A 288,358-nucleotide genomic window follows, 5' to 3' on the forward strand; every position below is an offset into this window, starting at 1 on the left:
CTTCTTCTACTGCATTTCTTTCCCCCATTCCTGTCAATTTTTCCGTTATGCTCTCCCTGAAACTCTGTATAACCTCTGGTTTAGTCAGTTTATCCAGGTCCCACCTCCTTAAATTCCCACCTTTTTGCAGTTTCTTCAGTTTTAATCTACAGTTCATAACCAATAGATTGTGGTCAGAGTCCACATCTGCCCCTGGAAATGTCTTACAATTTAAAACCTGGTTCCTAAATCTCTGTCTTACCATTATATAATCTATCTGAAACCTGTCAGCATCTCCAGGGTTCTTCCATGTATACAATCTTCTTTCATGATTCTTGAACCAAGTGTTAGCTATGACTAAGTTGTGCTCTGTGCAAAATTCTACCAGGCGGCTTCCTCTTTCATTTCTTAGCCCCAATCCATTTTCAACCTACTACGTTTCCTTCTCTCCCTTTTCCTACTACCGAATTCCAGTCACCCATCACTATTAAATTTTCGTCTCCCTTCACTATCTGAATAATTTCTTTGATTTCATCATACATTTCTTCAATTTCTTCGTCATCTGCAGAGCTAGTTGACATATAAACTTGTACTACTGTAGTAGGCGTGGGCTTCATGTCTATCTTGGCCACAATAATGCGTTCACTATGCTGTTTGTAGTAGCTTACCCGCACTCCTATTTTCCTATTCATTATTAAAGCTACCCCTGCATTACCCCAATTTGATTTTGTATTTATGATCCTGTATTCGCCTGACCAAAACTCTTGTTCCTCCTGCCACCAAACTTCACTAATTCCACTATATCTAACTTTAACCTATTCATTTCCCTTTTTAAATTTTCTAACCTACCTGCCCGATTAAGGGATCTGACATTCCACGCTCCGATCCGTAGAACGCCAGTTTTCTTTTTCCTTATAACGACGTCCTCTTGAGTAGTCCCCGCCCGGAGATCCGAATGGGGGACTATTTTACCTCCGGAATATTTTACCCAAGAGGACGCCATCATCATTTAACCATACAGTAAAGCTGCATGCCCTCGGGAAAAATTACGGCTGTAGTTTCCCCTTGCTTTCAGTCGTTCACAGTACCAGCACAGCAAGGCCGTTTTGGCTGATGTTACAAAGCCAGATCAGTCAATCATCCAGACTGTTGCCCCTGCAACTACTGAAAAGGCTGCTGCCCCTCTTCAGGAACCACACGTTTGTCTGGCCTCTCAACAGATACCCCTCCGTTGTGGTTGCACCTACGGTACAGCCATCTGTATCGCTGAGGCACGCAAGCCTCCCCACCAACGGCAAGGTCCATGGTTCACAGGGGGGTTTAATTTCTTATAAAACCATAATAAAACATTTCACAAGTGTTTTTGGGGGATCGTTAGAAAAGTAATGCTGCCTGCCAAATCGATATTTTGTCTTCTACTCCTGTGGAAGTGGTGAACTAAAGGATGCAGAATGCAACAAAAGCAGGTATTCAGTGAAGAGTTGTAAATCTGTTACTTGTAAAGAGAATTGTCAATTTGTTTCATCTGGCCACATGTAAAAAGCACTGAGATAGTACTTTTACTCATTTTGGAGAAATCAGCTAAACTGTACTACTACATGGGTAATGGTAACACTCAAATTCGTCCATTTGTTAAAATCAGAGCTCGATTTCAACTATAAATGAGAAAAAGTGTAAATGTAAGCTTCACTTTGTATAGTACATAATGACAGAAAGTCAGCTACTTGCCCTGCATCATATCATTTAGATATTGTTTCCAAAACTTAAAACATTAGAATGTAGGTGTGTACAGTCTGTGATATCTGTGGCCATTAGCAGGAGATTTAAATGGTGGATGGCAGGAAGTTTAAATGTCGAAGATGATGAATGGTCAGAAATTTAAAAATATACAAGATGATGGTAGGTAGGGCATTTAAAAATCAAAGATAGCGATGTCAGTAAACTTTAAAAATACAAGTTGACACTGATGGAAAATATTTTTCAATCAGTCAGAGTGTGAGAGGATGCTGATGGGAAAGTTATTACAGCCAATTAATACGTTTTTGCGAAACCCTACAATGTTCAGAAGTGTCCAATTCAATTATATTACAGTATTTCCCACAGTACTACGTATTTATAATAAAGAAACGTGAGCATGCACACACACACACACACACACACACACACACACACACACACACACACATACACACACACACACACAACTGAATTTTGTGCTATGTGCAAAAGTAGTCTCTCTAATAGTATTTCCAATGTCACAACGTACGTAAGCAGCTTAAACAAACTTTATTAACATTCGACATCTTTATTCTTCATGTCTACATATATGCAGTCCTCACCCACTAGAGAGATCTGAATTGTACCACAATACATGGCAGTGTGTAACATAGCTATGTCAGTGTGTGAGAAACAGCATGCTGTAATCGAATTTCGAATTCGAAATGTTTGTCCGCACATGGTGCTCTCTCTCCTTCCCTGTGGTAATCCCAGATCACCCACAAACACTGTGACATCTTCAACAATCTGACATTTTGGGTTCATTGTCACTGATCATCCTCCATACAGCCATGACTTGGCCCCATCCAATATTCATCTGTTTCCAACATTAAATGAACGCCTTTGAGGACTACTAGTTGATAGTGATGAAGTTCTGCATGCAGAGGTGAGGTTGTGACTCCATCGAAAAAGTCAAATATTCTACAGTGACAGTATCACCAAACTGATCTCTTGTTGGGAGAAATTTGTTTATCGTCAGGGTGACTATGTAGAGAAAGAAATACGGTAACATGAGGAATAAAGATGTGGAATGCTAATAATGTTTGTTTTATTCAAAAAGCTGTAAGTATTTTCGGATAAAAAAATTTGGAGTCATTATTTTTCAACAAGCACTGATAAAATTCTGGCTCATCAATAACAGAAAAAAAATTACATTATGGTATAACTTTATAAGTTGCAATAAATCATTTTCAACTTCAAAAACATATTTTCAAAATCAGAACTATGTAAACTTCTAAAATCTGGCTCATCAGTAAACTGCTCTGTTTTATTTAACTAAAATGAGTAACTTACATTTTCAGGAAAAATTCCCAACACAAAAAAATTAATGTAGAGTAATGATATTTCAGAAACGCATTTGACGAGGTAACATATTCAAGTGATTAACTTTGCAGAATCGCCTGTTAATGTAAGCACAAGATAAGCCACTGCAAATGTGAAATGCTGGTACGTTAATAGCTGGTGTAACAGCCAGAATGTTGAATGCAAGCATGCTAACGTGCATGCACTGTATTGTAGAGGTTCAGATATCAGTTCATGGGATGGAGTTGCATACCTGTTGCACTGGGTCAGTTATTAGAGGGAATTGTCATCCAATAATGTCCCATATAAAAGATTGAATCACCAGATCGATGTACTTCTTTGCAATCAGGATGAGTGGGATAACCACGAGAATTGTCCTGCTGTAATATGAATATGCGCCATAACCAAAAATCCAGGTGTGGGTCTGGGGTGTCTAGCATGCAGACAGGTTGGTTGCAGGACCTCACCTGGGCTACTTCAAATCAACTCACGGCCATCATTGGCTCCAAGGCAGAACCAGCTTTCATCAGAAAACACGGTAGACTTCCACCCCGTCTTACAATGAGCTCTTGCTTGATACCACTTAATTCGCAAATAGCGGTGGTTTGGGGTCAGTGGAATGCTCACTACAGGGCATCTGGCTTGGAGTGGTCCTTGACGTAACCGATTTCTAACAATTTGTTGTGTTACTGTGGTGCTTACTGCTGCTCAAATTGCTACTGTAAATGCATTATGATGCACGAAAGCCATACACCAAACGTGATGGTCTTCCCTTCTGGTAGTGCCACATGGATGTCTGGATCCCAATCTTCTTGTGACCATACATTCTTGTGACCACTGCTGCCAGCAACCATGTACAGTGGTTACATTCCTGCCAGTTACTTCTGCAATATCGCAGAAGGAATATCCAGTATCTCGCTGCCCTCTTAAATGACCTTGTTCAAACTCAGTGACGTGTTGATAATTGCGTTTTTGTCACCTAAAAGGCATTCTTGACTAACATTAAATCACCATGTCCAATCTCAGAGGCAACTTACGCTCATCGCCGTTACAGCGTGTATTTAAAGTAGACCTGATTTGCATCCTCGTAGGGATGCTACTGCCGCTCCTCTTATGCGACTGATGTGAAATTTTAATAATCATATTTCAGATGTACAAACATGTATACCAACTTTCATAGGTGTCACACAACTCCTTCTTGGTATTGTGATTCTTTTTCTGTCAGTGCATATCAAATACTTTGCGTGTTCATCAATAAATGATCGAGGTATAAACATTATAACATATTACAGAGAGGACTGGGAGGAAAAAATCAAAGAAAATGTACTCTAGATATAAAATTTATTTAGATTTTCACACAATAAACCACATTTAATATTTTTTTACAATTTTAGACAGACATTAAAATCACAGTTGACTTTGACTTGCAGCACAAATCATTTGTCATTCTTATGTTCTCACACAATGGAAACATATGAATTTAATAAACAATCTTATGCATTTTCAACACTTTTCAAAATATCAGCTATTGCAAACAGTAGGTTGTTACAATGAAAGTATATGTGTGAAACATCTCTATGGGAAACCAAGTTTTAACAGCTGCCTCTGCCTTAGCAAAATTGAACAACACTGAATTGCATTTAATGGACAGTCACATCTTCAGATACACTGTAGCTTCAAGTGTATTAACATGATCACCTACAGCTTCTTCATGTGCAGGAGGAAAGTCACATTTCCTTCCTGAGTTCAGGTCTGATTCATTTCCAGTCTATAATCCTACAGGACACTAAAATACACTCCTGGAAATGGAAAAAAGAACACATTGACACCGGTGTGTCAGACCCACCATACTTGCTCCGGACACTGCGAGAGGGCTGTACAAGCAATGATCACACGCACGGCACAGCGGACACACCAGGAACCGCGGTGTTGGCCGTCGAATGGCGCTAGGTGCGCAGCATTTGTGCACCGCCGCCGTCAGTGTCAGCCAGTTTGCCGTGGCATACGGAGCTCCATCGCAGTCTTTAACACTGGTAGCATGCCGCGACAGCATGGACGTGAACCGTATGTGCAGTTGACGGACTTTGAGCGCGGGCGTATAGTGGGCATGCGGGAGGCCGGGTGGACGTACCGCCGAATTGCTCAACACGTGGGGCGTGAGGTCTCCACAGTACATCGATGTTGTCGCCAGTGGTCGGCGGAAGGTGCACGTGCCCGTCGACATGGGACCGGACCGCAGCGACGCACGGATGCACGCCAAGACCGTAGGATCCTACGCAGTGCCGTAGGGGACCGCACCGCCACTTCCCAGCAAATTAGGGACACTGTTCCTCCTGGGGTATCGGCGAGGACCATTCGCAACCGTCTCCATGAAGCTGGGCTACGGTCCCGCACACCGTTCGGCCGTCTTCCGCTCACGCCCCAACATCGTGCAGCCCGCCTCCAGTGGTGTCGCGACAGGCGTGAATGGAGGGACGAATGGAGACGTGTCGTCTTCAGCGATGAGAGTCGCTTCTGCCTTGGTGCCAATGATGGTCGTATGCGTGTTTGGCGCCGTGCAGGTGAGCGCCACAATCAGGACTGCATACGACCGAGGCACACAGGGCCAACACCCGGCATCATGGTGTGGGGAGCGATCTCCTACACTGGCCGTACACCACTGGTGATCGTCGAGGGGACACTGAATAGTGCACGGTACATCCAAACCGTCATCGAACCCATCGTTCTACCATTCCTAGACCGGCAAGGGAACTTGCTGTTCCAACAGGACAATGCACGTCCGCATGTATCCCGTGCCACCCAACGTGCTCTAGAAGGTGTAAGTCAACTACCCTGGCCAGCAAGATCTCCGGATCTGTCCCCCATTGAGCATGTTTGGGACTGGATGAAGCGTCGTCTCACGCGGTCTGCACGTCCGGCACGAACGCTGGTCCAACTGAGGCGCCAGGTGGAAATGGCATGGCAAGCCGTTCCACAGGACTACATCCAGCATCTCTACGATCGTCTCCATGGGAGAATAGCAGCCTGCATTGCTGCGAAAGGTGGATATACACTGTACTAGTGCCGACATTGTGCATGCTCTGTTGCCTGTGTCTATGTGCCTGTGGTTCTGTCAGTGTGATCATGTGATGTATCTGACCCCAGGAATGTGTCAATAAAGTTTCCCCTTCCTGGGACAATGAATTCACGGTGTTCTTATTTCAATTTCCAGGAGTGTATATTTTAAATTTTTCAGCAGCATTTCTAATTGATTAAGCTTCAGTAATAGTGTGTTATGCATTTTTTCAGATCTTCTAAAGTCCGTTTAGCTTTGTCAGTCTTCTTTATAGATTCTTGAACCATCTGAAACATTAAAAAAAAAAAAATAGAAAATTGAATAGCATTGCGGTAGTACTTGTCAGTTTACAGGGTGACTGACATTACCCCTCTATCATGGTGACTACCATCATCCTGATTGTGTAGTTTTATTCAATATTTAAAATAATAATGTCCTTAAAATTCTTAATAAATAACTATGTGATACAAAGTAAACCTTACTTTGATTCTGTGTAATTATTAGTATGTCGGTAGGAGTAGTGAGACAGGTAATTAATTGCGACCTGTACTATCGTCTTGCTTACAACAAACACACTATCTCGATCAACATACAAATAAAAACTGCCAAGATAGCGCACACTATGCCTCTTAAATGCTGCTGGACTATACACACAACCATCTGGATATCATGGTCAGAGTTGACAGTTCGTGTATTACAGTTTCATACGATGGTAATCATGCTTTTTAAACAGGAACACATAAACACAGGCAGTATCAAACGCAATAGTGAAAAAACTCACTCGAAAGAAAGTTTGCCAATATACAAAGATCAAAATAACACTATCAGAAAGGAAAAATAACACTGAAGGATATCATCCCTGAAAAAATTATTTCGAAGGTTTATAAATCACAAATTGGCTGTGTGTCACAGTCTCAAATTCATTTTCAAATGCACTTTGACATACTAGGACGTCATTTCACAATATTCCCACAAAAAGCCTCGTTCCCCCCGTCAGAGGTTCGAGTCTTCCCACAAAAAGTCCCGCTCCCCCCGTCGGAGGTTCGAGTCCTCCCTCTGGCATGAGTGTGTGTTTCGTCCTTAGCGTAAGTTAGGTTAAGTAAGATTAAGTAGTGTGTAAGCTTAGGGACCGATGACCTCAGCAGTTTGGTCTCATAAGACCCCACCACAAATTTCCAATTTTCCGCAAAAAAATATATTGACATGGGGACTCAGAAATATGAAAAGGTGCAGTAAAACACCCAAACAATTCGCAGTGACTCTCTTCTATATCGCATAAGATTAAAAAACTGTGACATCTGAGCTGTAACGCTAATCGCAAACAAGCAAAATGCCTTTGTTTTCCCTTAATGAAAAATAAAATGCTGCAACTTTCAATAAAGGTTTGTATTTCAGCAGTGATATTTTTGCATCGAGAATGCTCGAGTTGTATGTGGAAGACTGCACAAGACACACGCTCAGTGGTTGCTTCTAAACAGGAAAGGTGAGAAACAGCTCAAGTTGCACATGGTGACACACTTGTGAGATGCACATGCTGCTGACTGCTGCCGTGATGCCATAGACAGGCTGACAAGCTGTAATACAGCCTGTCAAGTTGAAAGTCTCTAAACTTTGCATCATACTCAAAAGTATCCGAATATATCTGTTGGATATTTTAATAATACATAACTATTTATCATAATTAATAATCATAAACTTAAATTGTTGATGTAGGTTAATTATACAGGGTGATTTTTTCCACCATGTACAAACTCTAGGTATTGATCGATGAGAGGATACAGAACAAAAATGGTCTAATGAACTAATGTCTGGAAATGTATAGTTTCCATTCTAGAGATCATTTATTTAATCATACATTGTTACAGAAACTGCAGTCTGATACGCACTGTAACATGCAGCCACAGTTACAGTACAGGGTCTCATGCAATCCATCAACCAGGGAAGACATGACTGAGTTGCGTCCGGACATTAATGGTGAAGTGGTGTGGAGCACCTTCATGTAGTAGCCACATAACCCTTCGAATCATCAGTGGCACTTCTTCCAGCAGGGGAGGCCAAGTCACGCACAAAAATGCTGATAGTTCTGGCCTGTTAGACAACATGACAGGAAGTCTGGTTCCAAAATACAGTCTCTGATTATCCCAGCCCACACATTCTGGCTGCACTCATGCTGATGATTCGCTGTCACCATAGAATGGGGATTCTGCATACTATCCCACAGGTGACTGTTATGAAAGTTGAAGATACCACTCCTCGAAAAGGTGGCCTCATATGCGAACAGGATAGATGCCACAGATCCTAAAATCGTGATTGCCTGCTGAAGAAACCAATGACAAAACTGCTCCCGACGTGGAAAGTTTGTCACCAGTAAGTGATAAGGGTAGTAACGGTTGTCATGAACAATATTCACCCGGTCGTCTAGCTTACCCTGTACTGGTGGGTCAACTGCCTGGTACTGACACAGTAGTCACCTTCCACAGTGTTACCACTTTTGCTTCAGGTCTGGTGTTCGAACATTTCGGGTACGTCGTTCATGATTTCCTGCTTCCTGAAACTACCCTATCTCAGACAAACGGCGAAACACTGTTGCAAACGTTGAATGCTATGGTTGTTGTCGGCAGGGGTAGGTCTCCTGATATAATCTGCTGCCCGCCACTCATTGCCATTTGTTTTTCCATAAGTAAGCACCATGTCTGCAAGCTCTTGATTCGAATATGGAACAATTGTGTGCACTGCTGTATCACATCCACTACAAGGTGACTCAAAAAAAGAAGTGAATTGGGCACAACATTACCAATTAATATGGTAGGAGAGGGTGCTAGGGCATGACGTAGGAGGAACAGTATCACCCTCTAGCAGGAAACCATGCTTCTGTTACTGTGTCTGCATGGTACAGCGTGTATTAGACAAGAGTCTCTGTAACAGAGTATGATTGAATATATGGTCTCTAGCATGGAAGCCAGGCATTTCTGGACATAAGTTTATTAGACCTATTTTGTTCTGTAGTCTCTCATTGTTCAAACCCTAGAGTTTGTACATGGTGGAAAAAAATCACCCTGTATAACATATGCTTGATGAAATAATGCTTGGTGTTTCTATAAACTATTTTGGAAAGTACTGGGTGGCTCATGATTCTCACCATTGCATTTCACTTGGTTTGGCATAATATGACACACGTGGCAGGCAGGCAGCAATACTAAACTTACTGACTGAGCGTTTTGAATGTTCTGATAAGTCTTGTCTTGCTGACATCCAGTCCATTTTACTCTTGGTTCTGCATAACATGACACACATCCTGATTAGTCAACAGTAATCCCAAAATCGCTGGCAGTGCGTTTTCACATGGTGGAACAACCCTCAAATTGTCCTGACTTGTCGAATAGGTAAAGTAAGATATTCTTGCAGATTGCTTCAATCTGCTTGTGCAGTCAGCGAGTGTTGACTCAGCTGGAAGGGTGTTTAAAATCTGGAGCAACCGCCCATTGCAAGTTATTGACGCTGAACCGTCATAGCTATTGATTAACGCTTTCTTGTTTCACATGTGTGCAACTCTCCAAAAAAACATAAGACTAACATACATATTACTATCAAGAATCTTACATATTTTACCTGCTGATTGCTTTCTGTCACACAGATGTGGTTTTTCATTCAGTGTTTCAGGATGTGCATCTGCTGACGTATAAAGTACCCCTTCACAACAGCGATTGAAGAACTGCAGTGGCTATCATATAACACCTGATCGTGCAGAAAATTTGATGTGTGTGCCAACGCCCCAAAAAAAAATGTAAGTCTAATTTACATATTACTATTAATAATATTTCATCTTCCACTTAATGATTCTTCTTTCTGTAACAGTTGTACTTATGCAGGTTATTTATAAAGCCTCTTTCAGTCTTCTTAGTTTTTTTTTTCTGCAGCCATTTCTTATACATGTGTCTGTTTCCTTCTGACAGTTTTCAGTCTATTCACATAGGTAAGGAACAGGGCATGCTGTGCTTTTGGCTACCTAGTTTCAGCTACTTTTCAGGATCACCCAACTCACCACTTAAGACTGCTTTATAACATCACCATGTGAAAGACACATAAAAATAAAATTCTTTCCAGATGTTTGGCATAGTAGCTAATAAGAAAACAAATGTTCTTGTACAAAATCTTTATTAATATGTGCATATACATTTACTGACAGAAAATAATTCTTTCTTCATGTTTGTTTGGTACAGTTGTAAAAAGGTAACAGCTTAGTTTTTGTGGCTTTTACAGTTACCTGCATTCGTCCTTGCAATTCTTATAGCCAAGGTCATTCATGGATTTTAATTTTGCCTTTTATTCCCTACATTACGGTATTGTTAAAGCGTTCTTCTTCCTCTTCAGCATATGTTTCTTACGCTTCACCTCCACATTCTTCAAAAAATTTCTGTGTAGACAAGTAAAATTACAATTGTAGCAAACAAATGCTTCTTAAATGTAGTTATTCTGTTTGTTTTAAATCCTGGAAACGACATCTGTGTTCCTAAACGCACAATATCCAGTCCATCACATTTACATATAATGTAACCATCCTTTTTAAATCCAAATGGGAATGGAGGTTTATAAATAGTTTTTGTATATTTTCTTATACAGTAAACGTCCTTGAATCCATTGTTTTCCATGAGTGCTCCTACGCACAACCACTTTCAATTGGTATTTACAGTAAATACTGTTAACTTGCAGTCCCCAATCACATTCAGATATTTTCATACACTGTGTTTAAAGTACTATGTAAGCCTTGTTTTCACATCAGCAATGGCTTCTTCTTTTTCCAGTTGCAGTATATAGTTTTCTGTCATTGCAATTGTTTTCAATATATACTCCAGTTTTCGTTTTTTAGCTCCAGTCTCTTCCACTCCCAGTTTTCTTTTCTGTTCACGTAACACATTAACTTACTTAAGTGAGTAATTTATTTAATAGGAAATGGTTTAAGTGTGTTGGGCACAGTCGTTCTTTTCGTAAGAACTGTGGAACAACATCATCTGTGGGACACAATCCTAATTCTGCAATATCTATATTTGATGATATTATGGACACCCATGCCCTGGACTGAGAAAAATGTGTTTCTCCAGCTTTAATATAACACATACTGTATATATACACTCCTGGAAATTGAAATAAGAACACCGTGAATTCATTGTCCCAGGAAGGGGAAACTTTATTGACACATTCCTGGGGTCAGATACATCACATGATCACACTGACAGAACCACAGGCACATAGACACAGGCAACAGAGCATGCACAATGTCGGCACTAGTACAGTGTATATCCACCTTTCGCAGCAATGCAGGCTGCTATTCTCCCATGGAGACGATCGTAGAGATGCTGGATGTAGTCCTGTGGAACGGCTTGCCATGCCATTTCCACCTGGCGCCTCTGTTGGACCAGCGTTCGTGCTGGACGTGCAGACCGCGTGAGACGACGCTTCATCCAGTCCCAAACATGCTCAATGGGGGACAGATCCGGAGATCTTGCTGGCCAGGGTAGTTGACTTACACCTTCTAGAGCACGTTGGGTGGCACGGGATACATGCGGACGTGCATTGTCCTGTTGGAACAGCAAGTTCCCTTGCCGGTCTAGGAATGGTAGAACGATGGGTTCGATGACGGTTTGGATGTACAGTGCACTATTCAGTGTCCCCTCGACGATCACCAGTGGTGTACGGCCAGTGTAGGAGATCGCTCCCCACACCATGATGCCGGGTGTTGGCCCTGTGTACCTCGGTCGTATGCAGTCCTGATTGTGGCGCTCACCTGCACGGCGCCAAACACGCATACGACCATCATTGGCACCAAGGCAGAAGCGACTCTCATCGCTGAAGACGACACGTCTCCATTCGTCCCTCCATTCACGCCTGTCGCGACACCACTGGAGGCGGGCTGCACGATGTTGGGGCGTGAGCGGAAGACGGCCGAACGGTGTGCGGGACCGTAGCCCAGCTTCATGGAGACGGTTGCGAATGGTCCTCGCCGATACCCCAGGAGCAACAGTGTCCCTAATTTGCTGGGAAGTGGCGGTGCGGTCCCCTACGGCACTGCGTAGGATCCTACGGTCTTGGCGTGCATCCGTGCGTCGCTGCGGTCCGGTCCCAGGTCGACGTGCACGTGCACCTTCCGCCGACCACTGGCGACAACATCGATGTACTGTGGAGACCTCACGCCCCACGTGTTGAGCAATTCGGCGGTACGTCCACCCGGCCTCCCGCATGCCCACTATACGCCCTCGCTCAAAGTCCGTCAACTGCACATACGGTTCACGTCCATGCTGTCGCGGCATGCTACCAGTGTTAAAGACTGCGATGGAGCTCCGTATGCCACGGCAAACTGGCTGACACTGACGGCGGCGGTGCACAAATGCTGCGCACCTAGCGCCATTCGACGGCCAACACCGCGGTTCCTGGTGTGTCCGCTGTGCCGTGCGTGTGATCATTGCTTGTACAGCCCTCTCGCAGTGTCCGGAGCAAGTATGGTGGGTCTGACACACCGGTGTCAATGTGTTCTTTTTTCCATTTCCAGGAGTGTAGTATCTACAGATGTGTTAACAATTTTGACATAGTTTATAGCTACACAATTAAAGCTTTTGGCAGACAGAATGTAGTTTATAACCTTTTAGCAGTCTTGACTGTCTTGAGGTATTACTTTTACACCAGTCAACTTTTGTATATTTTTATTATCTCAGTAGAGAAGTGGTAGAATACTGTTAAACACAACACAGCGACTGTTCAGTAAGACTGACACAGAAGTGATTGACACAGAGTACCACAGAGCACATTGCAAATACTGTTTGTTGGTGTTTAATATTCTTAGAAACTCTTCCACAGAGTCAAGGAAATCATCCAATCTGACGTTATGAATCGTTGTGTATATTCTGGTAATACTATGTTCTTTAGCCAACAAAGGTTTATACGTTTCTCAAACATGCATATAAGGACACTTTATAAAAACGATAAGATGGTTACTGACACCTTTGTTCACTTGTGGACTTGTGATTTGACATACAAAATTATTGTTGTTGTTGTGGTCTTCAGTTCTGAGACTGGTTTGATGGAGCTCTCCATGCTACTCTATCCTGTGCACGCTTCTTCATCTCCCAGTACCTACTGCAACCTACATCCTTCTGAATCTGCTTAGTGTATTGATCTCTTGGTCTCCCTCTACGATTTTTACCCTCCACGCTCCCCTCCAATGCTAAATTTGTGATCCCTTGATGCCTTAAAACATGTCCTACCAACCGATCCCTTCTTCTAGTCAAGTTGTGCCACAAATTTCTCTTCTCCCCAATCCTATTCAATACCTCCTCATTAGTTACGTGATCTACCCACCTTATCTTCAGCATTCTTCTGTTGCACCACATTTCGAAAGCTTCTATTCTCTTCTTGTCCAAACTGGTTATCGTCCATGTTTCACTTCCATACATGGCTACACTCCATACAAATACTTTCAAAAACGACTTCCTGACACTTAAATCTATACTCGATGTTAACAAATTTCTCTTCTTCAGAAACGATTTCCTTGCCAATGCCAGTCTACATTTTATATCCTCTCTACTTCGACCATCATCAGTTATTTTGCTCCCCAAATAGCAAAACTCCTTTACTACTTTAAGTGTCTCATTTCCTAGTCTAATCCCCTCAGCATCACCCGATTTAATTTGACTACATTCCATTATCCTCGTTTTGCTTTTGTTGATGTTCATCTTATATCCTCCTTTCAAGACACTGTCCATTCCGTTCAACTGCTCTTCCAAGTCACAAAATTATTATATATCTTTAATCTATGTTTGGAGCTTATCCACATTAAACAGTCTGTTTCAGCAGTGTTATCATTGTTCATAATCACATTACTGTGTCGTTGGTAGTCTTCTTACATATAGAAATCGTGGTTTGGTGTTAGATTATTACACATCTCCATTTTGTTAATAATTCCAGCGAAATCTTACGTTACTGTAAGGTAATAATCGTCTACACAGGGCTGTTGCATTATCCATCCATTAGTACAGCTATTTTAGTGTCAGCCAATTCCACATTATGTTATGTAGCCACACGATGTTTATACCTCCTCGATTTGGCTTCCAGTGTTGCTAGTTGTTGCTAATAAACATGTAAATCTATTACTGTCACAGGTTACCAATACGGACAATGCCATTTCTATTACATAAAAATCTATCAAGGTTAACATATTATAGCATTATTACTTTCTTTGAGTCCATCGTGGTATCTGAGCGTTGCCTCATTTATTTTCATTTCACAGAAACGTTAGATGCTCATTTAGCTCACTGCACATAGTTTAAACCAGTCAACAATGTCATGCCTACTGCCAAGAACGAGCTTGTAAGATTTACCATTTGTAATTTATGCTGTTATAGAATGTGAGTTAGAACCAGTTGCTACTTGAAATTCTAGTAGAGACTCTGGTTCGTATTCTGATCACCTACATGTGCATAAACTATTCATTATATACTACAGCTATGACCAGGGATACACAGAGTTTAAATTGTTCAGAAGCCCAGTTGCATGGAATGGTTGACTGAACAGCTATATGCAATTCCTGAGGCTGTAAATGATTTTTTATTGCAAAATAAAAAGATGGAATTAAGTTCTGAAGAAGAATTAATATTTCACTTCCAGAGGTCTGTCATATTTGCCAGGAACTGTTTTAAGAAAGTGATACCGAACAAAGAGACGTTTGCCATTTCTCCAGTATGTATGAAGGTCCGGCACATCCCAGTTCCAGTGCCCACTTCAGACTACAGTAACAGTCCCAGTTGTATGAAGATAGTAACTGCTCTCCAAAGAACATATACCACTGATGACCGTGCAGCTTCTCTAGAATAAATGAGAATAATTGGAACCCTCAGCTACCGACAGGTGTTGTTGATATACCTCGATAGGGACAGCTGAAAATGTGTGCCCCGACCGGGACTCGAAGCCGGGATCTCCTGCTTACATGCAGATACTCTGTCTATCTGAGCCACCGAGGACACAGACGAATAGCGCGACTAGACAGGTCGGCAGCTGAGGGTTTCAATTAATTATCATTTATTCTAGAGAAGCTGCACGGTGATTAATGGCTCTGAGCACTATGGGACTCAACTGCTGTGGTCATAAGTCCCCTAGAACTTAGAACTAGTTAAACCTAACGACAGCACACAACACCCAGCCATCACGAGGCAGAGAAAATCCCTGACCCCGCCGGGAATCGAACCCGGGAACCCGGGCGTGGGAAGCGAGAACGCTACCGCACGACCACGAGATGCGGGCGGTGATTAATGATATCTGTTCTTTCGAGAGCAGTTACTATCTTCATATATAGTTAAAGGCTACCCGGCCACTGACCTTCGTCTGTGCGAATGCGCACAGGTTGCCCGAACTCTTACGGGAATCGTCACCTCAGAGCGTGCTTGTAATGAGTGGATGGGCAAATATCTATTAGGTACATTACGTATGTAGATTGTGGACAGTTGGGAATGTGGGTCTCACGGGAAGCGTGCAAGGGATAAGTCCCTGCAGTCGCGCTATTCATCTGTGTCCTCGGTGGCTCAGATGGATAGAGCGTCTGCCATGTAAGCAGGAGATCCTGGGTTCGAGTTCCGGTCAGGGCACACATTTTCAGCGTCACCATCGAGGTATATCAACAACACCTATCGGCAGCTGAGTGTTCCAATTAATTATCATTTAGTTCTAGTTGTATTTCAGAATATGAGAATATACGACAGGTTGTTTCTAATCACAAAAATTTGTGAACAAAAGGTGACACATGATTATGAAGAAATTAAAAAAATAAATCCAGGTCGCGTTTATCTTCTGTCATCGAATATGGAGAAACATAAATTTTTGACAAAACTTATTGCAGTTGTGCAATATAAATTTCCTATTCATCGATGCACTAAAATTTCTTGAAGTGCTCACTCGAAAAAGTTTGTGTTACACCTGAAATCAGATAAACTCAAGATAATGAGAACATATTTTTTTTCTGTGATTGAGAGTTTAATCTAGTTAATCGAAAGTGAATTTTTCTGTATGAATATGTGGGCTACGAACTGAGTTAACTGGAAGTGAACTATATAGGTGACTCTCAGCTGAAAAGTTTAAAAGTTTACTAACTGACAAAATGATGGAAGAAAATACCAAAGAGCCTGCAGTGTGTGGACTGGAATCAAGTGTAAAATATTAAAAGACTGTCTCGATTTATATTTACAAATTGATGTGCTAATCCTTGCTGATGTGTTCGGAACTTCCGCGATCTTTGCCTGAAGACATATATTACTTCGCTTGATACTGTTTGGGATTCTCTGCTAAAAGTTACTAAAGGTGAATTACAGCTTATGACCGGTATCAAACAACTCCAGTTCCTTGAAAGAGGTATTAGAGGAGGTATAATCCATTGCCCTTGCAGACACGCAGTTGGCAACAAAAGACTCATAGCCAGTTATTATGACAAAAGTGACCAGTCTTACATCATATAGTTTGATGTGAATAGGCTATACAGATGGGCGATGTTGCAGTAACTTCGAGTGTCCAATTTTGTATAGCTTTCTACAGAGAGTGTTAATAATTATGATGTGGAAAATGTACCAAACGATTCGAATATGGGGTACATTATAGAAGTGGATCTCAAATATCGTGAGAGTATTTGTTGGAATTTTCCTAGCATAAAGAGTATTCCATGAAGATGTAGGATTGCAGTCAGATGATATGGACATCTTGCCACGATTTCGGCTGACAATCATTCAGCCATCTTCGAGTGAGTTTTTTTAGACTGGAGATCGATAGTACACTCCATGTATGGAAGTCGCTATATAATCACCCCCTGTCTAGTTTGACGTCCTCTTCGATTATTGCTCATATATGATGCGCAGGTGCATGAGTAATGGTGGTGCTACACTATGTGATCAAAAGTATCCAGACACCCCCAGAAATATATGTTTCTGATATTAGGTGCATTGTGCTGCCACATACTGCCAGGTACTCCATATCAGCGACCTCAGCAGTCATTAGACATCGTGAGAGAGCAGAATGCGGCGCCCCGCAGAACTCACAGACTTCGAACTTCGACATGTAATTGGGTGTCGCTTGTGTCATACGTCTGTACGCGAGATTTCCACATTCCTAAACATCCCTAGGTCCACAGTTTCCGATGTGATAGTGAAGTGAAAACGTGAAGTGACACGTACAGCACAAAAGCGTATAGGCCGACCTCGTCTGTTGACTGACAGAGACCGCCGACAGTTGAAGAGGGTCGTCATGTGTAACAGGCAGACATCTATCCAGACCATCACACAGGAATTCCAGACTGCATCAGGATCCACTGCAAGTACTATGACAGTTAAGCAGGAGGTGAGAAAACTTGGATTTCATGGTCGAGCAGCTGCTCATAAGCCACACATCACGCCGATAAATACCAAACGGCGTCTCGCTTGGTGTAAGCAGCGTAAACTTTGGAAGATTGAACAGTGGAAAAAAGTTGTCAGGAGTGACAAATCACGGTACACAATGTGGCGATCCGCTGGCAGGGTATTGATATGGCGAATGCCCGGTGAACGTCATTCGCCAGCGTGTGTAGTGCCAACAGAAAAGTTCGAAGGCGGTGGTGTTATGGTGTGGTCGTGTTTTTTCATAGAGGGGGGCTTGCGCACCTTGTTGGTTTGCCTGGTACTATCACAGCTCAGACCTACATTGATGTTTTAAGCACTTTCTTGCTTCCCACTTTTGAAGAGCAATTCGGGGACGGCGATTGTGTCTTTCAGCACGATCGCTCACCTGTTCATACTGCACGGCCTGTGGCGGAGTTATCAGGTAGAGGGCCCGCACAACAGACAAGCAAGGTGGACTGCCGACCTCCCTTCAAGAGCTCAGATCGAAACATCGCCATTGGATGTAAACAACAGACTTTCCGCATAAACACGGAACTACTTCGTGAAAAGCCATGTGATAGAGATCCACCAATTGGAACTAATATGTCTACGTGTAGCACTCCACCGAATCTGCGTTATAAGCAAGTCAGCAGAGTCAGATCGGCAGTGTGTACCTACAGCTAGGACAGCTTTGCCCAATACCTATGCTGGCTCCAGCATAGTAGACACTCGGTCTAGCCTGCAGTAGAAAGTTGTATCTTCGTAATTGTGGAGAGTAGTATTTTGGTTATTATTTTCTTTGCATTGTCTTGTAATCTTATCTGGGTTTGCCACCACAAAAATTGTTGTGCTTCTTGTTCTTCCTGCGTTTGGAAATTAGTGCATGCCAAGAATGCGGTTTAGTTATAATAAAGTGTGTTCAAACTTGATCGTTAGTTTTTTCCTGCCGGCCGTGGGACATTACACTCTGACTTGTATTGTCACAGCTTCTGAGGCGTTGCATGAGATCACACCTATGGCTACGTCCTAAATTTATGCACCCTTGGCGATATGCGGCATGCATGACAAATTACGTGATGTACTGCTCTGTGGATTAAATCAGAAACGTTTATTTGCAGACCTAGATTAATTCTCTCGTCAGCTACAGAATAAAATCATTGTAAATATGGGTTGCAGCTTCACGTTGACTCGCCAGACAGGATTAAGCTTCGTAACTCCAAAGTTAATAACTGAAAGCCATGTAGTTACCTAACTATTCAGGAAAGATTCTGAGATGTGACCACTGGATGGGAATAGGTTCACCCCTAACAGCTTATACACCGCTTCCAACTGGCCTCTAACAAACCCATTGACATTTTCTACACAACAAATTAGCAATACAGTCGATAGCAAATAGGTAAAGAGCCACAAAAAACATCACTCTCAAATTTGGATGGAAACAAACGTAATTTATTTGGCTTCAGTGAACCCTAGTCAAGTTGTCACTTTTATCCAACACCACCACCAGCTAACTAATGGCTCCTCATTCTGTTCTGAGGACTCTTTTTCTCAAGTACGTCCACACTCACTAATCCACAACACTCCTCTCTGTTCTGTGGCCTCTTTTTACCAAACATGTCCACGCTCACTAATTCGCAACACTCGCTGTGAGAAACGGGAAAACTGCCTAAGCAAACCTCAATACCAACACACAGTAACGCACTTTCTAATGATTTGTGGGCTTTCTGTACCAGCAAAGTAGCTCTCGTTGATCATTAAGGATCACAAACTACTGACTTCCAAAATAATAACAACTTTACAACACAAACTCCTCTCCAGGAGCTTCAAACCACTCTATAAAATTATATTCCATTTTGGTCTTTCAGCCGATCGGAACCAGGAGCAGAATGTAGACATTTTCATTGATCATTCCTTCTCCCGCTTGTAGCGCTTCTGTAAGGTGATGCTCTCTGGCAGTAGTTATAGAAATTTCTCTGCCAGAAATGGTGGAGATATTGGCCATCATGGAGAAAATACTCGCTCTTAAGCTCAGCTGAATTGGCTATGATGAACACCCTCTCGAAGGACTAGGGCAAGCCCACTCCATCATCTTTGGCCAAAAAAACCATTACTGATTGCAAGTGGAAACGTAGTGGTGACTACTATAACGAAACAGATGTAGCCCAAATGAGCGGCCAGGAAAATATATATCACACAGCCCCCCATTTTTCAGCGACTTATAAAATGATTCCCCAGGGATAATAGAAATATTGCAGCTGAAAAATGACTAGCTGGTTGGTGTTTATAAGAGCCATGATATTTGAAGACGTAAACTTGGCATACTCTAGTCCATTACATAATTATATTCAAATAATACTACCTTATTAGATACATATGGAAAAGTCAAGAACGATTAGGTACTTGAAAAAGTTAAATACAGAATGATTGATAAATCCCTTGTTTTCTAAAAGCAAAATAAAACGAAACCCAAATTAATATAGTGTAGCTGACAACTACTGTACTATCCTTTTCATGATCGTAATCAATATTAATTAAGCAATAAAAATGATGAAATTATGAAAAATCTACCCTCTAAAATTGAAAGGAATCTAAAATGACAGTACTGTATAGGAGGCCAAATACTCAATAACAAACAAAATAAATTAGTACTTCATCTCTTAATCCTGACATTCTAATGATTTTAAAAACGAAACATGAATAAAGGAAAATATGCAAATATGTGAGGCAACCAACTTGAATGAAAATTATTTCAATCCTGATTCAGAGAAAGACAAAGTAGCGTGTTTAGCATAAAACAAAATGAACGATAAATCAATATACCACAGCACTTTGATTCACTATAATTAACTGCATAAGTTAAACCAGTAAACAGCATATACATTGTCATCAGCAAGCCATCAACGTCATGCTCGCCATATTTCAGATTCACATGTCATTTCACTATAAAGATATAAACCAAATACGGCCGTTTCTTTGGAGCAGGTTTTTTGATTCATGGAGCACAGATACTAGTCAGATATTTACCACTTTCCTATCACCACTGCGTATTTGGTGGACATATAAAAATTTAGTAAGATCACTACGTGGCATCAGGCAGGTATAGCTTCTAGCGTAGTGCAGGTCGAAAAGGCAATCAGAGAGGATTCGAATCTTCATTCAGTGATTTCTTCGATCCAAGATGCACTGATAGAAATTCTGTCTTCTTCAGGTTCATTTGGCTGCGATCTTCATTTTGTTTGTGGCTTACGTCGTATCTGCGCGAAAAATGGAGCAAGTCATGCAGATGCTCATGATTGCGGGAGTGGTGGTGGTGGTTAGTGTTTAACGTCCCGTCGACAACGAGGTCATTAGAGACGGAGCATAAGCTCGAGTTAGGGAAGGATTTGGAAGGAAATCGGCCGTGCCCTATCAAAGGAACCATCCCGGCATTTGCCTGAAACGATTTAGGAAAATCACGGAAAACCTAAATCAGGATGGCTGGAGACGGGATTGAACCGTCGTCCTCCCGAATGCGAGTCCAGTGTGCTAACCACTGCGCCACCTCGCTCGGTGATTGCGGGAGTATTTAGCCTCTCTTACAAGGGAACCTCCCCATCGCCCCCCCCCCCTCAGATTTAGTTATAAGTTGGCACAGTGGATAGACCTTGAAAAACTGAACACAGATCAATTGAGAAAACAGGAAGAAGTTGTGTAGAACTACGAAAAAATAGGCAAAACATACAAACTGAGTAGTTCAAGGGAAGATAAGCAATATTAAGGACGATGGGAACGCAGGAGTGCCGTGGTCTCGTGGTAACGTGAGCAGCTGCGGAACGGAAGATCCTTGGTTCAAATGTTCCATCCAGTGTAAAGTTTAATTTTTTATTTTCAGTTTATGTGACAAACTCTTATGTTTTCATCATTTTTTGGGGAGTGATTATCACATCCACAAGTAAACCTAAATTGGGCAAGGCAGAAGAATCTTTTTTACCCATTCGCCAAGTGTACAAGTTAGGTGGGTCGACAACATATTCCTGTCATGTGACGCACATGCCGTCACCAGTGTCGTATAGAATATATCAGATGTGTTTTCCTGTGGAGGAATCGGTTGACCTATGACCTTGCGATCAAATGTTTTCTGTTCCCATTGGAGAGGCACGTCCTTTCGTCTACCAATCGCACGGTTTTGCGATGCGGTCGCAAAACACAGACACTAAACTTATTATAGTGAACAGAGATGTCAATGAACGAACGGACAGATAACTATGCAAAAATAAAGAAAGTAAAATATTCAGTCGAGGGAAGCCTTGAACCAAGGACCTCTCATTCAGCAGCTGCTCACCCTACCACGGGACCACGGCGCTCCTGAGCTCACTTTGTCCATTATGTTGCTTATGTGGCCCATGGACTACTCAGTTTGTATATTTTGCTTATTTTTTCACAGTTCCACACAACTTCTTCCTGTTTTCTCAATTGATCTGTGTTCAGTTTATCAAGGCCTATCCACTGTGCCAACTTATAACTAAATCTGAGGGGGGTGCGATGGGAAGGTTCCCTTGTTAGTAGCTCCATACCACTCTAATTGTGCCAATTTCAAATATTTTCTTTAAGCCCATTTCCTCCATTCCTGAGATTTTTGGTGCTTATCTTAATGTCTCCCATCCATGACAACTGTGTAGCGGTTTTCTCATTGGTAATCTTCTAATTATCTGCAGATTTAAACAAATCTCGCTCTTTTTCAGACTTCGAGTGAATAACTTTAGATACGTGATTCAGGACTACATCCCGTTACAGAGTAGATAATACTACTTCACTTTTCTGATCATCTTGCAAATGATGATAATATAATAAAACATAGCTATTTTTCCTAGCAATGATTCTGAATTCAGCTTCATTTCTGACAGATCCTAATTGCCTACTTTTTTCTGAGGGCCTCACTAGCTGAGCTTTCGAGAAACTCATGGTTAGAGACTCGGTCTTCTTCACACGGGTTCTTACAGCTCCCTACTTGTGCAACACTGTCGTGTGTTCCTGTCTCACAGTCAAAAATTATGTTCTCTAAGTGTTTTCCAGTTACACTTTCCTTTAAATTCACGCTGGCCCCAACCGAAAATGCTTTAGATTCTTCTTTGCTCCTACTTTCTGTCATACATTTAATGTTGATGCTGTTCACCTTCTCATTCAGCACAATGTGCGGAGTATGCCTCAATATTCCTAACTTTCCATTTTACTCTAAGTCATTAATCGTGTCGTTCAGCACGTCGACTGGAATCTGCTTTAGTACATTAAGAATCGAAGACCAAAATGGCTTCTCAATTTGCTTCTTTCATTCTGGTTATTCCTCTTCATTTTCAACAAAGTTAAATTGGCATTTCGCCAATTTCTTTGCTACACTCTCCCCAAACACAGACAGAAATTGGAACATGTAAAATATGATAGCAACTTATTTAAAAATATCCCCTCTAAACAGTAAAAAATCTGCACAAATTACAGAAGTAATCAGCACTAACGAGAAAAACAGCAGAGACAAGTATAGTGTATCAGTGGAGCCTCCAGCCCACTTTGACTTTGAAGTATCTGCTGAAGATCATCACCTGTCGATCATGACATCATCAACGCCCTTGAGTAGGCACATATGACATGATCAATGACTTTGAATGCATGATGTAGGCAGAATGCTGGATGGTGGAAGATTTAAGAATTAAAGGTCATGGAAAGTGCGAAATTTAAAAATTGAAGATGGCTGATGTAAAAAAAAAAAAGCACTCCGTCTTCAGGCCACAAGTGGCCCATCGGGACCATCCGAACGCATGGTCATCCTCAGTGAGGATGCGGATAGGAGGGGCGTGTGGTCAGCACACCGCTCTCCCGGTCGTTATGATGGTTTTCTTTGACCGGAGCCGCTACTATTCGGTCGAGTAGCTCCTCAATTGGCATCACGAGGCTGAGTGCACCCCGAAAAATGGCAACAGCACATGGCAGCTGGATGGTCACCCACCCAAGTGCCAGCCACGCCCGACAGCGCTTAACTTCGGTGATCTCACGGGAACCGGTGTATCCACTGCGGCAAGGCCATTGCTGCTGATGTAAAAGAAAGTTACAAAATCCATCTCATAATAAATCTTCCAACGTACCAAGAAAAGAAAACAGAAAATAAGAAAAGAAAAAGCACTGGAATATATAAAAATATATCATACTGTAGTGTTATCTTCACAACAGCTTTGCAGCTCAAGCCACTGACACGCTTGCGAGCTGTGTACAATACAGCCACATAGTGATGGGCTAAACTGCGATTTTCCGATATCAGTGATTTCTGTGAATGCTACTTTTCAGTATCTGTTATTCTTAACTGTGATTTGTCGCAGTTAAGAGTCGCAGTTAAGGAACATAGGTCGTGTATCCCTCCGCCACTGCTATTTCTGCGATTTCTGCTACTTCCGCGATTTCTGCTACTTCTGCGATTTCTGTGACTTCTGCTACTTCTGCGATTTCTGTGATTCCTGCGATTTCTGCGACTTACCACCGTATGAAAAAGTTACATCTGTCAACACAGAAAATTGCATCTCAACAAACCTGTCATTGGCAAGTATGTTTTACGTTTTTTCTTCCGTTGGCTTTAATTTTGTATTAAAGAAACAACTGTGAAAATATTAATAGTGTAATTAATATGTAAGTAGCCATACAGTACCGTAATAGTTCGTATTTAGAAAATGAATTCTAACATATTGTTATGTTCACAGGTACCTGAACTACATTTCAGTCACTCAGTAAAGTGATAACTCAAAATATCATTGTCAACAGATCTGAAGAAATCGCCACTGCGTCTTTAGACCGTTTTCGTCAGACGAGAGGTTAGTTTCTAAGCGTTTCGATGAACTTAATTACTTCAGTGAGATGGTTCTTGCAAATGTGATATTCATTATAGCAAATATTAGCAATCTACTCTGTCAATTATATTGCTAGTAATTAATGACAGCAAAAATTGTTTAATAATCCTTGTGTTTTTGCAGACACAGTTCTGACTCTGATTACTGGTTGCTGTACATATCTATCCACATAAAGGCTGTTCAGAGAGACTCGTGAAGATTCAAGACAGCTCTTAGAGGATTTGCAGTTTAAAAGTGAAATAATTGTGAAATAAGTGTGTGAATGATTAAACTGTGTTTTATTGAAGTTGTGCGATTTTAAAGGAATAATAAATGTCAAATACAGTGAGTGAATAATAAAAATCTCATTTTCCACATGTTTAAGCCGTCCTATACCCATAATTTTCCGCCACTTACTTATTGGTAAACACTTGTTGGAGAGTGACATGCCGCCGCCGCCGCCCCCCCCCCCTTTCTCCACAATCTTGGTGTGACACTGACCTGTAACATATCCCGAAGTCTACAATACGCATTTTGAGGCTATTGATATGAAAGTGGGAAGTACAGATCTTCCAGTTAAATCAGGAATAGCTTAAGTGCATTACTTGAAAGTAACACAGGAAAAGCTTACTTTTGCAGGTCGTAGTAGTGTCGGCAAAAAGTTCGTGTGTGTGAAGTTGCCATGTAGAACATCAGGTGTAAAACTTTTCTCCCGAGTCTTGAACTGTGTCGGAACAAAAGTGAGGCATTCATATGACTGTTTTCATTTCTCTACACTTATACAGATGTCTGAGTTCTGCTGTGTTAACATTGCAAAGTCTTGTAGGCATGTGGAGTATTAACCAAAACTGTCATATTGGAAGCAGAATCAAACACATTTGTTACGTTACTTGATATTTTCAGGAGAAAAAGGCAATGTTGCTTCTTATTAATATAATACATTCAGAGTCACAGCAGTATTTGACCAACCATAACTGATGCTGAATGTGCTTGTCGTCATATAATATGAAGGGCTTATTTCAATAGTGGTACAAGTCCATTACCTCCACTTTTTTGTCTATAATGCTTCTGAAATTAGTGATCCAAACAAACATAAATAAAGGTTCATCTCTAGCAAGAAGCCATATGCTTGAATATTTCTGGTATCTCAACTGCAAATTTTTCAGCGCTCATTTAACTTTACGACTCTGTATCTCAAAATGAACAATAATGGACTTGTACCACTACTGAAATAAGCCCTTCACATGCACACACAGCACATCGATCTCGTGAGGCACAAGGCTCTCATAACGAAGTACGTACGTCGGTCAACAGATGACACTAGGAAAAGTACGTTAACTACGCTTTTTAGTTGCTACTTGCCACTCTTAGTTGCGATTTGTCACAGAAATCGCAGTTTGACTCGATAGCGAATAGCGTAGTATGAACTTTGATCCACAGATGGCACTGTTAACCGCGCTTTCTAGTTGCTACTTGCGACTCTTAGTTGCGACTTGTCACGGAAATCGCAGTTAGACTCGATACCGTATCGCAGAGATGGACGTAGTACGAACTTTGGCCAACAGATGGCACTGTTAACTGCGCTTTTTAGTTGCTACTTGCGACTCTTAGTTGCGACTTGTCACGGAAATCGCAGAAAGCAGTGCTAAATTCGACCAATAGATGGCTCACGTCTTTGAATGTGAAATACTACTTGCGACTGCTAACTGTGACTGAAATCGCAGTTATATTCTGTAAAGTTGCTACTATGATATCTGTGACTTCTCAGTCACTGTGATTTCTAACAGATACGCGATTTCCTGCCCACCACTACAGCCACAGTCTGATGTGCGTGATAGGTGTAATGTAGGTCAGGGGCGGCTCCTGAGGTAGTGCCGCTGTGCCATGGCACCACTTGTGACGAAAGGAAGAAAAATCTATGCGGTCTGCGCATAAAACATTGTTTTGGCGTATGTATTTTCTGGTTTGAAGAGGTGCGTCTCGCCGCGCGCGCTCTCGCGGTATTTTTCTGAAGCTTGGAGCCAATTGCAGACTGGCACCATCTGCACTCATAAGCGCTGTGTGAAAGGCTCGGCCGTTGGTTTCTACACGCTTCTTATGGCGGAGGTGGAGCCACAGCCAGTCTGACTCGGAGCTTTACGTTCCTTCCGGCCGAGAGCAGTAAAGTGCAGGACCCATAGAAGCACGATCTGCCACCTAGCTATCGTTTTAGAATTCATAGGGGTGCAGATTTCTTATAATCCAGTTTTACAATCTTTCTGAAAGTTAATGCTAATGCATTCCTAAACGCTAAGTAATGCTTAATTAAATCGAAGACAGAAGTAATACACTTAAATATCGTTGTAAATAGCTGTATGTAATTTGAATATAATTATGCTCTTAAATTTTGAAACTAAGAGGCATTATTTCAATATTGGTATATTTCACAACAGCAGGACTATTGCTACAGGACAAAAAAACTAACGTATTCGCCACCTGTTGAGCATCTGTGTCCCAAACGAAGGTGTAGTGTTTCTGTTTATACTCATTACATCCGTGTAATACAGTTCTGTACAAACACGTTGTAGTTATTGTGAGCTCAGGTAATTGACAGTATATAGCTGTCTACACAGTGTTATCTGTAAGGGAAAATTCAGTTGACTGTGATAACAGCAAACATGAACAAAGTAAATGAGTTATTAAAAACGCCATTTAGCGATAGGACTCTCAGATAAAAAACACCAGGCAGGCCACTCCCGAATCTGAATCTGTAGCAAAAAACAAAAAATCGATGTCATAAATTCAATCCAGAAATTTACCAAAAGAAGAAATGGATTTGTGGTTGTAAAATAAGCAACGCTGTTTTTTTTTGTTTTCCTTGTGTGTTATTTGGGGGAGATGTTCAATGGTGTAAGACTGGAATAATTGATATTGGGCATACATGGTCTAAAATGAAAGTACATGAAATGCCAAAGCGACACATGAATAATGTGCTTAGCCCTTCATTTCTAGGCAAAACCAACATTCAGCAGAAATTATATTCGCAATACAGACAAATAATTGAGAGCCACGACAGACGTGTAGAAAAGAATAGATATACAGGGTGGTCCATTGATAGTGACCAGGCCAAATACCTCACGAAATAAGCATAAAAAAAACTACAAAGAACGAAACTTGTCTAGCTTGAAGGGGGAAACCAGATGGCACTATAGTTGGCCAGATAGATGGCGCTGCCATAGGTCAAACGGATATCAACTGCGTTCTTTTTAAATAGGAACCCCCATTTTTATTACATATTCGTGTAGTACATAAATGAATATGAATGTTTTAGCTGGACAATTTTTTTGCTTTGTGATAGATGGCGCTGTAATATTCACAAACGTATAAGTACGTGGTATCACGTAACATTCCGCCAGTGCGGACGGTATTTGCTTCGTGATACATTACCCGTTTTAAAATGGACCGTTTACCGATTGCGGAAAAGGTCGATGTCGTGTGCTACGTATGCTGCTCGGTATCCTGGACGACATCATCCAAGTGTCCAGAACGTTCGCCGTTTAGTTACGTTGTTTAAGGAAACAGGAAGTGTTCAGCCACACACGAAACGTCAACCACGACCTGTATCAAATGATGATGCCCAAGCAGGTGTTATACCTGCTGCCGCGGCTAATTCGCACGTAGCAGACAAATTGCGCGAGAATCGGGAATCTCAAAAACGTCGGTGTTGAGACTGCTAATTCAACATCGATTGCATCCGTACCATATTTCTATGCGCCAGGAATTGCATGGCGACGACTTTGAACGTCGTGTACAGTTCTGCCACTGACACAAGAGAAATTACGTGATGATGACAGAATTTTTGCACGTGTTCTATTTAGCGACGAAGTGTCATTCACCAACAGCGGTAACGTAAACCGGCATAATATGCACTATTGGGCAACGGAAAATCGACGATGGCTGCGACAAGTGGAACATCAGCGAACTTGGCGGGTTAATGTATGGTGCCGCATTATGGGAGTGCCGATCTAAATGGTGCAATGTATGCTGATTTCCTACGTAATGTTCTACCGATGTTACTACAAGATGTTTCACTGCATGACAGAATGGCGATGTACTTCCAATATGATGGATGTCCGGCACATAGCTCGCGTGCGGTTGAAGCGGTATTGAATAGCATATTTCATGACAGGTGGATTGGTCGTCGAAGCACCATAGCATGGCCCGCACGTTCACCGGATCTGACGTCCCCGGACTTCTTTCTGTGGGGAAAGTTGAAGGATATTTGCTATCGTGATCCACCGACAACGCCTGACAACATGCGTCAGCGCATTGTCAATGCATGTGCGACCATTACGGAAGGCTAGCTGTTGAGAGGAATGTCGTTACACGTATTGCCAAATGCACTGAGGTTGACGGACATCATTTTGAGCATTTATTGCATTAATGTGGTATTTACAGGTAATCACGTTGTAACAGCATGCGTTTTCAGAATGATAAGTTCACAAAGCTACATGTATCACATTGGAACAACCGAAATAAAATGTTCAAACGTACCTACGTTCTGTATTTTAATTTAAAAAACCTACCTGTTAGCAACTGTTCGTCTAAAATTATGAGCCACATGTTTGTGACTATTACAGCGCTATCTATCACAAAGCGAAAAAAGTGGTCCAACTAAAACACTCATATTTCTTTACGTACTACACGAATATGTAATAAAAAATGGGGGTTCCTATTTTAAAAAAAACGCAGTTGATATCCGTTTGACCTATGGCAGCGCCATCTATCGGGCCAACCATAGCGACATCTGGTTTCCCCCTTCAAGCTAGACAAGTTTCGTAGTTTTGTAGCTTTTTCGTTTGACGATTAGTTCGTGAGATATTTGGTCCGGTCACGATCAATGGACCACCCTGTATAATGAATTTAATTGTAAACTATATTCGGTTCTGTGGTGCTTTGGAACTGGCTCTCAGGGGCCACGATGAGTCTAATGCCTCTCAAAATAAGGTTTTTTTTGTTTTTGTTTTTTGCGAGCTAATTCAATTCAGCACGGAACTGGATCTTCAAGTTCATCTCATTCAAGCATCAGTGCTCAAAGACATTTCTAAGACTGTTCAGAACGAACTACTGCAATGCACGCTGGAAGTGTACCATGATGAAGTTCGTAAAGAAATAAAACATGCCGACTACATTGCAATAATCGCAGATGAAGGCACAGATGTGTCTTGCGAATTTCAATTGGTTATTGTTTTGCGTTATGTTGCTGAGGGAAGACCTTTTGAAAGATTTTGGAACTTTGTTGATCCAGAAAGTCAGACTGCTCATACTATAGTTGAGAGTATTGTGAATGAAACTGAATCATTAATTGGCGATGATCGAGCAAAACTAATAGCTCAGAGTTACGACGGTGCAAACGTTATGAGTGGCAAGTCGAACGGGTTTCAGAAATTAATTAAAGACAAATATCGAAATGCAAACTGCATCCATTGTTATGTGCATCATTTCTACCTTATGTCTACGGCAGCCTCTATTAATTGCGATGCTCGCATCTTTTTTGCACAACTTTCACGTAATTCGTCTTTCTTTTCTAACTCGCCACAGAGATCAAAAGTGTTGCATACCATTATTCAAAAAAGCTTGCCCCGTGTGTGTGACGAGATACAATTACCATTCACGAGTAGTAAAATATGTTTTTGAAAACAGGAAAAATCTTGCTACTGTTATGGAAGTCACTGAAACAAGTGTGAGCATAAAACTATCTTCTAATATTGAAAAAGCTGGTTCGTACAAACAAAGACTGCAAGATAACGAATTCATTTCCTGGCTACCATTTTTCATTAAGATAATGCCTCATGTAGACGTACTTTTTAATCAGCTTCAAAAGAAGGTAACTGAACCGACAACAGCAACGCAAGACAACTAGAACTTTGAAGCGGTAATCCAAAACATCCGAGATGACATTGACTCTATCCTTAACGAGATTAGTTTCGAAAATGACGAAACGATGCCTGCTAAGAAGCCACGGATTCTTGATGGTCACAAAAAAAGAGATGCTTTGGAAGTGTGCGGTGCCGTCCTTTATGAAATAAAATAACGTTTTCAGTTCAATAAACACCTCATTGCAGCCAGCTTGTTTGATGTAAATCAGTTTGACAACTACATCACAGATTTTCCAGACAAATACCTTGAAATTAAAGACACATATACATTTCTGGAAAAAAGAAAGTTGAAGGGTGAGCTTCAAGTCTTCTGTGCTAGGCCTTAGTTGAGAGCAGGGCTGATGCAGTTCCGTTTCTTTCGCTGATTCTAGAGAATGAACTTTGTGACACATTCGATGAGACTGTCAAAGTTTTGAAACTGCTAATCACGACGCCTATCTCGACATCAGAAGCTGAGCGGAGCTTTTCAATGCTCAAGAGAATTGAAACGTACCTACGAAACACCATCAAAGAAGAATGACTGAGTGCCTTAGGCATGCTATCCTGTGAAAAGTCATTCGTGTGTAAAACTGAACATTTCAGTCTGAGATGACAGATTTATTTGCCAACAAGAAGAAGCGACGAATCGATTTACAATACCGTTCCTACTAATTATTTTGAAGCTGTCTTCCTAAAGTCAAGGAGCTGAGTCATGGAATTGCTGCTTTTGGTGATTACAATGCTTTTAGTTTTAAATGTTGGTAATTTGATTAAATTTACTTCGCAAAGTCCAGATTACAAGTTAGAATAATTTATACGTGCTCTATTATTTCTCGTACTGGCACTCATGTTGTATCGGTCACTTTTCTGGCAGTCGGCCGCAACGTAAACAAACGAGGAGTTTTGGCTGTCGAGGGGTGGAGAGCGGAGTGTGGGGACAAGTCACGCTTCCCTCTCACAGGGCTGGCAGCCTACGTCCATGTTCTGTGCTCCTGGGAAGATAGAACAGACGTACTAATGTACATATGGATCGCTGATTCCATCTGGTGTTGTGAGAGCCATATTCGAACCCTGTGACAGAGCAAGATTGTTCTCTGGACTCATTTCAAAATAAGAAAAGGAAACCACCAGCAAGCACAACTCAAAGCAAAGCAGAGCACGTAAATCATTTGGTAACGGCTAGAGCGCAATTGTCAACTGAGGTTGGTGGTGTCGTTACGTGATAGTTCAGACCCGCTCTTCGCCGGTATCTTAACCAACACCCCTTTCTTACGACTGCCACGTTAAAGTGACCGAACATACCCTGTGAGGAGTGAAGAATTGTGTTGTTGATATGTGTGCGCGCGTGTGCATCTGTGTGTACGAGAGAGATTTTCGCAATTAGTGTTACGTTTTATATCTCGTGCGCCCGCCCGGTTGGCCGTGCGGTCTAACGCACGGCTTTCCGGGCGGGAAGGTGCGTCTGGTCCCCGGCACGAATCCGCCCGGCGGATTTGTGTCGAGGTCCGGTGAACCGGCCAGTCTGTGGATGGTTTTAGGCGGTTTTCCATCTGCCTCGGCAAATGCGGGCTGGTTCCCCTTATTCCGCCTCAGCAACACTATGTCGGCGATTGCTGCGCAAACAAGTTCTCCACGGACTCTTACACCACCATTACTCTACCACGCAAACATAGGGGTTACACTCGTCTGGTGTGAGACGTTCCCTGGGGGGTCCACCGGGGGCCGAACCGCACAATAACCCTGGGTTCGGTGTGGGGCGGCGGAGGGGTGAAGTGGACTGCGGTAGTCGTCGTGGGGTTGTGGACCACTGCGGCTGCGGCGGGGACGGAGCCTCTCCGTCTTTTCTAGGTCCCCGGTTAACATACAATACAATACAATATATCTCGTGCAGACATGGGAAAAAGACAGCTAAAGCAACCTCTCTCTCTCTCTTATACAAACACTTGCTATCATATTCTCCAGGAATATATCAGTTTTTTACTGTGCATAATAAGGGCGCCGTTGTAATAAGTGTTTATTTCTGTTCCTCTATACGTTTTGTTTGATATAATATCTTATGAAATATATGAATTAGCGACAAAAGTTCGTAATAAGTTCAATGCTACCAAACTAAGTTTTTTTGGCACCACCAATGGAATTCCTCAGTGGCCGCCACTGATGTAGGTCAACCTAAGAGTAAAGGTTATGTCTGAACATCATGCCAAAATTGATCTTTGTCGATGCACAGTGGAATCTGAAAGAACAAAATTCCAGCTACGGAAAGCTGTTATCAATCGAGTATTGCCGCAAGCTTCGTCTGTCTTAGGGAACAAATGGATTAAACTGTGGACAAGACCACTAAGGCGTAGTTGGTGATGAGACAGTGCCAGTAGACACCAGGAACTACTTCATGGGAGTATGGATACCAGAAAAACGAGCATTTCGAGTGTAATTCAGTGTGTAATTAGCATTATAATACTAGGGATTAGTAGAACTACCTGTCAACTTATTGTGAGTGGTTGTACCGTATGAGGTTCAATTGTGTGGACAGGTTTGGGAATATGTTTCCTAGGAACGCATAAGGGGAACTGTTGTTGCAAGGACAAAGTTGCGAATGATGTTACAAACAAACAGGTTAAAAAATCACTGACTAGACAAAAGAGATGCTGAGCATCAGAGTTTAATGGAGTCAGACCATTTGCTATCAAAGAAGATTTATTCAGGATAATTTATTAAGAGAGAAAGCGTTTTTTTTAAATATATTTCTTAGTTTGAAGTGAAAAGTAAAAGATAATTTTTGCGTGTGTGAACATTAAAATGTGAATAGTAGTAATAATGTTCTGTAGTGTTTAAGCTGTCGTAGAACCCTACTGAGTAGGGCATGGGGCTCTTGCGTGATTCTTGTGAGGCGTTAAACCACACATAGACTTGTTTTCTTGACGTCTTGAGTAGCGAGAAGCGGTTCCAGCAGTTGTATCTTACATTATATGATTTTATAAGGAAATAACTGACTGTTAATAATCAACAGAACAGAAGATTTGACCTTTTAGTTGTAAATGACGATTTCGGAAGGGTATTGAACATAGATGAACGATGAGCCAGAGGGCTAGAGCTGTAGGGCAAACTCACATTGTGGTTCAAGCTGTCTAGTATTTAGGAAGAAAACCGTAAATATTGTACATTGTTGTCCATGAATGCCGAGTGTTTTTGCATACTGGTCCAGGGTAGAGATACAGGTGCCAGACCTCTCGAAGGAGAGAAGTATTTTTAGCGCTGTCACTATTTTTTGGGTGTTCCTGTGGAAAATAGCAGCTCAGCCAAAGTAAGTGAAGAAGCAATGAGCAGCCGCCAGGCGACAAGGCGTCGGTATGCTGGTTACAGCAAGTAGACTGTTTACTCATTGCAACATCAAGCACCGCAGTCCTGTCAACACAGCGGAAAATGGTGCCCTTGCATGACATACCTAGCAGTTTCTACACCATTGGGCCATGGATTTCTTAATGTGCACGTAACTGGAAGCAGTAAGCACAACAAATTAGCTTCTAACCCGTATAAATAACCGTTAATTTTAGTAGTGGTATTCGCAATCCGGCAGCGTCTACTACAACAACAGGAGTACTCCAAGCACAGGAGTGATATGGGTCGGAAAGCAGCCGCCTCGAGGGTCGGCCTCTGCCACTGCTAGGCCATTCACTTCCTTCGTTTTTAGAACTTCTAAACTCCAGCCATTTGACCACTTGTTTCACTATAGAAGTGAATAAAAATGGAGATATTCCGTTTTTGGATGTTATGGGTCATAAAAAACAAGATTGTATCTTGGGTCACAATGTTTTCGTAACCTAACACACTCTGATATGTATCTATGAGATATGAGCTGTCCTCACTCATCCCAGCTAAGTGGCGTGTTACCAACACTCGATCATAGGGCTCGAGCTATTTCAAATCCAAAGATCTTGGCGTCAGACCTTAGCTCTCCCTGCAGGTACTCCGATAAGCAAATTCGTAATGCCAACACTCGATCATAGGGCTCGAGCTATCTCAAATCCAGAGAGCTTGGCGGCAGACCTTAGCTCTCCCTGCAGGTACTCCGATAAGCAAATTCGTAATGAATTTTGACCAGCATGCTTAAACCTCAAGAGTAGTCAGAAGAAATGCAGAACTCTATTAGAATGGTCTACCTCCTTATGTTGGTGGTGTCGTTACGTGATAGTTCAGGCCCGATCTTCACCGGTATCTTAACCAACACCCCCTTGGGTTCTTGAAGAAATGTGTCTTCTGTTCTATGCACGAGTGTAAACGATGATGGCGTCTGTGAAAGAGACCTGGGCCAAAGAAGACCAGGAATAGACAAGATTCCCAGCCATTGTGGAAAATCATACATCGACCAGTCGTGTCACACTGTTAAAGAGAGATACGATTGACCGATGCCACAAAAGATTAGGGCAGCCAGAAAAATCTGCTGTTGCTGGCACATTGACGTGATACAGAACATGGCATGAACTATGGAGAGATCAAGATCCTTTCATCTGCTGCCATGTACTGGGACTCTATTCTTAATGAAACAGGAGAAACACGCATAGCTAACGATTTAATTAACAATACACAGATATTCAACTCAGCAAAGAATGAGATCAGCTCTGGCAGCACTAAGGAATCACCGGCCGTAGATAAACGGATTTAGCGAGATAACACTGATAGAGCACGGCAGACATGATAGCTAAAGTGATTGCACCGGTCATCATGCAACAGTGGTAACTGTTCACAGTGGTCAGTGTTTCTTCTGGCATGCAGTATTGTATTTGGGTAGCCAGAATAGCGAACTTCTCAGACGACGATCTCTTGCTGACTGCTGTAATTTTTGATGAAGAAGAGGAAAAATAAGTAAGGAAACAGGAACGGGTCCATCAGGTGTGGAAACAATGGAGGAACAGACGGGGAATTTGCCACTCTGCACAGCGATTTGCTGGATGGTAGAACAAAGTTTTATGAATGTCTCAGAATGTCAGAAAATTCATTCAACTTATTGTCGAACAAGAAGAAAGTCCATCTGAAAAAGAGAAACACGATTTCATTTAGTTATCGCATGGGGTTTAGTACATTTCACAAGATCGTATGAGAAACCTGCAAGATAATTACAGACAATCTGATGGGCGAATTGATACCTACTCCGACACAATAAATGTGGAAGCACATCGGTAAGGACTTTTATTAAATGTGGAATTTCCCAAACTGTATAGGAGCTTTTGGTGGGAATCACTTTACTATTCGGGCTCCTTCGAAAACGAGATCACTAATCTTTAAGTACAAAAGACATTCTCCATAATTTTGTTGGCTCTTTGTAAACGCTCAGTAGAACTTCATTGCTATTGATGTTGAGGCATATCAAAAGAATAGTGATTTGGGAGATTTTTCCAACTTACGTAATGCGCTTGAAAAAAGGCTCTTTGAACGTACCAGCAAATTCTACCATACCAAACACTGATACTCAAGTTCCATACGTTATTGTAACTGACGAAGTGTTTCCTCTAGAAACGTACTTAATGCGACCAAATCCAGTGGATAATCTGAACGTTCGGAAGCGCAACTTCAACCCTCGTTTGAGTCGTCCAGGAGAACTTCAGAAAACAGTTTTGGTACATTGTCTCAAAAATTTAAACTTTACAGTAGGTAGATTCAAGTCACTCCAAACTACGCGCCGTCCGGTGTGGCCGAGCGGTTCTAGGCGCTTCAATCTAGAACCGCACGACCGCTACGGTCGCAGGTTCGAATCCTGCCTCGGGCATCGATGTGCGTGATGTCCTTAGGTTAGTTAGGTTTAAGTACTTCTAAGTTCTAGGGGACTGATGACCTCAGATGTTAAGTCCCATAGTGCTCAGAGCCATTTGAACCATTTGAACCAAACTACGTAGATTACATAGTTATTTTCACTTGTTTACTCACCAATTGCATTTGAGCAGTGAGGGTCACACATTACAAACGTTATTTTGCAATGAGGAAACACGACAGATGCATTTAGACAAAATTATAAAAGACCGTCAAAGTTGGGCTGAAATTTGTCTTTATTAACTGATGACTAGTTTCGGACCTTTTCAGTCCATTTTCAAATCACACAGTAGAACAGCATATATGTTGTTACAGTTTGTACAATAAGTAAGGTCATACCAAAGAACAGGGAAGTTTGACAAAAAGCTACGTACTACATCAGTCGTACAACAACATCCATTACATGTGAACGCTGGCCACATAGCGTTTGAGTGTGACAGAGTGTAACATATTGTACAGTGAATAATTTTATTAAAATGTATGCTAGCAATATACAGAAATATGCCACTCTGCAAGTGGATTTAAGAACTGAGAGTCATACATTGCAAGGAGGGAACACAAAGCAGTTTTGCATGCTGTAGTTGCTGGCCGGTAAGAAATTTGTCAGGAGAGGATGGGCATTAGGTTAATGAGGGATGCTTGGTGAGGAAAACGACAAACACAAGAGTTTGCAATTGAAACTGATCATGCTGTCTGGTTTATTTCTCACTCCTAAGGGATACAAGTGTGCCATTGGAGGCCACTGATATAGTGTGTGGACATCATAGGCTAAGAGGAACGGAAGGAAGGTATGATCATGTCGGCAGCTGGCTGCGAAGAGGCCCAGGGCTAAGCTCCACCACACTCTTCAGCCCGCTACTGGGTCTCACGTTGCACTCAGCCACACACACGTGCTATGTGGCCAGCTTTCATATGTCATGAGTGTTGTCATATGACTAATGTGGTGTGTAACTTTTTGTCAAACTTCTCTCTACTTTGGTATAGCTTTCTTATTGTAACACCTTATATTCTCTTCTACAGGATGATTTGAAAATGGACTGAAGAAGTCCGAAACTATTCATCAATTAATAAAGACAAACTTCTGTACTACTCTGACGGTTTTTTACAATTTTATTGAATCATTTCAATGTGCTCCTTTGTTGCCATCTGGCATTCTGGAAGTAAATAGATGCCTTTCGTGTAAGACTTCTGTTCTGAGGCTGGGTATCTACTTTGATTATCAAACACATAGATATAAGAAATTACACTGATGGGAAAAACATGGAAAGATGATGTATATTCAAGTTTTGCCGTTATTAGGATGCAGATTAAGTTTGGTTTAAATACACGCTGTATAGTCCAGTGAAACTGTCAGAAAAAAAGCCTGTACCTTGCAAAAGGTGGGGTAGAAGATTTTATTTTTTAACTCGTTCATATTGTTGGAAAGGTTAGAAAACCAAGTTTTGCCAACAAAATTTCTCTTGGGAAAACTTTTTGCAGTCAAAAAACTTCGAAAATTTCGGACTTTTTTCAGTTTTTTCAAAATATCTCAGTTTCATTTGCTCCTATCGCTTTGACGTCTACTTTCTTTTTTAAAGAGCACAAAATTCTCTACCAATTTGTTTGTTACCATTTTTTTCTACTCCCAGTATCTAAGGCGCTGCCGGCCGCGGTGGTCTCGCGGTTCTAGGCGCGCAGTCCTGAGCCGTGCGACTGCTACGGTCGCAGGTTCGAATCCCCCCTCGGGCATGGATGTGTGTGATGTCCTTAGGTTAGTTAGGTTTAAGTAGTTCTAAGTTCTAGGGGACTAATGACCACAGCAGTTGAGTCCCATAGTGCTCAGAGCCATTTTATCTAAGGCGCTACAGCGCGTCAAAAAATACCAATTTTTTAAATTTCGAGCAAAGTGGCAAATTACCTAACTTTTGAACACTGTTATTTCAGTTTTTATTTGTGTAGTATAAACATATTACTCATCATGTTATTCATTGGAATTTACCATCTCACTCTGCTGCAGGGCCAGGACAAACAGCATCATATTCAGTAACTACGAACACATTCACGTCGGATTGCGTGAAGTTTATTTTTGTTACAATATGTAATACGATTGCATGCAGGTGCCGTACATTTTCTACAGTTGATTGACGTTAATGATCAGTTATAAGAAAAAGTATGTAGGAATTGTTCTTTAGCGGACAAAAGCGTATTTATTCTTTGGCGGGCGGAAGGCAATTATATCTAGCGCGCTGACAGCTATTAGCACACAACAATAAGGGTCCTACAGTTTGGAGTCGCTTCCATGCAGTATATGGTGTGGTGCTGAAAATGAGTATGTCTGACATGAATTTGTGTTTCATTTGCGAAAAAGCTGTGGTGAGTGGTGGATGCAATGTGAAAAAGAAAGGACTGAGCACACTTATCGTTGTAGTGCTAAACGCAGGGAGTCTGCTCACACCCGTTTTTTGAAAACGCTCAGTGAAGTGATGGTGCATGCTACAAGAAGTACATTAATGAGAGAATGATAGCAGCTAACCTTCGACATCCTCAGGAACCAACAGGCGTGCTACGTCGGTCGCAGGAAAAAGGTCAGTTCAATTTCAAAGAGAAATGCTTCTTATGTGCAAAAGGGAATTCTGATGACTTTTTAACCAAGCAGTTAAGATTGCCATATGCCAATCAAAATTTTGATTACAAAGTAATGAAATTGGAAGTGCAATCGACAGTATTAGAACATGCTAAACGACGTGGTGATGAATTTGGTCAACAAGTGATGGAGCGGATTCAAAATGTAAATGATTTGGTTGCCGCAAATGGGTGGTACCACAGATTTTGCTACAGAAAGTTCTTTCACCGTGTTTCAGCTACTGGACAGAAACGAGGTTACCGACCTGCAACACAAATAGATGAAGGCATTTAGGCTATATTTGCCTACCTGGAATCCAATACGGAAGAATGTCAGTTTTCTATGGACGATCTGTTAGAGCAAAAACCCACATCACCTCGTCCTGATATTCGAACTGTCAAGGCTCGCCTTTTCCAGAAATATGGTGACGATGTGGTGATAGCTGAAACAGCTTCAAAGCCAGCAGTCGTATGTTTCAAGAATGTTGGGCACCAACTACTCAGTGAAAATTGGTACACCAAAAGAAATTCAGATCCTCAGCAAGAAAGACTTGGCTTTCCAGCACCTTATACGGAAGCTGCCCTATTGGAAATGTCTTCAATCCTTCAGCTTGACAACGAAAGACAACGAAGTGACACATTTTGCCAATTTATGTTTGATAATGCAGATGAACGTGGGACATTGAATGACATGTCTACTCCTTGTGGTGAGTCAGAACTGTCAGTTGGCCAGGATACCAGTGTTCTCAGGGAACAAGTCATAAAAAAATTTGTAACTGCCCTGAAAACGATTGAAAGTAAGGGACCCACAGCAAAATTATGGGTTCAGTACTACAAGATGGTCACTCTCATAAAACAATTTATTGAAGCGGATCGATCAGGCAATTGGAAACTCCATCTTGAAAGCGTGCGAAAAATGCTTCCCTACTTCCATTCAGCTGGACATTTTATGTACGCTCTACTTACAGGATATGTTGAGACTCGAGGAAAAAATGGATTTATCAGAATATGAGAAGTTCACAACGAAAGGACATTTTACAATCCGGCGATCAGAAAAGTATTTGTCAGGGGTTCCTTCTGACATGACTATAGACGAAACATTGATGAGAACCATGAAGTGTTCTGGAGGACTTACTTCTGGCCGAGGAATTACGGATACTGTATTAACCAGATGGACATTGGGTATGATTCACATGCAGAACATTTGTGAAAAAATTGAGTCGTATTGCGAAATGAGCGCAGTAACATCAGAACAGCATGTAGATGCAAGAAGTGGTCGCATCGAACGAGATGGCATAGACCTGCGTAAGCTGCGTGATTGGTTTTCAGTGCACCCTCCCTTCCCTGAAAGTGATTTTATGTCTATCAGCAGTGGTGTTGTCGGAACGGAGGATGTTAATTGTCATATGTGTCACGAAGAGGGGGAAAAGGCATGAAAAGAATAGTTGGTGACAATTTCCACGATGTAAAGTTCCGTAGAAAAGATAAAGTTGTGACTCTCCTTTCTGAGTTCAATTCTGTAAAAGCTGGGAGCACTAAAATTACTCCTGTTGGCCCTTTAACTCTTTTCCAAAGGATTTGTTTGATGAAACAAAGTGAAGAAGAGTTAAAAGCCTTTCTGAAATATGAACTTGTTCCTTACCCAATGTCGCTATTCTCAGAAAAAGGCATGCGAAAAGGAACTAAATCTTCATTCTACAATGCTTTCGTTCCAGTGGAAGATGTGAAGTCAGGTGGACCGAGTAAATTTTTTGTCATTGATGGAGGGTACCTTATCCACAAAGTGACTTGGACTCGAAATGTTTGCTTCAAGTCAGTAGCCCAAAGCTATGTTTCTTACCTGCAACGTCATTTTGGATCTCAGTTTGCTATTGTATTTGATGGGTATCCATGTGAGGGAGACAAATGTAGCACAAAGAGTGCTGAGAGGATTCGTAGGTCCAAAAAACATTCTTCGGTTGACGTTGTGGTTGAATCAGAGATGGTGAACCAAGTCCCTCAGGACAAGTTCTTGTACAACGAACGAAACAAGATGCGTTTGATCACACTTCTTAAAAAGGAATTTCTGGAGTGTAGCATTGAAGTGCACCAGGCACAAGCAGATGCTGACGTTATGATTGTTTAATCTGCCATTTCAAGAACCAAAGATCTTGGAAGTGTTGTCATTATAGGAGAAGATGTTGACCTGCTTGTGCTCATGACTGGTTTGGGGCAAGGCATTGAAAACTTATTTTTCTTAAAGCCAAGAAGAGGAAATGCAGAAGACAAGTGGTTTTCCACTGCATCTTACAAGTTTGACAGTGAATATATTCTGTTCACTCACGCCTTTAGCGGATGTGATACAACATCCACTTTTTTTGGTCAAGGAAAAATTAGGTGCTTCCGGATTTTTTGCGAAAAATGAACACCTAACGTCAGAACTTTGCACGTTCAATAAACCACATGCTACCCATGAAGAAATAATAACAGCAGGAGAACAGGTTACTATCGCATTGTATAGTGGAGGTGTCCGCAGTTCCCACACACTAGACCATTTGCGGTACCAGCTATTCGCCAAGTCTGCCACAAAATGCAAGTTCAAAGTTGGATGGGAAACTGGAAACCTCCTGAGAAATGGGGCTGGAATCACACTAACCACGGTCCAATACCCGTTATAATGAGCCAAGATCCAGCACCTGAAGCACTTATTCACATTGTTTCATGCTTATGCAAGCTGAACTGTGGCGGAGCGTGCTCCTACACACAAGCGGGTTTGAAATGTTCTTCAATTTGCAAGAAATGTATTGGGGCGAACTGTGAAAACGTGCCAAAATTTTTATATGAAGACAGTGAAGAAGATGTTATGGAGGATGTTGAGGAAACCGCTGACGAAATCAACGAAATTGCTGAGGCTGATTCGCTGTTTAAAGAAGAGGTCAATCTGGGATCAACTCTATGTAAACACCCTGAATCCGTAACTCAAGGTATTTCTGGTGACACTGAGGAATCTGGCCCATCAAAACGTTGGAAGTGATGCTCATATCTGTCTCAAGTGCGCTAAAGTACGATATTACAAGTATTACACAGCCAGAACTGTCAACATTTTTTAGTAACTGACAATGCATTTTAATTGTAATAAAGCAACTTATTTTTAATGTCAACTGTGTGGCTTTTATACACAAGAATAATTACCTACCTAATTAGGTTGCCTATTGCAACTAATCAGTTTCCTGAGACAATTTATTTTGTGTGCATATATATATATATATATATATATATATATATATATATATATGTGTGTGTGTGTGTGTGTGTGTGTGTGTGTGTGTGTGTGTGTGTCTATGTCTCTTAATGATGTATTTTTATATTTATAGTTTTACAAATACCAGGGCTGAGGTGGTCCATAGCGAACTTCAGGTAGTGATGTAAGAATCACAATAGTTGGGTGCCAAGCAATCCTCATGTTGCATACAGAGAAATTGAATACCTGAAAGTGAGGTGGTAAATTCCAACATATAACATGATGTATAATGTATTTATACTACACAAACAGAAACTGAAAAAACAGTATTAAAAATAAGTTATCTTGCCAATATGCTCAAAATTTGAAAAATTTGTATTTTTTGAGGCGCTGTAGCGCCTTGGATATTGGGAGTAGAAAAAAATGGCAAGAATCAAATTTGTAGAGAATTTTGTGCTCTTTAAAAAGGAAAATAGATGTTAAAGCGATAGGAGCAAAAAAACTGAGATATTTTGAAAAAACTGAAAAAAGGCCGAAATTTTCCAAGTTTTTTGACTGCAGAAAGTTTTCCCAATCGAAATTTTGTTGGCAAAACTCGGTTTGCTAATCTTTCAAACCATATGAACGAGTTGAAAAAATAAACTCTTCTACCCCACCTTTCGCAAGGTATGTCTGCTATTTGATTGGACTATTAGTGGTCGCAAGAAGACTGGGCTATGGACGGCCACATGACACTACTGACAGGATAAAGCTCGCCCAGGTACTGCTGCTGTAACCCAGCATGCTCCACAGAGCGTTTTCCTGGCCTGCTTGATCACGAGATCTGTCTCCAATCGAATACATATGTCACATCACTGGAGGACAATTCTTGCGTCATCCACACACAGCCCTAACCATCCATGTATTGACCAACCAAGTGACACAGGCATGGAACTACATCACACAAACTGATATCTGGGAGCTGTAGAACACAATACATGCACGTTTGCATACTTGCATTCAACATTCTGGCGAATACAACAGTTATTAATGTATCAGTATTCCACATTTGCAAATGGCGTATTTCGCACTCACATTAGCCTATGATCTTGCAGTGTTAATCACTTAAATATGTTACCTAGACAAATGCATTCCCGAAATTTCATTACTATACATTAAATATTTTTGATGGGATTTTCTTCTGTCAGTGTGTTATAACTACAGCCAACATTCTGAAAAAAATCTTTTTCCTAGCTTGGCTGTATTCATTGGCGCAAAGTCGGAAATATACACGTTTTTACGTACTTGACAGCATTTTTGTTTTATTTCTGCTCCTATTTTATTCCAGAATGTAAACTTGAGCTAGACTATGTCCATCTGAATGTTAGTTTAGCATCATGTAACAACCTGTAGTAAAATGGCCAAGAACTTTTCGAGATTTTCGCTAACAGCATTTCACCTTTATATATTAAATATATATTTATACATTACATACATTTCAAACATAAACAGCCAATGTCTGTCCGAATGTTTGTTAAAGCATCGAGTAAAAATCTGAAATAAATTGGTCAAGAACTTTTCCAGATGTTTACTAACAATGTTCCCTTTTATGTACTACATACATATTTATGTACCACATACATATTAAAAAAGGTAACCTATATTCAGCCCTCACGTTTAATAGAGTATTACGAAAAAATCTTAAATAAACCAGTCAAGAATTTTTGAGATTTTTGCTAACAATCTGTTAGTACCAGATATATATTTATACACCACATATATTAAAAAATAAGTAGCCTATGTCTGTCTGAATGTTTATGACAGTATCTTGAAAAATTTGAAGTAAATTGACCAAGTACTTTTTGAGACTTTTTGGTAACGACATTAACGAATGACTAATCTAGTGTAGACAAAGTAATTGTAGATATATTTATATGTTATGTAGGTTTAAAATGTAGATAGCATGTCTCTCTCCAAATGTTTACTAGAACAGCATGTAAAACTGTGAAGAAAATTGGTCAAGAAACTTTAGAGATTGTTGACTAAAATTTTCCACTTTAAATAGTATTCATTCATTCACACACACTGTTTATAGAACACATTATTAAAATACTGTGTAGCCTATATCCATACAAACGTTCATTAGGGCATTGTGTAAAAATTGGAAGTAAATTGGTTGAGAACTATTTGAGATATTTCGTAACAACATTATCTAAAGGCTTATTTTTATGTAGTAGTATAGATACTGGTGTTTATATACCATTTATATTTAAAAATGTTTAACCTATGTCCATCTGAACATTTATTAGAGAATCAGACAGGATAATGCCGATCTTTTTGCTAAGTATATTTCTCCTTCATGTAGAATATGTTTATATAGCATACATATTAAAAATATGTAGCCTAGGTCTGTCTGCACTTTTATGAGACTACCATACAAAAATGTGAAGTAAATTGGTCAAGAACTTTTGGCGAATTTTACTAACAATTTTTTTCTTTAATATAGTATACATATTTTAAATACCATATATGTTTCTAAGAAAGTATCATATATCTATCTGTACATTTATAAGTGTATCATGTATAAATTTGAAGCAATATCGTTGACAAATTTCCTAGTTATTCAATGATGCATCAAAGGGACTGGCATAGGTATGTGTATTCAAATACAGAGATATGTACACAGGCAGAATACGGCGTCGTGGTCAGCAACGCCTATATAAGATGACAAGAGTCCATCGCAGTTGTAACATCGGTTACTGCTACTACAAAGGCAGGTTGTCAAGATTTAGGTGCGTTTGAATGTGATGTTACAGTCGGTGCATGAGAGATGGACACAGCAATAAATCAGGGATTTTCCCATATGATCGTTTCACAAGTGCACCGTGAATATCTGCAATCCTGTAAAACATCAATTCTCTGAGATCACTGCAGCTGGAAAAAGATCCTACAAGAACATGACCAACAACGACTGAAGAGAATCATTTAACATGACAGAAGTGCAGCCCTTCCGCAAATTGCTGCAGATTTCAATGTTGGGCCATCAGCAAGTGTCAGCGTGTGAACCATTCAAAGAAACATCATCGAGATGGGCTTTTGGAGCCAAAGGCCCACTCGTGTACCCTTGATGACTGCACGACACAATGTTTTATGCCTGGCCTGGCTCCATCAACATCGACATTGGACTGTTGATGACTGGAAACATGTTGCCTGGTCAGACGTGTCTCGTTTTAAATTGGATGTCTACAGGTATGGAGATAACCTCTTGAATCCATGGACCCTGCATGTCAGCGGGGGCTGTTCAAGCTGTTGGAGGCTTTGTAATGGTGTAGGGCGCATGCAGTTGGTATGATATACGGCCCCTGATATGTCTAGATACGACTCTGACAGACGACACCTATGTAAGCAACCTGTCTGATCACCTGCATCCATTCATGCCCATTGTGCATTCCTACGGACTTACGCAGTTCCAGCAGAACTATGCGACACCCCACACGTCCAGAATTGCTGCAGAGTGGCTCCAGAAACATTCTTCTGAGTTTAAACACTTCTGATGGCCACCGAACTCCCCAGACATGTACATTATTGAGCATATCTGGCATGCCTTGCAACGTGCTGCTCAGAAGAGATCTCCGCCCCCATCCTCTTACGGATTTATGGACTGCCCTGCAGCATTCATGGCGTCATTTCCCTCCAGCACTACTTGACATGTTAGTTGAGTTCATTCCACATCATGTTGCGGCACTCCTGCATGCTCTTGGGTGCCCTACGCGATATTAGGCAGGTGTACCAGTTTCTTTGGCTATTCAGTGTATAATGTATATACACTTTTATATATACATATTTATAAAATCTGTAGCCTATGTCTGTGTGAACGTTTTTAGAGTGTCATGTAAAAATTAGAAGTCAATCAGTCACGAACTTTTCGAGATTTCTGGTAACAACCTTAAACTATGACTTGTCTTTATATAGAAGTATGTGTCTCTCTAATGTGTAGCCTGTACCTGTTCAAAGGTTGTCATGTAAAAGTCTGAAGTAAATCGGTCAAGTACTTTCTGAGATTTGTGCTAAAAATCTTTGCATTTTGTATGGTAAATATTTATTCATGTACCATATACATTAAAAAACTGTGTAGTCTATCTCGCTACGAACGTTTATTGAAGTATCATGTAAAAATCTGAAGTAAATCAGTCAAGAACTTTGAGAGATTTTTGTTAAAAATGTTAAACTACAACTTGTCTTTATATACTTGGACAGATTACCAGCAGAAACAATTTTCCTTTTTCCACAGGATCACTGTAGTGCAGTAAAATTTATTACATGTCTATCAGTGGTCTTTCTGAAACCATTACTTGTTTTACCTCTTCAGTAAATGCTCCTTGTTGTGTTGTGCCTCTTTTGGCCTTCTTGTAATTCCCATGTTGCATTCACAAGGAAAATGCATAATAAGCACTTGCATGTGGCAGTAGTAAGTTGTTATGTCATAACAAATTGTAAAGAGTTTCTCATGCATCAAAATTATAAGTTCAGTTACAGATAACATCAAATAAAATTGTAACAAACTTTCCTATACATCGCCATTGTCTCTCTGTGTTACAGCAAAATTGTTACATTCAGCATTAATATGGGGTGTGTTTGCCCTTTGCCCTTATGACAGCTTGAGCTCCGTTGGGGCCACTTTCATTGAGCTGAGTGAATGGCTGTGGAGGGATGGTAACCCACTCTTCCTGAACAGTCAGAACAAGAGAAGGTGGTGATTTTACCACCCCCTGGCCAGTGGTGTCGCTCCTCACAGCACCAGAAGCATCAGTTAGCAATGATTACAGAGATGTGTGGCTTATGAGGAGTTCCTCAACCATTTTACCCTATTATTTTAACACCCTACATACAGTCACTGTGTTACTTCCTAGACTGACAGCACTGTGGAGCTCGTGAGTGATTCCTGCAGATGATTTCAAGCCATTCCTTACAACCGCTCTGCACAATGCCCAATGATCCCTGCCTGTCAGTATGTGAAGTTTGTATAGTCCTAGTTTAGCTGTGATGGTTCCGTCACATTTCTACTTCACAGCAACATTACCAATGGTCGACTTGGACAGCTTTAGAATGGTTGAAATGTCCTTGATGGATTTGTTTCTCCTGTAATATCCAATGTCTAGTCCATGTTTAAAGTCACTGAGCTGTAATGACTGGCTCATTTTGGTTCTCTACCAACAACAAAATACCCCCCAAATAGTTGTAAATGGCGAATTTCGTAAACATGTCTGAATACTTTTGATTAGATAGTATCCTCCTTCTTGTTACTGCAAAACTGTAAAAAATTGACCTCCATGTTGCAGAAAAACTGTAGCAGATTGACCCATGTTACAACAAACTGTGACAAATTGGTAATGTCAAAGCAAAACTATAACAAATTGCCATCCACGTTACAGCAAAACCGTAACAAAAAGAACTCCATGTTGCTGCAAGACGGTAACAAATTTCCCATACTACATTAAAACTGCGACTAACTGTCTTCTTTACAGCAAAACTGTAATACATTGCCCTCTGTATCACAGCAAATGATCAAATCGTCCATGTTACAGAAAAACTGTGACAAATTGCCCTCCATGTCACACAGAAATTATAATAAATTGCCCTCTATGTTAGAGTAAAACTGTGACAAATTGTCCTGGTTGCAGCAAACCTGTAACAAATTGCTGTATATGTTATAGTCAAGTTGAAACAAAGTACCCTCCATTTTACAACAAAATTGTAACAAATTGACCCACTCCACTGTTTAAAAATTCTGAAAAATATCCAAATCAAAGACAGATGGATACCTCTTGTTCACTGGGTGAAGAATTTGAAGCTAAGTTAGTTAAGCAAATTTCAGAGTGTCAGGGGATTATCTGCTACTAGAAGACAACTGATAGAATGGGTCCAAAAACTAGTTACAGAGCTGAAGCTGAATAGTCTATTAAAAGACGAAAAAGCTGGCAATCATTAGATAGAATCGTTTATGCAAAGACAGCTCGATATTGTACAAAGAATTTGAGAGACAATGATTTCACCAGGATGCATTGTTATTGAAAAAACACCAAAGAGGGGTGTATACCATATGTTGTAACATCAATAGCTTACAAAGAGTATCATGGAAGGAAAGATCCACTATTACAGCTAGTGTACTTGGTAAAAATGTGCAGAAAATACAAAAATGATGATAAATAAATAATGTTGTTATGTTGTGGGTTATTGGTGGTCATCCTGTCGACTGACCACGATTCACAATGGTGAACATAGCCTAGCAGTTGTCTTCAAAATTTAAGATGCATAGTGAAGTCCAAGTTCGCAATTTTAGTTTGGATGTTGAGCGAGATAGAATGTTGGTTGTAAGCAAAGTCATAGTACAGACCTGGTGTGCTGGTGTTTGAAAACCAATATGGGTGCTGTAACTCACAGTTTGCAAATGTCAAAAACTAACCCCCCAAAAAATCCAGTTTCAGGTATTTTTGAATGAGCACTACTTGATTAAGGTAAACAAATTATTCTTTTTTGTTTCTTCTTTAATATTGATTCATTAATACATACCAAAAGTAATCCACAGTCAACGTATATGCTTCATTTTTTCAAATCTTGGTGGGTTCCTAAGAACAGGGGTCTTTTGATGAAAGTGTTCAACAGTGTCAAGGTAGAAGTTTTTTACTTTTGTTTATGGACTTGCATAATAGCTCTGTTATTCTATTTCTCATGTGTTATGTTTTTTCACAGGTAAGTTTTTAATCTCCTAGGGGCAAAGAAACAACATTCTGATGTACATGTAGAAACTGGTATATTTAAAGTGATCTTTACCACTTTCATCATCTGTGGTATCGATTCACTGATGTGCATATTTGATGGAAAGAAGCACACCACTAGGTCTTCTTCTGTACTTCCAACGAAATAATTTTTAGATTCACACACAGCTAACATTATATTTCTGTATAAAGTTAATCTTTCTGGGTCATAGTCATCCTTATCTAATTCTATTACATAACAGTAATCTTTAGTTTTGAAAAGAAGAAATGGTTCTATTTGTTGGAAGTGAGTCACAGCAGCTGTAGAAAATCGATCCTCAGAACATTTAATTACACTATGTAAAACCACAAAATAAATTTACTGGTAATAATCACAGGTGCTAGCAGAAGAATGGGGTAGAGCACTGTCATCCTGTTTTCGAGAAATCTTTCAATCTTTTGGAAGTTTCAGATATTCGAAAACAAATTTTTTGGTCAATTCCAAGTAAAAACTCTATATTTCATCAAAACTTTCATCAGTCTGAGATAACTTCACAACATCTTGGACACTATTAATATTGTCCATGGCTGTTTGGATCTGTAGAGAGGAATTTCGCAGAAAGGCATTCAAAATATTAATTGGCTCAAAAATTTTAATAGGGAGTGCAGTGACAAAGATAAAATCAAAAGAACACAGAAAATTTAGAGATTTTTGGCTTGTTCATAATTCTGGAAAATACTTTTTAATGAACGTATTTTACAACACCTGACAGGGCAAAAAGACTGAAGATCTGCAGAATGAATGGGCAGTTCACAGAGATTCAGATATTGCTAGGGACTTGGGGGACCTCATACCAAATTGGTTACTTCTTTCACATTTTAAAGATGGTCTCTCACCATGGTCCATTTTACATTGCCTCTTGGGTCACAAGTTTCAAAGAATGGGCCAAACAGCGGACATCCAGCAATCATGACTTAATTTCTCTGATTTTTACTTGCAATCCAGAAAAATCTCCGGTCATATTTGTTGCTCCGTCAGTATCAATCTCCGCTAATTTCAATTTGCCGCCGCTCATACCTCACCTGTCTTTCAACAACATCTTTGCCTCTGTACTTCCGCCTCGACTGACATCTCTGCCCAAACTCTTTGCCTTTACAAATGTCTGCTTGTGTCTGTGTATGTGCGGATGGATATGTGTGTGTGTGCGAGTGTATACCTGTCCTTTTTTCCCCCTAAGGTAAGTCTTTCCGCTCCCGGGATTGGAATGACTCCTTACCCTCTCCCTTAAAACCCACATCCTTTCGTCTTTCCCTCTCCTTCCCTCTTTCCGATGAAGCAACCGTTTGTTGCAAAAGCTTGAATTTCGTGTGTATGTTTGTGTTTGTTTGTGTGTCTATCGACCTGCCAGCACTTTCGTTTGGTAAGTCACATCATCTTTGTTTTTAGATATATTTTTCCCATGTGGAATGTTTCCCTCTATTATATATATATATATATATATATATATATATATATATATATATATAAGATGCCAGATACCATACCACCTGGACTACAGTTACCAAATAAAAACATATGCCTCAACCCAGGATCCAACCATCGACCTGCTGCATGCTAACCCAAGACTCTGTCCACTGCACCACCTGTACAGCACTACTAATATATGCTGACAGAGGTAGCTACCATACATGTGGTTACTGTGTTGCCAGATTGCCACTCTTTAACATCCTTTTTCTGCCATATGTACTCGCTGGACCAAGTTTTGTGAGAGATATTTTTTTATCGCTGTCATGTGAGGGGTCGTGCTGTGAAGCCATGTGTTATATATATATATATATATATATATATATATATATATATATATATATATATATATATATATATATGGTGAAGCAAAATACGCGCACTCTGACTTTGCAGCATGACCTCTCACATGACAGTGATAGAAAAAATGTCTCTCACAAAATTTCGTCCAGCGAGTGCATCTGGAAGAAAAATGACGTTAAAGAGTGGCAATCTGGCAACACAGTAACCACATGTATGGTAGCTACCTATGTCAGCACATATAGTAGTGCTGTACAGGTGGTGCAGTGGACAGAGTCTTGGGTTAGCGTGCAGGAGGTCAAAGGTTGGATCCTGGGTTGAGGCATATATTTTTTATTTGGTAACTGTAGTCCAGGTGGTATGGTATCTGGCATCTTAATCGTCAACAGCGATTGCAGCGGGTCCTCTTACATATTACAGTTTTAGAAATGGAAGATTGGTTTTCTTTGAAAAAAGCCCTTTCCATATCGTGGGCATGAATTTATTCACACCACTTCATCTAATAGATGCGAAACCTGTTTTCTTTGTGCCCTCCTCCAATGATCCCATGGATTAGTATCAATTATTACTCTTGCCTCGTTCAGGTTCATTACATTTCGTTTGGATGCTATGTTACCTGTAGGACTAGCAACGTGCTTTGCGAATAATATCCAAACTTGGTTGCTATTTGTATGTGTTATCACAATGGTCCCACTAGCTACACCTTTCGTCATTGATTCTGGTAACTGCATGCTGTTCAGTATGTATCTCAATGCATTATTATTATTATTAGTCTATAAATGAGATTGTGGATATATCGCACCTATTACCGTTAGGGAAACAGTGTAATTTGGAACTGAACATTTCACAATTAGCAGTGTCAGGATGAATCATGCAGAACAATATCTGTCAGAGGGGTAATGTGCATTAGGTGGAACAGCTAGCAGGAAAAAATGTTCAAATGTGTGTGAATTTCTATGGGACCAAACTTCTGAGGTCATCGGTCCTTATACTTAAACAATACTTAAACTAACTTTAACTTATGCTAAGAACAACACACACACCCATGCCTGAGGGAGGACTTGTACCTCCGGCAGGAGGGGCCGTGCATTCCATGAGATAGTGCCTCAAATCACACAGCCACTCCATGCAGCAGCGCACAGTACTGACAGACTGTTTATACTGTATGTGCTGTCCACCAGGCAGGGACTAGTTGCAAGCAGAGTAACACGTCCATGACAGACTCCAATGTACATGCGTACATGTATCGAATTTTCTTATTGTAAACATCTAAAGCAGTGTGGCAGATATATAGCATACACAAACGATGAATGTGTGGACATGCATCTGGTCCTTGGTGCATCTGAAACTGGGCTGGTGTTGCTGCTCGTGAATATGCTGCTAGATATCCTCATTAATGCCATCCAGATAAAAATGTGTTTTGTCGTCTGGAGCTGCACCTTCAGGAGTCAGGTTCTCTCCTTCTACCATTGCATGACAGAGGTCGTCCATGGACTCGCCATACTCCAGGTCATACACCAAGAACCTCAGTGGAGTACACATAACATCGCAAGGCATCTATGTGTCTCACAATGCTTGGTTGTTAACGTGCTGCACTAACATGGGCTGCAACCCCATCATTATGCTTTCATACAACACCTGAATCCCGCAGATCACCATTAGTGGATGCAATTCTGTGAATGGTTCCGACAACAACAGGAAACCAACGATGACGTTGTGAACATCGTAATATGGTTGGATGAAGCAGCACTCACTTGTGAGTGTGTCTTCAATATGCACAATGCCCACCATTGGTGTGAAGTTATCCTGCACGTCACCCGCGACCGTGGATAACAAGTTTACTTTAGTATCAACGTCAGGGCCAAAATATTGGGCGACAGGTGTTTGGGCCCCTACATGTTACCTGACAGGCTGACTGCACGAAGGTATCATGCATTCCTCTCAAAGTATCTGCCTGATGCTCTGGAAGATGTTCCACTACATGTTCGGCAGAGGATATGGTTCCAACATGATGGTGCACCTCCACACTCTGGAATTGATGTGTAATCATTTCCAGTGAAATGGCTTGGACGTGGAGATCCAGTTGTAAGGTCACCACGTTCACCTGACTAAATCGCCTGGATTCCTTGCTGTGGTGACACATGAAGGAGCACGTGTACTCTACTCCGCTGACGAATGTGGAAGAATTGGTAGCATGTGTTCATGCTGCTCTTGTTACGTGTTGATGTGAAGGGCCCAGAGCTGTATGATCCAGGGGGTTGTTCAATGTTTGGACGTGCAGGGAGGTCGCTTTGAGCATCTATTGTTCTGAGGACAACGTATTCTGTTGTGAAGGTCATGCGGTCATTAATATGGACACAATTACTGTCACTGGTTGCTAATGTCCGACATCTGAGCTATCATATTACAAGTAGTATAAATGACAAGTAGGTGTTGTGTTATTGCACTGTGGTATCATCTCTAGCATCTCGAAACTGATGTTGTTTTTGTAGTTACTCTGTCCTATGATAGGTCATTTGTTTCAACTGTCTATTTCTTATTTGTCTAACCATGTATTTGTTATGTTCAGCGTTACCACATTTTGTAAATTTATGATGCATGTGACATAAGAAACGGCGTATATTACAGAATGAAATGTTAGAATGAAATTAGCAAATAAAAAAAGTGTGCCCCAACACTGGATCGAACCCTCGATCTCCTGCATGCGAACCCAAAACTTCATCCACTGTAAAGCACAAGTAATATGTGCTGACAGAGGTAGTTACCATACATGTGGTTACAGTGTTGCCAGACTGCCACTCTTTAAAGTCCTTTTACTGCCAGATGTGCTCGCTGGACAAAATTTTGTGATATATATACTACTGAGAATATGAGTAATATCTAAATGCCAATTAGAAATATTTCGTTTTTCGACAATATGATAACTCTGCTTCATTGTCAAACGAATTAATATTTCAATATAAACTATTGCCTATTTGTTAAGAAAACACTGCTCAGCTTTCTAATATAAGGTTCACTATTGCAAGGCAGAAGTACCTTAACATTCGGTTGAAAAACTTGTTACCTTATATGGGTTCAAACCTCTTTTCTACAGAAATCCTGTATTTAAATGTACAAGTTATCTGAAACCAAGTCAGAATTCCTTCAGCTCATCAAAACATCCCAGGTTCCTCAGTTCAACCTCCAATTATATCAAATTGTCCTTCATTTGATTAAAATCTTCAGTTTCCTAAGTGATCGAGAGCTTCTTATTAAATTATTATTCCAACAGTCAACTTGAAACTATAAAAATAAAATTTGCTTATGAACCGTAACTCAGTACACAGTGCTACGTGCTACAGTTTTGGAATCTTAACATTGATTCACACATTGATTTCAACTAGATTTCTAATGTATGCAGGCACATAAACGAGTTTGTATGTATCCATGATAACATTGTTTAATCACAGTCTAACGTAATAGTCCTGATACTCCATCTCAATTTCATTACCCACAGTGATAGCAAAGCCCCAAGCTGCTAGCAAGCAACAATTCTGAATACGATATTGGACGAGTTCCAATAGTAATGTTTATATCGATCTGCAACACAGTTTTTACGATAGGGTGTACATGCAGTGCCATAAAAATCGACAATTACTAGAAAATGACACCACAGTTGTCGTCCTAGGCACTGTGGTAGGTATGAAACGGTGATCACAGGGCAGTTTATTTACCATTCTCTTGTAATGAACAGATATTTACTGATTAATGCCGTTTTCGTTTAATAACAAGACAGTGCTAATAAACTCAAGAAGACCTGACCTTCTACAGAAATACATCGTATATCTACCCAACAAGCGTGGTTTTATTTGGTACACTTTTAGCCAAATCCATGAATGTGAAACGAGGGAAAGTTATATGGAATGTAATTTTTAGATTATTTAACGTACCAAATAACCTACAACACCTCTAGCTTAAGGTAAAATCACACAGATGTAATTAAAAACAGTCAAATGGAATAAAGCTGTATCCCAGAGAGTCCAGTTCAACAATTATTGCTAAATCTGAGCTACGAACGGCAAGACTCTTCAACACATTCGCTTTTGATACAAAAGTCATTATATTTAAAAAATATTCATGTATTAGAAAGTCGACTGAAGTGTAAGAAAGGGCGAATCATTAGACTCCATAATTTTTTTCAAGTGGCATGGAAAGTGACTATGATATAAACAGAGATATATGGTTCCATGCGTAAAATATGTGTTTCCATTCTCTTGGTTTCAGCAGAGTAAGCTGCAATTACGCATATTCAAAATAATTTCTTCATGAATTAGTCGTAGCTTATCTCACTGAACCAGTGTGGTTCGACTGTTTTGACATGTATTTAATAATACTACATGTTTCCTGTCAACTAACACATGGACTGCAAAAATATAATAACTATTTCGTTAATTAAATAGAAAACAACTAAAAACAAGCTTTATCCTTACGACACGGTACAGCTGGTTCATAAAATACTCTCCAGAGGCCGTGTTTCATAGTTTGTGGTAGATCTTCATAAAATGCTGAAATTTAGTTTACAGTTGTTTGCAATGATTGCTGTTGTACATGATGATGATAAGGAGCAGAGAGCAAAATGACTCTGGGTTGGAAAAATGTTAAAAATCTAGACTGTAAAGGAGAGTTCCACACTCTTTAGATGGAACTGAAACAGGAGGGGTCATCGTTCTATAAATATTTCAGAATGTCTAAACAACAGTTTTTTTTACCTGTCAAGCGAGATACAAATAAAAATTATGAAGAGAAATTCAAGATTTAGGCATCCAATATCACCTTGACAGAATCTGATGGTTTGCCTACAGTTAAGTCTAGATGAGCCATTTTAGTATACTTCAACTATATTTGCATATATTTCTGCTACCACCTGTACATCGTTAATTTACTACGAATAATATTTCAAATTTCTGCATGCTGCATCAGATTTACTTCCGGTTTTTCTTTTTGCTATTCCACTGGAGAAATTGTGACTAAGGCACATTGAACACGATATGTATCTTCTATTTTGCAATACACTCCTTCAGTGTATACAATAAAGTACTTTAACTTAGTATTGTCTTCCAGTATATGTTAAGACTTTTTCTCAGTAGCAGTCAGTGGGGAATAATTTCGTATTAGTCCACATTGTGTACTTAATGCAACATTTGCTCATCAAGTAGGCTACACTATGGTTTAAATGGCTCTCAGCTCTATGGGACTTAACTTCTGAGGCCATCAGTCTTCTAGAACTTACAGCTACATAAACCTAACTAACCTAAGGACATCACACACATCCATGCCCGAGGCAAGATTCGAACCTGCGACCGTAGCGGTCGCGCGGTTCCAGACAGTAGCGCCTAGAACCGCTCGGCCACAACGGCCGGCTACACTATGGCCTCTCGAAACATTCTTCCTGAGAAACCTTGACGTGGCGTGACGTGACGTGTCAATGAGGTTCCGTTGACTATATTGGTCTATCTTTTGCCATTTGGACTACAAATAATAGAATTTTGAGCAATTTTTATGGGACTGCAAGCATGTTGATCAACGCAACTTTTGGGCGACACAGGCAAATTCAAATGAATTTTTGTGCACTGACATTAATTTAATGTTATTTGAAACGATGTTTACCACTCCACTGCCTTGCAAAATACTGCAACCCGAAAGTGCTACCAGTCTCCAAATAGCGACTCCAATGTTAACATTAAAACGCTATAGATAGGTAATTAGGCTGTTACAGTAATGTGTACATTTTTTAACTTGCAATAACGCTAGTGGACGAATCAAGATCGAGTTTTGTCTTCTTTCTTGTTACAAACTTATCTATAATTAGAAACTATCATAACAGTACATACCACGAAAACAATAAACAGGAACACGTACATTAATTTCAGCTGCAAGTTAGAACTGAAATTATTAGCAAATCAATAACTAGACCCAATTAGGGCCAACAATGTACAGTATTACGTGGGAACTATAATTTGGCAAGCGGAAGCCCCAGTTCTGATTGCTAGTAGTCAACAACAGTTGAGAGACTTCATGCCATTGTGATTTGCAGTTTTCTTTATTGCCAACTGTGCAACGCACTATTAGCAGGCATAGACTACTTCTTGTTGCAATATTTTCAATGTGATTTTTTTCTAAAATGAGTGGTGATGCGGTTGCTGGCCTACCGGTATTGTGAGTGTTACCTTGCATTCCAGTCCTGAAAAGAAAGCTGGTTATCAGGAGCTTGCAAAAGTTCAAAAGACAGGGTCTTGTTACCTGCACTGCATACTTACAATACTTGGAGGTGGAGCTTGAAACCCTCGGCCTCCACTTCCGACGTCTCCGAGGCAGCAGTCCACAGCCTCTCTTCCCATGCCCCACAACCCCCACTAGCAAGATGCCAAGTTATAGTTCGTGAGTAGTGGCTGGAATTGGTTAAAGTTTGGATGGGCGATAGTTGATACATTAACTCTATTGATGGCCTCATTGACTATAAGTAGTGTAGGTCCTATGTCTTTTTCATCATATGACTGAAAATCAAAATATCTTTCACTAAACAGCAAGTAGATCATATGTAATTTCATTAAGGTGATTAGGAGTCTCGATGCCCTGGACCCCTCTCCCCCGGCCGCCCTTTGGCTATGTCCTTGGCTTACCAGCATCAAGGTAAGCTCTATTTTGTATCACATAGTTGTTTACTAACCATTTTAAGTACATTAAACAGAATCAGACCCGAGCTTAGGAAGGAAATGTGACTTTCCTCCTGCACACAAAGAAGCTCCAGCTGATCATGTTCAAACACTTGAACCTAGAATGTGTTTGAAGATGCAATAGATAATGAAATGAAATTCAGTTTCAGTTCGATCTGATTAATGTGGAGAGCGCTGTTAAAACTTGCTTAGCTGCTAGAGAAGTTTCACTTATTTACTCACATCATAACAACCTGCTGTTTGTAACAGATGATGATCTATACAGTGTTGAGGATTAACAAGAATGTATATTAGATTCATATGTTTTCACTCTGTGGCAAACGATTAGTGTTGCAAGACAAAGTTAATTGTTATTTTAGTGTATGGATGCAAAAGATATAAAAAATGTGTACCTAGAGTATTTTCATTCCTTCTATAGTATATTATATTGTTGGTGCTTCATTCAAGTAACCATTATAGAGAGAGCAGGAGAGATGGAATCTGACATAATACTAGTGGAGTTGACATACATCATCTCTCAGCAGGTGGCTAGGTGTGTTACCAAACACCACTGCAGTGATGTAGAAGGTCTCTCTCACACTAGCCCAAGCTCCTCCTTCTCTCTGTCATCCAACCGGTAGCTGCATATTTTGCATAGTATGTTTTTCTTGTGTGTGTGTGTGTGTGTGTGTGTGTGTGTGTGTGTGTGTGTGCAGCATGAGCAACAGCAGATCCAGCCTCAAAAGTACCACCAAGGACATCTCCACCTGGAACTGTCAATTTAAGACCAAGTCCTAATATATCTAAGAAGGAGGATTTTTTACCCACTCCTAAAAAAAGGAGAAAACTTTGTGTCTCCAAATGAGGTTGAGATCCTCTGTAATGATTCCAATGAACCTTGTCAGTCAGTTATAATTAACAATGTCATGTCTACTGAATCTCATCAATGTACAATGCACCTAACAAAATTTCCTTGAACTAAAAATTTATTTTGATAATGTACAGGAACTAAAAAATAAACTAAATAAATTACATTTTCACATATGCAATTCCTGTAATTTTGAAAAAGAAATAGAACTGTCAGGCATAGAGCTTACTCACTTGAACATTTATATAATAACAGCTTACAGATCACCCTATGGCAACATAAATTCCATCTACAAAAATCTAGCATCAGTAATAGAAAACTTAAGCAAAAGAAAATCTCATAGTACACTCCTGGAAATGGAAAAAAGAACACATTGACACCGGTGTGTCAGACCCACCATACTTGCTCCGGACACTGCGAGAGGGCTGTACAAGCAATGATCACACGCACGGCACAGCGGACACACCAGGAACCGCGGTGTTGGCCGTCGAATGGCGCTAGCTGCGCAGCATTTGTGCACCGCCGCCGTCAGTGTCAGCCAGTTTGCCGTGGCATACGGAGCTCCATCGCAGTCTTTAACACTGGTAGCATGCCGCGACAGCGTGGACGTGAACCGTATGTGCAGTTGACGGACTTTGAGCGAGGGCGTATAGTGGGCATGCGGGAGGCCGGGTGGACGTACCGCCGAATTGCTCAACACGTGGGGCGTGAGGTCTCCACAGTACATCGATGTTGTCGCCAGTGGTCGGCGGAAGGTGCACGTGCCCGTCGACCTGGGACCGGACCGCAGCGACGCACGGATGCACGCCAAGACCGTAGGATCCTACGCAGTGCCGTAGGGGACCGCACCGCCACTTCCCAGCAAATTAGGGACACTGTTGCTCCTGGGGTATCGGCGAGGACCATTCGCAACCGTCTCCATGAAGCTGGGCTACGGTCCCGCACACCGTTAGGCCGTCTTCCGCTCACGCCCCAACATCGTGCAGCCCGCCTCCAGTGGTGTCGCGACAGGCGTGAATGGAGGGACGAATGGAGACATGTCGTCTTCAGCGATGAGAGTCGCTTCTGCCTTGGTGCCAATGATGGTCGTATGTGTGTTTGGCGCCGTGCAGGTGAGCGCCACAATCAGGACTGCATACGACCGAGGCACACAGGGCCAACACCCGGCATCATGGTGTGGGGAGCGATCTCCTACACTGGCCGTACACCACTGGTGATCGTCGAGGGGACAAAGAATAGTGCACGGTACATCCAAACCGTCATCGAACCCATCGTTCTACCATTCCTAGACCGGCAAGGGAACTTGCTGTTCCAACAGGACAATGCACGTCCGCATGTATCCCGTGCCACCCAACGTGCTCTAGAAGGTGTAAGTCAACTACCCTGCCCAGCAAGATCTCCGGATCTGTCCCCCATTGAGCATGTTTGGGACTGGATGAAGCGTCGTCTCACGCGGTCTGCACGTCCGGCACGAACGCTGGTCCAACTGAGGCGCCAGGTGGAAATGGCATGGCAAGCCGTTCCACAGGACTACATCCAGCATCTCTACGATCGTCTCCATGGGAGAATAGCAGCCTGCATTGCTGCGAAAGGTGGATATACACTGTACTAGTGCCGACATTGTGCATGCTCTGTTGCCTGTGTCTATGTGCCTGTGGTTCTGTCAGTGTGATCATGTGATGTATCTGACCCCAGGAATGTGTCAATAAAGTTTCCCCTTCCTGGGACAATGAATTCACGGTGTTCTTATTTCAATTTCCAGGAGTGTATTTTGAGATGTGGTGATTTTAACACAAGTTTTCTCTTAGAAGACACTAGCCATTTAAGCTTCAAAAATTTTATGATGATCTACATCTTTGACCTGATGGTCAATTCTCTGACTAGGGAAACAAACCATTGTGTTAGATGACTGGACCAAGTAGATAGTAACATCAATTGTACAGTATCCTCTGTACATTTAGGATTCTCAGACCACAGTGCATTAATTATGCAAGTTAACTTGCCAATGAACATGCCTCAACCCAAAAAACTGTTGTACAGAGGAGAAAGTTCAATAAACACAATATCCACACTTTCCTCTTTCACTGCAGAAAGAAAGCTAGCAAAATGTATATGAGGTTTAAACTATAGACAGTAATTATGAAGTATTTGCAGATATTTTCTGTTATTATCTTCACTGTCACTTCCCCTTACAAACGAAAAGTATGAATAGGGACAGAAAGATTTCCAACTGGATCACTCCAGGAATCATTAGATCATCTCAAAGGAAAAGAGAACTTCTCTCCATTAGCAAAACTGAACTAGGCAGTAAACTTCATAAGAAAGCAGTCAGAAGAATTTTATTCAAACATCCAAGGGAGAATTGTGCAAACCAGTATTTAGGAATCTGAGTATATTGCCCATTCTGTGCCAATACATACTAAAAGTATTACATTTCATTAGGAAACTTAACGAACTTGACAGAAATATGGATTACCACCTTCATGACACAAGATCAAAAATTTATTTAAGACTAATTCCCCGCTCAACAAGTTTGTACAGTAAAGGTATTAAATCTATGGGAACAAAAATTATATAACCGCTTTCGGGCACCACTAAAAGAAATTTAGGAATTAAATAAATAAAACATTATTTTTACTGCACCCAGGTATTTTTTGAATCTGACCTGTCCTAATAAAGAAAAGTATATCAAAACAGTCATCACTTAAGCCATTTTCGTACAGATCTTTTACTTTCTGTAGCAATATGAGAAATTAATTAAAAATGCTACTGTTTGAGTTTAATGTCATATTTTCCAATCATGCAACAGATAAGAAAATAAACTATATGAAGTTATAGCTATTAGAACTTGTTCTATATAGGTAAAAATAACACTGTCAATATTATAATGTTCCTGCCAGCTGTTTGTAAAGAGCCTTCAGCAATTAAAAAAAATGGTATGTGATATTCATGTTGTATATGTTGTAATGTGTATTTTTGTATTGACTTATCCAACATCAGTTGTACAAAGTACTGTACTGATTTGATAGTATTTGACATAAAATTTTTTAAAGTGAAGTGTGTGTGTATGTGCATGTATGTGTATGTGTGCTGAAAGGTGACATTGTACACAACTCACATGAAGAATACAGAGGTTAGTGTGTGTGTGTGTTGAAAGGGGACAATGTACACAACTCACATGAAGACGCTTATGTAATTTTTTTAACATGGCATCAACTAAAGTTAAAGTTACATTTTTTTTAACATAACGCCATTTTTCACTTTTTCGTAATTCAAATGAAGGTTAAGTACGTTTTTTGAACATGATGCCATTTTATTCAAGTGAAGGTTAAGTATTTTTCGATATGTATATACTGTACATTTTCAAAGACAGTGCCAATTTACGCAGTTTAAGTGAAGCTTACGTAATTTGAGAGCTGCTTTGTGGTCGGCTGCTTCATTTTAATACTACGTTACGATTGGCAGGAGACTGGAGGGGGAGGCGGAAGGATGGACAAGGGGAGGGGGAGGGACTGGCGTGGTTTGTTATATGATGATGCTGATGTTACATATAAAGATGACGGTGTCATCGGTAAGTTTGATAATGTCATAAAGGAAAGGGCCATGCCTTGTCATGTGTGGGCACAAAATGACGACAACGAGATAGGCTTTAGTAGACAGTTGAATGTCTAATTGCATCAAAGGCCCCATAGCTACACTACTAAGGAGAAAGGTACAGCTGTAGAAGTGTGACTATGGGAAAGCTGGATGCTAAACATAGAATAAAGATTATGCTGTATGAAGACCAATAGCTGAGATGGGAAGCCAGTACTAAGCAAAGAATGGAAGACTGAAACATGGAATGAATATACAGAACAGTTATCTAAAGGAAAGAAACTTATAGACAGTATTATGGAGTGAGGAGAAGAAGTGGGTGGAATATGAGATTTGGGATGTGATACTATGAGAAGAATTTGACGGAACACTGAAAGACCTAAGACAAAACAAGGCACCTGAAGTAGACAATATTCCCTCAATACATGTATAACGTATGAGACAGACGAAATACCCTCATACTTAAAAAAGAATTAAATAATCACAATATCAAAAATGACAGGTGCTGATAGGTGTATTAGCGGATTATCAGTTTATTAGTCATTGTTGGAAAATACCAACACAAATTGTCTGTAGAATGATGGGACGACTGGTAGAAGTGGGCACAAGGGAAGATCAGATTATGTTCTGCCGAATGTAGGAACTTGCAAAGCAATCCTGATCCCAGGATTGCATTTATAGCAATTGTAGCTTAAAAAACAGACTTTGGCGGTACTGACTGGCGTACACTTATTGACATTCTGTAGCTATGAAGGATAAAATACAGGGAGCGAAATGCTACCTGCAACTTGTACACAAACGAAATGACAGTTAAAAGAGTTGAAGGAGCTGAAAAGGAGACAGTAACTGAGAAGTAAGTAAGACAGAATTGGAGCCTCCCCATACAGGTTAATCTGTACTTAGAGCAAAATGATAAGGACAGCAAGGAGAAATTAGATAAGGGAACTAAAGTGCAGGGCGGGGGGAAGAAACAGGAACTTTACAGAGACAATAGAAAGTTCAGAAATTAGGATAGCAACTTCATGAGTCTGTTGAATGAATTGTAAGTAAAGCAGTTGCTAAACTGAGAGTTTGAACACCACTGTGCTTTACTAGACAAGGTCTATTAGGTAGTCGATTATACTTGCTTTCCTTCGAGCTTTGAACTGAATGACCCAGAAAGTTGTTACAGGACTTATAGTTCAACGTGAACTCCGAACCACGAAATAACGTGGCCTTTTTTTACATATGCCGATCATTTCTGTGTGGGAAAAAATGATAAATAACTTAAGAAAATCCCATGACCAACTGAGAAGTGAATTCCGGATATTTCGATTTATAGTCTAATACTCACTCACCGAGTCACAATCAGAATACATTATCAGAGCATTACAGCGCTCGGATGATGACGATGATTATGTTTGTTATGTTGGGCGCTCAACTGTGCGGTCATGAACGCCTGTACAAAGTCCCAACTTTTACACAGTCCAATTTTTTTCACAATCCAATGTATCCACTGGCACGAATGGTGATACTGATGATTGTGAAATGATGAGGCAACACAAACACCCAGTCCCCGGGCAGAGAGGCTCCCAAACCCAGCCGGTAATCGAACCTGGGACCCCGCGATCCAGAGGCAGCAGTGCTAGCCACTAGACCACGAGCTGCAGACACAGCGCTCGGAATTTTGCTCATAATACAGAAATAGGATTGATATGTATTCGCCTTGATTTTCGTGATTCCGTAATAACACGATATTGTGGAGCAAATGTAAGTAAACACTATCTGCCACAATTAAGGAATTGACGAATATGTAAATAGCTGGCTAATGTTCATGAAGTAGTGGTAAACAGTTAGTATGACAGATGTATGCGGAATACTTTCAGCCTGGTTTGATCTTCCAGTAAATACCTATATTTCGAGTCAGTTATTTCCTTCGGTCAGAAAAAATGGTTGGTGTTTATTAACCACATACTAGGACTGGCATGCGGAAACTATGTTATTATCAGCTGTTTGCAAAGCTTTCTACTATTATTACCTGAAGCACCTATAATCCAATTTATGTAAACACTTATTATGTGCTTGTAATCAACTTTAATGACAAATGAATTACCGTAATCTGTTGGTTTAATTGGTGGCAAAAAAATAAATATTGCCTACTGCATTGTTGGAAATACCATGGCAGAATAACGCACTGAATTTCAAAGAATGTGGATGAATTTCATCTCTGAAAGAGATGGCAGCATCTCCAACATCCACTGAATCATCAGCTTCAGAAACACCTCCAGCATCCACTGAAACAGCAGCTACAACTACAGATACAACAAGTATGGTGGCACGTCCAAGGGTAAGAAATACAAGGAGCAGGAAACGTGTAATTCTTAAGGATTTTTGGTACCCAGCCTCAGCAAGGAACAGCCGGTAACATTGAGAAACATGAGTACAAACTCCTCTCAATCTAATTTCAATAATTTAAAAATAATGAGCCTTAACATACAATGCATTAAAAATAAAATATTAGAACTTGAGATTGCAGCCAATGAAGCTAGTATAGATTGTATTTGCATTCAAGAACATTGGTGCATGAGTTATGAACTAGAAAATATTTGCATTTCCCCATACAAATTAGTAAGCCATTTTTGCAGGAAGGAAACAAGACATGGTGGTGTTTGCATTTATGTAAAACCTGGAGTAAAGGTTAAAAATATGACTGTAACTGAATCCTTGGATGAAGAAAAACATTTTGAGGCTGCAGCAATACAGTTGAATATGCAAAAGAGTAAATTAATAATAATGGTCAGTGTACAGATCACCATGTGGTGATCCTGAAATTTTTAGAAATAAGTTAGAGGCATTGCTCAAAATATTACATCATAAAAAATCAACAATAATTATAAGTGCAGATTTTAATGTCAACTTATTGACTGAAGGTGCATCCAAAGATCAGTTCCTGAATGTTTTACATAGCTTCAATTTGTATCCACATATAACTAACCCTACAAGAATAACAAACTCTTCAAAAAGTCTCATAGATAATATCTTCACAAATATAGATGCCATAGATATAGATGTAATAAATGTTGAGCTAGGAATATTTGATCACAATGTCTTATCCTTAAATTTCCCATAGCCCCTGTGACCAAAAATAGTTCATACCAAATGTACAAAAGAACCTTCTCCACAAATAGTTGCAGTCACTTCATAAATACAATGACTAACCAATCATGGGCAGAAGTACTGTTACAAACTAGCACAAACACTGCATATAATGTTTTTTCTTCCCTGTTTATGTTGAATTTTGAAATGTGTTTTCCTAAGAAACTTGTCAAAACAAACACATATGGGCATACACATGCTAACTCCTGGATCACAACAGGTATTAGAAATTCCTCCAGGACCATGAAAATGCTTAACTATAGACTGAAAAGTTGGACTGATCCCAAGTTAAAGAATATGTAACAAATTACAAAAAAATATATAGAAAAGTAATAACAAAAGCAAAATTACTAAGTAATGATAAATTAATAAGAAAATCATGCAATAAATCAAAAACTATTTGGGAAATTGTGAAAAGGGAAACAGGTAAGGGCCTCAAGGATCAGGAAATAGTACTCAAAAATAGTGAAAATATTGAATTAAAAGATGAAACTCTGGAAAATTACATTAATAATTACTTTTTAAGTGTACCAGTGTCATTAAGTAAAAACTTTACTAAGCATGAGAAATTAACAGCCCCAAAAGTAGACAGTAGTATGTTGTTAACTCCCACAAATGATAATGAAATATTAAAGGTGATAAAGAGTCTAAAATCAAAAATGTCTGCAGGTGTGGATGAAGTGCCTGTGTCAATAATAAAAAAAGTTGCCCAACAAATTATAAAGCCCCTGGTACATATTGCCAATTTGTCTTTCAGCGAAGGTGTGTTTCATGAGAGGTTGAAAATCTCTAAGGTTAGATCTCTGTTATAAAAGGAGATCCATACAAGGTAGAAAATTATAGACCAATATCCCTTCTCCAATCATTTTCAAAAATTCTAGAGAAATTAATGAAAACCAGACTCATAAATTACTTAGATGCTCACAAACTTCTAAACTGCAATCAACATGGCTTTCGCTCGGGCCACAGCACAGAATCAGCTATCCGTGCCTGTACCAAAGAGATTGTCAGGAGTCTCGACACTAAAAAATGTGTAGTGGGAATTAACTTAGATTTATCTAAAGCTTTTGATACAGTAAATCACAAAATTCTGTTAAACAAGATGGAGGCAATAAGTGTAAGGGGAGTTGTGAAGCAGTGGTTTGAATCTTACCTTCAAGATAGAACACAGGTAGTAGAAATCATCGCAGAACATAAAAATCAGAAAATCAAGTGGGTCTCAGATGTAAAGAAATTGGAAATAGGTGTCCCACAGGGCAGTGTTCTTGGTCCCTTATTATTCTTGCTTTATATAAATGACATAAAAAAATCCTAATATTTCTAAAAAAATAATGTTGTTCGCAGATGACACTAGCATAATTATAAGTGATGATAAAAAATCATTAACCACCACAACTGATATAGTCCTGAAATATATTCAACATTGGTTTAATACTAATGAGTTAACACTTAATCTAAGTAAAACATATTATATACAGTATGGCAAAGCAACGCAAGATATGGACCTCCAGTTAAAACTAATGGATAAGAAGATAGAGAGTGTACAATCCACAAAGTTTTTGGTCATGCACATTGATCAAAACTTAAGCTGGAAAGACCATCTCAAGTACTTATCCCAAAGGCTCAATTCGGCATGTTTTGCATTGAGGATATTAGCTAGAGTATGCAGCACAGACTGTACGAGACTAGTGTATTTTGCTTACTTTCAGTCCATCGTGTCTTACGGCATAGTGTTCTGGGGTAGAACTAAATCAAGCTTAACAGATATCTTCAAATTTGAGAAAAGAGCTGTACGAATCATAACACATAACTCTCCAAGAACTCACTGTAGGCCCATTTTCAAAGAACTGCAAATACTCACAATACCATCACTGTATATTTTTAAAAGCATTCTGTGTACAAGAGCACATATGAAAAATCTACGTACAAATGAGGACTGCCATAATTATAATACTAGAACTCGTAAGAATTTGTATGTAGAAAGGGTAAGGACAACACAAACCCAAAAGCATGTAAGTTATTTTGGAATGAAACTCTACAATGCTCTGCCAGTGTACATGAAGGCAATAATAGATGAAGTAAAATTTAAGACTGAGCTTAAAAATTACCTTTTAAGCAAAACTTTCTATGACGTAGATGAGTACTTTGATTGTGTGTAAATTTATTGCCAAAAATTTTAATTTATATGTCTAAATTTGTACTTTTAAAAAATGCCTTGAAAGTGATATTCCATTATTGTGTCTGTAGTACTTGTACTAGTATGATAACTTTGTTGTGACAATTCCTACATCATGTAAATGATATACAGGAAGATAATAAAATTAAATGAAATAACAGTACAACACAACCTGAAGACAACCAACTTGCCAAGTAGGAGCACTTGAAGTTCGTTTGGATGGCACAAGTCGATGTCAGGGTATTAATTTCAGTTTCAACGGAAAAATATAACAAAAGTCGCTATCACATTATTTACTTCGTTATTTCAGTCATAGTCCACAGAGCGATAGCTCATTACGGTACCTAGTGATTCAGGATATTTTTTGCTTCGCTATCACACTTCTTTATTTAAGACTGCTAATAAAAACGAATACAGCATTTAATTTTCACCTTATGAAAATGAAAACGTTATCTGATTTGCTTAACACACGTAGTTAATAATAAGTTACCTGTCAGGAGTTTCTTTCATACCACCTACATTAAACTTTTCATTAAAACGGTATATATATATAGGGAAGGTCTATTTGATGCAATGAGAAAAAAAGTTCTGGACAGGAATTTTGTAGAATGATGCAAATAATTCTGCGCCGTGTGAAATGAACCATCATCACACGCGCGCGAATTTGAACGTAGTGCGTAGAGTGGGGAGACGGAACAGGATATGGCGTTACAGCGTCTCCAATTGGCGCTGAAAGGAACTACTCAGAAAAGTATACAAGATGTGACAGGGCAGAGGAATGGTTTTCAGAATGTCAGATTTTTTAGCAATTTTTCGTTAACTTTTTATGTAGTTTATGATTAAATGACACTAATGATTTTAAATATTGTGTGAACAACAGCAGATTACTGCACAATGAATTTCGCGATTTATTGTTGTTTAAGTGAATTAACTATATCACAAACCTGGCGTACCGGTGTGTTGCTGCCCTAACAATGTTCGCTATATTACCGATTGTATTCAAAGTGGATTTAACTTCCATGAAGCTTAAATGGAAAGGATGAACTGGTGAGTGTCAGTTTTAAGTCCGTTTTCTCTTGCTTTGTTTATGATACTTGTGTTTAGGAGCACTTGCTTCACAGCATCCCTCTACCCAGTTTTCGTAGTTCTTTAAGCAAAGTGTGTGAGCGCGCCTGCGTGCGCGTGTGTGTCATACACAGTCACTGTTGCAGGTTTGCTCGTATAATAGCTTACCATCCATATGTAATTCTAATTGGGGTTGCTGTATTTGCGGCGACATGTATTGTCATTCCAGTCACAACAAGAAAACCTCCAGATTTCTCTGATCCTACTTCGGTAAGCATTCCAGCAAAACATAAGTAGCTCTTTGGTGTTAGAAATACAATTGTCTATTGAGTAGTGGGTACTGTTTAGTAAGTCTATGTAGCAGATTTTCTTACATCTTTGTCTGTTAAAAGGTGCTTATGCTGTTGTGAACCATTATCAGATGTCGCTTTATTTTAATTGCCAAATGTCTGTAGTGCCAAATTTAGTTTGCAGCAGCTATGTTCTAGTTCGAGATATTATTTTCAGCAATTTGTAATGGTTGAGGATCGTGGGATACATTTTATTAAGTTCACTGCTAAGCATTTGTATCAGTAGTGCTTGAGAAGTGTTATTGTTTGTTGTTCTATAGGTAAAAGACAGGAGACAAGTGTTTAGCCATATGGTGATTATTTTAGTTGTGGTCTCATTGAAACACACTTGTTTCATTAGTTGCATTCAGTTTTAAGTTTAGTTTAAACAGGCTTTTCATTGATAGTAGAAGCATGTTTTGCTTAAGAACATTAAATCATGAAACTACACAATTTCCTGAATTTCTTGAAAAGTTTCACTTTAAAAATGGGAAGAAAATTTAAGGAGAATATTTATCCTAGATTGAAGATAGTAAAAAATAAACAATACTGCGTTTTTATAAAATTTTTCATGATTCCTCTTAATGGTAGTGGTTGTGTGTGTGTGTGTGTGTGTGTGTGTGTGTGTGTGTGTACATATTTGAGTGTCAGTGCCTTTAACTTTGCATAAACAGAACAAGACGGAACAACTGAAAACATTCAGTAGTGCAGTATTTTCAGGATCCCTGGGGAAGATAAATTTTGCATGAGAACTGAATTTAATTAGTCAGCATTTGGTTCTGCAATAGGTAGCCATGTTTGCAGACAAAATTACTGGATATGAGATCAGCTTGTTATGCAAAAAACTTCTTTACATGACAGGTTGGCATGATATCCAGTAACTAAATTTCATGTTACAGAAGTTGTCTTCAAACCAAAGTTGTGGCCACATTTTAACTTCAGTATACAAAACATTGCAACAACAATACTGGTGTCTATTTAATTATTACAGTATGTCGTTACATACACATCATTGATGCAATATAGTGTGATTTGAGAGAGTTTTGAAATTAAGAAAAAATAGCTGAATTCAATTATCGCATAGAGATCTGTTTTATTGCACTGAGTTATTGTTGACAACTTCGTTTACATTTTCTGAAGGGTCAGTATGTATAAAAAGTGAAACGCTTTTATTGATTGGTAGTGGGGAAATGTTTAGGATTTCTTGACTGATTGTCCACTTGGAAATCCTTTGAACATGGAGCAGGAGATGATATAGACTTATGCATATTTAAAGTCATGAGAAGCATTCAGTAGCTTGGCAGTAGGGTGTGTTATTTGAGGAATCTTACTTTAATTTATGTTTGTGTGGTAGTGCACATCGCATTATCAAATGAATATGCTATGTTCCAGCAAATATGTTTGAGTGTCATGTCAGATTACGTGTTTTATTAAGAAATGATGAAATTTTAGTTGCTGAAATCAAACAATCCAGTTAGCAGTCTGATGTGTTATTGCGTCAGGTCAGTACTTAATCCTTGTTGTCTAATGTGCAAACACATTCTTTCTAAATTTTGTGCAATGTAGTGGTAACCACTTTTTCCCCTCATCCATCTGTTTTGTATTGTATATTAAATATCTACAATAGGCATATATGGTCACTCAGCAATCAGCTCACATGTTCTACAGTAGTATTTTATTGTACTCTAGGCTCACATTGGAGCTGTGAGACTTGGAACACAGCAGAAACTCATGTGACACATCTTTGATTTATTGTCACAAAATGCAGGCACTCTTGTTGTAGAGAAAAGTAAGTTCACAAAGTATGATGTCGTTCCAGTAGTTTGTGGTATATGGCCGGTGCTTTGAACTTAAATGATATCTCTCTTATTGATGGGAAAGTCAGGATAGCATGTAAAATTTATTAAGGGACTAGGATTGTATTTTTTGTATTTTATTGGTCCAGTTGTCTACATAGCAGCTTATGCATAAGACATTGGACAAGTCAAGTTATAAATATACATGCTGAAAGTAATTTCAAGGCATACAAAATATAAGCTTACAATAATACACTTTACACACAAGTATTAATATAACACATTTCATAAATTCAAATATTCTTCAATGGAGTAATAGCAGTGATGCTGTAAATATGACTTTAGAGATTTTCCAAATGTATTGACCTCAGTGATAGCCTTTATGTTTTCAGGAAGTTTGTTATAAAGCTTAACGGATGCAGCTCACCATGTAGAGAAGATACACAGCTGTGGAAAGGCACATAAAAATGTAGAAAATTGATCAGCTTTGGTGTTAACACTGTTATGATAAATTTTTCACAAACCCCGAAGTGCTGTTTTTATGGGATGATCATAAAAATAAACTTTTTAAGTTTTGGGATGCTAGTGATCTAGGCACATGTCAGTTTGTCTTCTATGAACTGGTACCCACTGCAGTATTATAATTTCTGTCTTGCAAATACACCATAAACTTATTGCTTTGAATACAGTAGATTTGTAGTTTAACTGCTAAGTACTTTTTCAAAAAAAATGTTCTTTCTTCTCCTGTTCTTTCTCCAGTTTTCCCTGAATACATGAGAAAGTGGCTCTGGCATGCTACATTATGTCTTTCATAAAGATAATTTTTTGTGTTGGAAATTTTCTGTCAGATAGTTACTTTTATTTGTTTGCTCATTACTTTCCATAGATACCCAAGTTTTTCTGGGTTAACCTATGTAAGATGCCAAACAAGTAGTTCTGTACTGGTGCATTTTCCTTTTAGTGTGAAATCAGCTATCCAGACTTTGCCATTGTAAGATGACAAAGTTAGTGTTTGCCAAACAGTTCAGATTCACTGAAATGCTGTCCCATGTTGGAATGCTAATATGACATACCAGTTTTTCACAATTCATTTGGCGACTGAATATTTGAAAAAGCTAGTATAATTATTCTCATCATCACCAGCACAAAAGCAATCCTACACTATACAGAAAACCATTACAGTCACCTAGGTGAGACATTGATATTTAAAACAGTTAGCATGCATAACACCAAGTGATGTCAGTTAGTAAATGGCTTGCACTGGGCTGTGAACCACAGAAGCACATCATCATCCCCCCCCCCCCCCCCAACTCATTGGATTAGATTAGATTCAGTTTTCATCCCATAGACCACAAAATAACATGATTCTCATGGGTGTGTAACATTACATAGGTTATAGCATTTCTTGTCATACTTCGTTTATACCATTTGAAAATTATAGAGAGACACATTGTTACTAAAGAGAGTTGTAGTTTGAATTTGTATGTGCCTGCCCTGATTTATATTTCATTATTTTCACCATACCAATTCAAATAAATATCAGACCGAAGATATTCCTAGTTCTTATTTCCATTTATGTCAGTATGAATTGAATAATACTGTGCTCACGATAGTAAGAGGCGAGACAGACAATCATTCAGTGTTTTTTCAGGATTAGATGTTTGTTAAAAATAAACATAAATATTTGTTTTATTTTTAGAGAATCTTAGTAATGTACATGTTGTTTTATTATCATGTTAACAATATCTCACTATTATTAGGCCCATGTCAACATTATATCATCTTAAGAGCAATACACAGTTAAGCACTTTTAACGTTATGGCACACAATACGAGGACACACTTCCTCTGGAAATTGAAAAGTGTGTTGTTGTGTAATTCTATTTCACTGAAAAATATATATTGAACTGTTACTTAAAACCCAATGATTTGCTGCCTGAAAAGAGGGTCTTATGTTATTGACTTACATTCATATTATGCTCTTTTTGCATAATTCGAACTCTGCAATACCGAGCAAGATGTGCAACAGTAAGGTATTGGCCCCATGTTCGGAAGGATGCTGGTTCGAATACCTGTGTTGCCATCTCTATTTAAGTTTTGTGTTATTTCCCTGAATTACTTAAGGTAAATCCAGGATTATTCCTTTGACAGTGCACAACAGATCTCCCCCATTTCCTCGGTCCAAGCTTACGCTGCTTCTATAATGACCTCGTCATTTTCACCTCGTCATTTTCAGGGGGTTGAACCCTGTATTTCTTCGCTTCCTTCAACCCTTGAAAATCTTATGTTGCTAGAGTGGGAAATAGAACAGGTTTTATAAACTTTAAGGCGACTTCTTCAGTCGTAATAATGTCTTTAATACTATACTTGGGACCATAATATTCTCAAACAACTGCAAAAATGGGGTTTGCCGGACTTACTTCTCATGCTCATTTTATTCTCACGTTATTGTTTTTCCTCTGTGTTGGCAAATATTTGAGATACACACATATATAACTATAGAGTACAACGAATGAATTCATGGACTGTTTGATAGACTGTATTGTTTGCATGAAGTCTGAGTCACTGCTCAGGCAAGAGTTAAATAGTGCCCCTCCCCGCAATCCTCCACTCCCACACCACCTTACCTCCCCTTCTGACATGTTCTATATCCTAGAGGCTCTCCTCACTGTGGAGCTATGGAATGAAAAGTACATCTAATCTAATTCTGGATTTTGCATAGTTGACTTGCACTACATAATATGCCCCAAGATACGAGGGCCGTTCAGAAAGTAACCTCCGGTTGATTTAAAAAAATACACCAAGTTAAATAAAAATATTTTAATATATACATCTTACAACTACATCTTTGCACTATTTTTCTACATAGTCTCCATAGCGATTGAGGCACTTATCGTATCTCTTCACAAGCTTTGAAATTCCTTCTGCATAAAAATCACCCGCTTGTGCCTGGAGCCAGCCTGTGACCGCATCTTTGAGCTCTTCGTCGTCATCAAACCGCTGTGACCCGAGCCATTTCTTCAAATGCATGAAGAGGTGATAATCACTTGGCGCCAGGTCTGGGCTGTAAGGTGGATGGTTGATAACGTCCCACTTGAAGGACTCAAGAAGGGCCGTTGTTCTGCGAGCAGAGTGAGGACGGGCGTTATCGTGCAAAAAAACGATACCGGAAGTCAGCATACCACGGCGTTTGTTCTGTATAGCCCGTCGTAACTTTTTTATTGTTTCACAGTACACGTCTTGATTAATGGTCGTACCACGTTCCGTGAATTCAACCAACAACACCCCTTTGGCATCCCAAAACACCGTTGCCATCAGTTTTCTGGCAGAAAAATCTTGCGAGGCTTTTCTTGGTTTGGTAGGCGAATTTGAATGTGCCCACACCTTTGATTGTTCTTTTGTCTCAGGGTTCACGTACTTAATCCAGGTTTCGTCACCGGTCACGATTCTGTTTAACAATGGTTCTCCTTCGTCCTCATAACGTGACAGAAAGTCTAATGCAGAGGCCATTCTTTGAGTTTTGTGGTGGTCGGTAAGAATTTTGGGCACCCATCGTGCACAGAACTTACGGTAACCCAATCTTGCTGTCACTATCTCGTACAAGAGAGTCTTAGAAATCTGTGGAAAACCAATAGACAACTCCGACATTGAGAAACGTCGATTTTCACGAACTTTTGCATCAACTGTCTGAACGAGTTCGTCAGTCACCAATGATGGTCTACCACTCCTCTCTTCATCATGAACGTTTTCTCGTCCACTTTTAAATAAACATACCCATTCACGGACAACTCCTTCACTCATAACTCTTGGTCCGTACACGGCACAAAGCTCACGATGAATAGCTGCTGCAGAATATCCTTTGGCTGTAAAAAACCTTATGACAGCACGCACTTCACATTTGGCTGGGTTTTCTATTGCAGCACACATTTCAAACTGCCACAAAAACTAAACTAGCGCAGGTACGACGTTCACGCGACCACGGCTTGATGCCGACTGACCTGTTGAGTGCTTGAACGCACAGATGGCGTCGCTACTCCCCCCACAACCCGCACTGTGACCAATCGGAGGTGACTTTCTGAACCGCCCTCGTATGTTTTGGAGATTTGTCAATTATGCAATGTACTTTTCTGAATTTATCTTGCAGTTTCAGTTATTTATAATGAAAAATGCATTAAATATGGAGAAAAGATAGACATTGGGCTATGCTACATTATCACAACCATTATTTGGTATTGGCATTTGTTCACTTCGCCGACTCACAACTAAATTGTCATCTTCCAACCTAACCTATACCATGGGGTACACTACAGTTCAATCTATCACTCCAACCAAGCATTTACCACACTCAAACCACTGTTTGGAGTTGAAAAGGGAGTTAGACCATTGGTATCATGTAATACATCAAGAGTAATGTTTGTACTATTCCAAATAGTATCAATATAAAAAGTCCATGAAGATCGAGATTTGTTGTAGAGTTCCATCCAGCAGAGTAGTGGACCTTGGTGTTGCCAGTTTGCTCTACATCCTGTGTGAAGAGGAGATTGTTTTGGGTGTGGCCGACATGACACATCACTGCAGAACCCACTAGCCATGATGTTCATGACATGACAACTTCCTCCAGTGGTGTGCAGCTTCCATCGGCTTGTTATCTGTGTTTCTATTGATGTGCAGAGATAATAGTGCTTCCCGGATGTCTTTCCTGGTGTAGAGTCCACAGCTCGAGGATTAGTAATTAGCATCACTACTGTCTCTAGGTCCCGGATTCAGTTCCTGGCTTTGTTGAAGATTTCCTGTGCTCTGGGACTGAGTGACTGTACTGTCCTAATCATTTCATCTCATCATCATCATCTTCATCTCAATGACATGTAATTTGCCGACGTTGTGTCAAATTGAAAGATTTGTACTAGGTGGCTGAACAATCCCAAAGGTGTCTCCTGGACGGTAATTCATACAATCATTTCCATTTTTCCTGGTACGGAGTCAGTGACACTGTCAGACTGATATGAACAAGAGGGTGGTGTTTGTTTTATCTATAGCTATGTTTGGTTTACCTGTTAATACATCATCCACAGTACAGTCACCAGTAAACTGCTCATTATTCAGTGATGGTTTTGCCATCTCCTCCTCTAGCTTTGCAGTGACTTCTTGTCATTTGTATAGATGGTAATGCAAGGACAGGTAGTAAAGATTTTAAAATTTTCATCTGGGATGTATTAGTGTGAGACTTTCCAAATGCCATATTTACCTCGTTACACTCCTAATAATGGATAGTTTCCTCAATTTAATTGAGATTTTTTGGCTGCCTTTCAATGTGAAAGTTATGTAGTTGGCGTACCTAGAGGCAATGAAATTATTGAAATATGTGAGCTGCAGTTTGATTTGAGTATGTTGACTCCCAGCTTGATTGTGGATTTTCACTTCATGGTTCAGCTAGGTCAGCATATTTGAAATTCACGCGTGTTATTTATCATGGGAGGTGTTTGTTTGGTCGTGGGGGCATATACGGTCAGCTGCATATTTAGACTCCATGCTGGGGTTGGTAAGCTGTCATTTTGCCTTGTGGAGACTAGGTATATGCTGGGGTTGGTGAGCTGTCATTTTGCCTTGTGGAGACTAGGTATATAATTTTGTACTTTATAAAATTTTATCTGAGCAATACAGCTATGGTTTAGTTTACACTGTAACTCTAAATAGTGAAATGCTCACAGTTGTATTCCCTGTTGTACTTTCAAGATTTGCTTATCTATTGCATTATGTGGCACTTAATGATGCCAAAGCAGAATTTTTATTTTGCTGCAAAATTCCGCATCTGTCTCATAATTGATGGCATGTCCTAGGAAACCATGATCTCCTATGTAATAAATGAAAAACACTATTTTTTTGTTGTGTTGCATTGTGTTGACCAGTTTCCTTTCCCTATCCTTCCCCAATTTGGATGGTGTCCTGTGTCTGATGACCTTGTCTTCAATGGGACATTAAACATTAATCTGGTTTTATTCATATCTCCTTAGTCTTCTTTCACCAGAACAAAACCCTGCTGGGAGAGAGTGGTGCAGGCGAGATATGGATGACTGATGGAGAGTGCTGCTGTGTGTAGTCAAGGAATGCAAAATAATTTAAAGTTCTGAAAAAAAGCACATCTTAATTTCAGCCTGACAAAATTTATTTACACTCGTTAATTAAAATAACTTTCATGGTTTGAAGAAAGCCTCAAGACATTTTATAATGACTTCAATTTCCTTGAAATTGAGTCACAGGGAGGTTGGAAATAAGAGCAGTAAATTAGAAAAGAAGGAATTTTTGGGAGGGTGATATTCCTATTCTACTTTCAGTTAATTTATTAAGAGAGAAAAAAAAAAAACTTTTTAAATAAATATGTGCGTGAAAACAATGATTATCACTTGTCACCAGAGTGAGCCACCTTGAGTACAATGTTACGAGGGTGATATTGTATGTAATCTTATGCAACTGCGTTGATGTAACAACTCAAGATGCAGATTATTCAGAGACCAAAATCAGCTGCAGTAGAAAACGCGAACTCCATCCCACAAAACTATAGACCAACAGAATGCCACTGTAATAAAGGTACTTACAAATTACTTATTTGATACAAGTACATTACTAATAATAATAATAATAATAATAATAATAATTACTACTCTATTTCCATAACTTCTCAATCTTATGGAATATTTGTTATCCAGTGAACATGTCATGTTTACAAATTTGCGTTCCTTTGTAATGTAATTACATTTTGTATTCACTTCTATTTCTTTTAAGTTGAACGTGTGAGAAAACTGTGTGCTGCAGCTGCTGCATAGAAGTCAATGACAGGTTGACATATTGCAAAATGGAGAAACACTCAACAAAATTAATTTTTTACACTGCTTACCGGTTTTGTTGATATTGGATATCCTCAGAGCTGATAAATAAAAAGTCATGCTAAGTGCAAGCATACCTCCCAAGTCTAATACACAATATATGACGAAACAAAACAATTATCTGCAATACCATAGTGATTGCAGAAGAAACAGTCATTTGCAGTTTATGTCTACAATGTCCTTTATTCACTAAGGTACACTGAATAAAAGTTGTAGTATTTATCTAGGATTGGAGTATACATGGTGTCCAGTGAAGGGGTTCCTAATTTCAAAATTAAATATCTCAAAAACTAAAATCAATAGACAAGTGTAACAAATGGTATGTTTGTGATAGCTGTGAGAATTTTCACAGAAGTCTCTAAATGGTTCCATAAGCTGCTAACAGATGGTGCTGTACGTTGTGCACCTCATACAGTTTCAGCATGCATAATTAAACCTGTCCTCAGCAGGAAGTCTTCGAAATCACATCACAATCTTTTCAAAATGGACACTACTCACAGTACAGGGGTGGTGCAAATGAACAGTGTTATTTGCCATCACGTCCTATATTGTCTTAATGGAAATAGATTCAGATGCCACACAGATCGCTGGTTTGAGCTCAGCCAGCATGGTGGGATGGTTCCAGTAGACAGTGTCTTTCAATGTGCCCCACTGACGGCAGTCATAAAGAGTTGAGTTGAATGAATATGAAGGCTAATCCATTGCTGCACCAGCAAATTTGCAATTATCCAATGCAATGACTGTATTCCCAATGTATTCACTATGCAAGTGAAATACCTGTTTGATGCCCTTCACTGGGCACCCTGTACATTATGAATAAATGTGGGAAGTGTCACCCTTCATGTGTGGTAAATAAGGATGGTGCAGTTAGTTACCTTACCATTAGCCTATCCGAGCACGTTTCACAGCCATACCCAAACTTCCATATGTCATCAACAGTCTGTCTACAACCTGCATTTGTACCTCCATTATGATGTATATTCCTGTACGGGGGAGACATTTTGATTGATTGTCGTGTGCCTGATATCATCACATGCCTGGTGTCAATATTGCAGTGCATGTATTGTTCAGAAGTATGATGCAAAGTTCTTTTGGACATGCATGTATGTCCAAAGGAACAGGTGCTGCAGTAACTACAACCATGAAATGGATTTGCAGTTGTGAATATGAACAACGATAAGCTGTATAAGGAAATGACAAGAATGGTAATTTGTGCCAGACTCGGACTCGAACCAGGATTTCCTGCTTATTGTGAGTGGTTGCCTTACCAGGTATTGTAACACCAGCTTTCTTGAATTGTGCAGGACAACATTCTCCCTGAAACAGTCTTCACTCCAATTACTCCCACTCGTGGCCTCAACCTTCACTAATTCTTACCCTCCACCTGCTTCTATCCCCTTCCTTGCTCCAACTCCAGCCTCTCACATGTGCCTTCTGTCCTCCCAGCATACCTGCATAGTCCTTTCCCCTTCTCTGCAAATCCCCTCTCCTCACTTTCTCTTGACCCAAGTAGACAGTCCTTTCTGTCTGTCTGGTTGTGCAGGTTAAATGCATTGCACTATTCCTGCATTTCCTCAGTATGAGGTTTCTGTTGAGCAAACTTTTTGCATTTGTCCTATCACAAGATGGAACAGTTTGTTCTAGAAAAAGAAAATTTTATCCTATGTCTGCTACAAGAGTGTTCGCTGTCATAACAAGTCCAACCATCAAGTGGTTCCTCTCCTTTGAGTCTGTTGACCCAGATTTGCAATAAACCTATTGGCTGACTACTGTGATGTTTTGTAAAACTGTCATGAAGTCGTCTTTAACTGGTTGCGCAGCATTGGTATACCAGTGATGTCGTGCAGTTCCTGTGTCAGGAAATGGTGAGGAAGGTGCATGGTGAGGCATAGAGCTCTCCCTTGGAGCCGACAGATATGACTGTCAGCTGCATTCTGCCACACGACAGCTGCATATCCTAGCACTGTGTGGATCAGTGCTAGATATAGCAAGATACTGCAGTGTGAGAGCAGAATGGACTCTGGATTTAATAAGGAGTATACTGCCAATAGCTGTCAAAGTGCTTTGCCCTTAACCTCTCTGATATGCGGCCCACAGGTGAAATTCCTATCAAGGGTCACCCCAATATACTTGGCAGTGCTTGACCACGGAGTGGAGCCTCCCATGAACCACACCAGCTGAAGGTCCGAAGACACTCTACACCACGTTTTTTTAGTGTTAAACTTTAGATACCACTTAGTAGCCCAGACTCCTAGGGCATCATGTACCGTCTGCAAACAGTGGTACAAGATGTCTATCTTAAGACAGAGCTTGCAGTGTGTGGTGTCAATGCAAGTCTCTCAGTCTTCGGTATATCTGAGGCGTACAGGGAGTATAACAGGGGGCCAAGTACAAAACTCTGAGCACTCGCACCAGTATAGGCCTCGCCGTTGGTATGCCAACTTTGCCATAGACATTGATGGTATGATCTGTGAGGTATGACGTGGTGAGCCTGTTGTGCGGTGTTAGCACCCCCAATACAAATAGTTTGTAAAGGAGGCCCTCTTGCCACACATAGGCGAAGGCCCTGGAGATGTCTGGGAGTACCGTCCCTGAGTACTCCTGCCGTTCCAAGGTACCTGTTTTGTCCTTCACAAAATGCAGTTGCTGCATACTGTGCCAGCATGAGAAACCAAACTATTCTAGCGGTATGTTAATTACTCATTGTTGATGTGTATCATAAGTCTTTTAACATAGAGTTGTTCGAAGACTTTTGTGGTAACAGGAAGCAGACTGGTAGGCCTATAATTCTGCGGCAGCCTTGCATCTTTTACCTCTCTGCGTGTTTCCAAGCAGCCAAGCAGTAAGGTTATGCCAGTCCTTGGAATAAAGTAAATAGTCAGTGATGGGTCGGGAGGGGGGGGGGGGGGGGAGTGGCATGTGGTAGCTGTTTCAGCATTGTGTACTCCAACTCACCTCAATCTCTAACTGTCTGAGAGTTTAGTGTTTGGAGTTATTGTTCCACCTCTTCCTCAGTGATGGCTTTTATGGCCTCATCAGATTCCGCCTCTGCTGCAAGAAATACAAGTAAATGTTGCCGCACAAGGTGAGCATTTTGTTCATTTATCACATCTTCTACTGGTTTGTAGTTACCTGCGAATATGTCTGGCAGGACACTAACCTTAGCATCAAATTCGTAAGCAACTTCCTTGCTGACTTACGGGAGATGAATATGTTGCCCCTTCCTAAGAAATTGTTTCATTTGCCAAGCAGTACCATCATCAGATCAGAGTGTGGCGACACCACTTGCCCAATCGGTGTTTCTGTGATTTTCCATGGGACTCTCTCTTTTTTTTTTTTTTTTTTTTTTTTTTTCGAGAGAGAGATTGCTTTCGGTAACAGCTGGCACGGTTAGTATCTTGCCTGTTGTGGTCTCCTGTTCGCTGCGGCGCCAGATCAGTTAGTTGATGAATTGTTCATTCAGCTCCAGTGGCTTTTTGGTCTGGGACAGCATTGAGAGACTACCATTGTTGTTTTGGTGGCTCTGTGCCATTGATCTCCACATTGAAGATGACTGGGAGATGGTCCAATGGTAGAGCATATCTCGTCATAACAGTGGTGAGGTGCTTGACGCCCCTTAATATCACTATATCAAGAAAATCTGTGTGGCTGCGATTGTTAGGGTAGATTGTGGGTCACAAGCTGCCAGGACGACCACATTACGCTGCCTAACTAATTGCAGTAGGTGATGTCCACTTGTATTTGTAACCCTGGAATTCCATTCAGAATATTTGGCTTTGAAGTCACCAGCAGCAAAGAGTTTGCCACTGAGGGACAGCAATGCCTCAAAGTCTGTCAGGTCCAGGAGACCTTGCGGTGACTGATATGCTGCCACAAAAGTGATTTGGCAATATTATCACTGCGACAGCAGTGTCATCTATTTTAGTGAGCTGTGGCAGCTGCACTATCAGGTGCTTGGGAGAGGTCTTTTTATGAATACTCATACCACCTCCTCCAATCCACTTATCTGTATGGGCACACGTGTAACTTGTCACTCATACGAAAGTACCAGGCTTAAGGTAAGTTTCCAAGACTAGGCAGATGTCAGCTGCTTTGGCTTGGAAGAACTGCCAAAATTCACTGGCCTGTGTTCTTACACTGTTTGCATTCCATACACAAACTGTTAACCCATTAATATTTGTACTATTCATCATTGGTAGTAGGTCTCACAAGGCAATGGTCCAATCCAACTGTTCGAAACCTACCCTGAAATTTTTCACACAGGAAGAATACACTGTAAGAAACGCACTGTCAAAATTTTAGCTACCAAGGCGCACTGTAAGTATTTTAAAAAAGTTTAAAATTACTGAGTTTTGCCCCACAATGATCTGCTTATAATAGCTGTTTATACATCCCTCCCTTCTTACCTATGCACAATCCAGTGAATAAGCAGACACAGCCATGACGAGAGAATGTAGTGCGATGTAGCACAAAGTCTGCCGTGCACACACGCAAAATTTAAGCTCTTAAACCATACCAAAAATGTCTCAAATCGTTAATTTTTTGCATAGCTTTCTGGTTCATATTGATAGCTAAATTATTGCAGATGTAACTGTTACACAAGTGACTGGCAGAGGAAACAAAATCGAGGCATTATATTGTTTTACATTACAGATGACATACATCTGTCTGGTTTTTAATTTGTTGACATGAAATATTGTATAAAAATTCCTGTAGCACAGCCTCCTTATGATAATTTTTGAATGAGGTACATTTTATTAAAAATAAAACCGTTCCTTGTGTATTCCCTGTGGTCTTTACAAGAATAGGAAGTATGTATTGGATGACAGAAACAAACATTTTCTGTTCGGAAGGTATACCTGGAAAAAATTAATGCATTCAGGCACTTCACAGTAATTACTAATTCTATTTATATGGAATTGGGATGAAGTAAGAAATCCCTTGGACGCTTTCTTTTCCAATGACTGTACATTGATGCACACTGCTAGCTCTGTTCAGATATGACTTTGGAATGTACAGTGGGTCTTCAATGCTTCACTGGCCCAGCCAATCATATGTCATGAATATTATTTATGGCTAGTTTTAGACCAGAGAAGCCCATCCAGATACCTTTTCCCACCACTGACAGAACTAAATTACATGGCGCATGACCTATGGTTCACATTTACTGTAGAAGTAATTCTTCAGTTATATACAACCATTCTGTGGCATATAAGAATTGTGTGCCAAAAGAGATCCAGTCCAATGTTAATCATGAGCTTCAAGTGAGGCGACTGTTGTCCTATGACTGAAACTCACATGGCCATAGACTGGGGAAGAAAGCTAACAAGGAAATAAAACACCACTAGTAAGAATGAGCATCAACTGCTGAAGACTAAAACCAAAGATTACTCTAAGCAAAGTTTATCTTATGGTAACAACATATTGTTCAATGAGATTTAGATGGGTTGTATCCTCGAAACACAACTGTTATTTTAACAATGAGATAGGAGGCTACAGTACAGGATTTATGAAGTCTATGAAGGCATGCTCTAATTTAGTGTCAACCAGTAACCTTTTGTCCTAATAGTGAGCCAAGTCCTCCATGCAGAGAACATAACAGCCTAAAGGTTGTGACAGTATTATGAACCCTAATATAGCCTAGCATACACCTGATCATTGTAAAAGGTCCAGAACACATTTAAAATTAGTTGTCATAAAAGATGTCTGATTTAAATCAAAATATTCACTGTATAGAACAAAAAAGCAACTGTTGTGGGAGTCACTGCCTTTGTCTCATCACCTTCTGAAATGTCAGTGGGTTTATAGCGCCCATCTGATCTAATGATTCTGGTGGAGGATATTTTTAAGATTCTCTAACTCTGTGTACAGGGTTTCAGGGTCAGAAGTAGTATATGCCTGTGCACTGAAGTACAGAACATCACCTTGTGCTTGATGATGGCAGTTGTTGGATTGGGAATAATAAATACATGTAAATAGGCTTCCTCTAAAGGGCACATCCTAATGTATCATCACCCAGGTGAAGTGAATGCAAAATAAATAAATATTCTCCTGACCAAAAGCTCAAGGATCAAGGATGGGGAAGTGACCATCCTTCCAAACCTTCAAAATAAATAAAATATCAGACTGCAGACAACTTGAATGATGCCAAAAGATACATGTACCTTCAGTATTCTGATACCCTATGACATAGATGTCCTCTACATATCTGAAGAACCAGCAAGATTTCATTTACACACTCTGAAGGGTGAATTCCTCAAAATTGTCCATACATAGCTTGGTTGCTATGGGAGGTTGGAAGGAAGGGGGCGGTGGGAAGACTAGTTGTAGCCACACCATCAGTCTGTTGATAGAGTTGGTGTTTAACACATGTTGAAATAAATTGATCAGTTTTTCACCAGTTTTCATCTCAAGTAACTATAGTAAATTTGTCAACCGGACCTGAATGAAAAAGAGAACCAGCACCAAAATCTATTAAAAGACAGAATCATTAAGTAGCGGCCCTTGCAACCGGAAAGAGAAATCCACTGATATGGTGTGTGCCTTGGCCTACCAGAGAGGACTTAAAAGTATAGCTCAGTTATTAGTTAAGTAATATTCTTTAGAATTGATGGTGCTCCATATAGGCTGAAGATAGGGACCTTCATTATGAGTTGTGGGAAGACCATAAAATTATGGACCTTGTGAGGTTGCACAGTGATTAGCACACTGGACTCACATTCAGGATGACGATGGTTCAAACCTGCATCCGGTCATCCCTATTGAGGTTTTCCATGATTTCCTTAAACTGCTTAAGGCAAATGTTAGGATGGTTCCTTCAAAAGGGCATAGCCATTCTCCTCCTCCATCCTTCCCTAATCTGAACTTGTTGTACTCTCTCTAACGACCTCCTCCTCCTCCTCTATAAAGTTATGGCACTTTGCAGCATTACTGTACAGAAATTTCATCAGCACAAGAGTCTGGGAGGTGGTTTCCATGGTTGTAGCCTTTTTATGGTATGCAGGGAATATTTTAAATTAAAACAGTCTTGTTTCAAGGAACAAGATGTGAAAAGTCATTTTTGGACCACATTGAAATGAAGGTTTCTGTAGGTTTCTGATATGCAAGGTTGGGATGCATTATATTACACATAGTTGTGGCTTGGGACAAAGAGGTTACACCACCAGAACCATTTAAGATTACTACACTGAATGTAAAGCTTGTATTGCACAATGCACCTAATGCATACAGCTCTCCAGCAGCTCCCCAAGTGTACATGTTTGGCACTGCAGACTGGTTCATGTTGCCCAATTACATGACACACATGGAATATTCATGACAGAACTTTGAGAGAATGTACATGGCTTGTTTTTACAAGCTGCTGTCAATGACACAGGGAGAAATTTGCGTAAGTGACACAGTAATGTAAGAAGTAATTTCACCTAGTTCCCAGTAAGAATTAAACCCTTTGTTTATTCATTTTGGGATCGGACACTCTCACTGACTATTGCAAGTTTTTCCTTCCTGATGTGCTGATATAAATTAAAAGATGCAGTCAAATCAAATGTGAGTGTTCATCAATTAAGGGAGTATGTAAAACAGTCTCGGTTTTCTTGCCACGTCAATTCAGGATAAAATCTTGAGCTTTCGACGATAGCCTCCATCATCATCATCATCATCAGGAGCAAGTGATTGTCTTCGCTGCTGTGGTGGCCTTATGTAGTCCATGGACGGCTTCTGATTGGATGGCTTGTGATTGGTCAGCTGTACTGCTGTCACAAATGGTTCATCAAACCATTTTCATACTACTTCTCTACCATTCCACTCTTGAATGGCGTGTGGGGAAAAAGGAACACCTACATCGAGCTCTGATTTCTCTTATTTCATTATGATGATCATTTCTCCCTACATAGGTAGGTGTCAACAAAATATTTTCACATTCGGAAGAGAAAGTTGGTGATTGAAACTTTGTAAATAGATCTTGCCGCAAAGAAAACCACCTTTGTTTCTGTGACTGCCACCCCAACTCGCGTATCATATCAGGGACACTCTCACGCCTACTGTGCGATAACACGTAACGGGCTGCCCTTCTTTGCACTTTTTCAATGTCCTCCGTCAATTCTACCTGGTTAGGATCCCATATCGTGCAGCAATATTCCAGCAGTGGACAGACAAGTGTAATGTAGGCTGTCTCGTTAGTGTGTGTGTCACATCTTCTAAGTGTTCTGCCAACAAAGTGCAGTCTTTGTTTCACATTCCCCACAATATTATCTATGTGGTCTTTCCAATTTAAGTTGCTCGTAATTGTAATTCCTAGGTATTTAGTTGAATTGACAGCCCTTAGATTTGTGCGATTTATCATATACCCAAAATTTATTGGATTTCTTTTAGTACCGATGTGGATGACCTAGCACTTTTCTTTGTTTAGTGCCAATTGCCACTTTTTGCACCATACAGAAATTCTCTCTGCACCATTTTGTAATTGGAATTGGTCGTTTGATGATTTTACTAGATGGTAAATTACAGCGTCATCTGCAAATAATCTAAGGGGGCTACTCAGATTATCGCCTAGATCATTTATGTGAATCGGGAACAGCACAGGGCCTATGACACTACCTTGCGTAACGCCAGATATCACTTTTGTTCTACTAGAGGATTTACCACCTATCACTATGAACTGTGACCTCTCTGAAAGGAAATCACGAATCCAGTCACACAACTGAGACGATACTCCATATGCATTCAATTTGATTAATAGTCGCTTGTGAGGAACGGTATCAAAAGCCTTCTGGAAATGTAGGCATATGGAAACGATCTGAGATCCCTTGTCGACAGCATTCATTACTTCATGGGAATAAAGAGCTAGCTGAGTTGTACAACAAAGATATTTTCTGAATCCGTGTTGGTTATGTATTAATAAGTCATTTTCTTCAAGGTGATTCATAATGTCAGAGTACAGTATATGCTCCAAAATCCTACTGCAAATTGTGGTCAGTGATATGGGTCTGTAATTCAATGGGTTACTCCTATTTCCTTTCTTGAATTTTGGTGTGACTTGTGCTACTTTCCAGTCTGTAGGGTCAGACCTTTCATCAAGTGAGTGGTTGTATATGAGTGCTAAGAAAGACGCTATTGTGTGTGCATACTGTGAAAGGAACCTGATTGGTATACCATCTGGACCAGATTAAGTGATTTGAGTTGTTTCACAACATGTCACTCATCCTAACAGCTGTTATGGTTTTGAATTATGGAATATTTACTTTGTTTTCTTTCATGAAGGAAATACACAAAACTGTATTTAGTAACTCCACTTTAGTGGGACCATCATCGCTAACATTTTCATCGCTATCACGCAGTGACGATATTGACTGTTTTATGCCACTGATGTACTTTACATATGACCAGAATCTCTTTGTGTTTTCTACCATATTTTGAGACAATGTTTCATTGTGGAAACTATTAAAAGCATCTTGCACTGACGTCTGCACTAAATTTCGAGCTTCGGTGAAACTTTGCCAGTCTTGGGGATTTTGCGTTCTTCTAAATTTGGCATGCTTTCTTCGATGCTTCTGCAACAGTGTTCTGACGTGTTTTGTGTACCATGGTGGATCAGTCCCGTCTCTTATTAACTTATGTGGTATGAACCTATCTATTCCTGTCGATACTGTATGTTTCAATTTGAGCCATATCTGGTCTACACTTACATAATTAGCTTGGAGGGAATGGAGACTCTCTCTTAGGAAGGCATCAAGCGAATTTTTATCTGATGTTTTAAATAGATATATTTTGTGTTTATTTTTATTGGTTTTGGTTTATATGGCTTTGAGCCTCGCTACAGTGACCTTGTGTTCACTAATCCCTGCATCTGTCATGGAGATCTTCCAAAAACCTCGTTCCTTGTCACACTTACCAACTTCATCCTAACCCATAATTACTTCACTTTTGAAGGCCAGACCTACAAACAAATCAGGGGAACGGCCATGGGAGCCAGGATGGCTCCGTCCTATGCTAACCTCTTTATGGGCCGCATGGAGGAGGCTTTCCTGAAGACCCAACAGCTGCTTCCCCTGGCCTGGTATAGGTTTATAGATGACATCTTTTTGGTCTGGACTCATGGTGAAGAAACACTCCTTAATTTCCTCCATAACCTCAACTCCTTTTCGAATCTGAATTTCACCTGGTCCTTCTCCAAAACCCAAGCCACCTTCCTGGATGTTGACCTTCATCTTGTTGAAGTTCACATCCACACCTCTGTCCATATTAAACCCACAAACAAACAACAGTACCTTCACTTTGATAGCTGCCATCCATTCCACATCAAACGTTCCCTTCCCTACAGCCTAGGTATTCGTGGCAAATGTATCTGCTCCAGTGATGAATCCCTCAACAATTACACCAATAACCTGACCAGTGCTTTCCTCTCCCGCAACTATCCTGCAGACCTTGTCCACAAACAGATCTCCCGAGCAATACATTCCTCCCCATCCAACAACAATGTTCCTACCCCCAGACCACACAGAAGCATCCCCCTTGTCACCCAATATTATCCTGGCCTCGAATACATCAACAAATTACTCCGCCAGGGATATGACTTTCTAAAGTCAACCCCTGAAATGAGATCATCCCTTGACAAAATTCTCCCCACACCACCCAGAGTTTCCTTTCGTCGCCCCCCTAACCTCCGTAACATCCTTGTTAAACCCTACAATATTCCCAGACTACCTTCTCTACCCAGCGGTTCCTACCCCTGTAACCGACCTCGCTGCAAAACCTGTCCCATGCATCCCCCCACAACCACCTACTCCAGCACCGCTACTGGTAAAACATACACAATTCAAGGCAGGGCCACGTGTGAATCTACACATGTCATTTATCAGCTGACATGCCTGCACTGCACAGCCTTTTACATCGGTATGACAACAACTAAACTGCCTGAGCGCATGAATGGACACAGACTAACTGTCCGCCTAGGAGATGTCCAATACCCAGTAGCGGAGCATGCCCTCCAGCATAATTCTAGGGACCTAGGAACCTGCTACACCGTATGTGCCATTTGGCTTCTCCCACCCAACACCAGTCCCTCTGAACTGCGGACCGAGCGAGGTGGCGCAGTGGTTAGCACACTGGACTCGCATTCGGGAGGACGACGGTTCAATCCCGTCTCCAGCCATCCTGATTTAGGTTTTCCGTGATTTCCCTAAATCGTTTCAGGCAAATGCCGGGATGGTGCCTTTGAAAGGGCATGGCCGATTTCCTTCCCAATCCTTCCCTAACCCGAGCTTGCACTCCGTCTCTAATGACCTCGTAGTCTACGGGACGTTAAACACTAACCACCACCACTGAACTGCGGAGATGGGAACTTGCACTCCAACACATCCTTTCATCCCGCCATCCCCCTGGAGTGAACCTACGTTAAACAACCTCACTCCCATTTACTCTTCAGTCTTCTCCTCTTTCCCTTTCCTCTTTAGCCATTCACACATCTTTTCATCCTACATAGTTGTGTTTATCTTTATACTGTATACCTCTTTACTTCTGTATGCATCCTCTTTGGTTTGAAGCTGGAACAGTACTTACAGTAGAATATCTTTGGCTTCCCTCTGACAACCATGCCTCCATCCTTGCTACCCTCCCTGTTTTCCTTTCCCTGTTGCTTCATGACCTGGGTTATGAGTAACTGAATCCACTTTCCCTTCTTCCCTTTCTTTCCCCCCACTCCTTCCTGATGAAGGAACATTTGTTCTGAAAGCTAGTAACGTAAATTTTCGGTTCTGTTTTTTGTGTATCTATCGGCTGTACTGAGCTGAGGTAAGTACTGGCCAGCCCCTCTATCTCTTTGTTAGTGTTGAGTGGTACTTAAGTAAATAAATTAGTGAAATCAAAGTGAACTAGAAATTAGAATATAAATGAAAAACTTGGTTTAGTTTAGAGAGTTACATACTCGCAAACAGCGGGCAGAACAGCAGAACAGAAGAGACAATGACCGTGAAGTCAGCAAATTCCACATAAGCGGGCACTGTCGATTCAGCCATCAGGGCATCGCCCGACTGGCTCACGTGTTTTTCAGTTGTCGTATGTGAGCAAAGGCCCTCGCCTACATCCCAAGAGCCAATGACCGACGTTAAGAAGATTCTTCGAGAAGCTTTTCAACGTGACAGAAGAGGCAATGACCGGCTCACGTGTTTCTCAGTCGTCACATGGGATCAAAGGCCCTCGCCTACATTCCAAGAGCCAATGACTGACGTTAAGAAGATTCTTCGAGGAGCTTCTCAACGTGGCAGAAGAGGCAATGACCATGAAGTCATTCACCTCCAGTAAATTGAAGTGAATAAATACGCGAGACGCAGTGGGCCAGACAGGTGAAGACGGAGGGAGACAGAGACGGAGACGAAGAAGACGAAGAAGTAGCAGTAGTTTTCAGTCAGTTTCGGTGCTGAAGACCGTCATGCAAGAAGAGTCTACATCATGCACAGACACACCAAGTCCGCCGCTGTTATGGAATGGCAAGCAGCAGCCGCGGCGCCAGAAGACAGAAGTTAAAAGGTATTTGCAGTCTGATTTTTACGTACCCGGGTGACTCGTGAGGACGGGAAGGAGACGGCCTCACCTCAGCAGTCACCTGTGAGCTGGGATGAAGACCTGACAGCTGAAGACTGGCAAGTGGGAGTCCGTGGTTCGAGTCCGGGACACTGGCCTTGCCCCGCCGCGCCGCTCCGCTGGTCGACGCACAACACACGCTGCCGCTTAGAGAAGAGAAACACTGGGACGCCACACCCAAGGTATCATCTGATGCACGACTTCGCTCACAATAATTAAACGGGCCACCACGCGCTGCGCGTCTCCAGTCAACTGGGCGAGACGGCGACACGAGATACACACCGCTACGCGTAATCAGACGACGACGCCGCCGCTGCCGCTGCCGCAGCAGAATACTTCACAAACGACACAGCTGCCGCTCTCCGAACCAGAACATTCAGTAAGATACAGTTGTACAAATCTTCAATAAAGTTATCTTATGTAAAAATGATGTTTCATTCAACCTCATACCCGAGCCAAGGAAGAACCCACCCTGCCCACATGTTGTTAAGGGAGAAAAGTTAATTTATTTAATATTTTCACCCTGACAGAATGCTTTAGAATGCTCATCCTGACAATTGACAGCAGCAAAAGAGAAAACCCAGTTACATTTAGTAAGACAATTGTTACATTTGGCAGCAGAAGTGTTACATATAGTTGCACAACTGTTACATTAGTAACTGTGAGAAATGTCATATAACGTGTACCTGGCATTCTGTGCTTGAGTCAGGGTGTGAGCATCACTTGTATGATGGTGCACTATGCACCATTTAAATTGGGTCCACTGCCCAATTGCAGTGCCACTGCAGGATATGTGGGCATGCAAATTGGCATCAAACATGGATCATTTTGCATATCGGATCTCACTGTACTTATTTGCAAAGTTTTGCATTTGTACCTTTCCTCCCTCTGGGTACACTATTTTCAACATTCATGAGTGTATATCTTATTGCTATTAATTGCTTACAGTTTGGTCACAAGTAGGAGATGTGAACTACAAGCATTGTTCAATAAGTAATGGCCCACAATAAAAAAAAAAGCCATTAATATACATAGACAAATGTCCTTGTTGGTGCTTCACATTTGATGTTTGTTCTGTGTGCTGGTGAAGTTTCAAACTGTTCTGGCAGATGGCAGAGCCATTGTACAGTGTCAAAATGGAGTCGAAGTACGACTCACAAGCAGTGTGCTGTTATTGAATTCTTTTGTGCAGAAAAAGAAACTTTGGTGAACATCCATAAACATTTTTGTGCAGTGTATGGCGATGCTGCAGTTGATAGGAGTACAGTTGGGCAATGGGTAAAGTAAGTTACAGCTTCAGGAAAGGCAGAAACAGAGCTCCGTGATCAGCCACGCTCGGACATCCTGTCACAGCCACTGCTCCAGACATGCTGACTCATGCAGATGCCATTATTTGTGCCGACCAGCGCATCACAACTCAACAATTGGCTCTACAGTTGTCGGTCAGCATTGGAAGGGCGTCTGCAATGACTGAGACTCAGATATTCAAAGAGGTGCTACTGGTGGGTACCACAAATGCTCACAGTGGGCCACAAGAGTCAAAGAAAGGCCATTTCATCTGAATTGTTGGAGCTTAAAGATTCTTTATGGGTAACACACCTTGAAGATGGCGAGAATGTCACTTATGCAGTGAAAACATGGCTACGCCTACGGGACAAGAGCTTCTACCAGCAGAAAATCCATGCTCTTCCACAACTTTGGCGTATGGCCATAGAACGTGATGGAGACTACATAGAAAAATAGGACGTGGACAAGACATGTTGATGAATATTGTCACCAAATTCTGACTCTTAACAATAAATAAAAAATGTGAGGCATTACTTATTGAACAACCCTCATATACAAATATGTCTTTTATACATTTCACACAAATTCATCTTATTGCCATTAATGGGCAGAATTTATAGCACACACACATTTTACATTTTTTCTATTGTTGTACACTCTAAGGCTGGAATAGTTTTTCCAGGTTTTTGGAATTCTTGACCGTCCTCAGTGATTTGTTCAGTCTTGGAAGATTGGTTTTTGGTGCAAAATGTTACTTTATGGGTGATTTTCCAAGTTGTTCTGCAAATACTCTCCATCTGTTTGTGTTACAAATTGGATCTACAAAGTCCAAAAAACACAATGTTTGTGTGCAATAATGTCTAGAACGTTGTCAAAAACATTGGCCATCAATTAGTCTTTTGTTTCTCCTGGCACATTGATCAAATACGATTTGGTTTTTGTTTACATATATAAGTACGTGTTAGTTGACCTGGTGTGTTAACAATATGTCTGGTTCTGTTGCAATTCAAGATAACTCCTGGCTTTTTGTCATCTCTATTGCTGATGTGGCCATCATGATGCTTCACATTCATAAGCAAGACATTTGACCTTAACGGTATCATTTGAAAAGTAAAATAAACTGTGAACTTCCCTGTTAGTTATTTGCTGTGGTGGTTCTGGCATGTTTTTCCATATAATTCCTAATACTGACCCTTTCCTTTTTAGCAACTGCTGACCAAAATCGTAAGAAGTACAAAAGTTGCAAGTTATATTCTGATCTCGTAGTTCACTGGTGAGTTCACACCCAACTGTCATATCTAGATTTTTTTTCCAATACTGCTCTTGTTGCTTTGCCTGCAAAGTTTGTACTTTTAGGAATATGAATATTTGCTATTGCAAAGTGTCCATATTTTTATCCCATATTTTGCTGTTTTATATAGAATATTCTGTCTGAAGGAACACATCCTCAAAACCCTACCAATTGTTCGTCAGTGTTCGCATTTGCTCCAGGTTTGAATGATTTTATGATGACTTCTGCTCAGTTTTCCCAAATGCTATGAACTGCAGCAAGTTTTCCAGTATATTGCCTTTCTTCTTTAATTGTTTTCTTACCAAACTGTACAACATGTAAAACATCACAAAATGTATTCCAGACAGTTTCCTTATCCTATGGACTTAGTAGACTTTCCATGTGATTTATGTAGGTCCGCAGCTCGTGGTCGTGCGGTAGCGTTCTCGCTTCCCGCGCCCGGGTTCCCGGGTTTGATTCCCGGCGGGGTCAGGGATTTTCTCTGCCTCGTGATGACTGGGTGTTGTGTGATGTCCTTAGGTTAGTTAGATTTAAGTAGTTCTAAGTTCTAGGGGACTGATGACCATAGATGTTAAGTCCCATAGTGCTCAGAGCCATTTGAACCATTTTTTTGATTTATGTACACCAGCAAGAAACAATCCCCAAAGATATGCTTGAAACAGAATACTGTCAGTATTAATCCACTGTTGGCAAAATTCAATTTTTATCATCTCAGTAATTTTGTTTTCATTGTTGTATAATAGATAACTTCAAGTGGACTTTTTATGCTAGTTGCTCTGGTGGCTGCATACATTGTATTTTCAGGTGCACTTCAGATGATGACTGCAGAAAGATTTCTTTATTGCAGAAGCAGAATAGCTGCCATTCTATAGCATAATTTCTTGAAGGAATAGTTTGCATATTGCTGACAGAAGGTTGATGGTAGAAGTCATCATAACCCTCACTTTCAGAACCATTAACCACACAATCTTCACACTCAGAAACTAAGTCTTCATTTTCAGTAGCATTTATAACTGCTGCCCTCTCAGCATTGGTGACTTGTTTTATCATGGTGGGTATTCAGAAACTAAGGTACAATTCCGCAGCAGTTGTGCAACCCACAGAACACTCTGCCAGTGGGTTTTCATAAGAGGCATTATGCAGAACAAATGTATTGTTGACAGTACTTGCATTATTGCAGATAATTTTAGACTGAGGGCAACCACAGCTAAACTGCTTATACATAGTTTACAGAACTTTCAAACAGTACAATATAGATGTTAAAATGAATAACACTGATTAACATATAGCTGAATGAAAACTTGTTGATCCACTATAGCTGTATTTACAGTGAGGTGACAAAAGTTATTGGGTACATTCCAATATTGTGTTGGACCTCCTTTTGTGTGGCGTAGTGCAGCAACTCAACATGGCATGGACTCGACAGGTCATTGGAAGTCCCCTGAAATGTTGAGCCATGCTGCCTCTCTAGCCTTCCATAGTTATGAAAGTGCTGCCAGTGGAGGATTTTGTGGACAAACTGACCTGTTGATTATGTCCCATAAATGTTCAGCTGGATTTGTGTTGGACGACATGGGTGGCCAAATTATTCGCCCAAGTTGTCCAAAACGTTTTTCAAACCAATTGTGAACAATTGTGGTCCGGTGACATGGCACATTGTCATCCATAAAAATTCCATCGTTGTTTCGGAACATGAAGTCCATCAATGGCCTCCAAGTAGCTGAACATAAACATTTCCAGCCAATGATTGGTTCAGTTGGATCAGAAGCTACAATTTATTCCATGTAAACACAGCCCACACCATTATGGAGCCAAAACCAGCTTGCACAGTGCCTTGTTGACAACTTGGGTCCATGGCTTCATGGGGTCTGTGCAACATTCAAACACCACCATCAGCTCTTACCACCTGAAACTGGAACTCATCTGACCAGGTCGTCTAGGGCCCAACTGATATGGTCACAAGCGCAAGGGAGGCACTACAGGTGATGATGTACTGTTAGCAAAGGCATTCATGTCAGTCATCTGCTGCCATAGCCCATTAACATCAAATTTTGCCACACTGTCCTAATGAATACATTTTTCGTACATCCCACATTGATTTCTGTTGTTATTTCATGCATTGTAGGTTGTCTGTTAGCACTGGCAACCCTATGTAAACACTGCTGCTCTGAGTTGTTATGTGAAGGCCGTCAGCCACTGCATTGTCCATGGTGAGAGATAATGCCTTAAATTTGAGATAATGCCTGAAATTTGGTATTCAAGGCACATTTTTGACACTGTGGATTATGAAATATTGAATTTCCAACAATTCCTGAAGTGGAACGTCCCATGCGTCTAGTTCCAACTGGCATTCTGCCTTCAGAATCTGTTAATTCCTGTCATGCAGCCATAATCACATTGCAAACTTTTTAGATGAATCACCTGAGTACAAACAATAGCTCTGCCATTGCACAGCCCTTTTAAACCTTGCATGCCTTACTACCATAATCAGTATAAATGCAGGACTTCTGTCACCTCACTGTATTGTAGTTCTTGTAGACTTGCACAACATTTTTAGTTGCATCTTCTGGTGCATCGCTATATAAAAATTACCAATATTATTATCACAGTGAAAAAGTAATTACATTGTCAGAATAAATTATTTGTGGATTGAATAATTTAAAAACCACATGAAATTGAAATTGTATTAATCAGAGTACCAATCTGCTCAATGTTAAATGTAAAGTGCTTGCATTATGAGCTGACAAGGTACTAGTATTGCATAATGATTTTGAATATATACTGATGTGTTGTGGACTTACTGAAGTGCCAAAGAAACTGGTATAGGTATGCGTATTCAAATACAGAGATATGTAAACAGGCAGAATACGGCGCTGCAGTTGGCAACGCCTATATAAGACAACAAGTCTGGCACAGTTGTTGGATTGGTTAATGCTTCTACACTGGCAGGTCATCAAGATTTAAGTGAGTGTGAATGTGTTGTTATAGTTAGTGCACAACATCGCCGAGATAGCGATGAAGTGGGAATTTTCCCATATGATGACCATTCCGTGAGTGTACCGTGAATATCAGGAATCTGGTAAAACATCAAATCTCTGATGTTGCTGTGGCCGGAAAAAGATCCTGCAAGAGTGGAGCCAACGTGACATAAGTGCAACCCTTTCGCAAATTTCTGCAGATTTCAATGCTGGGTCATTAACAAGTGTCAGCGTGCGAATCATTCAACGAGAGATCATCAATATGGGCTTTCGGAGCCGAAGACCCACTCTTGTACCCTTGATGACTGGACGACACAAAGCTTTATGCCTCGCCTGGACCCGTCAACACCGACATAGGACTATTGATGACTGGAAACATATTGCCTAGTCAGACAAGTCTCGTCTCAAATTGTATCGAGCGGATGGACGTGTACTGGTATGGAGACAACCTGATGCATCTATGGACCCTGCATGTCAGCAGGGGACTGCTCAAGCTGGTGGAGGCTCTGTAATGGTGTGGAGCATGCGCAGTTGGAGTGATATGGGACCCCTGATACGTCTGGATACGACACTGACAGGTGACACGTACGTAAGCATCCTGTCTGATCACCTGCATCCATTCATGTCCCCTGTGCATTCCGATGGACTTGGGCAATTCTAGCAGCACAATGCAACACCCCACATGTCCAGAATTGCTGCAGATTGGCTCCAGGAACACTCTTCTGAGTTTGAACACTTTTGCTGGCAATCAAACTCCCCCTCCGCCCCATCTTACTCTTATGGATTTATGGACTGCTCAGCAGGATTCATGGTGTCAATTCCCTCCAGCACTACTTCAGACATTAGTTGAGTCCATTCCACATCACATTGTGGCACTTTTGCGTGCTCATGGGGGCCCTACACAATATTAGGCAGGTGTACCAGTTTCTTTGGCTCTTCAGTGTATATTGCTGTTACATTTAGCTATTGAAGTTTGTGCAAGCAGCAGTAAGGTGCACTACTTGGGCAATTCTGAGATCGCAAGAGAAGTTATACGCATCTGTTATGTAACTGATGTATCTGTGCATAGGTGTCGGACTTCAGAGTTCGTGTTGGTTGAGTGGTGAGCATATGAGCTTTGTAAGATGGAACGTGTATGAGGTGATGGTTCGTCTCCGACTTAAACCTTCATTTTAGTAGTACAAGTGATACTCCAAAAAATTTGCACCTACTTTATTTGTTCTTGCTACATTAGCAACGTCTCACCCATATGCAGGTTAACTGACAAATGCCTCTATATCTGCAGCTCGAAGTGTTGAGGTGCAAAGTAGTTCTGGGTACCTTCCCAGATTGCATGTATAATGGATTTCGCAAATCACTACAGCCATACATTTTCAGGAAAACTGTATGCATTTCGTTATTTACTTGTTGATAGTTATAAACATGTTCTAATAATTAATTTTAATTAAGAAACAAGTAGTCAAATAACATGAAATTCATTAAAACTTCATACAAATAGAAGTGGTTTTTTAAATTATATAACCTTTCAAATGTCATATAAATTAAATTATATGACCAGTGATGAAAAAAAATAGATTAAAAATTAAGTTTGAGCAGGAGTTGAACCATTGTCTCATATACGTTTGACTTACGGAGCTTGTACACTAATCAATTGATCACCACAGACTCTCAGAACTTGCACATACAAACAGATACATCCATTACATAAAGGATGCGTAAAACTTCTGTTGTGATTTTCTCGGAATTACCAGAGTGCTACACCTTACTACTTGCATATTATGTTGGTTTAAGGGCCTGCTAAAGGGGTACAAAGTTTGAAGTGAATCTGTGATCCCAACGTCATAGGCTCCCATTGTTAGTTAATTAATTGATGGTGTAATACAAGAAACTGAGTTTAACAGTTCGTGTTGTCACCGTAACTCTTCGGCATGATGCACATAGAGACCTCCCAGACTGCTGGTTGGTCTACTCAGTTCTCATGGGTGGTACATGACACTGTGCCAACATAACGGGCCCCTAGTTTGAAATCATCTACCTATTGATGTTACAGGAGAGCCATTACAACTGTTTCCACCAATTAAGGAGGTGTAACAGGTTCTCAACACAGCAACGACAACTCGTAAGTTCAGTTCTGTACGTTTAAGCTGGTTGTGATGTTAATCCTGATCCAAATCATGGATAGCACATTATCTATTATAGTTAGCACTTTCCAGTAGAAGTTATATTATAGGACCACTCCTATTATCTGGCTAAATCATTTACAATTTACAACTGCAATGCTCTTGTGTGCAGAGGACATCTGCTCATTTGATATTCAATGGTATTGGTTTTAAGATTAGTTTAACCAATTTACAAATGAATAAGCTGTGTGTTTGTCCTCAACATAGTTAATTTTATCACTTTTGTAGGAATTCCTGCCAGTACGACACACACCAAAGGTGAAATCAAACAATGGAAAATCCAGGATGGAATGTAACAATATTATGAAAAGGATGGTTGCTACTTGCCTTATAGCGGAGATGCTGAGTCACAGATAGGCTCAACAAAAAGACTGTTGGAAAGTGAGCTTTCTGCCAACAAGTAAATCATCAAAAACAGACCAAGTGTGCGCGTGCCCACACACACACACACACACACACACACACACACACACACACACACAAATCCAACTCACACACACACGACCACAGTCTTTAGCAGCTGAAGCCAGCATGTGGCTTCAGCTGCTATAGACTGTGCTAGTGTGTGTGTGTGTGTGTGTGTGTGTGTGTGTGTGTGTGTGTGGGCGCGTGCGCGCATTTTTCAACGAAGGCCTTGTTGGCTGAAAACTCTCTTTCTGACAGTGGTTTTGTTGTGCCTATTTGCAACTCAGCAGCTTCGCTATATGGTAAGTAACAAGCATCCTTTTCGCAATATTGTTACACACCAAAGGTGGTCACACAAGCTTTAATTTTTGCAATTGCTGAGGATATTGTGGGTTGGCATCAACCATTACACCTTGCCAGTGGTAAACTACAATAGCTACATTTAACAGCAATGTAAGTCTGGAATCCACCAGTATATATGCAAAATCTTTATGCAACACTAGCACCTTCTCAGAGGCTCATAATACAAGCACTTTATGTTTAACATTAATCAGATTGGTACTCTGGTTGATCCAATTCCAGTTTCATATGTTTTTAAAATTATTCAATCCACAAATAATTTATTCCAACTACATAATTATTGTTTCATCTTAATAATAGTACTGGTAATTTTTATACAGAAAGATGCCAGAAGATGCAATTAAAAATGTTGCAAAACTGGTACTGTGAGTCTACAAGGATTCCAATTCAGCTATATGTTCAATCAGTTTTATTTATTTTAACGTCTATATTTTACTGCTTGAAAGTTCTATAAACTATGTACTTGCATTATTTTATGAAATTAGATCCTTGACAAACACAAGTAAATGGTAGTAAATTCTTCAAAATGAAATAAAGCCAGACCAGAAAGTAAAAATTAAATTACAATGAAATCTAGACCTTTAGCTGCTTACAGGTGTTGATAAATATCAATGGGGACAGTTGAAAATGTGTGCCCCAACCGGGACTCGAACCCGGGATCTCCTGCTTACATGGCTGACGCTATATATGTCTGAGCCACTGAGGACACAGAGGATACTACGGCTGCAGGGACTTCTCTCTGGCACACTCCCCGTGAGACCCACATTCCCAATTTACTGTCCACACGCTACATTTGTAGTGCCCCTGCCCACTATGCTCATAACTCACGGCAGTCAATCTGCCGATTCCCATAAGAGTTCGGACAATGTGAGCGCATCTGCACTGAAGAAGATCATTGGCTGGTAAGCCTTATCTATATGAATATGGTATCTGTTCTTTCGGACATGTCCAAAAGAACAGATACTATCTTCATATATTCATACAAAGTAAAAAGTTTTCGTTTTGAATCATATTGATTTGAACACAACATATGTAACAATTACCATTTGGGGCAAAACTATCTTGACACTCAAAAATATTTTTGAGTTCCAAACAGCTGTCACAATAATAGACGGATGTTACGCAAAACTTAAGGTTGAAAGTAACTTTCACATGATGTGTCACTGCCAAGTAGCATAGCTCAAATGAAACTTGAACCACCCATAGAAAGAAGTGCTGCTCAATAGTACAGAAGGTAACTGAAAGAAATATGCAATGAGACAAACAGAAATAACACTTTCATTCGAAGACAATAATTATACCGAAGTCACCATTAATTCAGTTGGCCCCCTTGATATTAAAAAAGGCGGGACATGATTCTTAATGGGGTGTGTGATCACCACGGACAGCGATGTGATCTCTGCAATGTGCTTCATGGTGGCCAAGAGATTGGTAAGGTGTTCTTGTGGTAAGATTTTTCGTTTCTCCACCAGCATGATTGACACCACCTGGATGACTGTTAGTGTATGTGGACATGCTGCAGTATGTCTCCCCAGTGTATCCCACGTGTACTTGTTGAAGTTTAAGTTGGGGGGAAGGGGGGGGGGGTAGGAGACAGTCAAGCCAGTACACTCTTCCAAGAGTTTCTCCACCTGCAGTATTTGGTGTGTTTGGGCATTGTCATCTGTAAAAATGAAGGTGGGACAGAATGCACCCCTGAAGATATGTGCATGGAGAAGGAGTACAGTGTCACAGTAATGTTGACTAGTGAATACTCTGTTTTCAAGGATTTGGAGGTTTGTACTTTCACACAACATTATGCCTTCCCACACCATAACATCAGGAGCACCAAAACGATCATGTTTGACAGTGTTCCTGGGTGCATTATGTGTTACCACCTTTTGCCATATGAAAGTACGTAATGCACCCAGGAACATTGTCAGGCATAATCGTTTTGGTGGTTCAGGTGTTATAGTGTGGGGAAGCATATGTTGTTTTAGTGTACTGACCTCCAAATCTTTTGATTATGGTACACTCACTGGTTAACGTTATTGAGACACACTAATCCTTCCCCACGTGTGTCTTTCCAGTGGTGCATTCAGTCATGACTTAATTTTTGTGGATGAGAGTACATGATCACATCAAACTGCAAAGGTGAAGCAGCTCTTGGAATGAGAGGATATTTGGCAAATGGACAGGCCTCCCAATACCCCTGACTTAAACCCCATCAAGCACGTGCAGGATGCATTAGGAAGATGTATTTAACCATGTCCACACGCACCAACTGCTGGATGGTTCCAGCAAGTGTCAACCACGCTGGTGGATGAATGGAGTGCCATACTACAAGAGTTCCTTATCAACCTTGTTAGTCAGCATGGGTGCACATTCCAGAGCATGTATTGCTGTCCGTGGTGATCACACACACTATTAAGAACCCTGTCCAACCTTTTGTAACATTCAGGGACCATCATAAATTATGGTGGATTCATTGTACTTATTGTCTTTGAGTAGAAGTGTCATTTCTGCATATCTCATTGTGTATTTCTTTTATTTACCTTCTGTACCATACCGTAACAGTTCTTTATGCGTATGGTTGAAGTTACACTGAGCTGTGTTACCTGGCAGTGACACATCATGCGACAGTTACTTTCATTCTTAAGTTTTGTATACCAATGTAAATGAGTTTCACAAATATATCTAAAGATGATGATAAAAGAAAAAAAGGCTGGCTGTTTTCTTATTTTCTGGGGGGGGGGGGGGGGGCAGTAAATTCAGATTTTCTGTTTTTGTGCATTATCTGTTGTTTTCAGTTACTTGTACCATTTTCTTGAGCCTTCTTAAGTAGTAGTTTTCATTAATTTTAATGTTTGTATCACTGGTTTTTGCACACAAATTTGCATTCTTGGTTCATTTCACGAATAGTGTGTTCATGTAGCATGGCTTACTTTATGAATGCTTTGTGCTCTGTCATTTGGATATTTCTATGATAGCTGATAGATCTGTAGTCACGTGTATAAGATATCTTATGCTGGTTACAAGTGTATAAAATGCATTTTGCTTTAGAAGTCTAATATTGATGATAACAGTGTATGTGGCCAATTTTATAATAGGTTTTTTAGTTTTTATTTGTAATGTGCGCTGGATGAGATATGTTTGGCCAATAAGGAACTACTGTCACATACAATTCTCGAATGAAATTTTCACTCTGCAGTGGAGTGTGCGCTGATATGAAGCTTTCTGGCAGATTAAAACTGTGTGCTATACCGAGACTTGAACTCGGGACCTTTGCCTTTCCTGGGCAAGTGCCCTACCACCTGAGCTACCCAAGCTTGACTCACCACCCGTCCTCACAGCTTCAATTCCACCAGTCCTGAGTTCGAGTCTCGGTCTGGCACACAGTTTTAATCTGCCATTAAGTTTCATATACAATTCTGTTCTGAAATATGTAAAATGGTATTGAAATTTATATATGGCTTTTTAAACATGTTATGTCAAGGGATGTAGGTCTTTGTTTAACAAAAGAATCCAGAAATAATATGTAAGTTCTATGTGTATGAAAGAAGTCAAAAAGTTGTAGAGGTGACCTGGTTATTAAACAGGAATAAAGGAAAATAGCAGGGACACGAAACTGCCAGGGGGTTTTTTCTCATACATGGCAAAAATCTGTATCAAATCTGAGTGCTTACTGGAAAGAAAATTAATTGTTGTTATGTTGTAGGCAGCAGGACTGCTGGTGTGGTGGTGGATACAGAAATGTTGTTTGTTTTGTTGAATCCTGTTATCAAATATGTTCATGCACTTCTAAACAGTGTGAAATTGCACAGATGAGTAACAAACTGTTCATATTTGATAAATCCATGAAATAAAAATGATGTCTTTTTCATGAAATTAACTGGATTTTAACACCAAAATTATTGTGTGCCCTTTATGCTCGGATTGTTGCTTTTCACATTGCAAGCTATTTTTTAAAATTAGGTTCCTGTATGAGATACACTGTGGAAGAAAAAGTGAAACACTACAACACGTGAGAAATCTTAACAAAAGCTGTAATGCCTAGGTACTTTAATCACTCGGTATTCAGAGTAATAAACAATTAAAACCAGTTGGACACTTTCTTTTATTGTTATATTTGCACAGGACTGATATGTGCTTCAGAGTAAGACTTAATAACCTGAGTGTACATCCTGTGCTCATTGTGAAATGTTTATTCTGTAATTATAAATTTTGTTTTTCCCCCATTTGAACTGTACTGTACAGTTTTTGTGTGAGCCATGGAAACAATCACATTGATAAAATTCATTGCACGCAAAATTTGCAGATTATGTTTTGTGTTCTATTACAAAATTCTTGTTCTCATTATTGAAGCAATGTTTTGATTTGGGTGAAGATAAAGTATGAAAGTAGATGCTGATGACCAAATATAACTACACATAACAAAATTGAAGGATCTTTTTGAATGAAAGATTTATTGAGTATTATGCAGTTTTTGAGATTCATATTTCTGTACTGAAAATAATTTAAAAAATTTAGTGTTGAGGGATTGGACAATAATGGTTATTTTTATGTAAATATTTTGAAGTCATAGTTTTCAGATTGTTGCATAATTCTTTTAGGGATTTCAGTCAAGGGGGACAGTTTTATCCCAGAGAATAACAGCATGGATTAATCTGAAAGATGCAACAAGACCATCTGGACCACTCTCAGTAAATCCAAAAGGTGACACTGTTGACTTGAGAGAAATATCAAAGATAAGGAGACATCGGCAGCATCATAAGGTAAAAGACAGTAATTTAAAATTGCATTGTATTTGTATAACTCAGAAGAGTGATCTTTTATCTATGTATGTTGCAATTACAAATCTATAGATATTAAGCCACTTTACCTTGCTAAGATGTAAGACACAGTTTACTGTATGAATATATTAAATGAAACGACAGATTTGTTGTTGATTTGTATGTCAAAATAGATAACAAAGACTAGTGGGATCGTGACTCTTGACACAGCTGTTAATGTTTTGTAATATAATTATTTGTACAGCCATTCATAGTAGCCCATTTTATGTGGGATATTAGTTCACAGATCTCCATGATACAAAGAATTACAAAGTATGATGCTTGGAGCTACAAAGATGTTTTTAACTGTTGCACCAACATTGATTACAGGAGTAAAATAAAGTTTTAATTTTTAAACACAGCACTGAAAAAATTCATAAACATTCCTTTCACACGAAATTGTGATTATTATTTTTTTATTTTAATGAATTAATTTTTTTTTTTTTCGGAAATTGTATTTGTTTTGGATTGCAGTCTCATTGAATTTTTAAATGACTTAATATTCACTATTGACTGTGGTATTTATTACAATTTACACAACTGTAATTTTGACTTGTGGTCATTGTTATGTAGTTAAAGCTGCAATCGATATGAGGGGTGTCAAAAAAGAACAGACTTTGCTTATAACATCTTTATTGCTCATTAACTACATTTTAAGCAATGTCCCCTTCAAAGTAGACCCTTCCACCGGCAATATACCATTCCCAATATTTTTTCCATTTTTGGAAAGCCTTCTGGAATGCACTTTCTGGGATGCTGCACAGTTCTCTTGTTGTATTGTGCTGATCTCCTCAGTGGTTTTGATATGGCATTTTTTCAACACTGTTTTAAGTTTTGGATACAGGAAAAGGTCTGCGGGGGATGGGTCACTAATATAACTGGTGCATTTTCAGACACAGCAAAACAAGGCTAACAGCAGTTTATTGTCTAAACTTACCATAAGATATGTTCGGTAGCTGCATTGCGTTTCCTATGCTGGGTGAAGTGTTATTTCAAAATTTTTGTCTTTGTTTGACTAACTCTTGTAAACATCAAAATTAGACATTCCACTGTCAGAAAATGTTTTTCACAGTACATCCATGAAAAATCTAGGTTCGGAATTTAAAAACTTCTTCACATTCGGGACAACATCAATAAAATGTCAACATTAATAAAATTAATAAAAAGACTGTGAACCTCTATGGCTCAAATCAGCATTCATCACATACATCATCTGTGCGAAGCATAAAATACACCATTTTGTTATGAAAACATATGAAACAAGCAGATAAAGACAGCATCTTAATTAACTTTATTAGTAGGTAATGGGTGGAATTAAATGTCTTGAAGCTAGATCTGCCCATGTCAGTAACATGCAGCATTCTGGTTAAAAACAGAGTGGAAACCAGCTTCAACATATTTGCATCATTCCCAAGGACTATATTTAAGATAGAATGTAAGCATCTTGACAAAAAAACCTTTGATAGCATATACAAATATACTCTTAGATGCTAAGCATAAGGCAATGGGAAAAACGAAGACTGTCATACGTTGTTAACTGTGGTAAAAACACATATATCCATAAACCTGAGAATAAATCAAAATACTATGTACTTGTGAAGGTACATACAATATCGTGGCATAGCTACAAAAGCATTCTGGACTTTTTATATAAATTGTTTATTGGATTACTGAAGGAATTGGACACACAGTGTGGGGCTCATGAAAGAATCCATGCATTGCAAATACATTTTTGTTTCTCAAATCTAAAAATACAACAACTACATTAATTGTCGTAAAAACATAATCCATAAATTTGAATAATAACTAAAATACTACATGATCGTAGTTTGTGCAATGGTACAATATGTGATCAAAAGTATCCGGACACATGGCCGAAAATGACTTACATGTTCGTGGCACCCTCCATCGGTAATGCTGGAATTCAATATGGTGTTGGCCCACCCTTAGCTTTGATGACAGCTTCCACTCTTGCAGGCATATGTTCAGTCAGGTGCTGGAAGGTTTCTTCGGGAATGGCAGCCCATTCTTCATGGAGTGCTGCACTGAGGAGAGGTATTGATGTCGGTTGGTGAGGCATGGCACAAAATCGTTGTTCCAAAACATCCCAAAGGTGTCCTATCAGATTCAGGCCAGTCCTCTGTGCAGACCAGTCAATTACAGGGATGTTATTGTCGTGTAATCACTCCACCGCAGGCCGTGCATTATGAACAGGTGCTCGATTGTGTTGAAAGATGCAGTCGCCATCCCCAAATTGCTCTTCAACAGTGGGACCATGAAATCCAAGTTTTCTCACCTATCTTTCAAAGCACTTGAAGTGGATCCTGATGCAGTTTGGATTTCCTGTGTGATGGTCTGGAAAGATATCTGCTTGTTACACATTACGACCCTCTTCAACTGTTGGCAGTCCCTGTCAGTCAACAGACGAATTCGGCCTGTTGCTTTTGTGCTGTACGTGTCCCTTCATGTTTCCACTTTACTATCACATTGGAAACAGTGGACCTGGGGATGTTCAGGAGTGTGGAAATCTCACTTACAGATGTATGACACAAGTGACACCCAATCAACTGATAACATTCGAAGTCCGTGAGTTCCGCATAGCACCCACTCTGCTCTCTCACGATATCTAATTACTACTGAGTTCGCTGATATGGAGTACCTGGCATTAGGTGGCAGCACAATGCACCGAATATGAAAAACGTATGTCTTTGGGGGTGTCTGGATACTATTGATCACATAGTGTATATCAACATATGTTCTGATATTGTAAGAAATGAAGTGTCATATAAATAAATGAAGTATTCTACTCGAAAAGATGGGATACATGATGAAGGGAAAGTACTGCTGGCAGTTACATGGAGCATTCAGCTATCATTCACTGTTTTTTGAAAGACTGAATTGAAGTTGTCCAGAAATCTTCTCTTAAATAAGTCTGCTTGTTCATTTAACATATTTTCTGGGTGAGTTTTGAGATGATCCTGCATTTCTATTTCTTCCAAAATATTCATGGTTTTGCCCTTCTGTATGGTGTCCAGGATTTGGAGGGATGCCTCTATACTGGCTGCGTTATGTGTATTCTCTTTGAGATGAATACTGAATGTGGAAGTGCTGCTACCTGTTTACCTGATATGTTCTTTAAATTTAGTAGTAAAAGAACATCCTGTCTGTCCAATATAATATATACTTTGGGCATGTACCACAATGAATATTATAGATGCCCGATTTACTGAAATGTTCACTTTTATTACTGTTACATCAGATTAGTTTCTGTAGAATATTTTTGTTTGGAAACTAATCCCTAGCTTTGTGTTTTTAAATGTCTGTGCAAGTTTATCCAAAGCTGCCCTGAGGTGTGGGAATCCGACAAACTTTGGTTGGGTGGTTAGTTAGTTAGTTGTTCTGTAGACCAAAGTCACAATAAATGTTATGGTGTGGAATGCATCAACAGAAAAAACATAGAACACATTTCAACCACCAAAAAATAATATTTATGTGGCTACATGTGGACCATTTACGGCTTTATATATACTAAGATGGTTTCTGTTCTTTCGGACATGTCCGAAAGAACAGATACCATCTGTGACCATGTAGCTCGTTAGAATGAAATTACAATGAAATGAAAACCCTTAGCTGCTTACAGGCGTTGACATATGTCAACGGGGACAGTTGAAAATGTGTCTCCTGACTGGGACTCGAACCCGGGGTCTTCTGCTTACACGGCTGGCACTCTATCCATCTGAGCCACCAAGGGCACAGAGGATAGTGCGACTGAATTTCATTGTAATTTACAGCTTTCTTCATTAAAGTGACTAATTATCTTTACTCAGAAATTCCTCTGCTTTATTGGAGTTGTCAAAGAGGAACATCTTTAATCTACATTTGAAAACACTTGTTATATCTGTCAGACACTTTAGTTCCATGGGTAGATTATCAATGAGCAATGCTGTCTTTCAGTGCTGATGCACACCATGCCCAATCTCATACAGTAATCAGGAACTGTGGGTCAGTGGTTCATGGGTACGTGATGCTATGTCAGTAGTGTGTAACAGGCCATGAATTTGGGTCAGGTGGGAAGCATGGTCAGAAGGCCAATGCAGTTGCGGTGATTGCTCGTGACAAGTGGGAGATCTGGTTTTGAGTCCCAGTCTTTGAGTAATATCTGCAGATTTCACCCACTTCTGTGCCAAAATTAGATTTAGTAAAAATAATGCAGATCATTTTTCCTTCTAGTATTGAACTTGTGAATATCTCTGTTACTACCAAACTTAGATGGACTGTTGCTAACAAATTTCATAAGTGAGTAAATTTATTGTGAAGCTGTAGTTAATATTCCCAGCTGCTTAAAGAGATGCCAGCAAGATGTACATGTGTGAACTCCACACATAATACTCATTTTTGTGCAATGAATACTTTTCGCCTAAGTGAGGAATTACCCCAGAGTGTTATGACTTATAACACCAGTGAATGAAAATGCAAGTTCGTCATTATTCTTAAGGAAAAAAATAGCTGAACGTAAACGTTGTAGCAAATCTAATATATACAAGCTAGCCCATTTGTGCAAAACCTTTAAATACCTTACAGTAACTTCCACAAACCATAAAAACTTAACTTCTCTTATAAATTATTATAATTGACACTAATGCTTTAGTAAGCATGCTTTCGATAAGTCACAGAAGATCACAGTCATTGATCATTTATCATTTAAAGATTTTATGTGCTCAGAAAAATGTATGAATAGCTGGTTCAGTATAATGGCCTTTTGAAATCCAAACTGTCAATGGCTAAGTACCCCATTACCACACAGGTGGGTGACAATCCTGGAGTATATTACCTTCTCAAAAACTTTTAGAGAATGGTGTAAGGAGTGACACTGGTTGGTAGTTATTGACATCTGTGAAGTCACCATTTATATAGACAGGCCTGGCAATGACATATTTCAATCTTTCTGGGTAAACACCCTGAGTTATTGATGCATAACACAAGTGACTAATAACATTGCCTATTATAGAGCCACAGCTTTTTTGTGTTGTATTGAAGATATTATCCACCCCATATGAAATTTTACTTTTTAGAATCATGATGATCTTTCTTATGTTAGGTGGGGTTACGGGATTAATGTTTATTTCTTTTACAGTGCTCCCATTCTCTTTAAAAGAAATAATGTCATCTTCTATGGCTTCTTTCCATGTCTCTCTCTTTTAATAATATTTTGTATTGATTTTATTTTATTATCTGATTTGTCAGTTTTAGAGATGATGTGCATACTCGTGAATATTTTGCAATTTAATATGTTACAGTACTGTTTATAATAATATAGCATTTCTGGGACATTTCTTGTTCTGCGCGGATGACCTCGACATTGTGCGCCCATAACATCCGATCTTCTTCTGGCTATTTGGTACAAGTCCTTTTTTCATTCTGAAGATTTCTTTAATGACTTGTCACTATTACATTGCTTTTTTTTAAAGGAAAAGTGCTTTTAAAATGTATGCAGGCTCATTAAGGAAGTATGTTGAATTTAGAGTTAACATTAGGCTCATTCTAAACTTCACCCCAGTCAACATTTTGAAGCTTGCTTTAAAATATTCAGTAGTCGTGTCATTAATCAGCCTCACTGTTTACTTATGGTGTTTGAAATGTAATTGAAACTAAGTTATATAATGTGAATAATGTGCATCGTGGTATGACAATCCTTCTAGTACTGGTTAGGCATGTCTCTAACTTCTACTTATTGAATAAATACATTAACTACAATGGTATTTCTATTTTTAACACCTTGGGCAAGTAAGTTTATGACATATCAAATTCCAAGTGGCTAACAGACATTAATTGTTTGTCTTTTACCAGTGTGATTTCTTTGACTGTTTTTGCATTGATATTGCATATATTGGTACACATATTCCTAACCCTGTCACCAGGAAAGCCATTCCTTAAATAGACAGCTTTTTTAATATGGCTAACTCTTTCTGAATTCCGGCATCATCAGGCTTAGCTCATTAAGCGACATACTGTACATTGAAAAAAATGCTTTTTTATGTGCAACCTTTTGACAAGACTATTATCAATACGTGTGTGGCTGTACGTTAACAAAAAATACTGAATTTTTGTTGGTCTCCAAGATTCATAATTTTTGTATCTGGGTAGTTGATTAACTTACTTTTGATTTCTCTATCTTATGGTGTGTGAACTATTGAACTTTGCATGCATAATGTCTATTACATTGTGAGTGCCTTCAAACATCAGTATGTTATTGGCAATCTGTAATAATGCTTAACTTTCTCTGCTGTTTACTTATATTTTTTAAAGAACTTACACTCTAAATTATTCAGATAAATCTGTCAATATCCTTGCCAGAAGACTTCCCATTGTAAGGCAGTCTTTTGCATATCAACAGAAATGGTTGAAATTTGTGATTAACTGTTGCTAGTCAGTAACCACATGAATTTCAGGTCTCTTGAGTTTTTTGTTCTCAATTAGGTTATTTTTATCGGAATTGTTTCTTCGATCAGTGTGTTGGTGTACATATTCGAGACCTCAGAAGATACAAACTCCCCAGTTTCAAGGATCCCTAATTTTCTGCTTGACTTCATTATATATCATGTATTTGACCTCATAAGTTTGTTATTGATAAGACTCTTGAGCTTCTTCCTAATCTCATATGCTAGGCTATCTTATGTTATTTACAATTGGATGTACAGGAATACCATCTATGATATTCCTGGCCACACCATGGGAGGAACGTCAGGCTAAAGATGGCAGCGGATCTTATTTGCCCCAGTACCTTGTTTGTTCGAGAGCTGATGGGGAATCTTTCATGACGATGAAGCCTCAGTTTTTTGTTGAGCATTTAGAGGACAAGTTTGGGGAGGTGGAGGGCTTGTCCAAAATGAGATCTGGGTCAATCTTGATCAAAACAGCATCCTCTGCCCCGTCACGGGAGTTACTCACTTGTGACAAGCTACTCACTTGTGAAAAGCTGGGGGATGTTTCTGTAACCATCATGCCCCATAAGAGCTTAAATATGGTCCAGGGTATCATATTTCACCGAGACCTTCTTTTGCAGTTTGACAGTGAGCTGCACGCTGATTTAGAGCGGCGAGGTGTACATTTTCTCCGGCGTGTCCACCGGGGTCCGAAGGATAATCAGGTTGCCACCGGTGCCCTGATCTTGGCCTTTGAGGGTGATAAATTGCCCGAGAAGGTCAAGATGATGGTCTACCGGTGTGATGTAAAGCCCTGTATCCCTCCCCCGAAGCGGTGCTTTAAGTGCTGGAACTTCGGCCATATGTCTTCCCGCTGTACTTCCAGCGTCACATGCAGAGCCAGAACACTGGGGACTTGAGAAATTATCTTTGATCCGCCACAATGAAAAATAACATCATCTTGCTCTTCTTTCATTGAGTACTCAAAGCCATCTGTTGATACACAACCTTGCATCTCTGGCATGCATCCCAATGAATGAATGTTAACTTTTACTTTGAGTTTTAGTTTATAATCTCTTCATTCAATGCAATCACCATCACCTGATGTTTCTTAGTCTAGTTTCTCCACTGTCTTTTATGTGGAAGTTTCATGAATCTGAATGAGATACAGTGTGACACATTTACCTTACTTTTTTCTTTTTTGTACCTGATAACTTACTTGCTGTACTTACTTACTGGCTTTATCTTTCTGCACAAAGAAATGCCACAGTAAAATACTTGTTTTTAAAATACTGGACCTGGTATCATCCTAGTTTGCCTTTAAATTGGCCCAGTTGAGGCTGACTAAATTGTACCATTGGCAGGTCTGTTTCTTATCATTTGTCAAAATTTAGCCAGAATTATCCTGTAAAATGACCAAATTGTGTCTCTTCTGGTGAGTATATACAGTTAACTCCCTCACTCTTTCACCCAGCTGCTTGTAGTCTTCTCAGTTCATCTGCCACTAATAACAAAATAAATGCCTGTTTTTACAGGCAATCAAACACATTGCAAGAACTGCAAAGACAGTTCTAATGATGTCTAAGTCTTCTTGAATGATGTCTTAAATGTTCATAATTACAGGAATCGTGTTTTAAATTAATAAGGAAAGGTAATTTACCATTCTTATAAACATATGTGCTTTCGTTAAGTAACTGTTTATTTGTAAACTAAGCTGCTCTACAATGATAAAAAATGCATATTATTATTATTATTATTATTATTATTATTATTATTATTCCTTGCCACTCAGTACGTGTGTGTGATAACTTAAAACCATACTTTTTGTCATGAATTAATTTTGCACAAAGCAGCAAGTACACATCATATGTTTTAAATATCAGGATATGATCATAATTTGCTAATTACCTCAACTGGTGTTGTTTTGTACTTTATCAGGTATTACACACACGCACACACACACACACACACACACACACACACACACACACACACACACACACACACACACACACACACATAAATATTTGGTATTTACTGAATATCGGTTTAAATTGATCAAGATGTAATCAATATTATATTATAAAAGTAAGTGTACAGTTTGTGTGCCACTAAAACTTTGTCAGCATTACCAGGAAGGATTCAGGATCACTGCAGTGAAAGTTCGAAAACATAACAAAATAATTTTTTTTTACGTGTGAAATTTCATCATTTTTTCTCTTACTAATGGCTGCATTTGTTGCTATAGGTACACTTTTCTTCATAAGTTAGAGAGATTCTTCGATGAATTTTGCACAGTGTACATACCATACATACAGGTGTATGAAACTGTGGAATTTATTTATGAAAAAACAAATGATCTATTATATTTTAAACTTCGTGCTTAGAAAAAACACAAATTTTGTAGTTAATTACCTCAATTTTTACACAGTTTTTAATAGATTTGGAAAATTCTAGAGTTTCATACACCTTTAAGAATGGTTTGTATGCTGTGCAAAATTCATTGAACCATCTCTCTTACTTATGAAGAAAAGTGTACCTATAGCAACAAATGCTGCAATTAGTAAGTGAAAAAAATGATGAAATTTCACATGTAAAAAAAATACTTTGTTATGTTTTCGAACTTCCACTGCTATGAGTGTGAATTCTGAATCCTTCCTGGTCATGCTGACAAAGTTTTATGAATTAATTTGTAAAAGTATAGACACTGGAAATTAAAATGTCCTGTGGTGCCTCTCCTGCTCCAAGTCGGCCCGTTTGACGTCCTACCCCCCTTAAGGGTGTGCTTTTGAAGATATAAGGCCCACGAAGTTTCTCCCTCTAGAAATTTCTGGAACATTCCAGAACATTCAATAGTATTCGAGAACATCCAGAACATTCGAGAGTATGTGAGAGCATTCCACAACATTCTAGAATGTTCCGGAATGTTCCACAATGATATGGGATGTTCTGGAATATTTGGGAATAGTTTGAAACATTTGGGAAGATTCCAGAATGTTCAGAAACATCCCAGATCGTTGTGGATCATTACAGAACACACTCAAATGTTTCGCCACTGGTGGGGCTACTCATTGGTAGGGGTGTATAAAGCAAGACCCATTGTGGCTTGGACATCATTTTCTTATCAGTGACAGAGGGGGAGACCAAAAATGTAGTGCAGTGAGTGAATAAAAACAAAGCGGAACTGTGACTGAATATAAATCGAAAATAAAACATCAGGAGTGTGTGAAGCATACTTAGTGTGTTTGTCAGTAAAAAGTTGATTTGGTTTATATTTTAGACAATGCCCAAACGTAAAAGAGGAGGAGATCTTGCCAGTTCTGAAGTAAAACAGTGAAAACAAAAAGAACAGCAAAACAAGAAACAGGCGAAGACCGTGAAGCACGTTTAAGTTCCCAACGAACGACAATGAGAACTGTGAGAAGCAGAGAAACGGAAGAATAGCAAAATGAACGGATTGAAGACTCAAGAATTGTGACACAATCTTATAATAAAAGACTGGAAACTAAAGCCAGCCATGAAAATATCACCCTACGAGAAGTGCGGACGAGGATAACAATACAACCTAACAAATGAAGCATTCCACTGTGACCCAACGAAAGAATATAACAAACACAGACACGTCATAATTGGAAAAATGGATAATATCTGCTACTTTTGCAATGTGAAAAAATTCAGTAGAGAAACACCAGGATTCTGTTGCATGAATGGAAAAATTCGATTACCACCACTGGAAGCACCTCGGCTGGAAGTTTTACATTACATGACCATGTAAACTGTAGGATCAAAACACTTCAAAATATAAAAGCCTATATCACGTACTTCTAAATGACTACTTTCGGTGTCACTTCAATCAACACTAACAGAGATGAAATCGATTATGTTTTTTCCATCCAAGGACAAATCTGTCACAACATGCGATCATTATTACCACTACCCAACAAAGATCATAAATTTCTGTAAGTATATTTAATTGGAAATGAAGAAACAGAAACTGGTCAACTATGCACAAATATTAGAGGATTGACACGGGATGTAGTCAAAGATGTACAGAGGATGTTACACAAATACAGTCAACTGATTCGCATATTCAAAACAGCACTAGACTAAACGATTTCTAGTTACTATAAAGTTATAATTTCAGCCGACAAAAGACCACATGGAGCACACGAACGTCGATGTAATGCACCTCAAATAGGTGATGTCACCATCGTGATTGTGGACAATGAAAACATAATCTGTGACATAATCATACAGCTAAGAAGAGGAGGACTGCAAAGCATTGCAGAGACACACCATGATGCCCTTCAATATCCATTAATATTTCTGTGCAGAGAGGACAGGTATCATTTTACTGTAAAAGAAATCCAACGTTAAACAGGTGTAGAAACAAACAAAAAAAGTCACTTTCAAGGAGTTTGGTGCTTACTGCTAAATGATCAGTGATGCTGCCTTGTAGACATGTGTGCAAAAATAGAAGTGGAAAAGATGCTTTACATAAGAGTGAATCAGAAGAAACTACACATGGAAAAATCGTCCACCTTTGAGTTGCCGTCATAAATGACAGAAACATTGACAACGTTGGAACAATGTTAATCTTACTCTCATCATACGTAGCAAGTCCGAGACACGTGCACAAATACACTCAAGTTGCCATGACCTGCATAAGAAAACATAGTTTTGGAGATATGCCATTGTGAACATTAAGCACAAGAGCAGATTCTGTGCTGTACGGGCATGGACGCACAGCTATAAATAAATGCCTGGCCAATGCTGGTTTTCTCTGCTAGTAAATTTAAAAAAAGAAGTTACAGTTCAGTAAGTTTTGGTTCCATTAATTTAAATAATTGTTCAAATCAGTGTGTAATAAACTACAACTATTAACATTTCTTTTAAATTTCATTCCTCGTTTTATTAATATTACTGTAGGAGATAACAAATGTATTTGGCCAGTGGTATAAGGCCCGTGTTCAAATCACAGTCAACTTCCATGCACATGGGTTCCAATCTCACATTTCACTTCAAACAGGATGTTACTGACATGTGTCTGCTGCTGCTTTGTTGCTCCTAAGCTCTAGAAGACTCACAAATATACAGCAGATAAATAAATAAACAAACATATTTTTGTTTGCCACAATTGCTAATGGTAAGGAAGGATAGGAGTACAGCAATCAGTTGCAATCCCATTGGTTTGCTATTACTCTTGCATATCCTGATTTCAGCAAGAGTAATAAAAACCGATTGTGACTGATTGCTGTATTCCTATCCTTACTTACCATAATAAACAGTCGCTGTACACTACAGTACCCTATGGAGTCAAAGTTTGTAACAACTGCTATATATATATATATATATATATATATATATATATATATATATATATATATATATATATATATTTTTTTTTTTTTTTTTTTTTTTTTTTTTGCCCGCATCTCGTGGTCGTGCGGTAGCATTCTCGCTTCCCACGCCCGGGTTCCCGGGTTCGATTCCCGGCGGGGTCAGGGATTTTCTCTGCCTCGTGATGGCTGGGTGTTGTGTGATGTCCTTAGGTTAGTTAGGTTTAAGTAGTTCTAAGTTCTGGGGACTGATGACCATAGATGTTAAGTCCCATAGTGCTCAGAGCCATTTGAACCATTTTTTTGCTAAATTTTTTCTTCTACTAACATACATGATCGTATGTTCATCTTCAGGTGACAAGCATACATTGTAATGTTATATAATGAAATTGGTACAAGAAACATTCTTTCATGTGATTGTCTGTGGTGATGTTGATGAGTTCCTTTATACTGGAACACCAAGTGCATTGGAGCATATCAACAAGTAAAGGAATAAATGCATATACAATACTCATCTACAAAGCATTAAACCTAGTATGTTTTTGGTTAGCAGCTAATATAAACATAATACGCAAAGCAGTTTCCTTTTGTAGAGTTGTACTGCACTTGTTGTTTTGTTAAGAGAATATACTCCTCTACTTGTTGTTAGGCTTCAGTGTAGGTAGCTGCGCGGTCTAAGGCACCTTGCCGCAGTTCGTGCAGCTATCCCCGTCGGAGGTTCGAGTCCTCCCTTGGGTGTGGGTGTCTGTGTTGTCCTTAGCTTAAGTTAGTTTAAGTCAGATTAAGTAGTGTGTAAGCCTAGGGACTGATGACTTTAGCAGTTTGGTCCCATAGGACCTTACCACAAATTTCCAAATTTCAGTGTAGGTGCTGTCCTAGTACAATGAAGCTCTGTCATGAAACCATAGGAAATTATAATTACAAATTTGACCAGGTGCTTGTAACATACAGCTGCCACAAAAATAATTTTTGCAGTCTTTTGTGATGCCATCAACAAAATTATGAGGCATTGCTAGCAAACAGAAGGAGCGTGAAGAAATTGCTTATGAAAGGGCAACAAAGTGCCAAAAGTGAAATGTGTGAGAAATGTTGAGCTGAAAATGTTTTTAATCTGTGGATACTCCAGCTTAAAGAACTGCAAGCAAGATGAAAATGGAAAATTTTGCTACATCTACAGCTTGGCTCTGTGGGTTTAGCAGGCCTGCTGGACCAGGAAAATTGTAGCAGACTTGATGGTGTGATATGGAAAAGTGTAACGTATTTAATTCCAACAAATATGGACTGTTTTTCAAACTTACGACTGATGAGTCTTATATTGCATAAAGTGAATCTTGCCGTGGTGGGAAGATCTGTAAATATGGAGTGACGCTACTCGCTACTGCCAGTGCTGTTGGGATGTGGAAACTGAAGTTGCTCATCATTGGTAAAGCTGAAAGTCCCCCTTGCTTCAAAAATGTGTTTGTTGTGATGCAAGTGTAAAAATCAGTGATGAGCCTGGATGACAGGTGTATAATCTCCTCCCTCATAATACAACCAGCAAACTTTATCTCACAGATCAAGGAATTATAAAAGTGTCAAAACGAAATTATTGGAAGTGCATTGTTCAGCAGTATCTGCAACACATTAATGTGCCATAATCTAAGAAGTTGCTGAATCTCCTCGATATATTGAGCTTTATTCCAGCTGCGTGGGATTCTGTGAATTGTCAGGTCACTGAAAATTGGTTACAGAAGCTGAAGTTTTTAAGGTAGCATATCTTGGAATTTTTGGGGAAATGTTTTTATAGTTTACACAATGGACTGGACAAAATATTTGTCATAGACATGTGTAGGGGCAAACATCGAGGTTAATGATTCTGATGATGAAGGCTGGCAGTAAGTTCATGGAAAAACTCTGCAGTATCCACTTTGGAGACTTTGCTTTGTTTGGTGGTGATGTTACAACTCCTCCTCCAACTGGTGGCTGCTCTCATCAGACTGATGCTAAGCACAAACACTGGAATGTATGGCTTATGTGCTCTCGATGAACTCCGTTGCTGCCAATGAAGAGTTGGAGAACTGCTGAAAATGAATTCTTGGCTCCACTGGATGATGAAATCTGCTGCTGACTCACTGGGGCACAAGTTATGAAACTGTGCAGATTGATCACGTAACACGATGATTGGATGAGGCTGTTAGTGATAATGTGTGTCACGTTCGTTGGCTACCCAAGTGGGTCAATTTCATCATCTTGCCTGACTGGTGCCTGTGTTGAAGTGTGACGAAATAGTGTAATTGCTGCTGGCAACCTCCGTGGACAACTGCCAAAATGCTCACTGCTTGGGGCCACACACAGGTGTAGACTGTGTTGACATACCACCATCAGGAATGGTGGACAACCTGGCTGGGGCAGTAGCATGAGGCCCAACAATTTTATTATGTTAATTAATTAAACTCTGATTGTAATTTTTCATTTATTTCTTTTTATAATACACTCCTGGAAATTGAAATAAGAACACCGTGAATTCATTGTCCCAGGAAGGGGAAACTTTATTGACACATTCCTGGGGTCAGATACATCACATGATCACACTGACAGAACCACAGGCACATAGACACAGGCAACAGAGCATGCACAATGTCGGCACTAGTACAGTGTATATCCACCTTTCGCAGCAATGCAGGCTGCTATTCTCCCATGGAGACGATCGTAGAGATGCTGGATGTAGTCCTGTGGAACGGCTTGCCATGCCATTTCCACCTGGCGCCTCAGTTGGACCAGCGTTCGTGCCGGACGTGCAGACCGCGTGAGACGACGCTTCATCCAGTCCCAAACATGCTCAATGGGGGACAGATCCGGAGATCTTGCTGGGCAGGGTAGTTGACTTACACCTTCTAGAGCACGTTGGGTGGCACGGGATACATGCGGACGTGCATTGTCCTGTTGGAACAGCAAGTTCCCTTGCCGGTCTAGGAATGGTAGAACGATGGGTTCGATGACGGTTTGGATGTACCGTGCACTATTCATTGTCCCCTCGACGATCACCAGTGGTGTACGGCCAGTGTAGGAGATCGCTCCCCACACCATGATGCCGGGTGTTGGCCCTGTGTGCCTCGGTTGTGTGCAGTCCTGATTGTGGCGCTCACCTGCACGGCGCCAAACACACATACGACCATCATTGGCACCAAGGCAGAAGCGACTCTCATCGCTGAAGACGACATGTCTCCATTCGTCCCTCCATTCACGCCTGTCGCGACACCACTGGAGGCGGGCTGCACGATGTTGGGGCGTGAGCGGAAGACGGCCTAACGGTGTGCGGGACCGTAGCCCAGCTTCATGGAGACGGTTGCGAATGGTCCTCGCCGATACCCCAGGAGCAACAGTGTCCCTAATTTGCTGGGAAGTGGCGGTGCGGTCCTCTACGGCACTGCGTAGGATCCTACGGTCTTGGCGTGCATCCGTGCGTCGCTGCGGTCCGGTCCCAGGTCGACGGGCACGTGCACCTTCCGCCGACCACTGGCGACAACATCGATGTACTGTGGAGACCTCACGCCCCACGTGTTGAGCAATTCGGCGGTACGTCCACCCGGCCTCCCGCATGCCCACTATACGCCCTCGCTCAAGTCCGTCAACTGCACATACGGTTCACGTCCACGCTGTCGCGGCATGCTACCAGTGTTAAAGACTGCGATGGAGCTCCGTATGCCACGGCAAACTGGCTGACACTGACGGCGGCGGTGCACAAATGCTGCGCAGCTAGCGCCATTCGACGGCCAACACCGCGGGTCCTGGTGTGTCCGCTGTGCCGTGCGTGTGATCATTGCTTGTACAGCCCTCTCGCAGTGTCCGTAGCAAGTATGGTGGGTCTGACACACCGGTGTCAATGTGTTCTTTTTTCCATTTCCAGGAGTGTATATGAAATCCCTTTGTGTAGATCCATATTTACGTTACTTCTTACAGAAGCAGGGCAATATGTCGCTGAAAATCTCTTCTTGGTTAAGATGTTGCCCTGTTTAATGCACTTTTTTCTTTTGGAGCTGTGAAGAGCATGTAAACAAGATCTTGCTGTAATATTACTGCACATGCTTGCCACCTGAAGATAATGTGCTCGTAACTGCTAGTGGAACGAAACACTAAATTAGCGGCTGTGGTGAAGAAGAATGAGTTGATTTATGAATTATTCAGTGGCTGTGGAGCATGATGTGCATTGAATCCAGTTCTGTGATATGCTTTATGTCCTCATCATCACAATTCTGGATGTTAGTACTTTCCACTTAAAGAACTACAATTTTATTCTCACCATTGCATTCTTGTATGGTATAGAAAGGAACAGTCAGTTCAGAAGCCTGTTAAAATCACAAATAGGCAAAAACCTATTCAAATATCTTTGACTTCCAACTATCTTTGGTATCTTTTTCCTCATTTTTCCCTTATTTCCTCATTTCCTCATAATAGATGGAAGCACCTAAGTCTGTGGACAAAGTTCTCTGGCCCCTCACTGCTATTTCCAACCACCCCCAACTGATTACTATTTCTTCTCTGAAGAACGAGCTTACTGTTCTGAAAGCTTGGTATACTGTGTTCTGTTTTAAATGTTTCTGTTTGTTGTACTGACCATTGTATCCTGTATGAGGCAGGATAACTTTTTAACATGCTGATCTTTCTTCCCTGAATTACTGTGATAGTTATATAAGCTAGGACTTCAGCACTACTGTAGGTTTAGTTCGGCAGCTGCATGTGGGTGCAGTAATTCTTCTGTACTTTTTCCATAAAGGCATTAGTGAAAATGTTTGATACATTTAATCTGTACGAGTGGCTGAGGCTGCTGGCAATAATGCGTGTCCCTCGGCTGTCAAAGTGGGATAATGTCATTTTGTCACCTGATTTGTGCCCGTGATGAGGCACAGTGAAATAATGTGGTCACTGCTGGTGACCTCTATGGACAACTGCCATAGCAATTTCCAGTGACATATTGACTGCTTTTATAAGAAGTGACATAAATTTGGATCTGCACAAAGGGATTACAGTTATTATAAAAAGAAATAAATGCAGTATTACAATAAAAGTTGAAATAAATCTGGCAATAAAATTAGTAGATCTCACGCCAGTACCCTTGCAGGGTTGTCCACTCCTCCACTTGTCCAGCTGTGATATGTCTTACTTTACTGAGTTGAATCATATTGTCATTACATTATGTATTTGACAGGATAGTTTTGTTTAATGAAGCAAGTCATTCCTGAACATGGTGTGTTTGAGCTCCACTTTGTCTTACCAGATCTTACTGGAATTAGTACAATGTTGTTTCCTTCTGGCTTGAGTGGGCTCACCCAGCCAGCTGTAGTGGGCTCACAGTTTAACATCTAATATGGAATCTGGCAGCAGTTCAGCTTGATTTTTTAAATATACAAAGAACTGTCACAGATAAATGGCAAGAAAGGTGGTCTAGGACCACTTTGCGATCATACCTTGGACATTATGATTTGAAGCCTGGCACTTACCTTCATTCCATACTAGCATTGAAATGTGTGACATCACAACCAGAATTGAATGCTTCTCATTCTCTGTAATACTAAACACTGTCTGCTGAATTGTCATCATTTTCTCACATAGTGCTTCATAGAATGTTGCCATGTGACTTAAGTAAAACTGTTGTATTGCTCAGTATTGTGAAACCTTTTGGTCTGTAGATGTAGTTTTGTAATAATGTACACATTGTGCTGTGTGAAGTTCTGTGCCAGCACACAGAACAAAATTACACTACAAATAACACTGTTATTCACATAAGTAGGAGAGTTAACTCATGAATGTTTTTCTGATTCTATAGTAATTGTAATTGTTTTTCCACATAGGGTCAGAAGGTCAACAGAACTGAAATTAACAGAAACGTTATAGCTAAAGTGATTTATTCAGCTGATGAAAGTACATACAATGCAAATGAAATACCAGATCAACTTGAGGATACAGGAAAAATTTCTGCAGTGTATTCAGTGGTAAGCTGTTTCTCTTTTATGGCAATGATATAAAAGTAATGATGAAATGAATAATTAGCTGTGTATTTTCAAATGCTGCATTCTTGGTGGCCCTTATCCACTTAATTCCCCTGGAATGTGTTTTGAATTGTACAGTCAAGAGATACGTGGTTTGAATCTATAGCACAGAAAATTCCGATAGTGATGAAGCAACATGTGTTTTGAATTGAACAGTAAACAGATACATGATACTGTGTGATGTCACAGTTTAAAGTTTATGGCCACTTTTTCTTCGTGATTACAGGTCGTGTGTATCTGAACATACTGTAAAATTATTGCATGCCACAATATGTGATCAACAATTTGGATTTCACTTAACGATATGATTGGGGGTTCTTATACATGACACAGGGAACTGATGGATTAGTAGTAGTGGGAACAGTGATCAGAAATTTTGATCATCTGGTGTAACCTCACCCAATTTTATTGTGTGAGGTTGTGTGGGGCATTCAGTGTTTGTGGCATTTTACCAACAGACACAACAAAATAACAAGCCTAAATCAACAATGCTTTGAATAAATTGGTAAGAAAACATTAGCTCACATGCAGGATAAACTTGATTGTACATGCAGTATTGAAGACTTGCCAGGAAGACAGTGACCACATTTATCAAAACCTTTTGAGTATATCTGTATTACTAGAAAGTTCTGCACTATATTATCAGAACTATAACTATGGTATATTACTGAAACTGCTTCTCTCATTTGTTCTATCCCTTCACTGTTGTGTGGCTTTAACACATGGGTCCTTGTCATACACCACAGATTTTAATGTGGCCTCCAGCATAAGTGAATGACAAGTAGTAAAACAGTTCTCAGTCTGAAGATTGTTTTGAGTACCACAGTCCTGCTGAGAGATGGTGTGTTGTTGCTTTCCTCCAACCTTTGAACTGAATTTGACAGCCAGTTATAGGGGAACCTACAGTTTAACTTCAGTTTCAAACCACAGTGTCACTTGGCATTTTTCACATCAACAAACGTAGCCAGGAGTGAAAGAAGTGATGACTGACAGATAAAAATCCTAGTATTGACTGGGAACTGAACATGCGACCTTTGGACTTGTAGTCTGGCATTTTATGACTGAAGTACCGAGCCAGACAAGTGAATGATAAGACTTGCAAATGAATTAATCCTCTTTATTAAATCCACAGAAATGGTACCAAGTACATAATTTGGCTTGGAATATGAGCATGTGTTGAAAATAGCCAACAAGATAATGGATGAGAATTCAAAATTTTGAATTTTGTGTTAATGTCTTTGCTACTTTCACTGTTTTCATACTACAGCTTCTAAGTAAGTGTTTTAAACATGTTGTTATTGGTCAGATTGTGGTGGAAGCTTAGTTTTATGTCTTTGTTGTTTAACAGCTCATGATTAGATTACATAAACAATGTTCATGTTCCATTGGGACTTCTAACAAATACATTGTTGCTTGACTCTTTTGTGATGCTCATAATTGGAATGCTATTTTACTCTTTTTCTGTTTAACCGTATTTTGAATGCAGTTTGTGCAGAATGAACATCAAATTGAGACAGAACCACCAGTGGAAGATGAATGGGAAACATTAACTCACTTGGGAGAAGATCCTAAGAGACATGGAAGTGGCAGTGATCATAAAAATCATGTGCACTTGGCTAGTGATGGTTTTTTCTGTTCTGCTCCAAGTAAGTATACTGATATGTCAGTAAATACAGTGTTGTTTCAGTATATTAGTGGAATTTTACAAATTTTCTTTCTTTCGTGACAGTTTGCTTATGCTTCGCCTACTGTTTAAAGGTGCACGTAAGGAAAAGAAAACAAGCATCTACAGTAAAGTAATGCTACTGATTGCATTAGCAAGTGGCCTATTAGTGTAACTATTTTTTGATAGTAATCTATGTCATGCTGTGAAAAGTTTGTCAAAATTGATCAGCTTAGTGACAGTGGAGAAGAAACTTACTACAGATATGTTGTTGCAGTCAACTAGAAAAAATCGCTGTACAAAATCTTACCCAAAATACCCAAAGGGTGATGATGCAAATTTTTTAACCAATTTGTTCAGTTAGTGATGCACACCTTCTAAATAAGATCCATTGAGTCTGTACTCTGGCATTTGTTGTTTCCACTGCTTGAGACCTTTCTGCTTGTAGTTACCTTTGAATTGAGGAGCTCCACCATTCTTGCCTTTTGGTGGAGCGTAGTAGCATGCCTATAGTAAACTGCTTATCCACTGCCACAGAGTTGATTGATTTTGGTGAATCGTGTCACAGAGTAAATACACAGTCTCTTGCTAATGTGTAATAACTACTAGTTCTTTAGTAATGCGAGCAGCTCACTTATTTGGTGTCAGGATATGTTTTACAATGATTATCTGGAAAGTAACCTGATATGCTATACATAAAATAGTGGAATAGTTAAAGTGAATTTATTAGAGGGAAAAAACTTAGAACTTCACCTTTGTGTTACTTCTCTGTTTTATCACAATTCAGATTTAAGCATTTATCATATTTCAATGAGTCTACAAATACCCTCGGCATAAAATTCTGCCTCCCAAGATTCTAGCCCACTGTATCATCATCATGAAGCTCATCATCAGTGTCAAAGCAGTGGAAGCCGAGCAACTTTTTCATGAAAGTGAAGAGTTGGAGCCAAGTCTGGGCTGCTGAGTGGATGTTCAGAAACATCGATTTTCACAATGTTTTTCCTCAGTTTTCTGTATCAGTTCATTCCAGATTACAGCCAACCTGCCATTTCTGTAATGAACCTCAGAACCTTGAGCATTAGCTCCAAAACTAAACATGGCCCCATTGTTCTGAGTCAAGTGGAATCTTTAGACAAACCTGAGACTTTAAAGTTTTTTTTTGCGACAAGCTAGGCTGAGACTTCCTGGACTTGTGCCATAGAGCTGAGAGTTGTAACAGTCTTAAATGGGTCAGGGATGCACTTCACAACAGAGGCTACCAGGTAACTGACTGTGTGTGAGGTGCACACAAGTTCTTGTGTGTGTGGGTTTTTTTCCCCCTGTAATGTTAGCTGAAGGATCCAAAGAAATGCACCCCAAAGATGAGCTTATTTAAATCCTAGTTATCAGCTGCCAAAGTATTCATGACAGAGCGCCAGAGTTTGAAGCACTCCTGAAAAGAAGTGGAGCTCACTTAATACTAGGTAAAGAAATTTGACTGAGACCCCTAAATTCATAGCAGTGAGACTTTTGGGGTGAAAATGGAGATGATGTAGTAGACAAGAAACCCAAAAACACCGAGATAAATACTCAAGCTTCGTGCGAGGTTGTTTGGGCAAAACTCAGTATCAAGGGTGGGCTGGTATGACAAGACTCCCTATGAAATAACTCTAAATGCCTTCTCTGAAAACTAATTAATGCAGATAATTTGGGTGCTCTCTCATGATTGCAATAAATAGACCTGACTTCTCTGAGGATGTCCATATTAAAACTGGTAACAGTGAGCATGAGCCATTTTTAGCAACTATGATTATCAAGGTACAAAACGGCAACTAAAACATGGTGATTAAACTAGGTATAGAGGCAATACTGTCACATCTCAAGGTAGAACTTGAAATGCTTAGTTCTGCGCAGGAGCAAGTAGAATAACTATGGCGCAAGTTAAGAAGAATAGTTGATCTAGGACTGGATTCATGTGTATTTAATAAAAAAGATAGTGATGGAAGACACCCTTAATGGTATACAGTCTCTGTAAAGGAACACCTAAAGAAACAGTGAAAACTGTATAATGGGTTTAACCTTCGAGTGGGTGCGCCATTTTTTTTCATGAGTGGGCTCTGGGGTATTCAGTACCCCACCTTCTGTGATAAGTTAAAATTTATTTAGGAATCAATTAAATGTTTCTATTTTGCAGTAATATTGTTATATATTCATTTCAAAAGCTTTAGTCAGCACCTTAATGTAGGAATCCATGATACAAATAATGATAAAGGGAAGACATACTTTATATAATTTATATATGACAGACAATGCAACACATTACAAATAGAACTCTCTTATAGCTTATTGTGGCCCTCAGGATATCCATGCGTGTACTGTCTGTCTCCCTAAGTCTTTTACATTCACTTAAATTTATATGTTGTCCTTACTTTATACCTATCAAAAAAAGAAGAAACTCTTGAGTGGTGCCAAAATTTCACATCTGTCCACAACTCTACAATCTCTTGTATGTTTTGAGTTTGTTCTTAGGTTGTCAATATATTTGTTAGTATGGGATACTATCATATCTATTATATCAGTTTCAAAAAGTTTGAAAAAGGCATCAATTTCATGAGAAATATTGTTTGAATAGCTTGTGAAACCGGGTGAAACTTTTGTAATATTTCTTTGCAGAGTTTTTTATTTTAGAGGCCAGTTTTTACTCCATTTTGGTAATTCATCTCTTCCTAAGAAAAACCCAGTTTCTGAACGTCTTTCTTCCTGATTCTCACTTTCATCTTCATGTTCAGAGTTAGTTTTATGATCTTGGTCACTAAAATGGACTTTGTCGTCAATCACCTTCACTTTCAGCCTCCTCAGAAATATTTATTCAAAGTCTCTCTGTGTCATTGAGTTCTTGAAGACATTCTGGTATGTCCTCAAGCTCTATAATCTTTGTAGGTAAAAACAATTAGACCAAAAACACTAATTGTTGCCTAACGATTCATACATCGTGAAAAATGTACAAAAAAATTACTTACATATTTTTTGATCCTTGTAATAAATACTGTTATGAAAAGGTACTTTTACAATTCAATCCTTTGCTTAGATATAGTCAAAACGCAGCACACTTTAAAAATTGTCAGAAAGAAACTAATTTAACAATTTAACAAGAGCAAGTGCGTGGGTACGGTGTGCCCCACTGACACAACACTGAGGTCTCTTAGTCATGGAGGCATAGAGGGAAGGAGTGGGGCGGAGGGGAAGGGGGAGGGGGGAGGAGGGTCAGGTAAACAAGTGCCTAGAACTGCCATGTCACTGGGCCCTGCTTTACATCACTACGAAATTCCTCAATGGGGTACTCAATAACCCAGCGCGCCCGCTTGAAGGTTAAAATAAAGCATAGGAGTGTAGGTAGAGCAATGCTAAATGAAATTAGTTTGGCTCTCAAAACAGCAAAATCTTACTGAAAGATTTCTCACAAAACTTAAAGAAATTCTTGCCATGTGCAATAGCTGTTAGTGGCACCAAAGTTAGTTTCCACACCCTAATGAACAACAGAGGAACTGAAATTGATGGTAGTGAAGCAGAAGCAGAGATGCTTTCAAGTGTTCCTTTACAAAGGAAAATTAAGAGTATTGCACTAATTTAATTTTCGTACCACTGCAAAGATAAGTGATGTAGATATTAGTGTCGAACATCATACATTCCTGGTCTAACTTCAGAACTCAGTGCTCAATTTACAGAATATAAGGTACTGTTCGAAGAAGATACACTCGGTGAGTCAATGCTGGTGGCTGGGAATAAACTTATTACATCTCTTGAAGAATCCAAAAGGAATTCTTGGGTTAAAACTATGGAAGAAATTTATCTAATGAGAAACAGTCATAAAGTGTAGAGATTATTGAGACGTCTCAATAATGACCCAACCAGATCCACAGCACACTGCAGCATCACTGCAGATCATATAGCACATCAACTGCTCATGAATGGGAAAGGAAGCCATAGGATCAAAGTGCCAAAAGTTCACCAAGAGGCCCAAGGACAAACGAGTGATCTGACTCTCCCATTTGAGATATCTGAATTGTACAAGGCTTTTAAGGAGAGCAGGAGAGCAAAACTGGTATAGCATTCAGTTTAAATGACATCCGTGTGGAGCAAATCAAGAATTTTGGCCCAGCAACAAGAAAATGGATCCTGCAGCTTTTCAACAACTGCATGAACTGGTGCCAACTACCAAAGATCTGGCAAAAGAGCAGGGTGACAGCTCTTCTGAAACCTGGAAAGGAAGCAAATCATCCCAAGAATTTCAGACCAGTTAGCCTTTTGAGTCACCTTTATAAACTGTTCAAACATATGATTCTGAATAGAATCCTATCAGTAATAGACCCTCTTCTCAAACCCGCACAAGCAGGATTTCGACCAAACAAAAGCTGCACAAGGCAACTTTTTAATCTCACTCCAGGGCAACTTTTGAATCTCACTCAGTTTATACAGGATGGCTTTGAAACCCGACAAGTAACAGGCGTGGTCTTCGTGGATCTCTCGGCAGTGTATGATAGTGTCCATCATTGGCTACTCTATGCAAAATTATACAATATGATCAAGAATGCCCACCTCGTTAGACGAATCAGCACCCTCCTCCAAAACTGCAGGTTTTTTGTTGAATTTCAAGGACACAACGCAGTCGCTGGAGAGCGCGGAAAAGTGGTTTACCTCCGGGAAGCATCTTGGCTCCACTTCTCTTCAACATTTATAACAATGACCAGCCATTGACCCTGGGCATAAGGAGATTCTTATATGCAGATGACCTAGCCCTTGCTGTGCAGAGCTCATACTTTGAAACAGTGGAAAGAAACCTGACAACTGCACTTAGAGCACTGTCAAGCTACTACAATCAGAACCACCTCGGACCAGACCCTTCGAAGACACAAGTGTGTGCCTTCATTTAAGAAACAGGGAAGCTAATCGTGAGCTACATATTGGATGGTCAGGCATCCAACTCCAGCATCATCACTCCCCTAAATACTTTGGAGTCACTCTTGACCGAACTCTGACATTCAAAACTCACTGCAAGAACACCAAAATGAGAATCTTCACTTGAAACAACCTAATTCGCAAACTAGCAGGGACTCAGTGGGGCTCACATCCACAAACTATTCGCTCTTCTGCAATGGCACTGTGCTTTTCTTATGCCGAATATGCTTCCCCAGTCTGGTACAGGTCATCTTGTGCCAGACAAGTACACATTGCTCTCAACGAAACCTGCAGGTTGTCACAGGTTGCTTAAGACCTACCCCAACTGATAAGCCCTACTACCTGGCTGGACTAGCACCACCATGGGTACGCAGAGCAGTGGCTGCCAACAAGGAGAGACTGAAAGTGGAACAGAACAGTGCCCATCCATTCCATGGGCATAATCCATCACAGCAACAGCTGAGATCGCTAAAGTTCTTCCTGAGGACATCAGAGAAGCTCACCATTTCACCAGAGAAGGTAAGGCTGGAGTTATGGAAGAAGTCAACGTCTCACATGCACGGATGGATGCCAGAAGCTGAAGAACTACCACCTGGACACAATGAAAGCTGACTGGTGTGGAAATCTTTAAACAGATTATGATCAGGAGTTGGACAATGCAGAGAGAACCTGAAGAGATGAGGCTTCATAACAGAAGATATGTGTTGTGATCGTGGACAAGGACAAACCACAAGCCACACACTTCAGTGCCCTCTGTTCCCTACATCCTGTATGAAGATTGATCTGCAAGCCACTCCAAGTGCCTTGGAGGTTGCAAAGTACTGGTCACATGTAATATAAATGTATGGCTACTGTAAATTTGTATGTTTCTGAGACTCGAGAATAATAATAATTGAGAAACAGCTAAAGTGGCTGAAACTGAACAAAGCTCCAGGGCCTGATGGGATTCCTCTCAGAGTCTATACAGAATTTGCAGCAGAATTAGCCCCCCCCCCCCCCCCCTTTTAACCATTATATATGACAGATACGTTAAAAAAAAAAAAAAACTGTGCCGAGTAGTTGGAAGAAAGCACAAGTTGCACCTATCTACAAGAAGAGTAATGAAGTGATTCACAAAACTTATGTCCAGTGTCTTTGATGATGTCCATTGGTTGTATAATAATAAAACATATTCTGAGATCAAATGTAATGAGGTATACTGAACAGAATGCCTTCCTTTGTGCCAGATATTGTGGTTTCTGAAAACATCGGTAATTTGAAACCTGACTCCCACTTTCCTCTGTCATCCTGAAAAACATGGATTAAGGCAGTCAGTTAGAAGTAGCATTTATAGACTTCCAAATCGTATTTGACTCAGTACCATGCAGTGCTTATTAACAAAAGTACAGTCATATAGGGTATCAAATAAAATTGGTAACTGGACTGAGGTTTTCTTGGTAGTGAAGATGCAGTATGTTATCACTGACAGGTATAAAAGTTACTTCAGGTCAGGTGTACCCTACAGAAGTGTGTTGGGACCTTTGCTGTTCTTTTTGTATTTCAATGACCTGGCAAACAAAAGTAACCTCAGAATTTTTGCAAATGATGCAGTTAACTGTAATAAAGCATTGTCTGAAAAAAGTTACACAAACATGTAATCAGATCGTGATAAGATTTGAAATCAGTACTAAGAATTAGAATGTGTCTTGAATGTTCAGAAATGTAAAAAAATGTGGTATCCTGTGACTATTCTACCTGCCCAGAGAGTCGTGAATATTAAAGCACCACTTCTGGGATGGGGAGGTGTGCCATCCTCTGATCAGATCTGCCCAGTGGATTGACGACGACAGTCAGTGTGTCGGCCAGTCTGGATGTCGTTCTTAGGTGGTTTACTCCAGCCCACTCTGTGAATACTGGGCTAGCACTCAATTCATACCTAAGTTACATGAACTTTTAGGAAACTTTCACTAACTTTCACATGAATAACACTATACGCATTTCTTTGGGTTACACGTGTTCCGTTCTGGGGAGTAACGGAGTGGCGACAGGAAAATCATCTGGCTACCCCTTAAATTAACAATACCAAATTCGTAAATAAATGTGCCAACCCTGTGGTGATGCAGGACGATGGCACAAGAAAAAGGAGAAGGGCCTATTATTACAACTTCATTGAGTCACAATTACAATCAAAAGTCATTGAATCACAATTATAATTAGTCAACTTGTACAAGTAGCTGAGTGTAAAAATTTGCACTGATATGAAAGAGAATGATCACATAGTCTCAGTCATACATAAAACAGGTTCAGACACTAGTTAGTTGGTAGGATACTGAGAAAATCCAATCAGTCTACTGTAACGATGTCTGCAGCTTTATGCATTGTTGACGCCATTTGAGAGCAGGGGGAGCAGGTGCAGGGTTGTCAGGGTGGCTATTCTGACCTACTTATCCCAAACGGATGGGTTCACTGATTTGGAGCAGGAGTATATTCAGCAGTGCTCATGTTGCAGCCATCATATTGTTTTATTAATCTTGTACAGAATACAGCAATGCTGTAGGCCCATATTCCATCAGGCAGAGTGGGTGTCAAACCCACAGTCCTTTGTTTCAGTACGCTGTTAGGATCTTAGCCTTAGCTGTAGATGGCACAATGTGGGTAAGAGTAGAGCATTCTTGCTGGGCAGTCACCTCTGCATCAGCTGATGCTGAGTCAGTGCTGGTGATACAGCTGTACTTCACAGCCACATCATAAGTGGTTGGTGCTGACAAACTGCCCAGTAGCAGCTTGTGGCAAAGATGATGTCATCCAGGGAGCGAACTCCGGTCCCAGCATCTGCCTGGTGTTGTCGGACAACAGAAATCACCAGTTGGGTCAGAGGCCTGTAGAGTCCCAATTAGACCCTGGAGCCTCTCAGTGCAATATGCCGGACCATATAGCAAGTGGTCCTGTTGGACAGTGTGTGTGACATTGGTGGCTGCGTCTGTGGACAATGATGGGGAGACGATGCTTGCCTTGACCACATTTTGCTATATCACTCTGGGGTCGTTGTTGAGTTGATGCCCTTTGCCAGCTGGGTGGGAACTGCAGTACATGTTCTGGCCCAGAGTGTTGTCGTCTAGACACCTCAGGTGTTATGTAGTCACCCTGTCGTAATGCTGAACTGGCATCCCAGATATCAGTAACAGTGGTGGTTGACGAACGGTGATTATGCTTACGTACTTGGCCTGCAAGGAATGGTGTAATGCTGAAACAACTGCTAGCAGCAGTCTGCGGCAGCTTTGAGGTCATCAGGTGTTGACATGCAAGAACTGGTTAGCAGTTCTACATTACAATGGATGTTTTCTGTAGAACTCTAATGCAGTCAATCCTAGAATAATTCACAAGTATGGGGGCACACACTAAATACGACTAACAGAAGTATTAAACATACAAAAAAGGACAGCACGAATGATCAAAGGTTTGTCTGACCCATGGAATAGCATCACTGAGATGATGAAAATCCTTAACTGACAAGCACTTGGAGATAATCATCAATTATCCCATGAAAGCATACTTACAGAGTTTGTGAACCAGGATACTGTGAGGAATACAACTACTCTCTGTGTGTTGATTCGGTAGGGACTCTGAAGACAAGATTAAACCAATTGAAGCATCCACAGTGGCATTTATGCATTCATTCTTCTGTTGCTCCATATTTGACTGGAACTGGAAGAAGACCTAATAAGTGGTAAAGTAGAAATTAGCCCCTGTCCATGCACTTCAGAATGGTCTGTAGAGAATATATGCAGATGTAGATCATGAGTCCTTCCCCATGAACCATGGACCTTGCTGTTGGTGGGGAGACTTGCGTGCCTCAGTGATAGAGATAGCCATACTGTTGGTGCAACCACAGTGGAGGGGTATCTGTTGAGAGGCCAGACAAAAGTGTGGTTCCTGAAGAGGGGCTGCAGCCTTTTCAGTAGTTGCAGGGGCAACAGTCTGGATGATTGGCCTTGTAACATTAACTAAAACGGCCTTGCTGTGCTGGTATTGTGAACGGCTGAAAGCAAGGGCAAACTACAGCTATAATTTTTCCCAAGGGCATGCAGCTTTACTATATGGTTAAATGATGATGGCATCCTCTTGGGTAAAATATTCCAGAGGTAAAATAGTCACCCCATTTGGATCTCTGGGCAGGGACTACTCAGGAGGACATAGTTATCAGGAGAAACAAAACTGGCCTTCTACAGATCAGAGCATGGAATGTCAGATCTCTTAATCGGGCAGGTAGGTTAGAAAATTCAAAAAGGGAAATGGATAGCTTAAAGATAAATATAGTTAGGAATTAGTGCAGTTCGATGACAGGAGGATCAAGATTTCTGGTCAGGCGAATACAGCACTGATTGTGGTCCTCAGTCCATAGACTGGTTTGATGCAGCTCTCCATGCTACTCTATCCTGTGCAAGCTTCTTCATCTCCCCATACCTACTGCAACCTACATCCTTATGAATATGTTTAGTGTATTCATCTGTTGGTCTCTCTCTACAATTTTTACCCTCTGCACTGCCCTCCAATACTAAATTGGTGATCCCTTGATGCCTCAGAATATGTCCTACCAACTGATCTCCTCTTCTAGTCAAGTTGTGCCACTAATTTCTCTTCTCCACAATTCTATTCAATACCTCCTCATTACGTATGTGATCTACCCATCTAATCTTCAGCATTCTTCTGTAGCACCACATTTTGAAAGCTTCTATTCTCTTTTTGCCTAAACTATTTATCATCCACATTCCACTTCCATACATGGCTATACTCCATACAAATACTTCTAGAAAAGACTTCCTGACAAATCTATATTCAAAACAATGTTAATAAATTTCTCTTCTTCAGAAACGCTTTCCTTGCCATTGCCAGTCTACATTTTATATCCTCTTTACCTCGACCATCATCAGTTATTTTGTTCCCCTAATAGCAAAACTCATTTACTATTTTAAGCGTCTCATTTCCTAATCTAATACCCACACCATCACCCAGGGCTATAAATACAAAACCAAATAGGGGAAATGCAGGAGTAGGTTTAATAATGAAGGAAAAAATTGGATTGCGGGTAAGCTGCTATGAACAGCATAGTGAATGCATTATTGTAGCCAAGATAGACATGAAGCCCGCGCTTCCACAGTAGTACAAGTTTATATGCCAACTACCTCTGCAGATGACAAAGTGATTGAAGAAATGTAGGAAGACATAAAAGAAATTATTCAGATAGTGAAGGGAAATGGAAATTCAATAGTCATGGGAGACTGGAATTCGATAGTAGAAAAAGGAAGAGAAGGAAAAGTAGTAGGAGAATATGGAATGAGGGTAAGGAATGAAAGAGGAAGCTGCCTGGTAGAATTTTGCACATAACATAACTTAATCATAGCTGACATTTGGTTTAAGAATCATGGAAGTAGGTTGTATACGTGGAAGAGATCTGGAGACACTGGAAGGTTTCAGATAAGTTATATAATGCTAAGACAGAGATTTAGGAACCAGGTTTTAAATTGTAAGACATTTCCAGGGGCAAATGTGGACCCTGACCACAATCTATTGGTTATGAAGTGTAGATTAAAACTGAAGAAACTGCAAAAAGGTGGGAATTTAAGGAGATGGGACCTGGATAAACTGAAAGGACCAGAGGTTGTAGAGAGTTTGAGAGAGAGCATTAGGGAACGATTGACAAGAATGGGGGAAAGATATACAGTAGAGGAAGAATGGGTAGCTTTGAGAGATGAAATAATGAAGGCATCAGAGGATCAAGTAGGTAAAAAGATGAGGGCTAGTACAAATCCTTGGGTAACAGAAGACATACTGAATTTAATTGATGAAAGGAGAAAATACAAAAAATGCAGTAAATGAAGGAGAGACAAAGGAATACAAACATCTCAAAGATGAGATTGACAGGAAGTGCAAAATGGCTAAGCAGGGGTGGCTAGACGACAAATGTAAGGATGTAGAAGCATATATCACTAGGGGTAAGATAGATACTGCGTATAGGAAAATTAAAGAGACCTTTGGAGGAAATAGAACCACTTGTATGAATATCAAGAGCTCAAATGGAAACCCAGTTCTAAGCAAAGAAGGGAAAGCAGAAAGGCGGAAGGACTATATGGAAGGTCTATACAAGGGCGATGTACGTGCGGGCAATATTATGGAAACGTAAGAGGATGTAGATTAAGATGAAATAGGAGATATGAAACGGCGTGAAGAGTTTGACAGAGCACTGAAAGACCTAAGTCAAACCAAGGCCCCGGGAGTAGAAAGCATCCCATTAGAACTACTGATAGCCTTGGGAGCCAACCATGATAAAACTCTACCATCTGGTGCGCAAGGTGTATGAGACAGGCGAAATACCCCCAGACTTCAAGAAGAATATAAGAATTCCAATCCCAAAGAAAGCAGGTGCTGACAGGTGTGGAAGTTACTGAACTATAAATTTAATGAGTCGTGGTTGCAAAATAGAGACAAATTCTTTATAGACGAAAGGAAAAACTAGTAGGAGCTGACCTCGGGGAAGATCAGTTTCGATACTGTAGAAATTTTGGAACACACAAGGCTATACTGACCCTATAACTTATCTTAGAAGATAAGATTAAGGAAAGGCAAACCTACGTTTCTAGCATTTGTAGACTTAGAGAAAGCTTTTGGCAATGTTGACTGGAATACTCTCTTTCAAATTCTGATGGTGGCAGTGGTGAAATACAAGGAGTGAAGGGCTATTTACAATTTGTACAGAAACCAGACAGCATTTACAAGAGTTGAGGGGCATGAAAGGGAAGCAGTGGCCGGGGAGGGAGTGAGACAGGGTTGTAGCCTATCCCTGATGTTATTCAATCTGTATATTGAGCAAACAGTGAAGGAAACAAAAGAAAAATTTGGAGTAGGAAGTAAAATCCATGGGGAAGAAATAAAGAATTTTAGGTTTGCCGATGACATTGTAATTGTGTCAGAGACAGCGAGGCATCTGGAAGAACAGTTGAACAGAATGGGCAGTGTGTTGAAAGGAGGATGTAAGATGAACATGAAGAAAAACAAAATGAGGATAATGGAATGTAATCACATTAAATCAGGTGATGCTGAGGGAATTGAATTGGAAAATGGGACACTTAAGGTGGAGGATGAGTTTCACTATTTGGGGAGCAGGATAACTGCTGATGGTTGAAGTAGAGAGTATATAAAATGTAGACCGGCAATGGCAAGGAAGGCATTTCTGCAGAAGAGAAATTTGTTAACGTCAAGTATAGATTTAAGTGTAGGGAAGTGTTTTATGAACGTATTTGTATGGAGTGTTGCCACGTATGAAAGTGAAACATGGACAATAAATAGTTTAGACAAGAAGAGATTAGAAGCTCTGGAAATGTGGTGCTACAGACGAATGTTGAAGATTAGATGGGTAGATCATGTAACTGAAGAGGAGGTTGGCTTCTGTCTCGGGTTCTTCGGCCGACGTTCATCTAGTGATTTTTCTGACGTTTCGCCAGCACGAGTGGCTGGCATTGTCAAAGCCACTCGTGCTGGCGAAAAGTCAGAAAAATCACTAGATGAATGTCGGCCGAAGAACCCGAGACAGAAGCCAATAGGCAGTTTGTCAACAAGTGGCCACGAAAGCCTCAACAATTTTGAAGAGGAGGTACTGAATAGAATTGGGGTGAAGAGGAATTTGTGGCACAACTTGACTAGAAGAAGGGATCAGTTGGTAGGACATATTCTGAGGCATCAAGGTATCACCAATTTAGTATTGTAGGGAAGTGTGGAGGGTAAAAATCATAGAGGGAGACCAAGGGATGAATACACTAAGCAGATTCAGAAGGATGTAGGTTGCAGTTGTTACTCAGAGATGAAGAAGCTTACATAGAATAGAGTAGCGTGGAGAGATGCATCAAACCAGTCTCTGGACTGAAGACCATAGCAACAACAACAACAACAACAACAACAACAACAGCAGCAACAACAACAGATCATGAGTGAATCCATTGCTGCATTTCACTGACAAGACAGCCAACTTTGAATCTTGGAATGACTTGCAGAAGTTCCCATATGACACCTTGCCTCTAGGCAGTGTTATATGCAGCTGCCAAATGGATGGATAAGATTGATGACTTTTGTTAGATTAGATTCGATTAGATTCGATTCATTTTTGTTCCATAGACCCAAAAATTGAGTGGATTCTCATGTGTGTGGAACAAGTCAGAAAGTATAACATAAAAAATATAAAACTTTTGAATATAATACTCACTACCCTGATCATTTGTCAGGAGATTGTCAAAATATGTGAATACATTACAGTAAATTGGAACTGCTAATATTTACAGAATTAATACACTGTCAGAATGGAACATAGTTATCGACTTGTAATAAATTTATCATACACAAAATATCTACCGTTGATTGTTGTGACCAAGTGCTATCAAAACTAAAGTCTAACAGACATTTTTACTTGAGCTGGTTAACAGTCCCTGTTAAGATATTTATCTATAGAGTAAGAGTTGCCTATCAAAAATTCTTTCAAACTCTGTTTAAACAGTGCTTTATCTGAAACCAAATTTTTAATGGTTGCTGACAATTTGTTGAAGATGTATGTTCCTGAATATTGGACCCCTTTTTTGGACCAAGTTAAGTGATTTTAGGTCTTTATTTCGATTGTTCTTATTCCTAACATTGAAGCTACTTAGGGAGCTATTGGTTGGAAATAGAGACATATTACTTGCAACAAATTTCATTAAGGAATAAAGATACTGAGAAGCAGGGGTTAGTATACAAAGTTCCTTGAACAGGTTTCTACATGATGTTCTTCAATCTACATCACAAATGAATCTTATTACATGCTGTTGTATGCTAGAAACTTTCACACAGTTTGACGAGTTACCCCAGAATATGATCCCATATGACATAATAAAATGAGAGTAAGCAAAGTGTGCAAGTTTTTCTATATTTGTATCTCCTACATCTGACAACATTCTTATTGGAAATACAGACTTGTTTAGGCACTTCAGCAGTTCTGTGGTATGCCCTTCCCAACTGAATTTATTATTGATTTGTAATCCCAGAAATTTAACTCTGACCACATTTTCGACCTGTATGTCTTCGTACGTTATACAGTTGCCGTAAGGAAATCTCTTACAGGTTCTGAACTGTATATAGTGGGTCTTTCCAAAGTTTAATGACAGTGAATTAGCTTTAAACCGTTTATTAATCTCAGTGAAAATTTGATTAGTAGCCATTCGTAAATCTGTACATCATTTGCTTTTTATTGCAATTTTTGTATCACCTACAAACAACACAAACTAAGCATCTGGCAATGTAACAGATAAGAGGTCATTAATATATGCAGGAAAAAGCAGCGGACCCAAGATGTAACCTTGAGGAACACCACATGTAATAAATTTCCAGTCAGATGAAGACTGATTGCTTACTGCACACCCTTTGTTTCGTGTTAGGTAAGACTCGAACCATTTTGCAGCACTACCAGTGACACCATAATATTCTAATTTACTTAAGAGAATGCTGTGATTAACACAGTCAGAGGCTTTTGACAGGTGAAAGAAAATGACAGTAGCCTCTAATTTGTTATCTAATGAATTAAGTACATTCTCATTCTAAAAGTAAGTAGCCTTCTCTGTATTGGAACCCTAAAGGAACCGAAACTGTGACTTTGACAATATGTTATTGCAGTATGTCCTGGATTTTGCATTGTTTTATTATTTGCAGTCAGATGCTCAAGAGGATGCTTGAACACAACCTTTTCAAATATTTTTGAAAAAACCGGCAAGAGTGAAATTGGTTGGTAGTTTGATTCTGGAAGGCAAATTATATGAGGGTTGTTAGGTAGAGGACTTGATTTGTGCAGCTGCTGTTAGGTATAAATCCTGTTTGACCAACTGCTATATCTTCAAAGACTTTTTGCAGCCAGCCACTTTTTCACATTATTGCCATAGTGCAAAAGGAATGCTGCATGAACACCATCAAAGCTTGTGGTTTTCCCTGATTTCATGTCTTTTATGGCAGTCATTACTTCTGCAGTGCTGAATGCTAGAGAATATTCAGTTTCAGCTTTGCAAGCTGTTTTGAGTGCCTTTAATTTCTTCGTAGCTGCAATAGTAAGCGATCAGACCTGAGCGGTTTGCAAGTAATGTAACACTAACCAAAGGAGTTGCTGGGTGCAATCCAAGGTTCTGCTGCTACACTACTTCATGTTTTTACTAAACTCCATGGTTATTTCTCACAATGCAGATGCACAAAAATTTACACAAAAACTTGGGATAAGTTGGTATAAACTAATGAACAGAGCAAAATACACAGATAGAATTCAATTCACAGAAGCATGTGAGACAAAAACTATACTAAATCATATGCAACAAATGAAAACCGCTGCAGTTGCTGCTAGCACATTCACTGGGCTCTGCAGCTGCAACTACAGATGAACTTTTGGGTTGAAGACATCTTTACATAAGAATTTCACTGTACAGGGCTTAATAATGAATAAATCTAGGGAAGGTTTTTATCAAGCCCTACAAGTAAGAACCATATTGACTTTATCCTTGATTTGATTTAGTAAAATCTTGGCAGACCCAAATCAAGGTTGCTAGGTCAGGTAAGCAAGTCTGAATCTTTTTCACATACAACCAATGCCACTGTTCAGTGTATGATGCGTGGTATCAAAGTACCATTGTTACTTGCTCTTTTTCTGTGTTTGATTGAAATGTAGATTGAAGAATAAATGACTCTCTTTTTGTCACTCTAAGCATCCTATTTTTTAATGCCTTGTTCATATAATCTGTATTTGGTGGAGACCCAACAGTTGTTTCACAGTGTGTCTGAAATCTTTAAATAGAGCCAACAGTATTTCATGAGGAGAATATTAGTTTTCCTTCAGTGGTTCTATTTTAAGCTCTGTGAGTACCTTTATTAACACTTTTGTGTGAAAGATGCCAGCTGGTTAAAAATCTGACAGAAAGTTTCTGGATTTCTGTGACCTTTTTGTTTGTGTCAACAGAATGAGGATCTCAAACAGACAAGCAATGCTCCATAATAGTTCTTATGACAGTCTTATGCTACACTTTTACAGATTTTTTCCAGCAAATTAAAGAATGCCATGTTTAGACTCTGCATCAACAGATTTTGAATGGATATTTCACTTTATATTGTTTCACAGTGGTATCCCTTAATATTTAAGCAATGATTATGTGTTACCTTACCACACAGTAACGTCATACCAAGGAAGAGCAAAACATACATACATGTTCAGAATAAATTATTAGCTTTAGTTTGAATTTAAAATTAATTTTATATGTGTTACAAATTTCTGGAAATATTTTAGAAGGACTTCACTCATTACTATTGTAAAATTTTCATATCTTTATTACACAATTGCACAATGTTCTGTCTATTACAGATATTGAATTTTCACGGGTTGTACTCAGCTCATTGGGTGAGAGTGGCTTGTTTAACTGGGAATCGATTCTATCTATGTGCCGAATTGAGAAGCGACTTACTGAAGGCGAAGAGTTTGAAAAACTATGTGAAAAAGTTTCAGATGAAAAATGTTGCCCTGCATGGTCCCTAGGAAATTATATAGCTCTTCTCCACAATAAATCTTCATGCTTCAATATTACGGTAAGTATAAATGTTTTGAATTTTTTAACTTGTATGATTCAATTACTGGCTGTACAGTAAGATGGTAAGAAAAACCAGCCATCTTATTTTCTGTTATATGCCAGACCAAATAACACTAGCAGAAAATTTATTTGTCATTATACCTTAATGTGTTCATTACTTTAATATTAAAAGTGACCATTCTTCTAATCTCTTAATAGATTCCTGTATATTTGTCATATTAGGTATGCTGACTACAGACAAAGAGAGCCCAGTCAAGCTGAAGGGTTGTGTGTGTGTGTGTGTGTGTGTGTGTGTGTGTGTGTGTGTCACTGTTGTAGTTTCGAGGAATAACATTGTTCTGAAGCTTAACTAAAATTTTAATTTTTTTTTTTTTATGTACCTGTCATCCGCTCAACATCTCGAATGTGTCGAGTGCTTAACTCCTTTCATATTTGGGTTGTCCGAGTTACATGATTCACCCTGTTACCATGTGCACAATACAAAAAATTACTAGCACCTTTGCATGCTGTCATTTGCTGTAGATTTTGATTCAGTAGTTTGAGCCATTAGTAAACTATTGGGGATTGCAAGTTAAGTTGTTCATCTTATCATCCTATGCATAAACTGCTCAAAAATGTTCTACACCACCCCCGTGACTTGCATAGTGTGTGTTTTTCTAATTGGAAATGTATTTCTTAATACTCTTTTGACTACAGGCAGTTGCTACATGCAGCCATCTGTATAAAGGAGGTAAAAGCACACCTGCATTCACAGTGCAGTCAGTAGAGCACGCCATGCTCCTCATTACAACAGGACAGTGCAGTTGCGTGCACTATTCAGTTTGTCTACATGCCTCAAAGAGTCATTTCAAGGATTGACCTTGCACATGTTGTCACTTTATGGCAAGAAGGGTTGTCGGTGTGGGAAATTGCCCACCGAATTAGCTTGCACTAAAGCACTTTCTTTTGAACATTAAACTGCTATCGTGAAATACAAAACATTGAAGATACGTGTCATATTGGTGCCAGTGGTCCAAGACACCAGGTGATGACTGCTACCTGCAGTTCATCTACATCTACATTGTTACTCTGCAATTCACACTTAAGTGCCTGGCAGAGGGTTCATCAAACCATTTTCATACTACTTCTCTACCATTCCACTCTCGAATGGCGTGTGGGAAAAAGGAACACCTAAATCTTTCCGTTCAAGCTCTGGTGTCTCTTATTTTATTATGATGATCATTTCTCCCTACGTAGGTGGGTGTCAACAAAATATTTTTGCATTCAGAAGAGAAAGTTGGTGATCAAAATTTCGTAAATAGATCTCACCGCAAAGAAAACCACCTTTGTTTCAGTGACTGCCACCCCAACTCACGTACCATATGAGTGACACTCTCACTCTTATTGCGCGATAACATGTAACGGGCCGCCCTTCTTTGCACTTTTTCGATGCCCTCAGTAAATCCTGCCTGGAAGGATCCCACACTGCGCAGCAATATTCCAGCAGAGGACAGACAAGTGTAATGAAGGCTGACTCTTCAGTGTGTTTGTCACATCTTCTAAGTGTTCTGCCAATAAAGTGCAGTCTTTGTTTCACCTTCCCCACAATATTATCTATGTGGTCTTTCCAATTTAAGTTGCTTGTAATTGTAATTCCTAGGTATTTAGTCGAATTGACAGCCCTTAAATTTGTGTGATTTATCGTATACCCAAAATTTATTGGATTTCTTTTAGTACCCATGTGGATGACCTCACACTTTTCTTTGTTTAGTGCCAATCGCCACTTTTCGCACCATACAGAAATTCTCTCTAGATCTTTTTGTAATTGGAATTGATCATCTGATGATTTTACTAGACGGTAAATTACAGCGTCATCTGCAAACAGTCTAAGGGGGCTGCTCAGATTATCACCTAGATCATTTATGTAAATCAGGAACAGCAGAGGGCCTATGACACTACATTGTGGAACGCCAGATATCACTTGTGTTCTACTCGATGATTTACTGTCTATCACTACGAACTGTGACCTCTCTGAGAGGTAATCACGAATCCAGTCACACAACTGAGACGATACTCCGTATGCACACAATTTGATTAATAGTCGCTTGTGAGGAACGGTATCAAAAGCCTTCTGGAAATCTAGGCATATGGAATTGATCTGAGATACCTTGTCAACAGCACTCATTACTTCATGGGAATAAAGAGCTAGCTGCGTTGCACAAGAATGATATTTTCTGATACTGTGTTGGTTATGTATCAATAAGTCATTTTCATCAAGGTGATTCATAATGTCAGAGTACAGTATATGCTTCAAAATCCTACTGCAAATTGAGGTCAGTGATATGGGTCTGCAATTCAATGGGTTACTCCTATTTCCTTTCTTGTATATTGGTGTGACCTGTGCTACTTTCCAGTCTTTAGGAACAGACCTTTCGTGAAGTGAGTGGTTGTATATTCTCGCAGAAGAAGCTGAGCAGCACTGTGGTGTAGTGGTTATGATACTGAACTGTTGCATGGAGGGTCACGAGTTCAAAACTCACCTGGACTGTACAATTTTAATTTCTATATTCGGTTCCAGTATATTCCAGAAGTATCCACAAATGTCAAGAATCATTGTACTGGAATGTTCTGTAGCTGTATATATACTGTATGTGTTCTGGCCGGAGGCAGTTCACTCCGCACTCTTGTATGTGCAAGTTCTGAATAAATATTCGTTTAGTGAAGTTAGTGTTCGTCATACATCTAATTACACCGTCTGCTATGTGACAATATGATTCCTAAGAAAGGCACTATTGTGTCTGCGTACTCTGAAAGGAACCTGATTGGTATACCATCTGGACCGAAAGAGTTGCCATTCTTAAGTGATTTGAGTTGTTTCACAACACCTAAGATATCTGCTTTTATGTCACTCATCCTAACAGCTGTTATGGTTTCGAATTCTGGAATATTTACTTTGTTTTCTGTCATGAAGGAAATACCCAAAACTGTATTTAGTAAGTCCGCTTTAGTGGTACCATCATCGGTAACATTTCCATCGCTATCGCGCAGTGACGATATTGACTGTTTTATGTCACTGGTGTACTTTACGTATGACCAGAATCTCTTAGTGTTTTCTACCATATTTTGAGACAATGTTTCATTGTGGAAACTATTAAAAGCATTTCGCACTGACGTCCGCACTAAATTACGAGCTTCCATGAAACTTAGCCAGTCTTGGGAATTTTGTGTTCTTCTGAATTTGGCATGCTTTTTTCATTGCTTCTGCAACAGTGTTCTGACGTGTTTTGTGTACCATGGTGGATAAGTCCCGTCTCTTATTAACTTATGCGGTATGAATCTATCTATTGCTGCCGATACTGTGTCTTTGAATTTGAGCCATATCTGGTCTACATTTACATAATTGGCTTGGAAAGAATGGAGACTCTCTCTTAGGAAGGCATCAAGCGAATTTTTATCTGCTGCTATAATAGATATATTTTGCGCTAATTTTTAGTGGTTTTTGTTGATATGGTTTTGAGCCTCGCTTAAATGACCCTGTGTTCACTAACCTCTGTATCCGTTGTGACGCTCTCTATTAGATCAGGATTATTTGTGGCTAAGAGGTGAAGTGTGTTTTCACAACCATTTACAATTCGTGTGGGCTCATAAACTAATTGTTCAAAGTAATTCTCAGAGAAAGCATTTAGTACAATTTCGGAAGATGTCTTCTGTCTGCCACCGGCTTTGAACATGTGTTTCTGCCAACAAATCGAGGGTTGATAAAGGGCTGATGTGTTCCATGAAGACAATGCAACGGAGCTGTGTACTGGTGTTGACTCTGGACAGTAAGATACTGTCTCCCCATCATAAGTTAGGCTTCTAGGCATCCATTATGAACAAAAGGGAAAAAACCTGCAGTTCAATGGTGTGTGAAGAAAGTGGGAATGGAAATTGGATCAGTATGTTTGGCTGTCTTCACTGATGATCGATGTAGGAGAATGATTGCTGTAGGAGAATGTGGGGGCAGTGAGGAACCATTGCGTGTCTCAAGGCTACCATTGGGTTTAGCAGGGATGTCAGTCAATCATGTACTATGTACGGATTTGAGAAGCCTCTCCTTGCTGATGAAATTAATGTGAAGGCTATGCAGTATTGCGACAAAATCCTCAAACCAGTTGTCTAACTCCTTAGTCAACATTTTGGTGACAAGTTCGGCTTTAGAGAAGACAATAATGGATGACCACGTCACTCACACCTCAGCGACACCTTCCTTCAGAGGTGGAGCAGGGGTAGAGGGGAAGGAGAAGGGACAGTTTCATGGAGGGGGAGTGGGGACTTGGGGACAAGCAGTAGTCAACTGAGTGGCACGTCCTGTGGTATCTGCAAACAGGAATTCAATTAAGCACTCTTAGGACCAATTGAAACTTACAGTAAGTTCTTGCAGGAACCCTCCTTACATTGAGGCAAAGAGTGAGACAGGCTCGAGCATCAGCGTACTGTCCACCTCATGGACAGGATGCCACTGGCAATCCAAACATGTTACAATACTTAGGGTGGAGCAACATGGCAATGAATGTTAGCCAGTAGTATATTTTAATTTTACACATGTACACATTCAAACAGGGAGTCTATGTTTCAGTTATTGTTTGTTTTTATTTCACAGTAAAGTTATTTTTTAGGGTTCTGTACCTTACTCAGCAAAAACAGAAACCTTATAGGATCACTTTGTTGTCGGTATGTCTGTCCACCAGTTAAAAACCTTTTTCCTCACGAATGGGTGATGTATCAAGTTCAAATTTATGTCACTTATTAAGATCTATGGCAGTAAAAAACATTGAAGCATCTGAGTCAATGCACCCCCCATGAACCATGGACCTTGCTGTTGGTGAGGAGGCTTGGATGCCTCAGCGATACAGATAGCTGTATCGTAGTGCAACCATAGTGGAGGACTATCAGTTGAGAGGCCCCTCAGGGGGCTCACCGCTCTTTGGTGAGTACGTGCTTGGGGACCACGGGGCCCCAGCCCTTGCAGCACCGCTTCTCTTTCAGTGCTGCTTGTCTCTTCTTCTGTCCTTTTCCCCTCTCTTGGGGAGATGACTCGTGCCTCCATGGGCTCTTGAATCTCATTTGTGTTGGTTTACTTGTAGGTCTCTTCTCTCTTGCACTGCTCTTTCCCTATACTGTTCTTTCCCTGTATCGCTCTTTCCCTGTATCGCCCTTTCCCTGTATCGCTCTTTCCCTGCACTGCTCTTTCCCTGCACTGCTCTTTCCCTGCACTGCTCTTTCCCTGCACTGCTCTTTCCCAGTCCCTTCATTCCCTTGTTCTGCTCTCCTTTTCCTCCACTGCGGCATTTGAGGCCATCCTTCCTTTCTTTCTTATCTTTTCTTCTCCTCCCTGTTTGTGCCTGACGGCCACCCACGCGTTTGACACGTAGCAGGAGACTGGGTAATGGGTAATTCCCATCCCCGGGTTGGGATGTAGGGCCCGCATGTACCCCCTGGTAGCAGCCAGGCCAAGGGAGGGGTGATTGCCTGAGCTGTTACCTTCCTCCTCTGCCAATTGGTCCCTCCGTCTGTCGTTCGGGAGGTGTGACCTAAGGTGTGGACAATCACCTTTGGAGGGCCCCTGCTGGAAGGACCGCTCCATCAGAGACGCTGGCAATTGTGGTGTCACCGCCAGACACCACACTTGCTAGGTGGTAGCTTTTAAATCGGCCGCGGTCTGGTAGGATACGTCGGACCCGCGTGTCGCCACTGTCAGTGATAGCAGACCGAGCGCCACCACACGGCAGGTCTAGAGAGACATACCAGCACTCGCCCCAGTTGTACAGCCGACTTTGCCTGCGATGGATTACTGACAAATACGCTCTCATTTGCCGAGACGATAGTTAGCATAGCCTTCAGCTACATTTGCTACGACCTAGCAAGGCGCCGTATTCAATTGATAATTAATATTATGAAGTATGTACCGTAACGAGAGATGTTCTACAAATGTGGATTAAAGTTAAGTATTCCAGAAGCTACGTACTTTTCTTTATAGCATTCATTACGTATCCTGTTTCAGACCTCACGCCAGCCTGCGTGAGTTTAAGCGCGTGCCTTTCGGCTTCCTCTCATTGTGTCTAGGCTGTCTTGTCTAGACACAACAGCAATCATGGGGGACCTCTTCCCAACGACTGATTTTCATTCTCTTTCTCCGAGTGTTTCCCATAAACGAAAGTGGAATGAGGCTCCTGCCTCAATGTCTCTTCCTGTTGTGTCTCAATATCCAGTAGTCTCACGTTTAGACAAAAACCAGACTTTTGCTTCTGTAAACCCCTTTGTTATACAGAAAGACGTGGATGGCATCGCCAGCCCTGCGAAGTCATGCTCTCGTCTCCACAATGGAATGCAGCTTTTGGAAATTGATAGTGCTTCCAGGCCCAGGAATTACTCAAGGCCCAAACCCTCCACGAATATCCTATAAAAGTTGAGGCTCATAGGACACTTAACTCGTCCCGCAGTGTTATCTAAACCCGGCTGTTGGATGGCTTGACATAGGACGAAATAACTAATTATCTATCGGATCAGAGCGTTACTGCTGTTCTTAGAGTTATGAAGAAGGAAGATGCTGATTTGGTGCCCACTCGCACATTATTCCTGACTTCAGATTGGTTAACGCTTCCTACCAAGATCAAGGCAGGCTATGAAGTCATCTCTGTGCACCCATACATTCCCAATCCATTGAGGTGTTACAACTGCCACCAGTTCAATCATACCAGCACATCATGTAAAAACACGGCCAAATGTGTCACTTGTAACAGGGATGCACACGGGGCGCCTGTCCACCTCCTTCCCCCCGCTGCATTAATTGTCATGGAGTACATGCTGCTTCTTCTTGTTCTTGTCCCGTCTATCAAGACAAGCGGGTTGTTCAGGAGATAAGGGTAAAGGAGAAGGTACCTTTTCCTGTTGCCCGGAAACTGTTGGCAAGCCGTAAACCGAATGTCCCTTCGTCTGGAAGCTACAGCACCGTGTTAACCTCTTCCCGTCCCACAAAAAATGTGGCTACGCAAACTTGTGACTTACAGTTCAGTTCAATGGTGGCAAAGTCGCCTCGTGTTCAAGCTGATATTGCTTCTCCCGCTACCCGGTCAGTATATTCTGCTACCCGTTCTTCGCCCTCACTGGCGAAGATGGTTGCAACGCAGCCAGCGAACCATCAATTCAAAAAGGATTATTCCCGGGAAGATTTGTTTGTGTACCTCAAGTTCGCAGCCGTCTGGCTCTTCTGCCAATCGTCAAAAGCCAAAACAATCATCCAAAGGCAAACAGTCTTCCCCCTCTCCGACTCGCCGGCCCTCTTCGACTCGTTGGTCCTTTTCAACTGACCGACACCGGGGAAGCTCCGTTGATCCCACTGAGTTGATAGATGAAGATCCTCCACCTGTGGATTCCTGTGGCCGTCCTCCCTTGACAGCTCGTCCTAAATTTTATGGCCCTTTTACAATGGAATATCTGTGGCCTTCGGTCTAATAGGGTGGATCTCCAGCTGCTCCTGCAATTGTAATGTCCGCTCGTCGTCTGTCTCCAAGAAACCAAGCTTCGTCCTCAAGACCATTTTGCTCTCCCTCATTTTACTTTGCTCCAGATGGACCTTCTACTTAGGGTGGGGATTCCTGCTCATGGTGGGGTCATGCTGCTTCTACGAGATGATGTTTGTCATCGTCCTATCCCCTTGCACACACACCTGCAAGCAGTTGTTTTCCATCCCGAATTAACCTTTTCCCTCTGCACAATTTATATCCCTTTGTCTTCTGCTGTCACTAAGGCAGACCTGATGCACCTTGTTGCTCAGCTTCCTCCACCCTTTCTGCTCCTCGGTGACACCAATGCCCATCATCCTCTTTGGGGCTTGCCTGTTGCCTGCCCGAGAGGTTATCTTTTGGTGGATCTTCTTAACCATCTTAATCGTGTGTGTTTCAACACCAGCGAAGCCACATTTCTCTCTGATTCCATGCACGCTTATTCTCACTTAGACCTCTCGATCTGCTCTGCCCAGCTCGCTCGACATCTCGAGTGGTGTGCTCTTTCCGATACTTACTCAAGTGACCACTTCACTTGTGTGACTCGCCTGTACAGTCATACCCCACCACAGCGGCCCGCTCATTGGAAATTCTCTCTCGCTGACTGGAGGCTATATTCCTCCTTGGCAATCTTTGACGAACTTTCCCAGCTGTAATGATCAGATCGAGCACCTCGTGGATGTTATTCTCTCAGCTGCCGAATCCTCTATCCCTTGTACTACTACTTCTTCCCGTCAGGTCCCGGTCCCGGTCCCTTGGTGTACTGTGGAGTGAGGCAATGCTATTTGTGTCCGACGATGTGCGCTTCGTGTCTTTCACCATCATCCTACGTTAATGAACTGCATCTGCTACAAACAACTACGTGTGCAGTGCCGCTGCACTATTAAGGAAAGCAAGAAAGCATGCTGGGTTTCCTTCATCAGCTCGTTCAACAGTTTTACTCCATTCTCTCTCGTTTGAGGTGGCCTGCATCGGCTTTCTGGGACTACCGCCCACTCCCCGATCCCTTATCTGACTGTGGCTGGAAACGTCATAGTCGACCTTGTAGATGTTTCCGTTTTGGGCCAGTACTTTGAGTTGGTTTCAAGCTCCACCCACTACCATCCTGCCTTCCTTCCTCGGAAACAGGCGGAGGCGGCTCATGCAATTTCTTTTCTCACATTGAATCGCGAATGCTACAATACTCCTTTTACTATGAAGGAGTTCGAACGTGCTCTCTCCTCATCCAGGTCTTCTGTTCCTGGGCCCGATACTATCCACGTCCTTATGCTGCAGAATCTTCCTCCTGAGGGAAAACGCATTCTCCTCGATACCCACAACCGTATTTTGACTGACAGTGTATTTCCCACGCTTTGGCATGAAGCTATTATTGTTCCCCTACCTAAGCCTGGTAAAGATAAATCCCTTCTTCCCAGCTGTCGTCCAATTTCCCTTACCAGCAGCATTTGTAAGGTGATGGAACACATGATCACTGGTCGATTGGTGTGGTGGCTGGAGTCACACCATCTTCTCACTAATGCTCAGTGTGGGTTCCGAAAGCGCTGCTCGGCGGTTGATTATCTCGTCACCCTGTTGATGTTCACCATAAATAATTTTCTGCAGAAGCGACTAACAGTGGCCATTTTCTTTGATTTGGAGAAAGCCTATGATACCTGTTGGTGGACAGGCATTCTACATACTATGTGCACATTGGGCCTTTGCGGTCATCTTCCCACTTTCATCCGGGAATTTTTAACAGATCAAGTTTTCTGGGTACATGTGGGTTCCTCCTTATCCCACACTTTTTCACAAGAGAATGAGGTGCCTCAGGGCTCCGTACTGAGTGTTGTCCTCTTCGCCATAGCCATCAGCCCCATTATGGACTGCCTTCCAGCTGGCATTTCCGGTTCTCTTTTCGTTGACGACTTTGCTATTTATTGCATCTCACAGCAGATGTGTCTCCTGTAATGCTGTCTTCAGCGTTGTCTGGACCGTCTCTATGCTTGGAGTGTCCCAAATGGCTCCCGCTTTTCTGCTACGAAATCCGTTGGCGTCAACTTCTGGCGGTACAAGGCACTTCTTCCACTGTCCTTGCGACTGGGCCAAAATTGCTCTCCTGTTAGTGGATGCAACGAAGTTCTTAGGGCTTACATTCGATAGGAAACTCAGTTGGTCTCACCACATGTCCTACCTGGCAGCATGCTGCACCTGGTCCCTAAATGTCCTTTGTGTATTGAGTGGTACCTCTTGGGGAGCTGACCGGACTGTCCTCCTCCACCTCTATAGATCTCTTGTCCGCTCCAAGTTGGATTATGGGTGCATTGTCTACTCCTCTGCATGGCCATCTATCTTATGCCATCTAAATACAGTACACCATTTGGGAATCCGTCTCGCCACTGGTGCCTTCCGTACTAGCTCTGTCGAGAGTCTCTACGCAGAGGCTGGTGAACTACCACTGTCATACCGGCGTGACATCCTACTCAGTAGGTATGCATGTCGACTTTCTTCCAAGTGAGGCCATCCACCTTTGACCCTTTTTTTGATACCATTCTTGACCGCCAATACGAGATGTACGTTTCTTCTCTGCGGTCTCCCGGCGTCCGCTTTCATTACTTGCTTCAGCAGCTGCTGTTCACACTTCCTGCCACTTTCCGAATGGGGGATAGCCTTTCACTTCCTTGGCTTCAAACACAGGTTTGTGTTCGTTTTGACCTCAGCTCGTTCCCGATGGATTCGACTCCCAAGCTGACCTATTGCTGCAACTTTCTCAAACTTCGCTCACGAGCTTTTTGCCGTGTATCAGGCTGTTCATTATGTTCAGAGGCTCCAGCTCACTCGCTGTGTGATGTGCCCTGACTCCCTCAGTGCCCTTCGGAGTCTAGATGATCCCGATCCAGTCCATCCCATCGTTCAACGGATCCAGGACTGCCTCCATTTGTTCCCGAGTGGGGGGAGCCCAAGTGATGTTCATGTGGGTTCCTGGCCATGTTGGTGTGCCTGGGAATGACGCTACTGGTGCTGCAGCCAAGGCTGCAGTCAATCTCGGTTGGCCCGCCTCTTAGTCTGTTCCCTCACAAGATATTTGTACTTTTCTCTATCGGCGTATCACGTCACTTTGGCATGATCTTTGGTGCTCCCTTCATGGGAACAAACTCAGAGAAGTCAAACCTCTCCCAACAGCCTGGCCGACTTCCTTCTGGCCGACTTGCCATGAGGAAGTAATGTTAGCTTGGTTGCGAATAGGGCACTGCCGCTTTAGTCACTGCCACTTACTGAGTGGCGACCCTGCACTCAGCTGTCCTTTCTGTAGCCAGCCATTAACGGTCAGACATTTCCTGATCCTCTGCCCCTATTTTAGCCACTTGTGTGTCAGGGTTGGGCTGCCGCCTGCTTTGCTGGACATTTTAGTGGATGACGTGTGAGCCGTGGCTTGGGTTTTAAGTTTTTTAAAAAGCAGTAATATGACAAAGAGATTTGATTTCTACCTGGAGGCTGCAGTGTCTTGTCGATGTCTTTTAGATACTCTTCCGTAACATCTTGATTATTTTAGAATTGTTTACTGGACCTCGCAATGGTTTTTTACCCTTGCGGTTCCAGCATTTTATGGTCCTATCTGGGTGCCTATGACCTTAGATGTTTTGGGTCCTAAAACCCCACAACACAAAACTGGCCTTCCACAGATCAGAGCGTGGAATGTCAGATCTCTTAATCGGGCAGGTAGGTTAGAAAATTAAAAAAAGGAAATGGATAGCTTAAAGTTAGATATAGTAGGAATTAGTGCAGTTCGATGGCAGGAGGAACAAGACTTCTGGTCAGGTGAGTACAGGGCTATAAATACAAAATCAAATAGGGGTAATGCAGGGTTTAATAATGAATAAAAAAATAGGATTGCGGGTAAGCTGCTATGAACAGCATAGTGAACGCATTATTGTAGCCAAGATAGACATGAAGCCCGCACTTCCACAGTAGTACAAGTTTATATGCCAACTACCTCTGCAGATGACAAAGTGATTGAAGAAATGTAGGAAGACATAAAAGAAATTATTCAGATAGTGAAGGGAAATGGAAATTCAATAGTCATGGGAGACTGGAATTCGATAGTAGAAAAAGGAAGAGAAGGAAAAGTAGTAGGAGAATATGGAATGAGGGTAAGGAATGAAAGAGGAAGCTGCCTGGTAGAATTTTGCACATAACATAACTTAATCATAGCTGACATTTGGTTTAAGAATCATGGAAGTAGGTTGTATACGTGGAAGAGATCTGGAGACACTGGAAGGTTTCAGATAAGTTATATAATGCTAAGACAGAGATTTAGGAACCAGGTTTTAAATTGTAAGACATTTCCAGGGGCAAATGTGGACCCTGACCACAATCTATTGGTTATGAAGTGTAGATTAAAACTGAAGAAACTGCAAAAAGGTGGGAATTTAAGGAGATGGGACCTGGATAAACTGAAAGGACCAGAGGTTGTAGAGAGTTTGAGAGAGAGCATTAGGGAACGATTGACAAGAATGGGGGAAAGATATACAGTAGAGGAAGAATGGGTAGCTTTGAGAGATGAAATAATGAAGGCATCAGAGGATCAAGTAGGTAAAAAGATGAGGGCTAGTACAAATCCTTGGGTAACAGAAGACATACTGAATTTAATTGATGAAAGGAGAAAATACAAAAAATGCAGTAAATGAAGGAGAGACAAAGGAATACAAACATCTCAAAGATGAGATTGACAGGAAGTGCAAAATGGCTAAGCAGGGGTGGCTAGACGACAAATGTAAGGATGTAGAAGCATATATCACTAGGGGTAAGATAGATACTGCGTATAGGAAAATTAAAGAGACCTTTGGAGAAAATAGAACCACTTGTATGAATATCAAGAGCTCAAATGGAAACCCAGTTCTAAGCAAAGAAGGGAAAGCAGAAAGGCGGAAGGACTATATGGAAGGTCTATACAAGGGCGATGTACGTGCGGGCAATATTATGGAAACGTAAGAGGATGTAGATTAAGATGAAATAGGAGATATGAAACTGCGTGAAGAGTTTGACAGAGCACTGAAAGACCTAAGTCAAACCAAGGCCCCGGGAGTAGAAAGCATCCCATTAGAACTGCTGATAGCCTTGGGAGCCAACCATGATAAAACTCTACCATCTGGTGCGCAAGGTGTATGAGACAGGCGAAATACCCCCAGACTTCAAGAAGAATATAAGAATTCCAATCCCAAAGAAAGCAGGTGCTGACAGGTGTGGAAGTTACTGAACTATAAATTTAATGAGTCGCGGTTGCAAAATAGAGACAAATTCTTTATAGACGAAAGGAAAAACTAGTAGGAGCTGACCTCGGGGAAGATCAGTTTCGATACTGTAGAAATTTTGGAACACACAAGGCTATACTGACCCTATGACTTATCTTAGAAGATAAGATTAAGGAAAGGCAAACCTACGTTTCTAGCATTTGTAGACTTAGAGAAAGCTTTTGGCAATGTTGACTGGAATACTCTCTTTCAAATTCTGATGGTGGCAGTGGTGAAATACAAGGAGTGAAGGGCTATTTACAATTTGTACAGAAACCAGACAGCATTTACAAGAGTTGAGGGGCATGAAAGTGAAGCAGCGGTTGGGAAGGGAGTGAGACAGGGTTGTAGCCTATCCCCGATGTTATTTAACCTGTATATTGAGCAAGCAGTGAAGGAAACAAAAGAAAAATTTGGAGTAGGAAGTAAAATCCATAGGGAAGAAATAAAAAGTTTTAGGTTTGCCGATGACATTGTAATTGTGTCAGAGACAGCGAGGCATCTGGAAGAGCAGTTGAACAGACTGGGCAGTGTCTTGAAAGGGGGATATAAGATGAACATGAAGAAAAACAAAATGAGGATAATGGAATGTAATCACATTAAATCAGATGATGCTGAGGGAATTGGATTGGAAAATGGGACATTTAAGGTGGTGGATGAGTTTCACAATTTGGGTTCAAAAATGGCTCTGAGCACTATGGGACTTAACTTCTGAAGTCATCAGTCCCCTAGAACTAAGAATTACATAAACCTAACTAACCTAAGAACATCACACACATCTATGCCCGAGGCAGGATTTGAACCTGTGACCGTAGCGGTCGCCCAGTTCCAGACTGTAGCGCCTAGAACCGCTCGGCCACACCGGCCGGCCCCCTATTTGGGGAGGAGGATAGCTGCTGATGGTTGAAGTAGAGAGTATATAAAATGCAGACCACCAACGGCAAGGAAGGCATTTCTGCAGAAGAGAAATTTGTTAACATCAAGTATAGATTTAAGTGTAGGGAAGTCTTTTATGAAAGTATTTGTATTGCGTGTAGCCATGCATGGAAGTGAAACATGGACAATAAATAGTTTAGACAAGAAGAGAATAGAAGCTCTCAAAATGTGGTGCTACAGACGAATGTTTGACGATTAGATGTGTAGATCATGTAACTGAAGGGGAGGTACTGAATAGAATTGGGTGAAGAGGAATTTGTGGCACAACTTGACTAGAAGAAGGGATCAGTTGGTAGGACATATTCTGAGGCATCAAGGGAGCACCAATTTAGTATTGGAGGGAAGTGTGGAGGGTAAAAATCATAGAGGGAGACCAAGGGATGAATACACTAAGCAGATTCAGAAGGATGTAGGTTGCAGTAGTTACTCAGAGGTGAAGAAGCTTGCTCAGTATAGAGTAGCATGGAGAGCTGAAACAACAACAGCAACAAGAAGTCAATGCAATCAAAAGATATGCCCATTTATGTGTCATAATTTGGCACTTGCATATTTACTCGTCAAGGCTATATGGTACTTCCCATTGACCTAGAATTGTGAAATTTGGAAGAAGCAAGGTTTCACAGTTCAAGTAAAGGGAAAAAATCTGGAAATTGTTTGTTTGTGATTATATCATACGAAAAAAATATTTCTTTTGCCATTTGTTATCTTACTTCGGGTTTAAAATTAAAACATTCTGAAAAGTCTTGAAAATCCTGGGGCTGATATCTTGCCGATGTCAATAACATTAAAAATCAGTGAAAATCTTGATTCCCAGGATGGATGAACTGTCTATACACATAATTAAATTTGTACGGAATCCTTAGTGTGTGAGTCCTACTCTCACCTCGCCAGTTATTTATTTCATTTATTTTCATTTCATGATCCTTGAAAGTGAGCCCTCATTCACAAATACCCAGTTGTTTATGCACTCAACAGAGGAAAGTTGGTACCTTTCTGTCTGCTTCAGCACTTCTATTTAGAAACTCACCTAGCTACTGTTGTGAAAATTTCATTGCGTGTCTTATAAAACATTATGTCACTCAACTCCTCATTCCTCCAAGTTTTGTTACAAACATTTGTTGTTTTGTTAAAAAAATTAAAAATTAAAAAACCGTAGCTGCTTCAATATATCAGAGTACAAAAAAAGGTCAAAGTGTTACCTGTATAGCAGACTACTTTGGCCCATTACGAACTATCATGTGTTGAAACTGCATTTCAGTACTGAGGACTGCTACAAAACATTTGGAGTGTTCAGTACACATGATAATGTATGATCATGGACTGACACGCATCATAATTATCTTTCAGAGTTATCATTTACTACTCAATTTGATATATTTAATAGGAAACAGTCTGGGGCTTTTATACCTCCACAGGAAAAAATGTTTTCAGCTTCTGCTGCAGTTTTCAGTTTTTCAGTGACTGATGTGTGGCATTTATTTGCCTATTTTAACGTGGAAAGTTTATTTTGAGGTGGCTGTGGACCTTGGACTTTTTTCAAGCTGCATGTCTGTTTAGAATTTCCTTATATTTTAACTTTAATATGATAAGCTGCTTTATTGTGTGTCATTTCTACCTGATTTTGTGTCTGGTGCTTATTTTCGGCTGCAAATAGAATATATTGATAACCATTAAGAGCAATAGCAATGTTCGCTGAGCTTTAATTCCTAGAATCCTCAACCGTATTGCTATGTATTTATCCAGATTACCAAATTAAAATGTGTCGCAGGTAAAAGGAGTTAAATCAAGACTTGATTTTGAATTTAATGTTATACGTTATTTACAAAAAAAGTAAACTTTTCCAGTTCATGAACGGTTCTGCTATGCACTTCACAGTGGTTTGCAGAGTAAAGATGTTGGTAGAAATTCTATTATGGAATGATAAAAATATTATGAAAGTATATAGATCAAAATTAAATAATTTAGTGGTAGTAGATCCCAAACTGTGGACCATTGGAATCACAGTAAGAGGCATTTACCCAGGGAACTTCAGTATTGCATCACTGGGTCTGCATATGCAAAATAACAACATCCACTGTTGCTTTGATTTGGTCTATGAAGAATTCACTACTAATTTATATACAGCCTTAGCATGTATATAATGAACAAAGCATTAAAGTGGAAAACATAGTAATATAGATGACACACAAGAGTTGTGAAGCAGTATGTTTTTGCTACGTTTGAAGGCCATTTATTACTTTTCTCCATGCATTTTTTGTATTGCAAGAGGCAAAGCCATGCACACAACAACTCATGCATGCATGCGTTTTTGCCATTATCTTAGACACACTGACCAACTACTTTTGTCAGCACTGGTAGACACCTGCTGCAGAATGCTTCCACAACTCGGTCACTGACTGCCTGCACAAGTAAACTGTCAGTGAAAAATATGTTTAACTGGCTAAGGATCGGACAAAGTCGAATCTCTCCTGACTCATAGTGGCAAGTCTTGGTAAGTCTGTAACTACTTAGGTTTGGGCGACAGACACAGTGTAGTCAGGATGATATATCATGCGAGTTACTGTGACCAGTATTTGGGAATAAATTTCCATAAATTACTTACTTGGTGTTTGCGTATTTCTGCTACTCATGGACTCAGCGATTACAGTGCCTAATAATTAGCACATGATGTACTTGGCCAAGAATAACCCATTACAGAAGTGGTGTCAGCAAGGAATAAATTCTGGAAATTCTACAGTCCTGAGTTCCTGCCAAAGAGATGACAAAGTAGTGGACTGCACAGTCCCAAGCAGCGGGAGCTTGGACATCACCTGACAATGAGGGAACATCCAGTGCTGTAATTAAAGTTGGTCTGTTCAAATTTGGCTATAATATGAAAGGCAGTGATGGATTCATTACACTTTTTCCTGTGCTTTAGTGATGTGTTTGCACAAATTAGCCAAGGTAGAAGAATTCAGTTAGAGTAACAGGGTCAGTCTCCAAACTCCTATAAACGAATTATGGAGAGAGATTCAGCTGTTAAAAGGAAACAAAAGTGAATGTCGTACACTGTCAGCCCGTTGAATAACTACTTGTTATTGCCATCAGTTGTTGTGTTCAGTGGAAACCCTGATGAAAATGTGAAAGTATTTTCAGAAATTTGAAGGGGCTGCCCTGTTGTCTTCACAGACTGATTCTGATAAGTTATCGATTGCTAAATTAAGAATACAGGGAGCTGCACAAGATTTCATTAGTACTGAACACACTTGTGTGAAATCAGAGGATTATACTGAGTTCTAATCGACTCTCGGCTAGATATTTAAATGCAAAATCTGAGCAAATTGCCGAGAGAGCAACTTTATAGCCAGCATATCCAGGACAAATCTATTGAGCAGTTTGTCAACAGAATAGGGAACATTAATGCTCTAACATACGAGCTGGTAGAGCACCATACTGAGAATCCCATTCAGCTTTTTGAATCTGATCAGAGAGATTAGAACACATTCACCCACAGTTTGTATGGATACGAAGTAAGTAAAGCAGTCAGACTGGCACAGTGTAAGACTTTTCGGGAAGCAGTAAAGGGTGATTTTGGCTTTGTGTAATCATTATGGTTGCCAAATGCATTTGAAGAGGAACGTTGCATGTTCAACACAAATTCGCATGGTAGTTATAATTAAACTGATGGTGTTCTGAGTGCTGCAGTGTGGGGTGGTATACATCACGGGACACTGAAACATTGTAGGTATGTGCATTAGTCGGTGCACTCGTGGAGTATGCTGAAGAAAATAATAGCTCCACTTTCTCCTGTCAGGTGAAAATATGGCATTGTAAGCAGTCGGAATGTGGCATGGGTGCAGGAAAAGGGGAGGAAGAATCAGACACATGATAACAGTGGTTTTGGTATGGGTAGTGGTATGTGGTCACAAGTTAAAACATGAGTTTAACATTGTCTCCGACTCAGCAACTGCTGCATACATAAGAAGGCATGGTTACACAACATATCCAGTGTACTCAGAGTGATAGGTCATTGTATGCTATCCTTCAGATCAGGAAGAGTCTGGATACATCCCTGATAGACATGATCTTTCAAATATCCCCACAACCAGAAGTCACATGGATTTAGATTGTAGGCTTTGGAAGGCCATGCATCTTGAAACTGCTTAGAGTGGATGTGGTCATTACTGAAGGTTTCGCAAAGCAAATCTTTCATCTGACAAGCAACAATAAATGTTGCTCCATCTTGCATGAAAATAGTGGTGTGGACGCAGTTGCGTTGTTGCAAAGCTGAAATCACGTGTTGCACAGCGAGGTCCTTAAAATTTGCAAATGTTACTGTACACTTAACAGGCCTGTGAGATGTCATCTCCTTTAAGAAAAATATACCGAGAATGAAGGAGCTTGTGAAACCGTATCAAACAGTCACACAAACTAAGTGGAGTGGCTGTTCCTGTGCAGCATGTGACAGGGTAGAACTGCATATGCAATAGTTCTGTGCATTCACGGCACCGTGCAGATAAAATATGCCTCATCCATCCGAAGAATTTTCCCAACCCACATGTCATCTACTTCCGTGCATGCCAAAAAAACGAAGGGTAACAAAAATCTAGGTCCAAAGTCACAGTGCTGTAGCCTATTGTGGAGCTTCGTTTTGTGCACATTCTGAATCTTGTAGGGATACCAGTGTAAAATGCATAGCAAAATCTTTTGAACTGTTGACCATGGGAGAGACAGTTCCCTTAACATAGCTGAAGCACTGCCTGCAGAATTTGAGGCATATGCTGCCCGGCCGGCTATTGCTACAGCAGCTTCAACAACCACCACCATGGGAAGGGGCTGCCTCTTTCTCCCTGGTGCACCTGTTTCTTCAGATTTCTTTATAATATTCTTTAGCCATTTGATAAAATGGGGTCTCTTTGCAGCTGTTTCTGTTGGCAATATTCCCAGAATGCAGTGCTGCTTTTGCTGCTGTTCTGATAAAATGACTTTTCCAATAGTGCATGTTCTTTCTTCTCAAAGACCGTTGTCTTTCATACATAAAACTTCAACCTTCTTAACCCTTTACACTAACAGACACTTCACCGAAAAAATCAACATGTGTATCCTAGTGACTAATGGCATTCTGACGTTAGAGTAGGAAACATTTTGTATTCTGATTACTTACAGTGCTATATCCTGTTAATAAACATAGAATGTTTCAGCATCTTGCGGTGTACGCAGCCCACAGCTTTGTGCAATGTATAGGGCCCACACTACAGCACTCGGAACACCATCATTATAATTATAAACACCCCATAGAGTGGTACACATGTAAAGAAGGCTGGTCACAAATGTAATGAGTGTAAAGAAAACCTACCATTGTGAGATACAGGGTTACGTATCAAGGAAGAAAGATTAATGTTACCAACGGCATAATGCTTCTGTAGGGATTGTCAGGACAAAATTAGATTAATTACAGTGTACACAGAGGCACTTTAAACAGTCATTCCTCCCGTGCTACCCACATGAATGGAATGAGACAAAGCCCTAACAATTGGTACAATGGAATGTACCCTCTGCCATGCACTTCACAGTGGTTTGCGGAGAATGTTTGTAGACAGAGACTATTTGGGCAACAAAATGACTGACAATGATTGAAGTAAGGAGAATACAGAATGGACTGGCATTAGCAAGAAAAGAATTTCTTTAAATGTGAGTTATTTTAACAGTTGATATAAATTTAATCGTTGAGCCTTTTCTGAAGGTGTCTGTTTGGAGTGTAGTTTTGTATGGAAGTGAAAAGTGGGTGACGTACAATCCAGACAAGAAGACAATAGTTTGCTTTTGAAATGTAGTGCTTCAGATGAATTCTGAAGGTTAGACAGGTAGATCAGGCAATTAAAGAAGAGCTGCAGAATCAGATTGGGAGAAAAGAAGTGGCACAACTTGATTAAATGAAGAGATCACTTGATAGGAAATATTCTGAGGCATCAGAAAAATTGAGGCATTAGACAAATATCAATTTGGTAATGGAGGGAAGTGGAAGCGGGGGCAGAGTTGTGGAGGGTGTGGGGGTAGGGATGGGGGGGTGGGGGGTAAAAATTGAGAGAGACCAAGGCTCGACTGCAGCAAGCGATTTAGGTTTGAAGAAGTTACAAAGAGTTGAGGAGGCTGGGACTGGGTAGGCTAGTGTAGAGAGCTGCATCAAACCAGTTTTTGGACTGGCACATATTATGACATTAGCTCTTGCTGAAAATAGTAGTTGATGGGCTGGTAGAGGGAAAGAATTGCAGGGTCAGCCTAGATGTGCATACATAAGGCAGATTGTCAGTGTTTTGCTGAAATGGAGAGGATAGCTGTCAAATGACAGAAATGGAGAGCTGCATCAAAGCAACCTTTTTTTCAGGGGGGGGGGGGGGGGAGTACTGCCAGCTGATACACCAAACTGGTCCTAAAACAAAGATGTCGCATGATGGAACCATCAGAAAAACTAGTTTGTTGCCATCACAATGAGAACTGTAGACAGTGACAAGGTCAAAAGCAGCTATCCTGAAATGGGAATACCCAGTACCATTTAACTTGGACAATTGTGGTGTGGTCCAGATAATTCAACACATGTTTTCTTGCAGTGCTTTGGCCCACATGGTGCAGCCTCGAGGACCTCATGACAGCAACTCCTGTTGTAGTGGGTGTCACTTGCTTCTGTATAACCAACTTAATTAATTTGTTTTGGTTTATTCATAGTTACTTGCCAATTTTCTGTTATTTGCTGTAAGTGTTATAAGTACTACAACTGTATTTATCCATTCTGTTCCTATAGCTTCTTTTTCTTTTAATTTGTAATCTAATACATCTGACATGTTTAAATAAAAATCTGTCATCCCTTAAAAGTACGAGGGCCGTTCAGAAAGTAACCTCCAGTTGATTTAAAAAAATACACCAAGTTAAATAAAAATATTTTAATATATACATCTTACAACTACATCTTTGCACTATTTTTCTACATAGTCTCCATAGCGATTGAGGCACTTATCGTATCTCTTCACAAGCTTTGAAATTCCTTCTGCATAAAAATCACCCGTTTGTGCCTGGAGCCAGCCTGTGACCGCATCTTTGAGCTCTTCGTCGTCATCAAACCGCTGTGACCCGAGCCATTTCTTCAAATGCATGAAGAGGTGATAATCACTTGGCGCCAGGTCTGGGCTGTAAGGTGGATGGTTGATAACGTCCCACTTGAAGGACTCAAGAAGGGCCGTTGTTCTGCGAGCAGAGTGAGGACGGGCGTTATCGTGCAAAAAAACGATACTGGAAGTCAGCATACCTCGGCGTTTGTTCTGTATAGCCCGTCGTAACTTTTTTATTGTTTCACAGTACACGTCTTGATTAATGGTCGTACCACGTTCCATGAATTCAACCAACAACACCCCTTTGGCATCCCAAAACACCGTTGCCATCAGTTTTCTGGCAGAAAAATCTTGCGAGGCTTTTCTTGGTTTGGTAGGCGAATTTGAATGTGCCCACATCTTTGATTGTTCTTTTGTCTCAGGGTTCACGTACTTAATCCAGGTTTCGTCACCGGTCACGATTCTGTTTAACAATGGTTCTCCTTTGTCCTCATAACGTGACAGAAAGTCTAATGCAGAGGCCATTCTTTGAGTTTTGTGGTGGTCGGTAAGAATTTTGGGCACCCATCGTGCACAGAACTTACGGTAACCCAATCTTGCTGTCACTATCTCGTACAAGAGAGTCTTAGAAATCTGTGGAAAACCAGTAGACAACTCCGACATTGAGAAACGTCGATTTTCACGAACTTTTGCATCAACTGTCTGAACGAGTTCGTCAGTCACCAATGATGGTCTACCACTCCTCTCTTCATCATGAACGTTTTCTCGTCCACTTTTAAATAAACATACCCATTCACGGACAACTCCTTCACTCATAACTCTTGGTCCGTACACGGCACAAAGCTCACGATGAATAGCTGCTGCAGAATATCCTTTGGCTGTAAAAAACCTTATGACAGCACGCACTTCACATTTGGCGGGGTTTTCTATTGCAGCACACATTTCAAACTGCCACAAAAACTAAACTAGCGCAGGTACGACGTTCACTCGACCACGGCTTGATGCCGACTGACCTGTTGAGTGCGTGAACGCACAGATGGCGTCGCTACTCCCCCCACAACCCGCACTGTGACCAATCGGAGGTTACTTTCTGAACCACCCTCGTATATTTATTGTCTGTGATTAATCAGTCATATCCTTCCTGAGAGTATGTAGAGACTTTTTCAGTGTAACATGGAGTCGTAGATACTATTTGGTCCGGAGGAATTGTTATAATATCACATTGCAATTAAAGTTGCCAAGCTATAACGTGTAGCACGGTTATCAGTGAAACACATACCACAGAACAAGGTGAACTGAAGCATAGCTGACTAACTCAATGTCTTAAGTGATTCATAAATATGGGGACTTGTTCCATGAAAAGAAATAAAGTTCTTATCTGTTTGCTCAAGACTGTTTTGAAACACATAATTGAAGTGAAATAATGTAATTACATTAGATCTGGCACCTAGGAGGCTATAGTTTTATGTTATTGGCCTGGTGCCTTCAAATTGTGGCAGTATCATTTCCCAAAATGCAATATTCTTCTTAAATTGTCGTGTATATTCGGTAAATATAGGATAAAGTACAATTTTAATGTGGAGAGAAGTTAAGCTTTGAATTTAAAATGTTTCATGCTATTTTAATGTAAAGTAAGTTTGTAAAACTAGGTAATCTGGATAGTTTCAATGGTCTTTTCATGTGTTTGGCAGACTACTTTTGAAAATTCTTTCTTCTTTTCTTTTCAATCCTCTCCTTGCACATTCACATACACTGATGAGCCAAAATATTATGCCCACCTGTTGAATAGCATGTCGGCCCACTTCTGGAACTCAATACAGCAGTTATTCTGCAAGACATGGATTTGACAAGTCCTTGGTAGGTTTCCAGAGGTACGTGGCACCAAATGTCTACACAAAAGTCACAAAATTCCTGTAAATTACAGGCTGTTGGTATACAGACAAAGAGCTGGGGTCCGACAGCATTCCAGATGCATTCCATCAACTTCAGATCAGGCAAATTTGGTGGCCAAGACATCAACATTAGTTTACCCTCATCCTCCTCAAAAAACCGTAGCACTATTTTGGCTTTGTGACATAGACCGATATCTGGTTGGAAGGTACCACCATTGTTTGGGAAGATGTCAGTATGAAGGGATGCAGGTGATCGACAGTTACATTCACACAATCCACAACTGTCATGGTCGTTTCTATTACTACCATATCTTCCAGGGAAGCCCAGGTGAATGTCCTCCTTAGCACAATACTGCTACCCCGCCCCCCCCCCCCCCCCACTCACACACACACACACACACACACACACACACACACACACACACACACACACACACACAGTGCATGTTATTGAGCAGCTGTTCACCTGGATGAAGACAAATCTGGACACGACCATTGACCTGATTTAACCAGAAACATGAGTCACCTGACCAAGAGACACATTTCTATTGATCTATTTGAGCTCACTGAACCTGTGCCCACTGAAATTGTAATGGAAGGTGTAGTTGTGTGAAAATGGTAACATTGTCAACAATGTGCTGAATGGTGTGCTCTGAAACATTTATGCCTGCACCAGTATTTGACTCTTCATCAGAACTGCCACAGATTACCATCTATCCTGGTCACAACAGTTTGGCTCATCAGTGTACGTGACATTTATTGTTACATTGGCTTTGCCACCTACATCAAATTCCATGCTCTTTCTTCATTTTTAATTTTATTTCTATACCGAGGCTGCTCTGACAGGGATTAATGTGTCTCATAGACTCCTGGTGTAGCAGATGGAGTCTTTCATAATCTGCTTTCTTTATTTCCATGTAATTGTGCTCCTACTATTGTTATCACAGCCAGAGCTCGTGAAGAAAAATGTAAGGTTTGTAGATGTACAGGCAGTTAAAAATAGTGTTGAACGATTTTGAGAGGTGGTAGTAAGCATCAAAACAAGAAACAAAGTCCGATAAACATTGGCTCTAAAATGCGTACCTTAAGAGCTATGAACTGTGAACCATCTTCAATACTGTGAAACACATCTCTCCTACTGCAAGCTCTTTGTTTACCATATTTTGGGAGGAGGTAGTATGGACCAAAAGAAGGAAAAAATGTTCAGTAGAAAATATGTGTAATGAAAATGAACAAATGTTCTTAGCTTGTAAGGTATGCGTCTTAGAGCCCATGTTCACTGGACTTATTTCATGTTCTGATGATTAACTACCATCTCCCAAGATATTAGACTCCTATTTCTAACACCCTGTGAGTTACAGGGTAGGTACATAAAATAGTGACGGGAGGTACACTGATCAGCCAGAACATCATCGCCGTGTCACCTGGCAAGGAATGGCTGCTAGTCGGACACGGGCAAAGTACATTTGATATCAGTGAGTGTGCCGTCTGTGTGTAGAATGGGAAGGCACGTGATCCACCAGAGCTTGACTGTGGGCAGATTGTGATAGCCCGGGGGCTAGGCATGAGCATTTCAGAAACTGCACAACTTGTTGGGTGTTCGAGGAGTGGTGTGGTGTGTGTCTTGAATATGTGGTGAAACCACATCCAGACATTGTGGGGTTGGGTGGGCACACCTCATTACAAGTGTCGGACATCATAACTGGGCAGATTGGTAAAACAGGGCAGCCGGCAAACTGTGGCAGAACTAACATCAGACTTTATTGCTGGGCAGAGTACAAGTGTGTCTGAACACACAGTGAACCAAACACTTCTAACGATGGGCCTCCACAGCTGATGACCCACGCATGTGCCAATGTTAACACCATAACTTCGGCAACTACAACTGAAATGGACACACGACCATAGTCACTGAACGTTGGTGCAATTGCAGAGTGTTGCATGGTCTGATGAACCCCAATATCTTCTTCATGCTGATGGGAGGACGCAGATCTGTCGTCTTCCATGGGAACACCTACTTGACCCCTGTACTGTGGGACAGAGACAAGTTGGCGGTGACTTCATTATGCTGTGGGGGAACATTCATGTTGGCCTTTGTGGGTCCAGTGGAGCTTGTGCAAGACACCATGACAGCCAAGGAGTATCATACGTTGGTTGCAGACCATGTACAACCTTTCATGACGATTATGTTTCCCAATGGCAGTGGCATTTTCAACAAGATAATGTGCCATGTGCGAGGAGTGTGATAGTGTGATGGAGTATTTCGAGGAACACAGTGGTAAGTTCCAATTGATGTGCTGGCTCCCCTACTCACCAGATCTGAATCCAAACAAACACATCTGAGATGTGATTGAACGTGGCATCAGGGCTTATCACCCCCCCCTCCACCCCCACCACCCGTACCCAGAATTTATGGGAACTAGGTGACTTGTGTATGCAGATGTAGTCCCAATGACCTAACAGGGCCTCATTGCTACCAGGCCAGGATGGGTCGCCGATGTTATCCATGCCAAAGTTGGACATACTGATTATTAGGTAGGTGGTCATAATGTTCTCGCTGATCAGTGAAAATGTTCAGTTTTGAACTGGTATGTTTCCTACTCCAGAAGTTTCATTGTGCCTGGATGGTAGCACTTTATTTCTGCAATGTGAATGTACAGTTTGGGTTGTAGCAGGTTTTATGATACGTAAGTCCTTCAGCTGCAACAAGTCAATATATTGTTACGTGAGCTGTATGTAATTCACTATATACGTTTAGACATAATGGTGCAATGATTTCACTGTTAGCTAATTTGTAGATATTACAGTTAAATTCTCTCTCTCCTACATTACTGGAACACTTATATTATGATGAATAAATTTTTACTCAGTTTTGTATAATGATTTTTTTTTAAAGAAGACAATGAAATATGTGATAAATAATACTGACGGACTGTTAACCTTGCAGTTGAGTCCGTTTAATCAACAAACCAACCAACCAACCAACCAACCAAATTATAATGAATACATGTACTGTTACTGTTATTCATTGTGTAAATCTATGGAATTTGTGCATTATTTATCATTCTAACCAAGTCTCATTGAATTTCATTGCAGGAGAACGATGTGAATTTAACTTTGGCACTTCTGCAATACTGTGCTCCTTACTTCTATAATTTAATGTTAACGCCTGAGTGTACAGAGGAAAGAAATGAAATATGTCAACAAGTGCCTCCGCAATGCAGCCAGCATAATGCTGTTTATAATATACTGTATTACCTTGTGGATGCTTCATTTTTACCACCAAATGTGAGTAGACTGATAGGTGCTGCAGAGCAGAATTTGTTTTCATTTACTTTGATTAATTTCATGTGAGTTACTACTGAGGTTTCTGTGTATTCTAGTGTTACAAATTTTTACAGCTTTCAGAGATTTGCCCACAGTCCAAAACTTAGAAGGTGTCTAATATTATAAATTTTTGCAGTAGATGTCTAGAAATTTACAAGAGAACGGATATGTATTGTGATGAATGACTCAAGTTTGAAACCTGAATTATGTTGTTGGACACCTTCTTCGTGTGCCTGTCATGTGCTCAATACTGTGTTTGGTAAATGGGTTGTGTACTGAGTGAGGTAGCACAGCAATTAAGACACTGGACCCACATGCAGGAGGAATGGATCCAAATTCTTCTCTGGCTAACCAAATACAGGTTTTCTGTAGTTTTACTAAAACAGTGGGCATGGATTATGCATTGAGTATGCTGGTTGTGGCTGGAGCTTGTGTGTGTGTGTGTGTGTGTGTGTGTGTGTGTTTGTTGCACACAGAGAACCAAGATTTTTATGTGTCACAGATAACTGATTTTCAGCAGGATATATCAGAAGTGATTGACAACAGAGATCAACTTCTACATCTACATACATACTCCGCAATCCACCATACGGTGCGTGGCGAAGGGTACTTCGTACCACAACTAGCATCTTCTCTCCCTGTTCCACTCCCAAACAGAACGAGGGAAAAATGACTGCCTATGTGCCTCTGTACGAACCCTAATCTCTCTTATCTTATCTTTGTGGTCTTTCCGCGAAATGTAAGTTGGCGGCAGTAAAATTGTACTGCAGACAGCCTCAAATGCTGGTTCTCTAAATTTCCTCAGTAGCAATTCACGAAAAGAATGCCTCCTTTCCTCTCGAGACTCCCACCTGAGTTCCTGAAGCATTTCTGTAACACTCACGTGATGATCAAACCTACCAGTAACAAATCTAGCAGCCCGCCTCTGAATTGCTTCTATGTCCTCCCTCAATCCGACCTGATAGGGATCCCAAACGCTCGAGCAGTACTCAAGAATAGGTCGTATTAGTGTTTTATAAGCGGTCTCCTTTACAGATGAACCACATCTTCCCAAAATTCTACCAATGAACCGAAGCCGACTATCCGCCTTCCCCACAACTGCCATTACATGCTTGTCCCACTTGATATCGCTCTGCAATGTTACGCCCAAATATTTAATCGACATGACTGTGTCAAGCGCTACACTACTAATGGAGTATTCAAACATTAAAGGATTTTTTTTCCTATTCATCTGCTATGATTTACATTTATCTATATTTAGAGTTAGCTGCCATTCTTTACACCAATCACAAATCCTGTCCAAGTCATCTTGTATCCTCCTACAGTCACTCAACAATGACACCTTCCCGTACACCACAGCATCATCAGCAAACAGCTGTACATTGCTCTCCACCCTATCCAAAAGATCATTTATGTAGATAGAAAACAACAGCGGACCTACCACACTTCCCTGGGGCACTCCAGATGATACCCTCACCTCCGATGAACACTCACCATCGAGGACAACGTACTAGATTCTATTACTTAAGAAGTCTTCGAGCCACTTACATACTTGGTAACCAATCCCATATACTCGTACCTTAGTTAGGAGTCTGCATTGGGGCACCAAGTCAAATCCTTTCCGGAAGTCAAGGAATATGGCATCCGTCTGATACCCTTCATCCATGGTTCGCAAGATGTCGTGAAAGAACGGCGAGTTGCGTTTCGCAGGAGCGATGCTTTCTAAAGCCGAGCTGATGCATGGAGAGCAACTTCTCTGTCTCAAGGAAATTCATTATATTCGAACTGAGAATATGTTCAAGAATCCTGCAACAAGCCGATGTTAAGGATATTGGTCTGTAATTTTGAGAATCAGTCCTTCTACCCTTCTTATATACAGGCGTCACCTGCGCTTTTTTCCAGTGACTGTGTAGCCATTGATCTCTTTAAAGCTTTTGATAGGATAAATCACCTGGTACTGCTAACAAAACAGCGAGGACTTGGGCTTAATGAAAGAGTGGTTGATTGGGTGATGGGATATTTACAGGACAGAAAACCAGGACTATACTGAGGGCATCAACATTTACATATACATATACATATAACACACACTCTGCAAGACACCATATTGTGCTTGGCAGGGGGGATGTGTGGTATCACATATTACTACTAGTAATTTTTTTTCTGTTCCTCTCACAAATAGTGAGGGAAAATCAACTGTCTATATGCCTCCGTACAAGGCCTAATTTCTCTCATCTCATCTCTGTGATCCTTATGCAAATCATACATTTGGGGTAGTAGAATTGACCAGCAGTCAGCATCAAATACCAGTTCTCTGAACTTCCGCAATATTGCCTCGCTGAAAGAGCCTCGTGTTTTCTCCAGGGATTCCCATTTGATTTCACAAAGCATTTCAATAATACTTTTGTGCAGACTGAACCTGCTGGTAACAAATCCGTCAGCACACTTCTGAAATACTTCAATATCTTGGTTTAATCATACCTGGTGTGGATCCCGAACACTCGAGCAGTGCTCAAGAATGGGTCACACTAATGTTCTATCCACAGTCTCCTTTCCCAAATTTCTCCCAATAAAGTGAAGTCGAGCATTTGCCTTCCCTACTACCAACATGACATGCTCATTCCATTTCATTTCACTTATTAACATTACACCTAGATATTTAATTGATATGACTGTGTCAACCAGCACATTACTGATGCTGGATTCAAACATTACTGGATTGGCATCAAGGACACAGTCACAGCGGGGATGCGAGGAGGGAACAGCAGCAACGATAACAACAACAACAACAACAACAACAACACACACACACACACACACACACACACACACACACACACACACACAGCGAACTGCAATTTATGAATTAACTGGGAAAGATATGCAAGCTCACTTGTCCCATCTGTTCTTATCATCTGCCTGTGAGAAGAAACCTTTCCCTTGGCAGGTGTCACAATGTTTATGTGTCAATGGTAGGTTTAGTTCATGCATCTGCTGCCAGCACAGCTAGCTCACACTCAGCAATGAAGTTTTTACTACAACTGCACAGTGGTATTGTAGAATATCAAAGTTTGGTCAGTAGGTGCTGAGGCAGATGTGCTATTTGACTGAAGGTTTACAATTTTTGACAATTTATGAGGACTGGAGAGAAACTGCTTGGGATCGAGTGCTTCAAAATAGTGTGTAGAATAATAAGGGAAGTGGAAAACATACCTCACATATAAATAACATTTCATCTCACTTTAATATCCTGTCAGAAACACCTAAAAATCTTATTTTGAAAACTATGCAGCAGATTTTAATGTGAAATATGGTAGAAATATAAATACAACTGAGCTAGTTAACAAAATAGCAGCTTTCAAATTCCAGCAGGAAGTGCTGATGAACACTGAACATCTTCCTATTTGAATATTTTGAAGTTTTATCCCAAAGTATGGGTTAGAATATGCTTACTCAAACATCAAAATTGCTTAGGGTATATTTATGATTTGTGCAGCATCTTCTCAATGCAATTTCAGCAAATTAAAAAGATAAAAAACTACTTTAGATCAATTATAGGTGAAATAGTGTGTCAGATTCAGCTATTTTGTTGATAGAATATGACACAGCTGCTAAACTTGACTTCAAAGGACATAACCATCTATAATAAAAACATAATTATTGAAAAGGAATATATTCCTAACACTCATATGTAGTCCTTTTCCTTTTATTTCAAATTAATACTTTATACACTTCTGCTAATTTATGAGGAGCAGATAAAATCTGATATTTATGATTTTGCACCATATAAATGCAGGCACTTTAGAATATTTTTGTTAATGAAACAACTGATAAAATGGCATTAAATACTCAAATATTTTTGTGCCATGAGGAGCAGACGACGTGCTGTTGATCAAGACATCTAAGTAATGAAAAATATTAGCCATCTCAAGATGGGCGTCGTAGCCTGAAACCAGTTAGGGCACTAAAATAAAACATTTAAAAAGTATTGGTGGCCGGTTCCATCATTCATCAACCACCTCCATACCAGTCTAGTCTGTGCAAGCTCTTCGTCTCTGAATAACTACTGCAACAATATGCTTTACAGACCCCTACCCACCCTGCACACATGAGTGCGTGCGTGCCCCCCCCCCCCCCCCCCCCCCCCTCTCTCTCTCTCTCTCTCTCTCTCTCTCTCTCTCTCTCTCTCCCTCCACACACGCACACACACACACACACACACACACACACACACACACACACACACAAAACTGTTACCTTGATGCGTTAGCATTAGGATGTGTCATACCAACTGATCCCTTCTTTTAGTCAAGTGTAGCATGTCAGTTGCAATTCAGACACTCAGTTGGACTTATGGGGCAATGGCTGGCACCGTGACTTGCCAGTCTTCAATACTGAGACATAAATATGCCTTTTTTTTGTGGAGACACACAATTAGTGTTCGTTGATCCAGACTATCTGAGGTCCATACTTTGTGGTCCATGGAAAGCAGATTAGGAATTCATGTTGTATACATACAGAAACCATCTGATGATAGTTATATTCGAAATAGCCAATGTGAAGGGAAAATATTTCATCACTTTACTTATTCATAGCTGTGTCAAAATCTTATACTACAGAAGTTACATCTTCAGCCATTTCACTCCACTGTGAAGTGTATGTAACTCAGTCTGCACACACTATGCGACATTTCAGTAGCCGTCAGCTGCATTTCGAATGAAGCCTCAGGTACTCTCCTGACCCTAAGGTCGAGATGGTATGTCAACACATCACCAGAAGTTCATGTGACGGTTCCATAGATTTTAAAGCCAATGCAACTCACTTGTGAAGTTACCAGGAAACATTTGCAAACCAGAAACCTGACACACTAAGGCTGTCATGGCCCAACGTAGTTCTAGTAGTTATTACATATTTGAGGCCATACTTCGAAGGTAAACTATTGCTACAGCTAACACCAAACATCCATGTCGTATTTGCGAAACCTGTATTCCAAAACAATTATTAATTGTGAAGAACAGTTCCTTGAAATAATTGAGTTGTAGAAAATGTGATTATTTTTATTTATTTATTTATTTAATTTTTTTACTGCAGAGTTTGCTAGGAAATAAACATTCTGTTAGACATGTTACAGATTATCTACAATATACTTTAAATGCCTTTTTCAGAAGTGCTTTTCTGTAGTTCATCTTCATTGTGAGAATGTCATTGTCACACATCAGTGCTCCTTTATTTTATACTGACTGCATCACATTAATGTCACAAAATGGTCTACATTTTGACTACCAATATTTCAGGCATTATGTGGGCTGCTATTTGTGCAGTATTATGTTCTTTCAGAATGTACTTCATATTATTAAAACGTCATTTAGTCTCATGTACAATATAATTAAAATACTGAGCAGAACATAAGACTTACCATAATTAAAATGTGTTATAATTTACTGTGTTAATCTTTATAAAGAATTCTCAGGTTTTAATGGTAATGGAATATTCATTCATAAATATAACAAAATTCTGTCTTAATTTTTAGAAAAGTGTCAGCACACTGGACAATGCAATGCTAATTCTGCCATTTGGACGAAGCAGTGACACACTGGACTACTATAGAAAGATTGACAGTGCATCATTACAGTATCAGGATATTAAAGTTACTGCTATGGAATTAGGTCAGTAAATCTGTTAGATGGATATATATAATTAATTTTATTTCAAAGTGCACATGTGAAACAATTCATATAAAAACATTATCTTTATGAAGGATTGTGTAGACTTAATACTTTCAGTGCAGAGCACTTTAGGTATTTCATCAAAGGTGTTATAGCATTTGAAGAAACTAGCTTAGTAACAAAGTTTTTTAAATCTTGTATAGTAATTGATTACTTTTTAGTCTTTCTTTATTATAGAATGTTGAATTTACTGTAAAAATTAAATATCTGTTACACCATTCCATAAGGTGCAATGTTGAAATACCAAAATGTTTCACAAGTTTTGATGTTCTGGTAACTTATGTATTCAAATTCAGTGTACATGTACTGAAAGTCAAAAGTAAATGGTTGAGTGTTGTTTATACAGGGTGTATACGACCCGGGACAACCGGGAGATCCGGGAAAAACCCGGGAATTTTTTAAAATTCCGGGAATTTTTTAAAATTTCGGGAATTTTTCATTGTTTTAGTTTTCAGTTAATTTTCTGTAATTTTGATTGGTAAGAACCGACACACTAACAAAGGATATTGCTGTGTCCTGATACTGCAGAATAATACGGCAGCAACAAAATATGAACGAGAGAATAAAACTTAAATTGCAAAGGAAATGCACCACATAAAGAAAACACAGTGCTCATAAAAGCATTTGCCAACAGCAAAATGTGTCAAAGGGTTTAGGAAGACTATGCAATGCTCCGTGACGACAAATTACCTCCAATGAGCGTGACGTCATAACTGTTTACATTTGATTAATGTAAGCAGTTACAAGCGGGATCATGCGCATGCGCAGTTGAGTCGCGTATGAGTAGTACCTCCTCCCGATTCTGGCTACAGAAATATCGCTGTTGGTTGTGTATGCAGCAAACCGGGGTATCTGAACCGGACAGCTGTTTTGGCGGTGAGGGGGGGCAAATTCGTATTCTTTGGGGGGTAAAAAACCTTGTTTCACAAAGCGCCTAGCATCTAACGCACGTTAGTCTATTGATTATTCAAATGATTTTGAAACGTATCCCTGTTGCTTTTTGAACACATTCTAAGTTGATTTCTGAATTAATTGTAAGTTGATTTTTGAATGTGTGCATAGTGTACGTGATGTCCATGCCAGGAGAATCCTTGTCGCATCTAGAAATAACCTTTCCTGCAGAAAAAGGGGATGGGGCTATACGAGCTGAGCAGACTAAAGCCGAACGGGGGTGAATGCCGTTTGTTTATGTGATTGATTGGGTATGCGAATGATTGTTGTAATTACTAGCTAAGTCCATAGATTCAGACTACCAGAGTGGGATTAAACGACTAACAGGACTAACAGGTAAGAAAGTTTATGTATTATCTTCTCGGTGTATCCAAGAAAATGAAATTTTGACAGAAAATTTTTGGCCAGATCGCTACAGTAAAAAGGGCATGTTGATCATTTCCCGGCTAGCAACCCCTTAAGTTCTATTCTGGGAGTTGCACGGAAAAAGCGCTATACGACCATGTAATACCGCCTAACCAGAGAATAATCGCTGGATAACTAAACCGGTGATTCTGGCAGGGTTAGTAGAGTTAACCGGACAATGAGCTTTGACAGTGATAGGAATAGTTACAGAATTAGTGATGAGAAGGTAGTTTGTTAGAACAAGGAAGGAGAAGAAATGGGGACATCACACAAATTATGGAATAATATGATGATTCCAAATTTATACAAAAATTTTGTACTACTACTACTTTTCAACCTCAAGCTTCAAAAACTGGAGTGTATGAATGAAATGTGAAACTATTTCCTAACATAAAGCTTTTTTTGCTTGTAGTAGGCCAAATAGGCATTTCAAATTGGTACTTTATGAATTATATCCTGTCGTATTATAAAAATGACCATTATTACCAAAACAGTCTCGCTTATTTGGTGTGTGTTACAGTTGCTGCAATATTAGAAAGGCCTGTTTTCTTTTGTCTAGTAATGACAAAATAGACGTAATCAGATTGAGGAACCACACCAGTCTTGGGTACTATTTGTATTAACAGCTTTTTCAGTATTAGACAATGACATTTAGATTTTTCATGTAGCAAAACGTTTGACAAACGCAGAAAGGAAATCACACCATGTAAAGCTGTAGCAAGATTAGAGACGAAAAAAAAAGACGCTAGGACTTGAGGATTGGAGAAATGTGTACTGTCTTGCTTGTCTCTTGTTTTACTTGGTTTTATGTATCCTGTATTTCATTTTATGCCGCACGGAACAGCAAGTTATTAGGTAATACGCAGTAAAGAGTCCAAATTTTCTGAGGAGTTCTTGTTCTGATTACAAATAGTCCCATTCAGTATTAATTGCAAGGTTTTTTTTTTAAGAAAGAAAAGAGGGGCATGATTTCAAACCGGCCGACTGGGAGCAGGAGAGGCACCACAGGACATTTTAATTTCCGCTATCCTGAATATAGTTTGATGACATTACAAAATATATACATTTGACTTCCACAGTGCGAAGTACAGTGACGTGCGGTAGAAGAATGCTGTATGAAGAGGCGTGTTACTGCATTTTGGCACACTTAACACCAAATAACACTTCTTACGTTTCCTCGAAGTTAAATGTTTTATGCATCAGACTCTTCAGAAAGATGTGCGCTACAAAATGAACATATTTTTGAAAAGTCTTTTTTTTATTTTTATTTTTTTTTTTTGATTTTTTACGTCATATCTCAAATGCTCGATGGGGTGGGGGGGCACCATCTAGTATTGCCCTGGTTCGAAATATCGTAGATCCGGGGCTGATGCGTAGAGCAGTCTGAGTTATAGTAAAGAGGGGGGGGGGGTGTCCATGTGATCTGTGTTTACATTTAGTGATTTTACTGTTTCCTCTTCGTTTACTGCTCTCACGTCAAATGAAAAAAAAAAAGCGATTTCTGTGGCTGGGAGCTATCAAGTGAATTAAAATACATTCACATAATTATGGAAGGCTACAGTATGTTGTTAGTTCCAGATTTTATTTTATTTCCACCTTTCTGACAGTCAATCATTAATTGCCTTGCAGAACAATGACGTTTTTTGTCACTTTGCTAAAGAAATTCGCCTTTTATTTATCTTTTCCGCTGAGGCAGCCAGTTTGTTTCAAACGAAGTGTTTAATTCCACACTATTGCCTAGTTTTAACTGTTCACTGCATTTCAAGTGCACGTTTTCATCTTCTAGCATGTATGGCATTATGCCATAACAAAGAACCAAACATGAGATAATACAGTACTGGTACTCCAAGAGAATTTACATTCTGAAAACCACTCTGAAAAGCTTAATATCAGGTTGAGGCCTACTTCGTTGCGAATCTGGACATTTGAATGTGCACTTTAATGCGAATTATTCATTTCAGCATGGTTCAAGAATTTCCGACTCTTGGAGTATCCTCTGATGTCTTGTTTCTTTTATAACATAATGTAAAATCTTTTAATCTTTTACACGTACAAACATACGGGCTTCTTATGTCATTGTAGCTGCGCAAGCTCGGGGCCGCCTCTTATGTGGCATTCTGTGGCAACTGCTGGAACAAATCTCTTTGTAACAGATCTCAGGAAAATTGTGGTTTGAAAAGCATTATTTTCAAAGTAAATTTCCTTTTGCGCAAGATAAACTATGTGCGAGAATGTACAATGAATTTCTTAAATCACAGAGCGTTAGACTCTCATTTAAAAATAAGCTCTTTGATGACAAGCCATTTAGAAGAATTTTGAGCCCAGATGATCAGAGATTTATGTTGGTATTAAACATTTTACTGGCACATTTGTGTGATGTGTCTTAAAGTGTAAAATGTGCAGAAAAGATCAACATTATAAGTGAAAGCTTAGTTTCTCTTGTAGATTATTATTCTTCGCGACAAATATTATATATGAAAAGTTTGCTTTTCCTGTAGCAACACTATGTGTATTAATTTAAACCGCTAACTTTTCCTGTTTGTGTGTTTACGCTACTTGATAGTGATGTTGCTATTGGCTGACTAAATCATGTGTCTTATGCTATGAATATTCACTGTTATCAGCGGGCGAGATCACGTGACAAGAGCTATGACTGGCTTACAAAAGCGCATCACAATCTCGATTTCAATGCTTTTGAAAGTAACCTGCGGTTTTTGGTGCAATTCGAATTTATACTTTCATAATACAAAAATATGCAGCGTATATGTTGCTGCACATCAAAGAATTTTCCAAAACGTGGAGTTTCGTTTTCTAAAGTGCCGGGAAATTCTCAGCCGCTGTATAAAACCATGACCATGCAAATGATTGATAAATTTTACAGTTCCGAGGGAATGTATACTGTCACTTAACACGAAAAAAGTGTATTTTCACCTGGGAGAAAGTGTTTCCCACCTGGGAGAAAGTGTATTTCTAACCGGGAGATCTGGGAAAAAACTGGGAATTTTTTTTCCTTGTCCACGTATACACCCTGTTATAGGTTTCCTTAAAAGAAGGAAACCACCCAAAAATATAACTCAAAATGTTGTGTGTCTTGCACAATTAATTCTAGCCTAGAAAAATGAGAACACAATTCTTGGCACACAATTTATGCTTGCTCTTTGAACATGTTTGAAAAGTACTTCAGTATTGTGCAAGGTCTGTGTAGCACTAGTATCCTGCCCAGGCTTCGCACGGGTAGCACTAAGTATCTACGGCCAGGCGAGATTGTATAGTGTAGTGGTAATTTTGTTTAAGGGTCACTCTGTAGAGTTATGATTAAAAATCAAAGAACAATGTTAGGTAACTGAATATCATCACTTTCATATAAATTAAACAAAGTAAGCAGCGTATGCTGCTGGCTAGCGTGATGCAACACCTAAAGAGGTGGGCAGACTGTCTGACCGTAACCCGCTATCAATGTAAGCCTTGCATCAGAGGCTCCATGGCTGTTCATTTCTTGAGGGGACAGTCTTGCCAGCATGCTGCAAGTAACAAAATTCATGCAGTATTTCATGAGAGTAGGCTTTACATACACACAGAAAATGCAACGGGGGACTGTAAATATTCATAGTTCAGCCAATTTGAACCAAATATTTATAAATGATATACATGAATCTTCCATGTGAAACAACGTATCTATTATTGAAGATCTTATCAAAAGCCCTACAGTAGTTCCTTGGATTAGCCTAGCCTTCATATATAGGTAGAAATAGGTAGTGGAGAGGGACTTTAATTTATGATATGTAGAGATGGAGAATGTGTGTGTAGATTCTTCTGTGTGGTTCAAATGTCCTGGTGAAAGTGTTTCAAATGGATGTCACTTCGACGAATTGCATCTCCGTAGCCAGTTATCCGACTGCAGAAAAGGCGTCTTTCAGTTTAATGTGGAATCTGAAACATGTTTTGTTTGTGACAAGTCTCCAGACCATTGAGAGGTAAATGCTAGGTTAAAAGAGAAAGATAAAATTGGTGGTCCAGCTGGGATTCAATCCCACAATGTTATCATTATCAAGCACACACTTTATCACTAGACCACCAAACCCAGCTTCATTTCTAGTCTTGAGAATGTCATCGACAGTTGAAATGTAAAGCCGAACCACAATCTGCTTGTGGCAAATGCCCTCCACGTCATTAAGAGGTGAATGCTACATTAACTGACAGTGAAAAAAATCAGTGATCCAACCGGCATTTGACTCTGCGACCTTCAGCACCTGCTTTACCCATAGACCACCAAGCCCAACTCGGATTGTGCTGAAACTTCATTGTTGTCTGGAGTTGAGGCAGCTGTACAGTTATATGGCAAAGCCATTGTTTTCACAGCCATGACAGACTTAAATCCCTAACTAGCAGAGAAACCTGACATTGTCTGGCTATTTATTTATAGCTGTTCCTGATACTTTGTACTCTTGGAATTAATTTTTGGCTTACAAAGCTCCTTTGTATACAATGTTTCAAGTAATATGATTGGGTTGTTTGCTTCAATAACCTGGGAGAGAGACACATAGAGCCGGTTTTGCAGAAAGCAACTGACACTAAGGTCCATGTCTGCAGTAGACAGCATCAGCATTGCTTTTTTTATGGTCATGGCATAACATAAGCTCATAAGGAACTGTATACATTTAAAGTGAAATTGTAAATTGTTAGCAATAGTGGGTTTCAGGGTATAAACACTCACTTTCCTGCAACACTTTTCTGCTTCTATAATGTTACATTGGAGAGAAGTAACTTTAAGCCTCTGTAGTGAAGCATTCTGAAGAGCAAGATAATGCATGACACACCCGATCAGAGAAAGCTTTGCTTTTGGAAGGATTTTCCAAAGAACTAGTTAAAGCCTGATGCTCTTGAGCTGCAGCAAGTCTCACATCAAGATCTTCATTGGATTCTCTAGACTGCATAGTCCTCAGTCTTTTAGCCATTCTGGGTATTCAGAAAGACGGCATTTTTATTCATAAACAAAACAAAACTCAAAATGAGTAGGCACCAAAATCACAAAGCAGAAGCAGTAAATTCATATTTCTTAAAACAGAATATAAATGAAACCTATCAAAAGAAGTAAAACATTGTCACTAAGGTTCTAATATACACGGGAAAATCTGTGAATCCGTATATCCAAGCCAGGTAAATTCACCTTTGGTTTGTATTTGTTAAGATAAGATTGCACTGCTTAATTTTGTCACTGACATAAACTTCTGAAAATATATCTGTCATTAAGTTAAAGAAACTGAAAGTGAGGTATGTTGGTTCTTTGGTGTACTATGCCGTGATGATTAAGCATCTGTTCTACTAAGCTTAGAGGATGATTTTAGATAAAACTTTATCTGAATGCTTTCTTACTTTATCACTTTTTGTGACAAGGGTCTGAGGGAGAGGAATATGAACAGTAGCTTGCCCCTAAGAGAATCTGAAACTTGGTATGTGGGATTCAGGTAAGAAGATAGATATATAGCATTCCATGTGTTGTATCTTTGCTGTTTAATATATTATTCTACTAGACAAGTGTTTGGTGATCAGGCATTGTCATTTCGCAGGATGCAGAAGTCACCAATCGCATTACATAAGTGTAAAGGATATCTTCTTTATAGAAAAGCTCAGTAATTTTAAGAGATACCAGCCTCATGCACACAGTCTTGTCTGGAAGAATCCTATTTATGGATGTTCCCTGAATTAAAATGAATTTCGGCTTCTTTCTTTTTCTAAAAAAAAAGTCTATTATCATTGTACGAGGTAAATTGGATATTGTTCCTGTAGTGTGTGGTTTACCATTGACCTGTGTCCATTATATACATACAGGCATTCCCTCAGCAAAATATCTCCTCCTGTCAAGAGTTGTTAGCAGAATACACATGGCTGGTTGCCTCATATGTATTTACCTAGATGATCACCTTTCTGAATGTGACCTTCCTCCGGTTTGGTAATCACACTATATTGCAGTTGGTTTGGTTAACTATCCTCGATGTCATCCAGCTAGTACAGTTAACTCGGCTCTCAGGTTGAACCCCCACAGCAACAATCATCAGCCATCTCTCCAACATACAGCTGCCTGCTATGAACTAATGAGACATGCATATTTGCATTTGCAGCACTGTTGCTTTGACACCAACTGGTGCAGCGAGGGGCAAGGCAGATTTCCACAATGACAGTGGCAGTAGTGTTTTAGTCTACGTAACTGGTAGTGATGCATATGCACAATAAGCATGCTGCTGCTGACAGTCAATACTGGTCATTTTTGTAATTGAATTATTCAGAGTCTTGCAGCCCAACCAGGACGATGGGGCTGTACCACATGGAACTGCTAGCAGAGGTCACCGGGTTGAGGTCACGGCAGGGCAACAGCTCTGCACACTAAGTCCCTCCCTGAACTTGCCAGACTTGTTTTAAAAATATGCAGAATGTAATCCATGGAAAACAGTCTGTGCAAACATTCCAATGAGAACCTACAGTACACTGATAAATAAGAGAAGACCCCACTACAAGATGATAATGGAACATTTTAATGCGAAAGTAGGACATAAACTTTAGCATACTATACCAGAAATGATAGAGGTCGTTTGTAGAATTTGATGAGAACAACACAATGTTTCCCGTTGTACAGCATGATAGTGGTATACCTGAAGTAACTTGCAGCCTCTCTTCCGCCAATATGAGGCCGTTATCATGGTTTTCCTTTCTGTTGTACAAGATACTGTTATACCTTATGTAGTCTTTTTGTTTTGGCATAGGGAGTGAGGGAAGGGGGGGCTAATGTCAGTTATCGGGATAAAATAATTTTTGAATAAGAGAAAAACATTACTAATAAATGTGTTGAACTTTTTTTTTGTGTCATGAATACTGTAAACATCTTTGCATTTTGTCTGTAAGCAGTTTTTTCAAGTACTCAGTTTTTTGCCCGTTAACTACCTTCTTGAACTTCGATAAAATATGTCATTGATTAGTTCAACACATAAGAAACTACATTTTGTGCTTTGAGGGAGGATTGATTATTGGTTTTGTAATATGATTTTGTTTGTTAGATGTGTGTATAAAATATTATCAGAGGCTGTTTCAGAGCAGCTAGCTACTCTAGTTGGAGTTAACAGTAGGAATTGAATTGAGTTTTATTGTATTGTATAGTTACTGACTTCGGTAAATATTTATCAATAGAATTTTTAAGAAATTCTATATTAATATCACTGGCAACCTTTATTTCTTTATTTTTTACTATTATGCCAATAAGACATTAAGGTTACTTACGAAAATGTTGAAATTTCCTGAAGGTGCTCAATATACATTTACTATTATAAATGCTGCTCTTATTACAATTTACTGTCATCAGTGTTCTTCAATATATGACAAGTTCTGATGAATGTGGCAGCTTCTCCTTTCCCTGTATATGGTTTGGTCTGCAAAAGTAAAATGCATACCTAAAATGTGTAACACTGTATCAGTGGTCACAGAGACAAATTATGTGAACTTGACTTGATGACTAATTTGTCACTGCAAATAAATAGTTCAATAATTTTACTAGCTCCTCAAATATTCTGATTATTTAATGAGTGCTGAAATTTTACAGTGTATAATTCAGTGGAAACATAGTCAAGAATTTTCAGCAGTCACCAGAAACAAGGTGTTTTCCATGAATGCATTATTGGTGAATTTACTTGATTTTTGTTTCCCGTATCCTAAAAAAAGATGCTGCTCTGACACCTGTAACCTCTGGTGTCTTACTATTCAAGAAAGTGCGTTCCACCCACCTTTTTATTTGCAATTACGCAAACCAATTTTTCCTTCTATTTGCTACTGTAGTTTGCCAACTGATAGAATCGATAGGAACCATACCAATATGTAGCTCTGCATGTGACATACAAGGGGTGTTCAGACAGTAAGGGGACTTCTCAAATTGTGCGGGCAGCGTACATTCAATTATCAATCTCCCTTTTCTTCTTCTTCTTCTTCTTCTCTCTCTCTCTCTCTCTCTCTCTCTCTCTCTCTCTCTCTCTCTCTCTTACTGTCTCACTCACACTCTTTTTTGACAGATACGAAGGTTAGATGTGTTTTAGTGTGCTTGGCGAATTTTGATTATTATAAAAAAAAAATGGAGCAAAGAATTTGCGTCAAATTTTGTGTGAAAAATGGAATCAAGTGCTCTAAAACACTTGAACTGTTGACAATGGCATGCGGTGAGTCTGCTCTAAGTAAAAGAAAATGTTTACAAGTGGTACTAGCTCTTCAAAGATTGCCAAGAAGATGCCAGTGATGAACCTTACTCTGTATGCCCCAGCACATCAACAACAGGTGATAACGTCGAAGTTGTGATGAAAATTGTTTTGGAAAATCGTGGAATTACCATAAGAGAAGTTGTTGAGGATTTGGCGTATTGGTCAGCTCGTATCAGGCAATTTTTTTTGGATGTTTTGAACAAGAAATGTGTGTCAGCGAAGTTTGTTCCAAAACATCTCAATTTTGATCAGAACAACCGTCACATGAGCATTACTCAGGAGCTCTAGAACAATGTCAATGATGATCCTGATTTGCTCAAAAGGGTCATAACTGGTGACAGAACATGGGTTTACGGTTATGACGTCGAAACCAAAGCCCAGTCATCCCATGGAAGCATCCTGGAGAGCCAAGACCGAAAAAGTATGCCAACTTGGATCAAATGTCAAAGTTTTGCTCACTGTTTTTTTGAATTACTGTGGCATGCGTAGTGTGTCATGAATTTTTGCCTCAAGATCATATGGTCAATAAGGAGTATTACCTTGGCATTATGCGCCATTTGCAAGAAGCAATATGCAAAAATCATCCAGAATTGTGGAAAAACAATTCATGGCTTTTGCATCATGACAATGCACCTGCTCATTCATCGTTGCTTGTGAGAGATTTTTTGGCTAAAAACAACATGAAAATCATGCCTCAGCCACCATATTCGCCAGATCTGACCCCTTGCGACTTTTTCCTATTGTCAAAACTGAAGAGACCTATGAAAGTATGAAGATTTTCAATGATTGAGGAAATAGAAACTGCATCGCTGGAAATACTCGAGGCTGTATCAAAAATTGCTTATGAGAAGTGCTTTGAGGATTGGAAAAAATGTTGGCCCAAGTGTATTGTATGTGAAGGGGATTAGTTTGAAAGGGACAACATGAATATTGATGAATAAATTTTTTTTTTCATAAAAATATATAGTCACCTTACTTTTTGAACACACCTCTTAATCAATGGTTCCAACTTAAAATTAACACTTTTGACAGAAAAGTACAGGTGAAGTTGCTAATGGTGGCCATTAACAGATAAAAAAATCAACATTGGTATGGTTTGCTGCTGATGTAGCCAAATCACACACTGTTGAATACATCAAGGTCTCTGTCAAATCTATTGAGAAACAAGGCATTGATTGATCATATGTTAGTGTACTCAGGAAGGTAATCACCAGTGCTATGACTTCCAGTAGGCTTCATCAGCATAGTGAAAAATTCAAAAATGAAAGTGTTTCAGGCAAGATGAATCCAAAAATATTCTAAACAGTCATAGAGGGAGGTTTTTAAATTCTTGGATTGGGAAAACAAAGAAGAAATACATTTTTTGGTAGACATCTGAGACACCTTCATTTTTCTGATGATGATATAGTGCTTGCCTCTAATGCAGAGAAACTTCAGGACTGAATGGATGAACATAATAGAGGAATTTTAAATGTAGACTTCAAAATCAATTTTAATAGTACTAAAATAATATACAATCAACACATCAATAATGATGGGCAATGAAGGCAATGGTTGGATGGGGAAAAAAGAAAAACAAAAGAGTGTTTTTGGCAACCAAACAGAGTTTTCAAAACTACAGGTCAGGTCCCAGTATGTGTGAAAAGGAAAACTTACAATCAGAGTGTGCTTTTAGTTTTCACTTATAGCAGGGAGACATGCACATTTAATAGGAGTGGGGTCTGTTGAAAAACTGTGCCTAGCTTCAGTGAGCAGTGGAAAGATGCATGTTGGGAATTACACATACATTCAGAAAACAACCTAATGACACGGGGCAACAGACTGGCATGTATGGTGTTAATATGACCTCAATGAAAATTAAATGTAGGTTGGTGTGACATGTAACAAGGCGAATATATGATTGACAGACCTAGGAACTTCTGTACTGGATTGTAAGAAGTAAGAAAAGTTTGAGATGATAACCTAGTGGAAGATGAATGAATGAAATTAGAAAACTTACAGAGGTAATGTGTATCCATATAGCTGAAGTTGTTGGATCCATATAGCTGAAGTTGTTAATTAATGGAAAAGTCTGGAGGAGGTGTTTGTACAACATTGGATGTCAAAGGGCAACTGATGCTGCTGCACTGTGAGATGATGATGATGATGATCTTTGGGCCACGCCTTGAGTACTGTTGCTTCTTGTTTTTGCATATAAAAATGCTGTCTTGATTGTGTATATTGCTTCATTGTTCTTATTTAGACATAACAAAGCTGTTCATGTTTTTCCCATCTACTATCTACTGTGTTTTCAACTCTCGTTTGATATTCTTTCTTAGACCTACCCATTAAACCATCACTCAGTCAGTTGAAAAAGAGACTTTTTTTACTCTGCCACAGATATAGTCTCTCTGGTCATAAGCATCTTTTCTGATTATACCACATGACCTTCCTTTCTGCTCTTGGCTTCCTAGTGCAGAATAAATAAACTATCTTATTACTTTAATACATTCTCACATACCCTGCCACTCATTATCAATAGTTTTCACCAAAATATCTGTTTCTGTTTATCTTGTTTCCATTTTGTTTTTTCTTTCTTTTTCCCCCATGATGGACATCCTTAGGCAAATGAAGACCTGTGAAATATTTTTATTTTTTTAAAGGTAAGATTAAGCTAGTAATATATACTAGAAAATTACAAATCAGATGGAAAGAGAGCCGAACAGCTGATACTGAAGTGTCAGAAGTGATGCTTTCTATTTCTTTTGTTGAGCATTCTCTCAGTGGAACATCATCACTATGAATGTAAAAATATTATATGCAACATTATCTTTTTGATTCAAAAACACAAAACTTGAGGGCAATGCTTAATGTGAAATTTGAGTTGATAATAAACCATGCTAGATTTCATGGCCATTATTCCATTCACAACACAAACCATACAGTTAAAATCTGTCTCCCCCTCCTCTCTATCAATTGTGGTGTTTTTTCCATGCTTTATCAGTTGTTTCTTTTTTTTGCAGGTTTGAAGAATACATTGTTTGACATGTATCTCGTTCAAGACACATACTTAGTAGGAGCAGGTGCATTATTTGTGCTCCTCTGCATGTGGGCATACACTCACTCATTGTTTGTCACATTTATGACAGTTGTGGCAATATTATTTTCACTGGGAATCTCATACTTTGTGTACACACTAGTTTTTGAGTTAGAGTTTTTTCCATTCATGAACATTCTTGCGAGTGTTGTCGCTGTTGGTAAGTTGAAACATTTATTATTTATATTCTTTTCTTTAAGCTCTGTGTCTGATATTTTGTATAGCAGGTGTTTTGGTGTATGATATATGTATTCCCATTATGAACGTATACACTGAACAACTTAATATTTGTGTGTAGTAATCTACAAAGAAATATAAACACTGAACTGGGATAAAATGTTTAAAACTGATAGAAATATGGTGGGTGTCCATGACTGATAAAAATTTTCAGAAGTGTTGTAGAAGAACAAATGTATTAATTTGAAATAGAGAACTCTGGTAGGAGTTGTAAGCCTTAAGTGAAAATGGATGTAAAAAGTCAAATTTGCTGTTGGCCAGCTTATAATGATAAAAATGTAAGTACATGTACTTTTGTACTAATTTTATATGTTTGCATAACTTGCACAGGGTATTAAATTGACAACATTTGGTGGAATTGGTGTCCCTCAGCTTCTGTGCAGGTGTGACATACACACATAAAAAAAATTTTGCATCACCTCAGTTCTGAGAGTTCCGGAACCTGTACAGAAAATTGGAATACAGAACAACATAAACATCATTTCTGCTCTTTTTATTGCTCATGAAAATCACACATTGCATTTTGTACCACCATACAGCGAGACCTTCAGAGGTGGTGATCCAGATTGCAGTATATACCAGTACCTCTACTACCCAGTAGCATGTCCTCTTGCATTGTTGCATGCCTGTATTCGTTGTGGCATACTATCCACAAGTTCATCAAGGCACTGTTGATCCAGATTGTCCCACGCCTCAGTGGCGATTCGACGTAAATCCCTGAGAGGTTGGTGGGTCACGTCGTACTTAAACAGCTCTTTCCAACCTATCCCATGCATGAAACTTCCTGACAGATTAAAACTCTGTGCCGGACCGAGACTTGAACTGGGGTATCCTGGAAGAAAGGCTATTCTTTCTTCCAGGAGTGCTAGTTCTGCAAGGTTTGCAGAAGAGCTTCTGTGAAGTTTGGAAGGTAGGAGACGAGTTACTGGCAGAATTGATGCTGTGAGGACGTGTCACGTGTCGTGAGTCGTGCTTGGATAGCTCAGTTGGTAGAGCACTTGCCCGCAAAAGGCAAAGGTTCCAAGTTCGAGTCTCGGTCCGGCACACAGTTTTAATCTGTCAGGAAGTTTCATATCAGCGCACACTCCGCTGCAGAGTGAAAATCTCATTCTTGAAACATCCCCTAGGCTGTGGCTAAGCCATGTCTCTGCAATATCCTTTCTTCCAGGAGTGCTAGTTCTTCAAGGTTCACAGAAGAGCTTCTGTGAAGTTTGGAAGGTAGGAGAAGAGGTACTGAAAGAATTGAAGATGTGAGGATGGGTCGTGAGTCGTGCTTGGGTAGCTCACTTGCCCGCGAAAGGCAAAGGTCCCGAGTTCGACTCTCGGTCTGGCACACAGTTTTAGTCAGGAAGTTTCATATGAACGCACACTCCGCTGCAGAGTGAAAATCTCATCCTATCCCACACATGTTCAATAGGGTTCAAGTCTGGAGAACAAGCTGGCCACTCTATTTGAGCGATGTCGTTATCCTTAAGAAAGTAATTCACAAGATGTTCACAATGATGGCACGAATTGTCATCCATGAAGTTGAGTGCCTCGCCTTTATGCTGCCTATATGGTTGCACTATCGGTCGGAGGATGGCATTCACGTATTGTACAGCCATTATGACACCTTCCATGACCATCAGCGGCATACGTCAGCCTCACATAATGCCACACCAGGGAACCTCCACCTTGCTGAACTCGCTGGATAGTGTGTCTAAGGCATTCAGCATGACCGGGTTGCTTCCAAACATGTCTCCGATGATTGTCTGGTTCAAGGCATATGTGACACTCATTGGTGAAGAGAACGTGATGCCAATCCCGAGTGGTCGATTCGGCATGTTGTTGGGCCCATCTGTACTGTGCTGCATGGTGTCGTTGTTGCAAAGATGGACCTCGCCATGGATATCGGGAGTGAAGTTGCTCATCATGCAGCCTGTTGCGCACAGTTTGAGTCTTAACACAACGTCCTGTGGCTGCACAAAAAGCATTATTCAACATGGTGGTGTTGCTGTCAGGGTTCCTCTGAGCCATAATCCGTAGGTAGCTGTCATCCACTGCAGTGGTAGCCCTTGTATGGCCTGAGCGAGGTGTGTCATCGACAGTGTCTGTCTCTCTGTATCTCCTCCATGTCTGAACAACATCGCTTTGGTTCACTCCGAGACACCTGGACAGTTCCCTTGTTGAAGCCCTTCTTGGCACAAAGTAACAATGTGGACTTGATAGACCCGCGGTATTGACCGTCTAGGCATGGTTGAACTGCAGACAACATGAGCCGTGTACCTCCGTTCTGGTGGAATGACTGGAAGTGATCGGCTTTGGCCCCCTCCATCTAATAGGTGCTTCTTATGCATGGTTGTTTACATCTCTGGGTTGGTTTAGTGACATCTCTGAACAGTCAAAGGGACTGTGTCTGTGGTACTATATCCAGTCTCAATGTCTTATCTTCAGAAGTTCTGGGAACTGGGGGGTGGTGGGGGTGGGGCGGGGGGGGGGGGGGGGCGGCGGCAGACAGACAATACAGTTTGTTGTTCTCCTCATTTTCCTTAACCATTAGGACTGTCTTTGCAGTGTTACAGATTGTTACACCAAGCATGATAATACCAATGTACACACATGATCATGATCCCCCCAAGGGGCTCGCTGCTGTTTGGCGGGTTTGTACTTGCCTACCGTGGGCCCCAATCTTTGCAGCATCTTTTCATGTCCATTCTGCATGTCCATCATCTTGCTGTTCTTTTTCCCATCCCTTGAGGAACATGTCTGGGCTATTTTTGGAAATGTATTTGGCATTTTCAGTCGTCAGTGTCAGAATACTCTCCAATGTTCTTTCTTTCTTTCTCCTTTCTTTCTTTCTTTCTTTCTTCGTTCACCTTCTCCTGTCCTTTCTCTGCTTCGACGTTTGAGGTTCCTGTTTTTCTTCCTCCCTGTGCACTCCTGGTGGCCGGCCCATGTGTGTGACAGGTAACAGGTGACTGGGTAACGCGTAATACCCTGCCTTGGGTTGGCAGGTAGGATTTGCACCCCTTGGAGGGGTGATTGCCTAAGCTGCTACCTTCCCAAATTGCCGATTGGTTCCTCTGTCAGGTGTCACCCAATTGGAAGGAGTTTGTCATTGGAGATGCTGGCAATCATGGGTGATTTTCTCGCAATGAGCCAATCATCTTCACAGTCAGTGGCTAACGATTTCTATAGGCATGGTCTGCACCTCAGGAGGTATGGGAAGGGGAGGCTGGCAAAATTTATAAGTGACAGTGTAGTGGGTGGTGGTGGGATCACTCATAGAAAAATTCCTGTAGTGGTTGGTGTTGGAACTGCACCTTTTTTAGATTGAAGTCAGCTGATAGGTATACCTGCTTAAAGGAAGTCCCTCTAACTAAGGAATCGCCTTCAGGAGACATCAGGTATCCAAGTGGAGAAGGAATTAGCATATTTCATCAAAATATAAGAGGTATTAGAGATAAAGTTAGTGAACTAATTATAGATGTAGACTCTGACACTATTGGTACATCGGAGCTCCATTTAAGTAATCTGACAATTCAGGGGCTTCCTTTACCAGGATGCAGATTAGCTGGCTGTCTTTCAAGGACTTCCTTGCAGAGTGGGGGAGTGGCCATGAATGTAAAAAACAGTATTCCATTTGAGTCCATAGACATATAATGGCACTGCACTGAACAGATACTTGAAAGTTGTGCAGGGGCAGTTGAATTTAGTGAAACTAAACTTATAATTCTTGTTGTTTATAGGTCCCCTAACTCTGACTTCAGAGCATTTCTGCTCAAGCTAGATAGGGTTCTTGGTTCAATTTATAGAAAGTACCAAAAATTAGTTCTATGTGGTGACTTCAGTATTAATTTTGTGTATGATTGTGCAAGAAAAAGGATGTTGGTAGATCTCCTAAACTCATATGATCTGATGTAGACTGTATTTTTTCCAACTAGAGTGCAGGGGAACAGTAACACAGCCACAGACAAAATTTTTATTCATTCTTCATTACGAAATGGGCATTCCGTTAGTAAAAGGGTGAATGGCCTTACAGACTATGATGCGCAAGTGCTACATCTACATCTAAATCTACATCTACATGATTACTCTGCAATTCACATTTAAGTGCTTGGCAGAGGATTCATCGAACCACAATCATACTATCTCTCTACCATTCCACTCCCGAACAGCGAGCGGGAAAAACGAACACCTAAACCTTTCTGTTCGAGCTCTGATTTCTCTTATTTTATTTTGATGATCATTCCTACCTATGTAGGTTGGGTTCAACAAAATATTTTCGCATTCGGATGAGAAAGTTGGTGACTGAAATTTCGTAAATAGATCTCACCGCGACGAAAAACGTCTTTGCTTTAATGACTTCCATCCCAACTCGCGTATCATATCTGCCACACTCTCTCCCCTATTACGTGATAATACAAAAAGAGCTGCCCTTTTTTGCACCCTTTCGATGTCCTCTGTCAATCCCACCTGGTAAGGATCCCACACCACGCCGCAATATTCTAACAGAGGACGAACGAGTGTAGTGTAAGCTGTCTCTTTAGTGGACTTGTTGCATCTTCTAAGTGTCCTGCCAATGAAACGCAACCTTTGGCTCGCCTTCCCCACAATATTATCTATGTGGTCTTTCCAACTGAAGTTGTTCATAATTTTAACACCCAGGTACTTAGTTGAATTGCCAGCCTTGAGAATTGTACTATTTATTGAGCAATCGAATTCCAACGGATTTCTTTGGTAACTCATGTGGATCACCTTACACTTTTCGTTTTTTAGCGTCAACCGCCACCTGCCACACCATACAGCAATCTTTTCTAAATCGCTTTGCAACTGATACTGGTCTTTGGATGACCTTACTAGATGGTAAATTACAGCATCATCTGTGAACAACCTAAGAGAACTGCTCAGATTGTCACTCAGGTCATTTATATAGATCAGGAATAGCAGAGGTTCCAGGACGCTTCCCTGGGGAACACCTGATATCACTTCAGTTTTACTCGATGATTTGCCATCTATTACTATGAACTGCAACCTTCCTGACAGGAAATCACGAATCCAGTCGCACAACTGAGACGATACCCCATAGGCCTGCAGCTTGATTAGAAGTCGCTTGTGAGGAACGGTGTCAAAAGCTTTTCGGAAATCTAGAAATACGGAATCAACTTGAGATCCCCTGTCGATAGCGGCCATTACTTCGTGCGAATAAAGAGCTAGCTGTGTTGCACAAGAACGATGTTTTCTGAAACCATGCTGATTATGTATCAATAGATCATTCCCTTCGAGGTGATTCATAATGTTTGAATACAGTATAAGCTGCAAGACCCTACTGCAAACCGACGTCAATGATATAGGTCTGTAGTTCGATGGATTCCTACTACCCTTCTAAACACTGGTGCGACCTGTGCAATTTTCCAATCTGTAGGTACAGATCTATTGGTGAGCGAGCAAGCTATTGTATCAGCGTAATCTGAAAGGAACCTAATCGGTATACAATCTGGACCTGAAGACTTGCCCGTATCAAGCGATTTGAGTTGCTTCACAACCCCTAAGGTATCTACTTCTAAGAAACTCGTGCTAGCAGCTGTTCGTGTTTCAAATTCTGGAATATTCCATTCGTCTTCCCTGGTGAAGGAATTTCGGAAAACTGCGTTCAATAACTCCGCTTTAGCGGCACAGTTGTCAGTAACAGTACCGTCGGCACTGCGCAGTGAAGGTCTTGCCGCTTGTGTACTTTACATACGACCAGAATTTCTTCAAATTTTCTACCAAATTTTGAGACAGTGTTTCGTTGTGGAACCTATTAAAGGCATCTCGCATTGAAGTTCGTGCCAAATTTCGCGTGTCTGTAAATTTTAGCCAATCTTCGGGATTTCGCGTTCTTCTGAACTTCGCATGCTTTTTCCATTGCCTCTGCAACAGCGTTCGGACCTGTTTTGTGTACCATTGGGGATCAGCTCCATCTCTTACCAATTTATGAGGTATTAATCTCTCAACTGCTGTTGCTACTATATCTTTGAGCCACATCTCGTCTACATTTGCATAGTCAGTTCGGAAGGAACTAAAAGGCTTTTGTACTCAAACAAATGTCACATATAATTGCAAACTATGTGTGAAAGCTAATCCAACGGCAACAGAGAGTTTGTTGAACCTCATTAAGGAACAGGAATGGCAGGATGTTTATAGTGCCAACAACATAGGTGACAAATATAATGATTAACTTCTCATGGTTGTGATTCACAGTCATATAATATTTCTTAAAAGACATCGTAGTCGCCATTGGGTGTATGAAATATTTATTATTCCGATTGCAATTTTGGCCTTAGGGCCATTTTCGAGTAATACTGCGAAAGTTACCTAAAACTTAAGGCAACTTTTGCAGTGTTACTTGAAAATGGCCCTAAGGCGGAAATTGCATTCATAATAATAAATATTTCATACAGTCAATGGTGACTACGATGTCTTTTAAGAGACAAATATAATGCTTCTCTTAACACATTTCTCATGCTCTTTGAGGGTTGCTTTCTGTTAGAACATTCTAAATGGGGTAATAGCAGTAAAAGGCAGCCTGGGTGTCTGACTAGTGGAATAAGGATATCATGTAGGCAAAAAAAAAAAAAAAAAAAAAAAAAAAAAAAAAAAAAAAAAAAAAAAGAGTTATTATATCAAAATATTAGATGTAGTCACAATCAAGCTATAGTAGCTTATTACAAACAGTATTGTAAGATGCTTAAAAATGTTACTAAGAAGGCAAAGAGTTTGGGGTATGCAAATAAAATAGCTAATTCACAGGATAAAATTAAAACCATATGGTCAGTTGTGAAGGAAGTGTCTGGTCAGCAGCACAAAGTCGACGATATAAAGTCGTGTTGTAGTAAAAATATTTCTGTTACTAATAAGTCAGATATATGTGCAGTATTTAACAATTATTTTCTCAGCATTGCTGGTGAATTAAATAAAAACTATAGGGAATTACATAACTCTTGGAAAATGCCTTTCAGAGACTGATGTGTGAAATACGCCTCTGTGGTACTGACAAGGAAGAGATTGGGTCAATAATTAAATCATTGAAGACTGAGGACTCTCATGGATATGATGGAGTGCCTAGTAGAATATTAAAGTACTGTGCTGCACATGGTAGCCCTGTGCTTAGCCATATTTGTAAATTTTCCATTAAGAATGGTCAGTTTCCTGAACGATTAAAGTATCCAGTAGTAAAGTTACTTTATGGAAAGGGAGAAAGGGATAATTTAGACCATTTTAGTCCTATTTCTATGCCATCAGTGTTTGCTAAAGTTATTGAAAAGGCTGTATATGTTAAGGATAATTGATCATTTTATATCACAAAATTTGCTATCAAATGTACAGTTTGGCTTTATAAGCCATTTAACAACTGAAAATGCTATATTCTCTTTTCTCTGTGAGTTACTGGATGGATTAAACAAAAGGTTTCAACACTAGGCATATTTTTTGAATTAACTAAGGTGTTTGATTGTGTTGATCACAAACTATTGCTCCAGAATTTGGACCATTACGGGGTATGGGGAGTAGCTCACAAGTGTTTCACCTCCTCCTTCAACAACAGACAAGAAAAGGTCAGTATTCACAGTGTTGAGAATGGCTATGATGGGGGGTCTAAGTGGGCCCCAGGGATCACTGTTGGGGCCACTCCTGTTCCTTATTTATATAAATGATATGCCCTCTAGTTTTATGGGTAATTCTAAAATATTTCTGTTTGCTGATGACACTAGCTTGGTAGTAAAGGATGTTGTGTGCAACATTGGCTCTGTTTCAAACAGTGCAGTTCTTGACATAAGTTAATGGCTTGTAGAAAATAAACTAATGCTAAATCACAGTAAGTTTAGTTTTTACAGTTTCTAACACACAATTCAACAAAACCCGACATTTTAATTTCACAGACTGGGCATATGATTAGTGAAACTGAACAGTTAGATTTCTAGGTGTTCAGATAGATAGTAAACTGTCGTGGAAAGCCCACATTCACGATCTTGTTCAAATACTTAATGCTGCCATTTGCACTATTCGAATGGTATCTGACGTAAGTGATTGTTTGACACAAAAATTAGTGTACTTTGCTTATTTTCATTCACGTATGTTGTATGGTATTGTATTTTGGAGTAACTCTTCCCATTCTAAAAGGATATTTTTGGCTCACAAACGGCCAGTTTGGGCAATAATTGGTGTAAGTTTGCGAACCTCTTGTTGACCCTGTTCACTAGTCTGGGTATTTTAACTTTGGCCTCTCTCTATATATTCTTTACTGCCATTTCTTGTTAACAGTGTCACCTTATTCCCAAGAATTAGCAGCTTTCACTCAGTTAATACTCGGCAGAAATCCAGTCTGCATTTAGATCATACTCTCTTAACTCTTGTGCAGAAATGTGTGCAATATACTGCTGCATCCACTTTCAGTGAGCTACCACAAGAATTGAAAAATGTTAGCAGTAATCCATGCGCTTTCAAATCGAAACTGAAGTTTCCTCATGGGTCACTCCTATTCTGTTGAGGAGTTCCTTGAAAAATTAAGCTGATTCTTATGTTATATTGTTCATTGCGCATACTTCAACTTGTGGCTTGATTTTTTTTCGGTTCATAAACATTTTATTTTGTCTGTTATTATTTTTATGTTGTAATTTCATTTACTGACACGTTCCATGACCTTGGAGATTTTCTCCTCAATTTGGTCTTACGGAACTAGACATGTAAATAAATAAAACTATAGATTTCGAATCTGATGCACTGCTACCACTGACATCATTACAACCATCCTGGAGAGTCCTGTCGACACCCAGCTAAATATATAACCTGTGGTAGGGATGCTCACGAGGGCGATTGCCTCCTCCTCCCCATTGCATCAACTGCAATGGTGACCATGCCATCTCCTCCCACAATTGTCCCATGTGTCTCAATGAGCAGGCTGTCCAGGAAATCTGGGTGAAGGAAAAAGTGCCTTACCTGGTCGCTTACATGTTGTTTGCTAGTCGCAAACCCTGTGTTCTACCATCTGGCACCCACAGTACTGTTATCGCTACATCTTGCCCCACAAAGGACATGGCCACGCAGACATGCGACTTCACAGTGGTTGTGAAATCGTCCAGCGTCATGGTAGCATCACCATCTCCTCTTACAGCTGTGCAACACGTCACCAAACCTTCGCCTCACAGAATGAAGTCACCAGCTACATAACTGGCAGGCCAGAAAGGACAGAAGGAATATTGCCGTGAAGACTTCCTACATCCCTCCAGCCAATCAACACCTAAGTCTTCCTCTGCTAACTGGAAAGTCTCTTAGAAGCCAGACAAAGGCAAACTGTCTTCTTCTTCACCAACTCGAAGATCCTCTTCGACAGTGTTGCCACATGATACCCTCACCTGGCCGACCTCCGTTTTGCCAGTGGACACCCCCAACCGCTTTTCCATCCTGGACTCCTCAGGGTGACAGCAGAAGAATACCGACACTTCTGCAGACCTCATGGGGCAGGATTGTCCTGCGTCTGTGCCTTGTAGCAGCAAGTCTTTGAAAGCTGGTACTCAGCAGCTGCTGAGGTGACACCCCTTCATTTTTGCTCATCTAGACTCTGATGGAACATTCATGGCCTTCGGTCCAACAAAGAGGATTTATGGCTGCTCTTAGACTCATAGCGTCCACTTGTACTCTCCCTTCAGGAAACAAAATTGCGTCCTCACAGCTGCTTTGAGCTCTCACATTTCGTCCCGGTTTGTTTTCACCTTCCCCCTGAGGTTGGCATTCCATCTCGTGGGGAAGTCATGCTGCTCATACAGGATGATATTCATAGTCAACCCATCTCCCTGGCTACCCACCTTCAAGCTGTTGCAGTTCACCTTTTCCTTTCTCACTTGACCATTTCCCTTTGTACTGTTTACATCCCTCCATTGTATGATGTCACCAGGGCAGACTCTGTGCATCTTATTGGGCAGCTTCCCAGCCCCTTTCTGCTACTCGGTGACTTTGATGCGCAACATACCCTTTGAGGTTCCAGAAAATTTCCAAGAGGTGCCCTCTTGGCTGACCTTCTTAATCAACTTAACCTCTTCTGCCTTAACACCGGAGCACCCATACTTCTTCCAGACTCCACACACACCTGTTCCCTTTTGGACCTATCCTTGTGCACTGCCCAGCTTGCCCATCATCTCAAGTGGTCCGTTCTCTGACACCTACATGAGCGACCACTTGCCGTGGCCTGTCCGTTTGCTGACTCCTACCCCACTTCCGTCCACACCCAAATAGCAGCTTACTAAGGCCAACTGGAGGCTTTACTCCTCCCTGATGTCCTTCGATGAACAACATTTTCCCAGTTGTGATGCTCAGGTGGAATATCTTACAAACATTATCCTCACCACCGCAGAATGTTCCATTCCTCACACATCCTCTTTACCACTCAGTGTCCTGGTCCCTTGGTGGACTGTGGCACTGGGACGTGCTCTCCGTGTTTTTAACCATCATCCTACAATGGCAAACTGCATTCGTTATAAACAGATGCATGCACAGTGTCGTTGTGTTCTTTGGGATAGCAAAAGAGCTAGCTGGATTTCATTCACTAGTTGGTTAACAGTACCAGTCCCTCTTCTGTCGTGTGGGCCAACCTCCAACGGTTCTCTGGGACCAAAATCCATTCCCCAATTTCCAGCTGGACAGTAATAGACAATGTCATCGAGGACCCAGTTGCTATTTCCAACACCTAAGGCTGCCATTTTAAGGAGATTTCGACCTCATCCCACTATCACCCTGCCTTCGTCCCTCAGAAACTAGTGGAGGCGGCTTGGGCGACTGTGAGTGCTACAATGTCGCCTTTACTATGAGGGAGCTCTATTGTGCTCTCACTTCATCCCTATCCTCCACCCCAGGGCCAGACGCTGTTCGCATTTAGATGTTGCAGCACCTTTCTCTTGCGGGCAAGCACTTTCTGCTTAATATGTAGAACCACATCTGGGCAGAGGGCATCTTTCCCAGACCCTGGTGTGAAGCCACTGTCATACCCATACCTAAGCCTGGTAAGTACAAACACCTTCCTTCAAGCTACAGCACCATGTCTCTCACTAGCTATGTTTGCAAAGTGATGGAACATATGATTCATGCCCGGCTGGTATGGCGGCTCGAGTCTTGCGATTCACTAACGAATGCGCAGTGTGGATTTCGAGCATGGCATTCTGCAGTTGACCATCTCGTCACTCTGTCCACCCATGTCATGAGTGGTTTTCTGCAGAAATCCCAAACTGTGGCTATATTTTTCGATTTGGTCAAAGCCTACAACACCTGTTGGAGGACTGATATTCTCTATACTCTCTACACGTGGAGCTTCTGTGGCAGCCTGCCCTGTTTCCTTCAGGAATTTTTTAAAGACAGAGTATTCAAGGTACATGTGTGTTCTGCCTTGTCGGACACATTTATTCAGGAAAATGGTGTGCCTCAAAGTTCCATCCTGAGTGTAATCCTCTTTGCTATCACAATTAACCCTATAATGGCCTGTCTCCCGCTGGGCATTTCCGACTCTTTTTTTTTTGACGATTTTCTTATCTACTGCAGTTCTCCATGGACTTGTCTCATTGAGCAGTGTCTGCAGCTCTGTCATGATCATCTTTACTCATGGTGCATCGGCAGTGGTTTTCGTTTTTCCACTGACAAAACCGTTTGTATGAATTTCTGGTGGTGCTATTGGTTTCTTCCACCATCTTTACATCTTGGGCATGTTGCTCTTCCATTCATTGAAACTACGAAATTCCTGAGGCTCATGCTCAATAGAAAATACTCTTGGTCCTCCCATGTGTCTAAAAGCCCTCTGTATGTGGTCCCTCAGTGTCCAACGTATCCCCAATGGTACTTCCTGGGGCGCATATCTAACCATCCTCCTCTGTTTGTACCAGTCCCTTGTCAATTTGAAACTAGACTGTGGGTGTTTCGTTTATGCATCTGCATGTCCGTCCGTATTACACCATCTCAATACTATCCACCATTGTGGCATCCATTTGGCCTTTTACACTAGCCCGGTTGAGAGTTTGTATGCAGAAGCTGCCCAACAACAGCTGTCATATCACCGTGACTTTCTCCTCAGCAGATATGCATGCCGTTGGTCTGCCATGCAAGGCCATCCATCCTATGCCTCCTTCTGCCTCCTCCTTTGAGGACTCCTTTGATCGTCAGTATGGGGCACATCCCTCTTCTCTGTTACCTCCTGGAGTTCGCTTTCGGCTCTTTCTCCGGCAGCTTTTCCGGTGGTTATGAACCCTTCAACACCGTGGCTTCGAGGTTAACTTCACACTTCCTGCAACTTTCCCAGTGGGTGTGAACCTTTCACCACCTTGGTTTTGTGCAGCAGCCCGTGTTCACCTTAGCCTTCATTCGCTTCCTAAGGACATTGCTCCAACATCAATCACTCTATCATCTTCAGTTTCATGACCTTTGCGTGGCATTTCGCAGTAGTACCTTTGTGTACACTTATGGCTCTCGAACTGACCATGGTGTTGGGTATGCCTTCGTCATTGGCGTCGACATTTTTCGATATCGGCTTCCGGAACAATGATCAGTAATTACAGCAGAGCTCTTCACCCTCCATCAGGCCGTGCAGTACATCCGGCGACACAGGCTTTTCATTTGTGTCATCTGCTCAGACTCTGTGCTCTTCAAAGCCTCTGTGTGCTGCACACTGTCCATCCCTTACTGCAACTGGTTCAGGAAAGTTGTTACTTGCTCACTCTTGATGGAGACACTGTGATGTTTATGTGGGTTCCTGGTCATGTTAGTCTGATAGGAAACGAGGCTGCTGATGTTGCTGCCAAGGCTACAGTCCTTGTTTCTCAGCCCACTAATTCTTATATTCCCTCCGATGATGTCTTTGTTGCTGTCTGTCAGCAGGTGGTGTCACTGTGGCATCACTACTGGTCCTCCCTTCGTGGGAACAAGCTCTGGGTTATTAAGCTTCTCCCAGCGGCTTGGATGACCTCCTCTTGGGCCTCTCACCACGAGGAGATCATTTTAATAAGGTTACGTGTTGGGCACTGTCTCTTGAGACATCGCCATTTGTTAAGTGGTGCTCCCCCACCACTTTGTGCACAACTTTTGACTGTCTGTCATTTCCTGATGGAATGCTCATTTTTCAGCTGCTTACATTCCTGTTTGTGTTTGCCGTCTGAGTTATCGGCCGTTTTAGTGAATGACACAAGGACTGTCGACCATGTTTTACTTTTGATCCTTCATAGCAATATGGCAAAGGCCATTTAATTTTTGTTCTGGACCTCCGTCATTCTATGGTGTATTTTATAGACCTTTCTCCACATTCTTGTTTTTAGCTGTCTTCTCTTCCATTGAATAGGATGGACGTGCAACAGTTTTTAACTCCTCTCCTTTGTCTTCATATTCCACAGTTTTGACATGGGCGCATGTGACCGTAGTTGTTTTTGCACCCTAAAACAGAACAAAACAATGATCATGATCATTATCATGATCATCATCATCTTCTTCAGTGTGTTAACGGAGTTTTCTGTCCCTTCAATGTGCATGTGGGCAAGTTTGCTGGGCATATAATGTTAGCTATTAGGTACATAAAAATAAACTTGCTGCATTGTAGAAACAATACTTTTTTGATTCTTGTTTTACTCTGTCAGGGATATCCCACAGTGTGTTTGGCTTACTGTGTTTTCTCGTAGTTATTAATGGACAGTGGTTTTGTAGTGACCTTACACAGGCTCCACAACCAAAACAAAGTTCTTAGGTAGACATAAAGCAATATCAACTTTATTTTAACAAACATAAAAGTCATGCATCACATGAAATTAACTATTGTAACTAATTGTCTGAATAAAGAACATAAAACTCTTCTGAAATTATGTGAACTGTTTCTGGAGTTTGTGACAAATGGACAACTCTAGACCTTCTATATCTGGTGTGGACCACTTTGACTGTTGAATGAAATTAGAACAACTTCAGAGTACAGACAGATCAAAAGGGAATTGATATCTTGTTAACCACAAGCACTAAGTTCAGTAAGCTGGCGAATACAGAGTCCTTGCACCTGAGGAGTACACAGAGGCAAGTGGACTTACGTGTCCTGATACAGAACCTCTCCCCTCCCCAGGTGAAGAGACGGTTGATCATTTCAACATCTCGGAAGTGAGTCAGAGGCGTCCATTGCAGGTGGTCACCCTGGACCCTCCCTGTTGATGTCCAATGGGATGGGAGCTGCTTGTCTCCTTGTCGTGGATGTCAGCATTGTGCTGACCAGAGGGCTCCAACTGCTAAATTTTGTGGTGCTGCGGCAGTAGATCAACCCTCTCATAACCCGGATGATGGATGCCTGGAACAAAAAGACTGGTGGAGTACCTTGGTCCTTTTGAGGGTGAAGCTGACTAATGTGCCTGTGAGCCATGGCTGGTCTGGGAGCCAGATTACTGGTCCGGGAGCCAGATTACTGCTACGGCCTGACCCAAGTGCTTAATGACCTGCACCGGGACCCACCAATGTGTACCCAGTGGCACAACCCTTGTCCCCACATTGTTATGAAAGTGACACCAATGTAGCAGTGGCCCTGATAGACGGTCATTGTGGGCCACTGGTTTGGCTAGAGAACTCAGTTACTGACTGTGTGGATGCAAACATGCATTATCGATGGCGCGAATGCAGTGTTTGTGTGAAAACACTGTCCTGGAGAGTCACTGGAGCCTGCATCCTGTCCAGCCAGCAGTCGAGAAGATGCTTTGAACTAGAGTGTTGTATTATGGAGCAATCCTGAACTTCAGACATAGGGGGACTCAACCACTTCCAAATATAATTTGTTGAAAAGATCCAATGCCAAAATTTGCATAGCTCTTTTTGTTGAAACTACCTAGACATGAGCCATAAAAGGCAATCCATGATACTGTATGGTGGATCTAAATCATCATAATACAGTAATGTTATTGTTACTGTAATTCTTCAACTGTTTGGCAAATGGTTGAAGCGGCTGCGACCCCAGCTCCTTGTAGGTAGGCACATTGGTAATTATTGTGGAGGTTCCTATGTCAGTGTGGAACTTGACTAGAATGGTGTTAATTTGTAATTCCAATGTCAGCGTACTGGTCAACCTGTGTAACACTGGCTGAACTTGGAGAACGTTCGGACCTGGCCTCCAAACATCAGTTTCAGTATCCAAATCTATATCCCAAAGGCGCATGTTATCTAAGGTCTTTTTGTTGGTGGAGTTACATCTTCCATCTTGTGTCCCAGTTTGCAACAAAATGTACATTTTGCTTTTCTAAAATAGCACTGTTACCATTGGTGAGAGAGGAAACAATTGCTGCAGGACTGCAACATCCTGAAAACCGAGTCACTCAAATTCTCTGGGGGGATAGTGTGAGTGTAGTTGTGTTCTGAGAACCTGTGCTTCCTGAACATTATTGGTGCAGTCAGTGCCTGCATGCTGGACAAGTTGAAAACAACTGATATGGCTCTCGTACAGCTGCAAGGATCGCATTGTCTGTTAAAATGCTCAAATGAACAGATGATGAGCTGACAACGAGGTATCACTGAGTTTCATCAAATCCTTCCAATCTCCCTTGTCCTGTTAATGTACAAGGATCATGTGTCTAAACAAAATGTCACTATAGGATTGTTTACATTTCAAACTAGTGCACTGGAAATGACAGCCCTGAGAAAGATCCTGTAACTGCATTTTCCATTCTTGGTACATTTGACATTCCTTTTTGTGACAGCTAAAAAAATTTGTGGCAAGCAATTGCCACATGTATCTGGGAATCACAATATCACCTTAAGATGGTTGTACAGTAAGTCAAACCCCACGTTTGATCTTGGGGCTCAGCTATTAGAGGAATCTATAAACTTAAAGACCTGAATAGGCTAATAAAAGACCTGTTGCTGGGTATCACCTCAGATTGCCTGTGGGGGAAATGCAGTTTCAGTCAAGCAGTGTAATTTAGCCAGGGTTCCATCTTCTTATCAAAAGCAGGAATGGTGGTGACACTGACTCGATTCCTTTTACCGTTCAGTTGATCTGTGAAAGTCAGTTGGATACTTCTGGTGGCATGTTGATGCCAGCTAACTTCTCGAACAGTGGTACATGGGTGTGCTGCATCACTTGCTGTGACTGTTGTAACGTCTGTGTTGAGAGCGGCCGTACTGAAAGGAGAATTGAACATCAGAACACCAGTTACGTGATACAAAATCTTGTGGAAAACTGTCCTGAAATCACAATTTACTTTCGGAATTGTCACAATTTGTACAACTGCCTTTACTGAACACCTTTTCACCAATGACTGTAGTGACCTTAAGCTGGCTCCCCAGGAAAAAAAAAATTCCCAGGTAGAAATAAAACAATATCAACTTTATTTTAACAAACATAAAAGCCTTTTTTCACATAAAATCCACCGATGTAATTGTCTGAACAAGAATTATTAAGAGCTTTTGAAATTATGTGAACTGAGTCTGGTGTTTATGGCAAACTGACAACTCTAGAACTTAAATGTCTCATGGGGAGGACTATCACCATTGGGTGAAATTAGGATAAATTCAAAATACAGATGGACTACAAGGGAATGGCTGTCAGTTAATCGCAAGTACTAAGTTCAATAAACCAGCGAATACAAACTTATTGCACCCAAGTCCAAAGAGGCCAAGTCGTAGAGGTGGAGGCTCATTGCTCACCGATGGCTTACCATTGTTGAGGTGAAGGAATGAAAGCATGATCTTTTTAAATAATAGAAAAAAATTTCACCTTGTAGAGGCAGCAGAGAGAATTTGACTGGAACACTGTAAATTAGTAATGCTTTACATTATCGGGAATAGAGAATGTGATTTAATGTAATTCGTTAAAATTTTTAAAAAAATTTGCAAAAGTCTTTTACTACATTATATGGACTACAAGATGCACTTTTTTCTTTGAAAAATTGCCTCCAAAATTCATGTGCATTTTATACTTGAAATTAATGTAAAAATGCTCAGTGTTTGATTTAAAATTCCCACCAGTTTTAAAAATGGCCATGTATTTGACACCGTGGGAAACCTATCTGTATCTGGCAACACTGGATTCAGATGGCAGCAGCAGTGCATTGATGCAACGAATATGAGTTGTGGGGATTCACAAGCTTGCTAACACTGTCTCCCTCCTGCCCCACCATCACAAACCCAGAACACTGTATATCCTGTGATGCATCATTACAGTCTACGGTGCCAGTGACCTTGAACTGAAAGTGATTTGTGTTATCAGTAACAGTACAATATTTTTGTTAGTAGCTAGTTTCATAATGGAAAAAAAAGGTATTCAGATGATATGGGATATAAATTGAAAGTAATAGCATATACAAAAAAACATGGAAACAGAGCAGCTGAGTGGCGTTTTGGCCCTCCACCAATTGGAGGGGGGGGGGGGGGGGGCATTTGAAATTGGTGGTCTAGTTAGTTTACCAATAGGTGACACTGTAAGCATCTGAACATAAACGAGTTGAGCTACAAATGACAGACGAAACACAATAAGACGGCTATGGTTTGAGTTGCACATTACACCATCCGTACTATTATTGCACTGTTAGTTAGGTAAGCCCATCCACCACGGCAATGTTGTGCCAAATTGGATTGGAAAAATTGATTTTTAATTGTCCTGGGGCCAAAAACCACATAAAAAGCAAAATGACATTGGTTTCTGATTGTCATGAGACTGATGCAAGACATGTTCAATATGCTGTCCACTGTTTTCTGCCACAAGTTGAAACTGACAAACAGCACGTTTCACAACATATCAGAGTGTCTTGAGGATCATGTTCAGAATGTGTTGTGCAGTGCATGCCTTCAATTCACTACGTTCATAGTTGAAGTGCTGAACACATCGTCTTTTGCATAACCTCACAGACAGAAATCACACGGATTAAGATCAGGGCATGTGGATGGCCATGCTGTAGGGAAATGACAGCTGACAATTGTAGCATTTCCGAAATGCCTCTGCAGCAGCTGCTTCACTGGTTGTGCAATGTCCAAAGAAGCACTACCTTGCATAAATATGATTATACCCACACATCCACACTATTGAAGGGTTAGATGGTGCTGGCGCACAAGACTCTTACAGCATTTACCAGTGATGGTACGGGTAATAGAGCCTGCAGGACTCATGTTCTCAAAAAACTATGAGTCTATAATAAACAGTGCCATCAGTCCCGCACTACATACAGTCATCTTTTTGCAGAATGTAATGGTACCAGTTGATATGCATGCGTATTTTCCATTGCCCATATTCTGCTATTCTGCATATTGACTTGGAGATGGAAGTGAGCTTTATCTGTCCACAGTATGTTCCATGGTCATTGATTGTCCACTTTCATGCAAGCAAGAAATTCCAGAGCGCACATTTGTCTTGCTGGTAGGTCAGCAGGAATCAACTCCTGAAGATGGGTGATTTTGTATGGGTAGCAATGCAGGATGTTTTGTAGGATTTTATGCACTGAGCTTGCAGGAATGTCCAACGTTCAGGCAATTCCCTGTGCACTGCTTGTTAACACCCCACCACTTGACCCCTTCCTGCAATGCTGTGGTCACATCTTTGACAGACATTGGATCTACTGCTTTCCTCCCTCTGCCACATTGCACATCATTTTCTCCAGTCCCGAAGCAGATGTCAGACCAAAGCCATTTTTGTGTAAAAGAGCTTTACCAGCAATGTGCGATCTTTCATGGAGATAATCATGTTGGGTATCTGAGATACAAATGAGGAACAGCCTTGTCACGCAGCTGCTGGTGTGCATATTCTGATGTTTACAGCTAGTGGTCAAATTTTTGCTAAATTTTTTTGTATTTCTTGATGTTTCCTCCTGCTCCAATAATATGCTGTTCAGATTTATGTCATTTGAGTAGTGGTTCTCTTTCTACAGTGTTTAGAAACTGGAACTTTAATTATGGACACCCGATGTATCATCTGGCTCATTTCCTGCAGGTGTAGACCATTCTCAATTAGTGTGCCATTGCATAAAAGTTTTTTTCTCTAAACTTGCCTTTCATACAGTTGCCGTGACGCAATACATGCGCAGAGACGTGCTCTTCATGTTTTCTGCTGTCATCCTATGTTGGCCAACTGTATACACAATAAGCAGTTACGTGTGCGATGCTGGTGCATCATACGCGATAGCAAGAAGGCAAGCTGGGATTTCTTTACCAGCTCCTTTAATACCTTCACTCCCTTATCAGTTTTTTGGAGTTCAATCCGATGGATATCCGGCACGTCCAGTTTTTTCCTGACCTCTGGGCTGTCACGCAGGATACCTTAGTGTAGCCGGCCGCAATCTCTTTAACTCACTGGGTCGACACTTTGCTGAGATTTCGAGCTCTTATAATTACCCACCAGACTTTCTCTCAAAGAAACGGGTAGCAGAAGAGCAGCCTCTTGCTTTTTCCTCTCAAGAACGTGAAAGCAATAATGCTGTTTTTTCTATGTGGGAACTCAGACATGCACTCTCCTCCTCTCGCTCGTCTGCTCCAGGACTGGATGGTGTCAATGTCCAAATGTTGCTGCATCTATCATACCCTAGTCTGTGCAACCTCCTTCGCCTTTATAATCGACTTTGGGTCGACAGTACCTTTCCCAGAAGATGGCGGGAAGTTATCATCATTCTTGTTCCGAAACCTGGAAAGGTCAAACATCTCCCCTCCAGCTCTCACCCAATCTCTCTCACAAGTAGTGTTTGTAAGGTTTTGGAGCGTATGGTAAATTGCCATTTAGGCTGGTGTCCTGAAACCTTTTAACAAGTGTCCAATGTGGCTTCCGAAAGCATCGTTCTGCAGTTGACCATGTTGTTGCTCTCTCCACTTACGTCTTGAACAATTTTCAGGCATCCTCCGCACACTGTTCTCATGGGGCTTTCGAGGTCGGCTACCCCTTTCCATCCGTGAATTTATGACAGAGCGCACATTTAAGGTGCGGGTGAACACTACTTTATCCCGTACTTTCTCCCCAAGAAAACGGGGTGCCCCAGGGCTCCGTGCTAAGTGTTGTACTATTTACCATCAGCATAAATCCAATTATAGATTGTCTCCTTCCCGATGTTTTGCGGTCCCTCTTTGTTGATGATTTTACAATCTACTATAGCTCTCAACGGACCAGCCTTCTCGAACGACATCTTCAAGGATGTCTCGATTGCCAACACTCATGGAGCATCGAAACTGGCTTCCAATTTTCTCCCAGTAAGACTGTCTGTGTAAATTTTTGGCGTCATAAGGAGTTTTATCCTCCTTCCCTACATCTAGGCCCTGTTGACCTTTCTTTTGCAGACGTTGCCAAATTCTTGGGACTTAGGTTTGACAGAAAACTTTGTTGGTCTTCCCATGTTTCATATCTTTCGGGTCACTGTCTGAGCTCCCCCAACACCCGCCGTGTTCTGAGTGGTACCTCCTGGGGAGCGGACCGAGTGGTACTCCTCCACCTATATCACATGTTAGTGCACTCAAAATTGGACTGTGGAAGCATAGTTTACTCCTCTGCATGGCCGTCTATTCTTTGGCATCTAGATTCTGTTCACCACCATGGATTGCGTTTAGCATCCAGAGCTTTTTACACTAGCCCCTTGGAGAGCCCTTACACTGAGACTGCTGAACCTCCGCTGTCCAATCTCTGAGCTGTCCTTCTGAGTCGTTACGCTAGTCATCTGTCTTCCATGCCTGCTCATCTGACCTATGCCCTTCTTTTCGACACCTCCTTGAAATTAGGGTATGCATGCAACCCTTCCTCTCTACTACCACCAGGAGTCCGCTTCCGTCAGCTGCTACATTCACTTTCCTTCCAATTTCCTAAAACTTGCTTGACAAATGGGAGTACGGCGCCACCTTGGCTTTGTCCCCGGACCTGCCTTCTCCGTGATCTTTGTCAGCTTCCCAATGATAGTACCTCCCCTATAGTTTATTGTCGGGCATTTGGTGCTCTATGTGCACAAATGGAGCATGCCACATTTATTTACACTGTCATCTCCAAGGCCACCTTTGGTGGCAGGAGTGCCTATATTATTGACAGCACCCCTATTAGATTTTGGCTTCCTGACCAGTGTTCTGTTTTTACTGTGGAGCTTTACACTGTTCTCCAGGATGTCCAATACATCCGTTGCCATCAGCAGGTACAGTATATTATATGCTCGGATTCGCTCAGCTCTCTTCTCAACCTCCAAGCTCTTTATTCCGTCCACCCTCTCGTCCACTGGATTTAGGACTGCCTCCACATGCTCCACTTGGGGGGCATCTCTGTGGCATAACTGAATCCCTTTGCATGGTTTCCTTTGCCAATCTGTAGAGCGTTTTATACCGCTGTGTTGCTCTTTTATGGCACACACATTGGTCTGCACTTCAGGATAATAAACTATGGGACATAAAACCTCTTCCCTGTGCTTGGATCTCTTCCCACCAGTCGTCGGGAGGAGGTAATTTTAACTAGACTATTTTAATCCGCTACTTGCCTGTTTACAGCTGTCGCCTGATATATCTTCCCTTTTAGCAGATGACTCATGCTCAGCTTATCGTATCGTTGAGTTTATCAGTGTTAGTGAGAAGACATCGCTCATCTGAAGCTTTTTTCGGGGAAAACAACCCCCCTTCAAGAGCACTTTTCAAAGATTTCCTTCTGTTTTTAGTTTCTCTCTTTGAGTTTCGCTCCCATTGCTGCTGATTTAAATTCCTGTTTTTACTTTTCACTAAGCCACACAATGGGCATTCATGACCATAGCTTTTTTGCGCCTTAAAAACATAATCTAAAAAATTAAAAAAAAATCTAACAGTTGTAATGAGAACAGCAATGAAATTTCATACAGGTTCCAGAGGACAGTCAGGACAGTGTACACAATACAGTTCACAGTTAGTTCCTGAGAGCATAGTCCAAGTAATTATTATGATGAATGTACAAAAGTAAATGAGAGAGAGAACTCTGTGCTCCAGGGTTATATGATGTTTGTTTGTTTATTGGTGAACCGTGATGGTGTCGATCATTGACGGTGCATGCAGGCCACATTGTGGTGCTGTCCTCTGATGTTTGGTTGTGCCGCCACCTCGTGGCCAATGACATGCTGCCTGGCAGTGGCAGGGGCAGGTTGAATAGTAACAGCTTGCATCTGGCACATGCTTCTACAGTGTTACCACATTGGCTTTCAGCTACCCACTTGTTAAGGCACAGTCAAACAGAGAGTAGGTTAGCACCTCGAGCAACGTACATTGTTGCCTGGTGCAGGAAATGATAGATAGATGCAGGTGCTTAAACCTTGAAGTGAAAAATGAACAAGAAGAAGAAGAAGAAGAAGAAGAAGAAGAAGAAGACGATAGACTGTTAGCCGAGTTCAATACTAGATCATTCATATACACCACAGTGATTGAATACCGCAAAACGCACAAAAAAATCAACTTTATAACAATGAAGATTTCCACGTGAGCAGACTTCAGATTCTATAGTTTGTACTTACAAATTCACTTACAGATTTACTTTATTGTAGCAATGCAATGTGTTTAATTTTGCAGTATTATTCATGCTGAGCTACAATGATGTATCTTCCAGGTATTGGAGCTGACGATGCGTTTATATTCTGCAAAATGTGGCAATGTATTAAAGCAGAGAGAAACAGCTGGACAGTGGTGAAATTAATGGAGGAAGCATTGTCTAATGCGGCACTATCAATGTTCGTAACATCTCTTACAACTGCAGCTGCTTTTTATACCTCATGTGTGAGCTACATAACAGCAATAAGGTGTTTTAGGTGAGCATTGTGTTAGTTTTTATTGTGACTAAACTTCATTATGTTGAAGTCATGATTCTAGAGAATTCTTGTTTAATGAACATTTATCTTTGGAATGTATTAAAATGTCATTAATGTTTTTGTGGTCTTTTGTTTCAGTATTTTTGCAGGCACTGCAACATTGGCAAATTTTGGGATGATGGTTACTTGGCTACCTGCTAGTGTTGTGGTGTCAGAATACTGGTGCTGTAGATCTAGGTTTCCCTTTCGGTGGCTGAGATCAGAAAATGTGTGTTCCTGTGGTGGAAGATTTTTGTCTTTTGACAAACTGGTCGTTACAGTTGTTTTGAAATTTAAATACATGTGGCTCACAATGTTAGGCATTTTGGCATTAATAAGTGTTGTTATTGTATTCTGGTGGCCACGTTTTAGTCTTCCAGACACAAGAGACTTCCAGCTGTTTGACAGCAGCCATCCATTTGAACAGTATGAGTTGCACTACTCAGAGAAATTCCTTTTCGAAAGAATTAACAAGGTAAGCAGATAACTGAATGCTCTTAATTTATCTTTAATTGTAATTGACCAAGTAATATGTATTTTTAACCAGAGACTAAAACTGAAATAATAAACTTTTGCTCATTATTGTGAAACAAGTTAAAACTACCAGGCACAAGCAACTGTGCAATCCAGTCATACCCCACAAACTATTTCAAAGGTTCAACTTGCCTCTGTTTCCTCTCCATACTTTCCAGACTCCAGGGAGTCTCTCCTATAATGCTGTATGACTCCCATAGGACAAAGGTTATAACAGAGAGTTCAATTTAACCAGAGCATCAAGTTGAATATTTTGTGTATAATTCATAAACATGTATGGACAAATTTATCTATGTAGCTATAGATTCGACCACAACTTCTCACTTAGTCATTTGGCAACACAATGGATGGAATAAGTGTTTGTTAATCAAAATATCCACGGGTGTGCTGCCGGTCTATAGTGTCCAACGGGCACAATATTTCGGCAATCATACATGTCGCCATCATCAGGTGAACTGACGGACTGAGCTCCTGTGAACGTGCCGGCACGGAGATCCGTACGCTATGGCTGATCAGAGGGAACTGGGTTCGGTCGCGGCGGCGGCCAATTTAAATACCCTCCGCCCGCGGCGCGCTCCCTCCGCCGTCCGCGCCCCGCACCACGGTCGCGCGGTGGAACAGATTGCGACAGCGTCTGAGATGACATCGGTGTGATGGCTCTGTCCGCCGTGGTCGTCACAACTATAAGTTTGCTCGATTTACTCTTGATTAACATAATCGCTGGTTCCCAAGCCTTGCTAAGATTATAGCCACAGTCACGGTTTATGAGGTCGTCATTGGTGCGAATTTCAATGGCCTCTCTAACAACGCTGTCCCAGTATCTCGACGTCTGTACCAGAATCCTCGTGCGGTCATACTCCATAGTGTGATTTTCCGACAAACAATGTTCAGTGACCGCCGACTTGCTCGGATACATCAGCCGAGTGTGCCTCTGGTGTTCACGGCATCGATCCTCGACGGTACGCATCGTCTGACCAATATACGACTTGCCACATTGACACGGAATCTGGTACACGCCGGCCTTCCTCAAACCGAGGTCATCTTTGGCGCTCCCCACCAGTACACAGGTTTTATTCGGAGGACAAAACACAGTTCCGACCCGGTGTTTCTTCAGAATGCGGGCGATTTTCCCCGAGAGTGCGCCTGTGTATGGAATAAATGCAGTGCCTACCTCCTCTCTCGTGACTTCATCCATCTCAACAGGTTGTGCTGCAGTGGTTGGGCGGAGAGCACGTTGTATCTGCCACTCTGAGTACCCATTTTTTCGAAATACAGTTCTCAGATGTTCCAATTCCTGGGGTAGACTCTCTGTGTCAGAGATAGTGCGCGCCCTATGTACTAGAGTTTTAAGTACCCCATTCCTCTGTGAAGGGTGGTGGCAGCTGTCTGCGTGCAAATACAGATCAGTGTGCGTTGTCTTCCGATACACCCCATGAGCTAGGGTGCTGTCAGCCCTTCTCTTGACCAAGACGTCAAGGAAAGGTAATTTACACTCCGCCGCTGCGACCGAACCCAGTTCCCTCTGAGCAGCCATAGCGTACGGATATCTCCGTGCCGGCACATTCACAGGAGCTCAGTCCGTCAGTTCACCTGATGATGGCGACATGTATGATCGCCGAAATATTGTGCCCGTTGGACACTATAGACCGGCAGCACACCCGTGGATATTTTGATTATCAAATACGCCGGGAGAAACTCAAGAATCATATGTGTTTGTTGTTTTCATGAAGTACTTGTCTACACCTGTTTGATCATTTTATCCCTATTTATATTTTGGTTTCATCATTTAGCCATCTGCAAAAAGTGTGTTTTTAATTTTAACCTGCAATAGGAATACAAATTTTGGAAACTGTCTAATGACAGTAATAATGAACGAGTTTATTGCACCGTGTGTACCAGAGAATTTTCTGTTGTACATAAAGGAAAAGGTGATATTAGAGATCATGCAAAACAGCTAAACATAGGAGTGTTATTAATGCTACTGCTTCACCAGACTTTTTTAAAGCCAAAGATGGGAATAACAATTACTATGCTGCCAAAGAGGCAATTTCTAAGGTGACAAAAGACAGATATTTCATTTTTCAATATTTCTAAAATGGGCCAGTTCACGATGTCTTTTCCTGGGACATTTGCTTCAGTTGAGAGAGGTTTTTTTTTCAATTATTTGGAACATTTGGTGTGCAGAAACGGCTAGACTTCCAGTATTTACTTTTAAATATGTGCTAAATGTTAAAATTAATTCAGAACATTCTTAAAAATTCATGTCTGCTGCAAAATGCCACTGAATAACTAAAGTTTAATGTATATGTACACTGTTAAAACTTTTAAGAAATTTCAAAATATGGCAAGGCTGTTTAGTGGAGACATTGAAAGCATGCACAACCATTGTTTCACAGAGTGCATACATGCTGGGAAATCTGAGAAAAACATGGGAGTTCTTTCATCTGGAAAAAATCCGGAAAAAAACAGGATTTTTTTTTAGAACTCTGAGAATTTTCCATAATTTTAGTTTTCAGTTAAATTTTTATAATTTTCACTGGTAAGACCTGACACAGTCTAGCAGATAATTTTGCTTTAGCCTGCTACTACAGGATAATACTGCAGCAATAAAATATAAACGAGAGAATAGCACCTAAATAAAACTTTAGTTGCAAATAAAATGTGTCATTTACAACAGAACACAGTGCACACACAAGCATCTGCTGACAGCAAAATGTGTCAAAGGATTTAGGATGGAGACTATGCAATACTTCGTTACAACTAACTGCTTTTGATGGGTGTGACGTCACAACTGTTTACGTTTCTAACAGATAGTGGGAAAATATTGTGACTGATGGTTTACTTTCAAAATAAATTTCCTTTTATACAAGATGAATTATGTTGTGTGTCAGAATGTGCTAGGAATTTCTAAGCACTTAGAAAAATTTCAGGCTCAGAAGGCCAGACATTTGTGCCACTATTTAAAATTTTACTGGCACATTTGTATATGATATAGCTTAAAGGGTAACACAAGCTAAAGAATACCAAGCTTCAAGGTTAGTCTTTCATATTTATTGTAGTACTTTCATAGATTACCAATTATGTAATAATGATTATCATGTGAGGTGAGTTCTTGAACAATTTCATGCATAATTGGCTTTTCTATGGGAAAGTCAAAGTGCTCAGTGGAACATCTATTCTTACAAGTAACCCGCAAAATGTTCAGTGCACAGCAGTGAAATTTATAATTGGGATTGTCAGAAATATTCAGCTGCTGCAATTTAAGCTGTGCTCATTGGATTCAGCCTAACCACACCCACAGAAAAAAACGGCAAAAAATTTTCGAGGACCCACATTATAAATGAAGCGTAGATTTTCTTGTAGCTATACTTCATGTACATTAATTTAAATCAGTAACTTTTCCTACTTGTGTGTTCGTGTTACGTAGCAGTGATGTTGTTACTGGCTGACTACATCACATGTCCTATGCTCTGAGTATCTGCTGCCATTGACTGGTGAGATCACATGATATGAGTTATGATTGGTTAACAAAAGCACATCACAATATCAATTTCCGTGCTACAGCAGCTACCATACTGTATGTGGTGGAATTTGTATTTACATTCATAATGCAGGAATACGCGGTGTACATGTTGCGCGATCTTTCCAAAATGTGTTGTTTGTTTGCTTGGTTTCATTTTCTAAAGTGCTGGGAAGTTGTAAGCCATTGTATAAAACCTTTACCATTCAAAAGAGTGATAAGTTTTGCAGCTCTGAGGGAAATTATATTGGCTCTTAACACAAAAAATGTATTTTCACCCAAGAAAGAGTATTTCACCCAGGAAAAAGTGTATTTTTAACCAATAAAAATGAGAAAAATCTGGAATTTGTTTTTCTTGGCCACTTATACACACTGTTTCACACTCACTGCTCTTCTTTATATGACTATTTAAGCCAAATCTTGTTTCTGGTATCCTATCACATGTGGTTCTTGTACTGAACAAAACATTTTAGTTACATTTATCATTTTTCTTTGCCCTTTAAATGATTTGTTTTTGCACATTGTGGGACAGTTCACTCTGGGCAGCAGTTGAAGTTCATGCTAACGATCATAGACTAACTCAGTTCTATAGCTGTGTGATGTTACTACTGTAATTGTTTTGTTTAAAGAGCCAATGACTGACTGAAATGGTAGAATGATTAAAGCTCTGCACTCATATTAGTAATGGCTGTACTCAACTCTCCATCTGTCCATCCTTATTTAGGGTTCTCATGGTTTCTCATAATCATTTCAAACAAATGCTATATTGTGAATTCAGCTTGTTTGCTTTCCATGTATAATGACTTCGATGTTGACAAGATATTAAAACCTCGCCCCGTACTCTGCTATGTTTTTAACTTCTCATTGATCCACACATTAAGCATACGATGACGAGATAGATGAATCTTTTCTTGGACAGATGATGTTCTCTCAAATTGCCAGTAGGACTGATGACTGATCAGGAGGCAGTTAAGATGAATGGATATTAATGAATGTCAGTTGCTATCACATAATTCATAGCAGTTCTGCTGCTGTTTGTTAATCATTGATGAGGTCCTCAACATTTGTGTCGTATGTGTTCTGTTTCACGCTTCCCACTTTTCCCACCTCTTTATTTTAATTTAAATTTTATATATTTTTCCTCCTCTTCTTCTTCTTTTCATTAGCATTTACCCTGGCTAGTTAAGGGCTCCGTTGTATGCAAAATTTGATAAATTTATTTTGTTTAACTTCGTGACTGGATGCGTTTCCTGTCACCACAGTCATCAGTTATCTAAGGGAGGAAAGTTGTGTGAGCCACCTGTCTGTGAATTGGGTGTAAACTTTATTCTGTAGGTGACCATATTTTAACTCTTTGTGTATTGTGATTTGAGAGATGAAAAGTTGGGACCAGTCCAGCATTTGCCTTAACAAGTGTGGGAACCTGCCTAAAACCCACATTGAGGCTAGCCGGTGCACCAGCCGCAGTTGTTAATCCACTGTGCAGGTTCAATCAGGGCCTGGCTCACCTTCCTGTCTTCCAAACTAGTGTGCTTTATGTTATGCTGTATAATCAGGTCAATTTTTATATGTTTTAATGCTATTAAAACAGTTAACCATGTTTTCTGTTTCAGGTGGGCATCAACACAAAACTGCCATTGCGCTTTGTGTGGGGGATATTACCAGTAGATAATGGTGATTACCTCAATCCAGCGTCTCTTGGAAACCTGGTATTTGATCCAACTTTTGACATCGGAGCTCCAGAGTCCCAAGTGTGGTTGCTAGAGTTCTGTCGTAATTTAAGAGCGCAACAATTTTATCAGTCAACAAGAGGCCCACTATTGCCAAATTGTTTTATAGAATCTTTTATTTCTTGGATGCAGCGACGTTGCCGAGATCCTATTAGTCGTATTGACAGGACTCCGTGTTGTGAAACAGAGCAGTTTCCGTATGTACGAGAGGTATTTGAGTTGTGCATTGTCCACGCAATAAAAAGTCTATATGAAACACCAGTTGAAATTTTGATGCCAGGTATGGCTGGTCCAAAATTTTCTGCAGATCCTGGAAAGCAACATAAAATACAAGCAGTAGTTGTGGAATATGATAGTGTCCATTCTTTCTCCTTATCCTTTTCTGAAATGAATAAATTCTTCAATGAGGTGGAAAGTTGGATGCAAGAGCAGTTAGCAACTGCACCTCCAGGAATGGAGAATGGGTGGTTTGTAAGCGATTTAGATTTTTATGATCTTCAGTTGACATTGTCTAATGGTACACTTGTTGCAATTGTGGTGTCCATGGCTATTAGCTTATCTGTGATCCTTTTTGTCACTCTTAATCTTCTAGTAAGCTTATATGCTGTTATTACTGTAACAGCTATAATATCAGTTACTGTTGGTTCATTGGTGATTATGGGTTGGAAACTCAATATTCTGGAATCTGTTGCTGTAACAGTTGCAATTGGTTTGGCAGTAGATTTTAGTTTACATTACGGTGTTCATTATCGAATGTGCCCAGATGCAAAAGACAGAGTATCAGCAGTTTCTTTTGCTCTGTCAAGAATGAGTGGGCCAACTGCCATGGCAGCACTTACCACAGCAGCAGCAGGAGCATTTATGTTACCGTCATCAGTATTGGCTTACATACAGATTGGTATATTTCTTGTGGCAGTTATGATTGTAAGTTGGGTGTACTCAACATTTTTCTTTGGATCATTATTGGCTGTTTGTGGGCCACAACATGGATTTGGGCAATTTTCGTACTCTGATATGTGGAAGTTTTGCAGCAAAATATGGAGACCTGTAAATACAAAATCTGATGATGGAGTCAGTGAACCAAGTAATACTGGTGCTCCTTCTTATAACAATATGCTGTCAGAATCAACTTTGTCAACATCAAGTACAGCTGCACAAATTCATGTTTCAATCAGTGAAAGTCATGAGCTAGAAGCTCTAAGCACACACATCCATCAACTGCATCGTTCAGGCAGCCTCTCGGCAGTGTCAGTACCACTGATCCCAAAAGTAATTACTCGTCAGATCTCACTCCCTGCAGAACAGTCTGCATTGACCACAAACACAAATGATGAAAATGAAGGTGAACAATCGCACAGTAGATATTAATCCTCATAATGAAGCTGGTCTTTTGTACTTAGTGTCTGCTAATAATGACATATGGATATGTTCTCTCTTCCCCCCAAAAAAATTAAGTGTGATAGTTATGGAAAATTTGTCAGTATGGCATATGATCTACAACCAAATCTTTTGTACTTATTTTTTATATGTAACAAGTTTTTTTAATAAGAAGACTGCTTTTACAATTGGATGTTTGATACTGGAATAGTAAAGTTTGGGAAATGGAAAGAAGTCATTGATCTATCATCCACAAATAGTGGAGATACCATTTTGTCATTTTTCCGAGCCAGTCATGATTACACATTCTGCTTGGCTACGGATATGTCGTCACCCTGTACATCAAGCATTATCTCAAATTTATGCCTTGTGATTGATGATCTCTTTTCATGTATCCCGACTGATATTTGTATAATGGTTTTGTTTACTGTCCATTTTTATTGTGCCTTGTAACACTGATGTTTTTAAGTAGTTCAGTGTGTTCACTTTGAATCATGACCTGTGTGTTCTGTGAGATATATAATGTAAAATTTTGTAAATTTTTTATCTATGGGTTGATTTGTTCAACAGTTTTACATTCCATTTTCTGCATTTGATTGTCATTTTAAAAAGTTGCCATGATACACAAGTTTTTATAAATCATATTATTCGTACTGTCCAATTTACTAAGTTTGTTCCATATGTCTGTCTGTCCAGTGGCAGTGTTATTTTATTTGCTGATTTGTAATGCATTTCTTGCATATCAAATGTCCCGTGCTTCAGATCTGAGCAATTCAACCACAAAAGGAATTCTGAGCATCATTTTTATGGATAATTAGTAATTATATCAGTGTCCTATCAAAAACTGTTAGTAGCTATAAAACAAGTGGAAATATAACAATAACTTCCATTATGTGGTAAAGATATGAGGTTATGAGTGTTCTATAGTTATTTGATAGCTCATCTGGTTTAAAGATCCCTTTTCAAAAAAGTGCTCTTAAAACAACTGTTGAAGACAGAATAAGTATGAAGAGAGAATTTGTTTCAGAATTGTAAAAATACTGTCATACATAGAAAAAGTACTGAAGGGAAAAGAGGTGAAGAACATTTGCTCATGATTAGAGTGAGATAATTATAAATTATATTAACAGGAACACTAACAACAATAATAACTGAATTCTTGTGACATATAATGCCAAGAAGACTTTATTGTAGTCTTTTGGTGACCTAAATGGACATAATTCTGTACACACATCTCCCAACTTATGTGGTTGTACAGTACAGTGATGGAGATGTATATTTTAATTACTCCCTTATAAAAATAACAACAGCGCTGAATGCTGTTGGGAAAATATGGTATGCTTGATACCTTTTTTTTTCTTTTCTTTTCTTTTATGCAATTATTTATCTAGCAGTTACCCTTCTAATTAACAGGGGAATGACTCTCTCTCTCTCTCTCTCTCTCTCTCTCTCTCTCTCTCTCTCTCTCTCTCTCTCTCCATTAAATTTCTTCTCCAAGAAAGTTAATTTTTGCCTAATGCATGACACTGCCAGAGGTGTAAATTATTTCCATTTCCAGATTTTTATTATTTACCCTTTCAGCTTGTCCATGAAAATGTTCAGTGAACTGTAACTACACAGAGCAATGTACGACAGTTAGATCTCAATATCAAGGGCTCCTCACTCTAGATAAAGAGGGAAAAAAGTTAAAGGAACAGAGACTAAGGTGTAGAGATAAAAGTGGCTTTTTTCTGTACCCTTTAGCTCTACTAGTCTCCCTCACTTGAACATTTTTTGCTCTCCTGCCAGTGAAAGGATCCACAGATTTTGGAAGTTAGCGTATTTACAATTTTATATTGTTCAACTTGTTTCATCTGCTGCTACTGCTTGGTGAGATAATTTTATCTGTCCAAATAATAAATCGAAATTCTGTTTCATCCCTCAGTTTTCAGCTGTTGTCATATGCACCATTTGTAAGTCATAGTTTCTTCAAATTTGTTTGATCAAACATATCTTCAATTCCATCATTCTATCTGCTTCAATAAATACAACATATTGATTCTCTGCTGTGTACTAGGCCACCTTCAATGTGCAGATTTTGTGCAAATGCCGATCTCTGACCAAAGATTCTCTTGTGGTGTTTCCGCTCTTTGAAAGAAATCAGCATATTATATGCAAATGTTTCTTTAGTCTCCTTTTGAACTATTGATAACTGATCATATTTATTTTATATCAGGTGTCTCCCTCTTCAGATGAAACCCAGTAGCTGTGCAGTAAGTAACATGAATGTATTGCGGAAAGAAGTTGTTGTTTTTCTGTGCAGATAAAACCTAGTAGTTGTGAAATAAATAACATGAATGTATTGTGGACATAAGTTGTTGTTGTTTCCCTCTTCAGATAAAACCCAGTAGCTGTGAAGTAAATAACATGAATGTATTGTGGAAAGAAGTTATTGTTGTTCCCCTCTTCAGATAAAGCCCAGTAGCTGTGAAATAAATAACCTGAATGTATTGTGGAAACGTATTATTGTTGGGTGGTGTATAACAAAATGAAATTCAAATCATAAACCCCGACATAATTCAGATCAGACCTTTGTACGTGGACATTCATATGTAAATACTTATGGCCTAATGTGTATATTGTCTATGTTTTGTGGGAACAAAATATAAAAACTAATATTAAAGCTGTGTATGTATTTTTGAACAAATTCCACACTTGCTGTTCATTTTGGTTGTGTGTATACATGTTGTTAATGAGGGAACTATTCCCATGTGTTACATGTTTAAATGTGTAATGTAACTTTTGGATGTAACATTGAATTGTAGTAAGTGTTCTCTGTAATTGAAATACCAAATTGTAATGAATGTTATGAAGCTGTTGGAGAAAAATTATGTTATATGGGCGTTACAATCATCAGTTTCCTTAATTAAGGGCTACATATGGATACAAACAGATTTATTTATTTATTTATTTATTTATTTAAACAAAAGCCGTATTTTGTCGTCTTTTATAAACTGACGTTAAATGTGTTACATGGTAACTTTGAAAGCCTGTGGTGCTAAAATATACCAGAAACAAAACTACATGACTTGTCATTATTTAAATATATGAACCTGTATGTGTGTGTGTGTGTGTGTGTGTGTGTGTGTGTGTGTGTGTGTGTGTTTGTGTTGGGGGGGGGGGAGTGAAAAGCAAGATAATTATAAGAAAGAAAAAGTCTGTAAATCCTGTTTGTGTATGGGGTAATTTATTCATAGTTATAACTTGGATGTGTGACTAGGTAGCTAAGTTGGTAAATGTCAGACTACAAATCCAGAGGTTCAACATTATATTCCCAGTTGGTCATGGGCTTTCTTCTGGCATCTATCACATCTTTCACCTATGACAATAATTTTTACATGTGAAAAGAACCTAGTTACCCTGTGGTGCTGATTCTGTGTTAAACTGGAGGTAGGTCTCATAATAACTGACTGCATCTGTCACTTTCAAGGTTGGAGGAAGGCAGGGGCATACCAATTCCAGTAGCACCATGTCTAATAAAGCACTGCCATGCGTGATCCAGTGCTTGAAGTGTTTGACTTAAGGACAGATTTACTTGCGTCTTTGACTTCCAGGTCACATCCTTTCTCTTTCTAGTAGGAGTCCATATGAGCATTGAGCAACAAGAGATATAGATGGTCAAAAAATACAAATAAACAGCTCTTCAACTTGGACGACAGAAAAGGTATACAGAAAGCTTCTTTATATATCACTTTATCTTACATTAGTTAACAATTATAATATGGTTGTTTGGTGACACATGCATGTAAATTGACCATATTGATGTCCAACTTTGATATACATGGTGGCAAGAAACAATCTGAAAAGTGTGTAAGGGTGTTACAGGGTAGGTTGTGCTGTTAAAGAAAATATATAGTTACGTTGAGTCTTTCCTGAGTTAATTAGTATTGATGTTAGCCAATTGTGCACACAGATTCAAGCGGCGTGCCATATACAATTAGTGTCAGTTGTTCTCACAGCGTATATGATGGAAGTAAGAGTGCTCAGCCTTTGACCCATGTTTGATCCTTACTGCCGTCCCATGTCCAATTTTTGTTGCACTCTTGTTTGGTTTTAGGAAACCAAAGGAAGAACCCATTTGGCGACATCATCTCTAGCTGGCTGCTGGAATTTGTATGGAAAACAGCCTGATTGACTAACTTTAATGCTAATTAACTCAGAAATGGTGCAATGCAACATTTTTTTTTCTTAACAGCTCTTTATCAGCTCAACCTGCCCTGCAACACCCTTACAAGCTTTTCAGACTGTTCCTGACCACCCTGTATAGAAACATCCTGGGATGGGCTTAAACAGCTAGGAGTCTTGCTTCTCTGAAATTGAGCACTGATAATACATTTTATTAATCTTGTAAAGCCTGATGGGCTAGCATACAAAGAAAGGAGTTGTTTGAGTCAGTTACATTAGATGAAAGAATTTGACATTAAATAATTTTGATCCAAGGGAAAGCATATTAGAAATCGTGGACAGAGGGTACTAAGACAAAGAATTTGTGTGTGTGTGTGTGTGTGTGTGTGTGTGTGTGTGTGTGTGTGTGTAGGGGGGGGGGGGGAGAGAGAGAGAGAGAGAGAGAGAGAGAGAGACACGGACGACAGTACAAGATGACAAAGATCTTTCAAGGTCTTATACTTTGTAAGTAATATGAAAGATACTAAACAAGTCTCATAGAGAATAATTACAAATACATTCAGCACATATATTTAGCATTTGTAATTACTCATTAAACCATTTGTGTCACATATGTATTGACAAATGGGAACAGCCATCTTAAGGATCCATTCTCCTTGGTCAGCCAATAAAATAGGCAATATTTATGATTTTTTTTAAAAAAAGACTAATGAACCAATCAACATCTTTTTGTACATTATTTGTTGATTCTTGGACAATATTTTCCGATTTTTTGACATTCAGTTGTCATTAAGCCCCCTCCACCACACATCGTCAGGTGGCTTGCGGAGTATGGATGTAGACGTAGATGTAGAAGAGTTAAAGTAGTAGTGTCCAAAGTGAGGTGTGTCCATGACAGAAGTCCTGCAATCTGCAAATCTTATGTGAAATCAAAATACAAAAAATATTATTAATCTATGGGATATTTCACATGGCGTAATAGCACAGTTTTTTTTTCATTTGAAGAAATAATAAAATGACAGATGTTTGAAATAAATATGTAGTTTTGTTGTGGGTTTTTTGTCACCTTTTTTGCAGTAACTAATGAGCAAATCAAAACAAAAAAAAAAGTCTTTATTAATGTGCTGCAGTCCAGCTGGAAATTCTCTGTATCCCAAGCTGACACAATATATCGTGTGTACACTAATAAAAATACCTTTCTGAAATTTGGGTGAATTACTCCTCTGGCATTTCCGCAAGGAGTAACAGGCTAATTTTTTTTGTTCTGCTTCATGCCTTCGTTATTACTGAAAAGGTGGCTAACAACACATGAGAGAACTACATCTTTTTTCCAAATGTCCACCATTTTATTATTTTTCCAAATTTCAAAATACTGTGCTGCTACTTTGTGTGCAGTATCCTCTAGATTAAGAAAACTGTTTGTTTTTCAATTTCCGATAAAATTTGGAGACTGCAGGACTTTGGTCATTTTGGAGACTGCAGGACTTTGGTCATGTACACACTTCATTGTGGACACAGCAAATTTAACTCCTCTAATGGGGGGCTTAATGATGACAGAATTTTTTAAAAATCAAAAAATGTTATCCAGGAATCGATAAATAATGTGCAAAAAGATTTATGTTGGTTGCTTTATTAGTTTTTTTTTTTTAAATTGTAAAAATCACCTATTTTAAACGCTGACTGAGGAGGGTGTACCCTTAATAAAACTTCAGGATCCATGAATACATAGAAAATCCCAGTTCTTTCAGTCAAGTATTCTCTTGTAAAGAGGCAAAGCCATGTGGTGCAACATCAGTTCTGTAGGGAGTGTGTTCATAAACTTCATAGCTTAATCATAGCTTAATGCAAAGAGCCACTACAACCCTGACTAACTCTCAGTTCTTTATCTTTAAGGAGTCATTGAAATGCATTATTATTTGGGACATGCATTTTTCTGGTTACCATATCACAATGATTGTCCAGCATCATTTGTTTTAAGTACTTCTTATGGTGAAGGAAACCCCCACCATTCTCTTCTGAATAGGGGTACTTATTCTCAGATTGTGACAGATCCACTCTCACTTTCCAAACATATTTAGTGTTTTTCAGTTAATGTGATAGGAAATAGGGTTAATAAAGTGGATTTCACTGTGTGTGTTAAAGGTGTCTTCACAGCAAGGTCTGCCATTTTCAGAATTATGTACATGTTCTTTGCACCTCAGCAGTTGCAAAGATGGGCCAGTTATTCATCCACCATAGAGTATGTAGGTCCACAAAGGATAACACGTTCTTGAGGATGGTATGAATTGCAGTTTGTTACATGTACAAGAATTCTTTTATCTTAAAAGCTGGTTTGGTTGCAACAAGACCAGAGGCCTGGGGTTTGATTCCTGGCCATTCCAAGGATTTTTCCTCTGTTACTTATCACTTCTTTCATCTCTGACAACCGTTTGAGTATGTGTGAAAAATAGCAAGTTGTACTGTGCTTAAGAGTCAACGTTAAACTACAAAAACTCGAACTCCGTCGGAACAGGTCTTGAAAATCCCAACAGAACTGAGTGACTGACGTGTCATCCTCAGCCAATACATTTCACTAGATGCAAATAAGGGGAGGGTTGTGTGGTCAGCACACTGCTCTCCTGGTCATTGCCAGCTTTTGTAACCAGAGCCCTTACTTCTGTACTCCTGAATTGGTGTCAGAAGGGCTGAGTGCACCCTGCTTGCCAACAGTGCTTGGCAGACCCAGTCAGTCACCCATCCAAATGCTAGCGGAACCTGACTGTGCTTAACTTCGGTGATCTGATGGGAACTGGTGTTACCACTGTGGCAATATTGTTATTGCCACATGAAACTATAGGTCCCCCAGTAACAAGTTGGTAAGTCAATTGGAAGGCTGAAAAATGGCAAAGGCATACCATCTCAAATAGGACGATCTCTAGTAAAGCACTGTGGTGTTGAACCAATCTTCAGGTTCTTAACACCTGTATTTCACTTAAAAGAGGCTGGTCTTCTACCATATGTGTCTGTTGTGTTCCAACATTATTTTTAGTGTTGGTGCTGAGGGGAGCTTTGTTGAGGATGAAGTTATTCCTCTGAAAATTTATTATGCAGATGTAGAATGATGTAGAATGTCTTCTCCAAGCATGGGACGCATTTCTTTGGAAAAAATTCTTCACTGTCAGCCCCATAGCAGAAATGTATCGTAACAATACTTATCTCTTCTTTATCCCACGCAACAGCTGTTGTTGCTAATTTACAACCGTATAGTAAAGTAGATAAGAAGAGCTCAAGCTTTGTGCCACAGTGCTATATGGATAGGTCTACACATGGACCGAGCGAGGTGGCGCAGTGGTTAGACACTGGACTCGCATTCGGGAGGACGACGGTTCAATCCCGCGTCCGGCCATCCTGATTTAGGTTTTCCGTGATTTCCCTAAATCGCTCCAGGAAAATGCCGGGATGGTTCCTTTCAAAGGGCACGGCCGACTTCCTTCCCCGTCCTTCCCTAATCCGATGAGACCGATGACCTCGCTGTCTGGTCTCCTTCCCCAAAAAAAACAACAACAATCTACACATGGAAAAAGTCTATTTATGACATGTTGACTTGGAATCTCACATAGCAGAACATCTGTAGTACCCTTTGTACCAGTACACACCATAACTTATTGACACCTTGATGAAGTTTAAAATCCCTACAGAAAACAACAGAAACTGTAAAATGAAAATCACACTACAGAATAATTCTGGCTGTTTTAATAAAAAGTAGAGAAGAAGATGAGAAACATCTTTTTTGTAGGAAATTTTGAACTTGGTTTCAGAAATATTAGTTGTATGTTCCACGGATCACTTTCAACGATACATTGCAGTGACAGGGAAAAAGCCAGTGTGCAGAGTTTCTAGAGCTATGTGGTGCCAGATGTCTGTGCACACATCACGCAGTTCCCATAGATTACATGCCAGCAGTGTGTGGATGCCGTAGTATCCTAGATATATTCTGTTCCATCAAATGAGGCAAATTTGGTGGCCAAGACATAAATGAGAGTTTGCTAAAATGCTCCTCAAACCACTGTAGCATGATTTTTTTAGCCTTGTGACACTGACAATTATCCCGCTGGAATATGCCATCACAGTTGGGGAAGACATAAATCATGAAGGAGTACAGATGATTCACAATAATAATCATATATTCCACAGCTGTCATGGTACCTTCGATTACTACCACAGGTCTCATGGAAGCCTAGGTTAATGCACCGCCATAGCATAATACTGCCCCCACTGGCGTGCATCAGTGGTGTGGTGCATGCTTCAAGGCTGGATGATAGTGCATCCAGCTGTGACCATGTATCTGATGGAACAATACATGTCCTTCATCCAACCAACCAGGTGACTGGTTTCCACTTATATACAGTCCAGTCTCGATGATCCCTTGTCAACTGCTATCGTAATTGATGATACCATTGAGTCAACATGGGAAAACACAGTAGTCGGCTTCTGCGAGAACCCTATGTTTGACAATGCCCACCTGAAGGGTGTGCTTGGAAACACTTGTGCATGCACCAGCATTATGCACTTGTCACATTTGCCACAGATCGCTGTCTATCTTGCTTTACACAGCGGGCCAGAATCTGACCTCCACATTCTGTGATAAGGTGTAGATGTCCAGTGCTTTGTCACCTACTCATGGCTTTACTATCCTTCAACCTGTTGTCACAGATGCTTTTGATGGTAACATGTGAACAATTTGATCAGCTCCGCTGTTTACAAGATGGGTGTTCCCAGGCACCAGGTCATAACTTTTTTTCAATTCAATTCAGTTTTTATTATCACATAACATGCCTTATACAAAGATTGTGACATAGGTGACTTGTCAGTTTTACACTATATATAATAATACTAGAAATAGACAATAAACTAATAATACATATGGTGTAACATCTTCAAAGAGGTATTTTAATTACAATTATAATGCATTGTTGCCATTCGCGAAATCTTCTACACTATAGTAACATTTATCTTTCAGATATTTTTTCAGCTCTTTTTTGGTACATTTTAAATTTGGGGCATCCATATCTTTCCATATTTTATTTACATATTTCATGCGCATATAGTATGGCGTTTTTTCATATGATTTTAAACGGTGGGTAGGTAACATGTAGCTCGTTCTATGTCTAGTATCATATTGATGCAAGAAGAAGTTGCCCTCAAAAAGTTGTGGGTTTCTTGTCGTGAAAGTAAGAGTTTCATAGATGTATATACTTGGAATGCTCATTAGATCTAGTTTTACAAATAAAGGTTTACAATGTTGCTTTGGTTTTGCTTCCACCATTGCTCAGATGATTCTTTTTTGTAGTCTAAAACTCTAAGTAAATTTGTCTTTTCAGACCCCCAGAAAATTATACTCTATTTAATGACTGAAACAAAATATGCATTATATACAGTTTTTCTTACAGCTAAATCAGTAATACTATACAAGATATTCATAATATATACAAGACTATTCAGTTGACCCAGTATGTTGTCCACATGGTGACTCCATAACAGGTTTTTATTGACTAATATGCCAAGGAATTTTACACAGTCTGCAGTCTCTAATTTTTTGTCCATATACCTTATTTCACTTATGGACTGTGCAGATTGTTTTGTGGTGAAATGAACAATTTCTGTTTTTGTAAAATTTAATGTCAAGTTATTGTTTCTGACCCATGCCTTTACTTCAAGTGTTTGTTCAATATGACTAATTAGGTCTATCTCATTTTTACAACAGACTACAGCTGTTGAGTCATCTGTGTAGAGGATAGTATCAGACTGGACCTGACATGGCATATCATTAATATAATACAGAAAAACTAGTGGCCCTAATATTGAACCTTGTGGAACACCTAATTGAGTGTGTTTCCAGCCAGAGAGAAATTTCTTGCCGTTGATGTTAATAAGTACTCTTTGTTTTCTGTTTGCCAAGTATGATGACATCCAGCTTAGAGATTTGCCTTGAAAACCATAGCGTGCCAATTTTTGGAGAAGCAGGTCATGATTTACTGTGTCGAAGGCTTTGGACAGGTCACAAAAGATGCCTGACACACACATTCTATCATCAAGACATCTGCTGACTTTTGTGACTAATTCATTTATTGCATGGATTGTGCTGTGGCCTTTTCTGAAACCATATTGATTGCCTAAGATAATGCTGTTAGATGAATTGTGATTTTCGATCTGATCACATGCAGCTCTTTCAAATATTTTTGAGAAAATTGGTAACAGTGAGATTGGCCTATAGTTGCCCAATTCATCTTGTTTGCCTTTTTTATGTATGGGCCGAACTTCTGCATATTTTAATCGATCTGGGAAACATCCCTCATCAAAAGATTGGTTATATATACGAAGACAGTAACTTGTTCTCTAAAGAACAGTTACTGTTGATGACCGTGCAGCTTTTCCCTGGAATAAATGATGACTAACAGACAACCTCAGCTGCCGACGGGTGTTGTTGATATACCTCGATGTGGACAGCTGAAAATGTGTGTCCCAGCCGGGACTCGAACCCGGGATCTCCTGCTTACATGGCAGATGCTCTATCCATCTGAGCCACTGAGGACACAGCTGAATAGCGCGACTGCAGGGACTTATCCCTTGCACGCTTCCCGTGAGACTCACATTCCCAACTGTCCACAATTCTACATATATATTGTACCTTATAGACATTTGCCCACCCACTCATTACTCGCGCACGCTTTGGCGATTCCCGTAAGAGTTTGGGAAACCTGTGCGCATTCGCACAGACAAAGGTCAATGGCTGGCTAGCCTTTAACTATATATATATGAAGACAGTAACTTGTTCTCGAAAAAACAGTTACTGTTGATGACCGTGCAGCTTTTCCCTGGAATAAATGATTCCAGGGAAAAGCTGCACGGTCATCAACAGTAACTGTTCTTTCGAGAACAAGTTACTGTCTTCCTATATATAGTTAAAGGCTTCGTCTGTGCGAATGCGCACAGGTTGCCCAAACTCTTACGGGAATCGCCAAAGCGTGCGCGAGTAATGAGTGGGTGGGCAAATGTCTATAAGGTACAATACATATGTAGAATTGTGGACAGTTGGGAATGTGAGTCTCACGGGAAGCGTGCAAGGGATAAGTCCCTGCAGTCGCGCTATTCAGCTGTGTCCTCAGTGGCTCAGATGGATAGAGCGTCTGCCATGTAAGCAGGAGATCCCGGGTTCGAGTCCCGGTCGGGACACACATTTTCAGCTGTCCACATCGAGGTATATCAACAACACCTGTCGGCAGCTGAGGGCGTCAGTTAGTCATCATTTATAAAAGATTGGTTGATTATGAAAGAGAGTGGATATGCAATACTGTGACAGACTATTTTTATTATTTCAGTGGGGACCTCGTCCCACCCCGCAGATTTTGAATTTTTTAGGGACATGATGATTCTGATGACATCTGAGATGGAAACATGAGAAAACTTAAAACATGGGCAATTGCTGTCTGTCATATTGGGCTTTGTTTTTGGTGGTGAACAGTCACCAAATTTGTTACATTTTATCAAAAAGTCATTGAATGATTCACAAATGGTACTGGGTTCTGTAACAGCTCTACCATTTATCACTATTTTAGAAGGGCATTTTCTCTCTGCCTCGCTGCCAACTTCGCTTCTTATAACAGACCAAACAGCTTTTGATTTGCTTTTTGCATTTGAAATGCAGTTATTATTCACAGTACATTTTGCTAGTTTAACTATTTTGTCGGATGTTTTTTTGTATGTGCTTTCATACTTAAGAAATTGAGGGCTTCGATTTACTTTTGCCTCCATATGCAGTTTCCTCTTAGTAGCTCTAGACACACTAATTCCTTTTGTTACCGAGGATCTACTTTTTTGGGACCTGGTCCTCTTCCACATTTTCTTGACTGAAATTCCTACATCTTTTTGTTGTGCAGACTGAATTTTGCTTCGGTAGTGATACAAATGGCGCTTTATGGTCTGATACTCCTAAATCTAGAAGAAACTTTTCTTTTACATAATAATTATAACTACTTACAATATTGTCAATACATGTTGCAGAGGTTGCTGTAATTCTTGTATACTGATCAAAATTGAGATTTAGCCCATTTGTGGCTACCAGGTTCTTTAAGTGTGAAGAAAATTTGTCATCAGTCCTTACATGTATGTTGAAGTCAGCACACACAACCACTTTCTTGTACAGTTTCTCACTTTTTAATTTATGTAGCAATGTATCAAACTTATCAAAAAATACAGACAACTGTGCCCTTTGTCAAAGTCACTTATGTCTGTATATTTCCCTATTTGCAGCCTCTACCATTGCTAGAATGATTCTCCATTCATCTCTGCTCCATTTACATACTTTCCTTACCCCATCATATGCATGCCATGCCACCAAAAAGTCTCATGGTAGGAAGTGGTCATAACGCTGTGGCTCATTAGTGCTTCAAATTTGTAAAGAAAAATTATTCTATGGACTATAATTAGTTTTCCAGAAGGAAGTTTTTCAGCATACTTTAATATCATTCGGTAAACAATAAAAGATTTGGATAGTAATGAAGGTAACTTTTTCTGTTAGCATTGAAACTATGGCCACCATTATTCCTTCTAAATTCTAACAGATTACTTACAACAAATTTCATGAGAGTGAACATGTATTCTTATGCTCTAACTCAAAGACCTTCCTTCTTAAATAATTTAGGAGTAAAGGAGATCACTTACCAAATAGCAGAAGCATTGAGTCATTGACAGGTTCACACAAAAGATAATGAAAATTCTCCTATCATTTGGAAGAAATCCTTTGTTGAGTTGGATTACACACATGCAACACAAACCTGTGCACCTATATTTACTTCTTAAATAGTTTTCTACAAGATATGGGTGGTTAGCGCCATATGAGATGTACTAGGTGAATTATGTGTAAAGAACAAAATATACCTCTTGTGTGAATTATTCTAGATTAAGCCTAACAGTGAATGTATATGGAAAGAATCAAATTGAATTAAAACATAAGGTTGAATATCTTCTATCAAAAAGTACGGAAACTGTCAGACTAAAACCATTACCAAACGTGCAGTAACAACTGGCTAGTAGTGTAAGGTGAAAATAGGCAGCACATTTGAAAAATCTGTTTTTATTAAGTAAAATTCAAGTTAAATTGCTTCACAGAATTTAAGAGCAAATTGGGAAAATTATCAAAGTTAGGGTAACAAACATGTTGCTGTCAGTGCCATACTGAGGGGGTGGTGAAACAGGCCCCTTCCAAGTGCACAGGCACAAGGGGGAATGGAAAAATTGACCCGAAAGGGGGAGGGGCTAGAAGACAGATGGTTTAAGATTCACTCGGTGGAGGTATGGGAGTTCTCTTATCCCTCGTGTTCCTATCTTCTGCCTACGAGAATAAGCCTTTTCCTCTCCCTGCCAATGTAACCATATGTTGTTGTCATTGTGTAATTCCTAGTGTCATTTTGCCCCAGTAATATTGTAAAGAAACAACTATTACTGAACAGACATCTATCACTAATGTAGTTCATGTAGCGGCAGTAGCATACTGGGTTCACACAGCTGCTGCCTACACAGCTTGCTAATGTTAAACAATGGTGCTTCTCTGATGTGGTATTGTAAAATCTCAGAGGTTGGTGAGCCCATGATGAAAAAATGTGCTATTTGATAATTTTTTGCTGATTTCTGTTAACTGAAGATTGGAACAAGTTAGAGGAAACAAGGAAAAAAGGTGGAGGGTATATGTAATTTACTTGCCCCTCTGATCACTAGTTTTGTTGCTCCCACATTTTGATTGGTATGATTTGCTGTGTTAATAAAAAAATCCAAGGTATGCCTTCTGATGCTTATTAACAGAGTTATGGGAGTTGATAGATGCTGTGAACATAGACTGATATTCTCTGTTTACCTTAGTTGAAACTTTGGGTAAACAAACATAAAAGGGACATTAATTATAGCCTTTTTTATTTTAATAGTAATTAGTTAATAATGCACTATTAATAATTTATGCATTGTTAATAATTTATGTGGAGAAAATACACTGCCCATTCACATTAACATGACCACCTTTCAAAAGCCTGCATAACCCCATTCTGCTACTTGGACTGCTCATTGAGGTTCTGGAAGATACAGGCAGGGATGTGGAGCCATGATAACTTCAGTGCCATGGCCGGCTGCAGTAGATTTCTCAGTTGAGGATCCATGGCATGAACAGTCTAAGCAAGATGGTCCCACATATTGTCGATTAGGTTTAAATCCATGGAATTTGGTGGCCTGGGGAGCACAGTAAGCTCATCTTTCTGCTCTTCAAACCATGCACATACACTGTTAGCTGTGCAACCTGCTGCATTGTCCTGCTGGTAGATGCCATCATGCTGTGGGAAAAAAACTGCATGTAGGGGAGGACATGGTTCCCAAATATAGATACATACTTGTGTTGATCCATTATGCCTTCCACAATGACGAGATCACACAGAGAATGCCACAAAAATATTTCATAACCGTAATGCTCCCTTTTCTGCCCTGGACCCTTTTACTTTCAGACATTTCGTGTTGTACACGTCAGTGGCTACATGTCCAATGGAGCATGAAATATAAACTCCAAGTTGGAATAGCAACAGTGTAAGGAAAAGATAGGTTGCTACATACTGTAAAGATGACACTTGAAATTGCAGAGAGATGTAAGTATCTTCTAATTGTGCTTGTCTGCTACTTAACGTGTCATCTTTACAATAAGTGTCAATCTATCTTTTCTTTACTTTGTTGATAATACAACCTAGCATTTTCATTGTCTGATTTTGGCAAATGGTTTTTCTTCCATCCTACAACCCTGTGATGCTTTCCATTGTTACTATTCTCTGTCGCATAACTCTTCTCTGTGTCCATTCTTTCTCCTTTTTCCTGTATTTAGTCACTACCTTTCAGACAGCATCAACTTCTGAGCCTCACTGTTTCAACGATCGTCTGCACACATCACACGGCTTCGTCACCATGCAGATTGTTGATGAAACATCTGATGGCCCAGTTCTTGCCTCCAATAATTGTATTTATTCCTAATGACCCAACTTCCTCCCTCATGATCATGTTTATTATTATAATTTTTATTATTATTTATTTTATGGCCTTCATTGGACCACTCTAGTCAAAAATACAAAGTTGTAAACAAGTTGTTACACAGGGATACAATTTGGCTCCACAATAACTTAATATGATATTTAGGTAATATAATTATTAGAGTTTATTGTTATATGAAAGGTGTTTTGTTCTTCTGTCTGCCCAATATTTCTTCATTCTTTCAGATATTTTCTTTCTTTCTTCATCTGAGACCACTCTTCCTGTACTCCTTTTATTGATTTTCATTTGTAGTCTGGTTTGCGGGTGTTGCAGTATTCTGGTTTTCTCTATCTTGTTTTTTAGGTCATCTACTGTAATTTGGAGTTCTTTTATATCTTCCTTAATTTCTGTGATCCATTTAATGTTGCTCTTGCTATTCCACAATTTTTGTATTATTTTTTTACTAATTCTGTTTTCTGGAGTTCTCATCAGATGTCCAAAGAATGAGATGTGTTTCTTCCTAATTGTGTTCATGACTGGTTCTATTTTCTTGTATACTGTTTCATTTGATGCTATTCTCCAATGTCCATTTATTTTATACTGTTTATTTATACATGTCCTAATTATTCTTCTTTCTATTTTTGGTATTCTGTCAATTTCTGCTGTATTAGTTGTTTTGAAGATAGTTTCAGCTGCATACGTTATTTCTGGTTGTGTAACTGTTTTATAGTGTTTTAATTTTGCATCTATAGATAGGCTTTTTTGTTGTATGTAGTTTTAGTAATGTAATTTGTCTAGTTCAGTTTTTTTATTCTATTCTGCCATGATGGCTTCTCATTTAGATTGTATGTTATTATTTCGCATAAATATTTAAATTTATCAACAATTTTGATTTCCATTTCTCCTATTGTAAATTTGTTTGCAAGTGGTGGATTAGTTAGCATAATCTCCGTTTCTTCAAATGATATTCTAAGGCCTACTTTCTCTGCTATTTCTTGTAGTGATTTCACTTGTTGCCTGGGTTCTTGAACAGTGTTGGCTAGGAGAGCAAGATCATCAGCGAATCCCAAGCAGTTTAAGCTAATATCATCTTTTGCACTTCCAATTCTTATCATCTTTGGATTGTCCTTGTACCATTCTCTCATTATGTATTCCAGTGCACAGTTGAACAGTAATGGTGATAGGCAGTCACCTTGTCTTAAGCCTGTTTTTATGAGAAATGGTTCCAAAATTTCTCCTCTAAACTTCACTTTTGATTTGGTGTTGGTTCCAGTGAGTTGTATTATTTTAATTAGTTTTGGATGGAGTCCTAGATTTCTTAAAATTTTTAATACTGAAGGTCTGTGGAGACAGTCATATGCCTTCTTAAAATCTGCAAATGTTATTGCCAGAGGTTTGTTCCGTTTCTTGTAGTATGCCATAATCAATTTTAAACTAATTATCTGCTCTGCACAGCTTCTCCATGATCTGAAACCTCCCTAACTCCTGTTCTAATTGCTCCTTGATTCTTTCATATAGGATCTTGGATAGAATTTTGTATGTGCAATCTAGAAGAGAGATTCCTCTGTAGTTGTCTGGGTTGCTCTTATCTCCCTTTTTGTGTAGTGGGTGGATGATAGCTGTGGTCTAATGTTCCGGGAATCGATCTGTTACCCAAATTTTTGTTAGAGCCATGTGAAAAGAGGTCTTGACTGTGTCACTTGCATATTTCCACATTTCAACAAAAACCTGATCTTCTCCACATGCCTTATAATTTTTTTGTTCTTTAAGAATTTTTTCTACTTTTTGGAAAGTTCGAGGGTCTAGTTTGTTAGGTTTGGTTTTTATTGGGGTATTTATGCTGATTTGTAAGGGTTCTTTGGGTTCCTCACAATTCAGAAGTTTGTTAAATGTTTTTGCCATGATTTCTGCATTTTCCTTGTTACTGTGTGTCATTCTTCCATCTTCATCTTTCAGTATCAGTGTAGGGGCCTCATATTGTTGTAGTTGTCTCCCAAAGATTTTATAGTAGTTCCTGGAGTTGGTTTTATGATAATTACCTTTTTGGAATCCTCTCTTGATTATTCTAATATTTTGTGTGAATTTTTTTCCTACATTTTTTAGGTTGATGGCATTTTCTTCAGTTTTGTGTGTTTGAAACTTTAGCCTTGGTGTCTATCTTCATGGAATTTGTCACATTCTGATGTCCACCATGCATGTTTCCTTCGTGGGTTCAAGGGAGCTAGATTCTCTGCTTCTTTTTTAAGATTAGGCACTAGTTGTTCTAGATCATCTGTTAATTTGATGGTTTGTGTTATTTGTTGGTATTTATTATTTTTAATTAGCTGATGTGGGTCAAACCTCCTTTTTATTTTATTAGTTTTTACGGTCCTCTTCTTTAACGGAGTGAATTTGATTTTAATTTTAACTATATAATGGTCTGAGTGTGTGTCTACTCCTCTCAGTACTTTAACATTGTGGAGCTCCTTATGAAAATTTTTGTCCATACAGACATGGTCTAGCTGCCACTTCCCCATCCCCCAGTCTGGATGTTTCCATGTTTTAAGTTTATTTGGCTTCCTCTTAAAGTATGTTGATTTAGATATAAGGTTGTGTTCTCTGCAGAGTTCTACAAGTCTTTGACCGTTTTTGTTTGTAAATTTATGTGGACTCCATTTTCCAATTATATCTTTATATTTCCTTTATTTCCCAACTGAGCATTGAAATCTCCCAATAAGATTTTTACATTCTTTTTATTTACTCTGTTCACAGTTTGTTCTAGAAGGTCCCAAAATTTGTCTACGTCTTCCTTTGTTTTTGTTAGACAATTTTTTTTCATTTGTTGGAGCATGAGCATTTATTATTGTATAGGTTTTATTCATTGTTTTAAAGCTTAGAGTCGCAATTCTTGGTGATACTGCTTGGAAATCCGTTACTGAATCTATTATTTTTATGTTTACTAAAAACCCTGTTCCAAACTGGTGACACTGTTTCATTGCCCTCAGTCCTGGTTTCCCATTATAAATTCTGTATCCTTGTGATTCGAATGGGTCCTCTGTGGTGTTTCTCATTTCTTGGATCTCTGTTATTAAATTTTTTTGTTTATTTAGGTCATCTACGAGCTCCTTGAGTTTTCCCGTCTGAGGTAGTGAGTTTATGTTGTGTGTTGCTATATAATTTATCTGCTCATGTTTAATCTTCTTTTTGTGTTTTAGTGTGCATTTTGATGGTTGCAAACGCTCCGATTCATTGCTACCTTCTAGTTGACTACACACCGAATCCGATGTAGCCTTTTCCTGCCTTTTTGAGCAGGACGGTGGAATTTTTTTCCTAAAAGACCTTTCCATTTTTGACTTTCGAAGGTTGTAAACCTTAGTTGGAGCAAGCTCTGATTTACAACTACAGTTGTTAACCACAGATGGTGTGTTTGGTCCATGAGAGCTATTTTATTTCACTCAGGTCTGCCGGTAAACCGGTGAGGACTTCCCTATCGTCCACCTGGGACGCGCCATGTAGGAGTATCACCTCTCCTCCTACTATGACAGCATAGTAGGTTCGTGGCTCATGCTCATGTATGGTACTTTAGAGTTTTATTTTCCACACCTGCCCATGACACAGGAACTTGTGATCCTCACTCTAACCCATCCCCCTTCCCCCTCTCTTCCCTTATCAAAACACACACCTACTCCCATATCTCATTCATTCCTTTTCTCTCACCGTTTCTGTAAGTTTGTAACGTATTTGTGAGTATTTTTACATGGTTTCATGCAGTTTTGCTTATTTCTATGTATTTTTACATGATTTCACGCAGGTTTCACACATTCTTACGCATTTGTGGGTATTTTTACCTATCTGTGGGTATTTTTACCTATCTGTGGGTATTTTTACGTATCTCTGCGTGTTTTTGCATGTGTTTACGTATTTTTTATACGTATTTTCTCTTATCCAGCTCCCCTCACAACCATCAACACCTTATTATGCCCACCACCATGTCATTTCCTCTTCCCCCTCGACATCCCTGCCACAATTAATCCCCGCTCCCTTTTCCTGGCTAAAATCCAGTCCTACATTCTATTTCTTAAATGCTATGTAAACCATGGAATCTCCCGCAATGGCCTAACCACAAAAATTCATTTCTCTGGACTGAGCACTCTGGTTAGCACACTGGACTTGCATTCGGGAAGATGATAGTTCGAACCTGCGTACAGCCATCCTAATTTAGGTTTTCTGTGATTTCCCTAAATTGCTTCAGGCACGTGCTGGGATAGTTCCTTTGAAAGGGCACTAATGTTCTCCTCCTCCTCCTCCTCCTCCTCCGGGTCCATGGGCCTTTTTCTTGGTCCCATGCCTCCTTTCACAGTGACCTTCACCTTTTCAGGTTCCGCTAGTCTCTGGCCCTTACAAACCTGGTACTGCATTGCATAGCACAGGCATCACAGAACCACTTCTGCTCCCTCTGAAACATGCTGCTACTGTGCGTCCATGCTACATACATCACATTTCTGAAATTGAATCCCTTGCTCCCCAGCACCTGGGGAAACATTCCAGACACCACCTCCGTAAGTACCCAACTTGCTAACACCCTGCTGCGACCTTTGGGCACCACTATCCTACCAACAGTGTTCCACTTGATACACCCCTCATAGCACCTGCTTAGACGACTTTTCTGCTAGCCACAGCCCACAAAACTCCCTACTAAGACTGTACCAAATCCAAAGCATTCCCTTAACACTGTTATTAACCTTTGACCCCCCTCACTCATAGCCCTACACCAGATTCAACCATGCTGGACTTGGCATCCTTTCTTGGAACACCATCCTCTCAGCAGAAAAAAAGTAACCACAAACAATCTCAAAAGCAATACTGACCTAATCATCCTACTTGCAGACAAAGGTTCCACCACTTTTATTATGAATCACAGTGACTACCTGGCAGAAGGCCTCTGCGAATTATCTAACTCCTCCACTCATAAACTCTTCCAGAGTCATCCCACCCCAGAAGTCTAGTATCCTGCTAAAAGCCTTAGGCCATTCCCAGAAACTCTCCCCTGAATCCATTTCCCTCTTCACCCCTATGGCACCACAACACACCCACCTTCTACATGCTCCCCAAAACTCAACAATCCTGGATGGCCCATTGTGGCTGGTTAATTGTGCCACCACTGAATGAATATAAGCCCTCATTGACCAACACCTCCAACCAATTGCCCATAATCTAGCCTCCCACATTAAAGATGCCAACCACTTCCTAGACTGACTCTCCATCATCCCCACTCCTTTACCTCCTGGATTCCTACTTGTCACTGTTGATGCCACCTCCCTATATACCAACATCCCTCACACAAATGGGTGCTATTGAACACTACCTTTCCCAATGCCCTTCAGGGTCCAAACCAACTACCCCGTTCCTCATACACCTTACTAACTTTATTCTAACTTCATGTTTCTTGAGTTCTAGGTTTTGTACATGGCCTGGCTAAAAATTGAAGCATACAGAAGACTGTGTAACTTCATATGTATACACACCATTGGTTGGTATATACATAATTAGAGTTGCAATTATGTGTGACAGGTAGAACGACTACCAGTGTGCATTAGAATTGTTTGATTTTAGTGTTTTACCAGGACAGGTGGGGTATATAAGGGGCATGAACAGCATCAGATGGTGAGTAATCACTGTGAATAACATGAACAAACTGCATAATCATGTGAGACAATGTTATCAGCATCTCACAGAGTTTGAAAGGTGCCTCATTGAGAGTCTTAATTTGACTGGTTGGTTGAATCGTGCAGTATCCAGATTTGTACACTAGTCAGATGTACAGTGTCCTGGTGCTGTACTGCATGGGAACATGAGGGCGGGCACTTGTCATCAAGGTTTCAGTCAACTGTGTCTGACCATCATGAAGGTGGATCACTATATTGTACTCCAAGCATATCATAACCCCTTCACATCTGCGCCTGCCGTCAGAGGAGAAGTAATGGACTCTGAAACAGTCTAGATCGTCCTGTACTGTTGTTCAGAAACTAACAGCATCCAGACGAAGCTGCCGTTAACACCGCAACACTAATAGCTGCATTTGGAGTGACGCAGCGACAAGGAAGCATGGACTACCGGTGAATGCTGTTGCATTGTGTTGAACGATGAATTGTGGCTCTGCACTATCCCAGATGACCATCATCAGTGAGTATTGCAGCAACCTGGGGAGAAGCCTGAGGGGCACAGCAGTGTTACTCCTGGTGTCATAGAGTGTGGAGCCATTGCATATGACTTCAGGTCACAGCTGGTTGTGATTGAAGGTACCCTTGACGGCACAAAGGTACACCACAGACATCCTGCATCCTTGTGTATTACATCTCATGTGACAGTATTGTGATGCCATTCTTAGCAGGAAATTGCTCATCCATACATGGCATTTGTATGTATGAAATGTCTGTGTGATGCTGAGGTACTCTTGTGGCCAGTAATACTCCAGGTCTGTCCTCAATAGAATGTGTGGAACCAGCTCAGATGTAAAATCTGTCCTGGTGCCAGTACCCATGATATCAAGGATCAGTTATGACAGTTGTGGGCCAGTTGAAGTCAGGAGAGGGTATAATAACTTAATATGATCCATTTACCAACCAAACTGGTGCGTGCATGCAGGCCACAGGTGGTGCAACATCATATTGATACATGGGTTCATACTGCCAAGTTCTTTGTAAATTTGACTTGATTTTGTAGTCACTGAAATACCATCACCTACTCTCTATCTATGAGGTTTCATTTCATTATTTCCTCCCCTTCTCTGTACTTCACTTTTATTGTCAGGTGGTGTAGTTCCTTTTGTAGAAACTGAAGACTCCACATGGCAGTAACCATAGTGTCACTGTCAAGCACCGTTCACAACAGCAGCAAGAGTCTTTCTGAAAATGGAAACTATGGTTGAAAGTGTAATAATATGGCAAGCATACATGAAACCTGCTCCCTACCTGTCCCAGAAATTTCTAGCATCTAACCCAGCAGCTCTAAATGAAGATGTAACATAGACTGTGATCCAACCAGCTTAAAGTATCATGAACATATCATTGAGGAGCAGGGAAATTTGTAAGGCTTGCTGGACAATCTCATAAGAATTAAGTGTACAGATATAATTCAGCAATCCCAGTACTGTTTTGTTAAGATTATCCACTAACATTTGATAAGCCTAGGGAATTAGCACAATGAATTGGATGCATGTATTAATAAACCAAGAGTTTGAGATATTAGTGAGCACCGGTATTCTGAAGAAGTAGTTCTCACTATGCACACCATTAACAATGAATCTGTTCAGCTCTCGGAAGGGAGGTCAAGTGTGGTGGTGATAGTAATTAAAGTGCCATAGATTTAAGCCTTTTGGCGTTAAAGGGTCATTGAACTTTCTGCTATAAACTATAGAAGTGAAAGGCAACATACTATAATCGTAGGTGTATAAAGGTGTCCATAGGCAAGCTTAGATGTTTTTCCAGCCAATTCATATCAACTGCTTGCAGAGATAGGTAGTAAATATTCTGAGAGAAATGGCTGGGTGAATATATTAATAACACTGATCTACTGTGGATATTTTGTGGAATCCGAAGTGGACAGTCTTTACAGATTTCGATGCACTGAATGTGAATATCATGATTAAAATTGTCTCCTAGCTCAGAGTTACAAGTAAGTTGGGACTTTACATTTCACGTATATTGCTACTCAATAGGATATATACATTAATTGAACTTACCTAGTTAATTCACACAATTTCTTTACTTTTGTCTTGTGATGCCTGGAGCATCCAGCAGAAATGAGCCAACGTAGTAGTAATCTGCCATCCTGTGTGCCTCTGTTCCATGAGAGAAATGTCCTTGTGGAACCGTTCACTGTGCTCATCACTGAATGAGTCACAGGTCTCTGTCACACATCAAGGTGGGAGTAATGTAACTGCACTGTTGCAGCCAATGACTTTATGAGCATGAATGAATTCATCCACAAGATTCCTGTAATTTTTGACTGTGCTCTTTTCCAAGAATAATATTATCACATTACGAAAACAATGTGACGCATGCACCTGTTCAGGGGTTAGCGTGGACTCCAAGTGTGTGTTCCCAAATGGTCAGTATGTCTGTGGACCAGTGAATATACCCTTTGTGATCTTCTCTGTGCTCAGTGACGGAAGCATCTCACACAAATACTGAAATGCTGCTTCATTTCTGAGTACAGCATTAACCATGCGGTGGTTCAATCGGTCACCACCGACATCGTTACTGCCGCCGAATCTGCCATTCCCCGCTCCTCTGGGTCCCCTCGGCAGCGTACTGTGCCTTGGTGGTCGCCTGAGATCGCTGCAGCGATTACAGATCGCCGGCGGGCACTACAGCGTCACAAGCGACATCCCTGCATTGAACACCTGATCACCTTCAAACGGCTGCGTGCGCGGGCCCGCCGCCTTATCCGCCAAAGCAAGCAGGGGTGCTGGGAGCGGTATGTGTCCACCATTGGCCTCCATGTCACTCCATCGCAGGTCTGGGTCAAGATTCGACGCGTCTACGGCTATCGGACACCTGTCAGCGTCCCTGCGCTCTCACTGAATGGAGCAGTTTGTACTGACTCCGACGTCATTGCAAACCACTTAGCAGAGCATTTTGCTATGAGTTCCGCTTCTGCGAATTACCCCCAGGCCTTCCGCTCCATTAAAGAGTGGATGGAACGTCGGAGCCTTTCTTTTCGCACCCACACTTCTCAATCCTACAACGCTCCATTCAGTGAGTGGGAATTTCACAGTGCCCTTGCCGCTTGCCCTGATACCGCTCCCGGGCCAGATAGCATCCACTGTCAGATGCTGAAACACCTTTCAGTGGACTGCAAGCAACGCCTCCTCGACCTGTACAACCGTCTCTGGGTCAAGGGTGAGTTTCCGTCGCAATGGCGGGAGAGCATTGTCATCCCCGTTTTGAAACTGGGCAAGAGCCCTTTGGAGGTGGGCAGCTACCGCCCCATTAGCCTCACCAACATTCTTTGCAAGCTTCTCGAACGGATGGTGAGCCGGCGCTTGAATTGGGTACTGGAGTCTCGGGGCCTTCTGGCTCCGTCTCAGGGTGGGTTCCGTAAAGGCCGCTCCACCGCCGACAATCTGGTGAGCCTGGAGTCGGCCATCCGTACTGCCTTTGCCCGCCGTCAGCACCTGGTCGCTGTCTTTTTCGACATGCGGAAGGCGTACGATACGACATGGCGTCATCACATCCTTTCTACGCTTCATGGATGGGGTCTACGGGGCCCTCTGCCGATCTTTATCCGCAATTTCCTGTCGTATCGTACCTTCCGCGTGCAAGTCGCAGCCTCATATAGTTCCTCCCACGTCCAGGAGAATGGCGTGCCACAGGGATCTGTTTTAAGTGTCTGCCTGTTTTTAATAGCCATTAACGCCCTCGCTGTGGCCGTGGGAAATTCTGTCTCCGCTTCCCTGTATGCTGACGACTTCTGCCTTTACTACAGCTCTATTGGCATTGCAGCTGCTGAACGTCAGCTACAGGGCGCAATCCGCAAGGCGCAGTCTTGGGCTGCAGCGCATGGTTTTCAGTTTTCGGCTGCCAAGACCCGCGTTATGCATTTCTGCCGGCGCCGAACGGTCCATCCTGAGCCGCGGCTTTATCTTGACGGCGAACTTCTTGCTGTGGTGGAGACCCACAGGTTTTTGGGGGTGGTTTTCGATGCCCGGTTGACTTGGCTGCCTCATATCCGGCAGCTTAAACAGACGTGTTGGCGGCATCTAAACGCTCTGAGATGCTTGAGCCACACCCGCTGGGGCGCCGACCGCTCCACCCTGTTGCGGCTCTACCAGGCGTTAATCCAGTCCCGTCTGGATTATGGGAGCCTGGCTTATGGCTCAGCATCCCCATCTGCGTTACGGGTGCTGGACCCAATTCTCCACAGCGGGATACGCCTTGCCACTGGTGCTTTCCGCACCAGCCCTGTGGACAGTTTACTTGTGGAGGCAGGTGTACCTCCACTGCGGTTACGACGCCAACGTTTGCTGGCCGCTTATGCTGCCCATGTTCTAAGCTTGCCCGGGCATCCAAACTATCGTCTCCTGTTCCTGCGATCGGTCATCCGTCTGCCAGAACGTCGGCCCCGGTCTGGTTGTACAATAGCGGTCCGCGTCAAAGAGCTTCTCTCTGGGCTTCAGGTTTTCACTGTTCCACCTCCTTTCCGGGCTACTTTGCATACACCCCCATGGTGTGTTCGTCGCCCTTGCCTTCGGCTCGACTTGGCACAGGGCCCGAAGGACTCAGTCCCTCCAGAGGCCTTCCGCCGCCGCTTTATTCCATCCTGGCCACTTATCAGGGCTCTGGAATAGTTTACACTGACGGTTCGATGGTTGCTGGTCGTGTCGGGTACGCGCTAACTCTAGGGGACCATTCCGAACAACATTCCTTGCCGGATGGCTGCAGCGTTTACACTGCTGAGCTGGTCGCCATCTTTCGTGCCCTAGAGTATATCCGCTCCTGCTCAGGTGAGTCCTTCGTTATCTGTAGCGATTCCCTGAGCAGTTTACGAGCTCTCGACCAGTGTTTCCCTCGTTCTCGTCTGGTGATGGCTATCCAAGAGTCTCTGCATACTCTTGCCCTTTGCGGCCGCTCTGTGGTCTTTGTGTGGACCCCTGGTCATGTCGGTATCCCGGGTAATGAACATGTTGACCGCCTGGCGAAAGAGGCCACCATTAAGCCATCTCTGGACGTTGGCCTCCCAGAGACTGATTTGCGGGCAGTCTTCTGCCGCAACATTTTGGCGCTATGGGACGATGAATGGCGTACACTGACAACGCGCAATAAACTCCGTGCTGTTAAGGAGACGACGGTTGTGTGGCAGTCATCCCTGCGAGCCACTCGCAGGGACTCAGTAGTTCTTTGCCGGCTCCGCATTGGCCACTCCCGGCTGACACACAGCTATTTACTGTGCCGGGAGGACCCTCCTCTATGTCGCTGTGGGGCGGCTTTGACAGTGGCCCACATTTTGATGGCCTGCCCCCTTTTAGCTGTGGTCAGGCAGACATTTGCGCTGCCTGATACGCTCCCTGCCCTTTTAACAGACGACTCAGCTATGGCTGACTTAGTTTTACGTTTTATTCAGGCAGGGGGATTTTATCATTTAATCTGAGTGTTTCTGTTGTATTTTATTGTTTTGTGTTGATTCTGGCCTTTGGCCTATGATTTTAAACTGATTTTTTAATGAGTTTCTAAGTGGTTGGCTTTTCCTTTTTTTATTTCTATGGTCGGCCAACCACCATCACACTCTGTGTGATTTTAGTTCGTTTTGTCTTGTCTTTGTCTAAGTTTCCCTTGTTCTGTATCGTCTGTGATCTATTCCGTTCCTCGTTTTTATTCTCTGTGGGTGTTTTTTGTATTTGGAAAAAGGGACCGATGACCGTAGCAGTCTGGTCCCTTTAATCCCCCAAACCAACCAACAGCATTAACCAGTGCTGTCATGAGTCCCAACTTAATGTATAATGGTGAGAGAACAATTTTGTTTGGATTCTCTAGAGGTTCTTCATCAATATTTTTTGACCCAGGCACCAGAGCTGTTTGTGGAGGCCGTTCCCTCTGTGTATAGTGTTTTTCTTTTGTGTGACTGCCCCACTCACACAGTTACCAGCAATACTTAGTGCAAACCCCCTTGCAAACCCAACAGCATCGCAATGACTTTCAAATCTTGACATGCCAGCCATTCATGCTTCTCGTAATTACCACAGTTTACAATGGATTTCAACATTTCTTTAACTAAGACAGCATGTATGACAGTGATGGATAGCCTTTCATTGCTGTTGTGTAATGATACTGCCTTCAGGCTTGTTTTTGTACCATTGATAAAGAGTCTCTACTCATCTGGTGTGTACGTGATTTTGTCTTCCGGTGAACTATCAGTGTTGCTATAGAATGTAGTGTCACCTTCAGTATTGAAATGAAAGTTTTTTCTAACACTCCCAAAACACAGACACACATACTATGTCAGTAAGGAGATTCCACTGCTTCAGTCGTGAGGCCAAGACTTTAGTTTTACACTTAGAAGATCTAAATCCCTAATCAGATCACTGAGTTCACATTGTGTGACATTGTGTGGTTCTCCAGATCACAATATTGGTGTAAATGTGGGGTCTATTTCCCTGGCAGATGATTCCACTTTTTTGGCTCTGTGTCTCAGTTCAGCACCTTTGCTATCACTGCATGATGGTGGTATGTGCGGGGAGGGGGGGCAGTCTTTCTCCATGAGCCACAGGGTAGTTGACAGGTGGGATACCGGGGTACTGAATACTCTTCTTTCTCTTGGTATTGACTCCTTGCCTCAACAGACGTACCATACAAAAATAGCTATCTGATGCATATTTTGTAGGGTCATGCCAGACAGCAGGCGCAGCAAACTTCATGGAGGCATTTTCCACCATGCATCCAAGCATTCAGTGTAATTGAACACAAGGTGCAATGTGTAAGTGGGGCCTACGATTTATCATTGTCTCCAACTTAACACCTGAAATACTAGGCATATGCTTGTTCCACTGCTTTAGTCAATTGTTGCCTTCTTGAGCTACAAATATGAAAGTTAGCAGGTTTGTTACTGCTGATATGGGATATTTATGTGAAAGTGCACAATAATACATTTCTTCAATTTCAGCACTTCATCTCGCATACATTCACTCTCAACTTCCACGACAATCATACCACTGATAGGTGAACTAATGTAGCACAAGAGTATGCAGTCATGACAAATGAAGGTTAAAATTGTGCCTGGTTTCTACATTCAATAATACTCACATGACTGGATGGTATGCACATGTGTCATGGTATAACAAATTGGTTGCCAAATTGTACTGGAAACATCCACATCAATTGCATATGGCTACCTAATAATTACACTGCAAAAAATTGCAGCTCTTACTAGATAAATTTAATTTATTAGTTAAAGAAGTAACTAGAGAGACAGGTGGCACTAAACCCTTTCTTGATAATATTCTCACTAACCTGGATAAGTTTACATGTAGGACAGCTGCACAGTTGTATTCACACTCACTATATATGACCACCACACTGTGGGATTACAGTCTCTCTAATATAAAACATCATCCCAGTAAAATGGAACAATATGTAATGAAAAGAACTATATATGATTACAGTATAAGAAACATCAACTACATATTAGGAAATGCAGCACAGGTTGCAACAAATTGTTATACTTATGCAAACTTTGCTAGTGATTGCTTCTAATATTTTTACATCACCACAGCATGAAAGGAGGTGAATAAAAAAAATGAAGCTGTCCAAGCAATGAAAAAGTTAACACTCCTCCATTGTAAAATGTTGGAAGATAGAGAGAATGTTTAACTGAGAAAAGCATTAAATAAATATCATGAATATGTAAGGACATACTAGCGTAGAGATAAGGAAACATGTAGCTTGCATATTAAATAAATGAAGCAATATTGTTACTAACATTGGAATGTTATAACTAGCTTCTGAATAAGAAAGGATAAATTAATTAATGACCTCCAAATAAATCACAGTGGTACTATTACAGAATGCTAACATCATTATTGAATGACCTTTTTCCCATAGAAACCAATTTCAGTGAAAAAAATATCTGTGGGTATTCAATATTTTAGCATCATTTTACATACTTTTAAAATCTAAGTGGCAGAAATAATGCACTGTTTCAGCCACTTCTGTGCATGTTTATGTACACTTGATCTTCAGCAAACATTCTTGTATTTGAATTGTTTCTGCCAACATAATGACGCTAAACACAATGTAGCTTGATGCAGTGAGACTTGTGTGTGTTGCCAGATGGCAACATCATGGATGTGCAAATGATTTCCATAAAATTATATGTAAATTTACAGTTTGTTGCCAAATGGCAACACTATGCAATAGAGGGTTAATGAATGTTTCTCTTTTGTTGGTAAATCCAACAACTATAATTACTTCAAATGTAACTTTAAGGGTGGTGCATCTGCATACAGCATGTACCTTATCGCAAACTACAGCAGTCAAATAAAAAGTATAAAAAGGTGTGTGGGATATGTTGAGCTAAATATTAACATCCTAGAGTCCTGCATTGCAAATATATCTTGACCCTTTTCCACTGCTGTTAGTGGCATATTAACATTAGGAAGTTTTCCTGACCCACTGAAAATATCCCAAGAAACCCTAGTTTTCAAGAAAGTTGAGAGATTGTAAATAAAAAACTACAGAGCAGTTTCTGTCTTTCTTTTCTTCTCAAAAATTATAGAAACAGTAACATATAATAGAATTATCACATGTGTATATACACATAATCTGATCTTTGAAAATCAGAATGGCTTCATTAACAGTAAGTCAACTGTGGTAGCGGCCCCGCAGTTCATTCATGAGCTAATAACTACACCAAAAACAAGGAATAGGTTTTTGGCACGTTCCTTGATCTAGAAAAAGAACTCTTAGAGAAATTATGGACCACAGGCACTATACACATTGTTCATGAGTTGACAAAATCTTATCTAAGAGAAACCAATTTGGACTCTTGAAACTGCAAGTGGGACATACACATATAGCATTACCAAAATGAAATATGGGGTACAACAGGGCTTGGTACTGGGACACCTTCCTTCTATGCTCTATATAAATACATAAAATATTGCTCTTCAGATTCAAAGATAATTATGGCACTAATGACGTTAGTATTTAGGGTCCTCAACCACAAATCATCATCATCATCATCATCAAAGATAATTCTGTACATCTGTGACACAGCTATTTTGAGTGAGTATAAAGACTACGAGCAATTAGAAATATTGTTCAACGGTATTATGAATGAAATTGTTCAGTACTACAGTGAAATGTCACCACTGTGTCATCACCATGAAAACAGCAGTAATGGATCTTAACTCCACAAGACAGACAGATTTTGGAATGCAATAGTGCACTGTAATATATAATGCCATTACACAGAATTCCTGAAATAACAATACACGATATACTTGCGTTGTATGTTCACTGTCTGGCAAGCAAACTGGCTAAAATATTTTTCCAATGGCTACACTTAGCAACCACTGCACTGTACTACACACTTCTTATAAATGCATTGGTTTCATATAGTACAGGCTATGGAATGGAAATATGGGGTGCCACAACACAAATAAACTTTTACAAGCTGTTAAAGTTTGAAGAAAATGCTGTTAGAATAAATGTGATTTATTCTCTAAATTTGCAGTACTATTCATTATAAATATGTATATTTTTAAATTGATTATGCCAGCCATAACTTACTTAAACAAAATCCAAACTGACCCACACAAACACAATACGAGATACAAAGATCACGTTTATCTCATAAGCCACAGAACTGCATTGCAACAAAAATAAAATAAAAAATTGTTTATGCTGGGACTTACCAACACAATGCTGATTTCAGGAACATCTCTCACCACAGCAAAATTTAAAGAAAGCCTAAAACGAATACTGACTGCCAATCATCACTGTTCACTAGATGAATACCTCAGATTTGCACAGAATAAAGAAAATTTTATATAGGCTGCATATATGTATAATAATGTTGTTTTATATACACTGATGGAAAAAAATCCACAGCATCTAGAAGGAGTTGTGTGACATAAACAAAAGTCAGCAGGCGTGTTTCTATTGTGATACTGCAGAAAGGCCCAGCAAGAATGAAGCCACTGTACACGACTACTGACAGCTGTGGTCGCGAGAATGTACAGTTGCGAGAAGACTGGGCTGCAGACAGCCACGTGACACTACCGTGAGGGTAGACCATTGTGCCTGGTGTATGGCTCCTGTGCATCATACTGATTCCACAGCAGGAATTTGAGCAGCAGGTGGCATCATAGTAACTCAATGAAGTGTTACAAATTGGTTACTTCAAGGATAGCTCCAAGCAAGATGCCTCATAGTGTGCATTTCAATGACCCCACACTACTGCTATTTGCTACTTCAATGGTGTCGAGCAAGAACTCATTTGAGGGCAGGGCGGAGGTCTGTTGTGTTGTCTGACAAAAACTGGTTCTGCCTCAGTGCCAGTGATGGCCGTGTGTTGATTAGAAGTAGGCCAGTTGAGGGCCTGCAATCGACCTGTCTGCGTGTTGGACACACCTGGAGTTATGGTCTGCGGTGTGACTTCATATGACAGCAGGAGTACTCTTGTGGTGACCTCACACACTCTGACTGCAGATTTGTACGTCAGTCTGGTGATATGACCTGTTGGCTACCATTCGTGAACAGCATTCCAGAGGGTATCTGCCAACACGATACCTCTTTCCCACATACTGCTGCTGTAACCCACCTTACTCTGCAGAGTGTCGACGTGTCCCTCGGCCTGCTCAATCGCCAGACCTGTCTCCAATCGAGCACGTATGGGACACCGTAGGATGACAACTCTAGCGTCATCCACAAAAAGTATTAACCGTCCCTGTATTGACCGACCGAGTGCAACATGCACGGACTCCATCCTACAAACTGACATCCGGCACCTCTACAACACAATGCGAGCACATTTGCACGCTTCCATTCAACATTCTTGTGACTACACAGATTATTAATGTACAACCATTTCACATTTGCAATGACTTAACTTGCACTGTGATCTCACAATGTTAATCACTTACATCTGTTACCTGGACAAATGTATTCCAAAGTTTCATTAGTCTATATTATTTTTTTCTCACCAGTGTAACTACTTAGCATCATGTGTCATTTTCATTCACTTCTAAAATTAATAATATGTATTGTGTATTAGTTGCTAAGCTGAAATGTTTCTGCCTTCAACTCGGGCTTCTCCTACAAGCAATTTATTTTGTAAACCTGTCTTATCGTACACTGAAGAGCCAAAGAAACTGGTACACCTGCCTAGTATTGTGAAGAGGCCTCACAAGCATGCAGAAGCTTCGCAACATGATGTGGTGTGGACTCGACTAATGTCTGAAGTAGTGCTCGAGGGAATTAACACAGTGAATCCTGCAGAGCTGTCCATAATCTGTAAGAGGACGAGGGGGTGTGTGACATTCACCTGCTTTATTTCTTTGTCGATAGTCCTCAGTGTCAACATACTGCATTTTTATACCGGCTGAAAAATGGAGGGTGGTAGCTCAACACTGACTATTGTAAATGATGTAACCGACAGTTGCACAATCGCGTTTCACAGTTCTTTACGTTCACTATTCACAGCCCTCCAATTCACTGTTGGTAAATGTTGATAAGCCTCATTAATAGGTTTCAGGCAACATCAGCATACTGCTATAATAGGTTGCTGTTGAACATGTATGAGGAGTAAAAGCCTAACCAAACAGTGAAGAATAATACAGTACATGTGACACTATTTTTCAAATAAATTAAACAGACATTGTCATTAATTGTTCTAACACGTGGCCTATTTGTGTTACACTTATTCTATGGTTAAGTTGGTGCATTGTTGTTAATCTAACCAATACATGTTTCATATCTGAAAATCGGCTGCGGACTGACCCTCTCGGGACCAAAAATCGGTCCTTTATATATCCTCACAATAATATGCACTGAAACTGTACATTGTTTGGTGTTTAAGTTACAGAAATCACAATTAAAACTTAACTCATTCAATTAATTGAAGACACCGAAAAATTCCTTCTTTTTAACAGTTCCTTCTACCACAAAGGTTAGGCCGAATTATTTGTTTAAATAATGAAATTAACAGATATAGTTATACAAACAATACTTTTGACAAACCTGGTAATTATTTTGGAATTAATTATGGGCTGGCTTTGCTAATATGTTTTTGAATAGAGCCAAATAAATACTTTAAGAATCCTAGTAGTTCTTCTTCCAAATGTTTATAATTAGTACAGAATTTATACTTGTTTGTAACTCAACAATAGAATCTAAGTCACAAAACTACTAATGTCACCCTATAATGATCTGTAGCAAAAGATATTAACTAGAAATGGTCAAAATAAATTAGGAAATTTATTACATACACAAAACTAAATGCAAAATTAGACCTGGTGTTATATTCCTTAAGACTGAGGGCAAATCTTTCTCTTTTATGGAAATGCAGATTACACTCATGCCATGTTAATGGTAATGAGGCAAATATGAAAATAAAATGAATTTAAGGAGGCAGATGGCAAAGTAAGAGAGGAAGTAGAGAGATCCCAGCTTGCTTCGTCACAGGTGGAGATCTCTTCTGAACAGCACACTGCAAGGCATCCCAGATATGCTCAATAAACCGAGCGAGGTGGCGCAGTGGTTAGCACACTGGACTCGCATTCGGGAGGACGACGGTTCAATCCCATCTCCGGCCATCCTGATTTAGGTTTTCCGTGATTTCCCTAAATCGTTTCAGGCAAATGCCGGGATGGTTCCTTTGAAAGGGCACGGCCGATTTCCTTCCCAATCCTTCCCTAATCCGAGCTAGCGCTCCGTCTCTAATGACCTCGTTGTCGACGGGACGTTAAACACTAACCACCACCACCACCATATGCTCAATAATGTTCTTGTCTGGGGAGTTTAGCGCCCAGCGGAAGTGTTTAAATTCAGAAGTGTGTTCCTGGAGCCACTCTGTAGCAATTCTGGACGTGTGGGGTGGTGCATTGTCCTGCTGGAATCGACCAAGTCTGTCAGAATGCACAATGGACATGAATGCATGCAGATGATCAGACAGGATGCATACGTACGTGTCACCTGTCAGAGCCATATCTACACGTATCAGGGGTCCCATATCACTCCTACTGCACACACCCCACACCATTACAGGGCCTACACCAGCTTGAACAGTTCCCTGCTGACATACAGGGTCCATGGATTCATTAGGTAGTCTCCATAGCCTTACACATTCATCCACTCAATAAAATTTGAAACGAGACTTGTCTGACCAGGCAACATGTTTCCAGTCATCAACAGCCCAATGTTGGTGTTAGCAGGCCCAGGCGAGGCGTAAAGCTTCATTTTGTGCAGTTATCAAGGGTACATGCACGGGTCTTCGGCTCTGAAAGCCCATATCGAGGATGTTTCATTGAATGGTTGCATGCTGAGATTGTTGATGGCCCAGCATTGAAATCTGCAGCAATTTGCAGAAGGGTTGCGTTTATGTCACGTTGAACAATTTTCTTGAGTTGTCATTGGTCCTGTTCTTGTAGGATATTTTTCTGGCCTCAGTGATGTCGGCGATTTGATGTTCTACTGGATTCCTGATATTCACGGTACACTTGTGAAAAGGTCGTATGGGAAAATCCCCACTTCATCGCTACCTCAGAGATGCTGTGTTCCATCACTTGTGTGCTGACTATAACACCACATTTGAACTCACTTAAATCTTGATAACCTGTCATTGTAGCAGCAGTAACTGATCTAACAACTGTGCCAGACATTTGTTGTCTTATGTAGGCACTGCCGACCGCAGCGCTGTATTCTGCCTGTATTCATACACTGTGTTTGAATATGCATGACTGCACCAACTGCTTTGGTGATTCAGTGTGTATGTAACAGGATGTTGGGATGGCTGGTGAACTCTGGTATCCCACTACAGGTGGTGATGGCATTGAGTGGCAATTAGTACGGTGGCGGTTCATGGAGCCAGGTGAATATCAGATGGAAAGGTATGAAAAGTACAGTTACATAAATATGTTTATTCTGAGTGAAAGCTACAACATTCGTATTGTTGCCAAATGATGGTCAGCACACACAAGATAGGCTGGTCTCAATCAGGAAAAGATGCTCAGCTCAATGAGTGGCCTCATGTAATGGCCAGCACGTGGCATCATCCTATAGAGTGGGCAGCACTCCAGTGGAGTAATGCAGCATCAAGTCTCCAGAGTGGTGGATGGTACATTTCTATGAAAGACTCCACATCAATTGCATAGGCTGGAGTGACTGCGACACAGTGTGGAAAGCACTCGAGTCGAACTGAGGGCCTGAAAGCATCATTCGGCAACAGTGGCGAGCAGGGACAACGTGCAGCAGTAGAGTGTGCACACACAAGGCAAGCAGCAGCTTGGCAGCTAGTCGTGTCCAGGTGAGAACTGTGGACTTTCGGGTAGACTCACTGACAAAAGGTTGGTAGAAGTCAGTCAGCAAATGGCTGAAAGGCACCATTTCAGTATCCAGCTGCATCAGGACAAGGTGCAACCAGTAGTTCCACAGCTAGCAAAGGTGGCGTCTGGTGGTAGTTGCTAGATGATCCCTTTCAGGTTGATGACAGGTGTGGAGTACCTCTCCGTAGATGGCTGGAGGCAGTGACAGACGCTGCATAGGTAAAATGGACAGTATTTATGGTAGATTAGTCTGCCATGGTTTCGCCGAGCCGTCAGTCCTTATCACATAGGACAGGGAAGTAGTCTGGTGTCAGGCCTGGATGTGCTGAAATTCAAAACAGAATGGCTACTCAGTCTGCTTCTGTGTTTCTGCAATGTCAGTGATGTTCCCATGCCAACAGTGATACATGTTAAATACCATTGCTAAAATAATCAATAGTGACTCTTGCTGAGCTAGCAGAGCTTCTTTTGAAATTATGTGCTGCTAGCTTCTGCCTTCTTCCTTTCGCTGAGGTTTCTCACATTATCCTGAGGTGACATTTTTCTGCTGACCAGGCCAATGACTTTCAAGCAATAGAAGTCATGGCATAACACACAAAAGTATGTTGTAAAATGGTTAGGTGAATAAAAAAATCACTTCTTATGAACTGACAAATTTATAAAAATGATATTGGTATCATTTGATGTTAAATAAAACTGTTATTATTGAGGAATACATCAAATTACACTGCTACAAGCATTTTCTGTAAGAAATGTGAACACCACTTACAGCCTGTTCTGATTAGCCTACAGCTGCCTACAAGGTGGCATGAGGAGCAATCAATGGCTGTGGGACATAAGATCAGCATGTTGCCAATCCCTCCAGCCACTATTGCCCATAGATGAATCCTGTTGATGTCGCTGCTTCTTCATACAAGTAGGTCTTCAATTGGCCTCACAAGAGCTGAGTGGGCTGTGTACCAGACCTTCCTACATCCGAAAAAATCTGATGTGTTATCAAGAATTGAACATGGGCCCTTCTATGTTAAACACAGCAATGTCAACTGTTAGGCTATCTGTCAACATCTATACTCTGCAAACCACCATGAGGTGCAAGGCAGAGGGTATATCCGACTGTACCAGTTCCCACTCCATTCGTGAATGGAATGTGGGAAGAATGATTGACTGAATGCTTATGTGTGTAATGTAATTATTCTAATATTATCCACATGATCCCTATGTGAGTGATACATAGGGGATTCTAGTGTATTTCTAGAGTCATTTAAAGCCAGTTCTTGAAATTTTGTTAATAGACTTTCTTGGGATAGTTTACGTCTATCTTCAAGAGTCTTACAGTTCAGTTCCTTCAGTATCTCTGTGACACTCTCTCATGGCTCAAACAAACCTGTGACCATTCATGCTGCCATTCTCTGTATACATTGAATATTCCCTGTTAGTCTTATTTGGTATAGGTCCTACACACTTGAGCAATATTCTTTGTCGAATGATTGCAGTTCCCCAGTATTCTATCAATAAACCAAAGTCTACCCATGACTAAGCCTGTGTGATCATTCCATTACATGTCCCTACAAAGTGTTACACACAGGCATGTGTATGAGTTCGCTGATTCCCACAGAGACTCATAGATATTATAGTCATAGGATACTATGTTGAAATGATCTGACAGAATATTTATGCAGCTTCTTTCAGATAATGCTACAAATTTTAGGTTTCAACCAGCTTTCTGTACAAAGGAGGAGTCAATATGCGTTTTTCATGCTGTCAAAACTTGAAAGAAAGAACGAAAACTCGGTTTCTGGCTAAATTTGTGGCTCATGTTTTCTGAGCTCAAGTCACAATTCCAGCAGTATTTTTCAGATGTTGGTGCATGTGCATAATACAGTGCGTTTCTTTAACATATTTTGATCATAAAATCAAAGACGTTCCACCCAATCTTCACCTTAATGCACAATGTGATGGCAAATTTAATGAGCAAGCTTGAGCAGAATTCTATATATGTCTTTTAAGTGATAAATATGTTAAGTCAGCAAGATTATATGCCATCAAATTCACACTTGCTTTCTGCAATACACTACCTACTTCACTGAAAAGTCATTTTTCAGGGTCGAAAAATGTAAATACCAATACAGGTGGAGAGGTGAATAGTAACAGATAGATACTTCTACTTTGTGGCGCCGATGAGGTCGACACCAGTTTTTGAACTAAGCCAAACATTATCTTTGTGCAGTTCCACGAGCCAGTTCTTTGTAAGCCTTGTTTGTGTAAAGAGGTGAATAAATGAACTTCTGATAATAAGGTGGTGGTTGGTGTAACTGACCCAAGCATCCACATCACTGGTGACCCCGAGTTGTAAAGTCTTCCGTTTTCGCCGTTTTACTGTGTCTGCGGCCTCCGCGTTGGTTATTTTCGCGTGTATTACATTTGAACAATGGCTTTTGCCCAACGCCTAATGCCGGATTTTGTGATTGACATGCATCGTGTTATGGGCGATGTACACCCGCCAGGACTGCAAACGATGCCTCTCACTTGATGATTACGCCGATTTCGCCAGACGTTTTCGAGCCTGCGACAATAAGTGAGGTTAGGAGTGTGCATGAGTCCAGCTATCAGACGCCTTTGGTCCCACCACATGTGCCCTCCCCCATCGACGGTGCAGTTACCTCTTACAGATCTCTGTGCAGTGCAGGACCAATGCCGATTTCTGCAAATGCTTCATTGGACAACCTACCACCGCCAGGACAACGATTCGTCACGCCGCAGTCCGTGCGGTACTACGCGGATTCCTGCCACGTGGCCGGAACTGCTTTGTTCATGGGTCAACCTCCTCAGCATCTGAACATGCCCGCGCCTGCCTCGGTTCAGCATCAGCACATGACTTCCTGCTTTGATACCTCGGCCTGCAACAGGAACAATAGCTTGTTGTCTGTGCCTGACCTCCATCTCCGTCCTACTGCTACGCCTCAGTGTTTTTTGCCACGTCATTCACCTTATCCGCACACCATTTTGAGTGGAGTGACTATGAACAGTGAACATTCACACATTCCGTCCGACGTTCGATATCATTTTCCACACTGAGCTTCTGGACAGCCTACACCTGCGCAGCCTCCCTGCAACACAGGTGGCTCCAGCTCTGATCGTACATCGAGCTTTCCACGGACTAGCACGCATTTTCAAACTTTGAACTTTTTCTCATCTGTCGCCCCCCGCCGGCTACAGTCGAGCTTCCGCTACCGTTCTTGGCACATTATGGTGTCTTACACACGTCGGCCTTCCGCGTCACGACTCTGCCACCCGATCAGCCGTCGTCGCCACATACCCTGGAATACTGCAGCAACAGCAGTTCGTTTCAGGCAGTGCCTCAACGAATTCAACTCAACCTGTTCTTCCAAACATTCTACAATACTTACCGATGCTGCCGCCGTTCAATCACGACAGGGCAACAACCTGGTTCAAAATTGTGGACGAAGTGTTTGACCATTTCAAACTCGACGAATCAACCAGATTTCTGTGCCTTATTACCCACCTGCACGACCAGGAGGACTTGATTGCTGACCTGGTCGACGCCCCGGACTCAGCTACCCGGTACACTCTGGCCAAAAAGACAGTTCTATGTCGGCTTGCGCGCTCAACTGAGACAGCAATACGGCAATTGCTCCACGTCGAGCAACTATACTCTGATTTAAAGTAGTTGTCACTTGACAGGCAATGGGCTGCAGGGCTCCCGCCACCAGTAAACCAATGGCAGCCGGCGCTGTCGGCTGCCACTGTGTTGCCACTTCGCTCTGCTGAGCTGACTAAGGCATTGTGCCAGCCAGCCAGTTCTCAGTGAGCCATTGTAGACGTGTGGGTGAGTAATTTGAGTGAGTTGTAGCTTCACGTGTTTACGATGTCTGATGAAAGCAGTCACAGGAGAGGGAGGCCGAGGCTGCACCCTCCTCGGAAACCTCCAAAAAAGTGGCAGACATGGCGGCGTTATACGCAGTCAGGCGCGTGAATACGTGTGTTCCTTAAGGGGCTCCAGAAAGGCTCAAAATCATGAAAAGTTCAATTTTTACTTTTTTGCGTTTTCTGAATCTGCAGACTATTACCTTTTAATATATATATATATATATATATATAATTTATTCAATTCCGAAGACTACAACTATTTTTAAATTTTTTTTGAAATGTGTTCTGCATGGGCGTGACCCACTGTGGCGCTGTTAAACTGCTGTCAAATGGTGTTATTATTAACGTCCGTGTTCGTCAGGTACATTTTAGTGATGTGAGATAAAGTATGTGTTGTGGCTAACCTGTGATGGTTCAATATATATCGCTGGTGTGATTGTCGATTGTTTCATGTTTATTTACTCTGTCGTTATCTCAAAAATATTCGTAATTAATTCTGTTTCTTGAGTCTCTGTTTTGTTGAAGTATAATAATGAGTAAAAGTAAAGTTATTAGAAATCCTCTGAAGGCTTTTAAGAAAAGGAGAAATGTAAGGTATGTGTTATTACTGTAAACAATAAATACGATGAAAATCCCCAACATAGCTTGTGTCCCAAAGAAGAAGACAGTTGGTGTAAATATATACCAAAGGATTGCTAACTGGTGAAGTGTACACTCATAAGCATAGTCTGCCTCATGCAATAATGGAGGTGATAAAACCTATTTTCAGAGACTTAGCAGCACCTGAACTGTTGAAAAAGTGTATTCACGGAAAAACTCAAAACCCCAATGAAAGTGTAAATAGTGTTATATGGTCAAGAATCCCCAAGACCGTATTTGTTGGAATAGAAACACTTCACTTTGGTGTGTATGATGCTGTTGCGACTTTCAATGATGGCAACATTGTAAGGTGCAAGGTATTTAGAAATATGGGAATGAAGATAGGTTCTAACATGGTACGAGCGATGCTTGCTTTAGACAAGGAACGCCTTCGGGCTGCAGACAGGGCTGTAAAGAGTCTAGAAATACAAGCAAGAGTAAACAGGAGGAGGAACAAGAGGAAGCTGGAGGAGGAGTTTGCAGAGGATGAAGATAATCCATCCTATGGACCTGGAATGCACTAAAAAGTTAATCCAATCTTTGTCACTCGATTCCCAAAACTTTTATTTTCTCATACTAATTACATGTTTTCTAAGGATCTTCCAAACATATTTGTTTCAAACTTTCAGTAAATGTCACAGTACCTTCTGCATAATTTAACACAGCCTTTTCCCAAAAAACTGTATATTTTTGAATATATAAATAAAAAATTGCAAAAAAATGTTGTGAATTTTCATTACAATTGAAAAAAAAATCATCTTTAATAACTGAACTAAAATTTTGTAAAATCCCTGTGTTAAGTTGTAGCCCATATTCCAATAAATAGTCTGTAAAAAGTTCAACTTCCTACCTCAAACACTTTGTGATGAAAGATGTAATTTATAAGCGTTATTTTAACATTGCAAGTATAGGGCGTTCTGGAGCCCCTTAAGGGAGTATTTTGAGAGAGAGGGATGCAGGAGGGCCTCTCGTTCCTTTGGATAAGGTGGAGGAGTGAACTGCAGTTGCTCTGCAAGTTAGCGAACGATCAGTAATAAGAATCTGCAAGGAGAAATTCACGAAAGAAGGCTCAAGTGAATCATCTAAATTGGAGACACCTGGGAAAAAGAGGCGACTAGAGAAGAGGGTCACAAGACTTGACTTTACAGGAAGATGCCATTCGTCGTCAAACATATGCATTTTATTAGAGGAAGGCGTATCCAACACTCAAAAAACTACATGCTACCCTCAAAGGGGCTGACCTGTTTCAGGGTAGTAAATCGTCTTTGTTGCAAGTCGTGAAAATGTTAAGGCTCCGCTATAAATCCATCTCTGGCAGAAAGTTACTAATGGAACGCCAAGGTATTGCAGCTTGGCGATGCCGCTTTCGTAGAGAATTAGTGGGGACAAATTTTGATGATATCGTTTGGCTTGATGAAACGTGGGTTAATGCAGGACACAGTTTAAAAAAAGGCTGGACAGACGGTACCATCAGTGGTAATATGGCAGCTCCGGTCGGCGGAGGAAAAAGGATACTTGTAGCGCATGCCGGAAATTCAAAAGGTTTCATTCCAAATTATCTGCTGCTATTCAGTTCAAATAAGACCTCTGACTACCACGAAGAGATGAACCACAATACTTTTGTGAAATGGTTTGAAGACTGTGTGCTCCAGAACTTAACAAAAAACTCTCTCATTGTTATGGATAATGCTCCTTATCACTCAGTAAGCACCCACAAAGGCAACGAGGAAAAACGACATTGTTAGCTGGTTACAGAAACATAAGGTACAGTTCAACAGTAATTTGACAAGGGCAGAATTATTAGAACTTGTATCGCAACACAAGCCAAAGAACCCGATTTACACTGTGGATGAAGTAGTAAAAAATACGGGCATAAAGTGCTCAGATTGCCTCCTTACCATTGCCATTTCAACGCAATAGAGTTGATTTGGGCTCAGGTTAAACGGCATATTGCTGCAGAAAATAAGAAATTCACATTAACCGAAGTGGAAGGCCTTTTGAAAGAGGCTGTTGAAATTCTGACATCGGAAGACTGGCAGAAAGTAGTGCATCACGTGAAAGTAGTGATACAGGACGCGTGGAACAATGAAGGTATCTTACAACAAAGTGTCGAAGACTTGATTATATCTGTCAATACGAGCAGCGAGACGGATAGTTGCACTGACTCTGACTCTGAATTAAGCGGTGTTTTCGCATTGTCTGATTAGTGTGTAGTGTACATACTGCTATTAAATATTGTGTTTGTGAATTTACTTCGATTAATTCTTATTCTTGTTGTGAGACTAAGAAATACTGATTGGCCAGCTCTCTTCATCTCCTTACGGTAAGTTAGACTGAATTTTAATTCTATTTCATTTTGTATATACACCAAGATGTTATTCAATGTGTGTAATAGTTTTTGAGATTTCCAATCTAAAGATGAAAACTTTTCCGGACGGGAAAATTTCTCACACTTCAATAGTTAATGTAACAACGGCCCTAATTAAAATTAAGAAAAGATATTTGATATGCTTATAGATACCACTGAGACCGATACTGTACGTAAATTTCAAAATATTTACATAATATTTATAGGAGATAGAGATTTTAAACGTCATACTTGTTTCGATTTCAGTGCTGATAGGGTTGCTTAAAAACGCTGTTTTCAGAAATTTATATACAGGAAACGTAATGCACTACGAAAACTTTTAACTCATGACGACATCGATTGCATGTAAATGCTTAAAGATGGATAAATAAATAAATAAATAAATAAATAGATTCTTTGCTGAGTGCATTATTTTGGTAATGAATGGAAAAAAATATTTTGCTGTGACACCAATAGTTTTTCAGTAATGACGTGATAAAAAAAATGGTCCAAATGGCTCTGAGCACTATGCGACTTAACTTCTGAGGTCATTAGTCGCCTAGAACTTAGAACTAATTAAACCTAACTAACCTAAGGACATCGCACACATCCATGCCCGAGGCAGGATTCGAACCTGCGACCGGAGTGGTCGCTCGGCTCCTAGAGGTGTACATGTTCCGCTTTTAACCCGCCCATGCTTGCCCGGTGGCCAGGCGGGCAGGCCGCCGCGCGTTGTCAACAGAACGGGCAGGCTGCTTCACTCCCAGCCAAGCCAAGCACAACCCAACCCGGGCAGGCTGCGGGAAACTTGCTTGCCTGCCCATATTACTGCTGAGCTGCGCTACGCAGCCGCTTAGTCTGCGCGCTTCATTGTCGTACTATGAACGTTAATTAAAAGTTTTTATTTTACCTGAGCACCAAAAGACAAACCCTAACATCATATATATATTAATTTCAGGTCAAAAAATATTGGGTTTTATTTGTACCTTCTTCCTTTACGTGTATATTTCGGGCTTATTATCTATATAAATAAAAATGAATTGCCAAATGCGTTGATAAGCGTAAAACTCGAGAACGGCTGGACCAATTCGGCAATTTTTGTTTTTTTTTGCTGTGTTTGTAATTCTCAGGACAAGGTTTTTATGAAATAAAATTTTTCGAAAATCGACCGAAAAATTGGAAAATTTGAGAAAAACTGAAAGTGTGTTTTCATTGTGTCCGTGTGTTTGTATTGCATACAATCTTGATGAAATTTTGCACACTATACCTTGAAACCAAGAGGAAGGTCACAGTCTACTTAAAATTTCGTAGGGTGCATGGCAGAGGTTACTTTACCTAACGGAATTCGACAAATTGTACGTTTTTATTCCGATCTTGATGAAATTTGGCATACTTGATATTCAAAGCAGGATGAAGGGCGCTGTCTGCTTAAAATTCTGAATGGTACATGGCGGAGGGTACTTTACTTACACACCTCTACACCAACCTACAGTTTTATTCCGATCTTGAAGAAATTTGGCACACTTGACCATCAAGAGGAACATTACTGTCTACATAACATTTCGGACAGTGCATGGAAAAGAGTACCTTACAAAAGATTTTGACATCGTTTGCGGGTTACCATGAAATCCTTCTCCCTCTATACTGCTAAATGGTCTCAGGTCCTTAGCACACATTTCGACGCCCTTTTCGGCCACTAAATCTTTGTCCTCTTTCAAGATATTTACGGAGTGAGGGAACTGCTTGTCAAATTTGCAATGTCGTAACATACTCGAGGTTCCTAAATAAGTACTTAAGAGCTTTTTACATAGTTTGCATTGAGACACACCTACGGATTTATTTGAAGCGGCCTCATAAACACACGAAAACGTTTCCTATGGGGCATTTGTGCTTTGTTTCGTTACCAGTATGTATTCGCCAGTTGTCAATTTTTTTTCATTCTCACTGAAGTCCGACCTATTCATTGTGCTGCCCCCACCGTTACGATAAATGTACTGCAGGCTAACTACCTGGGTACTCTAGTCACGGTAGCTTGACAGCGCAACCTGTTGTCGACGCAGCAAGCTCAGCGGGTCCCGTGAAGCTTGGCAGGCCTGCGGGAACTCAGGTAGCCCGGGCTTGCGGGAGCCCAAGCCGGTCGCATTACCCACTATGCCTCAGTACATGCGTACTCTTGTGTTTACGTCGCGGCAGGCTGACCTGCATGAATGGTTGCAGAGGAGCTAGGAGCAAGCAGGCTGCAATGGGAATTTGTACACCTCTGTCGGCTCCAGACTGTAGCGCCTAGAACCGCACGCCACTCCGACCGGCAGACGTGATAAATTAGAAGCTGTTTGCGAAATCGAGAATTTAAGTGGTTTCAAACAAATTAACGTAACTCTTGTCCTAATTAAAATTAAGAATACATATTTGACAGATTGGGAGACATTGTAGAGATATACATCATATGTGGGTTTGAAATTTTTTACTTACATTTTGTAGAAGATACAGGCTTTAAAACGATTTTCTATCGCCGGGGGTAGCGATGCGCTGAGGCGGCTGCCTCCAGCCAGTGCTTGACGTGACAATGCCACAACTACCGCAGTGCATACGTCAAGTGACAACTACTTTAAATCAGACTATAGGCAACGACAAACCTTCCCAACTCTGGAGACGGCTACGGGCCCTGGTCAACGACGATCTACTCTCTGACACAGCTCTCCTCGCCATCTGGTCAGATAAACTACCTCCTCACATCCGCTTTGCTCTGGCTCAGAGGTCTCCCGAACCTGTTGAGCAACGAATGACAATTGCTGACAAACTACATGATGCATCACTGCTCTATTTCGCCAACCACTGCCTACCTGGCAAGTCTCAGGTTCAGGCTCTTCGTCCCGTGGCCGGACGCGGCCAGGGCCATACTGTACCGACTGTTCCGCTCGCTCCAGGAAGCAGTAAACAAGCAGCTGGGACGCCACCGGCTCCGTCCACGGTCACGCACCCTCCGGCAACTGAACCTGCTGTGGCCACTGAACCTCGGCCACCGCCTCTGACAACGAACTTTCCGCAGGAAATGCAACCGCACTACCCATACTCCTACTTCCACACACGGTTTGGTGAGGCGGCACGGAATTGCAGTCCATCCTGCTGCTTCCCAAACGCCAAGTGCAGGTAGGTCCGCGTGCTGCCTCCTGCACACAACATGACAGGCACCTCCCAGTGCTCCATTCTGTCCGGGAACAATCGGATAATTACAGACGACTTTATATTAAAGACATTTCGTCAGGATACTTTTTCCTAGTGGACACAGGCGCCGATGTTTCGCTGCTGCCTACATCCTTAGTGTCGCTGAACATCCGCCCACATCATACTTCACTGCAAGCCATGAATTCAACTAAACTACAATGCTCGGGTTCAACCTCCCACGTCGTCTCAATTTCCGCAAACTGCAAACTCGAGTGGACTTTTTTAGTGTGCAATATTGAGGAACCTATACTAGGCATTAACTTCTTGCGTCACCACAAACTTTCACCGGACCTAGTGCTAAACACCGTGTTTCATCACCCGTCCAAAACTCACTTCCCCTGTGCTCCGTCGAGCAAACCTCCCCATGACATGTTGGTTCGGGCTCATCTCATCCGCACATGCTCCTCTCTATCGACGATGTTACAAGAAACAACGCACAAGTGCCTTTTCGAGCTTGAAAACGTCGCGCGACTACGCAAGGAAAACTTTGAGCTCTCCCTCCAGCTCCACGAAACTCAGCTCCAGCTCTCCGACACAGCAAAGGAATTACAGACGCTGCAGCAAGAACAAAGCAAGGTCAGTAAGCGCGCCGAATCTGCTTGTAGTGCCAGCAATCGAGCCTCTGTGTGCTTACCTCCCGCTACCCCTCGCAACTGTCCTATCAAGTCTACCATAACGTGTACTGACAGTTCCACAGGACCACACCCCACTAACACGGCAGCATTTGACACTCAGCCGGACACGAGTGCGCATGCGCGACGAGCATCACGTGTTCCCGAACTGACAGCTCTTACCCCTCCCCTCACGGACAGCATCTCAAACTATGCAACTTTGGCTCCTGTGCGCCGCCGTGCGACCGCCACTGACAACACAAACAGTGCACTCGCGCCTAGCACTTCATCCATGACCGTGCTGCCACAGGCCGTGCCCTCAGACAATGGGCTCACTAATGCTTCACGAACTCTACCAAGCTCACCTGACCATGGTGCCACTGCTGCGGACCGGCGGCCATCTTGTCATGTTGACTCCTGGGACACTTCGCCGTCTCGGCTCCCGTCGGATCCGCCGAGTGGCTCCGAACACCACGACCATGCCTTGCCTGCCCCGCCCGCCAACCATTGTAAACAAACCGCCTCCTGTGCCGCCAGCAACATTTCCATCGTCACCAACGTCTCACACCAGGCCCCCCGATCTCCAGTAAACCACGTCGACTTTGTCCCGAGTGCCTCTCCAACCTTAAAAAGCAGATTTCTGAACTTCTAAGCTCCGACGTCATTGAACCCTCTACCAGTAGCTGGTCTACGCCCATTCATGACACCCAAGAAAGACGGGTCCTGGTGCATGTGCGGAGACTACCGTCGACTAAACACACAAACAATTATGGACACCTACCCCATACCCAACATTGCCGACTTTACCAGTTCCCTCGCAGGTGTGATCACATTCTCGGTCATTGATTGCAAGCGGGCCTACCACCAGATACCCATGGCACCTGAAGATATCGAGAAGACAGCAATCACCACCCCAATTGGGTTATTTCAGTTTTGATTCCCGCCCTTTGGTCTGAAAAACCCAACCCAGACCTGGCAACGCTTCATCAACGAAGTGCTATTCGACGTAAAATTCTGCTTTGAATACCTAGATGACATTCTTGTGTTCAGCTCCTCCGTCGAGGAGAACATTCGACATGTGCAAACTGTTATGAACACTCTCGTGGCAGCAGGCATCGAGACCAACCAGGACAAATTGCAGCTACATAAACCCACTGTCACTTTTCATGGTTTTCGGGCCTCTGCAGATGGCATTTCACTGCCCCCTGAGAAGGTACAAACAATACTAAACCTACCCAGACCTGCATCATTCAAAGAGCTCCGGCGCTTTCTGGGGACAGTTAATTATTATCGCCAACATCTACCTCGTGCTGCGGAGATTCAGGCTCCACTGACAGACACCTTGGCAGGCACCCACACTGCTGGATCTTGGACCGTTCCATGGACCCCTGCTAAGACTGACTCTTTCACCACCCTCAAACGTCTTCTTGTCGAGGCCTGCACCATCACACATCCTCATCCAAATGCGCAGCTTTTCATTGCCACAGACGCGAGCGATACTGTCATCGGCGCTGCCCTTAGCCAGACAATCGATGGCCAGACTTCGCCTCTGCAGTTCTTCTCATGCAAGCTCACCAATGCACAACGGCAATATTCCGCATTTGACAGGGAGTTGCTCGTGATCTATGAAGTGATCAAGCATTTTAAGACTGACGTTGTGGGACGCCCTTTCTATGTTTTAACGGACCACAAACCCCTGGCTGCGGCCATTACAAACCCGCCAGCGGACCCGCCTCCTCGCCGCTTCAGATACATGGACTTCATATCTCAGTTCACCACCAATGTCAGACACATAAACGGTGCTGACAATATAGTTGTTGATTTCCTTTCTTGAGTCGACGCCGTTCATTCACTGCTAGACCTCTCTGAACTGCTTAACCTCCAACCTGCCGACAAGGACACACAAGACCTGATTTCAGACTCTACCTATTCTCTGCACTTCGTCTGCACCACCTTCCCTGGCATTCCTGGTGAGATCTGGTGCGACGACAGTACGGGCACGTTATGCCCCTTCATCCCAATCATGCTCCGTCAAGCTGTCTTCAACCCACTGCATAATTTAGCCCACCCCGGTGTTCGTGCATCTGCCCGCCTCGTTGTGGAGTGCTTTGTGTGGAGAAATATCAACAAGGACTGCCAGCAATGGGCACGCTCCTTCGTGGCATGCCAACGCTGCAAAGTACACAAGCGCACTTCTTCACCACCCCCTCGGAGCCTTTTCGATCCCTCTTGGGCGTTTCTAGCATATTCATATTGATATTGTTGGCCCTCTCCCCCCCTCTAATGGCTTTCGTTATGTCCTCTCGTCTATCGACTGAACAACTCAGTGGGTCAAGGCAGTCCCCCTCCCCAATATTACGGCAGAAACTATTGTTCGAGCTTTCGTCGAGTCATGGGTATCGCATTTTGGATGTCCAGCTATCATCACGACTGACCAGAGCAGACAATTTGAGTCAGCCCTGTTCAACGAGATCTGTAACATCTGCGGCATCCGGCACATCCATACCACTGCATATCACCCGCAAAGTAACGGGCTAGTTGAGCGCTGGCACCACACTTTCAAGGCAGCTCTTTGATGCCATGACTCTCTATGGATGGAGGCCCTTCCCCTTGTGCTACTGGGCATTCGTGCGATCTATAAGGAAGACCTCAAGGGCACAATAGCCGAGTTCGTATATGGCCAGAACATTGTTCTCCCTGGCGAACTCGTGTGCCCATCCGCTTCTCTCCCTCAGTCTGAATTACCTTCCTTCGTGGACCGCTTCAGACGCCACTTCATCAACCTCCATTTCCCTCTGCCTGCCAGCCACTCCCGCCCTAAGGTTCACGTCCCGAAATCTCTGGACAATTGGATACTCGATCTGAGTATCGTCTTTGAACTAAACTAAACATTATCTTTGTGCAGTTCTTTGTAAGCCTTGTCTGTGTAAAGAGGTGAATAAATGAACTCCTGATAATAAGGTGTTGTTTGGTGTAACTGACCCAAGCATCCACCTCAACTTAATTTTGATGACAATGAGTACTAACTTAAAAATTTTCCCAAAAGAAACTAATCTGTTCATCCCATCAGTTGTATGTCTAACATTAATAGACTATTAATCTAATTTACTAAGTAATTTCATCAAGTCTGGTAAATTAAAAAGACACTCATTATGCATATTACAAAAATATTCTACAGTTTTGCTTCTTTTCCCCACACAAATAAAAATATCTATTTCTTAGTCTTTTGTGTTTTTTGATCTTTGCTGTGAGAAGGAAGAAACTGAAAACTGAAATATGCAAAATAACAGTGCAACTAAAATTGTTTTGGAGACAGGTAGTCATTGCCTGTATCAAGAACAAAAAATAAACAAAATCTCAGAGGGAACACAACATTTCATAAAAGGAGAAACAGAACTGAGTGTGAATGATAAGAATACAACTAACTAGAACATGATGTAAAGAAACGGGTAGGACAAATTTGAACCTACGAGTGTATAACTATTGATTATAATATTTGGGGAAGTTCATAAAAGTTTATCATTTAGGCAAAATCAAAAAAAGCTTATGTGAATTTATTGATGTCTGCTAATACATGTTATTATATGCAAAAAATAAGCAAATATATACATAAAAGGAGATTTCAACTCTTCAGAGGCAAACACTACAGCTCAAACTCAATTGCCAGTCTTTGCTGTTGTGTAAAACAGGAAGTGCAAAAAGGAAGAAAAATAAATAAAAATGTTATTTTATTTGTGATGGCTTGTGAACAATGTGACTGTTATCAGAATATTAATATTTTTTTTAAAAAACTATGGAAACTTTAAATAGAAGATTAGCATTTTTGAATAAATTCTTTGTCCTGTACTCTACTATGCAAATAATTCAGGAAACAGTTTCTGGGGATGCAACAACAGTGTTGAGCTGAAGCCAGGTGAAACATACTGATACTAAAAAGAGTTACAATTATAGCTTGTATGATGAAACATACAGCAAATTTCCTGCTGTAGTCCAAATTTATGATGATTTTTGACAAGTCTGGTGCCATGTTTTTAACATTGACCTCTATCTCACTGAAAGTTACAGCAAAGAACGGCAGTACAGTTTTTGACAACTACCATCGCTTGAAGGCAGAGTCACAATGACAGGTTGGTGAAAGAGATCCCTGCCAAGGACACAGGAACAGAGGGGATATAAAAACTAAGTGAAGAGCAAAACAAGAAGGAAAGGTAGTTTAAGCATTGACTGGGAGAGGTACACAAGTTATCTTACCCCTCATGTTCGTCTTTTTTTCCCTACGAGAAGTGGCCTCTCACTCGGTCTAGGACTGTGTACACATGAAGTTGTCACATTGTTATTTCATCCAAGTGTCATAATAAAGAAACAAGTACTGCTGAACAGACATCTATTGCTAATATTTTTATGTGACAACAGTGTGTTTGCCTCACACAGCAGCTGCAGCACCTTGTCAAAATTATATGAGGATTATTATATTTTTCAATTATTTCTTTGAAATTTCTTTTACTCCTTTTCCTTTCTTTTCCGTTTCCAAATTATGTCTCTTTTGTTCTTCTAATTCTTTCTTATCTTTTTTCTTATTTATAACTGCATTTGCCACTGCCACTGCCACAGTTCCACCAGCAAGTGATCCAATTCTGGTTAAATGAGGTAACACAGTTAATAATAATGGTAAAAATCCACCTTCCCATTTTGTTTCCTTTTTTGTTTGTTAATATTCAATAATCTTTTACACAACAGGAATAGTTAATAAAACAAGTACATTTCCATCCGTTTCTTTTTCTTCCTTTCGTTTTTGAACATCAGTTAAAATTGTTCAATAATATTTAATTGTTCATTATTGAATTTAAGTTTAACTGATTTTGGTTTAGTTTTGCCACTTGCTAGCAAAGTATAATCAGTCATAAAGTTATACATTTATATAGATTAAAAAATAATAAAAGAATTTTTATAAACCCCATCCATTTTTATCAACTTCTAAACCATTCCTAATTTTCGTTTTCCATACATAGTTCCTCTAATTGCAGTTGCAGCAATTTTTTCTCCCAATGAAGCATCACTTGCATCCATTCTTCCATTTGCAAGTAACTGAAATTTTTTTATCAGCTTCATGTCTTTTTTATAATTCTTTATTATCTCTATAAGAAATATCACGTTCTTCACATACTTCATCTAATGGATTAATTCCTTGATCTCCACTAGTAATCTTTCTTCTAATTTGGTTCCTGGACCACAAAATCAATAGCTTGGAAGATGCAACTCAAATGGTAATTTATTAATCAAAATGGTTACTAATCCTTTACCATGTTTTTCACTTTTCCAAAATTTTAGTGGTAAATTATTCAAAAATCTAAACAAATATGGAATTCCTTTGGGATTATTAATCATAAAATCACTAAATTTGTTCGTTAATATTTGTATTATTTCGACTTTTTCCTTATGATACTTTTTATTTCTTTATAATTCGTCACCATGAATTACTGTTAATCTATCAATTAAATCTCTAATAGCATTCATCCACAGTCAACTGGTTTTTCTGAATATTCTTTTACTAAGCCTTCATCAACTTTTTTCCTCACTTTGCAGTGAATCATCTAAATTTTTTGTCTCAATGCTCGAAAAAAGTCATCTACAATTTCTTTTACCAAATATTTATATTTATTTCTTCTACTTGATTTTATGTTAGTTGCATTATTATCAAAGAAACTGCAAAAAGGTGGGAATTTAAGGAGATGGGACCCTGATAAACCTGTGGTGTCACCGCTAGACACCACACTTGCTAGGTGGTAACTTAAATCGGCCGCGGTCCTGTAGTACATGTCGGACCCGCGTGTCGCCACTGTGTAATCGCAATCCTAGCGCCACCACATGGCAGGTCACAATACACGGACTAGACCTCGCCCCAGTTGTACGGACGACATAGCTTGCGACCAGACCTACCAAGTCTTCCTCTCATTTGCCGAGAGACTGATAGAATAGCCTTCAGCTTATTCCATAGCTACTACCTAGCAAGGCGCCATTTGTATCAGTGCTTATAGCTTACTACTATTCAAGAGATGTATTCCAACAAGAGAATAAAGTTAAGTATATTATTCCAGCTACGTACTTTTCTTCTTATTCATTAATAAGTCTCATGTTCCAGTACTTCACGCCCGTCTGCGTTAGTTTAGCGTGCACTTTCAGCCACTTCGATCTACAAGGTGTTGGCCCCGCTGCCGACACATCAAAACCGAAAGATCCAGAGGTTGTACAGAGTTTCAGGGAGAGCATAAGGGAACAATTGACAGGAATGTTGGAAAGAAATACAGCAGAAGAAAAATGGGTAGCTTTGAGGAATGAAATAGTGAAGGCAGCAGAGGATCAAGTAGGTAAAAAGACGAGGGCTAGTAGAAATCCTTGGGTAACAGAAGAGATACTGAATTTAATTGATGAAAGGAGAAAATACAAAAATGCATCAAGTGAAGCAGGCAAAAAGGAATACAAACGTCTCAAAAATGAGATCGACAGGAAGTGCAAAATGGCTAAGCAGGGATGGCTAGAGGACAAATATAAAGATATAGAGGCTTATCTCATGAGGGGTAAGATAGATACTGCTTACAGGAAAATTAAAGAGACCTTTGGAGAAAAGAGAACCACTTGCATGAATATCAAGAGTTCAGATGGAAACCCAGTTCTAAGCAAAGAAGGGAAAGCAGAAAGGTGGAAGGAGTATATAGAGGGTTTATACAGGGGCGATGTTCTTGAGGACAATATTATGGAAATGGAAGATGAGGTAGATGAAGATGAAATGGGAGATATGATACTGCGTGAAGAGTTTGACAGAGCACTGAAAGACTTAAGTCGAAACAAGGCCCCGGGAGTAGACAACATTCCATTAGAACTACTGACAGCCTTGGGAGAGCCAGTCCTGACAAAACTCTACCATCTGGTGAGCAAGATGTATGAGACAGGCGAAATTCCCTCAGACTTCAAGAAGAATATAATAATTCCAATCCCAAAGAAAGCAGGTGTTGACAGATGTGAAAATTACCGAACTATCAGTTTAATAAGTTACAGCTGCAAAATACTAACGCGAATTCTTTACAGACGAATGGAAAAACTAGTAGAAGCCGACCTCGGGGAAGATCAGTTTGGATTCCGTAGAAATATTGGAACACGTGAGGCAATACTGACCCTACGAGTTATCTTAGAAGAAAGATTAAGGAAAGGTAAACCTACGTTTCTAGCATTTGTAGACTTAGAGAAAGCTTTTGACAATGTTGACTGGAATACTCTATTTCAAATTCTGAAGGTGGCAGGGGTAAAATACAGGGAGCGAAAGGCTATTTACAATTTTTACGGAAAGCAGATCGAGGATAGATCTGTTCGACAGATAGGTATCGAAGATAGACCTATTCGATAGATAGGTAATTGAAGAAAATGTACCAAAAGCAACGACTCGAATATCCCTCTTTCAATTGACGTAACTAGACCGAGAAGTTTAACTAGGTAGCAGCGTCATTCGCCAAACCGACATTTAGGCCTAGCACACACGCATCGATTTTTATCGTACGGAAATATATCGTACGATCAAATTCTTTTAGTGCAGCAAAGAAGTTCCTATGCTCTACTTTGTTCCTCTAAAAGAATTTAATCGTGCAATATACAGTCTGTACACTGCGGACACTCCCACGGTCCGCCTGCTGCACGCCGCACAGTACACTGACGACACCGCCTTTTACACTCGTAATGCGAATAAGGAGCTGGTTATTCATAGGCCTGTCGCTGGTGCATCACCATCAATCCTGAAAAGACACGGGCTATGCTGATCACCTGGAGACTTGGGAGACGTGGACTCTCTCAACGCCCCCCCCCCCCCTCCCTCCTTTCAACTGCACCCACATGGATCCCAACTCCCATGGCGCAGATCTGCCAATTATCTCGGTGTAACCCTGGACTCGAGACTAACGTGGAAACCCCACATAGACGAGATCCACAGGAAGGTCTGCGCCAGAATGTCCATCCTATACCCAGTCCTCAACACAACCAGCTCCCTTCCCTGCCCTGTAGGACTAAATGTGTATGAGGCCCTCATGCGGCCAGTATTGGAGTATGCGTGCCCTGTCTAGGGATACGCGGCAAAGCAGCACCTGGACAAACTCCGGAGGCTGCAGAACTGCGCTCTCAGGAGGGCACTGCACCTACCCGTGGGATTCCCCACAGACGATCTGCACGCCGCTGCCAAAATCCCACTCCTCAAAGAAAGATTCCAAGATCTTGCAAGGGCTTTCTATGAGTGCTCTTCCAGATCTGGAAATAACCTCATCCACTCCTTAGGTCGGTATGACAGATCTCGTGATAAGCACAAACGCCCCATGACGATCTTCGACGATTAAGTCGAAGAGCAAAATCCAGAAACTCTCCAAATTCTAATACCAATCCTTAATCCTTAAAATACCCAACAACTCGCCAACTTCAGGCAAATACTAGACCACCAGAACTCCAACACGACACACAGACAGCCAAAATATCAAAGATGACCTCACACACACAACACACATTGTGGAGAAAAAGCCAACAGGCTATAAACCCCTCCATACACTTTCCCAAGGAGGGGAAAGTAAAAGGTGAGAGAGAGACAGCATCCCGACACTTCGCCTGAAGATGATGGATACACAGTCCATTGAAACGTTGTGACTAGAAGACGACGCCACTCGGCTGATAACCCGTGAAGATTTCATAACAAAATCTTTGTATGACGCACTAATAGGCTTTTTTGTTTCTTCGTAACAAACTCAATTTTGCCAGCTGCAACAGATCCGTCTCGTGGTGATCCTCCTCCAGCTATAAGGTGTTAAACAGGTATGGTATTTAGCATCAGGAACTTAAAATGTGCTTGCATTCGATACATAACAATTTTGCGGTCTCTCCATCCATCTGCTGGGTGCCTGAAAATGAATTCCGAATGGGTGCACTCGCAATGATTTCTTAGCCAAGAGAAATTTGTGTGATCTGGGTGGTGATAGGTAGGGCTACGGTAGCTGTGCATGGAATGCACCGACACAAACCCCGACTCGGTTGTCTCAATATATAACAAACACCACTGTGTGTTGTCTGGATTTACAAGTATCAAAAATACAAAAAGGTTTCATTGACAAATATGTGATGGCGGGAGGCTTTTTTGCTTCTAGCTAGTGCGGAAACGACATCCAGCTGGTGCGAGTGTGGATGTATCACAGTTTTGTTTTGTTATACACCTATAAATGATAGTCAGAAATGTTATGCTGCTGCTTAAACGTAAAGGTTCTGTGGCTTATGTTCCGCCATATCACCAGGCGTTTGAGAGAAGTAATCAGACTACTATTCATGTTAAAAAAATTACGTATGTATAGACGTAGGGGAAGGATAGATTTGACGTGGTGAATTGTGATTTCAGCGCATTGGGGAGTATATCCGAACGTAAAGGGTGATAGATTCATTTCGTAAACAGCTGCACAATATAGCAATGTGAGGGTTCGACTGGATCTGCTATAGTGTACAAATAGGATGGGCAATACGGCTGTAAAAAAAAATGGATACACAGAACGTCCGCTCCCCTAAGCAGATCCTCAGGTTTTCTTCGTTGCACTATCGACTGCGATGTTAATTACAGTACCCCAGTCAGTATCGGTGATGTCTTTCCAACCCTTTCGTCCGCGGGAGCGCTGTTGATTCTTTCATAATGCCAAACGCCTGCGCTTTAGAACACTTGTTTGAGACAGTCTTGGCTGGATGCAGCACCCTCTGGAAGTGCTGACTGCAAGACTTAAATGTCAAATAATTTCCTAGAACTGAGGAGAATTGACTCATTGCCGGTGTGAGTGTGGGCAAACCATAATTTTTTTGGGTGCTGTACACATATAAACGGTAACTGCACTGCTTATCTGAAATATGTATATGTTGCAGAGTAAAGTTACTGTGGCCTATGTTCCGGCATATGCAGAGATAATGACTGTGTATCCCATCGTGGGGCTGGTATAGAATCAACACATCGATAAACGTAAGGATATGAGAGAGATTTTACGTGTATATTTAAATTTCATAGTGGGATTCGTTCCAGAACCACGGCCGTCAAGAGGAGACATTTCCAGTGCATCGCCCGGTGTCAGACGACAGGAGGAATAGTAATATTTAATTGTAATTACAGTGATAACATACGTATTCTTGAGTCTGAAGATGGCTGTAGACAGCATAGCAGCAAGGAAGCAGGTCGGGGCCGGAAACGGTATCTCAGCGGAGGCCTTTCTTCCAAACCGGGGCTGGTCCATCCATTGTACAGCAGTTCAGAGAGTGTGAGAAAGCTTCCGGTCCGCTGCAGCTTATGACGACATGGCGCGCAGATGCCCCTGGGTGGGTGAATATTGAAATAATACCCAGCTTGCGTTGTGCCGCCTTTGGGACCGCGTGTGTTGCAAGTACACTGAAAGGTGGCCATTGTCTTCAGCAATGGCAACTCTCACTTATATTTCTAATAATGTAACAATATTTAATGCACCGAGCGAGGTGGCGCAGTGGTTAGCACACTGGACTCGCATTCGGGAGGACGACGGTTCAATCCCGTCTCCGGTCATCCTGATTTAGGTTTTCCGTCATTTCCCTAAATCGTTTCAGGTAAATGCCGGGATGGTTCCTTTGAAAGGGCACGGTCGATTTCCTTCCCAATCCATCCCTAACCCGAGCTTGCGCTCCGTCTCTAATGACCTCGTTGTCGACGGGACGTTAAACACTAACCACCACCACCATTTAATGCAATTGATCGTCGTGTTCTTCTGATAACGAGGTCGATCGTAATATCATTTTCTGATCGTAATAATATCATTTAATTTACATAGCGCAGAATTACTGTCGGTGTCTGCAAACCAACACCAAGCTGTAAAAGAATGACCAGAGGAATCGAACTGTTTTTATTGATTGAATAAGTTAAGAATGCCCACTGTTTCCTATATTTCCTTATCCTATTAACTCCACAGTAGGAGGGAGAAAGAAATGAATGTATGAAAATAATTGCAGGAAGAATGTTTGGGGACAGAACAAGGTTCAAATGGCTCTGAGAACTATGGGACTTACCATCTGAGGTCATCAGTCCCCGAGAACTTAGAACTACGTAAACCTAACTAACCTAAGGACATCATACACATCCATGCCCGAGGCAGGATTCGAACCTGCGACCGTAGCGGTCGCGCGGTTCCAGACTGAAGCGCCTAGAACCGTTCGGTCACTGTGGCCTGCTAGAGAATAAGGATTGAACGACATTTAGCGATTGTGGTGTACGATAGGGAACAACTAGTCGATAGGCAGCCATTATGGAAGCTCTGAAACTTCAGCCTTTGTCTGTAGCGAGGTGTAGGAAGGTTGGATAGTCTGCAAATCTTACCTTTCAGTCTTTGGGAGGCAAACCGCGGGATCTTTCCCATTGTGTAGAAGGGAAATTTGACTGGCAACTTTAAACCGTGGAAATTCTGAGCTGATGATTTGTTGGGAGCCGCCCCCACCACGAGCGGTCAGGCGAGCAAAACAGTTGCGTGGGTCCGAGTCGGGGACTGCTGCTGAAAACTTGGACGAGAGAGAACGCTTTTCTGAGATGGGTCGAGCGATGCTCGACTTGAGTGTTGCAAATGTGCTATATTTATGATTAATGGTTTTACATTAGGTGAACAACCCTCTTTTTGTAGCTAGACGTAAAGTAATATTTATATTTTGGGGGAACGAAATTTATTTAGGTAGGTAATGTGCAATAGTAGCTGGTGTAGAAATGTTGCTTTGCTTCGTGTTAGTATTTCGCAATTTTGGAGTTTTATAACAATTTCGCGCTGAATAATTTAATCTTAATTTGTTGAGCAAGCAAGTTCATTAGGAAAAATGAAATATTTAAGTGCGTGTGGCAATTTACGTAGTTTTACACCTGGCACTCACCACGTGGGGCTGATCAAGAATCTTATAACTAGTGGAGGCACGAGTGTTAGGGGCATGTAGCATGTAAGTAGGAAGCGTGCTAGTACATGAAATATCCGTGTGGAATTAAATATTGTTATAATTTTTCAATTTTCTTACAAATCTGCATTCTTGAAAGATTTGGTAACATGGATCCTTTGTTAAAAGAACACGAGGTATCTCGTGTGAAAGCGTGTGTCGAATTTTAGCAAACAAAGTGAAGATAATGCTTGCTTATTCATGTTTATTGGAATGTAGAGTAACGTGGGGAAATTATCTGAATAATTAATATTGGAAAACGGGGAAAGAGATAAGTAAACTGATAACGTAGCCATGAACTTTGGCTGCAAAAGTAAGTAATTCAACTTGAGTGTGTGTATTTTGTATGTGTAATTTTGGAAGGTTTTTCATATTTCAATGGGTGAAGTTGTCAGGAGTAGGCACAAGTACAATAGTGGCTATTAAAGTGAGTGATCAAATAGGCGCGGAGTTTATATGTGATAATTTTGGTTTTCGGTATGATAATTTTGAGCAGAGATAGTTGCTGAATGGTGAATATCGGAACTGCTAACGGCTCGATCCTTACGTTTCTCCTGTGCATATGTTGGTGCAGTAATTGTGTGTGCATGTTGATTAATGGATGCAGTTGTGGAATATGCTTTTCTTCCGATCCAGAACTGGGCATTTGTGTTAATAAGGGATACCATTCTGTAGGAGACCATAGTTTTAGTAAAAAAGTCAGATGCGTTAACGATAAATTTTAATACAAAATCAGATGCGTTAAATTTTACATTGTTAATAAGAAAGTTAGATTCATTTAATTTACATTGTGGAACCTGATGCAAATTTCATGCTGTGTAATGATCAGATTCGTTAAGATTTGTTTAAAGAAGTGAATTGTTTTGTTCTTATAATTATCTAAAATGTTCGATGGATAAATCATTTGTTATATAAAATTGAAATTTGAGTCGGAACATGCTCTCTATAAGAGTAGACAAACCTTTCATTATTTTATTATCTGTTGTAAAAAGAAATTTTATTTAATGATTTTACTATATGTTTGAATGTCAATCATTGGGCCAGGCAGAATTGATATAGCTTTCAAGTTAGGGCATTTATGCAAAAGTCCAACAAATAAATCCGTTGCACATAGTGTTAAACTGAAGTAGTAGAGAGAACCTTTCGACATCGTATGGAAATTTGAGAAAATTCAGTATGACGAGTGTTGATTCTGGGAGTATTGATGGGATTCGAATTCGTACTACTCAGGTCCCCCTGGACAGAGGGTCCTGTCCTCTCTCTGGCTGACACGCGCTTCCACGGCTGCGGCCATGGGCCGCGTTTACAGCGGTAGGCTTCCCCGCCTCCGAGCGTTGGCACTGTACTTCGGCACCGGTGCATTGCATGTGGACGTCTGGAAGGTGAGTATGTGGGATGTAAGAGTATTTTCAGAGATCTCAGGCATCTAGCTGTGAAGCGAGTGCAGCAAGGTGGGGGTTCCCTGCTGCTTTGGGATGGCATTATGTGGGGCCGATGTACGCCGTTGGTGGTCATGGAAGGCGCCATAACGGCTGTACGATACGTGAATACCATCCTCCGACGGGTAGTGCAACCTATGGCAGAATATTGGCGAGGCATTCGTCTTCATGGACGACAATTCGGCCCCCATAGTGCACATGTTGTGAATGACTTCCTTCAGGATAACGACATCGCTCAAATAGTGACCAGCATGTTCTCTAGACATGAACTCTATCGAACATGCGTGGGATAAATTGAAAAGGGCTGTTTATGGAAGACGTGACCCAATAACCACTCTAAGGGACCTACACCGATTCGCCGTTGAGGAGTGGGACAATCTGGACCAACAGTGCCTTGATGAAATAGTGGATGTTATGTCACAACGAATACAGCCATGTATCAATGCAAGAGGACGTGTTTCCTAATACATCACAGTGCTATTTGTTGTTGTTGTTACTATCCTATCAAGCAGTAGACACTTTCCTCTCTCCTTTGTCCTGGTGTAGCCAGGAGAAGCAGTCAACTTAGGAATTCTATAGTACTTTTTTTAAAAAAATGCACTTAGCAGACTTGTAGTGCTCGGAAATTCCACAAACGTGACGGTGTAAATTCACATCCAGATTTGAAATTCCAACTATCAATACCAGTTGTGACGTCAAATAATGGCTCTGAGCACTATGGGACTTAACATCCAAGGTCATCAGTCCCCTAGAACCTATAACTACTAAAACCTAACTAACCTAAGGACATCACACACATCCATGCCCGAGGCAGGATTCGAACCTGCGACCGTAGCGGTCCCGCGGTTCCACACTGAAGCGCCTGGAACCGCTCGGCTACAACGGCCGGCCGTCAAATAATAATAGTTTTAGATTATTTAATGAAATTTCTACTCAAAAAAGAACATTATTCTTTATGCACACGTGTTGGTCTCTTTTTTATTTCGAGTTGTTTTAAACTGTGTGTGTTAGAAGGAAATTGTTTTAAACGCCTATATTAACAATTTAATCAATATTTGCTGCGACACATCTCTTGAAGCAGCATCTGTGACATCTTAAAGATATGATATTCCACACCAGATTTAATAACTCCTGAAGCAGTTCCTGAAGTGTATCACAAGAAAAGTGACGAGGAAGTCTGGGGCAGCTTAGAGTCCATGACGGAATGAAATATCTCATGTTAGTTCCTATGTCAACATGCAAAACAAACTACAGCTCTCTCTCTCTCTTTGTATGCAGCGATCTTTTTTTTCAAAGCGTATTTAGAGTCAGCTTACTATTTGTTTTGTGACATCGTCATTTTGTGTGTGTGTGGAACAGCTGCCACGTCTGCCTTTTATCGCCTACATCATGATCATGTGACCGGAGATTAATTACTTGATAATTTCAGCAGTATTTCTGGATTCCCAGTTAGGCACTTGCTTTGGAAGAAAGGCATCTCTCGCTTGCACCGGTATCCTGCAGGTAGGTTCATGCATAAAGGCCAATGAAGATGGCAGGGGGTGGGGGTGGGGTGGGTTCGGCGACAGGAGGAATTCAGGTATTAATATCAAAGGGTTGCCGCCACCTGACGCTTTTGTCCTGGGATTAGCCTGGTACTTCACGTAGCTGTGGATCTACCGACAGCTGATAGCAGTGCGGCGAGCCAGCTGGTGTGTGGTGCGGCTGCTGATGGACACGTCGCTTTGCGGGGCCTTGGTGCACCCTGACTCCAGACAGCCTGCATGGGTGGTGAGACGTGAGGAAGTTTTTCAAATATATTTAAGCGATCTGCGACAGTGTAATTACATGTTTCCTTACGCAATCGAATGAAAAAAAGCGCCACAATTGTTTAAATATTTCACACACTGCAATCGATTTCCTGACAAATTCTTTAAATAAACTATATTCCATACACCAGCTTGTATCCCATAAATTGTTTAAATAAACAAACTTCCACGTATTGTCTAATTTGTTTAAACAATGATCCATACACTGTGATCAATCAGTATTTCCAGAAGGAGGTGTGAGGAAGGAAAACTGAGAGATATTGATATAATTAATTAGTCAATCAAATTGATAGAGGGGAGCCTATTCGAATAACCTGAAGCAGCTTGTGAATACCGAAAGCGCCACAATTGAGCCAATTTTTTCAATCTGTTTAATTAATTAGTCAAATAATTTGATATCAAAAGTGATGGTGGGTTTCTGAGAGAGTGTGAGGGGTAGGGATGACATGGAAAACCACTTAGCTGAACAACACGTTAAGTATGGATTATCCCCAGGGGATCATAATCAGATTAGAACAACAATAGGTTAATTACTTGTCAATCAAAAGAGAACAATAGGGTTGCCCTGAATGTGTGCCTCCACCTGAATGCAGGCAACCCACACTAAAAAAATGCGTTCGTGCTGGCCTTGCCCCCCTACTCACATGTGTTTCTGAGTGCTTCTGCATTCCCTTGGTGTAAAAGCATCCTGAAATTTCACTGCCACTGCTATCCTTAAAGATGTAAGTTCTAGGATTTGTTCTCTGCGGTTTGGAAACTGTGAATATCTCACTTGAACAGATGGAAGTATGACTTGTCAAATGATGTCTTGTGTTTTGAGATTTTCTGTTTACATGGATCCAGCATATTAATACAATAGTACACTGTATTCATGCATCCATTACCACAAACTACGGTTGGCCCCATTTTTGTGCTATGTTTGCCTCAATTATACTGAGCAGTTGTTTCTGGGAGGATATCTGTCCATTTGTATGAGGCGCAAAGATTAAAACACATCCACATTTGACATGCTATTGTTCTGTTCAGACATTCCACGATACTCGCCTTCATGGGTGAATGTGGAATAGTGATGTATTCCATACTGCCACATCATGATCTTGAAATACCTATCGTAAATCTCTCCATCATGATCAGTTTGGACATTGTCTGGACATCGATTCATCCCTGTCTGCCACAAACGCTCAAACACATCTGTGACATTTCTCCCCATTTTTGTTTTAACAGGTAATGCCCAAGCAAATTTGGAGTATGTATCAACAATCATTAAAATATATTTGACTCCATTGTTCTCATCAGAATATTCCCTCATATCTACAAGATCATCCTGCCATAAAGTCATCCAAACCTTTATCATAACATGCCTACAAGGGTATGTTTCGTGTGCTGGTTTGTGCAGTTCTGGAACTACTGTCTCCATACTCATTCGATTCTGCATCTCTCTGTAAGTTCTGAAATTATTGAGACAACCTCATTCGAATGAGTGGCATGCCATGAGCAGTCGTAGTCGATCTATTATCTGATTGGGGTCGTCGTAGTATACAGGGTGGTCCATTGATAGTGACCAGGCCAAATATCTCACGAAATAAGCGTCAAACGAAAAAACTACAAATAAAGAAACTCGTCTAGCTCGAAGAGGGAAACCAGATGGCGCTATGGTTGGCCCGCTAGATGGCGCTGCTATAGGTCAAACGGATATCAACTGCGTTTTTTTTAAATAGGAACCCCCATTTTTATTACTTATTCGTGTAGTACGTAAAGAATTATGAATGCTTTAGTTGGACCACTTTTTTCGATTTGTGACAGATGGCGCTGTAATAGTCACAAACATATGGCTCACAATTTTAGACGAGCAGTTGGTAACAGGTAGGTTTTTTAAATTAAAATACAGAACGTAGGTACGTTTGAACATTTTATTTCGGTTGTTCCAATGTGATACATGTAGTTTTGTGAACTTATTTCTGAGAACGCATGCCGATACAGCGTGATTACCTGTAAATACCACATTAATACAATAAATGCTCAAAATGATGTCCGTCAACCTCAATGCATTTGGCAATACGTGTAACGACATTCCTCTCAACAGCGAGTAGTTCGCCTTCCGTTATGTTAGCACATGCATTGACAATGCGCTGACGCATGTTGTCAGGCGTTGTCGGTGGATCACGATAGCAAATATCCTTCAACTTTGCCCACAGAAAGAAATCCGGGGACGTCAGATCCGGTGAACGAGCGGACTGTGGTATGGTGCTTCGACGATCAATCCACCTGTCATGAAATATGCTATTCAATACCGCTTCAAACCGCACGCGAGCTAGGTGCCGGACATCCATCATGTTGGAAGTACATCGCCATTCTGTCATGCAGTGAAACATCTTGTAGTAACATAGGTAGAACATTACGTAGGAAATCAGCATACATTGCACCATTTAGACTGCCATCGATAAAATGGGGGCCAATTATCCTTCCTCCCATAATGCCACACCATACATTAACCCGCCGGGGTCGCTGATGTTCCACTTGTCGCAGCCATCGTGGATTTTCCATTCCCCAATAGTGCATATTATGCCGGTTTACGTTACCGCTGTTGGTGAATGACGCTTCGTCACTTAATAGAAGGCGTGCAAAAAATCTGTCATCGTCCCGTAATTTCTCTTGTGCCCAGTGGCAGAACTGTACACGTTGTTCAAAGTCGTCACCATGCAATTCCTGGTGCAATCGATGTTGATGTAGCATTCTCGACACTGACGTTTTTGAGATTCCCGATTCTCGCGCAATTTGTCTGCTACTGATGCGAGGATTAGCGGCGACAGCAGCTAAAACTTGGGCATCATCATTTGTTGCAGGTAGTGGTTGACGTTTCACATGTGGCTGAACACTTCCTGTTTCCTTAAATAACTTAACTATCCGGCGAACGGTCCGGACACTTGGATGATGTCGTCCAGGATACCGAGCAGCATACTCGTACATAGCACACGCCTGTTGGGCAGTTTGGTCACAATAGCCATACATCAACACGATATCGACCTTTTCCACAATTGGTAAACGGTCCATTTTAACGCGGGTAATGTATCACGAAGCAAATACAGTCCGCACTGGCGGAATGTTACGTGATACCACGTACTTATGCGTTTGTGACTATTACAGCGCCATGTATCACAGAGCGAAAAAAGTGGTCCAACTAAAGCATTCATAATTTTTTACGTACTACACGAATGTGTATTAAAAATGAGGGAATGAGGGTTCCTATTTAAAAAAAAACGCAGTTGATATCCGTTTGACCTATGGCTTCACCGTTTAGCGGGTCAACCATAGCGCCATCTGGTTTCCCCCTTCAAGCTAGACGTGTTTTGTTGTTTGTAGTTTTTTCGTTTTATTCTTATTTCGTGAGATATTTGGCCCGGTCACTATGAATGGACCACCCTGTATACTACGACTACCCCAATGAGATAATAGATCGACTACGACTGCTCATGGCATGCCACTCATTCGAATGAGGTTGTCTCAATAATTTCAGAACTTACAGAGAGATGCAGAGTCGAATGAGTATGGAGACAGTAGTTCCAGAACTGCACAAACCAGCACACGAAACATACCCTTGTAGGCATGCTATCCGATGGATAGTGCAACCTATCGGCAGCATATTGGCGAGGCATTCGTGTTCATGGACGAAAATTCGCGCCCCCATAGTGCACATGTTGTGAATGACTTCCTTCAGAATAACGACATCGCTCAAATAGAGTGGCCAGAGACATGAACCCTATCGAACACGCGTGGGATAGATTGAAAAGGGCTGTTTGTGGACAACGTGACCCACCAACCACTCTGAGGTACCTACACCGATTCGCCGTTGAGGAGTGGGATAAACTGGACGAACAGTGCCTTGATGAACTGGTGGATAGTATGCCACAACGAATACAGGCATGCATCAATGCAAGAGGACGTACTACTGGGTATTAGAGGTACCGGTGTGTACAGCAATCTGGACCACCATCTCCGAAGGTCTCGCTGTATGATGGTACAATATGCAATGTATGGTTTTCATGAGCAATAAAAAAGGGTGGAAATGATGTTTATGTTGATCTGTCTTCCAATTTTCTGTACAGGTTCCGGAACTTTCGGAACTGAGGTGATGCAAAACTTTTTGTGGTGTATACTCCTGGAGTTTCCGTCCATGCCTACTGTCATTCAGGTTTCTTGATTTATCAATAACAAGAAACCTGTACTGTGTAATTCCAGCAGTCTACACATATCTTTACAAAATCATTGAATGACATGTCAGTTCATACATATTGTCTCATATGAAAGCTATGAGATTTCAGTTATCCCTCACCAACTGTTTCGGGATTCTGTAATATGAATCAAATAAAATACGTCAATACTCGTATGACGACCAAAACAGAAATATTGTAGAATTTGATCTTGGTTTTCCACCGCGACATCATCAAATATGAACATTGTGTTTGACTTTACTTTTTCCGGTGGGGGGTTTGACTGGTTTGACTGAATGCTGTGTATGTTAAACCATCTACACCCTGCAGTATCTTTTGCAGTTGCTGGTACTTGGGTTGAAACACTGTTTTTGCAAATACACATACATGCTCAAAGCGGACTCCATTCCTGGTGTGTTAGTAGTGACATGAGAATGTTTGTCTTGCTACAGTTGGATGAACCTACAATTTCGCTCTTATGTTATCATTAGGAGCTCCCCATTGTTCTTCTTTTTGTTTTTCCGGTCTTCTGCACCATCACAGGATCAGTCACTTACAAGGAAGTGCTGATGCTTCACCCACCTGGCCATGATACTGTCTATGACGGGTTTCAGTGTGCAGTGGGCTTCTATAGAAAATGAACGCTTGTAATAATAATAATAACAGTATATGTAGCCACTATAGTGCAATCGTCTTACCAACTGAGGTACAATGGCTACACCTTACATTATAGAATGATGGGGTAGTTAAATAAGAAAAACAACAAAGATTTGCGATTATATACGTTTTGTTAACATTTCAGCAATAATACCTAGGCTGCATCACATCAGTATGAACAGAATCAACTGACTCATTTTTTATAGTATTTCCCAAATAACTGTTTCTTGTGTGCAGTAAATTCAGCATGTATTTCTCTCAAACTGATGGGTGTTCCATAAGTTCTTCTTTGGACAACATATTGATACACTGTTCTAAATCACCTACATGCACACTATACATACAGAAATAGTTCACAATATCTTTATTCACAATTTGAACACACAGCAACCCACGATTCAGTCTTTCCAGCACAATATCAAATACCCATTGGCCAAAAAAGTTTGTAATGGAGAAGTGTAGCAAATAAATGGATCTACCTCCAGATCTCACCATGAGTGTCACGCTGTCGTACAGTTACGTTATAGATAGTGTCAGACCAACACAGTTTGTGTACAGAGATGGAGAATACTCGGAGGTCATCTGTTGGTTGATGTAGTTTTCTGCATGACACAGTTCATCCTATTCCAACTCCCAACTCTGTAAACCACTTAAATACTTCTTGATACACTTTCGAGCTCTAACACAACTTGCCAGTCACTGTCCACTAATGCTTCTATACCAATATTTAAGCGCTCTGAACCACTAGCTGTTAAATTATAAGTTGAAGTGAAAAGCAGTAGAGCACTGGGAGGAATTGGCAGCTTCTCATCCACCACATCAACACTCTGCCCTTGCAGTAACACCGGAATGTTCTGGGATGGTGCATATGTCAGAGACGAATACTGACCCACACTGTGTGGTGTAGGACACCCAGCACAATTCTTCTGAGAATTGGTGACTTTATGGGTGTCTAAATGAATGAGTCAGATCGATAATAGCAGTTCGTTGTTCTGCTGCAAGATGCTGGTCAGGTGCGCTACAGGATCCCACGACACTGGTCCTGACAGACTACTGGTAGTGTTCGCTGCATGTCCTGACGAGTCGATGGTAGCTGCCGCTGGTCCAGTCACGCTGGATGTTTCTGAATAAAGAAGAGACAATAGGTATCCACAGACGATAACATGGAGTTGAACAACGAAAGGGAACTTGACAAAGACGAGGGGGAGGAGCAACCACTACATGCAGTAATAGTAGCAATGACATATAATAAATACTTACTTTTACGTTTCTTCTGCAATGGAGAGGCAGGTGAGGATCTCTACTGCTGATGGTGACGCTTCATGATTCTTCTTCTTCTTCCAGAGACAGACTGCGACTGAGACCTGTGAGCTACTGTGCCCGCCTTATATCCCTTACATCACGATCACAGGACCAGAAATTAATTAATAAATCAATTTATTGACTTCAGCAGTATTTATGAATAGATTTCCAGTCAGGCATTTGCCTTGGAAGGAGTTCTTGTGTACACTGGTACCCTGTGCAGGATAAGGCTTGGGGGTTTCCCAGGTATCAAATATCAAAGGGCTGCAGTCACCTGAAGCTTTTGTTTGGGGCATTAGTGCAACTTCCAGTCTGGCTGTCGCATGAGGTGGCTATCTGTGCAGCAGCTGACATGACAACTGTCGGAGGGTCTGCAGTGGGTATAGTGCAGTCTCTTGGACACTGGCTCGTGGTGCACCCAGCAGATGGTGGACGACATGTGTTTCATGATCGAGGCTTAACAGTGTAATTACATATGATGAGTGTTTCCAGACAGTATTCCTTGCACGATTGGATTAAAAAAAAGCGATCGATTTAGTTACTTCTTTTCGATGTATTTTACAAGACCTGCATGAGAGAATCGTGACATCCTACTCCCTGCGAATGGAATTTTATAAATAAACAAAATATCCTATGCTATGTAATTGAATTTTCTGTCATGACATGTAGCATAGAGTCGCCAGTCTCTAGCATAGAGTCGCCAGTGTTCAGGTGGGGGGAGGGGAGTGGAGGGCTGGGGAATTTCCCAGAGGGGGAGGGGTTAATTAATTAATCGATGTAATTAATTAATCAATCAAACTGATAGAGAAGAAGGGGGCTATTTCAATAACTCAGGCTTGAAAGTGTACTTGTATTGGCGAGGGGGGGGGGGAGGAGTGTTGGAGGTTTCCAGAGGGGTGAGGAAGGAGGGGGAGAGGTGGGGGATGTTTCTGAAAAGGACAGATTATCTTTAGGGGTCATAATCCACTTAGCAGAACAATAGGTTAAGGACCTGTCAATGAAAAGAGAACAATACGTTAAGGGCTTACACAGAGCAGAACAATGGGTTTGCCTCTGAATGTGTGCTAGCCCCTGAATGTATTCAACCTGCACTAACAACTGCGCCTGCACCACTACTTTCCTACTACTGCTACTACTACTGAAGTGTACTACTTGTGTGAGAAGACCATCTTATGCCTTTTGTGAGATGGAGAAACGTTTAAAAACACTTGTTGGAATCATACAGAGGTAGGAATGTGGCCTATTGAGACCGTAGTATTTCGTTCCATAAAACTGCCGTTTGTGTCGGTAAAAAACCTACAACTGTCATGTGAGTACGCAATCAGTGAGCTCATGGAGCCTATAGTCAACGCCATGCAGGATCTCTGCAACCCCATGCGACTAGAGCCCAAGAGGACAAGCTCATTATTCGCTCGATCATGCAGGACCATACAGCTATATCATGTATGTTGAGTTAGGAACTGGGTGTGTTTACAGCAAGACAATTATCGACACTGGCAGTGAGACGAGGTATGGAGCACCACTGATTGCCAGGGTGACAAGAGTAGACAGAGTTGCGCCGATGGCATTGCGCCCAACGACAACACAGTTCACAGGAGTGTCACCACAGCATCTTTTCACCTAAGTCTTGGCTCTGTCTATAGCATCACACAGGATGTATCTGTGTGTGAAGGCTCCGAGGAGCATAAATGTTGCAGGTTGCATTCGTCATTCTCATACTAGCCCCCTAGCTGCCGTGATGCTATAAGATGCCAATGACTACTCAGCATTTTACTACTGCTACTTCCCAGTGACTGTTGTCTGATATTCGAGCATCACATGTTTCAACACTGCTGAAGAAAACAGCTTGTGCAGAACACTCTATCATCTTTTTGGTGGGCCATATTCTTCGGAATGAGACACAAATAAATGTTTCCATTACGCACACACTTCTTGTGTGGTGACTCGTGTGGAACATAGCATTGTGAAGCTTTGTTGTCCGTAAAACCGTGTTTACATAGCAAGAAGTGCGATTTTCGTCTTTTTTTTGAGCAATCTCTGAACCGAATGGTTCAAATGGCTCTGAGCACTATGGGACTTAACATCTGTGGTCATCAGTCCCTTAGAACTTAGAACTACTTAAACCTAAGTAACCTAAGGACATCACACACATCCATGCCCAAGGCAGGATTCGAACCTGCGACCGTAGCGGTCACGCGGTTCCAGACTGAAGCGCCTAGAACCGCATGGCCACACCGGCCGGCATCTCTGAACCATGGGATATGCTGTGTCACAAGCGATACATCCTTTCTTTAAATTAGTCACGTAGAATGGTGTTAGTTCCATGCACAGATAATACCTGTCACGTGGAATGAATCTCGCTGATCGTTATCTTCCACGTTTCTTACTACAACATTCTCTTCAGTGGCTGATGAGATAGTCCTGTATGATAAACATCCACGAAAGCTGAAGTTACTGCTTTTAAACTCTCTGAACGAATGAGTGTGGTAGAGTGATGAGAACAGTCGTCTGCAGACAGTGAAGACGTTTCCTTGAAGTGTTGACCCACTGTCACTCCTCGAGATGGGTTGTGACGTAATAACACCACCCTCGTTTCTTCCATTGCTCGATGCTAACTAATCAGCAGCTTCGCCGAAGTCAGTCCCATACTCAGGAAATAAGCAGATACGTGAAAACAAGTGTCAAGTATGTATCCGTGTCATGTGGGTAACTGTGATGAGTACTTATAATGTGTACTGTTGTGTTTGTCTTACTGTTGATTAAGTGAAGGAAGAGGATGAAAGCCATTTACAACACATAGTCTACTTGTCTCGAATCATCGATAGCTACATCAAAACTAACAGGAGAAGATGAGGCTCCTGGTTACAGCGCATGTATAGATAGGCGTAAAAATGCGTACTGGAGGTTGGAACTCGTTGTTTAGCTGGAGTCCTACACTGCAAGAGTTTTCTTATAAACTTTGTACAGGGAGTCCGCTTTATCTTGACCACCCAAAATAATGTTATATCCAGACGGAATAACGAAAAATTTGTCCAATAAATGTTGTTTAGCCACCAGGAGGACGTTAACGAAGGTCTGAGAATACAGAATAGATTCCCAGATATGTGTGTGGCTCGAAGACTTCTTACATAATTGAAACCAGTACGTTGTCCTCGATGGTGAGTGTTCATCGGAGACAAGAGTATCGTCAGCAGTGCCCACTTTTGTTGTTTATATACATAGATGATGTGATGGATAGAGTGAAAAGTCTGTGCTTGTTTGCTGATGACGCTGCAGAACACAGGAAACTATCGTCGTTGAGTGACAGTTGACGACAGCAGTCTGGCATGGACAGAATTTATATTTGGTGTAATAAATGGCAGCTTGCTCTAAATGTAGCAAAGTGTAAGTTAATGCAGATGACTAGCCTGAATCTACTAGTTCTATCTCCATTCCGATTCCTGATTTCTGGCTCATTTTCGCTGGACAAGTACATACAGCGACTAGATGACTGAAATATGTCACCATAGTCAATTTGGGCAGTTGTACCTAATCGGAAAAATAAAATTATTCACATTTACCTAGAATTAAGCCAAAGGTAAAAAAGAAGCACTTTACATCGATTGCAGCACTATATTATTCATTCATTTTGGTGTATCAACATCCCCCATGAGATTCCCATGAATTGAAAAAAGGTTTTGAAAAAAATTTAAATATTAATAAAATTTTTCAGACTAGCAATTCTAGGTCATGAAATTTATTATCATTATTTTTGAGTTTCTTCATTCCCTTGTATCTAAATTTAATGTTACCATCTTCAAAAATTGAAAAGCCCAAACACTAATTATTTTCAAATATCTGTCTGGTAAAATAATTTTAAATGGCTCTGAGCACTATGGGACTTAACATCTATGGTCATCAGTCCCCTAGAACTTAGAACTAGTTAGACCTAACTAACCTAAGGACATCACACAACACCCAGCCATCACGAGGCAGAGAAAATCCCTGACCCCGCCGGGAATCGAACCCGGGAACCCGGGTGTGGGAAGCGAGAACGCTACCGCACGACCACGAGCTGCGGGCAAAATAATTTTAAATTCCATATCCAGTTTCAAACATATACTCTCCTTGTCTAGTATTCAAATATTCATAACCAGTAATGTTATCTAAAACATTTACTTTTATCTCACTAATCTTTTTAAACAATTTAGTATTGGTGGCATCGTTTAGCTTCTTGAGTAAAGAATCCATTTATACAGATAAAATTTTTATTATTATCTTATTTATTATTTTTATATTGTTGATAATAATGTGTAATGCCCATATGGCAGTGTAATTATTGTATTATCCAAAGTAAATATTTAGTCATCATATGGGCTCTGTGCCTTTTTATTTACCTCGAATGAATAAATTTCATTCTTAATGCTTCTTATTAACTTCATAGTTATGTGCTGTTCGCTATTGTGGAGGAGTTCTCTTTATAATCTTCTAAGCTTATTTTAGTTTTACCAACACGTCTTTTGACACCTTTCGTTTTTCTTCTCTGTAACATCACCAACATTATGAGTATACATCTTTCTCGCAAACCACAAAGTTCTTCAATTACTTTTCCATTACATTCATCTTTCATTTTTCCTAAATCCTCTTTATTTACTTGGGGAATATTGTATATATTATCTTTTGCATAGTCACTAGTATAAAATTTATCAGTCATCGATTACATGCCATCATAGAAATCTTCAGTCTGTATCTTCATAGCACAACTCAGTTTTCTCATGATATTTTGGTTTCATAACTCTGTAGTGAAAGTCATACATGAGCTCTTTAGATAAATCAAGTATACACATTCCAACATAAACTGGCTTATTAATCACAGTTTTTATTTTATTCATGTTGATAGCAGCAAAATTTTCAGCAAATATTGTTCTCTCTTTAAAGTTTGACTTTGCTACATATTTATCACATTTATCTCCATCTGAAACTAATTTTATATCTTTTCTGTTTGTTATATTTTCCATCTTTCTTCCAAATACTGTATTATTCATCAATTTCTAGAAATCTTTTAAAAATCATTCTTTGTTATAGTACTCATTTCTATGTTGAAGTCTGTATTTTTCTTTAACCAATCAGATTGTTTAAATTTTAAACCTTAGTGTATTTTTGTTATCTTTATTCCTAGAGACAGATACTCCTTAAGTTTTCTATAGTGAACTATATAATAATGATTGTCTTCCAGAGTAGTCAATACCTTGCTTTCTTTAATTTAAGGCACAATTTTATTTTCTGAAACAAGTGGTAAATCTTTATGTAAATCATGTAAATTTTTTGGATATTTTAGATATAATTCAAATAGGTATGCAAGTGAAGATGTGTTAGAAATTTCACTCTTTTTGAATTGAATGGGTTTGGGTCATCCCATTCAAACCTTCTACATGGTAAATATTGACTCATAGGTCAGCCATATATATTATTTGCGTTAAATATGCTAAATAATTCGACATCTTTTTTACATCATAATCTCTTATATATTTTTTATTTGTTTTCTCATATTGTGTAGAACATTAGAATGTAACCCCTCTTGCTCCTTTTTCAATGATTAAACTCATGTCATAATCATGTAATGATTCAAATGTTTGTCTGTCCATTTTTAGCATCCCCTAAAAGAGAAACAGGTGAATTAAAATACCAAGTTGGATCTAAATCATAAGCATTTATACAAGTTTTTCTAAAATTTTCAGATATAACAGCCAATAACAAAACATCACTTTTAAGATATAAATCATGATATTCACCAAGGTTTTTGATATAAATTTTTCTGAAACTAATTGTGTGTATGTATAATATTTATCAGTTATGTTACAGTCATTCAGTTTATTGAAAAATTGTTGTCACGATGGTAACTGTGTTTCTTCAAACTATTCCTGTAATCATAGGGATAGACACCTTTCTTGAGTACTAGATTTACCAGAGCTTCTGGAAAAACCTCAAGCCATAAATCTGAATATGTCAGTAGGCCTCATCCTTAAATTTTCTGTCTTCTTCCACTTGTATTAAATCTATATCTTTTTTATCATAACCAAATTCTCTTACAAGCAAATGTGAATCATATCTAGATAAATTATGTAGATAAATAGTTACAAAATTAGGGTGTTTTAATTGTAAATTTCGATGATAACATAGTGGATTTATATATTTTATAGTCAAATGATGATGATGAGGAACTTTTTTGTTTGTTTATGAATAGTGACTTCTAGATAATGAACAAATTTTTGATCTTACATGTCATGATTATTCTTCAGATGTTAATGGTCCCATTTCTTCAATTTTAGAATAAATTCTTCCAATTACTTCAACTTCTCTTTTCACACAATCAATAAATTTTTTATGACAATTTAGCCCACCATGAACAACTGGATCTTTATAGTGTCCATTTATATGTTCAATATAATAACAGAAATCACTTGGGTCATGTCTTTGATATTACACTGTATGAGAATTTTTTCGATTGTCCACAACAGCAAACTGTGAAAATCACCATAACTAGCTACTGGAACTTTCTGTGTATGCTGAGAATTTTTAAAGCTTATGCATTCATCTTTCTTTGCCAATTCAACTTTTAATGTATTGTCAACTAAGTAGTTTAAGTGTGACAAAATTTTTTTACTATTGAAGTTGAGGAAACACATATTCCAAAAATATTTTACTGCATCATGTTTTGTAATTTGATTGAAAACAAGATTAGATAAAATTTTTACATAACAATCACTTGAATTGGTTCCATTATTAAAATAAAGGAGATTTATATAAGTCTTCCTCATAATTTTGTTATTTTTAATGGATACACTTGATAGTTTTCATCAAATGCATAAACAGTAATAAACCATTTTCAAACCGTTTATGGGAATTCAGCCAAGTAATGTTTACAGTGACTGCAAATATTTCGGTGGGAGTAAACCCTGCCATTTTCAAGGCACAAACTACAATGGACAGCAAATGTAGAGACAAATTTAAATCAAACTGAGGTTTTAAATTTACCTGTACATCACTTGTACATTGCAGTTTGTGCATTGAAAATGGCAGGGTGTACTCCTGCCGAAATATGGGCAGTTGCTGAAAATATTACCTGGCTGCATTGCCACAAGTTGTTTGAAAATTGTATACGCCAGGAGAAAATCAGGTCTAACATTAATAGACAAATTAATTTTATTTTAAAATTTTCGAATATTATCAACCACTACAGGGAATTCAAAATTTTCAAGTTTCTGATCAAGATCAAGACCAACATTTCTGCATTTTATAACTCTATTCGCATTTTTATTTAAATGACATAATACAGGTTTTATAGCCTACAGAAAACATTTTATCTTTTTTTATATTAATACATGCTTTCTTATTTTTTATTGTTTCTCACAAGCCAGTACAAGATGAGCCTCTTAATGGAACATCTGTTAATTCTTAACTGCAAGCTGATTATTCTGTTTACTGAACAGCCAGAACAATGAGCTTGTAAATTAGCCATTTGTGATAAAACATTGTGTTTACCATTCTAAATTTTTTAATTTAACTCTCTGTCTTTCTAGTGATTTTATAGTTTTATGTCTGAAATAAAATGTTGTAACATTTTTATTTGTCTGCATCCTATAATCA

General features: G+C 40.5%; 1 protein-coding gene, 1 non-coding gene and 1 pseudogene across 2 annotated transcripts; 1 reads left to right on the top strand and 2 right to left on the bottom strand.

Annotated features, from left to right (window-relative positions):
• Window positions 1-23,435: 23,435 nt before the first annotated feature.
• On the bottom strand, window positions 23,436-23,552 carry LOC126250563 (5S ribosomal RNA; annotated as a pseudogene).
• A 44,089-nt stretch (window positions 23,553-67,641) lies between these two features.
• Window positions 67,642-216,428, top strand: LOC126247987 (protein dispatched). The gene is made up of 12 exons (XM_049948570.1): window positions 67,642-67,929; window positions 68,094-68,217; window positions 102,622-102,783; window positions 120,430-120,570; window positions 122,114-122,273; window positions 138,615-138,835; window positions 164,634-164,825; window positions 170,395-170,530; window positions 183,183-183,416; window positions 206,007-206,205; window positions 206,344-206,719; window positions 211,912-216,428. The coding sequence occupies exons 1-12, from the start codon at window positions 67,913-67,915 to the stop codon at window positions 213,394-213,396; spliced, it is 3,447 nt and encodes a 1,148-aa protein (XP_049804527.1). The 5' UTR covers window positions 67,642-67,912; the 3' UTR covers window positions 213,397-216,428.
• A 7,638-nt stretch (window positions 216,429-224,066) lies between these two features.
• On the bottom strand, window positions 224,067-224,141 carry Trnat-ugu (transfer RNA threonine (anticodon UGU)). Its single transcript has one exon. It is a non-coding gene; the product is annotated as a tRNA-Thr (tRNA).
• Between the last annotated feature and the right edge of the window lie 64,217 nt (window positions 224,142-288,358).

The sequence above is a fragment of the Schistocerca nitens genome, chromosome 3 (assembly GCF_023898315.1).
Source record: "Schistocerca nitens isolate TAMUIC-IGC-003100 chromosome 3, iqSchNite1.1, whole genome shotgun sequence".
Classification (NCBI taxonomy): domain Eukaryota; kingdom Metazoa; phylum Arthropoda; class Insecta; order Orthoptera; family Acrididae; genus Schistocerca; species Schistocerca nitens.

What these genes read in the sequence shown, in the direction of transcription:
- LOC126247987 (XM_049948570.1), top strand. An exon ending in TTTCTGCAGTGTATTCAGTG is followed by an intron (nt 120,571 to 122,113) that starts GTAAGCTGTTTC and finishes TTTTGAATGCAG; the next exon opens with TTTGTGCAGAATGAACATCA. An exon ending in TGCGAGTGTTGTCGCTGTTG is followed by an intron (nt 183,417 to 206,006) that starts GTAAGTTGAAAC and finishes TGTATCTTCCAG; the next exon opens with GTATTGGAGCTGACGATGCG.